Genomic DNA, 288358 nt, shown 5'->3' with positions numbered 1-288358 from the left:
ATAGTTCAACCCTTCTAACCCATGAATAAACGTGTCATTGCAAAGTCAAGTTTGCAAATTAGTGATTAAGCTTCTGAGGTCTCTTTATAGCATGTACTAGATCAGTGTAGCAAGCAAGTATACTGCAACAAAATATATTTTTCTGAAAACATTTAGTATAGATGCTACCACATTGATTTTACATTTCACATCATTTGATCTTAATAGTTTGCAAGCACACAAAGAATTTTGACAGATATAAAAAGGTCATTCTTTACTGGTACATATTTTTTAATTAAAATTGAAGAGAGAGAATTAGAAAGCGTCATGTTATTTATTGCTTTTTTAATTTTATGGCCCATATAAAGATGAACAGTAAAAGCCTTTCAATGATAATCCATCTTGTCTGGAATGAATATATATAATTCTTAAAAAATGCACAACTTCCAGTGTGGTCCCTCAGTCCCCTGGGGTCCCTCAATCCATATTCCTGATATGTTTGGGAGCCTGATTCTGCACTGAATTGCAACTTCATTTGCTTCAGAGTAGTTGCAGGGTTGTAAATTAGGGCATAAGGCCCTCAAGCTGTATTTAACTCAGCGCAGTCCCTACCAGCACAAATAGCCCACTAAAGATAATAGGACTCTTCACATGAGTAAAAAGATCTGCAGTGTTGTACCCACTGTCAGGAACGATCTACTTCAGCTGAGCCTGAGGACTAGCCAGCCCAGCCTCCAGGCACATTAATGAGCTCAGCTGGGTTGTAATATGCAGGCAGTTATAGCAGGTTCATCACCGTAATAAGGGAGTGCCTTATGAGGTCTATATGTAAGGATATTAATAAGATCTCTACTTTTTTTCTTACTCTATTTTATTTTAATTAATATTGTGGGGAAGCCAAGTTGAAAAAGTGAACATTGCATTTTGTTCTGAAGATTCATGGTCATTCTGATCTCTTGAGGAAGTGAGTTTCTCAGTTACGAGACAGCTTCTGGCAAAACTCTGTTCCACACACTCATGAGTCTCATTCTTGTGGTTGGTAGATAGCTCCATTGCTCAAGTTGTTGTGGGAGGTTGTGGTTATGCAAAGTGAGAGATGGATGGTTTCTCAAGTAGTATAATCGAATCCAGTGGATGGCTTTGAAGAGTAGGACTAAGAACTTTGAAGATTAGACTCAAAACCTTGAAGTTGACACCAGAGAGCCAGTTCAGTGAGCAGAACACTGCGGTGGATGTGCCCTCTTTGAACTATGTTGCTAATGAGTCAAACATCTGTATTCTGAATCAATTGAAGCTCTTTCAAGTTGGCATATACTTTCTTTCCTAGGTTTGAAGAGCTGCGCTATAGCTACAGGAAAATAGTCCACTTCCCAAACTGGCTTTTTATGAGAAAGTATTCAATCAGTAATGTGAAATGCTTATTTAATTCAATACACATACTTTTGGGGTTGGTGCTACCAGTATCTCCTCTCTTTTTAATTCAGTGGATGTAGAAAAAACATTTAATCAAGTAATCTGAAATTTGGAGAGTCTCACGGCCTTTAATTTTGGCTGAGATTTTGTTTCCTATGTTTCTCTTCTGCGCTGGGATCCAGACTATGTATAATTGTCAGTACCACAAACTCAGTCATTCCACTAAGCCGAAGGATGCGACAGGGCTGGGGGTTATTGTGGATCACAAATTGAATAAGTCAGCAATATGGTGCAGTTCTAAAAAAGGCAAATATCATTTTAGGGCGTATTAACAGGAGTGTTGTATGTAAGACGCAGGAGGTAATTTTTCCACTCTACTTGACACCCGAGAGGCCACAGCTGGAGTGCTTTGTCCATTTCTGGGTGCCCCATATGCAGAAAGATGTGGACAAATTGGAGAAAGTGCAGAGGAGAGGGAAAAAAATGATAAAAGATTTAGAAAAACTTGACCTATGAGGAAAGGTTACAAAAACTGGGTATGTTTAGTCTTGAGAAAAGAAGACTGAGGGGGGACCCGATAGACTTCAGATATGTTAAGAGATGTGTTGTAAAGAGGACGGTGGTCAATTCTTTTCCCTGTCCACTGAAGGTAAAACAAAAAGTATTCCGCTTAATCTGCAGCAAGGGAGATTTAGGTTAGCTGTTAGGAAAAACTTTCTAACTAATAAAGATAGTTAAGTACTAGAATACTCTTCCAAGGGAGGTTGTGGAATCCCCATCATTGGAGGTTTTTACAAACAGGTTGGACAAACAACTATCAGGGATGGTCTAGGTTTACTTGATCCTGCCTCAGAGCAGGCACTTGGACTAGATATTTAAAGTCTCTTCCAGCCCTACATTTCTACGATTAACTTCAAAGTTAAGGCTGGTCTACACTAGGAGCTTACATCAGTATAGCTATGTCTCTCAGGGATGTGAAAAATCCACACCGCTGAGAAACACAGCTATACCAACCTAACCCCTAGTGTAGACAGTACTAGGTCAGTAGAAGACTTCTTCCCTAGACCTAGCTACAACCTCCTGGGGAGGTGGATTACTTATGATGACAGGAAAATCTTTCCTGATGGTGTAGGTAATGTCTACATTGAAGCTTTCCAGCAGCACAGCTGCAGTGCTGCCCCTGTGACGCTGTAGCATTTCAAACGTAGAAAAGCCCTAAGTAATTCCATTCTCTCCAACAGTCAACTAACATTAACCCTATTCTACTATGTTATGGGTTTATTATATTATTTAAAAAAAAAGGTGAGGAAGGGAACAAATACAATGATGCACCTAAACTTTGTTATAATAATGGCCATGATTATTCTTACACTGTACACTACAGTGTTTATTTCCATTTCTACAGATTTGCATATTGTAGTAATTCTGTCTTCAAGACAATTGCTATAATAAAAAAATAGGATTTTTTTTTCATTGTTTTGAAGAAGCCCTCAACAAAACTGAATCCTATCAGGCATGAAAAAGAATGAACTATGGAGTCTACTGTGTCATAATGTATTTAAAACAGGACCATGACCAGATTCTCAGGCTACCTCTAACTCAGACCAGTGGATCATATGCAATTGCTATCCTGTCTCCTTTTGTGTTTTTGTGAAAAGGACTATAAGCATCTTGGCTGAATCTTTGTCTAATTTGTTTATAACGTACCAACTTTAGTGTTGATGCTCAAATTAATAAGGACACTGTTGCAATGCAGCACTCTTGGACTTTCCATTATAAACTGGAGTTCTCAGAGTAGGAGGGGATTTTATTTGTAAAGTTCAGTCATATTTAATAAAAATATAATAGCAAAATACTCGTATAAATGTCAGTAAGTTAGCACACTTATGCTCCAGCTCAAAAGCCTTTAAAGAAAAAATAAAGTATGCAGAGACAAATGTTCAGTCTAGTTGGGTTTGAATTTACAGCCAGAATTTTTATGGATGAAATACCATTTGAACAGAACAGTACGAAGAAGTTATTTTAAGGATTTTTCTATTTGAACTAAATAAAATATGTATGCAGGCAAGTTTCTGTGGAACAGAGGCAAGCATTCATAGAGAGCTGCTGCCTGTTTCTCTAAGCTTAGTAATACAGTAAGTAAAACTGCATGACTCACAGACCAAGAGCTCTATTCATCAACATATTTAGTTACGTGAGTGTATCTTCACATTTATGGTGGTTCACCAAGGCCAACTGCCTGTATAATCCGTACAGCAATCGTCAGCAAGGAGCCAAGAAAACCGTATCCTATTCACAAATACCTGGTTAGGGCTTTAACATTATCTTGTCAAATACAGCAGAAGGAATTCCCTTATTAACTCCATAGAAGGTAACTGCATACTAGAAATAATTTCCGTCGGTGCAAAAGAACTAGAAACAAATAGGATTTAAGGCATAGCATGAAAGAACAGACCGATCGCAGTCATGTTCATTCAGACACTGCTGTTCCTAAAGACTAATGCCTGTGTATTCAATGATAGCCATGCAAGCCACTGAAACTTTCTGGTGGTGGGTTAACATTCACCCTTCCCCACCCAAGTTCGTCATAGGCCTATAAGATTTAAATCTACTATCTCTTAAACCTAATTATGCTGGTGCAGGAAGTCACATAGCATTACCAGTTGCTATCTAACATACTGTAGGACATTGATGAAGTACAGATGGGTTTATGGAAAGATTCTGTAGTTCATCACAGTCCTGGTAGACTTCAAGAGAACCGTAAGAGAATAAAAACATAAATAAAAAGCAAGATTTTGTTTGCCTATATACAGTGCTTAGAAAAACAGAAATGAAAAAATGGACTCTAGCTGGTTGCTGGTGCCTGAGTGCAAGTTGATGCTTAATCCAGTGGAGAAATTGCTAATAGCTTTTCAACTTTGTGAAAATATTATCCCAATAGTGTTTAAAGCCTGTGTGAGCCTTCATTACTAGCCAAAAAGTGGCATCTGCATAAATTAGGCTTGGCCTTTTAAGGATTTATGCTCACCTGCCTCGGGCCACACTCTTTAATTATTATTTTATTTTTATTACAGTAGCACCTGGAGGCCACAACCATATTGGGGCTTCATTGCACTAGGCACTGTACAAACAGTAAGACACAAGGAGTTTACAGTCGTAGTGTAAGACGAGACATAACAGGTGGGTGGAGCAAATGAAAGTGTCGGGGACCGAAAGGAGAACAGGGCAACTTTTCCCTCAGATAACTGTGTGCAAAATTTAGAGGTTTGTTAATGGAGGGAAATAAGCCGTGGGCTGTCATTTCTCATTAAGGCCTCAATCCTGTGAAGTGCTTTGAGTCTTCAACTCTCATTGAAGTCACTGGGGGGTTAAGGGCAATAAGCACAGTGCAGGAGTGCTCAACGCTTGACTTAGTTGTCCTAAACTGCTAGTGTGAATATTCATGAATACTGCTGCCACAGATTGCCCAGTGAAAGCCAATTCTCAAGGCTGTCTGAGAGCAAGTCATATGAATAGCATGTTAGGTCATGTGATCCATGTGTAAAAGTCTGTACTGAATATCCTGGTATCTGAATACCATGTAAGACTGGACAATAGGGACCAAGTTCAAACTTGGAAGTGATTGTAGCTGCATTGCTTTCAATAGAAATGTAACACCTTACACAAGCTTTGAATTTGATCCCTAGTTTCTAGCTAGTATTAATGTTTCATCACTGTAGACCCATTTATTTCCTATTAGCAGAACTGAGGAAGGTGACATCTCATGCCAAAATAACCAAAAACATTGAACTCAGCCTGCTGACCAGGTTCCTATGATATATCAATGAATGAATTCCAGCTCATACTTAACTCAGTCACCTGTCAACTCAGCTTCACAGCATCACATGTAGTGATGTAGAGGTGGCCCACGGTTTTGCAGGAATCTCTGCCAAGTAAGATATTTGGAACCTTGTGAACACATCCATAATTAAATAATTTTTAAAATTATTATTCTTAAACATTCTCCTCTTTTCAACAAACTGTTTCTCTTCTTCCCATCTGCGTTGCCTTCAGTTCTCTTTTCACTCAATTGCCTCCTTTTCCTCCACCAGTTTTGTCCCTCTCCCTCAATTTTTTCCTACCCACCACTCCTACATCTCTCCTCCACATCCCTTCTTTTTCCTCTTCCCCTCCTCTACTCTTGTTTTATCCTTTCATTTTTCCACTCTTGTCATAACCATAAGGGTAGCCTAAAATTCCTCCTTACCTGTAAGGGGTTAAGAAGCTCAAATAACCTGGTTGGCACCTGACCAAAGGAGCCAATGGGGACAAAAGATACTTTCAAATCTGGGGATAGGGGAGAGGCTTTGTTTTGGGTTCTTTGTTTCTGTGTTTGTTCGCTCTTGGAACTAACAGGGACTGGACATCAATCCATGTCCTCCAAACCATTCTGAACCAGTCTCTCATATTACAGAAATTGTAAGTGCAGCCAGGCAAGGCGTATTAGTTCATCTTTGTTTTCTCAACTTTGCTGGAGGGAGGCTTATCCCTGTTTTGTTGTAACTTTGAAACTAAGGCTTGAAACTGAGGGAGTTCCTCTGTGTTTTGTGCATCTTTTGTTACCCTGTAAAGTTATCTTCCAACCTGATTTTACAGAGGGGATTTTTACCTTTTCTTTTTTTTTAAATAAAATTCTTCTTTTAAGAACTGATTGATTTTTTTTCAGTGTCCCAAAGATCCAGGGATTTGGGCTGTGTTCACTTTGTAACCAATTGGTTAGGATATTATTCTCAAGCCTCCCCAGGAAAGGGAGTGTAAGGGCTTGGGGGGATATTTTGGGGGAACAGGAACTCCAAGTGGTCCTTTCCCTGATTCTTTGTCTAAATCGCTTGGTGGTGGCAGCATACTGTTCAAGGACAAAGTGGAATTTGTGCCTTGGGAAAGTTTTTAACCTAAGCTGGTAAAAATAAGCTTAGGGGGTCTTGCATGCGGGTCCCCACATGTGTACCCCAGAGTTCACAGTGCGGAAGGAACCCTGACAGCTCTCATTTCCCTTTGCAGCATTTTCCTCTCTCTAGATCTCTTTGCCCAATATTTTCCTACCACCCATTCGAACCTTTGTGTAGTATGGGCGGCTGTCACTCACTCTGCAGAGCACCGGGAATAGAGAAGCTGGAAGATGGCTGTAAGGGTGGAAACAGAAAGCTATTTTCACTTTTGACACCTGACTAAACATGTGGCCATAGTTAAGAGTAAGTCCTGTAAAGGCCCATGTTTAAAAAAAATTAGCTGAATTCCTGGAGGGTCTGCTCCTGAGCTGCTGTAAATTGGCATAGCTCCATTTAAGTTAATGGATCCAGGTTAAAATCAGCTTGGGATCTGGCTCTTGGTCTGTTCTGTTGAGATTTTGCCAGCCTCCTTTCTTTTTTCCATGCCCAAAGCATGGTGCTATACTCACTGGCTGACCATAAACAGTTGCTTTACAGATGGGTGCTGACTGTGTTGTGTCTGTCCAAAACATGGTGCCCTGCTTTTACGCACATTCTGCTCTTTTACACTGGTGAAAATCCAGAACAACTCCAGAGAATACAGTAGACTGTTACTTTGGATTTATACTGGTGTAAGAGCAGAATCTGGCCCTTGGTGTGCCGATAGCACAAGCAAAGGGGCCCAATGTCCCTGCAGTTAGTGACAACTTCCATTAACTCCAGTGTGAATTGAAGTCCGCTCAGAGGGTCCAGCATCACCAGTTTTCAGCACTAACATTAGCTCTCAGTGCTAATGATCAGCATCCTGGTGTTGTGCGCATATCAACTTTTAAACTAGTGTACCTGCCTTTAACTAAATTCAGAGCCAAAAAAAAAAAAAAAACCATTTTAAAGAGACACTATCAAGATTTTTGACCCATTCAAATAATTAATTTAAAAAATAATTTTGAGTTACATGTTTGGCTGTAATTTTCTTTTGACAACCAATCCTTGCAACAGCAGGACAAAATCATAACTGTGACTTCTAGGGCACTCCAGAAATAAACCAAGCTGTGTGTGCATATTCTCTCTAGCACAAGCATGCACGCACAGCTTTGTTTACAATAGGGCATAAGTCATGTTGTTTTTTAAATTCTTTTGACAACTGATCCTTGCAAGGTATTTAAACCAGAAAAGAAAAACATCTCTTCCTGTGTCCTAGGGTAAACAAAGTTGTGCAGGCAGAAAAAACTATTGTTAAAGCAACTCATTTTGTAAGCAAAAACCTTGCAAGAACTCCCTTTAAAGTGGTTATTAAAAGGAGTGGTGAGAAAGCGACATATGCAATGAATTCATGATCCATGTATTTGTGACCTCCAGGCTTGATTATGGAAACGCATTTTGTCTAGCAATGAAGCCATGTACATTGAGAAAGCTCCATCAGGTACAATATGCAGCATCCTTTCTCTTTAGCAATATGGGTTGCAATGAACTAGCGCTGTCAAGCGATTAAAAAAATTAATCACACTGTTAATAATAGAATACCATTTATTTAAATATGTTTGGATATTTTCCACATTTTCAAATATATTGATTTCAATTACAACACAGAATACAAAGTGTACAGTGCTCACTTTATATTTATTTTGATTACAAATATTTGCACTGTAAAAAACAAAAGAAACAGTATTTTTAATTCACCTATTACAAGTACTGTAGTGCAATCTCTTTATCATGAAAATTGAACTTACAAATGTAGAATTATGTACAAAAAACCTGCATTCAAAAATAAAACAATGTAAAACTTTAGAGCCTACAAGTCCACTCAGTCCTACTTCTTGTTCAGCCAATCGCTCAGACAGACAAGTTTGTTTACATTTGCAGAAGATAATGCTGCCTGCTTCTTGTTCACAATGCCACCAGAATGTGAGAACAGGCGTTCGCAGGGCACTGTTGTAGCTGGTGTCGCAAAATATTTACATGCCAGATGTGCTAAAGATTCATATGTCCCTTGGTGCTTCAACCACCATTCCAGATGACATGCATCCATGCTCATGACGGGTTCTGCTCAATAACGATCCAAAGCAGTACGGACCAACACATGTTCATTTTCATCATTTGAGTCAGATGCCACCTGCAGATGGTTGATTTTTTTTTTTTTGGTGGTGGTGGTTCGGATGCTGTAGTTTCTGCATCAGAGTGTTGCTCTTTTAAGACTTCTGAAATCATGCTTCACACCTCATCCCTCTCAGATTTTGGAAGGCACTTCAGATTCTTAAACTTTGGGTCAAGTGCTGTAGCTATTTTTAGAAATTTCACATTGGTATCTTCTTTGCATTTTGTCAAATTTGCAGTGAAAGTGTTCTTAAAACGAACAACATGTGCTGGGTCATCATCCAAGACTGTTATAACATGAAATATATGGCAGAATGTGGGTAAAACAGAGCAGGGGACATACAATTCTCCCCCAAGGAGTTCAGTCACAAATGTAATTAATGCATTTTTTTTTAATGAGCATCATTAGCATGGAAGCATGTCCTCTTCTCACTTTCAGGTGACATTGTAATTAAGAGACAGGCAGCATTTTCTCCCGTAAATTTAAACAAACTTGTTTGTCTTAGCGATTGGCTGAACAAGAAGTAGGACTGAGGGACTTGTAGGCTCTAAAGTTTTACATTGTTTTGTTTTTGAGTGCAGTTATGTAATAAAAAAAAATGCATTTGTAAGTTGCACTTTCATGATAAAGAGATTGCACTACAGTACTTGTATGAGGGTCAACTGAAATATACTGTTTCTTTTGTTTATCATTTTTACAGTGCAAGTATTTGTAATAAAAATAATATAAAGTGAGTGTTGTACACTTGGTATTCTGTGTTGTAACTGAAATTGATATATTTGAAAATGTAGAAAAACATCCAAAAATATTTAATAAATTTCAATTGGTATTCTATTGTTTAACCGTTTGATTAATCATGATTAATTTTTTTGAGTTAATCCATGAGTTAACTGTGATTAATCAACAGCCCAACAATGAACACATCGCCAGAGTACTCTGTGCTTCTGTCTGTACTGCCTCCCATTTGCTACGGAGTTCAGATGAAGATTGTTATCCTGCTATTCAAAGCCCTATCTACCCCCTCTCCCTCCGTGATCACAGCCTTCCACAACAACTGTGGTCCACTAGAATCACATAAGTTTTGACTAATGAGTGACTTTTTTTTACTTTAGCGTTTTCCTCAGTACATTTTCCACACACCGAAACACAGCATGCAGGCTAACATACACTAACAAACAGCTATAAAGTAACCAAGGTATTTCTCTTGCTGTCTGGGAAGGAAGAAAGAGAGGTAATTGTTATTTCTATTATCAAATACTGGAGAGGTATTTAGATGCTATTGCTATAGGGGCTGTATAAATACTTAGCTAGAGAGAGAGAGAGAGAGTGTATTTGTCTCTAGGAAAAAGTGGTTTAGATATCAAAATGAAGCCAGTTGCCCTTCGTTTTTCAGCTTATTCAGGGCAAAAAATTCTCAAAACTGCTTTGACAGGAATCGATTCTGCTACCCTATCCTCCCAACATACACTTTAGCAGATGCTAAAAAAGTGCAAAAAGGACAAAGTATTGTTATTATTAATAATAATTTATTTTATTATTATCTGTATATCAAAAATTTACATAATCCTGCAGCCAGTGAAGTTAATGCACAGGAGGGTTTTGGGGGCGAAGAAGGTTGTGTTCATTGTGTTTAGCTACTGACTGCTGTTTGAAGAAGGATTTGAACCTGTAAACTCACCTCTCGCAGTCAGAAAGCTCCAAACATATCAGAAGAGCTGAGTAGCAGAGTTGAGATGCACAAAGTAACTCTTAGAGTACATCTACACTGCAGCTGGGAGCACAGGTAGACAGAAATGCACTAGCTCTACTTGAGCTAGCATGCTAAAATAGAAGTGTGGACGTTGCGGCATGGGTTGCAGCCCTCTCAACCCCCTGGGTCTGTACATGTTGGCTAGCCAATGTTGCAATGTCTACACTACTCTTTTTAGCACACTACCTGGAGCAGAGCCACCACAAGTCTGTTTACGCAGGCTGGGAGGCATGCTCCGAGCTGCAGAGTGGATGTACCCATAGAGGAGAATTTTGCTATTAAAGTTGCATGAGTTTACTGTAAGCAACATCTGTGTGTCAGTCTTATGTAAATTAGTGCTGTTTTATTGATTTTAGCATACTTAAATATTAGTGGTGCAGATTGTCAATTTAGTGTAAGCAGAAATGTTTCATTTTTCATAAACTACTAATGTGCTCTGCTAGCTACTGTATATTGAAGTGTGAGAGACATGTCTTTTTAAGGATCAAGGCCAAGAACACAATTATTATTTTTGTCTCTTACCATCCAGCTTTCACATGCAATTATGACTCATGCATATTTTATAACAAGTATTTGGAGCTATTGCAGTGCCCCATAATATGGTCCAAGAATAATTATGGCGGTACATAGGGTTGTAGAGTATTACAATACAAACTGTTCTTTTAAATTTTAATCACTTATTTAAATTTCCATTTTCTGTACAATGACCAGATTATAGAATTATAATTTAAATCTGTGTGTATGTTTTGTCTATTGCAAATTAGCAGAAATGCAAAATATTTTCACCCATCTCTCTCACTTGGTGAGCTGGCACTTCATCAGAATGTAAAAGTGATAATAATAATAAAAAATAAACACAAAAATATGCAAATAGACTAATGATCCATCTAGTGTCCAACAGTGCTAATTTGTGCCAAGGTGTTCCAGCATTTAGCCCCGGCACCTCTAGGTTTAGCAGTTCATAGCCCCTGCACCTCTGGGCTTGATGCGTCAGTTATGAAAGAAAAAAAATTGCTTGAGCTCCAGCACCTCATTGCTTGAGCCCCAGTTCATGTTTTATGACAAATTAAGCACTGGTGCCCAAACATGTTTGCGCAAACAATATTGTATGTTAATGAATAAAATTGTATACAAGTGTAGATGCAGCCACTCACTTGCACATACATTTGTGCATATGAAAACACTACTCTCCATTTTTTAAAATTTGACCATGAGTTTCAGCTACTTCACGAGAAATTTGCAGTAATATATTTCTGCTCATATGTGTTCTGTAGAAGTTTTCCTATGCAGCGTTTCAGGACTGTTATGCCCATAACTTTCCTATGAGAATGCTTGTTCTAATAACACTGAAATTAACTTCCCTGTCAGCGTAAGCAAAGAACTTCAGCAGCAAAATCCCCTTTATTCCCTTTTAACTCCAAACGCTGGAGAAATCTTCCCATGCATGGGCAATAGCTTAAAAATGTAAGAAGCAGAACATTTGGCTGTGTGTAAGATGGCGCAGCAATTTGCCATCTCTGGTTTTCAAGCAGACATCTCAAAGCATCTAGGTAATAAATATCAAATTGTTACTTTGTTTTTAAACCTCGAACTTTTTATTCCTTTCACACTAACTACTGAATCAATATTTGAGAGGGCTGTTGTCCTAGCAGAAATTTTTTGGCACAGATAAGATTCCATAGAACAGAGTTTCTACATCCCCATTATGCTGATATTCTCATGAAACATCTGGTTAATTTCACAATAAGATTATAAATTTGGATTTAAAAAAGCTGTATTTTGGCATATAGTTACACATTATGATTTATTCAGTTTCCCTAAGAAAACAAGCCTTTGGAATTTTGGCATATTTGTTGTTTGTAACACTATGTGAATGTAATAGCAGGATTGACAATTCTGTTTTATCATGACAACACACAATCAGAAATTCCTTGTGTGTCTCATATTTCCAATATGCTTCAGAAATAAGAGTTCTTATGTGAAATCCACATTATGGTAAATTAAAAAAAATTCTGTCAAAGGCTCATATTTGGGAGCGATCTAAATTAAAGCATAGTTTACAGTCTCTTGTGAATAACTAAATAACTTGGTTCAATGTCAGGTCACTGTGAAACACAGACTGTAACAGGAATACATAAAAGCTCTGAAGGGAGCAAAGAAACTTTATTCTGGAATGGTGAACAGCATTGCCAGAGTAACATAACCCTTGTGTGTTTTCACAAGGAAATGAGTCACTTGCTTCTGTTGGCCAAAACTTTGTTTTCTTTTAATTTCATATTTTAGCTGTCTAATATATTCTGATAGAACCCAAGTTTTCTCGTCTTTGGACTAAGATAACTTTTTAATTAAAGCTGAGCTGAAGGGTTGCATAGTAATTACACAATACCAAATAAAACTAATAGTAAATAAGACATCATCGTATATTGCATGAAAGAAAGTAGAACAAGTGAACCCTAATCCCTGTTTAGTACAATCCTATGAGGTTTTTTATAAAGTTACAAAGAAAAAATGAGGCTTTGTAATGAGAGTGTCTGTTTCTTCTCATTTGTAAAAAAAAAAAAAGTCATGGTTTTGTGTCCTCCTTCTTTAAAATGATTTGTAAGTTCTCTGACTTCAGTTTTTTGTGTTCCCTGGTGTGAGTTTAAGGATATAGGGCCCAATTCAATCCTGCTGCAGTCAATGGACAGATGCCATTAACTTCAAAGCATGTTGAATTGGGCCCTTGTGTATTAAAGTAATTAGTATTTTTCCTCTTTGGACCAGACTCTCAGACCCACTAAGCTCACTTTCTACTGCTTAGATAATGCAAAGGGAGCAAAGACAATTCAGGAGGGAATCCTGCCCCTCCAGTGTGGATGTGTCCCCAGCAGGAGTAGAGCCCTATTTCTCCCCCTGTTTCCTATTCCCTCCCACAGCTCTTGGCAATGTAGGTGAGGGGCTGGCAGGACATGTGGCCAGAGTGCAAAGGGCTTGAGCAGTTGGGGAACATAGCTAGCTGGTGCAGTTTAGGCTTCTCTAAACTGTGTCTAGGGCTGGGCAGAGAGTCCCTAACAGCACCCCCTCTCTGCTGCGCCTTCTGTAAAAAAAAATGGTGTGACACTAAGCACCCTGTATTCACACACTACACACTATTGTAATAAGCTTTGTACAAAATATACCTTGTAAGATATCATTTGAAAACTAATGACTCCCTGATCATTAATATTCTTGTGTGATGTGTGTACTTGGTGTGTATTAAGAGTTCTGGATATATGCTAGAATCATGACTAAAGTGTGTTCAAGCCAGGCATGCAGTGGGAGATGGTAAACAGGTCTGCCTTAGACAAAGGGACATGTATTTGATTCTCTCTGACCAGCCCAGTCTTCAGGCAAAGACAATGAAGGTCTATTTTTACATATTAGGTAAACAAAGCTATTAAGCTATCAAGTGGGGAAGAAAGAGCATGGAGTTTCCATCCCCACCAGACTACACGTCACCTCCCTCACAGTTTGAATAAACTTTACTTTGAGGGGTAACCCTCAGAAGAATCCATTTCAAAGGCTTACTGGCCTATAAAGACTGGGAGAGGGCCTCAAGGGACAAGCAATTGAATCGACTGTATCCATTATTACAAGAGTGTATGGAGTGATGTCTTTTTTGAAAGCTAAGGACACAGTGGTGATTAATATCCTTATAAAATGTATGTATTAATTCTATTTGAGGAAATATGGGTTATTGATGCATTTATGCTTCCAGTCTGTGACCAAAGGGAGAAACAGGCTTTCCCCCAGACAGGAGGGAAGGCAGCTATCTACCTGTTCCCAAAGAAATTAAGCACAGTGACCAAAAACAATGGAAGCTCCATTTACATAGAACTCAGTTACATAGAAGTTCACAGAACTTTGGAAGATATCAGCAAGGATGGAAGCCATCTTTGGCATCCATCACTAGACAGACACAAGAGAACAGAGCTTTTGCAAGCTAAGAATGATGGGTCCTTCAGCCAAGTGAGTGGCTGAAGTGTCTGGGAACTGAATATAGGTGGGATAAGCATCCTGCACAAAGCCTGTACCTTGCTTAAGTTTTAGACTTTTAGTTGTGTTTTAATTTTTATTAGCTAGTAACCCTTTCTAAATTTATTCCTTTTACTTGATACCACTTAACCTATGTCCTGTTGTTAATACATTTGTTTTATTTTTACTATAAACCAACTTAATACTGTGTTTAAATGAAAGTGTGTGTTTACCTCAGTTAAATTAACAAACTGTGATGTGCTTTTTGTGCTTTCAGAGGAACTAATGAACCTTATTATTTCTCTGAACTGCCCAGGAGAGGGCTGGACATTACAGAGCACATGGTTTTGGAGAAATCAGGACTGGGAGTGTGTTGGGGTCACCTTACTGGTCATAACCAAGGCTGATGAAAACCGGAGTGGGGTTGTGATGCTGTCTACAAGCTGCTGGAGACAGCTGCTGAACTAGGGCTGTCTAGCCCACAGACACTTCAGGGTGTGACCTGCATGCTTGTAGGCTAGTTGTGAGCATCGTAGGCTGGGAACTGCAGCAGCAAAGCATTGTAAGAGACCCAGGATTGGCAAATGGTGTCACAACCCCACATTGGTCTGAATTGCTCCCCAGAACATCACAGGTTTCAGCAGAGAATCTGGCCTGTTGTATTTAGCTGGGGACTAAGCTACTAGAATATATTTTAACTGTATGGTACGTCATCACCAGAAACAAAAGATTTGGGGGTTTTAGTGCCATTAGAGTAGGTGCATGTCTATCAGTTTATCAAGACATCACTGATATGGTTTGATTTATTTTTATAATTTTGTATTTGTATATATGTGTGTATTAGGATTGTCAAGAGATTAAAAACATTTATCGCGTTTAATCACACTGTTAAAGCAATGTAAAAAACAAAGGAAATTGTATTTTTCAATTCACTTAATACAAGTACTGTAGTGCAATCTCTTTATCATGAAAGTTGAACTTACAAATGTAGAATTATGTATAAAATTAACTGCATTCAAAAACAAAACAATGGAAAACTGTAGAGCCTACAAGTCCACTCAGTCCTACACCTTGTTCAGCGAATTGCCCAGAGAAACAAGTGTGTTCAAATTTGCAGGCGATAATGCTGCCCACTTCTTGTTTACAATGTCACCTGAAAGTCAGAACAGGTGTTCACATGGCACTGTTGTAACTGGCGTCGCAAGATATTTACGTGCCAGATGAGCTAATGATTCATATGTCCCTTCATGCTTCAGCCCCCATTCCAGAGGACATGTGTCCATGCTGATGACGGTTTCTGTTTGATAATGATCCAAAGCAGTACGGACCAATGCATGTTCATTTTCATCATCTGAGTCAGATGCCACCAGCAGATGGCTGATTTTCTTTTTTGATGGTTCAGGTTCTGTAGTTTCCGCAACAGAGTGTTGCTCTTTAAGACCTCTGAAACCATCCACACTTCCTCCCTCTCAGATTTTGCAAAGCACTTCAGATTCTTAAACCTTGGGTTGAGTGCTGTATCTTTAGGAATTTCACATTAGTAACTTATTTGCGTTTTGTCAAATCTGCAGTGCAAGTGTTCTTAAAACGAACAGCACGTGCTGGGTCATCATCCAAGACAGCTATAACATGAAATATATGGCAGAATGTGGGTAAAACAGAGCAGTGGACATACAGTTCTCCCCCCAGGGAGTTCAGTCACAAATGTAATAAACGCATTCTTTTTTAATCACGATCAATTTTTTTGAATTAATCGCGTGAGTTAATTGCAATTCATCAATAGCCCTAATTATATATACACCTAATTCTGTGTATGTGTGTGTGTGTATGTGTACACACACACAGAGTAAGATATCTGGCACAGTATGAGAGTCAAATCTTACAAGGTCTGTTCCCCTGAGTAAAGTTTCCTCACAAGAGCAAGGCTTTGTGATCAGGCTTTAATAATATAAAACATTATACAGTCATTTATATATTATTTACCAATAACAACACTTGCCTGTCTATTGTACCTTTCATCTAAGACTTATCTAAGACTCTCAAAATATTTTATTATAATTAAAGCTCTCAACACCCTTGTGGAGTGCAAGAGAACCCAGGAGTTCTGGCTCCACAAGGTATCTTGCACGAGCCATTAGAACATGGGTAAGCAATTAATGCTTTCTGAATATGATTGCACTCCATTTTCTGAGCATACTAATGTGATATTCATTTTGGTATGTAAGCATGATTTTAAAGTAAATTAATTACTTCAGAAATAAGACTGTAATTCATTTTTAAATGTACTGTGCAACTGAGTTATTAGGGATTGGGTTTAAGAGAGAGCCTGCAGAAAATACCATCTTGAAAAACACTTACTCTTTGGAGTATATTAAACACCTCCCTTTCTTTTTTACATTCTCAGTAAGTGATTTATCGATAGGGGGCAAAGTTATCATGGAAATTAAAGAAACACTCCTTGTTCACAAGCATTGTAGTTTGGTAGTTACTAATGCAATGGTATTCACAAATGTACAAGGCTGTTCAAGAATAACATTAACTAACAAGTCGTGTTTTATGTGATTGTTCATTTCATTATACTTCCCATTCCTTTACTCTAACTTACAATATCTCTCTCATCTCTTTAACTATTTATCTCCATTATGCACCATGGTATCTCAATGCCTTATAGAACCATATGGGTGCACCATGAAGTCTTAAAGGATTTGATCCTTTGGTTCTCCTCTTGGGGGAGAAGGAGGGAAGCATATAGCACATGCTATTGCTTGTTTGTGCATTCTTATAAATGTTGTTATTGTACGAGAGCTCTGGAAATGAGATGAGCCTTGCATATTTTACTCTGAAGAAGAAAACTGTGTCTCCTAATCTTACCAGTCTCAACTATGTAGTCAAATTAACTCCATTGTTTCTGAGGAGCATGGCCATTGTGGGAGTACGATTGCCATACAGAGAGAGAGAAAAGGTCTCTGAGATAGCCAAGCCCAAGCCATTAAGGATCCATTCCTGAAGATGCTGAGCATCCCAATCTCAGAGTCAGACCCTGTGGGCTTTGGAGATCAGAACTAGAACCTTGGATTCAATGGAGAGCTAGTGCAGTACATGGAACACTGAGTAGATTCATTCATATTGTTTTTTAGTAGATGGGCTGTCAGATTTTTTATGTTTTGCAAACACTAACTAATTATGTCAGACCCCATTCCCCATATTTGTAGTTAGTATCAAATGATGTTTGAAATTTGATGTTTCGCTGACAAGTCCAAAAAGAGATATTACATCCCTACTGCTACAAAGTCTCCAGTGAAACTTTCTGGCTTCAGAGTAGCAGTCGTGTTAGTCTGTATCCACAAAAAGAAAAGGAGGACTTGTGGCACCTTAGAGACTAACAAATTTATTTGAGCATAAGCTTTCGTGAGCTACAGCTCACTGAATGCATCCGATGAGGTGAGCTGTAGCTCACGAAAGCTTGTGCTCAAATAAATTTGTTAGTCTCTAGGGTGCCACAAGTCCTCCTTTTCTTTTTTCTGGCTTCAGTTTGATATTGTTCCACCCTCTATCTGCCATGCTAAATATATATTTCTGCAAGTGATGACTCATGACAAGAAAAATCTGCAGTTTTGGCTGTACCTGTGCAGGCTTTCCTTCCAACATATGCTAATCTGTGAGGAGGAAAAAGGTCCAGATCTGAGGAATTTCTTCAAGGATGTTTATTTTATAATCTATTATGCAGAATTTCTACTCTTTTATTTTAACACTAAGTGTCATTCTAAGACATAAAGATGGTCATTCAAATATAATATTTATTGCACTGTTTGCATTGTTGCACTTTCAGTTTGGCTTGCACTATTGTTTTATTTAAAGATTTGCCTTTTGTTGGTTAGTGAGGAGATTGTTTTGGTAAATGTATTTTCAAATAAAAAGATTTATGTATCAGTTCAATTAAAACATTATTTTTGGCTTTGTTACTGTTGTTTCATAATAAAAAACATTTAAAATCAATTTTGGTCCATTATGACTCATCACTGCATGTAACACATAAAATCCTTTAAATAAAGCTAAAATAATCCACATAGCTTTACAAAAATACATATAGAAAATGTCCCATTTCCACCACTCATAAACAATACTGAGCTGCTCATAGTCTACCCCAACCCTTTCTTCCACCCCTCCCTCCACAGATTAGCAGCTGGCTGTGTGACTACATATGTGGAAGCTTGAAACTCAAAATATGAACAATAGGCATCCCTGACATTATACCCCTGGTGACAGCAATCTCTATGGGACACCTTGCTGGCTGCTTGAACCTCCAAGCAAGTCTCTGCATCTCAGCCTCCCACCCATCATTAAGGTTTTCCTCCTTGGTCTCACAAATATTGTGCAGAACACAGCATGCAGCTATAATGGTCAGGACATTTTTTTCTGCTGCTTCCAAATGATTCTATAAGCAGCTCAATCTGTGTTTCAAATGGCACACTTGAGCACCATTCTGCAGCTTCTCGGGCAATAGTCAAAATGTTCCTTCCTTTTGTCCAAGCGGTCTGTGAATAGTTTCATTTGCTAGGGCATCTGAAGATAAGCCAGATATCCAGAATAACTAGACCATCCTCCACACCATTAATATCCACAGTGGTTTTGGGGGCAAACATTCCTTTCTCCATTAATCTAAACCCAGCTTAGTTCCAAAAGGTCCTCACATCGTAGACCCTTTCAGACAATCCACCATTCATGTCAGTAAATCTGCCATAGTGGTCAACTGTGGGGAAATATCCCTTTCTCTTTGTAAATTCTGTGCCCTGCTGGGAAGGAGAAAATGATAGACAAAGGAGTTCCATCAACTGCCCCTATACAGTTTGGGAACCATGCATTCAAAGCCATCGATAATCTCCTGAGCATTGCCCAGCTTTAGGTCCTGGTTAGACAGCACCTTAGCAATTGCATAGAAGACTTGCATGAGAATGAGAACAGTTGATCTTCCCATGACAAATTGGTTGGCAGAGACCGGTAGTATTCTGGGGTGGCCGGCTTCTGATGGCAATGACAACCTGCTGCTCTGTGGATACAGGACACCGCATGTTGGTATGCTGTTGCTGCAACTCCATGGTCAGTTCTGCACAGTTCTCAAAAGGTAGCCCTCCCAATCCTGAAATTGTCTCACCACAGCTGGTCATCCAAGATGTGCAGAACAGTCCTCTCCCACCATTCCACATGGGTTTGCCAGGCCCAGAAACAGTGCTGCACACCATGTAGCTGATCCAGGAACTGGTCCTCTTGTTCCAATAACTCAGCAGCCTTGTCCTGGTGCAACAGCTTCGGTGTTCTGCGGCTGCTGGACGAACCGCTGATGCTGCCGTTGAATATTCTCCTGCACCCACACCAGCTGCTCAGTGTTGCAATGGAAGTCCAATGCTGAATGTGTCTGGGTTTGACGGCTGTCATACAGCCCAAGCAGCCTCTGCATATTCGTGCTTATAATCATAGCAGCACGACGCATTTTGGGGTCCATGCTGGCAGACAGTGATTCACAAATGGTGCAAGCCCATCCACAAAGGAAATTTGGGATGGAAACAGGAAAAACATGGAGTTTGAGTTTGTTTATTGGGGGAGAGGGGTGGATTTAATTTGAATCTGCCTGACTTCTGCTTTGCATCCCACAACTCACAGCAAAAACAATCCCATTCTGCATGCTGCTCAGCCATAAAGCAAAGGACCATGGGATACCCCTCAGAATGCTACTTCCTCAGTTCTCAGCAAACCACTGCCATGTGTATACAAGATGCAAATTGAAAATGGAACAGGCATTCCATGTGCACGCTATTGATGTGAGTTGTGTACTGTGAGTTACCAGAGGCATATCAGAAAGCTTTGTACTAGCTTCCCAGGTAGACATAGCCTAAGTATAAGATGAGACAACAGGTGGATACAGATAGGTGGTGGAGTACAAAGAAACAATGAGGCCTTGTCTACTCTACAGGGGAAATTCGATCTAAGCTATGCAATTTGAGTTACCTGAATAGCGTAACTCAAATCGATGTAGCTTAGATCTACTTACCACAGGGTCCACACTACACAATGTCGACGGGAAATGCTCTCCCGTCGACTCCCCCTACTCTTCTCGATCCAGTGGAATACAGAAGTCGACGGGAGAGCGATTTACGGTTGATTTAGCGGGTCTTCACTAGACCCACTAAATCAACCGCCGATGCATCGATCGCCGCTCATCAATCCCCCAGTAAGTGTAGACAAGCCCTGAGTCAGTACTGGTCAGGATGATGGGCCATGGTATCAGCACACCAGTAATCTAACTGTTACTAAGTTCACAATAAAGGAGGCAGAGGCTTGTTTGATTTTAACTTTTTATTAAGGCAAAGTTACAATAACATATTACCATCCTACATTGTACATTATTTATTATTTGTTCAGAATCAGGTTAATATTCAAAGAACCTGGCTAAAGATTATAGAAACTTGGTCATGCTTTTTAGTGTATTCGGAGGAGAGCTCCCTCACCAGCAAGCCAAAGGAGAGTTTTTTCAAGGGGGGATTTGATGGAGGAGTTTTGCAGATGTTTATGAGGAACTCCTTCCAAGTGTGAGGGGCAGCATGAGAGAAAGAAGAGAGGTGCTTGTTTGAAAATTTATCAAGTGGGTAATGGCAACTGTTATCATTGGCCAATCAGAAGAGGGAACTGACATTTCAGACGTGAATGAAAGATGATAGGTAAATGGGGATAAGTCATGAAGGGCCTTGAAAGTGAAGATGTAGCTAATGTTTCATGTGATAGCAAAGGGGAAGGCTGTGGAGGGATTTGCAGAGATGGATGATGGTCAAAGTGATTGGCTAAGAGAATGATCTTTCCAACAGTTTTGTGAATGGATATGAGTGGGACAAGATTGCATTTATCAAGGTCAGAGAAAAGGATGTTGCAGTAATCAAGATGCAGGATTATGAGAGCCTGGAGTAAAGTTAAGCATACAGATGTTTGCAGGATTAGGCCTATATTTTTATCTCTGTTTTAAAGATAACATATCTCACGGCTGTCTGAATAATCAGAAGACTATTTAATAGATGCATGCTTTGCCTATGGAATGGATCATCAGGACATGATGGGTACATCCAGCAACAGAAGACTAGATGCTTTATTTACAGCAGACGATAGTTTTACGATTAATAACATTGTCATGTTAGAGAGTCTGACTGGATTGCAAGATTTTTATGATCACAAATTCAACAAGACAGAGATTAATCAGTTTACACAATCCGAGCAACAAAAGGTGTTTAAGATGAAAGCTAGGTGGCGGTTCATTATGAAAGTTATTTTCTTTTCAATGAAATTCACCTGTATTTGAATTTGCAAAACTGAACAATTTTTATTGTAATTTTGAGATTGACAAAATGTCACTGAAAAAATCTAAGTTAGCGGTGGGCAGCCTGCGGCCCACGGGTCACACGTGGCCTGTCAGGGTAGTCCACTGGTGGGCCGGGAGACAGTTTGTTTACATTGACCTTCCACAGGCACGGCCGCCCGCAGCTTCCAGTGGCTGTGGTTAGCCGTTCCCAGCCAATGGGAGCTGCAGGAAGCGGTGACCAGCACGTCCCTGTGGCCCACGCCACTTCCCACAGCTCTCATTGGCTGGGAATGGTGAACCGCAGCCACTGGGAGTTGCAAACGGCTGTGGCTGTGGACGGTCAATGTAAACAAACTGTCTCGTGGCCCTCCAGCAGATTACCCTGGTGGCCCGCGTGCAGCCTACAGGCCGCAGGTTGCCCATCACTGATGTAAGTGCTAACTACCACTTTCAAGGTCAGGCCCAGTGTCAGTAGAGTGTTAGTCAGTTTCACACAGGGGACAGAATTTAGGACCTCTCAGGTTCCAACAGTCTTAATCAGCTATTTCATGGGACTTCCCCTTCCGCGCCCCAAAAGTACGTTGGGGTTCTTTGGTTACCTGGAACTTGCTTGTAAAACTTCAAGCTCAGATTTGGTTTTGCAAGCTGATCCCTGAAAAGTGTTGGCACCTGTGAAATTTTACACAGAATACAATTCTACTGACAAACAAAGGTACCAGGTATCTGGGAAATATTCTATCTGTTTCTATCAGCCCTACTAGGTTACCAAACTTCACATTCTTTTAAAATGATTAGTTTAGGCCTTGTCTGCATAAGGGATTTGCACAGATTTCAATCAGCAGTGTATCTGCATCAATTGAAAACTCTAGTGCACACAAGGAAAGCCATGATTTGCATTCATTCAGTTTACCCTTGCCTGAAACCAGACTAACCTGCCCAGGTGCAAATCATGATGTCATTTGTCCACAGTAGGCATTTGCACCAATGCAGCACAGCTGGCTAGAATCAGGGCATGTCCCCAGTGTAGTCAAGGCCTTAGACTCTGGAGAATTCAAACAACACCCCCCCTCTCCCTCGAGAGTGTCAATCTCCAGAGTACATAGAGGTCTTCTGCTTTCAGATTTATGCTTTTCCAGCACATGGGTGACTAATGGCATATGTTGTTTCCAGAAGTGACAAGAAGCGGACCTGCTGTCAGGAGCAGTAAGGAAAAGCTTTATTCAAATTTTCATTTTATATTTGTAAATATTTGCTACCATAGACATCTACCCCCTCTTTTGGTCTTTTGAACAAAAATGTATTATAGGTTTCAGAGTAAGGAAATACATTTTCCAGTTTGCCTAAAATGGCAAAAAAAAAAACCCTGGTTCTGGGTATGTGAAATGGTAATTACAGAAATGTTATGCAGATCCACATTACGTTCCATGTAATCAGTCCTCTGTGACCAAAAAATGTTTCCTTTATGTCTATGTGTCACTCATATGTATAGCAAAGCAGTTATTGTAAATCATCCTACATGCTGGTATGTATCTGCAGAATATTTTTTTATGCTGATTCATCTTTTATGAGAATGAATGATAACTTTGAAGAAATCAAAGGTGTATTAAATTAGCTTGACTCTCCTTTCTGGTCTCAGTCATGGGGATTTATTTTAGTGTCTACAACTGTGTAGTTTGGCACAAATAGTATTTGTATGTACTGAGTCTGCAGTTTGATGGTGAAATGGCAATGCCTGAAAATAATCACATCATTTTTTTTAAAAAATGAGAACTAAATCTAAGTCTTTGCCACATGTAACTAAAAATCAGCTATCAACTAGTATGTTAATATTAAGCCAATGTAAAATATGTGGTTTAAATTTCCATTCAATGTAAGCTTATTGGCTAAATCTCTAAACTGATCTGAGTTCAGCTCTTAAAACAGGTCTGAATTTGGCCCATTTGGGGCATTATACTTCATTAACACTGTGCTTTTACTACCTCGCCACTTGACAAACATTAACTAACCAATCCTCTCAAAACCTTTGAGAGATAGGAGGTGTTAATATCTACAAATAGAGGGATCAGGCATGGAGGGTGAAAGGCCACAGAGACAATGGCAGAATTTGGATCACAATGGGATTAAATTATCTTCTGGCTTCCTTTCCTGTGCTCATAACTCTAGATCACACTCAGAGGCTGCAGGAGGACTCACAAAAGCTAGAGAAAAGGTAAGAAATCTTTACATCCATGTGTCAAGTTGTCTTCCATACGCAGGCTACATCTGTGTAGCAATAACATTCTAAGCAAAGCTACCAAAAGTATTATTTTAACTGTATATTGTAAATTCTTTCTTTTTTTCAACTGTTTTTACAAAAAAACAAGGCCTTGTATAATGTCTAAAAATGGACCTAAATGGCCAAATTTGGATCCAGAGCCAAACCTCCCATAGTGAGGGGTATTCAGATCCGGGTTTTGGCTCAGCCTGGCATCTACCAAATATGTTGCGTAGCAACTCTGTGCGTATCTCTGAACTTGTGTATAGTTCCACTTGGCTTCCACTTCATGATTGAATATGGAAATGTGTTTTCCTTTAGCATCTTTAAAGATGGAAACAAAAGAGTGCAGGGCATGACAGACAGGCATAAGCCTTGAGCTGGTCTCAGGATTGCAGTGCGTAGAGGAAGGCTATGTATTCTCCCCAACCCACCTGTGCTGGGTGTGGCTCAGGATCTGACCCCAAGATTCCAAACTGAGTATCTTAAGGTAGAAGAAAGGAAGGAAACAGAATACAAGGAAAAATCACATTCAGATAAAGGGGCACTATTCTTATCAGCCCATTCCAGGCCTATTCGCCTCCTCTCTGGGGAAAACTTCCTGGTGTGGGCTAATCTCTTCTCTTCACATGAAATTTGTCCCTTGTTGTTTTGTTGGTGGGAAACAGGTTCTTGTTCTATCCCACATCTCTAGTGGAACAGACAGCAGGGCTGCTCCCAAGCCTCACAGATCTAATAGAATCATGCTGCCAGGATTCCTGTAACTTGCAATTGTGCCTGGGATCCCCCTTAAAGGGGAATCTGCAGCATCAGAGTCATGGGGGAGGTGAGAACGGGAGATGCTTAGAGTTGTATTTTTTTCCATCCTGATCTCTGCTTGTCTCTTGGAGCAACCACTGCATGTCCCCTTCCCTGTGAGGATCCTCGGAACCAGAGCACACTCCAAGTAGAAAGTAGAGAGTGCCATGAAGGCAGACCCAGATTAAAGACCTTTAGGGAGTGTGCACAATTGGCTTCCCACCCCCCATATTGATGGAGGAGCAGTTGGGCCAAACATAAGCAATGTTGGAACCCTGTGCACAGGATGGAGGTAGCTGAGTACAGTTTCTGTGGAGGAGGGGTGGGATCTGTGCATCCTTTCTACATGTAGATCAGGTCCTCAGATTTTAGACTCCCCATGTAGCATTAAGAGTTGGATTTACAAGGGGGGTGTTCTGGGCTGGGTTTCTCTCAATTTCTCCTGTTCCACTTCATGTAATTACTTAAATACTCTTTCAGTCAGAATGACTCCATAGCTGGTGGCTAGGGCACTGACTCGGGAGATGGAAGACCCAGGTTCCATTCCCCTTCTCCAATTAATATTTAAGGATTTCGGAAGCCTGTGTGCATGCCCAGGTGCCAAAATGTAGGCACCTCAGGGATTTTAACAATGGAAACTCCGATATCTGGGGACTTTAGGCGCCAGTATGGTTAGGCGGCAGCTGAACAATGGTTTTGTGAATGCCAATGGTGCCTAACGTTCAACTAAGACATCTACACCCTCCTTTTAAATCCCACCCTAAATTGTCCTCCCAAGCTGAGCATTCTCTAAAGAATGGTGCATTGTAAAGATCTGCAGATACGCTCTAAATTATATCCTCAGCCCCTTTTTTCTACTGCAAAACTAACAATTAACCCAAAACATATTGCTCCCTAGGCAAAATTATGGAAATGTTTACTTTTTGGTTTATAAATGCAAAGTCCCAGTAAGATCCAAGATCATGAGCTGCGAGTGCTTGCAATATACAATGCTTCCTAGAAAAAGTGCTGGTGATGTTTTCCCTGTTCTCAGAACAATCCTGCCTAATCTAGTTGTTGGTGTTTCTGGTTTTTCTCTAGATCTTAAATTATCTGGCAGTAAAGTTTAAAGTCAGGGAGCTTCTTTGGCCTTTAGCAGCTATCAGTAACCGGCAGTTAGAGCTTGAACTTTCCCATGGCTGGTAGTAGACAGACCCTCTGCCCTATGGTGTGGGAATCTGCATCTTCTAGCACATTGGTGCTGTGCTCCTACACTTTCTCCCAGTATAGTTCCTCTTTTTCTCCTAATATAGTCATTCAGTTTTTCCATCTGAGCTCCTGAGAGACATTGTACCATCCCTTTATTTTTTTTATAAAGGTTTTGCTGTGTCTAAGGTGGGTGAGGTAATATCTTTTATTGGACCAACTTCTGTTGTGAGAGAGAAAAGCTTTCAAGGTTACACAGAGCTCTTCTTCAGGTCTGAGAAATGTACTTAGGGCTTGTCTACATTGGCACTTTGCAGCACTGGAACTTGCTCTCTCAGGAGTGTGAAAAAACACCCCCCTAAGCGCAGCAAGTTTCAGCGCTGTAAAGCGCCAGTGTAGACAATGCACCAGCACTCAGAGCTACGCCCCTCGTGGAGGTGGGTTTTCTAGAGCGCGGGGAGAGCTCTCTCCCAGCGCTCTGCCGCGACCGCACAAGCCACGTTAAAGTGCTGCCATGTAGACCAGCCCTCAGTGTCCCAGCTAAATACACGGTGGAACAGACTGTTTAGCATAAGTAGTTAACACATATTTCAAAGGACCATTCAAGGTAAAGTGGCCCATTAGTACCCGGTCAGTCATGGGGGGAGAAAGAAAGGAGAAGCACTGTTAGTGGGTTATAGATTGTTGTAATAAGCAGAAATCCAATGTGTCTATACAGTCCATGCGTTTTAGTGTCTAGCAAAGGTATGGACTTAAGCTCCCAGGCTTAAATGGGGTTCTGTGAAAAGTGTTCACTTACGGCATGGCTACACTTGCAGATGTAGTTGAACCAGCCTTCGGAGAGCGCAGTAGGGAAAGTGCTGCAGTCTGTCCACACTGACAGCGGCATTGGGAGCGATGCATTATGGGCAGCTATCCCAGCATGCAAGTGACTGCAACGTGCTTTTCAAATGGGGGTGGAGTGTGACAGGGAGTGTGTTGTGTGTATGTGGGGGAGAGAGAGAGTGGGTTTTGGGGGTGGGGGCTGAAAGCATGTCAGCATGCTGTCTTGTAAGTTCAGACAGCAGCAGACCCCCTCCGCCCCTCTCTCTCTCACACACACACAGCATTCCACACTAATGGCTTGCTTTGTCTCAGAGCAGATAAGCAGCCTGCTGTCAGAAACGGAGCTTTCAAAGGGCATATCCGCATTCCTGTAGCGATTCAAAAACAATGAGATGAGTGGCCACTTAAGGGGATTATGGGACGTTTCCAGAGGCTGATCAGAGCACAGTAATGCAACACCTCATTCACACTGATGCCCGGGTGTTTCAGCCAAGATGCGCCAAGCGTTAATCTTCTCGCCGAGATGAAGTACCAGGAGTGCTTTAGCCGTGGAGTCAGAGCACTCTACTTGCCTTGCCAGTGGGGATGGGTAGTGAGCTAGGGCGCTGGGGCTGCTTTAATGAGCTCTAACTCGCAAGTGTAGCCAAGCCCTTACAGGTGATAGGGAGTCTGAGTCTTTTATCATTTTCCTGTGTGAGTTCATTCGAGAGCTTAGTGATTTGTCTGGTTTCACCCACATAGTTGTTGCTGGGGCATTTAGAGCACTAGGTGAGTACACCACATATTGTGTAGAACCCCTGGACCTTGAAAGCTGTGTTGTGGGAGGTATAGATCATTGCAGTAGTGGAGATATGGCTGCAGGTTTTGCATCTGTTTGTTATGGCAGGGTCTGGTGCCACTTTGAGTTGCCATGTCCTGGCCCATTTCCTACTCAGATATGGTTTGCCTAAACAGTGTCTATCATTCTTTTCCACGTTTCATCTTTTACTCACTGCTTCATTGTGGTTTTCCAAGTGAGCCAGATGCTTGCAGTATAAGTCATAGGCGCTGACTCTGTAGGTGCTTGAGGGCCGAAGCACCAATGGAAAAAAATTAGTGGGTACTTAGCACCCACCGGCAGCCAGCTCCACCCCCATGAGTGTCTCCTGCCCGCCAGCAGCCCTGCCGATCAACTCTTCCCCCTCCCTCTCTCCCTCCCTCCCAGTGCCTCCTGTCCACCGCAATCATGCATGCAGGATGGAGGGGGAGGAGCGGGAACAGAGTGCTTGGGGAGGGGCTGGAACTGGGCAGGAAGAGGTGGGAGCTTGGAGGAAGGGGTGGGGCCTGGGGCAGAGCAGAGGCAGGAAGGAGCAGGGGTGGGGATTTGGGGGAACGTGGGGAAAGGAGGGTGTGGGGGCAGGGCCTGGGGCGGACCGAGGGTTGAGTATCCCCGGGGGCAGGAAAAAAGCCGGTGCTTGTGTTACAAGCCACTTTTCAGTCTTTCACCGGGCCCGTGTGCTGTGGGACCATCATCACTCTGTTCATCTGTCTCTTTCTCCTCTATGGTCTCTGCTTCTCATTCATTTCTCACTGGGTGTATTTTTTTTTTTAATATCAACTGATAATCATAAGGAATATCAGAGTTACATGGTGGTTTGTGGCTTGGCTTTTTCTTTCAGATGTTTATATGCTTTCCTTCCTCCACCTCAAGTTTCAGAGAATCACAAAAACAATCATACAGCTGATGGTAATCAAGCAACTGAACTGCCACACCATCACATGAATAGTTGTTCCAGTATGTCAAACCATACTCTGAGAACTTCATTAACTAGGAAATTTGTAAAGAGTTTGTTTTGGGCTTGCATCTAAAGGAAGTTTCTTCTTAATCTTGCATGTTTTCAGAGATACCCAAAGCGTATAATTTGGCTTCCAGTCTGATAGGTATCTTAAGGGTGATATGGGTGTGGTGGTATCTGAATGTTTCATTTTATTTTCTGAGGGGGAAGTCTTAATGATCATGAAAAACTATGATGATTGCCTAGATTCTTGATGACTTCAGCAAACTCAGGAAGAACGCTGTCCGCTATCGAATTTTAAAACAACAATGTGTATTACCAAGGCTGTTACAAACCATAAACTGCTTTTTTGCAGTGCTATCAGCAGCCACATCATTATAGTGAAGAAAACTATAGCTCAGTGGATCAAATTCTGATTTCGATTTACAACATAATTCCATTGACTTTGATGGAGCTAATCTGGATCCACCTCAGTATCAGAGAGTAGAATTTAGGATAGCATGCTTGTTCTGCATGGAACATATTTCCGTTCTTATTCGTAGATTACACTGGCTTTTAATGGCTTTTAGCTTTCAGAGTACTCTACCCTTCTTCCTCTTGTAATATAACATCTGACTGATGGCATTAGGAACTCTCCTTGAAAAATCAAATCACAAAAATCTGAGGAGCCATTTAATAACATTTCTCATCAGCTCTCAGATACCAGAACAATTATTTGTTTTCCAAATGAGCCAGATTTCTTTATTGGGCTGTCAGTGTTCCAAAAGCTGCATTTATACAAGAGATTGTCATAAAAAATGTATGTACTTATTTCAGGCTGTAGCAACAGCCCTGTTCTAGAAATGTGAATCCTCAGTAGTGAAGTGCAGAGGACACAGTGCAGGAAAACATCTACAAAACAGAGGATGTTTTGTTCATTTTCCACTGAATGCATCCGAAGAAGTGAGCTGTAGCTCATGAAAGCTTATGCTCAAATAAATTGGCTAGTCTCTAAGGTGCCACAAGTACTCCTTTTCTTTTTGCGAATACAGAGTAACACGGTTGCTACTCTGAAACCTGTCATTATACAAGAAGCTTTCCTCAACTACTGAGAAATGAGAGCAGCTTCCAGGGTTGTTCCTTTTGAAGCAGCTCTGCAAGAATAAATGTACATGTTAAACATTGTTGGGTTCATGCACTTGAAGAGCCCCTAGGACTGTATTCTAAAGCCTTTTCATGGCCTTTATATTAATAAATAAGGGATTTACTGCATTTAGACACATATCAGGATCACAGTGAATGTTTGAATTAACATTCACTCCAAGGAGAATAAATTCCTTAGCCCTCATTAATGTCCACCTCTTAGGTACACCTAAAGATTGAAATAAGAGGATTTTGAAACACTCCTGTTCTCTGTCCTCTTTTTAAAAAGAGGGGGAAAATACTCCTTCAAAACTGCCAAGCAGCAAGATAGATGTGGGAGTTTGCAGTATCTTTGAAAGCACAGTTCATACTGCATGGGTATACTCTATCAATTTTCTGTAATAAAAACTACATGGCAACAAATCAAAAAGCTATCCAGGCATTCAGACATATATCTGCCAATTAACAACTGTAAAATACTCCATCCTAATGATTATTATCAGGCACTGCGATGAGATATATCTTGAAAACCTGCGATCATGAAGTCATGTTTGCCTGGATCTTGTATCTTAGGAAAACATACAGGGTCATTCTCATTGACTTACGTTTATACTGTGTAGGTTTTATTACTATATATATTATTCTGTCCGGTGGATGTGTTTTCAATGTTGCAAGGCACGCAACTCGGGTCTGCTGCAGCTGGAAATGTACCAACCAGTCTGGATACACAAACACGCATGAGCTCTACTTAAGCTACTGCGTGAAAAATGTGTTAACACTGTGGCATGGGCTAGTCATCAGAGCATCGACCCAGCTTGTATTTGGATGGCTGTCCCATGCCGCCATCTGTGCTGCAACATCCACGCTGCTATTTTTAGTGCATTAGGTCAAGCACAGCTAGTTCATATCTTTCTACCTGGGCTGGGAGGCACACTCCCAGCTGCAGTGTAGACATAGGCAGGCATGCAAAAGCAGCATTATTTTCAGATGTATAATTGAAATGACTTGTGCAACTGAAAATAATTCCAAGTTTTTGCATGTGCACCTGCATATTTTGCACACATAGCTCAGATGCATTGTTTTGAATATGTTTGAATCTGTGTCTAAAACAAAGACAACAGCAAAGTAGAAGGGGCTTTGCACTACTCAGCAACCTGTGCTCCTCTGAATGAGCGGAAGTTAATCCAGAGTGTAGTTGGCATATGGTACGTAGGCAACTGGAACTGGGCTGTGTTGCTTGGGCTGGGGAGGATAAGCTGCTTCTTTCTCTTAGTTTGTGATTGGTTCTCTGGGCTCTATGATTGGGTGTTTCTGACTGTAGAAGGGGAGCGCTCACCTTTTTTAGTACTGTTACCCCTTTAAACCTGATTTCTAGCCAAAAACTCAGGGTCTAGTAGGTTGTTCCAGTTGGATGGAGAAACTGGTGATAGTCGGGTATTGCTTTGATGTAGTTTTTGTTTATTTACAAAGAATGTACAAAATCCTGTGTTTCTAAATACAGAAGGAATCAAATAGCAGGAAACAGTTTATTTTGCTCATGGGCACAAGCTTCTTTTCTGCCAGCACCCTGATCCAAAAACTTCTCCCCAGGTTTCTTCCAGGGTCAAACCTTGTGCTTTCAGCTGCTTCTTCAGACTCTGTGTGGCTTTCTTGCACTGTTTCTGGATCTCTGTTGGTTTCTATGTGTTCTCCCCCTACACCCCCCCTCCCCCCCAAATAATACTCAACAAAACTCTCTGCCCACTCAGTATAAACTGCTTGAGTGGGTTCACAAACTCTTTTTTGTCTTAGGTGGAGGGTTTGTGATTAACTTATCCTGACAATTGTGTTAATAGAAGGATAAATTCACACACATAGTCCCAATGAGGTTTTAACTCAGCCCATAACAAGGTTTCACACAGCTCATGAAGTTACCTTCTAACTACTCTTCTGGGTTAGTATCCTTTGGGAAAAGGATTTTAGCTAACCTGAATCTCTAACCACACTCAATCCCTCATTCACACAGACATAAGCAAGCATACAAAGGAAAACCCTGTCGGACTATTTCACCTACAGGTTACGAAGGAAAGAAGAGCGATAAGTTGTTGTAAATAACTGGGAGGAGCTGAAATGCAGTGATAGGGGGGCCATATAAGCACCTGTAGAGACGCTTTTTTGGACTGGTGGACTTGTTTTGACCCCGGAACATTGGCCAGTGCCTCTGTGCCTAAAAATCAGCTGAAACAAACCTGGGACTTGAAATGGAAATCAACATTCATCTTGAAAGGTTTTCCAATGCCTTAACCTGGTCCTACCTGATCTCAAAAGGCCAGGCTTCCTCTTTTAGAACATGATGATTTTATCATCTCTGTGATTCACATTTCCTCTTTGGAGGTGAAAATTGATTATCTTGCCCCATTGCAAAGGTTAGAGAATTAAATAGAAGGGTTAGAAAATATTTTATCCAAATCCTGCTGTTAAAATGATCATCTTCTACTGCTGCTCTTACCATGTCTCTCCATCTTTGAAATTGAGTCTGTCACAGAGTCCTTTCACTGGTTTGCTTTCTCTAGGGATGGATTAAGACTAAATGGGGTGCAGATCTAATCCGGTGATTCTCAACCTGTGTCCCATGGGCCACTCGCAGCCCAATCAGCACACAGCTGCAGCCCATGGGACATCCTTGGGGCCATGCAGATAGCGTGTATATAAATATAGATAGCGTGGCTGCAGCCCACATAACACATTGAGCTGCATATGGGGCACACAATGGAAAATAGGTTGAGAATCACTGATCTAATCCAACCGAAGGGCCCTCCACAACAAATCAAAGTACTGCAGGCACTCCCCGTGGGACAATGGAAAAACTCCTGCTTTCAAATAAGATATAGCTGTCTGAGTTCTTCAGCTCTGCTGTGGAGGGGAACTTAAACTGATCATGTGTTAAGGAGAGGAGAAATGCTTATACTACAGTGCGAACAATAAAATGAAAATAGCAGATACTCATTCTCTTTCAAACTTTAAATTTAAAAAAAAAATTTGTTAATAGGGAACTGGAAAATATAGAGAACGTTGCTTAAAAATAACAGTGACTACTGGGCAGTATCGAAAGGGCTATTGTAAGAGAAGTAAATGGGAAGGTTTAAATATTACCTGAGGCTTAAGAGTCTGAGTCTATATTTGGAATATTATGTAAAATGATAAAAGTATATGGCATTCCTTTTAAACAGTCACTTACACTGGAACAAATGCATCCCTCTTGTAACTCAGTTGAAGGCAGTGGAGACATACCAGTGATAAGTTTGTCTCTCTGAATTCACTGATGAATCAAAACATATTGTACCAGTTAGTAACTTCAAGGACTCACAAAACTCATGGCTGTACAGTAATCTTTTCTTTCAGATGTTGAAATGGATTGAGTCATGGATGCAGATAGGAGGAAGAAAATTTTTATTTCCAGGGATGTAGGATCTTTCTCTCCCTTTCCTCCCCCCGCCACTCCAGCTTACACAAAACCACTGAGAATCATACCAAGAGATTTGTTTCTTCTGGGGGAAGAACTGCAAAATATTGGGCCAGAGGTATCTGTTCTTCATCCTGCATATTGAGGTAATTTCTAAAAGAATAAAATATGCTTTTATTATTTTGATTCAGCAATTCATTTTACGGCTACATAAAGTAACCATAAAAATGATTCTCTGATATTGATCAGCTTTGCATTGAGGTTGAGACATTTATAAAGAAATCAGGGCCTTATAATTAACAACAAAATCAACTCTCTCTTGCTTTTTAATTTTTTCTTACAATTTCTGCATAATAAGGGCAAAGAAACCAAAGTGTGTAATGGGGCATAACTAGGATAATTATTGGTAGAAAATAATCTCTGGGTGAAATTCACATGCTGCTGCACAAAGAGTAATTGGGCTTTGGGTAGGGAAATCCATGTGAATGGGGGAAGAGAATCCATCCTCCAACCAATTTACAGGCAGGGGAGCAAAGCTACAGTGTATGGACTTGAATACTGGCCACAGCCCCTTCCAACTCCATTCAGGCATTTATGCCCCTTGCCATGTGAAAGTGTGTATTCAGTGGCACACTCCCAAACACACAGTATAGTGTACAATCGGTCAATTTAATAGGCTTCATTGAGATCAATTTTCAAACCTGGACAGCTCATTTAGGGATCCTCATTTTGTGTTTCCCTTACATCACTACATATTGTATAGTCGGTGCTGATGTGTCCATTTGCCCAAGTAAAGATCTCAGTGCCTACATCGCCATCTCTGAAGCAAACCTATAAGAAAGCGTTTCATAGTGGGTCACTTGTTACCCAAGCGATAAACTAGTTACAGCTATCCTTTTAACAGGAAGTCTCCTCCTCTCTTTTTCAATTGCTTTACCTTCTTGATTATTCAAAACTACAAGATTCCTGAAAAAATTATGGGCCTCTATCTGGAGGATAGTTGGATTACTGAGTTAAGATGACTCAGTCAACATGAGCAATCAAGATTTGTGAAAACAAACTATCTTCAGGCAGTATGATTAGGCTGTTTAATGTCTTCCATGTTGCTAGAGACTTCCTTTTGGCAGCACTCATGCTGCCTGCACCCAGAGAGAGGAGAAAGGGAGAATTCTCTTTACTAACCTCACTGCATGATTCATAATTAGACACCTTCCAGCCACCTTTCCATTCTATTAAGCTCCAGTATAACATATGAGTTTACAAATCCTATGTCTAATTTGACCTTTTAGGCCCCAAATGAGCAACATATGGCCATCACTCTTCAGCAGAGCACCTAAGTATGTGCTTGAAGGTAAGCATGTACTATAGTGCTTTGCTGAATTGGGGCCTACATGGATAAAAACATTTCTAAAGTGGTTGTTCATATAGATATTATGGGCCCAACTCAGCGCTGGCTTAAAGAGATACAAATTTCAATAGGAGTTACCGTTGCGTAAGTCAGTTGTTCTATTTCTGACTTGGCATTTATCTACCCGCATAACATTTTGGTTTGTATTGTTTTTTGCTCTTTACAAAGGGATCCCTATAACAATATGAAATTGCCAGGTGTGTGTGTGTGTGTGTACAGACATTGAGCACGTTGCATCCAGATTTTCATCAACCATGGGCAGAATGCCATGCAAATATAACGGCACAGTGAATGAGGATATGCACAGTGGTTGGCAAATTGCCAGCGTCTGAGGGTCAGGGTTTATAGTTCACATGCTTTGCCAAACTTTTTGGGTCTGCAAAAAGGAACTGAAGAGCATTTTATCACTTGCACATCAGATCCCAGGCTAAACATGGAAATGCAGATGATCATGAAAGAAATATGATGAAAAAGAAAAGGGTTTGATGCAGATTCAATTTGTGCATTGGGTGGAGGTTCTGGGCTGCTCCCATTGTATTTCAAACAATTTTCCCATCCATAGAATGTACAAAGACTCAGGCTAGGACCTTTCATCTGAAAAGATGGGTAGACACATCACATGGAAAAAACAAAAACAAGACTCCCTCCTATTCTTAGTAATTAGCATGTGTAGAGCTGGACCTCCTCTCACACAGCTGTGCACTCCAGTACTCTAATTAAAAAGGCCTTTGTCCTTCCCTCCCTGCCCCTTAGTGAGACATGGGGATAAGTTTCCTTCTGCAGGGAAGTCCTGACATTCATTTAAACTTAATTAAGACTGACTTTATTTATGAGTAATTATGGTAGGCTTGCTGACTTTTTTACAAAAAATTGTGCTAGGAGTCAGATTTTTGCAGGCATGGAGCTTTATTGCTGGCATAAGATGCACTGAAGCTCACCACTGTCTCCTATACTGCAGCAGAGCAAAGTGCATGGAGAGTTACTAGGAAATGCATTGTATGCTGCTTCCACGAATATGCAAAAAAACATTTTTGGGACACCTACTACAGCTGTAACATTAAGTTACTAAGAGTCTCTTTTTTTCCCCCCTCACCCCTTCATATTCCTCATCAGCTTTATCACCACCTCCATCTAATGTTTAACCCGAGCAGGTATGTTATGTAGTACTGCCAACTCCAGGCATTCAAAATTCATGACTTAGATTCTTTTAATCACATTCTGGTTTCTGAGCCAGTAGGGTTGACATTTTTAAGCTTTTCTCCACAACTGTGAGGATTGGAAACTTTTTTCTTTTCTTTTTTTTTTAAATTAAAGCTGACATTTCCACGTAATCACGTAAACACCTGATGCTGTGCTTTTAGGAATAAATAAAGAAATATAGAATATGATCATGTAATAAGACTATCATAATGCATATGCACAAGGGGAGCCAACTTAAGGTTCTAGAAGCAAACTTTATTCTAGCAATTCTTGACTTTTGAGGGCTTGACTCAGCAATCTTAATGTTTTTTTATATTACATATGAATATTACAAATATATAATATTAAAAAACTAAGTTCTTAGGCTTTTAAAAATCAAACTGAAAAAAACAGAAATTCCATTATGTGGCATCCTATTGAAGCCCACATCATTCATCAGCAGGGCTAGAACCTGTAGGTCGACCACACAGCCCTTACCACTTGAGCTAATGGAATAACTGATAGCAGTGGTAGGTTATCATCATCTGTATGGATCAGCACCAGAGAGGAACAAGACACTTTGCCATTGGGTTTCATAAATAAGTGCTGATGGCTGAGGAAATCTCTAGAACCCCTGGATCTTGAGTTCCATTCCAGGCTCTGGAGGGGAGTGAGCACAGACTCTCTTCTGTCTGTCTCCCACAAACTTGATCCCCGCTCCCTTGCCCCTCCAACCTCTCCCAGCCCTGTGTCTCCCCCATCACAGGCTCCTTGTCCCAGTCTCATTATCCTTGCCTACCAAGTCCTAGTCCCCATTCCTCAGGTTTCTTGTCCCAGTTCCAGTCTCCTTGCCCATACATTCTTGGTCTCCCCCTTGGGAGCTTGCTGCGTGAGTCCCAGTCCCCTTAGCCAGTTCCTCATCCAATCTCTCTCCCCATCCCTGCAACTAGGCTCCTAACCTCCATAAGACATCTCATCCAATCTTCATCTCTCTCTCCCACCATACTCTCCCTGGTTCATTATCCAAATCTTTTTGCCCAGCCAATCCCAGTCCTCACTACATCCTGGCTTCATGTTAGATCTGTCCTGCCTCATCCCATCCCCTGTTCCCTACCCCACTGGTTGCTACACCCAGTCTCCTTGTCCAGCCTGTCCCAATCTTCGCTCTCATCCCATGACCTCAGCCAATTTCAGTGTTATGCCCACCCAGCCAAGGCTCCCAGTTGCAGTTTCTTTCCACCATGACTCTCAGTCACAGTCTCCTTGCCCAACTATTCCCAGCCTGCCTTACCCCTAGCTGCCAGTCTTCTTGCCAAACCAATCCCAGTCTCTCCCCCTTCTAACTCCTAGTCACAATCCCCGCCCTCGCCTCCAGTTCCAGCCTCATCAGACTCCTTGTCCTAATCTACACCTTTCCCTCTCCCCAGTCCAGCTTTTGTCCACTCTGTATTCAAAAGCTTCCTCCTTCATACTGCCTGGGCACCAGCAACTGGGTCACTGAAGCCACAGGAGAAACATGCTCTCTGCTCTGTGCCCAGACTGGAGCAGCTGGAAGGACCAGTTACAGGGAAAGTCCTTCTTAGCCGCTGTTGTCATGTTAGAGCATGCTCAGTTGCTCTGTGGGACTGGCCCATGCCCAGTGTAGTAAAGAAAAGTTATTTACTTCTTCCCATAATCTAAGAACTAGGGGTGAAATTAATGGGCAGCAGGTTTAAAACAAATAAAAGGAAGTTCTTCTTTACACAGCACACAGTCAACCTGTGGAACTCCTTGCCTGAGGAGGTTGTGAAGGCTAGGACTAGAACAGGGTTTAAAAGAGAACCTCCATAAATTTATCCAGTTAAGTCCATTAATGGCTATTAGCCGGGATTGGTAAGGAATGGTGTCCCTAGCCTCTGTTTTGTCAGAGGGTGGAGATGGATGGCAGGAGAGAGATCACTTGATCATTATCTGTTAGGTTCACTCTTTCTGGGGCACCTGGCATTGGCCACTGTCAGTAGACAGGGTGGTGGCTGGAGGGACCTTTTGGTCTGACCCAGTATGGCCATTCTTATGTGGTGACACGTAGGAGCTGAGAGGCTTAAGCATGCTCAGTGAGGATGGAAACTTTAGAGATTCTATCTGTTCAAATCAAAGAAGACTCTACTGAGCATGGCCGAACTGTGATTTCCAAGGCTTTGCCAAATGTGAGCAGATTTGTATGGTGATTGCAAAAGGCACGTCCCTGATACACAGGCCACCTCATAGCCAAATTTCAAGTCCCTGCTCCAAAGCATGGGGCTCTAGAACACTTCAAAAAAAATCTCAGTTTTTTAACATGGGCAAAACAATATATTTTTCCCTAGTCTTGTTCTCAGTAGCGGCTGAACTGTTTTGACTTCTTCTTCTTCAATATCAGACTGAGGTAGATACCTAGCATGGAAAACTTCAACCCAAATGGTTAAAGTTTCACAAAGTTACAAGCAACTGAAAACAGGGACTTATAATAGAAAGTGTAGGGCAACCTTAATAATAAGCAGGGCTACCAGCCCCACCCATAATTTATGTATGTATTGCCTTTGGCAATGCTCCTGAAATATTCTTCCAACCAGTCAGTTTTATTTTTACAACAACAAAGTTATTCACATTTTTGTTTTAATTTTAAGTACAAATCCTGAAAGTTCCGTTTTCATCAGATGAACCAGAGAGAGTGATAGTATGTAATCTGATTTTTAAATCCCCTCATACATCTCCCTTTTGACTATATTATATTTTTATTTAGTAATTTTTACCAGTTGAAGTCTTGGACAAGGAAGGCAAAGAAGAAAATGCAGAAGGTTACTAGGAAAAGTTTTCTATGACTACTTAGGAAAGATTTGTGACCCCCGCTAAGGATATCAATCCATTTGTGAATTAAGTACCATTAGGTACTCCTTCCCCTACCCAATGATCTGACCATATATTTCCCTCTGTAATATATCTTCTCTTCATTGGCCCGATAAGTGAGCATTACTGGACTGAGCCTAAATATGAGTCCTCTGTATGTGACACATGCAAGCACTACAGGATGCCTAAACATTTCATTTTTTGATAGTGCTCTTTTAATGAGCTGCAGGTGCCACAAACTTCATGTTCCCTATAGCTCTTTATTGCTTACTAGATAATTTATAGGGTGCCAACTGTTTTACTGCATCAAGTGATGATTATATTCATGCCCTCAAAACAAGAAGAAAATACTCTGTTAACAGCATATTTCTTCCAAAATGTGGTAATGAGATGTGTTACACCTCCTAGAAAGAACTTGCAGGGTGACTCTCTATTTAGATTGCTGCAGTTTGCATATCTATTTTTGGCCCAGCTCTCCACAGTAAGAACTGATAGTGGCTCTGTAATCACAAAAGTAAATGCATATTTCCCATAACATTTAGCTGCTTGGTAAAAACAAAAGAGTATGATAAAGTGATGTAGTTAAAACAGGAAAAGTCAAAAACATATTTATTAATAAGATGCTGCTATTAATTTTTTAACAATTTTCAGATTAAAACTGAGCAATGAGCTACAACAAATCAGAATGGCTTAGCCAGGCTATTCTGCTATTTTTCCACTGTTCCAAATGTCCCTTATATGTGAACACTCCATGACAGGCACATGTCAAATGGTCATAGCATCTCTGAATAGCATCGGATGCTTCCAATCTCTAATAAGCTTCTTTAATACACTATTCATATAATGCCACTCATCAGTACAAATTACCTCTGCAAGGTCAGTGAATGTTAATGTTTCCTGCAACAGAACCTTAAGGAAATAATATAACCTCTCTCCCTCTCTCCTCCTAAAATAATTTCATGCTAAGTACTATTCTTACAGAAAAATAAATTAAGAAATACTAGAGTGTGTAGTTTATACTGACCATGTTTTTGTAATGCCCAACCCCACCCTAGATTTCTCCTTGAGTGTAGTAATAATTAATTTAAGTATTAAAACAAACCTGTCAGAATTCTGTCATCACTGTAAACAACCAGGATGTTTTGCCTGTGTTGTTCACACAAGATTAATCTTTAGATTTAGAATCTTCCCATGGGCTGCACTATTTCTATGCAAGCAGAGCAGAAGTCAGGGTATGTGCAGAAGTTAAGCTGTATGAGATAAAGCTGCAATAAATTCTGCTTGCGCATCATTAAAATGTTTCATTTTAATTACAAATTAATTTTATGCAGGTGTTTTTTGTTTTTGTTTTTTTTAACCAAATCTTCTAGTTCCCTGTTACCCATTTTAGCACTCTTTGTCACAGTTGGGGGGGGGGGGGGGGGAAATAAAGTTAAGAATGTAGGTGAATATCACAGCTGAAGGCTGACTTTTCCATATTCAGGCCCCACTTCAGGAAAGCATTTAAGCATATGCTTAAATCCAGCTCTTATTCAGGACACCATGTGGGACTTAGGCACATGCTTAAAGTTAAAGATGCCCCCTGAATAGGGGTCACAAAGCAGACTGGTTTTAATAAATTTAAACGTTAGGTGTCAGCAAATAAATTCTTCTGTTTAGCAAGAAACTATTTTATCTTCTGGAGATTCTGCTGCTCTTTCTTTCACAACTAACTTCAACCACCTGTCATGTTTGTAGTAGACTATTAATTTCAAGGCATACAATTAGTATAACTAAGAATAATCTCTAAACCATATCACCTTCTTATTAGTCTTTTATCATGCGTCCCAGCCTATTGACTCATTTGTGCTCAGGAATTGCATTTACGTTTTACTCTCAGGCGAATCCACAAAATATTACCATGATAAGATAACAAACTGACACTGCTCATTATGCTTTGTAATAACCATAATTAGAGGGATAATCATATGCTTATATTTTACTCATACTTCACTGGCTTTAAACTCTGGTCATAGATAGCCTTGTTTTATGCTTGTATCTGTGTTATTATGGAGCTTGAATAACAGATTAAAAGACATACAATAAAACCTGAGGAGTTTTTTATTCAAAAGAAAGTTTAAGTATGGGTAGAAATGGGGTAAATTTCTGCCTGAAGCTTTGGCTAAGCACTATCTCTGAAAAGATGCCCCCAGGTTTTTTTATTTTTATTATTTTAAATTATTTCTATTAAGATGCTAGGCACCAATTAATTAAAATCAGTTTCACGTGGTAACATATATTAGTTGAAGAATGTGATTGCCTTGTGAGAACAGTAACGTATATCCTTTGGTGTGCTGTTCCTCACCCGATACATAATTTATACATACAAATGCTCTGCAGATATTTCCGCATAACTATAATTAATTGCTGCAGATCCACAGATGAGGCTGTGTGCCTGGGCGCATACACTACACAGACAGCCTCATTTGTGTTTATTTCAGGCTAGAGACTACTCCTGTGAAAAGCATAATAAGTAAAGGGAAAACATTCCTTGTTCAGTATTTAAAGACCCACATTGTCTTGCAGAATCTGTGTGGGCAGAACCTTGCAGAAATGTGTGCAGTCCACCAGGAAACTGATTAAAGTGACATGAGGTGAGGAGAAACAATTCTCCCATACTAATAGACATGTCCTAGCCGGGTACAGAAATATTGGCAAAGTGCAACTCAGCTGGTATTTATTTCATGTCACTCATGCAATGGTTATGCCACTGTGTGCCATTGATTAGTATAACTATTGAAGAAATGTTGAACATCAGGAATGTCCTAATAAGATTTGTTAATAGCTTTCCAAGGTGGAGTCTCCATTGCTTTCGTAATTTGAGATAGATAAATCCCTAGCAAATATTATAAATAGGCTCAAATTGACCATCTTGAATATGTCAGAGTATGGAGCATTCAGATCTGGGATTTTGGTATTATAAACATAGGGGACATTTTGGCAAATTCTGATCCAAATTCCAATCAATATTGTAGGGTTCAGAGCCTGGGCTTTACTTCAGGATACTCAGTAAAGAAATAATCCCATATTAGCAGAGAGTGAACTAGATGATCGAATAGGCCTTTTTCTTTTCTAGCTTCAGTGATTCCTATATTGATGATACAAAGCAGATGATGGCACAAAGGAAAAAATAAATGATGTTTGAAACATCTCTGAAATGTTACATTAGCAAGTTGTTAACGATGTTCAGTAGTAATCAGATTTTACCATTGATGATAAATTCATTGATCGTATTCTGAATGCCTAATCAGACATTTTTGCATAAGAAAGAGTCCAGCAAGACCTTCCATTGTTGTTCAGTTTCTATATTTTTCCTACAAATTTTTATTTAACTCTTTTTTTGTAAAACTATTGTAATAGCTGCTCTACACTTTGTGATTTTTCCATATTAACTATTTCACATGTAAATTGAAGTCCATGACTTCACTAGGAGCTGGGTTGCTCAATGCCTGTGAACATCAAACTACTGATTTCTCTAACACTCTGGGTACGTCTGCACTGCATTTTAAATCCATGCTTGAGCCCAGGCTCAAGGCAAATCCCCTTGCTTCTACACTGCAATTGTGCTAACCCGGGACTCAGACCAAACGACCCTGCCGGGCTGGAGAATCTGAGCACAAGTCAAGCTCGGACCCATGGTCCAAGCCCTCTTGATTTGTAGTGTAGCCACAGCCCAGCTTGCTCAGGTCCTAGAAATCACCTGGAAATACCCAACAATTCCATAGGACAACTTCCTTTTGTCCTCTCTATCCCAACAATCTGCAATCTGTTCTTTTGAAAATGGAAGCCCCTCACCTTGGTAAATGGGAGCAGCTCAGGTCAGCGTTAACCATTCCGTTCTAATCACTGATCTGCAAGCACACCATCAGAGAGTATCTTGGCTTTGCAATGTTGAGTGAACTGATTAAGCTTTTTGGAAAGTGAACTACTTCCTGGTAATGTGCAGGGTGGGCAGTAAAGTTTTCCCACAGTGCAGCACATTTCTATGGTGACCGTAGCCAGGTTTTGTGGGGAGGGGCACTAGGGACTCTGGGATATGGTCAGTTTGATTCAGGTCTGTGCACTGCAGAGTGGACACCAGAGTCCTAGGTTTGAGCATGGATCAGAAAATTCTTAACCTTGGGTTAAAATATAAGGTAGATGCTCAAGCCCTGGGTTCCCTAACATGGACTTACATTGGAGTGTAGACATACCCTCTGTGAACAATTAGAGGTCCTACTCTGCCAATCATTTCTGAGTAGAGCTCCCAATGGAGAGCTCTGTGTAAAAATGGACGACAACATGGTTCTTTATCACTGATTGCTTTGTGTTGCATCTTGTTTGTTTCTGTAATATAAGGTAACAAGAACTAGTCTCAATGTTATGGCTTCACTGAACCTTATGCAGTGTTAAAATAGTTCCTTAAGCCTGGTATTCCATGCATCTTTTTATGCTTTCCCAGAATTCTGATGGCTTGATTTGATTGATTTTTGCTGATGACTATTTCAAGGTTTAGGTCTGTATCCATCTTGTGTAAATTCCAGATCCCTATCCTGCTTAGTATTGCACATTGAAAGCCCACTCAGAGTGTACTGATTTTTCTTGTTTTGTTTTTCACTTAATTCAGTATGGCCAAAATTTTTTGAAAAGGAGACTACAGTTAGGCTCCTAAATCCATACTTTACCTTCTCCCAAGCCAATCTGGTTTTAAGAGTGCTGAGCAGCCAGTAGGGATTTGGAAGAGAAGAGGGGAAGGTTTTCTGTGCTTAAGGGGCAATGTGGAAGAAAGTACTGAGATACGTGGAAGAAGTGGTCAAATGGTCATTGCAAAGAGGCATTCTGGATGGGGTGGAGCAAGACAATGAGAGACGAAGACAGATAAGTGAGGAGCAGCCCAGAGTTAAGAATCTTAACAAACGTTTGTGAATCTTGAAAATTTCACTAATGTTTGCACATGCTATCCAAAAAAGTCTTCCTGGATGTGCACTACTCACTCTTTGCTACTTGGCATTTGGTAGTCTCCTGTTCATAAAAGTTTCAGTGAAGTAAACCAGTTGAAGAAAGAAAAACATGTGACTTAAGTGATGGTTACATAGCATGAATGAGGAATTCATCAATATGAACAATTCACAAACAAACCATAGGCAGAAATTTATTCACATAAACTGTTCAGTACATTAATAGAAATCAGAATCAGATTCCAAGTGACAGAAAAGGCTAAATTTGCTACATATATTATTTTCAGTGAATAATATAACTATTTGTATTTGACATACTGAGGTTAAATTATTGGTGTGTTCTTGGTGCCTAGCTTCTCTGGATACTGTAATGGAGATAGGAGAGAAGAGGATCATGCTTCGTCTATCCACCACCACTGGTACCATTAAGGAATGGGAGTTGCAAGTGCTGACACTCCTACTTCATGTTGTGAATCTGTGCTGAGCTCATGTGGCCCGTTGGTTGGCATGTCCCATGTTAGGAGATGCATATTAAGAGCAACACATTGGAAGCTATTTGCAGTACATTTATTTATTTAAATGTACTTTATTTAACCTGCTAATATATTGATGATGATAATACAAATTCTTATGTGCCAGTAGATTGTGCTCCTTCTATTCACTACATGCACACAAATACAGAGCACTCTTGTAACATTGTCTTCCTGCTGCTAGCTGCCTCTTAGGATCTGAACTATCCCACTGCATCGTAACACATCTCATAAAGCATAACACAGTAGTATACTAAACTGAGGCATAAGAGACAACATAGGGAAGCCAAGACCAGTGCCTGCCCCCAAACAATTCTGTACATGCGGAGTATCCTGGTCGTGGGCTTCTCCATTAGTGAAGCTGTATGTTTTGTTGAGCTCTGGACCCCTGCCAGCTCTGGACCCCTGCCAGATTAATGGATCTGTTCTTAATCTACCATTGCTTGCAGGATTGTTGGGGGTTCTCCTAGTGTTGTGGCCTCCTGGAAAACATTCACTTTCTACTGTAGATCCGTCTGACCTTGCTCACTTTGACCACCAGCTTGATCAGCCCTGAACTGGAGAGACTCCCTGTGGAAGTGAGTAGTAGTTCTGTCTCCATCTCCATTCTAGTCCTTAGCCTTTCTGTTGACACTGCCAACCTTGGTGACATTGGGATGGAAGATTGTGCGATATGGACTACTGTCTTCTAGAAACTGGACTGAGATCACCAACAAAATGGATTTTGGGTGCATAGAAGGAACAATAATCAGGATAGGATAAGGAGGTACCTAGAAAATTATGATTAAGAATCACTAGCATAGATTCATAAGAGAGAATGTCTAATTTACACCGTAGATTTTTTTGACCCAATTAAAAGGCTGACATAGTAGATAAAAAGATGACTATAATTAAGCCAGTTCTTAAGAAGCCTTCTGAGACAATGCATAAAATACTAGTCTGTGTTTTGTCAGCATGGTACATGGAGCAGAGCAAGTATTATAGCTTTTCTGAGGACATGCAAGAATTGCCTGGAGGGTGTCAATTTGTCAGAAAAGAAGATAGTAAGCAATTTGTTTATGGCAAGAGCTGAGGTGTAGATAGATAAAATGTTCCTGCACTTAAAGTGAGCTCTAAAGGCATTATAGAAAAATAGCCAGGATTTGGTCCCTACAGGAAACTTTGTAGAGGATTTTTCTCTCTGAGGGAAACATGTTGGGGACGGGGGGGAAGAAGAAGAAAATCTGAAAAGTTTTATTCAAAATATTGTAAAATTCTGAGATGAATGTTTGAACTGTTCTGGACAAGCAGGCAGTTATTTTCTCTAGGATAGTTTTGGTGCTAATTCAGACTGATAGTCCATGGGAAAATTATTGCAAATCCTTGTGAGACAGAGTTTTCTGTCTTTCATCAACTAACTGTTAGAAATAATTTTGGGGGGCAAAACAAGAGACACCGGGCCATTTATCCAACTGGTAGAAATCAATGTAGCTTCAATGAAGCCAATGGGGCCACAGTTTCATGCCAGTTAAATATCTGGCCCATCAGATACTTTATCACAGTTTCCAGAGATGCTAACAATGAAGACCACACCAATTATTTAATAATTACACTATCCAGAGAAACCAGCAACCAAGACCCCACAGATTATTTCAATGCAGCATCCAAACTAATCAGCAACTAAGGCGACTTCAGCTATTAAACTACAGCAGGGGTCATCAAATATTTTTTGTCAAGGTCCAAATTTCTTGGTCAAGGTCCAGACTCCACAGAAAATAACAAAAACATAAAAATATTTCAGGGTCCCTTTAAAAGCATCTGGTGGTCTGGATTTGGCCCATGGTCCGCCTATTGACTACCCCTGTTCTAGCATGTTCTCCTGTGCCTCTCTGCAGAGCAACTAACAATAATAGGTTTGTGGTTTGGTTTTGTTTAAATTATTTCAAATGCCAGAGGAATCAAAGAAATTTGAGTACAGAACCAGACAGACTATGGCCCAGTTGACCTTTATTTGGGAATATTCTGTGCAGGGGGTCAGGAACTCCAAAAGCTAGAACTTATAGTTTCCACCTTGATCGCTCCCTAGGAAGATGGGATTTTTATCTTGTAGCAATGGCAGAAGAAGTTCATGCATGGAGATCTTCCAAGGTTTGCCAGAAGCCCTGTGACCTCTGTACTGCTTCCCAGCCTCATCCCACCCTGCTCTCTAAGGCAATACAGCTCCTTTAAGAGTCATGTTCATGTGGTTTCTCTAGCTGGTACTGCCCTGCTCAGAAGGGTTCCCGTTGTGGGGCACTGGGAGGAATAAAATAAATGACTGCATGCAGTGATGTATGCTGGGATGATGGTGTTGAGAATACTGTCCCCTCGTTCCATCCCTTCCTTACGCACACAGCCCAATCCCCAGGCGTACCCCGGAGGGGTTTCCCAGGATCAATGAGAGCATACTGCAGAGCCAGCACTCTTCCCTATCCCACATGCTTTCCTCACCTGGATCTGCTGCTGTCTGCTCCCTTCTGCTCACAATAGCAGAAGGAAATATTTTCCATTTACTTTAGGAAGAGGATGTAAAATAAAGTGTGTTTAGCTTTGTTTTCTCTCTCGTTCCTTCCTCTGGGCTTCCCCGTGTATCCTGTCTATTTTGTGTCTGTCTTGTTTAGATTGTCAGCTATTTGGGGTAGGGAATGTAAATTGTATGTGTCTTGTACAGCACAAAACATTGTCAGCACATAACAATAATAAGGGCTTAGCTCAGAGATCAATTAGCATCTCAGTCATATCATTCCCTGCTTAATGTGTACATTATAATGCAAGTCATTTTATTTGTGCACTAAGGTCATAAATGTGTTCAGTGTTCTCTGCTGGTTCCAGAATATTTGCTGGTAAGTGTTTCTCTGCTGGCTTCCTGCCTACTACGCATCACTATGTAAATCAGTGAGAGAGACTGGTATGCTGCTAACTAAGGATAGGTTTTTGGATCCTTGTTTGGGGAAAAACAAGAACCAGCATGAACCTAAAGCTTTTTTGAGGTTCAAAGACTTAAACTTTTTCTTTTCTATATTCATTTATTTCTAAATGTGACTCTCTGTGATTTCCTGATTTCTGCCTGGCCCTAGAGTGGGAAGCCCCAAAATACCATGAAAAGAGTTGTTTATGTAACATTTCTGGCCTTGCCAAAAGCAGGAAGTACTAAACATGTCATAAGAACGTCACAAGAGTCTCAGCTCAAAGCTATTCAACAGATATTTATGTTGCTGCTGCTATTATTATTTATTTTTATGGAGGCCTTTTACTTGGTTGAACACACTTCAGTCCCACCTGAGGGCACGCATTACAGCTTCATGTTATAAACCAGATATATTAGGGATGACACCGTTTATTATAGTCATTGTAAAGGCCCTATATTTCTGCAAGATCCTGCAATGGTATAGGGAAGATCTCCATATATATGATTGTGATCTTGGATTAGGTACTCCCCTCCATATATATTAGCAGTAGCTGGCAGAAACTGGATAGGGGTCGTAAAAGGGAAAGTAGTAGTTTCGTCATAATCTTCCCCCTCCCTTAAGTAAGCCACTCTACAACCATGGGGCATGTTGGGGCGAGGAGAGGTTAAACAACAGGAGCCCCCCCTATGCATAAAGAACAAACCTTCACAGCAGCAAAAAAAAAAAAAAAAGTAGTTTACTTTATGCTCTGATCTGCATTAACTCCCCACCCACAGCATTAATTCCCCATGGAGGAAGGAGCAATGTGCAACCGCAGTGGGGAAGCTAATGACAAAACAACATGGAAGCTGGTTGTGCTGCCACAGGGAAGAGGGATCCATTTTTTCCATTGTGTTTGGGGATGTACAGGGCTGGGGGCAGAACAACCCACACTTCTCTGATCTATGCCAGGTTTGTTGGGATCCTATTCCCCATCTGCATGGCCAGCAACCCCAGCCCCTGGATAGATCTAATAGATTTGGAACTCTTACATTTTATGGATGCTTGACAGGTAAGGTGTCCCCGCAGTGGGTTTGTGTGGGGTTTTTTGGGGTGGTGCCCCTTGGAATTAATGAAAAACAAGCCATAAAATGAGTTATCTTATGAAAAATAAATAGATTGCTCATGTGTGGTTAATAGATTTTTATATCCTACATACAAGAGACCATAGATCTCTAATAGCTTAAGGAATTAAACAGGTACCTAGAGAGGTTACCAAAAGAAGAAGAAAATGAAATTATCTTTGGTCCATTTGGGAGAAGGGGAAAACTGCAAAATACAGAAATTTGTAAAGCTGACCTAACTAATCACTTCTGAGAGAAAAGTAACCGAGCAACGAGCTATGGAAGAGGTCTCAGGGGAACCCCAACACTAGCATGGCCTCTGAAAATGACTATTTAAAATAAATGAATCATTACCATTAAAAGCTAAGCCAAAATCCTCTACTGATATCCGAGACAGTTTCTTAAAGTAGTTGCTGATGGTGAAATAAGCTGTTATTATGTGGAGATACCCTCTTTACAAAGTAACTCACCCACCTTACTGAATGTGAAAAATAGAAATAAGCATGAGCCATAAAATTTTGATCCAGACTTAGATCTGAAGCACACCAAACACTGGTGATGTTCATACTGGGGTTTGATTTGGGCCACTGTGGTAGGGATTATTTGTTAAATTGGGATCTGGATCAAGATTTGGATTTTAACTCAACTCTCCTTCCAAAATTTGGGGGTGTTTAGATCTTGGATTTGGATCACATGCTACCTTTGGATCAAAGTTCTCTGCTTCCAATAGAACTGGTGCATTGTGTATATACTCCTAATATGACTCAAGGTAATTTCATCATCTTTCTCTTTTAGTAGCCTCTCCAGGTACCAATCTTTAACTCCTTATACCAAGATGATAATGCACTGTATGTGAAGGGAAATCATACAAAGCACTTGGGAATCAAAGTAGCAAAAAACTAAAGACCCTTACAGCTTATCTGCTGATTTTTTTACAAGAGATTTAGCTTTAAACTTACTTGACTGACAACAGCAATATGTGAATGCTGTTGGAGACTTATGTCTCTATTTTAAATTCTCATATAAATATATTGTGAAAAACATGGGCAGAAAATATAGAAGCTGGTGCATTTAAAATTGTTTAATATTTTTTCCCTCTTCCAGTTGTCTCAGCTTAATTTAACTTTCCTTTGCAATATTCTGGATGGTTTATTATTCTATACCGATTTTAAAAGAAAAAATGTTCACAGCATGTCAGCAAATACATAATAAACAGTAAAATGATCTCACAAAAAGTATAATAATCAGTAAAACTGAAGCATACAAAAGAATATGAAGAAAAAATTACAAAAGGAACAATTGAAAAGAAGAGATGGGCAGTGCGAAAGGAGGGGAGAATGGGGAGGAAAGCTGGCCCTGTATTAGGGGAACAGGACCTTTGAAATATGAGGGGAAAGATGAGATGAAGAAAGGGGTCAAAGAGGATGGCTATGATGGGGCTGTTGTGTTGGGTCAGAACGGGAAAGGAAAGGGGAGGGGATAAAATATAAAAAATTATGAGAACCAAATATTATTTTGCACCCCTTGAAACTCTTTGTCTGCCTGTGGTCTAGGCAGATTGAGCACCTCCTCGGAGGAGGCAAATGCCCACAGTGAGAGATAAATACCTTCAAAGTGGCTCCACTGAGAACTCAGGGCATTCACAGTTTAAGGGGTTGATCCTATGAAATGTTGAACTCTTGGGTCAAGACCACTTACATACTAGCATGTTTTTCCTAGTATAATAACAATGACTTCATCTGGGGGAGAGGTATCTTTATTTCATTTCTTAAAACAAAATTATATGCTTGCTGAAATGGGTGCATGTGTCCAGGGATAATCAGATGCACATTTTTCAAACTATAGTGGCTAATTGTTGCAGACAAAATAAAAAATATACTATTTATGGCAAGCAGCACCAGGTTGCACTGTTATACATGGTTGCCCAAGATTTTTTCTTCGCATATGAGCAAATATTCAGTCTTGGGAAGACATGCTGTGGTGTTAGTTTTGGGCTGTGTGTGGTTCTTTGTAGAGGCAGCTTTGGGAGAGAGGGAACTGTAAGCATATCCGAGTTCACTCTCTGATTGGGTCTCTGATTAGAGTCACTTCTTGAAGCAGAGTTGCTCCTGGGTACGAGGCACTGGCGTTGGCCTGAGATTCCTAAAGAAAGAGGGTTCCTGGATGGTGTTTGACCACCTCTGCTCCAAGACTTAGACTGGTATGTGTGTAAATAAAACAAGCATATTCAGAAACCACCAGATTTCTCCTGCACTGGGAAGCTCATCCATAAGGCCCAGGACATTTACTACTTCTCTTCAGCAGTGTGACACTATGTCAGAACTTGAGACAGTGGTGTTGGAAGAAGGAACAACAATATAATAAAAACAAAACCGTCGGATGTGAGCTGCTACTCTAAGCTTCTTTCAGTCATTGGAGGGGTTTATCTACTATGCTTAAGTTTCTGCACCTCTGTGGCTTTTGCCACAGGGCTCCTGGCACACTAACAGTCATCTCTTAAGTGCCCTGCAAATCTGATTAGCTGGCTTTGACAGCCCTGCAAACTCCCAGAAGCACATAATTTTCCACTGCCTTGCACATATGTAGTTGTCTACTCCAAAAAAGAATGGTACCACTTTCCACAGATGTAAAAACAAGGGGTGAGATCCTGCTGCAATTGAAATCAATCATATTTTTTTTGCTATTGACTTCAATGGGGCCAGTATTTCATCCCATCTATGAGTCCATGAAGCTTTTGCAGTATTTTGCTACAGGCTTCTGTAGCCATTCCTTTGGTAAAGATATTCCAGAGTCTCTTTCTCTGGTTTTCCTCTTTCCTTTTAGTTTCTCTTCTTGCCTCCTAACCACTGTGGTGTTTTAAGAGCCAGCTAGTGGCTTCTACTCTTTTACATAATGGAACAAGGACTTATCCATGGAGATCTCACTTCTGCAGTAAGCATGCCACAGAGTGTGTAGGCCTCAGAAGCTCAGGGAACTGAGGGAACATAGAGGAAAGCAAAAGGGTTTAGTCAAATAAGAAAAATAAATATTCTTTAACTTTGACTAGTTGCTATAGGTTGGACTGGGACTCATCATCTCTGCTTGTTGTCTCCTGCATTCCTTGGTAAAGTATACACCTCATCACATGTGCCTGGCTATGTCTATGCTGCGCTGTTACTCCAAGTGATTGAGCACCCAGGTTAGCCAAACCAAGGCGTGAGCATCTCCATAGCAAATCGCTATCTATTACTGTATCTTTACCATTTCTGCACTCACCTGTGTGGGTGGGTGGGGGGTGGGCATGGAGGCATAGTCCATGGTTCTTTGTGCTGAGACACTCTAGAATTCTTTCCCAGTCAGTCATGTCAACTACAGAAGAACTTGTTTGTCCTTTGGGGAGAATTGTGGAAAGGGCATTTTGAGGATTATCAGCACTCAAGTGATTAAGCCTTTTATCCTCACTGTAAAGTGGATAAGTTCCAGCCCAAGTTGAAGTGGAGCCCAGGCTCCAATGCACATTCCCAGCTGGGTAAGCTAGCCTGGGTTTACAACACCTCCAAACCTGGGTCAGTGGCTTTTCGGTACGTATGGTAGGAGGAAGGGAGTTAAGGCTAAAACCAGATAAAAGCTTGGGTTAACTGTGCTCTGCAGCGTGGTCAAATCCCAAATGATACCATGGGGTTGTAGGTATGTAGGTCGTTAAAAAGACATGGGAATTAACAATTAGCATTTCATGCATAGCCTTCTTTTTTCTGGTTCCTTGATGCTTCTAGGTTATTTGTTTTAATCTAAAACCAAGCATATTGGCAACAGATGACCGTTAATGCAGTAGAACCAGAATAGCAACCATAATGATCAGAAATAAAATGTTACTTTAGTTATCAACAGAATAGTCTCTTGCATATTGTCTCATGGAATGTTTAATATTTTGGGAACAAAAACAACACATGACCAGTGGCGCTAGAGGAGGGAATAAACTATATATAATATGGGATAAATTTATTTTATCAATGGATATTCTTATAGCAAAACAAACGAACAAACCACCTCACTGCACCTCTAATGTTTTCATGGCCAATACACTGGTCTCTTTTATAGCCACATAAAATAATAATTTCATTTATCAAATATAACTCACACATACGTTTTATAATCTCTAAATTCAACTTTTGTTTTTAAGTTTTTAAAGTTTTCAAGTTTTTAAAGGTAAAGCATTTTTTAAAGAACTCCATGAAATTAACAAACCTTTGGGCACAGGCTTGACCTGAACCAATCAGTCACAAAGGTCACACTCCAGCATCTATTGTAGGCAAGGGAAGTTATTTCACTGAGTTAAGCAGAAGCTGGGTCAAGCCCAGAGACAGCTACTTTCCATGTGTATTTCCATTATTGACCAATATGTGTATTGACCAACACATACACAATTTCTAACGTGCAGTTGAGGTCATTTTTAAGACACCATAATGTGTTTTGACTTCACATCTTCGTGAAGCATAGATTGGTCTTGCGATATGAGTGAACCTTGAACAGTTTAAGTATCTTGTACATTCTTAGCACTCATCCCAGAGTTTTAAATGCATCCGTATATACATGCAACCACCCAGATATTAACTTTTGAAAATGATGTTATAACATGTTTGCTGTGCTCTACATTTCCTATGAAAAGATTAACATTCTCCTTGTCATCCTGCAGATGTTTTAATTTTTTGCTAGAGAGGTGTTGCTAGAGAGGTGTAGCTCAAATTTTAGCTGGTTGGATTAACATTTTAGTATGTCTCTTGAGAAAAAACTCATAGTGTTTTGTGCCATCCCTTGTGAAAAGAGAATCTCTGCCACATCCATTTTGGAAGTATAAAGGCCCAGGTTCATTTAACTAAACACCAAATTATACAAAATGGATAAAAACTTATAAAATGATCCAACAGATCCTGCCAGCCTGTGGTCTCTCTGGAGTAACATCCCACTGCAACTGGGAGAACCAAACATCCTATGTTCTCACAATCTATAATCCCTCAACTATCTGGCTAGGAAGATAAATAGAGATTGGAAGGGTGGGAAGCAAACTAGAGTGACCAATGGGACATGCTAAAAGCTGAGGGGTGTGTGTGTGTAGATAGATAGATAGATAATTTTAAGCATCTTGCTGGATCAGGAGCTAAGACAATTGTTGTGTCCCCAGGAATCAAAATTCTAATTGCAATCTTGTATTTGGGTAACTTTTCAGCAAAAAAAATTAAATAAAGTGGAAATTTGTTGTGCAATACAAGATTTGCAAGGAATTTTAAATGCTAAAAATCTTTCCACTGTGGATCTGAAGCAGGAAAGTATTCCAGCTACGTTTCTTAATGCTTCTGACAAGTAGAGGAAAGAGTGAAGGTGAGATCCCAAAGCTTTTCTTGGATTTATTCTGTCACAGAGCCATATGTTTATATCAGGATTAAAACCTTTTTGCTAATATTAGGTTGGTTCAACATTAGGGGGCTAGTCTTGGGGTCAGGACATCCAGGTTCAATTCCCTCCTCTGCCAAAGATATCCTGTGTGACCTCGGGCAAGTCACTTAGTCTCTTTGTGCCTCAGTTCCCCATCTGTAAATTAGATATATTTCCCTTACTCACAGGGATTCTGTAAAGATAAGTACAACAAAATATTGTGAGGCACTCAGATACTTAAATAATGGGTGCAGAGGATGGGCCAATAGGTACCATAAACAGCTCCTAGAAAATGTTCAGGTTAAAAACCAAAAAAGTCAGGTTTTGTTCTCACAATCCAATCAAGGTGCAGGCTGAGAGAGTGCGGTGTTGTATCAACACACCCTGACGCTGGAGGATGCCAACTTATTAAACTGGTATTTTACTGGTTACCAATTTCAAAGAAAGAAAAAGCCCTTTTTTCAGGCCATCAATGAAATGCATCAGAAAGAGATAACTGAGCCTTCAACTAAGTGCCTGGACCTCACCCTTACTTCTGCAAGAAGAAAAGGAGTACTTGTGGCACCGTAGAGACTAACGAATTTATTTGAGCATAAGCTTTCGTGAGCTACAGCTCACTTCATCAGATGCATGCAGTTTTTCCACTGAATGCATCCGATGAAGTGAGTTGTAGCTCACGAAAGCTTATGCTCAAATAAATTTGTTAGTCTCTAAGATGCCACAAGTACTCCTGTTCTTTTTGCGAATACAGACTAACACAGCTGCTACTCTGAAACCTGTCATTAGTTCTGCAAGATAACTGCTTAACATTACATGCTGGGCTGATTATAGAAAACTAAACAAAGTCACTCTACAGGTTACCGTACTCCTCTTTTTGCCACAGTAGAACATTCGTGGGATATTACAGCTGGATGAATTTGATTTTCCACCCTAGGAGCCTCCGCTGGTGTAAATCAGTGTAACTCACTGATGAGGACCTGGCCCTTGATCTCAAAAAGGGGATATTTGGAAGCATGGGCGGTGTTTATCACAGGCCAGGGGAGGCTGAGCCTCCCCAAATAGCCAGGCATGGCCCACCCCATGCTCTGCCCAGAGGCCCCCTCCTGCTTCCCGCTCTTCCCCTGTGGCCCAGGCTGGGGCTAGGGTGGCCGACCTGCAGCCCAGGACTCAGGGTGGCTGGGACCAGTGCTCAGACTGTCTGACGCTCCAGGGCTGGAGGCACTGAGGCTGTACCACCCAGCATTCTGGAGCTGAGGGTGCTCGGGTGGCCGGGCGGCCGGGGGCTGTAGTCGGGGGCTCTGGCAGGGGAAGGGAAGGGGTCTTGGGCGGAAGGGGTGGGGCCTACCTCCCCGAACGGGTGGCTCATGCACCATTCATGTGAACTAGATTCAAAGGAGAGGGGGAAGCCTCCCCTTCTACAGCAGATCGAGGAGTATGGCAATTTAAAGTAATGCCTTTTGAATTACTCAGTGTTCCTGCAACCTCAGTTTCTCAGTGTTGGAGAAGTTCTGTGTGGCAAGCCTCTCTCTTATTTGCATGTACCTGGATGATATGCTAGTACATTCTAAATCATTGCAACATGCATTTGCAAATAGTTTGTGATAGCTAGAGAATGGCAAATTGGAAAGGAACCCCCAGTGTTTCGATCAGTAAGAAAGCAATTTCCACTGCCAAAACTAAAATTGAGTCACTACAGATACCCATTGTTCTTATTGTAGAAAGTGGGGTTTTTTTTCAGTTTGTTAAAATTGTAAAACTACAGAATGAATTAAATTGCAGCTTGACCTTTAAGAGGTCATCAAAGGTGGATTACAGGGTTAAAAGAGGATCGCATGATTGCTCCACTGTTGGCTTACTCTTTTTAACATGCCTCCCATGCCAAACGCAGCTGAAAGTATCTACATATTGGGAACAGTTTTGGGCCAACAATAGGAAGGAAAGGAAAAAATTGTGACATTTTATAGATTTTATAAATGACATTTTATTGATGACACATGTGGCATCAAATTTAATCACAATCTGCCTTGTAATCTGCTTAAAATCAGTGATACAATATGGCCCTAAATTCTGCAGAAATAAGTTAAATATATTTACTCATTTGCACCTTTATTTATATGGGACAAAATTTGTGCACAGAACAGTCCATCTTTGAAATGACTCCTTGGATTCAAGAATATCAAGGGATGGTTGGTCAGATGGCTGTGAAAACAAGAATGTGATATCCAGTCACACACAGACCTGGGCAGGATAGAGAAAACCTGATGTTTTCTTCACTAGTCCCTGTTGAGTGGTAGGTGGATGGGAAAGAATTGCAAGTATTTTCCCAAACAGGTCACAGAATTGACAGGTTATGTGCCAATGAAGGAATCGTACTCATACAGGTGCCCAACACTTGCAGAAGTGCAAGTATTCTGCTCCTTGTTTCTTTTCTGGAACAATAGAGCCAATATTGCTAGTGACCCCAGAGCAGTTAAGAACTGCACAGATGGAAGAGCCTAATAAATAATGTATAACTAGAAACTAAATTCTCAGCTATGGCCACATTCCCTTAGAATACCACTAGTTTGTGCTGTCAGTGAGGGGAGTATATAATGTAAATACAAAATAAAGAATATCAAATGGATAAGTGGAGAGAAATCAACCAGTGATGGGTGCAAGTGTCAACTGGTTATGTGAGAAATATTTGAAAAAAGAGGTGTTAAGATCATGACATCATCTTAGAATCACTGGATATTTTAGGGCAATTTAGACCAGAACATAGAAAACTACAGAATATGATGGTTATGTGGCAAAAAAGGATTTTATTCTTCAGGTTTTTATTACCCTAGAAATATTACCGTTACTGGCCACTAGTGCAGCTGAACTGGTGCTGAAAACAGTTTATTTGCAATTATAGATGAGACCAAATTTTGTTTCAGCACCAATCCAACTGCACCCCTTGCTGATACCCATTGTCAATAATGGATATGTTGCATAATGTAGATGAAGCTTAGGAGAGGGAGAGCCCCATTGCAGAAGTGTCATGTAGGTACACCAGTGGAACACGTTGGTATGGTTAAGCTTGGCGGGCTGTATGACCTTGTGTACCTTCCAAAACTGAATTGTTCCTGAACACAGCTGTCAGTAGCAGGTGCAGCTGAACCAGTGGAGAAGGTGGTTCAGTGCTAAGTGTAGACAAGAACAAACCATATTCAGCTAGGTGTCAGCTAAGTATTGTTAAACCTTGATTGGTGTTAAGGTAAAGATAGTTTCATCTCTTCACTTAATTGAAATAAATATCTGAGTCTGGAACCCACTGAAGAGGTTAATAGTTGCTGCAGCTACTGTGTTGATTTAAATGACAAAAACAATGAAATGCTTTTCATCTTGGTGGCCCATCAACAGTACCATTTATTTAGCCTTTGTGCTTAAGAGGGTAGCCAATTGCCACCTAAACTGAAGGGTCTTTCATCTGTGTGGCAATGCAGTCAAGGCCATAGGCTAGGGCTAAGGGTGGCATTACAACTGGAAGGTTTTGCAGCTAGAGAGTAATTGAAACAGTGTGTGAAAGCAGAGCAAAAAACAGACTGGCTGAGGATTTGAAGCTGCAGTATGCTAGTCCTGTGAGTTCTAAACTGCAGTTTGATTTTTGTTATCCCACTTGTGAGTAGATTAGGATACAGTGAATATCCTGTATCACCTCAGCACTCTCCAAGTAAAAACAATACCCTACTTCTGCTGCTGTTACTATGTATATTATGGTCACACCTAGAGGCCACACTATGCTATGCACTGTACAAACACATAGTAAGATACAGTCCATGCCCTGAAGAGCCTACAAGCTAAATATACAAGCCAGACAAGGAGTGGAAGAAGGGGACTATTATCCTCATTCTACATATGGGAAAACAAGCACAGGGAGATGGAGTGACTTGCAAAATATCATAAAAAGTCTGGGACAGAGCTGAACCCAGATTTTTTAACTGTTAGGCTGAGATCTTAACCACAAATCCATTCTTGTTCATTTCTTCCTGAGCATCAGCTGACTGCACTGACCTGAAAATGATCCAAGTGTTGATACCAAAATTGTCATAGCTTCTGAATGAACAGTGTCATGCACACAATTAATGGAATGAGTTCAGCTGAATATATTTCAACTGCACACTCTGCATTGTATTTGATTCCCATCTACTTCTTGGTAAAGTTCAAGGGTGTTGGATTTAATCAATAAAGCCCTATATGATTTTGGACCTTGATAAGACAAAATGCTTCTGCCTAAACACCATTGCTATTGATGGGAGCACGAGATGTGTTTTTACTTACAGGCCTTGTTTACACTACAATTACTGTGTTAATAACAATAATAATAATAGCAACACCTAGACCTTATGTAGCTTTATTATCTGAGCTACATTGTGCAACCTGTGACGTTTATGTTTTAGTGTGATGCACTCACGCCCCATAATTATGGACACATGATAGGCTATTAAATGAAAAAGCATCTATACAGTGCCAAAGTTGAAAACTCTGTCATTTGCATTTTATTCTCTGCTTCTCTATAAAATAATAACAAACATTAGTCACTTTGAAAATGTATAAATGTTTTTGGATACCTCAGTTTTCAGGTGCCTGACTTTAGACATCTAAAAAGGGGCCTGATTTTCAGAAAGTGCTGAGCGCCCACCCTCTGAGAATCCACCCCACATTAATGTTTGTTAGGTTGGACACCCAAAAATTGGTGTCACTTTTGAAAAGTCACGTCTTGTGTAAACAATGTTTACATTTAGCAAGGAAAATAGGTATAGGAAATATATTTATGTGCACTACAGAGGAGCTATGTGTTAGAACCTTAACTCTGGGGAAATTCCTGACTTCTGAATACTGGATTCCTCTGACTTAACTTTTGCATTAAAGCAAAATGAGTGTCTTCTCCATTTAATCACAGAATATCAGTAATTAACTCATTCTATATGAAAGGGACACCACTGAGTCACCCTAAGCCTAGATAAAGATGTCTTACATGAGTGGAGCTTCCTCCACTGATCCATGCTTAACAAATATGTATTTAGGAGCAGTCTGCCTTAAAATGCATCTTTGAGACCAAACAGAGGAATTCTAATGGGCATGTATTTAATTGATGCTGATTTTAAAATTTAATTTCTTTAAATCTTCTGAACTCATTCTGAATTCTAGCTCAGAATCTGTGGAAGAGACAGCAGCAGATCTTCAATACACTGGAAATAAAAATATTAAGATGGATGCTTGGAATTACATGTTTGGAATGAATGAATTAGCAGAAGTGTGAAGGTGGTACCAATTACAGAAAAGCTGAGGGATTCCATGTTGAGATTGTTTCAGCGAATAAAAAGAAATGGGAAGAATACACCAGAAACAAGGTGTTAACGTTAGAAGTGGAGGGTAAGAGAAGGGCTGGAAAACCCAAAATTAGTTGCATGGATGTCATACTAAGGGATTTGATTAGCTATGGAGTTGCTGATGAACTGCTTCAAGACTGGAATGGAGAAGAATGCCTGGAAGAGCTGACTCCATATAGTTGGGACCAAGCCAAGAAGAAGTCGTCTTCTGAACTCATGTTAGTCAAACTGGGGCATGATCCGCAAATCCTCGCTCATCTTCTATAGGACTGAAGGACTGCTAAGAAGAGTGGAATTTTGAAGCATCAGGTCCTTTCCTTAATTTTTAAATTCTCAGTGATAAGTACAGTACCCGATAACTTTGAAATTTGTAATATCTGCTATTTTAAAAATAAATAAGAGCAAATATTCCAATTGGAAGTAAGTGTGTGTGTGTGGGGAGCAGGGTTGGTAGAAGATCTAGCTCACGTAGCTCAAAAAAGTTGGACTCAATTTTGCTCCAACTTTAAATAAAAGAAATCACCTTTGGGGCAGAGACCAAGCAGGGAACATTTCAGATTAGAAAGACTTGGGGGTGGGTAGTTTTAAGCAACTGAAAAGGGGGATTAGAATGGAATTAGGAGCCCATCTTTAGTTATAGCAGTTGATATTAATGATCACAGTAATAAAATACTCTCTTAGCCAGATTTGTTCTTTCATGCTTTCAGCAGCCATAGTAACAGTGTGTATTACAACTCATCTCATTGGCAGCTATCATGCATTCCCAGTAACTTGACACAACTAAGTTAAAGATTGCTGCAGTCATAACTGCTAGAACTATATAGACCAGAAGTTCTCAAACTTTTTCATTGTGTGGATCACAGTTAAGAGATTTTGTCTTCTGGACACTTCCCATTCATGAGTCTCCACATTATAGACTGCTAACATTCTTGTGGCAACTACAACAGTTGCTTAGGTAGAAAGGAATACCAGGGAAACAGTTGTGTATTTCTAATTGTCTTTAGTGCAATAAGAGTTTTATCCCTTTCTTTGAAAAAAAAAAGTTATTCACACTGTCTACTGTTGTTTTTCTTTTCCCTCTCTTCCCCCACATCCTAATCTGCCTCTCTCAATAGGAAACCAGGAGAATCAACACTCTGTGATCTTTGAGCTCTCTCTGCTGACTACTAGAGATCCTTGAACCACAGTTTTGGAAACCTCTGATGTATAATTACCAAGTTGGTGAGTCGCATCAAGTATTTTGGCCATGGCCATATACTTGTCATCTGTTTCTGAAACCCCACCCGCACCTACAGGTGACCACACATTCTTGTGTGACCCTTATTCATTACAGCCTCCTCACCTCATCCACTGCACAGTCCAGATTCCACAGCATAAACTCAGAGTCTTTGAACTGCATCTTTTCCAGAAGGAAGCTGCTTCTGTCCTGTGCTGACTTGGCTTTTTCAACTGTCTGACCTACTACTTGTGCTATCCTGGAGCATGGGATTATTATGGCATTGGCCCCTCTCAGCCACCTGATAGTTCCCTTTTGCCAGACTTCTCTCTGTCCATGACCTTTGTTTTTCCCCCAGGAAGGTCACCAGTTCAGGTACAAACTTCCTGAGTTCAGCCCCATTCCCTTTGGGGTTCCAGGCATGTGCTAGCCCACAACCCAAGGAACTCCTGTTTCACCCCCCTGGATGCAGAACCTCCTTACTATAGCCTCTACTTGTCTTTGAATCAGTGTGGTCCATAAAGTATAATAAGAATTTCCTCCCATGACCAAACTTGCAAATAGACCTGGCTTTTAGTGACAGATCAACTAATTTGCAGCATCATTATCCTGCAAACCTCAGAGCAGAAACCTAAATCTCTTCTCTAGGATTGGGTGAATATCTGCAGTCACCTATCCATACCTGGGCTAGTAACAAGATTTGATGGTTGCAGGATGCAGGGCTGCTCAAAAGCTGCCTTTACACTTTATGCAGGGATACTTGTGAATACTAAGCTTTTATACCACATCTTTCCCTTCCCCTCCCCCCACATTTTTAGCTAGGTTAACCCTAATAAGCACAGCAGCTTTCATGGAGCTTGCAAATATATTTAATTAATAATCTAGCGCTCCTGGGACACAAACCATAATTTTCACAGCCTGACAAGAAGTGACATCTGTTTAGACTCTGAGAATTCATTAAGTGCATGTAGGAAAATGCAGCGTTAGGGAGGAGGAGGATACATGCTCATCAGGAGCAAATCCAATCAGAAGAAAATGTTTTTTATTACATTGTAACCTGTTTTCCTTTGTATCATTATCTATGACTGAAAACTTTCTCTAAACTAAGTTTGGGAAAGTCTTTTTAAGAAAACAAAAACAAAAAACAAATAACCATGCTTATATTCTAAAGGAAAATATACAGAACTGTAGCCACCAACCGTTAGAATGGATGTCACACCGCCCCCGCCCCCGCATTTGATTACACTTGAGGATGAGGCCCACCAGTTAATCTACACTTTAGGCAAATCTGGTAAGTGATGTACTGGGGTCCTGAGAAATTTCTAGCTAGTACTATGTACCCCCTGCAAGGGAATGTTAAAGCTATGCTAGTTTTTTCTGAACGAGATCCACTTCTGCACTGAGGCTTGTGCACTGCATTCGTGCCAGCTATCACAAGGCTCAAAGGAGATGATAAAGCAGAATCCAGCCAGCAAGGTCATGCACAGCGTGCATGTTGCAGTCCCCCTTGGGCAGAGCGGGAATATGGAGTCCTTCCTACCCAGGAGCGTTAATGCCGAATGAGTTTTCCAGGGTCAGAACCGCTCTTGCCCTGATCCTAGATCACTTGTCGGCTGCAACGATGCTGCAGCCTGAGCCTGGGAGCGAGCATCCTTGCCCGGCTCCTGCGGCTCCCTACTGCCAGTGAGTCCTGAGTGGTTCAACTCCAGCCCACACCTCGAGCCCAGCTGGGCCTAAGCACCGCCCCTTGCCCCCCTCCCCCAGCTGCCTGGCACCGAGCGCTGCCGCGGCTGCAGTTCACACTTGCATTGATCGCTTCCCAGCGCGCGGGGCCGTCGGAACCGGGCTGGCGCTGCTGCCGGGCTGTGGCTGGGCAGGGACTTGAGGAAACTTGTGGGGGGAGGAGAGCGCGAGCCGGAGTGAGGGGGGGGGGGCGCGCTGCGGTCTCTCCCTGCTGCTGCTGGGAGGAGGAAGGTTTGGGCTCCGCTGAGGAGGAGGAGAAGCAGCCGCCGCCGCCAGAAAGGAAGAGGCAGGAGAGAGGCATTTGGAGCCCCCTAAAGTGCCCCCCGCCCCTGCACGGCAGGCGACATTTCCAGCTTCATGGGCAAAGTGTGGAAACAGCAGATGTACCCCCAGTACACCACCTACTACTACCCGCAGTATCTGCAGGCTAAGGTACGGTACCGCCGGCCGGGCGCGGGGCGGCCGGGCCGGGCCGGGCTGGGCTGCAGCGGTACTTGCTGAACGTCGCTCACTATCGCCCGAGGCCAGGAGGGGGCTGCGGCGGGGGAGGGGATCGGGTTACACACGCAGACTCAGACAGGAAAGAGCCGGCAGCCCCTTCCTGCCTCTGCCGCCGCTGCTCCTGTCCCTCCAGCCCGGGGGAGGGGGAGCGGGGGCTGGGCTCGCTGCAGGCGGCACAGCTGCCTTCTCCTCCTCTGCCCACCCACCCGGTGCTGTGCCTCCTCGCCCTCCTCCGTCCAGCTCTGCCTTTCCCTCCGCTGCTCCCCCCCCGCTTGCCTTCCCTGCTCGGCCATCCCTCCCCTCGGTGTTCCCCCCGCCCCATCCTCCCCCTCCCAGGGATCCGTGGCGTGTCTCCTCCTTCTGAGCCGTGTCCTCGATAACCCCCCCCGCCCCGGTTAAACAGAGATCAGGGCTGCGAAGGGCATTTCTGTGCCCCCGTGGGGCTTTATTGGGCATCTCCTAGGATTTAGTGTCGCCTCCGTCCGCTGTTACCCGTTCATTTTAAGCAAAAAAACCGAGCCGAAGTTTAACGCCAAGCGCCCAGGCTGCTGCTGCTGCTCTCTATTGTAGCTGCTTTGTAACTTTCAACTGGGAGGGAGGGTGTTTTCAGTTCAGCTGCTGGATCTCAGCTGGAGATGTTTATTTCGGTTTTGTTTTTAAATCGTGTGTTTAAATGTAAAATAACCGCTAGGCTGGTTTCACCCACAGATTGGTTCTTGTTGTCTGTTGGTTACACCTTCAAAAATCATTTTTCACAATTGCTGAACTGAATTTAAAGAAAGTGTCAAAATCAAACTTCTGCCTTTAATGTTGTGCCCAGTTAGCTGCTGATTGCAGATAAACGGTTGTTTAGTTGCTTTTTGTTAATTGGGTGGATTTGAAGTCTCTCTCCACCCTTTTTTGGAGTCTGTAAGGGCCGACAGTCCCACTGCTCTAGAAGCATCATGCTGCAAATTGGCAAATGCAGAGGTGGTTGCATCAGCTGTCTGGGACATTGAGCATAAGCCTCTTCAACCACCAATGTCACTCCTCACAAATCACAACAGGTCATGTCTGGATACAGTGTGTGAACTTTCTTGTGTAGGTTATAATCAGGCTTTTCTTGCTAACGAAAATATATCTGGATTTGTGGCACTTGCAGAACAATAATCTCTTAAATTGTGAACTTGATAAAATGTCTTGTTTGTTATACCCCCTGTTTTAAAGTAAAACATGAATTATAGTATTTGGCTGAAAAATAAAGTTTGACAATCATGAGAGAATTAAAAAGTCTACAATGATAAGGCATTGAAATGCATTTCATTGTAGACCAAAACTGATAGGAATATTATGGTGAAAGCCATTTAAATGATATTGAATTACTAATTTTCTCTTAAATGTGTAATCCACATTTTCAAAGATATTGAAGTGAAGACTACTTTGTGTAAATAGTATTGTAGTTTAAAGAAATACTGTGGAATAATCAATGAACTACTTTTTAGATGCCATGTATGTTTAATGTATCTTTTAAAAACAACGTAGCATAGAGTGTCTAAAGGGAAGCCTGCTGTATCATTCAACACTGAGCTGGATGAATAATAAATAAATACTCTCATGTGAAAAAAACACTTTTATACTGGAACATTCACCTTCGTGATTTGTATGTGCCATTAGTAAGTTTGAAACAAAGTACATAACATTTAATATAGGTAATGCAATGCCACTTCAATTATTTACAGGCCAAAAACAAAAAACAAACAAAGAGGGAAACTGAAGAAAGATACCCTAATTGCTAGTGCAAGCTATTGTCATTTATGATTCTAGAAATCCATGATCCTATGAAATAGTTTTAAGGCCCATCTTCTAAAAGTGTGCTTCCTGTATAAAGTTTTTAATATTGATTTGTGTTGCCATCAGTGACATCTTCAAAACATATCTTGCAGTATTTGCTATAAAATTACTCAGACTGAAATCACATTACTCCTCATCTCTTTTTTTCAGCTGAGTAGAACCCACATCCATTTGACCCACATACATGAAATCACAGATTTGGTGATTAAATCCAAATTTCCTGTGCTCGAGATGTCCTGAGTTAAAAAAAGAAAATTGTGGTTCCTTACAACAAATAAAAAGGCAGATAACTGTATGCCTCAGTATTAAAGTATGCATAATTCAGCTGATATAAGCCAGTTTCTCTTCATAAATCTTGTCTGAAAGTGTAGAAAAATTACTTTAATTCATAAAATTCAGTTGCACTATTGTTTAGATCAGAAACAGACTATGTCACCTAATATGTTTACATTCTCTAGTAATTGAAGTAAAATGTCTGTGGTCTTCATTTAACAACGGTTGCAACCGTGCTGAACAGCGTTTGCTAAAGATGTAGCATGAGGGTGAGATATTACTCTGGTTAAAGGAATATACTCTCCTAAACCAGAGCTTTTTTGCTTCACCTTTTGTCCTGATCTGAATAATAATGCAATAGACACTGATTAACAGATGAGCTGCAAATGTATAGTAGGAGATGGCTGGGACTGTTTTGAAGACTAATCTTTCCACAGAAAAGGTCAAAAAGTATTAATTAAAAATTGCAAAAAAAATTTAGTGGACCCGTAAGATCAAATTTTCATATTGTAAAGGACTTTGCCTCAAAAATACATTATGCAATTAAAATGATCCAGTGTATATTTTTACTAACATCTTCATGGCCCTATTAATGAAATATTCAAATTATTTCAGCAGTATACTCTGCTGAAATAGGGAGAAGGGAAATGGTTTGCTGTGATTCAATGACCCCTCCAGATCCAGATGCTGAACACAGTAAAATAGATTATTGAGGCCATGGACTCCAAAAAATGTGTAGAATAAACAATGAGAGAGAGTGTCCTGGCTTTAGCATGTAAAATAAATATTTATGGCTATTTTAAAAAAGTTTGAAATTGTTCAAAATAGAAATTGAACAACACTCAGCGTCCTCTTAGGAGCAGCAGTATACATACAAGCCAATGAGTTATATGATTTGACATGTCTACTTAGTCTTTTGTACGTGTAATAAATGTGTATTTATTTTGACAATTCTTGTATCACATTATGTGTGGTACCTCAGAGATGCAATTTTTGAAGCATCATTGTAGAGAGCATCAACTCTTTGAAGTTTGAGGTTTCTATATATCCCTGTGTGTGTTGCAATAAATGAGACTATTTGTTTTTCACATTTCAATTCATTTTTATAATAAACTTTATTATGTAACTCTTAGGTTTCTAAGAAAGAGATTCTCAACTTTCAAATAAAAAAAAAAATTCAGTGAGTGTCTATATTGTGGTAGTGCCCAGAGGCTTCAGTCAGAATCAAAGCCCTATTGTGATAGGTGCTATACAGAGACCATCCATAATGTTTTCTTATGTCAGTACATATCACAGCAATGGGACAAATCTTGCTTACCTTACTCAAGTGAGAATTTTCATGGATACTGATTTACAATAAATATATATATAGTACATAGTTTTCAAAAATACATTCATGCTTTGTTTTCCCTTTGTTGAATATGAAGTGGGATTCAGGAAAATCTCAAAGGATGGTCTACCAACTGAATATCATAAGCAGATAGCTTTCCTTACATTCTAATTCTATTGAGTGGTTTCCGTTTTATAGTGGTGATTTGTTTATATAAAATATATTGTCTGTGCATGATGATGATAATTTCTTTGTGCTGTTTGACAATATTTCTTTAAAGATTTTATTAATCTTTATTTTTAATTTAGACAATAATTTTGTGGTGGTCTGTTTAGTTGCCAAACACTTTACAGTAATTAATGAACACTATTTATATTATTATAGAATCATATTTCCTAAACGGTACAGTACTAAGATACAACCTTTCAGAAATGAAAGCTTGTATCTCCGAATGAAGTTTTGTTGTAATATTTTGTAGCATGCTTCAACTGTGTAATTTGATATCAGCAAAATTTAATGTAGCAACTATGAAAGGAACTAATATTTATAGAACTTGATGGTGCAGGTTTTATACCTATGAAGTATTACTCTAACTTTAGAGGTAGTAGCAAAGACTGTAAATTGATGCAGAAAGCAGATACATTTCATTAGGTAAAATAATTTTTTTTTACAGGCAGATAGCCAAACTTAAAAGGGGAAATTGAAATTTTACACAAGCCTACAATGGTGATGAAAGAGCGAATAGAGAATTTATTGAAATGAATGTTTACATTGCTGTTAAAGCAGATATGAAATTGTCTTATGAAGTGACAAAGGACAGTCCTCACTATAGCATTTTATGTGTCAAACTAAGCAACACACTGCTGTAGAAGTGTCTAATGCAGCATGGTATCTTGCTAGTACAAACATCTTTGCTACTTTATTCAGAGAGCTCTATACGCCACGTAAGTCTGTCATCCTTTTAAATGCACCATAAGACAGGGGTGAAAGTAAGATAACACTTACCAGTACAGGGGCCTGGTGGAGTTGGGGGTCAGCTTCCCCCAGCCAGCCCTTCCACGCTGCCGCCTTTAAATTGCCAGGCTCCTGGGCAGCTGCCCCTTTGTCCTCCCCCTCTCCCCCTTCTTCCCTTCATTGACCCTGGAGAGGGGGGCAAAAGGGGCAGCGATGTTAAAGTGCTGCAGGGGCAGCGCTTTAACGTCAGCTGTGTACGAGCCGGTACTGGCGACCACTTCTTACCGGTACACCGTACCGGCCCACTTTCATCTCTGCCATAAGAACTGCTAAAAAGTTTGTAATGGCTTGTGATCTTATTCCTTAACTATGCAATGGAGACACTTAAAGATAAATGAAGAGGTTTTTCAAAATTGTGGTGATATATGACCACAGTCAGGGTTTTAATCAAAACTGAATCCCATTATTCTCTAAAAAGTTTAAGTTCAGATAACTTTAACTTTTGTTTTGTGCCCATTAATGTATTCACCACATTTCACTACAATGAATTATTCCTAATTCTAGTTAATTAGTCAGGCTTATTCTACATGTATTATGATTATGTGTAATATCTCTACATACTAAATTTGTTCTGGCAAGTTAAATATTACAAGAATCTAAAGAATTAGCTGTCTGTAGCCAGAGTAGTTTGTAAGATTTGATAGTCCTCTGTCACACTGTGTGTATCAGCATTTTAAAACTTTACACAGGAATAATCAACACAGAGGAGTAGAAATACCATGAGTTTTAACTTGTGAAATTTTCATGCCATTCTTCCACAGAAGATAAAACTTCCCCCCACTGTTTCTCATGGGAGAAGCTTGTACATTCCTTTCTTTAACCTCTGGATTTCTCTTGAACGAAGAATCCACTGGAAGCCAGGGGCATCTCAGGCAGGCACATTACTTCTGCACTCTTCCTGGTCCTGTTGGCTGCATTGGCTTTTGGACAGCATGCTCTGGCAAGGGCTGTGCTTTTTTCAACTCCCACAAATATAGCTGCCCAAAGAATCCCTTCAAGGAGGTTCCAAATTATGGAAGAGGAAGAAGTCTAAGTTACTACAGACTCCATCTGTGTTTGGAGGGGGAAGAATCCAGCAGAGCCATGACAGCTAACCTACCTCCTCCAAATCTGGAGTCCTCCCAGAGACTTATGCAGGGGGCAAAAGAAACATTCTGCAGAGGTGGCGCTCTCTTTTTCCCAGCTTCCCAGGCCTATGTCTGCAGGTTCAGGCTTCCCTCCACATGAAAAATGACCCTGTTATTGAACCGCTCCCCCCTCATATATCAGTTTGTTAAAGAAAGTATAAGGATAGATTTGTATTTGGTTTTTCAAACCAAAACATTTAGAGAAGGCAACCTCTACTCTTGTCCCAGTTAAATCTCCTTTTAGCTTTATGGCTTGTTTTGGTAGCTGACTATTAACAAGGAGTTGGAATAAAGCTGTGAGACTAGTGTAGAAGTGTAATGATAAATTGAGCGACTTCTTTCCAGTATGTATGAAAATGAAGGTCTGAGTCACCCCAGTCATAAGCTAGATTTGATGCTGTTTATAGGACTAATTTAACAACTACAAACCAAATCCTGGTCCCTCTATGTGAATCAGCTTTGCAATAGACTTAAATGGGACCACGATTTGGTGCTACCAGTCTTATGGGAAGGATGCGCCATTAAGCAGCAATGAGAAGCAGATATACCCTTTTGCAAAGCTTTGAAAAATTTACCCAATGCCTGCTCACCAAGGCTCAGCCTATTCACCACGCTCAAAGACACTTGTGCCCCTAGCCTTAACCCCTCCGGGGCCAGCTTCTGGCTCCAGTCATGCCCATTCTGCACCATCTCACAGTTGTGTGGTCTCTGCTGGTTGATTCCAAAGACCTTAATCTCCTGCTGGCTGAATTCTGTGCCACTAATTAATGCCAGCCCCACCACATCTACATCAAGTAAATCAATTAAGGCTGCCCCTCCACTAAATCATTTAATCCTTGGCTGATCTCTACCATCAAACCTCCACAAAATAAATTAATTCTTAGCAGCCCCTTTTACATAATAAATCATTTTGTGTCCTCTCCCTCCACACAAGTCTGCAGATTCCTTTGCTGAGGTTGTAGGAGCCCCACATATATAGAGGCTGCTGGTAGGGTGAATGGGGCTCAACACACATAGAATCATAGAAATGTAGGATTGGGATAGACTGCAGTAGGTCATCTAGTCCAATCCTCCGCATTGGGGAAGGACTAAGTATTATCTAGACCAGTGGTGGGCAATCTGCGGCCCATGGGCCACATGCGGCCCGTCAGGGTAATCCTCTGGCGGGCCCTGAGACAGTTTGTTTACACTGACTGTCCACAGGCACGGCCGCCCGCAGCTCCCAGTGGCCATGGTTTGCCTTTCTCAGCCCATGGGAGCTATGGGAAGCGGGTTGCCCACCACTGATATAGCCCATCCCTGATAGGTGTTTGTGAAACCTATGCTTAAAAATCTCCAGTAATGGAGATTCTACAACCTCCCTAGGTAATTTGTTCCACTGCTTAACTACTCTGACAGTTAGGAAGTTTTTCCTAATGTCCAACCTAAATCTCTCTTGCTGCACAATACTTGCATAGTGGTTGGGCCCCTGCTGATTCTCCTGCTTCAGAGGTGGCACTGTCTGAGTATGGGTGTGGCAGCATCCTACTCCTAATGACAATGGTGGGTAACCCTGTCAGTCACCCTAACTGCAGCAGCAGGAGCTGAGACATCTTAACTTCTCTAGCAGTGATGGCAGCCAGACTTGTCTCTGCAGATTCAGGAAGACAGCACTGCATTGGTTATCATAACACCCACAAGGCCTAGAAACTCTTTTATTTATTTATGTATTTATTTATTTATTTTAAGGAAAGCTTAAATTCAGCGGAAGTTGATGGCTATCACTCGGGAAAGATCCCTACTACCCAAAGTGGAATTTCATGCCCTGCTCTTTGCCTTCTACAATAGGAAAGGTCAATAACAATTTTTCAAATGTAATTTATGTTTATATTTTTGGTGCTGGTCCAGCAAGTGGTTAGCACATCTCAGGATCAGGCCCTTAAATTGTTTCTCAAAACTACTGGGAACTTAAGCATACTTAAAAAAGAGAGAAAAGGAAATACAATTTTTTCAAAGGGTTTACATAATAAACAGGGTTTTCATAGTTTTCAAGCTTGCCATGGCACAGAGCATAAGAATTACTACAATATTGACTTGACTTTATAATAGTATTATGTTAAATCATATTTCCATAAGAACTGTAAAAAATGGATTAGTGGCAGTCTGACACTATTTGATTAGTTAGATATGGAGTCTAAAATCCATATCTGCTCCTCTCTCTTCTGATTTTTAGCGGAAACAACATTCTTTGCTGCTTTCACAGTCATCAAGATGTAAGACTCTCTACCTCCACAAATGTGGATGGGATAGAAAACTATGATTTGATGCACATTTTCCCAAATACCCTCTTAGCAGAAACAAAGTGTGTCTTTCCTTTTAATAACCAGGGTGTAGATGTATGGTAGAATTTTGGAATAATGTACTAATTGTTGTAGCAGGTTTGTAAATCATATTACAGAATAATATATGATCAACAGGAATCATCATTATATCAGCACAACATATGGTATGGTTATAATTTAGGGCTCTGTCTGTCTCCACCTACCTTTGAGAGTCTCCTGGATGAAATCAGTGGAGCAGTTGTAACAACAGAATTAACCATTTCCCCCCCAAAATAGGAAGATTGGAGAATAAATTCCCCTTGGAAAACTGGTAATTTTTCAAAACCTAATCTAGAATTTCTGTTTCATTTCACCAGTGTATAGGAAACAATCTCTTATTAGACCAATAATGTGTGGAGTGAAACTTTTTAGAAACTTTTTTTACATTTTAGAATGTTAGTTCTCTGCTCCACTCCAGCAAAATGTTCAGAAAATCCCTCAGCTGTAATCTTGACAACTTCCATTGATTCTTTTAAATTACCCAGTCATTTGTGAATAGTGTCTGGGCTTTTAGATATCCACAAATCCAGATTCTGTGGTGAAGCCACTGACTCTGCTTATGATAGGAGACCACCATCTTTGCTGCCCGTCTTCTGCAATTAAAAACTCCTTTTCCTGGGCCAGTGGGTTTTTATTTTTTCATAAGTCTGACATGATAGCAACTACATGTCACTAAGCTCAGTAAGAGGAACTATACCCCGTCTGATAAAATTGCTTTGAAAATGTTTTAAAGCACAAGAATTGAATTTTTTTTTATTTTTATTTTTGGAACAATATTTAAATACTGAGTCTGACTGTAGAATCCTTATGCACACTGGTGGGCACTTACCTTTGACTTCAGTGTGACTGTGTGTGTGAGCAGAGAATGCACAATTTGGCCCTGTGTGTTGCATGCTATCATGTATGATTTTAGCCAGGTAAGTACTGTGGAATTATATAGAATCATGTTATACAATCCATGGTTACACAATCTAATTTTACAGGATTAGGGTACATTCTACCTGGAGTTGGAGTAGAAGGGATTATTCTCTGAAAGTCATTGGGGGGATAAAGGATTTTATACCTGGTAAGGCACTGTCAGTGTAAGACACAGGGTATTCTTATCTGTTCAGTCATGGGAACATGAGAAAATTAGCTCCATGGTTCAGAGTTTAAGATTGATGTCTGTACAGTACCATTTTCTACTGAAAGATATGTGTCCTCAATTCAGTGTTTTTGGAATAATCTCACAAACATCTTTTGATGATGAATTTGAGTGTAAATAAAGTGCCCTGCATGTGGTAAAAAATGAAAGAACAAACAGACTAACATGACTCTTTGTTTAAGGGGTTGGCCTCTATTTCCCTTGTTATTGAGGAGTTGGAGCCAGCCTCTTTCTCCCCATCTAGTGAAGGATGCTTCCATATGAGAAATACATGAAATAGATGTGCCAGTCTAGTTAGGTTTCATGGTACCCTTTTCTCTACGGGAGGTTTGAAATGCGAATAGAGAAAATAGACAGTATGGAAGCATGGTTCCTGAACTTGGAGAACAGATACAACCATGAAGTAAGATGGCTTTCTTAATCTTGAAGACTAAAATCATAATAAACAACTGTTAGAGGCCCAGGAAACCTGGTGAGCAGCACAGGAATGGGCTGAGGTAATATGGGTCCCCTTGAGAGCATCAGTATAGAGGCCTTTGTACTTTTTGCAAGATTGTGAAAATGACACCAACTTTAAGTCCTGTTTTCTCTGATGGGGAAGTGGGGTTAGGGTTGCTTTTGGAAGTGGGGTTAGGGGCTGGTGTCTAGGGCCAGGACAGGAATAGTCATCAGTTGGAGGTGCCCCCTGATCTGAGAAGCTTCGTGGTAGACAATCCCAGCTCAATTAAGTTTGGATACAACAGGAATCCGCCTGACTGAGATGCAGTGACAGAGGCCTGCGTTCAGAAGAGTTTGAAATCAATATGGTATCAAGAAGACTGTGGCTTCTGTTTTAATAGAGGCTAAACAAATTCACAAGCAGGTAACAGACAGAAATATAATTTTAGGTTAATTGGATATAAACTGGTGAAATACTCTTTTCTATATTTCTTCTTATGGACTTGTCTGGCCATTATACCTGTATTAATGGTGACATGATTAGTTACCAAAGGTTACTGTTTAGTTTTAACATGGCCCTTTAATCTATTTTTAGTGAAATTATTATGCTATCTTGCATGCAAAGTAGTCTTTTGAAAATAATTTTTGGCCAGGCCTGAGCATATGACAAAAATAAAAATCTATTCAAATTCATCCACCACCCTACATTCTGCTACAGCATAGTCTATCTATCTGTAAGACTACATGCAAAAGGCTACATTTGTCTACATGCAAAGTTGCAGCAGTTTAACTAAAAGTGTGATTTATAATGGAGTTAATTAAACTGGTGCAACAAGCTGTGTGGACACTCTTAAATGGATATAAACTTGGCTAATATCACATTATCTTATGCTGATTAGGCACAGGGTTAAGCTAAATTGAAATAAGCCGCTCTTAAAGTGAAATAAGTGTCCATACAGGGTTTTGCATTGGTATAACGAAATTTGGCTTATAAACTGGTTTAAGTGAAATCAGTGCAACTTCAAGGCCTACTTCAGAAAGAAAGGGAGAAATACAGAATCAGTTACAAACATATCAAAAGCATTATACCGAGGGTAGGAACATACAGCCGTATTTTGCGCTCTTTCCTCATACACAAATCCTATTGATGTCAATGAGACTTGAGTGAACTGAATGCAAAAACCTGGTCCTCTGAAAAAGATTTGGAGGTTGTAGTGGATAATCTACTGAACATGAGTTCCCAGTGGGACACTGTGGCTAAAAGGGCTAATGTGAATCTTGGATGCCTAAACAGGGAAATCTTGAGTAGGAGTAGAGTGGTTATTTTACTTCTGTATTTGGCTCTGGTGTGACCGCTGCTAGAATATTGTGCGTAGTTCTGGTGTCCACAATTGAGGAAGGATGTTGATAAATTGGAGAGGGTTCAGAGAAGAGCCAAGACAAGAATGATTACAATTTCAGAAAAGATGTCTTAAAGTGATAGATTTAAAGAGCTCAATTTGTTTAGCTTAACAAAGAGAAAGGGGTGGTGATTACAGTCTGTAAGTACCTACATGGGAAACAAATATTTGATAATGGGTTCTTCAGTCTACCAGACAAAGGTATAACATGATCCAATTACTGGAAATTTAAGCTAGACAAATTTGGACTGGAAATAAGGTGTATATTTTAAAATGTGAGCATAATTAACCATTTGAACAATTTACCCAGTGTCATGGTGGATTCTCCATTACTGTCAATTTTTAAGTCAAGATTGGATGTTTTTCTAAAAGCTGTGCTCTAGGAATTATTTTGGGGGAGTTCTAGGGCCTGTGTTATAAGGGAGGTCAGACTAGATGATCACAATGGTGTGGAATCTGTGCCGAGCCAGAGTAAATGGCCTTTGCTGTTGGGATTTCCATGGGGGTTGAGAACAGAATTCCCCTGTACCTCAGGCTGTGCAGCACCAGCCCAATCTCTATAGCAACCCATGGGCTGTAATAGCATCCTTAGCTCCTTCTTTCCCTTAGTGTGGAATATTTTGTTGAGTTGCATGTGAGGTGTTTTGGATTCTCACAGTTATGGCCCCACTGGCCACTTTCCCTCTCTACTCCTGGCCTGTTGCACACTGCTGCCTCTCTGGTGAGAATCTCCTGTCCGACAGAACCATGGGGTTTACTTGGCTGGGATTAGAGCTTCCCACATCCATGAGAGTGAGGAGGCATGATCTGACCCTGAAAGAGGGCAGAATATAGCTCTTAGGTTGCCGGCATCTATTGAGTGAAGTTGTGCATATGTAACTGAGAGCAGTATTTAGCCCACCGCATGCTATTAAACATTTTAAGTTCTTTGTTTAGGTATCTGAGCATCAAATGGTACAAACCATTCCAGCCACAGTAGAGTTATTGTTTCAATATTTGTGACTGAAGGGTGTTGAGGGAAATGGAACAAGCTGCCTTAATACATGCTGTGAGATTTTAAAAAATAGATACAATATTTCAGCTCTAAAGCCATCAAACATGACCTACAAAGAAATAAATCAAATGAATGAGAATGGGACTTTTGGAGGCCTTGCAGCAAAATGTCACATCTAATTTTCCATTTTCAGCAAACTGTAATATTGATATTTTATTTCAATCAGGGTGGTAGTGGAGGAGGTTAGTACTTCAAATTATCAGCAGCTGCAGAGTTAAAACAAGGCTATTAGTGACTCATTTGGAAAAGCACTGGCTAAAACATTCTGTTTCTAAGAAAAAGCATTTAAGAAGGGGCATATGACATAAACTTTGAATTTCATGAATAATGTCTGTGACCTTCTGGTTTCCACTTGGTAGCAGTACTGATTAATGACAAAAAGGCTTTTGATAAATGCAGAAGATTAGAGGGAAAAAATTGATTGCATGGGAGCATTTGTTGGGGGACATCTCTGTTAACAGGATCAGAGACTCTAATGTGCCTCATACAAGGTAGGTCTAATATCAGTATCATTGTTTTGAAGACAGAGGATCTGAAGGTTTGTTGCCTTTCCTCCTTCTGTGTTTCATCACTGTGAACTCTTGGCATGGTGTGCAGAATAAAGACATAAAAGGGATTCCCTTTTCTAGTGTATACAGTCTACAAATATGCAGATGGAATTTTACTGATGATTTCAGACTCCATTCCTTATCCTCTTTGGGCCAATATCTGGGGCAAACTGTTTAAAATGTGAGTTTCTTCTGCTGGCACAACACTACTGTGTTACAGTAAATAAATTATGGTTGAGACAGCAATTTCATTATGAGTTTGTTTTCAGGCACTTATAAAACTAGAACAACCACCCCTTTAGGCAGACATTTCCCATTCTTGTTCTTGCACCAAAGGTGAATTTGTTAGAAAAGTTTGGTAAAGTTGTACAAAATTATATACATGCACAAGCAAAACAGCTGACGGGGCTAGAGCCATAACTTTGGATTTCCTAATTTTGACTTTAAATGATCAACAGTAACGTTACATTTACAGTTTTCACACTCACTACTACATGTGGTCATTAGTTCTTTTGAACAAACAATGTGAGTTCTTTGTGTGCCATCGCCCTGAATTATGGCCATCTCATTTAAATGAATGATCTGATTTGTGCTTGTGAATTTATTATTTATAAAAGATGCTGGATTGTGATCTGTGAAGTCCTTCGTGGGTAACATGGTCAGACACATGGTAACTTTTTCTACACTGCCTCATCCATGTGCTCAGTCTCTAATCTAGAGGGATACCTCTTGGTTGAAAAAATAGGTCATTTTCCAAGTTCATTAAAATCTTGGTCTTTCTACTGAGACTAGTATCCAATATCCCATTTATTTTGTAATTCCTTAGCTACAGAATCCACCCCCTTCTGTAGAATACTGTGCCAGAATCTAAGCTTTCGGTTTTTCAAAATAAATTGAATTTAGTATCAAAATACATTTCAGATGTATTTTATTAAAACTTCCATTTTTAATTTACATAAGGTTGCTGCAGAATTTCCAGACTGCACCAAATGACTGTTTATGCCAATCCAGGGATTTTAAATCAGAATGTAGGTGCAACTTGCTGTGGAGCACATGGGGCCTTGCTGATATCAAGGGTGCTAAATAGTGTCTCTTGTCCTGATTATTTCTGTCATGTACATAGCTGCCAGTGTGTGTGCAGCTCCATATGTGACATTTCTTGTGATATGGCAGAGGTAGGACATGAAGCTATCGAAAACTGGACAGCTGTGGCTGAAGTATGTGCTGGAGGGTGTCTGGGAGTGAGAAGCTGGGGTAGCTGCTGGGGATGATGGTGTTGACAACTTTTGTGATTTTAAAGTGAGGCTTGTGATCAGTATTTTTAAGAGTAGCATGGGCAAGAGAGAAGAGGAAAGGAATGGGGGAAGGCTCCAGAAAGGTGCATGACAAGATTAGCCCAGCCTCCATTACACATGTTCTCCTTTGGTGGCAGGTAAAACCATAGGCAGCTTCTTGAAAGCCACCTTCCATCCCTACTTGCTCTGGCTTCTTGCATCTAGCTACAGGAGTAGCTTGCATTTACAGGGCTGCAGGCTCAGGGATGAGCCTGCTAGCTCACATTTCTCTGCTCCCTTGGTATTCAGTTCATCGGGGCGGTTCATTAAGTGGTCCCATAAAGCTAAGAGTGGACCAGACCTCGGCCTTATGTTGCCTTTTGAGATGGGAAAGGGGTGAGGGGAGAAAGGAAATGAATAAAAGAGGAAAATAAATATAAAAGAGGAAAATTGCTAGGGAAAAAAAGACAAGGGGAAAGAATAGGGCAGAAAAGGGAAGGAGAGAGAAAATGTACAGAATAAAGGAGAGGATATCTGTCTGGAGAGACCTGTAGCTGCCAGGCCAGCTAAGGGGAGTTCCAGTTCCAATACAGAGAGGTTGGAAGCAGTGTTCTGTAGGAGCTTATGTTCTAGTCTCTCATAAAGTTCAGTCAGAGTGAAAGGCGTGATTTTTCCAAAAGAGTCGAGGTTTGCCTGGGCTGTTTGGTTTAGTTGGTGGGCAGGACTGCTGTGTGGGTTGTTCTGATAGTTTTGTCAGAGTGGATAAGGTGCTTTGGAGGGAGGATATGGGGGTTTATATTGGCGGTTTCTTCAGGGCTGAGCTGTTCCAGCTATGCTGTGAGTAATTATCTATGCCATGGAGTTGTGTGACTTGGGTAATTCCTTGCTTGGAATTGAAGGTTGCTATTTCTATTCATTTCCTGTAGTTTATTGCCAGGATTTTTCCATTTGTGTCTAGTGCCTGAGAATGGGGTGAATGTCAGGGACTTCCTGACGGAAGGAAGAGGAGAGGCTATAAAAAAAGTTTCTGAACAAATGAAGCTTCCAAAAACTCTTAAAGTCATCCTCTTCCTCCCTTTTAAATACATACCTAGGTGAATTTTTGAAAATACAAAACTATCACAATGTCCCTGGGCATGTGTACAAATCCAAATAAAAGAAAAAATTAATATAGCAAAAACGAAACAAAATATACACCCACCTACCAGTCAGACTGTTAACATACCTCCTCAGGCACAAATGAGTAAACAGGTGAGCAGTGAAACAAGCATCTATCACAGCATGTATATTTCTAGAACAGTATGTATATTAAATATTGTATTGCAATTCAAAATGTGCAGCATATCAGCCAAAATATCAGTGACCCTAAGCTTTATATTTTCATGTCCTCAAACTGTGTGCACATAGATATGTGCTTTCTTACATGAAAGTTTATATCATTTATAGTCACACACCTCTCCTATTTGTACCATGCCAAAATACTTGTCCGTCTGTCTGTAATCAATGTGAATTCAGCAGGCATGTGCCAGAGCATGTTATGCTGGTTATGTGTCAATAGCCAAGGAAATTCACAAGAAGTTTGCTTGAAGGGAAAAAAAGCCATCAATTGGATGGGTGGACCTGTTACTTGGAGTAGAAGCAATATCCCAGCTTCCTCCAGTGAGTGGATAGAAGAGCTGAATGCTTAGCTTAAAGGCTCTCGGGGCCTCTCCTTCTGCCCCTCAACCCCCACGAACATGATACAGTTCTGCAGTGACCTGGAATCCTACTTTTGATGCCTCTGACTCAAGGAATATTTCCAACACACCTCTGAACAGCACACTAATCCACAGAAACCTTCCTACCAACACTACAAAAAGAAGGATTCTGTGTGAACTCCTCCTGAAGGTCGGAACAACAGACTGGACTTCTACATAGAGTGCTTCCGCTGACGTTCACAGGCTGAAATTGTGGAAAAGCACCATCACTTGCCCCATAACCTCAGCCGTGCAGAACACAACGCCATCCACAGCCTCAGGAACAACTCTGACATCATAATAAAAATGGCTGACAAAGGAGGTGCTGTCGTCATCATGAATAGGTCGGAATATGAATGAGGGGCTGCTAGGCAGCTCTCTAATACCACATTCTACAGGTCATTACCCTCTGATTCCACTGAGGGTTACCAAAAGAAACTACACCATTTGCTCAAACTCTCTGAAAAAGCACAGGAACAAATCTGCACAGACACACCCCTAGAATCACGACCAGGGGTATTCTATCTGCTACCCAAGATCTATAAACCTGGAAATCCTGGATGCCCCATCATCTCAGGCATTGGCACCCTGACAGCAGGATTGTCTGGCTGTGTACACTCTCTCCTCAGGCCCTACGCTACCAGCACTCCTAGCTGTCTTCAAGACACCACTGACTTCCTGAGGAAACTACAATCCATTGGTGATCTTCCAGAAAACACTCTCCTGGCCACTATGGATGTAGAAGTCCTCTACACCATCATTCCACACAAAGATGGACTACAAGCCGTCAGGAACAGTATCCCCGATAATGTCACGGCAAACCTGGTGTCTGAACTTTGTGACTTTGTCCTCACCCACAACTATTTCACATTTGGGGACAATGTATACCTTCAAGTCAGCGGCACTGCTATGGGTTCCCGCATGGCCCCACAGTATGCCAACATTTTTATGGCTGACTTAGAACAATGCTTCCTCAGCTCTCGTCCCCTAATGCCCCTACTCTACTTGCGCTATATTGATGACATCTTCATCATCTGGACCCATGGAAAAGAAGCCCTTGAGGAATTCCACCATGAGTTCAACAATTTCCATCCCATCATCAACCTCAGCCTGGACCAGTCCACACAAGAGATCCACTTCCTGGACACTATGGTGCTAATAAGCGATGGTCACAGAAACACCACCCTATACTGGAAACCTACTGACCACTATACTTACCTACATGCCTCCAGTTTTCATCCAGACCATATCACATGATCCATTGTCTACAGCCAAGCTCTACAATACAACCGCATTTGCTCCAACCCCTCAGACAGAGACAAACACCTACAAGATCTCTATCAAGCATTCTTACAACTACAGTACCCACCTGCTGAAGTGAAGAAACAGATTGACAGAGCCAGAAGAGTACCCAGAAGTCACCTACTGCAGGACAGGCCCAACAAAGAAAGTAACAGAATGCCACTAGCCGTCACCTTCAGACCCCAACTTAAACCTCTCCAGTGCATCATCAAGGATCTAGAACCTATCCTGAAGGATGATCCCTCACTCTCACAGATCTTGGGAGACAGGCCAGTCCTCGCTTACAGACAGCCCCCCAACCTGAAGCAAATACTCTCCAGCAACCATACACCACACAACAAAAACACTAACCCAGGAACCTATCCTTGCAGCAAAGCCTCTCTACACAAAAGAATAAATGGACACAAATCAGACATCAAGAGTTATAACATTCAAATTATAATATTCAAAAACCAGTCGGAGAACATTTCAACCTCCCTGGTCACTCAATTTCAGACTTAAAAGTCACAATTCTCCAACAAAAAAACCTTCAAAAACAGACTCCAACGAGAAACTGCAGAATTGGAATTAATTTGGAAACTGGACACCATTAAATTAGGCTTGAATACAGACTGGGAGTGGATGGGTCATTACACAAAGTAAAAACTATTTTCCCCATGCTAATTTTCCCCCCCCTACTGTTACTCACATCTTTTTGTCAACTGTTTGAAATGGGCCATCCTGATTATCACTACAAAAGGTTTTTTTCCCCCTGCTGATAATAGCCCACCTTAATTGATTGATCTTGTTACAGTTGGTATGGCAACACCCATTTTTCATGTTCTCTGTGTGTGTATATATGTCTTTCTACTGTATTTTCCACTGCATGCATCTGATGAAGTGGGTTTTAGCCCACGAAAGCTTATGCCCAAATAAATTTGTTAGTCTCTAAGGTGCCACAAGTACTCCTCGTGGTTTGTTTGTTTGTTTTTTTTTTTGCTTAAAGGCTCGGTTATCCCTCCTATGGAGTGAATAGCAGGTCCAGCTGAAGATTTGGACTTCTGAGTGCACCACAGGATAGCATCTTAGCATCTCATGACTAATAATTAAAATTACTATTTTAATGCCTGATTTTTTGAATTGTTGAGTGCTCTCGGCTCCCATTGTAGCCCATTGTGGGGGAGGTTGTCACTAAGAGGTCACACACAACTCACTTTTTTCTGGTGGTGGTCTGCCACAGGGGACCATCATCTCCCAAAAAGTGGATGCTGCTGTTTGGGAAAGGGGATAGATGTGGGATGCAGTGATTCAGTGCCTCCCTTCAGTAGCCTCTGACAGCAAGTGTCTTATAGTCCTGGCACATAATGTAAAGTATCCTTCCCTCTTACCTGTCATAAAACCCTGAGGATAAGTGTTAGTGATAACATCACCTGTTCTCCTGCTAATTTCCCCAAGATCTAGTATCTATTTCTAGTACAGATTGAAGAGTTCTGATAGTTTTTGTTTTTTTGTTTTTAAATCTCCCACAGTGCTGTTGATGCTGCTGATTGAAAATATGACAGTGAATTTAAAAAAATCTTCCATCTTTCTCAATAGCAATAATCCTTTGAGGTTAGAATTTGGTATCTAGTTCCTTTACTCTGATATCACTGACCCCTAGGTAATAGCCGTACCACTGGTGTTTTGATGCCCCACTTCAATAGCAGAAAGCATTGATGAAAGGCCAGAGGTAGGAACTTTGTGCCTGCTACTTCTCCCATTCACTTTAGTGGGAGCAGCATTGGGCCCTAAAATGAATTATTGACATTGAAGCAAACTAAGTCACAGCACTGGAGAGTAACTAAGGACCGCAAGCTGCAGTATATTGCTGCTAATAACACATATGGCTTGTCTGGAATAGCTATTTCAGTAAATTGCCAAAAATAGACAAGCCCTTTAGTTAGTCAGATAGAGTGGGCCAAATTCATCCCTCCTGTAACCGCCATTGACTACATTATTCTGTAGTTAATATTTTTTTTTCAATTTGTTTTTTGTTAGCAGATTAGCTAAATCTGCTAATACAATGGAAAAGTAAATAAATAACTCTACAATCTGTAAATATTCATTCACTCAAGTCACTGGGAACTTTGCCTGAGTAAGGAACACATCACTGGACCCCAAATTTTTCTTGGGAATACAAGTGAGATTCTTCATGCCCTTGTATTCTGCTTTTTTTGTAAGTTATATTCAAAAGCTGTATAACTAATTTTTAAAATTGAAATTACAAATAAAAGTACAGTTTTATCATAAGAAACTCAGGCCTTATAGTGAGATAGCAAACCCAGGAATAGGTTCCTTCATGTTACATACAAGTATAAATTTGAAGTTGTTAAATATATAATATACCACATACACAATGATCTTTTATAAGCTGTAATTATTGGAGCAGGAGACACATTCTACCGTGTTACATCCATGCAAACCCACAAAGTATAATGAGGTTGCATGAGAGTTCCAGAGAGTAGAATTTGACCCCAATATGAAGAAAGGACTCCATTTTGCTATGTGTCAAATTCTGTTTCAGATATACATGTGCAACTCCGATTGACTTCAAATGGAATTGTTTTGCATCCAAAGGCAGAATTTGGCCTTCTTTTTGGAAGCGTAAATTCTCTCCAATTACTACTTCATAAGGATGGAATGTATCCCATGACTGATATGTAGCTAAGAATTCATAATCAAATTATGCATTAGAAATAGTTGAAACAGATAATTCTTTTTGCAAAGAAACAGATCATTATGTAACTAATGTTTTTCAGTTCTTTCAAGAAGGGCCAAAAGTTTAAATCAGTTAACTGTAAACACAGGTTAGCAGCGGGGGAGGGAATATATATTTGTGGCTTTTAAATGTATATGCGTTCATTTCCTGCTTATTCTACTTCTAATATTTGTTTGATGAGAAATTAGAATTTTTTTTCATGTAGCTGGTTTAGCCTTTTTGTTTTTTAGCTGGACTCTCCTGAGCATCCAAGTTTTTATTTTGTTGTTGATCAGGGAAGGTCTAAATTTGTGATGTTAAGTAACTCATTTCCAAATGTACAGATAACTGTTCCTGCAAGGAAGGAGAATTTGCCCCTAAATCCTCATTGGCATCCGCACAGAAGCGTCTGCTAAAGCCTTATCAAGTGATATTTTCATATAAAAATAATCTACAACAGAAAAAAGTATGGCATTAATTAACTTTGTTATTCATGTTCAGAGCCACTGAGATCAACAAGAATTGTATGAATTCATCTTCTCAATGGGTTAGGGAGTGTATCAGAGCAGCACTTGGTGCACATGGGGAAAGTGGAGCCATAGGTAGCTCTGTGCCCCCTTTACTTGCCTTCTGATCATGCAGGCTGCTACTGAATCAAGTCCTAGTATAAACTGGAGCTCTGGATTGCCAGAACACGTTGTTCTCCAGCCCCTCCTTCTCTTGCCTTGACTCCTTCCAACCCCAGCCTATTCCAGAACACTTCCTGTTCTATGGGGGAGGTAGAAGGGGAATTCTCAGATGCTGCCACTGGATCAGCACAAAGAATTTCTGAGGATCTGGGCCAGTAACTTTATTTGAAGAGAGAGACAAAATGTTGTAGGTTTTTTTCCTCAAATGGTAAACAGTATATTTGGAATTGGAATCAACAGCAAGGAAAATACTGTGGTTCTTCCTATATCTCCTCCTCCATATATTTCAAATTAATAATTTTGTAACTGCCAAAGACTAAGCATGTGAAGAACTTTTTCTGCAAAGTAAACTCCAAACTAAAATAAAGATATTTTTCTATAATTTCTTTTGTGTCTAAATACATTTATAAAATATTACTTACTTTAAGCTATGGCAAATTGACAAGTTAAGTCCCTGTCCTGCCATCTGTTCAGTGTGAACAGACCTTCTGTGACCATGCAGAACCTCCTTGGCTTCATTGGGTCATTGTAGGTATAAGGGTTGTTCACGCTGAGTGCTGCTAAAGTCAGGGGGATTCTGTCCAGGGATGCACCTTTGTGGAATAGCTTGCAGGACTGGGGCCTAAGTGATTAGCTTGGCTCTTATATCAATTTTCACAATATTCAGCTCTTCCATGCGTGATCCCCCAAACACTTAATCATGGGAACAGTGCTTGGAACTATTTCTGTGGGTAAAAACTAATCACGTGATTAAAGTTTTGTAGGTTTAGACCCGAAGTGCAATCTCTTTTTTACCTTCAACTCTATGGTGGCAGACTATGCCAGGAAAGTTTATCTGTATGTGAGACTGAACATTGTGTAGGTTGTTAGATACACATGTAAGAGGTTGAGGGCAAGCTGGAGAAATGGAGAAATTCATTATTTTATTTTGTTGTAACACAGTAAGACAGCTAGTTATGAAGAGCACATCTTGCAATATTTAGCACAGAAAAGGGCTTCTGCAGCTGAGAAGACTGGCATTTTATACCAGTTCCAAATAGTTATTTCTTTGGAGAAATTTCACTGCCCTGCTGGGATTTTCTTTCCTTTATGCACTAAATACAGAAGCAATTATATAATGGAAACTTGGAATGTGTAAGTGAGGTCCTTTGGACAATAAGTGAACTTTCTTCTTATATAGAATTAAAGTTCAGGAATGTACTGTTCTTTGTCTTACAGTTCTCTGTCTACACACCCAGTCTGCAGTTTCTAATAACAACTCACCACTCAGGGATTGCACATATTCTTGTATTTCTTGCCGCAGATGTATGTTTTTGTAGTCAGAAGATTCCTTTACATTGAGAAAAATAACTTCATAGTGATTATAGATTATGATTAATGGTGCCGATTTCATATGGTTTATGTGGGAGAATACCTGTTAGAACATGGCAGAGATATTTTCAGACTAACTATAAATTGTGAAAGCACCGAAGTATTTCTGATTGCACTCAAAATGTACACGCAGCATTTGCAGAATATGTGCATTCATTTTTCATTTATTAAAGCCATCATTTGTTAGCTTGTAATGAATATCTTCTCCAATGCAAAAGAGACAAGCAAGCCAAAGATAACAGAGCAGTGTCTCTGTTCAGAAAAATGGCACCACATGAACAGAATATTAGGCTGGGGCTATAAATGGCAGCTTGTCATGCTGAACAAGAAAACAGCCAACGCACTATGACGTCCCTAGCTGTGATCTAGCACAAGATAAACATAAAATCCTAAAGAAAAGATAACTGTCACTTAAAGTTAAGAATAAAAAGCACAAGCTTCATTATTGCGCTGATCCTGACACACCTTATGCAATGTTTACAATAAGTATTGGAGAGTTGCCTAGCACTGGAGTGTACACAATGAAGCAGCAGTTGAACTGAGCTTTCTTTTCTGCATGCTGCTAAAAGACCTTCATTGTACTCGTATGATAGTCATTCTTGGAACTTTTAACATAAACAGGAACAGAAAACATTAATTTGTAATTTTATCCCATAATATCTGAGTGCACGGGGAACGTAACTTTACATTTTGAAACTATGGAAACTAGAGATTAATTAGCTATATAATGATAAGGGCATTGCAAAACACAAACTCTCTTCCGACTTATGGGTATTTGCATTTGTTTGCAACCGTGGCTCAGTATTCAGCTAATCAGTTTATTGCAAAGTTAATTTTGATTCCTGTTGTGCACCTTCACATCTGCAATAAATTAAGATCAACACATTGGTCCCTCCCTTGATACAGTCACTCAGAAATAGCAAATAGACTATAGATGGAAAAAAGTAAAGGTATTTTTAAAGTGATGGACACATCATTGTGTTTTAAAATTGGATTAAATTGAATTGAAATTTCAATTTGGTATGCCAATAATACAATAAATACTTCAGAGCGGTTCATAATAACAACAGGAATATAGTGACATAGGTAATTCTGTTTTTTCTGTGAATTTTTTTAAAAGGATGATGAAACTTTGTGAAGGAGCATAAGTTTATAAAACTGTGAATCATAAAAGTTCTAAATGTGTTTCTAATTCTAAACTAATCTAATTTTTTTTAAAACTAAGTGTCTGTTAAGAAATATAAAGGCTACATTCTGCTACTTTTTAAATGAAAAATTCCTGTTGATATTAGTGGAAGTTCATGCATGGAATGATGGCAGTATATGGGTTTAAATTGGTAATATTTGAACTATCTAAATCTAGGGGAATTAATTAGATTGGGTGACATTTATGCTGGGCTGTAAAAAGATTAACACCAATCATACTATACGTTAAAGCATTCTTCTCCAAGTTTTCATTAGTATCTGCAACTGATGGAGCACATTTGAAAGCATGTGAGTAACAGAAGGAATCCATGTGCCCAAAATACTCTACGTACAGTTTGGGGTCAAATTCTGTTGTCCTTAACTGAGCAGAATAACCATTTGGCCTGTGGTATTTTCTAGGAGTAGAAAAGGTAATTTCAGATAATAATTCAGCTATGTTAGAATTTTTGTAGAAATAAAATATCAATTGAAATTGACATGTTTGAACTACCTTTTCTCTTTAGGTTCAGAGAGCCCTATAAGTAGAATGAAAAATTGTAAATGCAAATCAATATAGTTATGTCATAATATCTGTCTGACTATTTTCTACACTGTGTAGAGATCGTAGTAAGGGGAATAAGGATGCAGAGTTGAGTTAAGCTTTCTTTTCTTTTCTTTTCTTTTCCTTTCCTTTCCTTTCCTTTCCTTTCCTTTCCTTTCCTTTCCTTTCCTTTCCTTTCCTTTCCTTTCCTTTCCTTTCCTTTCCTTTCCTTTCCTTTCCTTTCCTTTCCTTTCCTTTCCTTTCCTTTCCTTTCCTTTCTTTTCTTTTCTTTTCTTTTCTTTTCTTTCCAGTTTTGAGACAATGCCATCTTGTAATTCAGAAATAAAATACTATTCATATGGAGAGCACAGGCTTGATAGTATTATTGCTTAACATAGAGAACCGAGGTATAGTGCAGTTGATGGACATGCTTTTCTGAAAATAGAAAAGTTAAACAGAAATTCATTAGCAGACTTGCAGCATATTTGCTAATGATGTTAGATGGAGCTCTTCCAAGCAGAACCATCAGGTGATCTTTATTATATGCATACACAATGACTTTAAGGCTGTTTAAAATATATTTTCTCCACCTGTATTCGCTGTTCTTTGAATTGGTTCTTTTTTCCCTGGATGGAGAGCAAGGTATCATCATTGTGCACCAACTGCTGCCATGTTGTATCCCCCTTAGTCTTTTTTAATAAGAGAATGCTCATTCCGTAACTAACAAATTCTTCCTTTCCAAAATAAGTAGGTCTTTCTATAGCGTGGGAGGTTCCAATAGAGCTCCTAGCATTTAGAGTAAGACTGACATGCATTCGTACGCTAACTGTGTAAATTAAGCACCAGTAACACTGTAAAATTTGAGTGGGATTCATGTGTGTTATGAGTGTAAAATAAAGTTAAGTTCATACTGGGTGGATGGGTACTGCTTTGCCTAATATGCCTACACAGCTGAGGCCATCCATGGTTTGAGATAGGGTTTGTTATTCAGCTGTGCAAAAACTGTCGCCTAGTAGGCTGATGAGGAGGCAAAAAAGAATGTATAAAGCTAAAGGATAGGTTGTGATAGTGCTGCTGGTCATTACAGTGGAGGGCTGGCATCATAATGGAGTAATAATAGCTGTGTCCACTGTGGATCATCAAGCTCTGCTAGCTCATTGAGATCATTCTTTTTTTATTCTGTATTGTATATCAGTAATGGCTGCTGGGAGGCCAATGTTCAACAAAATTATAATACTCTGCATCCTGGGGAAATCCTGTTTCTTCCTCCGTGGCTGCAGAGGGCCCTCTGGCAGCTGCACCAATGATTTCCCTTGGCAATTCCATGGTGACTCCGCACACAGCAAAGTGTGGGAAGAATGGGGCCAGAGGTATAGTTGTATGGGGGGTGGAAGCTTACTGCAGCCACTCCTGCAGCCTCTGGGCAAGGAGGATTTCTATCCCCACATCTGAGCACATCTCACTGATGCTGAATGCTTAGGCTGAGCACTGGTGTGAGGATTTGGCCTGTCACGTAAGCACCCTCAGTGGAGCTTCTTGCCCCACTAGCTAAGGAGGAACTGAAGCAGCAACTCAAGCCTGAATTGGTACCTTGTAAACTACCAAACAGCAGCCAGTACCCATCAACTTCACCACTGCACAGAGTCCCTGTTTCTATTGCACTGGTTCAGAGTAGTGCATTTTAAAAGCCTTCGCAAACCTGAGGGCTTGTCTACATGCAGAGTTGTAGTTGTGTAATTAAAAGTGTGATTTTTAAATTGACTTAGTTAAACTGGTGCAACAAGCTGTGTGGCCACTCGTAAATCAATATAAATATGACTTATAAAGATTTAGTTTAAGTAATTTAGGACAGGTTTAAGCTACACTGAAATAAGCCACTCTTGAACTGAATTAAGTGTCCACACGGGGCTTTGAACCAATTTAAGTAAATTGGATTAAAAACTGATTTAATTTACTCCAGAGTGTCCTGGGAAAGGAGAGATATCACAGCATCTCACATCTTAAACATTCAGAACTTCCTTTCTCTTAAATGCAGAAGGCACTCAGCACTGCGAAGGAGGATATCTGTATTTTCTGGTATTGGTCCCAGAATTAGGTTGATATAGGAGTCTTGGGCTACGTTCTGCTCTTTTGCACAAACGTAAATCCAAAGTAACACCACTGATTTTAACAGAATTTTGACTTATCTGGGAAATTCCTCACTTTGAAACATTTGGTTTGATAACTTTAATGGTCTAAAAATGACGTACTAAATTAACATATGATTACTTGCAAACCTAACTCAGTCCTGAGTTTTCTTGACTAGGTATATACTTTTACTTTTTGCTCATTTCTGTAAAAATACTTGATGGTATTCAGTGGTAGTTACACACTATCTACTCTTTGTACTGGTGCCATTCGTTCTACTGTAGATAACGGGCTATCAGTGTTTCCACAATAAATCGCTATTAGCAAGGATTAGAGCTAGACTGCAAAATTTCTTTCTGGGTTAAAACTGAAAACAAACCAAACAAACAGGGACTCCACTCAATAATAATTTTTAAAAATTGGAAAAAATGTTTTGTGATCTTTTTAATTGCAGGAGGACAAAAGAGACTTTTTATTTTTTCATGCTTTACTATCACATCGGTAATATAAAAACAATTTTTAAAGAAATGAGAAATGAAGTGACGTGCTACTCCAAAATTTTGGGGTAGTGCCTTTAGACAATAATAATAATTAATAATACAATTAAAAGTCAAAAATTCGCATTAACGCAAATCATTAGTAAAAATGACATGCACATGCAGAATAAACCACAAATAACGTAACCTACATCTGAATGTAGACTTTCTCTTTGTGGATCTGATTGATTCCTGTACAGAGGGCTAACACAAAACATATGTACCACTTGAATGCCATTAGGCCCTTAAAATAGGGCTTAAGTGGTGCACAGGCCTTGCTCTGGTCCTCTACACCAGAGGTGAATTTCACCCTGTTTGCAATCCATGCATTAGTTTCACCGATATTGTTTAAGAAGATGATCTCTGTAGATCTGAACTGCCACCATACTGAGCCAAATCCTGCTTGCCTCAGACCCACGAATAGTCTCATGACCTCAGTGGAACTAAGAGTCCAGCATTGCTCGGAAAGAAGTCATGGTATTGACTTCATTCACTCCTCCCATTCACTTCACGGGGGAAATACTATGTGAGCAGGATTTGGTTCTTTGTTTTGTCTGAAGAACTTTTCACCAGTAGTTTAAGTCATGCAGAGTGGTCCCATCAACATCAATGGAATTGCTCAGATGAGTAAGAGTTGTAGACATGGACCATAAAATGAACTTCCCTGTCTCCAGAAAGTTGCATTGGTATAGTCTTAAAATAAAAATTATGCTAAATTCTATGCAAGCAAATGCTTATAGTACAAGTTCCCAGAAAGTTGCTATCACATAGCCTCATTAAGTATTTCTCAAATTTAAATATCTTTACTGATTCAAAGAAATAAAGGCTTAGTTTGCCTTAAATACTAACTCCCTTTGAGGCTTGATAGATTTTTTTTTTTTTAAACAAGTTGAAGAGATAAAAAAGCAGCAAGAACCAGGCCAGCTTCTAGAACTAGAAATATAATAAACCCCATAATTTATTAAACTAATTGTGGTATTAAAATAAAGCATCTTCACATGCTCGTCTTCCTTCCATTTGTGCAGAAATTAGACAAAAATTGACAGAGTCCATGTGACACTACATGAATTTGCAGTCAGAAAAAAGAGAGCTATCAATACACTTTAGTTTTCAAAAAAACCCTTTGAGGATGTGATCCTAAAACACTTACTGCCAAGCATGTCATTCCACTGAAGGCAATAGGATTACTCACAGCTGAAGCACTATGTTTAGTAGTAAGCATTTGCCCTAGGATTGTTGCAGGGTTTCCAAACAACCATTTTGAGGCTCACAGGGTAAGCATATCTTCTAGAAAGTTAGCAGTTTTAACATACAGAAATCAAAAAAACAAATATGAACTTTTCTTATACACACTCACACTACTGAGGGTATGTCTTCACTAAAAAAAGTGTGTTCTTAACTTGGGTTAGCAAGCCTGGGTTAGCTAACTCAGGTTAAAATAGTAAATTGGCTTTTAACTCGATCTGTTAACCTAAGTTAGAAGCTGAGTTGCTGTGTCTTCCTTGGTATTTTAACCGGAGTTAGCTAACTCAAGCTAGGAACATGCTTTTTTTGGTGTGAATACCTACCTGGAGGCACCAAGAACTCTGAGTTATCAGTTTTTAAGCAAAACTCCCCATTGCTTTCAGTGGCATGTTCTGCATAAAAATTGATGACAAAAATATGACCTTCTGTGTTCTGTGCTGCTAGCTGAATGACGGTGGGAGGCCAGCTGTGGAATGCAGGAAAGTGGTTGAATTCCTGTAGTCATGCAGGGAATGTTGAATGTGTCTCCAGGTGGCGGTGAGCTATGCTAAACACTGTGGGCCTGATTCTGTGCAGCTTGTTATGTGCCTATATGGAGCCCACGTACTGATTTTTGTTTTCCTTCCAGCCTTCTCTTGGAGATACCCAGGTCAGGTTTGGGACTGTGTTCTGGATGGAAGGAGTTGAATGTTTACCGAATTAATGCAATTAATGACGATGATAGCAACGGAAGTGTTAACTGCAAACTTTGCCATTGGGGAGACAAATTAAATGTTGTATTTTAGTGAATAAAACCTGAAAATTGGACTTTGTGGTGGAAATACCACTATAGTGGCTCTGATAGAATGATAAGCAAATTTGCCACCTACTTTGTGTCATCTTTGGAATACTGTAGCTCTAAAGAAAGATTAGCTTATTTAACTTTTTTTTTTCTCCATTGTTTGTTTTATGATTTCTCCTATCGGACGATTTTCATATGACTTTTTTTTTAAAACCCCAGGCAGAAACACAGTTTGAGATCAATATTGACAGAAATATCCTTTGGTTAAAGATGTTTTTTGTTGTTTGTTGATATTTTCATTAGCTACAAAGAGACTTGTATCTGTTTTCAAAACTGAATCACATAGAAGCATATGGTAAATATGATGTAATGAACACCAACAAATTTATCATTAAACAGTCACATGTGACTGTCAAGCTACAGAGCACTTTCTACAGCAACCTTTAACTGGAAACGCCCTAATGAGAGCTGTTGACAACAGGACTAAAACTTTGATTTATTGAGTAAAAGTGTTGATCAGCTGGTTTCTAGTTTTTATTTAGCCTGGTCATAAACTATTCTGTTGTTTGAATCATAACTCATATTTTTTAAAAAATGCCAGTAGCATAGAAATGGCAATGGACTCTCTCTTCTACTTTCTAATCCCCACCACAAGTAGGAGCTAAACTTTTAGGATAGGGAGTGGAGAAGTGAAAAGAAGAAAAGTTTTTAAGACTTTGTCTACATGAGAAAATTATACGGTTTTAACTTAAGGTGTGATTTTTAACCAGTTTAGTTCAACTGGTACATACGGCTGTGTGAACAATCTTATTTCAGTACAAGAATGGCAGGAATAACTCCACTGCCACTTGTGACATGTTAGTCAGAGTGAGCAGCATACTGGTCAGCAGTTTGGGATCCATTCCTGCAGCCCAAAGAGGCAGGGCACACAGTACACAAACCGTTGAAAGATGGCACCAAATGAGGACAGAAGCACAGGGATTTCTGGGGTGCAAAGCAATGTATCATGGATCATTGGGACAGGACCCCGTGACCCCCTCCACCTTCCAACAAGACTTAGCGGCAGAAGAGAAAGAGGTGCTCTGTGGGATAGCTGCCCAGAGTGCACCGCTCCGAATACTGCAGCAAGTGCCGCAAGTTTGAACATGCTATTGCGCAGACAGCTGATAGTGTGAACACACAACAGCAGTTTCCCTTCAGTGCTCTCTGAGCGGCACTGTAACTTTGCCAGTGTAGACGTGCTCTAAGAGTGTTCAGCCGTTTGCACCAGTTTAATTAAATTGGGTTTAAAATACACCTTAAACTGGTGTATCTTTCTTAGGTAGAAACTCCCTGAAAGTTAGGCTTATTCTTGATACAACTGCTAAAGAGAGGAGTCCCAATTTCAGAAGTGACCACAGGATTATAAATCTATTGGTTGGTAAAAATTTGAAGTACAACAGCAAAATAAAGATGCACTTGAGTCCACTATGTCTTGTAACCAGTAAAAGCCAATGGCTGGGGAATCATTGCCTCTCTCTTTTAGCTTTCTGTAACAGGTTATGAAATCAAACAGTTCGTAGAAATAGAAGATTTGAAGGAGAAGATGAACATAAGTGGCATTCTGTGATGGATAAGCATTTGTGCTCTGCTGTCTAGGATCAAATGCCACCAAAAACAAATCAAACAAAAAAGAACAAACCCCCCACCAAACCCAACAGTTAAAAAATTGGTGTGTTTTAATTTAGTGCTGTGAATTTAATAGCATTTTAGCATCATCTAGTGTGGACGATGCATTATAACCCACCATTAAAAATATCAGGTGATGCATACAACAAAATCTCAGATCTATGCACTGATAAGAGATAATCATGATTGTTCTTATTAGTTTATCTAGAACTTTAAAAAAAAAAAACTTGTACAAACATGAACTATAACTAATCCTCACAACACCTTTGTGAATAGTATGCCCGTATAAGGGCCCTTCTCTTGAATTGGGGTCTGTAGGTATTAATGTATTACAAATAATAAGTAGTACAAATTACTCCATTTTTACAGTGGGGAACAGGAACACAGGGTCAGTGGTGGAGTCAGGATTAGAATTTGGGAGTTCCTGGCTCCCAGGCTTGTGCTCTAAGCATTAGATTCGATTGCTTCTCAAAAACTTTGTGTAGTATTCCCAAACGAGCAGCGCACATTCTTGGTAAAATATTAATTAAAATATACAAATGAGTAGCTCTGTATTTTCTTGATGACAAATGAACCGAGAACTCAACATTGAGAAATGAATAGCTTAGCTAGTATCCGTTGCAATATATGGAAATGGGGGAAAAGGGGGTGTGACTTGTCTTCAGTAAAGAGTAACAAATATAGTACCATCGTGGGTTTTGGTTTTGTTTGTTTTTTTTAAGGACCAACCATTCTGCTCTCATTGATTGAATTGTCTTGTCACCACTGGACATGATGCAAACTCATCAAGTGAAAATTGAATATAGTAGCATATATAGCATATATATGCTATAGCTGGAAAAAATAATCGTATCTATAAAGGCTGAGATACCACAGCTGAAGTATTTGTAAATAGCAATCTCGGTTGATAAGGCATGGCATACTATGTTTCATTTCTGTGGTTAGTTAAAAAAGAAACGTGACAGGGTGTGTGGATGTTGAGATGTTGGCACACTTTGGGTACATAGTGAGGCACCATGCCAAAGGCAGAGTTCCTCCCACACCCATGGAACTGTTTGCCAACCTCTTATAACATCACAGCGCCTTGGAGTAGAGTGTTCAGCTTATAAAGGAGAGCATTTAAAAAATAGTTTTAAGAAATACTAAGATGGGGAAACTATTTATTAGTTTGGAGTGTGATTATGCAATTTAAAACATAGTATTTTAACCCCTGTGTTTTAATGATTCATAAATAGCATAAAGGGACTCAATAGCTCCGTGGATTGGTAATGGTTTCAAAGATTTACCTGACACTTACTAGACAGAAAACTAAAGCTTCTGCCCCGACCTACATATAAAGAAGATAGGGATTTGGGGGGGTTAAACTACTAATGAGGATCAAAGCAGTGTCTAGGAAGGGGGAATTTCCTGAATTTTCGATCAACATGCTGTCCCTTGACCCTGCTTCAGGGCTCCATCTTTCTTATCTAGTGTCTAGCTAGTGGGTGTCCTCTAAATGTGAAGATCGACTCCACTCCTCCTTCCACGCTAGAAGGAAGAGGAGCTCTCTGTCTCCTCTACCTAGCTGATGCAAAGGGTAGGTTGAGCATAATGATGGAAGAGAAATCATTGCTAATCTACTCCTGCCTCTTTTGTCCTGCTCCTTCGGAGTGAACTACTCCAGCACACAGCAACAACATGAAAACAGCATGATTTCCATAAACTTCTGAATAGGTCTTGTTAATTTCAATCTGACCTGCCTGGCATAGTTATGAGAAGTAGCAGAGACATGGGAGCTAAATTGCAGTGTATTGGTGTCTGTGACATGAGATGCTGGTCTCATTTTGCAGTAATTCATGTTAGGAAGGCCAGTCATTGTCACCCTTTGTGGTTTGTGGTAGTCTCAGCAGAAAGATCAAAGAGCTCTAAAGGCAGTCCCCCCAGAACAAGTTTGAGGCACATTGACAGGTCTGTATGGGGAATGGCCATAGTGGCTAAATGGAGTACTGTTCTCTCCACAGCTGTCAAATCAGCTCTAAATTTACTTCAAAAATATGGGGGGGGGGAGGATTTGAAGGTTAAAACTCAAAATCTTAATCCAAAGTTCAAGCAAATGGTTGACTGAGAAGGTAAACCTTGTGAAAGCCAGCAAACTCTGGCTCCTGTGCAGTGTCAGAGGACATGAGTTCCACAGCTAGAAAACCCCTTTACTGAGAATGGCCTGCCTCCTCCACTCCTTGAATTCAAGGGAGGATGGTCAACAGGAACACCTTGTAGGTTAGTCTAGAACAGTTGGGTCATCAGCTAGATTGTAAGATGTGAGAGGGTATCAGTGAGGTGGAGAAAGAACAGCATATTATTCCATGCAGTTGGTATGGAAATAAACAGTTTTAGCTAACATTGGCAGTTGTTAATTTCTATCTGTTTTAGTTGGGGTGGCTAAAATTGGGATGGTAATTATGGCTAGCCATAATCAATGTATGTACTGTGTAAGTCAGGGAAAAAATTCAGTCTGGAGATTTAAAGATTCTAAGGATCCCAAGGCTTTTTATGCTTAGTATTGCAACTGAACAATTTTGTGCTTCGTTATTGGGCAATTTAAAAAAGCAATTAACAAATGGGGGAGGGGGGACTTAAAGATTTACCCCCTGCAGTTTATTCTTGGGTAGACGGCTAAAGACATTTGTTTAGGTATTTCACCATCTGTGAAGTGGAGCCACGAACACCTAACAACACGAGTGTTGGGGAAATTCATTATTTGTGCAATGCTTCAAAAGTGGAAAGTGCTGTATAAATCTTAAGTGTGTGTCTGGGCGTGGATTGGAAAATCGTTAGCCAATATGATCATTCCCTATTTTGGTCCATTTTTAATTTTTTTTTAAAAGGCGTGTTATTTTACATGTAGAATATAATGTTCATCAACACAAATAACTCCTGAAGTGCTAAATTACTATATGGGACTGCAAACAAATGTCTGCTTTTCTAGACAGCAAACATGGCTTAAGAACATGGCATTTGAAAATAAGAACACATTTAGGAAATCTTTAAGTGACCATTTCTATCCTCCCACGAGTGAACCCTATCCAGCACTCTTTCGGTAGCATAAGATCAATGTGATCAGGCCTTTCTTGAAGGGAGTGAGGATTAAAAATGGGGAATCATGGATCTGCGGAGGATGCTCCTTTCCCCTCATTGATGCACAATACACTTCTTAGTTACAGTGGATCAAATCCTACCCTCCATGGAGAAAAGCTATTGGGGATGCAAGGAAGCTAAGTTGAAACTTATGGACTTTCCTGTGTGTCATCCTAGTGAGGCATCGATTGCTTCCCAAAGAGCAGATTGAGAGAGAGCTTTCCAAACCTGTGAAAGTTTTATTATATGAGGCAAATCCCACAGCTTGTGGGGTATAAGCATTTAAACCAAGTCCTTCTATGACGTTTGTGCAGCACCTTTGAACCTCCATACATAATTTCCCCATGAATTCCCTTCCCATGTATGGCCCACCTCTGCTCTCCATGACCCCAATGGGATTTGAGAATGTGGAAGGGTCCTTCATGTAATTTAATAAGAGTCAGTATTATCTTACTCTGGGGAATTCTGCTGAGCTTAGAAGGGAATGGTGATGCTCAGTGGTTCTCTCTACCTCCAAACTTGGCCATATCTTTTCACACAACAGAGACAAAATTCCTGAAGATCATGCAGAAGGGCTTCATGCAGTGTGGATGGGAGAAGGAGGAGAGGAATACTGTTGCCTTATTTGAAAAAATGAACCAGTCCTTTGAACTACAATTGGAAGGAGAAAAACAAGTCTGAAATACAATGGTGGGCAACTCTCAACACCAGCAATATAGAGAACCATACGTACAACAGCACACATGCCTTCTTTTACACAGGAATTGTTTGAATGATTTTTAAACCCTCAGTAGTAGTAATAATAATAATTAATAATAATGATTCTTATTAAGTTTGTCGCCCATATACGAGAGCAGATCTGACCTATGCCTGATTCTGTTCGCTTGCATTTAAATGCTTTCAAGAGCTGCAATTATCATTTATTCCCTTCCTCTTATTTTTAATTAAGTGAGAACACTAAGTTGATATTAGTCAATAACAGTTTTGCCCCTTTCTGCCCCTTCGTGCAAGATGAAAAATTGGCACGTGCACTTATGTGTCTTTATCAGAGCCTTTGTTTTCGTAAATCTCCTGCCCTTTGTCTGTGTCTTGATTTCAGCTTTAGTCAGTATGTCTTAATAGAAACTAAATGGCCACTAGCTATGTGACCCAGAAATAAAGCAGATAGTTCTCCTCCTTTGTTCATTCAAAATATATCCGTTACTAACAACCCACTTAAGACTATTCTTCAATATAGAGAACTGAGTAATGTTCATATGCAGCCTCCCTTTGAAAATATACGGTAACGGAAATATTTACTGTGCAGAAGGTCTTCTTGTCACAGGGCAGGCCCTCCCTCTCCATAGGCAGGGGCAGCCTAACCCTGAAGAAAACAAACAGCAAAGCCAAAGTCTGCACTTGTATAGGGTGCAACCAATAGTCCAACAAACCAATAATGCACTCACTAGTCCATTGAATCTTAGTCCAAATGAAATGCCCTTCGCTCTGCAGGGTTTATCTAAAGTCTTTGTGAAACAAAAGTTCTCCCCTTCTAGATTTCAAGAGGGAATGTGCCCTTCTTAAACTGGGCAGCCTGATCCTGCATTGCCCTGCACCTTGTGCAGTCATTTATATCCATGCCAAGAGGGTACCATGATGATCTGGCAGGGTTTTGTAGGCATCACATCAGAACTGATGGAATTAGGCACCAGACTAGGACACTGTATTTTCAGGCTTTGAAAGGCCTTCTCTATAATAGGGATTAGCCCTGATTTCAGCAGTTGGTGATTAGAAACTGATGTAGTTGCTCCAGTGCAGACTTCTAGTGTAGACAAAGAAAGCTGGAATTTGTATTGGTGGAGCAAATTCTGCGTTCAAACAGGGTTAAGCTCTCAGTGCAAATTGCGGCTGTCATTGACTACAGCGGGGATTTGCACTGGTGCAGCTTTACTGACCACCAATCGCTGAAATCAGGACTAATTTCCAGTATATACAAGGCATTAACTAAAGGTGATCTGGTGCATACTAAACCCTGCTAGATCATCATGGCTAGGCAGGTGGCAAGGAATGATTTCACTCTTCACCTTCCTGTCCTCATTTATACTGAGTCCCTTATTCCTGTCACTGCCTCATAACCTACCTTTACTCCACTTAAATACATCAGTAACACAAAACTGTGTGAGTCATCACCGTGTTCATTTACTTGTATGTACTATCATCAACCCCAGCCATTCATCTGTTCTCGTGTCTTTTAGACTGCAAGGTTTCTGGGTCAGGGACTGTCTTTTGATCTATATTTGCACACTCCAAGCACAATGAGGCTCCTCCCCCCAGAGTAAGGCCTTTTGGCATTACCGTTATATTAATAATAATGCAGTAGGAGTAAAATGGGATCAGTGAATATTATGATCATAGTCCCAAATATTGCCTTTTTTGCCTGTTCTGGAAGATCATAAAATATAAGCGTATCAAGACCCTTAGGTCAATGGAAGAATTAAAAAATCAGTCCATCTAGTGGTTTTCAGGTTCCTATTTGCTCAGGTGCTAACACAACCTGTTGAATAGGCCTTAATTAAATACTTCAGTAACTCACATTTTCTGTCATAATACCCAGATAATTTTAAAGCATATGTCATCTACTGCTTTCTCTATCTCTGCTTTATTGTCACGGGGCCCAGCTCTGGCCCTGATTCAGCCAGAACTCAAGCACTTCCTAACTTAAAGTATGTGAATAGTTCCACTGAAGTGTTTTACTGAATTAGCATCTTTAAATGCTGTACAACAATCCACTATCTAAAAGGAGTTTAGAATAAACATCTAGATGTCTGAACAACTGACATGATACCCTGCACATTGCACTATGTAACATGCATCACACTCTTGTATTGTGCAAGCTTATGCAGTGTATAATCAATTTAATCTTATAGCCTTTTTACTTTAAGTCAATATTTTAAGAGTATTATTGGTGCGTATTAAAATTAAAGCAAATCTTTGATAAGTAGAGTTTGGGTTTAAACATACAGAATATAATTAAAAGTTGTCTGTAGAGTGATGCATGATAACTGTTTTTGAACTGTTGGGAAAAGTTATGTAGTGTGAACAGAAAAATAACAGTAAAATCAGCTATGAAGAATAACGATAGCTTCCCATCCCATAACAACAACCTGTAGCTCTTATATAGTGCTTTTTGTTAGTAGATCCCAAAGCATCTTACAAAGGAGGGTCAACATTCTTCTCTCTATTTTAGATGGGGAAACTGAGGCATGGAGCACGGAGGTGACTTGCCCCAGGTCACCCAGCAAGCTAGTGGCAGAGCCAAGAATAGAACCCTGGTTTCGCATATTCCAATGTAGTACTCTGTGCACTAGGGCACACCTACTACTGAATGCACGATTTGCTAAGGGCCAGCAGAAGGCTACGGATCTTGTAAGTCCCACTTGTGCTGGTCCTCTGAACATGGGTGAATTTTACCCTAAATGTTTAGGTGAAATAAATTAATTCAAAGTTGGTATAAAGCCTGTAGATCGTTAGAAACTGAGAACTAGCAAACTCCAAGCATCCGTTCATAAATGTAGGGTAAAAGGATTTTCCAAATACATCAATCATCCTTACTAAAAGCCTTTGTATTCACATATAGTTTTGCCAGTCATGCAGAATATTAACACTCCCATGTAGGAGAGTGGTCAGTGGGTTTGCACCCATGTACAGTACAAGAGAGCAGAATTTGGCCTTCTATAGGTCAAGCACTGATGCAAACTCAGGGAATTAACTGACACAAAATAATTTTTTTTTGATCTTATATGGCATGAACAAACTTTGATAAATCTGTAGCTTTATTCAAAACTTTAATAAAATACAATTTGTAAAGAATAGATTGACCTTTAGATAGGCAAAAATATAGTTTTAATACACTTTGGTTATTTGTATGACTTACACATTTTAAGTATTCATAAATTCCCATGATGGATCAGTTGTCATATGATTTTAGTTGATTTGTACTGGGTTAATATGTTCTAGAGAAAATAATTCTCCATGATTTATTCAGGTTTCATTCCTGTGCATGAGGGTTGAGAGAAGAAGCGGCATAACTTCCATACAATCCGTACCCAGTCCTGCAAAGATTTAGGCATATGCTTAGCTTTAAGCAAATGGATAGCTCCACTGACTGCAGTAGGACTTCTCCTGGGCTTAAATGTAAGCATGTGCGTAAGTAGCTTGCAGGATCAGGGCCAGAGCGCTTAACACCTTCAGCATCAGGCTCTATGTGAACAGGACCAAATTCTGTTATGAGCAATTCTTTAACTGCTGAAATGCAAATCTCAAGTTTTTGTACAAACTTGCTCACTCTCCTCTCACATGGAGGAAATAATTATAATAGGTATATTACTGGAGGAGGCATTTTTAATGGGAAAAGCAGACAATTCTGGCTTTGCTCTTAGTTCACTTGATAAAGGCGAAATTCACCTCTCCTACACAAAGCCTGTGAGGCACTGAGTGGGTGCTTGGGCAGGTGGGATAGGAATTTATTCTCCCTACCTCCAGGCAGGTCACAGGTGCATCCATGACTGCTACGGCAATCCATGGGCTGAAATAATGGCTCTTCCAATCTGCACTCAATATATAGGGTTTTAGGGACACTGGATTCATTTAGTTGGTAGAGAGGCTCCATCTGTTCTTGTAGAGACAAATCCTGATCCCATTTAACTCAATGGCTAAACGCCTATTGAATTCAGTGAGGCTAGGATTTCATCCCTATTCCACATACCCCAGTGCAGCCCCACTGTGGGACTTAAGCAATTATTGGGTGTTTATAATATGTAGGGCGTGTGTGTATGTATGTGTGTGTGTGTGTGAGTGCGTATGTCTCTGTGTGTGTGTTTTACATATACACACATGCATACATACATAAAAACTATTTTGATGCAGGGACCTCGCCTTCTATTATATCTCTAAAGTTGTTACATGCCTAGCACACTGTTAATAACACTAAATATAACCCTCGTCCTACAAAGACTTAAGCCAGGTCTATATCTCAAACTTACTTACATTGAAAAATCCACTCCCGTAAGTGACGCTGTTCAATCGACCTGACAGCATGATGTAGACAGCACTTCTTGTGGTGGTGGATTAACTATGCCGATGGAAGAAGCTCTCCCATCGGCATAGTAGCATCTTTGCTAAAGTGCTACAGCTGTGCCGCTGTAGCATTTCAAGTGTGGACAAGCGCTTAGTCACCTGTTTAACGTTACACCTTGTGAAGAGTTCCATTGAAGTCAATAGGACTCTTTAGAAGGTGTAAAGTTAAGCATGTTCATAGGTCTTTGCAGGATTGGGGTTTATGCATGTATGTTGAAGGGGATATGTACTGTACATAAACACAAAAGGAAAAAGGCTTTGACCAATTAAAAATTTCATTTCCTTAGTCAAGTTAAGTATAATTTTATTCCTACTAGCCGAAGAATTTCTGAGCTCCCTCTAGTGGCTAACTGAACACCTGAAAAGTCTTGTGTGTGCTTTTTTTCCTTTTTCTTTTTCTTTTTTTCAGACTATGTAGATGATAAATAAGATGGCTGACACAAACTACAAAAGACTCTAGATTCAAAAAATCCTGTTCAAAGTCAGCTGTTGATATTTTCTTTGTTTTCAATAAAAAAAAAGTTAAGGAAAAAATTTACACAGCAAGTACAATGTACTCATTCTAATTGAACTTGTCTGAAGCAGAGGCTATGATGTAGAATGAATTTAATAGAACCTCGTAAAATAAAATTTCCTTAATGTGTATTGTAAAATGGCATCAGGTTAAAAATCATGATCCTCATTGTGCCCTGCAAGGGCTACTCCTGCAGAGGGAACAGGAAATGCAGTGAGTTTCAACTCTTGGGAATTTACTATAAATTCTTCTGGAAGGAAGGTTGGATTTGTCCCTTTACCTGCAGAAACCCCCCAAACAGCAGATCCCCAAGACACAGGGCTGTCTGCATGGACACTCTGTGCCCAGCACTAACTCCTGGCACTTTTCCACTCCTATTGTCCTGTGTCATAGAATATCAGGGTTGGAAGGGACGTCTGGAGGTCATCTAGTCCAACCCCCTACTCAAAGCAAGGCCAATCCCCAATTTTTGCCCCAGATCCCTAAATGACCCCCTCAAGGATTGAGCTCACAACCCTGGGTTTAGCAGGCCAATGCTCAAACCACTGAGCTATCCCTCCCCCCCCCACATTGTGTCCGCACAATTGTGCTGCTGAAGAGTCTCCCACCAGCCCCTGACCATAACACAGCCCCTCCTAGGGAATGCTTTCACATTGCAATAAGGAACATGGGTAAGTTAATGCCAACAGTGTCAGTATTGACTTATCCTCTAAAGCCCCCTGGGATGGGTTGGAAAAGTGCCACAGAGTGCATCTGGGTCCCTGACCCCATTTTCTGCTCTATCCCTGTAGGGGATGGGATAGCCCTATATATATATCAATAAGAAACAAAACAAATGTACTAACCTATGTTACAATAAACACTGTAGATGATTAACAATGAAAGAACTTTAGAAATCTCATTTACTCTTGACCATTTGTTATAGAGCAGACTAGCCTCTTTTCCATCTCAATCAGTTAAAACTTTTATTTATAATCAATTTTCTAGTGATGTCCACTTCACAACCTGGTTCTCCTATACTAACACAGTGTTTGAACTGCAAACACTGAAGGGGAATTTGTGTTTATGTCACGAGAAAGATTCCATTTGTTTTAATTTTTTTAAAGGCTTAATTTTTTAAAAACCTACATTTTGGACTAATCTGACCTGTCAGTGTCCCTTTAAAGACTATAATACATAAAGAATGTAGTGTGTTGTTGTCTGAGATATATGTGCTATTGAAAAAAAAGCAAATTGTAAATTATCCCAAAGAAAAATAACTACATAGACTTTTGAAAGATGGATACAGAAGTTATATAGCTTTAAACGTAATGATTTATATATTATGCTTCTTATTTTGGAGGTATTAGAGGGTGGAAGAATTTCACTGAAAAGATTAAAACAGCCAGTGAAAAATTAGTCGTCGTTTCTTTCCCATACCTCCAGCATAGTTCAACATTTATAACTGAGTATGTCTCTCTTGTGGTCTCGATTACATCCTGTGTTTTTAGCTGGCAGCATTTCCTCTGCAGAGGCCTCACTCTATATGCCACGGTGCATTTCTGTGTATATTAAACCAGACCAGAACCAAAATGAAATAGTGAGTGGAACAAAAGAGCTACCAATGAGATTTTAATATTGGTGTCTGAAACAAATCAAAGGGTGGTATATCATAGTCTTTCCTGCACTAGCAAATAATATAAATAACAAGACTGTTAGCATTCTGTTGTTTAAAAAATCAAATAGTTGTTTAAATAAGCACAACTGTTGCATAGAAAACTTTTTCTTATAGTTAGAATCTTTTCATATTTAAATAATATTTTTTTCAATAATGCTTTCTAAAAATACAGCCTGGCTTCCATGAAGTTTGCCACTTGATCAGAATCATACTTGTGGGACCAGTGAAAAGTGAATCCACACCTCTAGAACCCTTTTTTTCAGTTTGCATAAAAACATTTTTTGGAACAGTGGACTGTGCTAACAGCTGTATTCAATCTCGAGTAAAGTCATTTCCTGAAAAAAGTTAAATTCAGCTTAATATGCATGCTTGCTTGGAATTTAATACCATGGAGTCCGGGCGCTTTGTGATTATGAAACTGAACACACGCACCCTGCTGAGGTAATTTCTTGTAAGTGGTTCACTATGCAAATCTTTAATCAATGTCAGTGTTTTTAAAACTAACATTCATATGTTTTAAATATACTTTTTATTTCTCATCAGTTCAGAGCTAAGTGTTGTTTGCTGGATTTTCATTAGTTAATTAGACATTTTCTGATACGGTTATTGGGGGCTCCTGGAGGCATTGAAGAATTACAGTATCCTCTACCCCCTCTTGTATTCTCTACAAGTATGAGTCAAGTTGATAAAAATCATGAGAGTGACTTAAAAATAATGAGATTGTAAAAATAAAACATTTTGGGTTCTTTTGTTTGTGTATGTGTGTGTGATTAATTTTTTTTATTTTCATAAAGAAACAGACAATAAAAAGTACCAAAAGGTAAATGACTTACAGCTTGTGTATGTTTCCAAATACTGCACACTTCAGGGAATCTCCAATTGCATTATGCACTTATGCAATTTTACATCTTGTTAAAGCTGCAAGACCAGACAGTACAAAACTATATAGACATAACTTGGGTGAAGGTAACTGTAATAAAATAGACAAAGCGAAGACACATGAATAGGGAGAGGAGGGGTGGGAAAAAGAGAACTGAGTAGGTGGAGTGGAGGTCTGGCATTATTTGAGCCATCTGAACATTTTTATCCAAAAGTACCTAAAAACGGAGTCCACATTTCTTCAAATTCATAATAATTGCTCTCTCTGGCAATAAGTTATTATTTGTTTAGCTGCTAACTCAGGTCCAAATACCACAGCTCTGTTTTGGGCATAAGCCTTTCCTTCCACTTTTGTAAAATCATGCTCTTGGTGATCATTGTAGTGCGCAAGAACCAAAGTCTTTGTGGCAAAGATTAACCTAGTTTAGCAGGTAAATAACCTAGGATATAATTTTTGACTGAGGTTTGACTTCTGAAGTTGAGCACTATTTTAACTCGTGTTCACCTCTTTCCAAAGCTGCCTGGCTGTTGGACAGTCTCATAGCATATGCATCAGAGTTTCTTTTCCTTTGTTACAGCGCCAACAAACATCAAAGGACAAGGCCTTTATCTTGCACAACTTCTGTGGCGCTCAGTACATTTTAAATAAAATCTTTTGTTGTAGCAAGCGTAGTTTGAGACCCTCAGAAGCCTTTCTAACATTACATAATATGCTCTGCCATTGGGGTTCTGTTAAGGGCTGTGACACATTCACAAAGAACTCTGGACTATTGGAGTTCCTTTTCATTAACGAAGTATTCCTAGATGACATGGCCCTGAGGAGTTTATGAAGCATTTCTAAGGTTACCAGTAGTTCTGGAGTGTCTGGCAGACCTAGTGCACCCAGACAAAATTGATAAGTTAGCAAGTGTCTTAGTTGTAAATGCTGCCACGCTGTGGAGGGTGCCAGGTCATAATCTTGCTTTAGTATTAGAAAACTGACAGAGTCCTCATCACAGACAAATTGGGGAACTGAATCCATAGAATGTCCCTGTTCAACCAGTTCTTCCAAATTATGGGTTTGTTCTTAATTTGCATAGCTGGGATGCCCCAAATAGGTGTTTTTGGATGACAGCAAGGATGAACTTGGTACCTCTCAGCTAAGATTGCCCAGACCCTTTACTCAACCACCACTGTAAGCACCTTATTTTCTCCGTTTGACAAAAAGAGGAACTGAGGAGACCTGCAGGGGGAATTGGGTATATTAATATACATTCAGTTTCCAGTCACATGGGTATAAGAGTATTAGCACCATTTTGAGTTCTTTTTATTTGCCTTCCTGTATTTGAGCCTTTAGCGTTCCTGATTGTAAGCTGTTTTCCATAACCCTGAGGGCTAGAAACTTAACTTTTGTTTTATTTAGTTTAAATGAATGGTGAGATTCTGATGTAATCACCTGATTCCAGAAATTGGGGCTTGAAGAAAAATACCAAATATTGTGGGGCTGATGATAAAATCACAAGCATTGGCACCATTGGTATAACTATATTTAAATTTCGAGTAACAGAATACTTAATTTAATGTCATGCCACGCCACCAACTTTAAACCCATTCTCTGCATTGCTTTGAGCGAGGAGTTCTGCTTAAAGAACAGTGGCATGATATGGCGTGTAAAGTTTAGTATCTCAAACAAACAGGAAAAGACAGAGAGGAATGTATTTGAAATATTGTAAGAGCACCAGAGAATGCTCTGAATGCACTGATTTGAAGCAGAAGAATTTACATTCCCAACCCTTGAAAATAATTGAGTGCTGAACCCTGGGCTGCATTTAGCTATCAAGATGTATGCAGAATTTCTTTCTTGTGTTATCTTGTGAATTCAGAACAATTTTCCTTCAAAAAATGTAAAATATGCCTTGTAACAGTTTAATATTAAACTCATACACCAGCATCCCTCCCCCCATTTAATAGGGACAGTCCCTAATTTTAGTGATATTTGCCATTTTTCTGATTTGTCCCTCTAAAAGCCTCTTTGGGCAAAATTCTCTCTGCTGCTGTAAATTGGTGTAGTTCTTATAATCTTATTTTATATCCTGTCATATTCTTATTTTCTCCTCAGATATCCCTATTCACAGATTTCTAGTGTTGGCAAATATGGAAAATGCAGATGTAAATTATTCAGCCATAATATGTCTATTCTTTAGGCATTACAGCAGAAATACTTTTCCATATGGAGTATTGAGCATTAGAAGTTTTAGTGAAAATAAAAATAATTATTTTCACCCACCCAACTCAATTATACTTAGAAACACCCACAGAGTGTACCTCAGGCTTTCAACAGCTTTATGGGCAAAACAGATATTTTAGTTGGCCTTCTTGTGAAATATAGATTATATACTCATCTGATGGGAGATAAATCCTTCTGGGAACAGAATGTGTTCCTATTTCAACATGACTTCCCTCTATTTTGTCCAAATTGATATAGCTAATATTAAAATTATATCCAGCCCCAACCATCTTCTATTTTTTTTTAACTTGACCTCCAACAAAGTACTGAGCATTTTTTCCATTGCTTGCCCAAATCATTAAGTTGCCCCTGAGGACCTTTGTTTACTGTGTCTTCTCATTCTTTTTTCCTTGACATGCTCCCCTCCCTCCAGCAGTGAGATACTAATTAAAGAGAGGACACTGTGACCCTGGGTTGTTTAGAAGTCACAGAGAGGGGTGGCGGCACAATGACAAAACCATGCCTGCAGGAAGCAATCATGCCTGAGTCCTAGCACAATACTTACTTCCATTACCTTCAAAACCCTTTCAGTTTGGCGATCCAGCCAAGAAGGGACTTTACCCCCACCCTTATTAAAGTATCTTAATTATGCACAAAAATGAAATATCTTGTCTGCATTAGTCCATTTGTGTAACAAGCTTGTTATCCAGTATTTTATAACAATAAGTGTAATTCGTTTACTCTTTTAGAGCTTTTCAAATGAAAACACTTTTAATACCCAGATGTTGTTGAATTTCATTTATATTGCCCTTTAATTTCAGAAAAGAAGCCAGTGGTCACAGTGCACATCACATGGCAGAATCAGGGCTTATACATAGTACAAATGAGTTACATCAAGTAGGTGCAAATTTGATGTTTCATGCTGTTCCCAACATTATCATCTCTCAGTATTACGTCAAGGGGACGTTTTGGTTTTTTTTGTATTTTTAAACAAATAGCCTTCACAATCGATAAGGTCTTTAAGCATAAAAAGGAGAAAGCTACTGTCTAAAATTTATCCCCGTGAGTCACCAATCAATCCTGACCACAAACTGACTCCGTAGGTTTGGGTAGTCAGGAGTTTCGTTAAGTCCTCTGCGGAATTCCTGCATTAGGTGCTCAAATGCACTTGCTCTCTTCTGATTTTACTTAACGTTTTCACAGTGCCTAAGAGCGCTGTCTTCTGGAGGTCACTGATTGTGATGTCTTGTATTCCTAAAGTGTCCTTGAGCTGCTTATTCATATCCTTAGGGATTGCTGCAAGTACTCGACTAATCGCTGGGATTGTCTTTTTACTAGTTTTTCATAACCATTCCACTCCGTGGCAGAGTTCTTTGTACTTTGCTGTCTTCTCTTCTTGTTTCTTTTTTATATTTCTGTCTGCTGCTATGGCAATATCAATTAACAATATTATTATTATTATGCCATTTATGTACATGGCTCTTTAAAATTGTGTGTGAAGAAAGAAGTGCAAATTCTGCTCCCAATTTTACCCATGTACATTTGAACTAAGGGAATCACTTTGGATGTACACCAAGTGTAGATGAAACCTCAGTTTGTCCCTAAAACCCTACTTTGATAAGTTTACAATCTAAGGACTAGGTCCTACAAATTGATCTGTCTGGGCACAAGCCTGACCTTGTGCAGAGGCCAATTGGGAGAGCCCCGACACCAGGGGTGCAAGCACATAGATCCATTTGCAGGATCTATCCTTCATACCCAATATTGTGCAGCACGCAGAGACCAATTGATTTTAACGGATTTCCACATAAGTTTGCATGCACGTATCAGATTGTAGGATCAAGGACTTGACACCGCTCCCATTGAAATCAGTGGAAAAAATCCCATTAACTGGCAGAAAGATTGAACATCAAATTTAGACACATAAAACTACATATGTATTAAAAACTAACATGAGAGTTTTTTTCCATTTTATCTTTTTTTTTTTTTATTTTAATTCAATGCAGTTTAAAAAAAACACAAATGAGCTGGGAGAAGTAATTGAAAGAAATACTATCTTTGGAGCAAAATGAAGAAAAAAATCATGTCTCACCTTAGAGCTTGTATAAATCATCCTCTTCCTGGATATAAATCTGAAAATCTCAGTTTTCACTTTGTTTTAAAAATTCTTAAGGGTATATTGGTAGCTGAAAAAATAATCAGTAAGGTATAGTACACCCATTTCTCTGAATATTTGTCTCTGATAGCACATGGGTTTTTGTTTGTTTGTTTTTTGCAGCAAGATTTTCAAGCTTAGTAATCAAGTATTGTATAGTTAGCTAATAATTAAAGTGTAACCCAAACCGGGGTAGGCATGGAGATTACTTTAGGATCTGTTAGATTGATCCGTTCTAGGTACCTACCATCCCTGTAAGCCTTTTAGTAAGAAATGTACCTTTCCCTTTAAGTGCTAAAGAATGTAAAATGCGTTATAGTAAACTTGTCAAATGTAATATTTGTGTGGCTATTTTTCAAACCTTTTGACTATTCCAATCAGAAATGGCATCTTTCTGGCCAAATGTGATAATTCTTTGTAGGAACGGTAGGCAGCAGAAAGCAGAGTTCTGATATCATTCAGGCTATGAACTGGCCTCCTCACTCTTTTTTATGATGACGTGTAGTAACTCCTCCCTAAACTAAGGCCTATGCTGTTATTCATGATCCCTTAGAGCTAGTCTACACCGGAAGCACTACAGCGGCGCAGCTGCACTGCTGTAGTGTGTCTGGTGGAGATGGTCTATGCCGACGGGAGAGCTCTCCTGTTGGCATAATAAAGCCACTGCCACGAGAGGTGGTGTCATAAATATAAAGGGAAGGGTAACCACCTTTCTGTATACAGAACTATAAAATCCCTCCTGGCTCGAGGCAAAACCCTTTCACCTGTAAAGGGTTAAGAAGCTAAGATAACCTCGCTGGCACCTGACCAAAATGACCAATGAGGAGACAAGATACTTTCAAAGCTGGAGGGCGGGGGGAAACAAAGAGTCTGTCTGTGTGATGCTTTTATCGGGAACAGATCAGGAATGCTCTTCATAACTCCTTAAGTTAGTAAGTAATCTAGCCAGAAATGCGTTAGATTTCCTTTTGTTTAATGGCTGGTAAAATAGCTGTGCTGAATGGAATGTATATTCCTGTTTTTGCGTCTTTTTGTAACTTAAGGTTTTGCCTAGAGGGATTCTCTGTGTTTTGAATCTGATTACCCTGTAAGGTATTTACCATCCTGATTTTACAGAGGTGATTCTTTTACTTTAATTAAAATTCTTCTTTTAAGAACCTGATTGCTTTTTCATTGTTCTTAAGATCCAAGCGTTTGGGTCTGTGTTCACCTATGCAAATTGGTGAGGATTTTTATCAAGCCTTCCCCAGGAAAGGGAGCGTGGGGCTTGGGGGGATATTTTGGGGGGGAAGACGTCTCCAAGTGGGCTCTTTCCCTGTTCTTTGTTTAACACGCTTGGTGGTGGCAGCATCGGGTTCAAGGACAAGGCAAAGTTTGTACCTTGAGGAAGTTTTTAACCTAAGCTGGTAAGAATAAGCTTAGGGGGGTCTTTAATGCAGGTCCCCACATCTGTACCCTAGAGTTCAGAGTGGGGAAGGAATATTGACAGGTGGTACCTATGTCGGCAGGAGAGTGTCTTCTGCTGACATAGCACTGTCCACACCAGTGCTTCTGTCAGTAAAATTTATGTCGCTCGGGGTGGTTTATTCACACCCCTGACTGACAAAAGTTTGACTGACAAAAGTGCTAATGTAGACATAGACTATGTCATCTTAGTGTGTGTAAAGCATTTAGTTGTGTGTTCCTCTCCAACCCACTCTAAAGAAGCTGAAGAGCCAATCATCTTGGAGAAGGCTGGCTTTCTGTGCAACAAATCTTGCAAGTATGACTTGCCTATACAACCAAAGACCTGTAAAGAGGCTATTGTCTATGCAGCAGATAGGTTTTGACTCTTGCTATCTTCTGATTAAATCAGACCAAACGGTAACAGCAACTGTTATTTACATCACTGATGATTATTATATTGTCCACGTGCCTGTCTGTTACTGTTCAGATTCCTTTATGGTTTTGTAATGATTGTATTTCAAATTAAAGTTCAATGGTTTTAATTAAGGAAATGACTGAATAGGAAGTAAGTGTAACCATGAGTTTAGCCTTTAAAGGAAGATTTTTATAGAGAGAAATTTTGAACTTAAGTTTTCTCATTATACACATGTGCTGAACACACGCACACTCCTTTTATATGTATAAGACACTGATATTCAGGCATTAGATTCAGATTGGTAAATCACAGCATTTTTACACTCATGTTAACAGTTACACAACTTCATTAATCAGATTTCAAACATACAGTAGTACATGGTACTCTGTTTATTACTGCAATAATTGTTTTTAAACAAAGATGGCTTCATTTGCAAATCCAACTGAGGGTATGTATTCCACAGGACAGCTACAGTGGCTCAGCCGAGGTGCTGAAGCTGTGCCACTGTAGTGCTGTGGAGTAGATGCTTCCTGTATTGACGGAAGGGATTTTTCCATAGATGCTGGTAATCCACCTCTCCAAGGAGCAGTAGTGAATTGACGGAAGAATTATTCCATTGCCGTAGCTGTGTTTACAGTGTGGGGGTGTTAGGTTGACCTAACTAAGTCATGCAGGGTGCACAATTTTTCAGAGCCCTGAATGATGTAGGTTGATCTCATTTTTAGGTGTAGATCAGGTCTCAGATTTGAGGACAAAAGCCATGGGCATTTGCTAATGTATTTTTGAGATTTTCAAAAGGAGGCTGGATAGCCATCTGTCTTGGATGGTTTAGACACAACAAATCGTGCATCTTGGCAAGGGGTTAGACTAGATGACTGTTGCGATCCCTTCTTTAGTACTATGATTCTATGATTTATAGATGTGACATTCCAGTACTTAAAACTGTAAGTAGGTGTTTACTTTCTGTTTTGACTGTGGTCAGAGCTGAGAGTTCAGTGAAAAGAGGGTATACATTCACCACATGATTCTACCAGCTCTTCCAAATTACATTTTGATTAGTTAGATCAGCTACCAAATAAGCTTAATAGTACATTAAATCCTGTACTTCACTTGAAACCTGGAGTTTCTCGGCATGAAGACATTATTTTTTTGCTTATTCGGTGCTTTTATTTTATGGTTCACAACTCTTGAAAGAAAATTTTAAAAGTAACAATTTAGTAGTCCACCACAAAATAACATCTGGAGCAATGTATCATAAAATAATTCCCATCATTAAGTGAGCTGCTAATTTCCTGTAATCAACACTGAGAATCAGGTAGTAGCTGGTAGTTAATGAGTTGTTGATTATTTAACAGTTTTATATTTTAACAAACCAATTGTTGTGAAATTGATTCAGTGCTTGAATTTTGACAGATTGATGTAATGGAAAATCACTAATTAACCAATTTTCATCAATTAAACCAACAGAATAATTGTACTGTGGAAGATAGAATACAGTATATTGATAGTAAGGTGATATAATTGTCTTAAATTGAAATGTTTGAGTAATACATGTTTCCATTAACCTTTTGGTAAATTGACAAATGGTGCAATTTGTTTTATTAAAGTCTTCAAAAGTAGTCTAAATTATTGACGTATATATTCTGAGGAATAGAGGCATCGTTCCTGGGAAATGAACACACTCTTCACTGTCTGCTACATTGGTATAATGTCAAAATATTTCATCTGAAAATTGTTTCAAAAATGAGTTTTTTCTTTTGAGTGAATCTGCTCAAAAGGATTTCTGACAGGGCCTTAGCTTTCAGACAGAACTTTACCTTTTTTTGTTTAAAAAAGACATATTTTTCCATAGAGATCTAGCTGTGTTTGCATTTTAAGTAGTTATCCCTATCTCAGGTAATAGCTTCTCCAGTTTCCTGTTTTCTTTACATGAATTAAGAGCATTTGACCAAATTCATCTGTGGTCTAATATGTGTTTGAAGATAATTAGTAATCATGAATTACACCAGAAATTAATTTTGCCTCCTTTTTTTTTATTCACTCTGGTCCAAATCCTGCAAAACCATGCACATAGAAATTGCGCTCACATGAGAAATCTTAGGGTGTATCTTCACTTGGAAAAAAGGTGGGTTCTTACTTGGAGTTAGCTAGCACAAGGTAACATGAGGTAACACAAGTCAATTTGTAGTGTTCACATATACTAGCAGGTTGAATTAAAGACTATGGGGGAACCTAGGGTTTACCTTGACCTAATAACACATGTGAAAACTACAGATTGACTTGTCACTAGGATTTTACCTCGTATTAGCTAACTTGAGTTAAGAATACACCTTTTTTCCTCGTGTAGACAAAGGCTGTAGTATCTTCAAGACCACTCATATGAACATATGCTTTAATTGTGTGCATGCTTAATTGCTTTGTGTGGTATATTGAGGACTGTGTTGGAATTGCAAGTGATCACTTCGAGTGTGTGTGCGCATGAGGTGGTGGTAAGGGGTTTTCCTGGTCCTGCTTGCAGAGTAAGGGACTCTGTAGTGAAGTGTCTGGGAGCAGCAGTCAGTCTGTAAACAGCTAGCTTATAGTAAAATAGGGTGAATTGTGTCTCACTGTTTTTACGGAGCAGCTTGTTTTGTCTCTCTCTGTTTTATGGCTCTTGTGTGTTAGCAATTTGATTTCTAAGAAATAAAGTCATGTTACTTTGCAGCCTTCCAGCAAGAGTAGTTAGGTTTTTATCTAATTTCTCTGTGTGTATGCAGCGACCATAATGTCTTGCAGGATTAGGACCTCTTAGGAACCGGTCTTTCTGTGGAATGGAATAACAGCCTTGGTGAAAGTACAGTGGGTAGGATGAATAATATACAAAGATCCCAGCCTTTTTTAGGTTTTTAACTTCCTTTTCATATTGTCTGGTTTATTGGGGCCAACAGTCCTGTTAAGATTCATCACAAAGTTCTGAAACTGTGGGCTCTATTCATAAACCAATCTGAAATTTCTTGGATGTGAAATGTATTTTTCACTTTGTAGAAAAATGTGATTTATATAACCTCTCAGCTGACATGATCTGACATGATTTTTATGAATTCCTTTGCAAGTCAAAAATGCCTCCAGTGCAAGTTATAGTAATGAGACTGCCTGCTTTAAAATAGCTGATTATAATGCAAATATAAGAAGCACGTATGTTTGCTTTTCAAAGTTGGTAACCTCTCATAGTTTATAAAGTACGTCTCAGTATTACAGCACACAAGTTACCTGTGGGTGTACAAAACTCACCTGTTTTTCACAGCTTACTTCACCAGACATAATTGGATGTTGTTTTGGACTAGACTGTGACACACTAGATTACATTAGTGACCTGAAAGACATAACATAGTCCAAAGCAGTGTGTGATTATGTAAACAGATTTTACAAACTCCCAAGCCATATCTTTTCAGTGATATTTACAATGTGGAGGGGTAAAATACTTATCTTTAATAGGATGGAAGGTGGTATTTATTGACTTTCACCTCTTGTTGGCACATCACCAGAAAAGGTATCACGTAAACATAATCAACCAAGTTTTAACCCTGGTATTACTCCATGGGCTTTATTGGAGTTGTGTCCAGTTACACCAGAGATGAACTTGATAAAGAAACATAGAAACTGATGTGTGCAAATGCAGATGTCTGGGTAGTTGCACAATTAAACACCATGGAGAAAATAGTCCAATTCTACCTGTCAGATACATTCCCTAGTTCTTCCCAGTAACAAACCCTAGAGTGACCCTGTTGCCAGCTGCTGAAATCCTTATTGTTCTAGAGCAGCGGTTCTGAAACGTCATTGTACCACCACTCCTTTCTGACAACAAAAATTACTACACAACCTCGGGGTGGGGGGAATGAATCCTGAGCCCACCCGAGCCCCACTGTCCTGGGGGGGGGGCAAAGCCCAAGAATTTCAGCCCGGGGCAGGGGGCCTGTAACCTGAGTCCGCTACCTAGCACTGAAGCCGAAGCTCACGCCCCGCCACTCGGGGTGAAGCCCTCAGGCTTTGGCTTCAGCCCCAGGCGGTAGGGCTCAGGCTTTTGCCCCAGGTGGCAGGGCTTGGGCTTCAGCTTTGGGCCTTCAGCCCCGGGCCCCAGCAAATCTAACACCAGTCCTGGTGGCCCCATTAAAATGGGGTCATGACCCACTTTGGTGTCCTGATCCACAGTTTGAGAACTGCTATTCTAGAGTTCCATAAACTCTGAACAGTGTTTGCACTGAACTCCATGGACCGACATTTGGTAGTAAGCACTATGCTCAGAAATAACTGTAAGTCAGTGGATTGCTGGCAGTGGGACAGTGTGAAGGTCCTGTCACTGGCCCTGATGCAAGTCTCCTTTTGAGATCTTGGAATTGGGAGACCCCTTACTGTGTGGAGTCCCAGAGAGGAGCTGTAACTGGCTAAGATAAAGAAGAGTTACTAAAGCAGTGGAGTATGTCAAAGAACGTTCAGGTAATGGGCAAAAGTTCAGGCTTGTTCTTCCTTTTCCCAGACTAGCTCACCCAAACCTATCGTAGTACAAATTCACAATGGGGATGAGGTCAGATCATTGTAGCAACCTTAACTAGAAACTTCCTGACTTTTCTGGGGCCCAATTATATGTGCATTTGTAAAACTTAACTGTCTGCCATATCCTAGGATGAAAAATAAGAGCCCTGTATGAAATCCTGGCTCCTCTGGAGACAAGGGCAAGATTCCCATTGGCTGCTGCAGCGCCAGGATTTCACCCCATGTTCTACTTTAAATTTTTGCCCATTCTACTGATTTCAGTAGGGATTTCATGCACAGACCATTAAGTGATTTCAGTGGCAATTGATCAATAGAACTTTCAGAATCTGTTTAATAAAATAAATATAAAGCTTTATTGTGAATGTAAGTCAATTACTTCACCAAACTTTTTTCTGAAATACTTTCCCACAGTGATTTGCACTGTTGCCAGCTTGAGACACTTAATACAGAACAGCTAGTAAACAGCTTCGTGAAAACTAAGGCTCCTTAAATTGGTCCCTGAAATAAAGTGCTCCTCGTCATCTGTGATGAATTTAATGATTATTGAAGATAAATATTCACCTCGGAATTTAGAGTGACAGGAATTGAAATGATGGCTCTAATGAGGAGCACTGTAAATAATTTTGCACATAAATGGAAATTTGTTTTCTTATGTCTACTGCACAACATCACCTCAGAATAATAAGTGGAAAAATGCAATCTTTGAAAGTAGTAATTGGTGTTGGAACTATTGGTTGGACTGATATTTAGTTCTTGTCATGGGAGTTGAGGGAGTGAATGGGTATGGGGTGATGGTAAAGAAATTCACTGCTAGTTATAGCTCTGAATGGTGGTAGCCAAAAATTGGTTTTAGTTGATACCTGTTCAGCGGATTATGAAATAAGTTTGATGGCCTTCCTCCTTTTCACACAGCAGCTGACGCTCATGGATGCCTTCTTGGCAGCTTGGAGGCCAAACAAATACAACAGTACTTGGTTCCAGGGAACATTTTCTGAAATCACGGTTTTAGAAATTAGCAAGAGTCCGTGTTGGGACAAAGGCATAGTTGGGAAAGTGTCTTGATTTTTGTTTTTGATCTAAGATATCGATGTGAATACTATCATTGGTGGAGGGGGAAATTCTTCTCTCCAGTCTGCCATGTGGATCTTTTGCAAGTTCAGAACAGGGGATAGTTATCCAGAGTGGGCGTGACAGAGGAAACTTTTGCCCTTTATTTTCTTCAAGGTTTCTGCAAGCATGCAGCTTGGGGCTGGTGGCCTAGTGTTGCCATTAATGGCAATAATGTCCCATGTTCCTGTTTGTCACATGCTTGCTATTCTTTTGTATGCTATGCCATATTTTAAGTTACTCCTTTTTCTGCTTCTATTTCCTTTTTTTATAATGACGTATTTTGGCAATCAATAATGATAGGATGTACGTGGCTATGCCAATCTTCTTCATTGTTTTATTAGAGAACTTGTTTCAGTTAAGAATAGTATTTAACTTTCATTCAAGGGTTTACAAACATCTTCACAACATCTCTGTCAATTAGTTAAGCACTCTCCCAATTTTATAGATATGAAAACTGAGCCACAGAGAGATTTAGGGCCACATTTTCAGAAGTTCTGAGCACTGAAATACCCCACTGATGTCAGTCCACAGTCCCAGATACGAAAACAGTGACACAGAAGGGAATAAAATGCATACGTTTTACTAACTCTCAGTTCCGTACTCTAACCACTAAATAACATTCCCTTTCTTTAGTATTGCTGACTATTTATTTTATCTTCAAACACATTCTGATTGTAAGTTTCTCTACATTTCTTTCTGTCTCTTCCTTATTTCTGAAGTTTCTAAGAAATAAATAAAACCCAGCCAGTTTGTAGTAGGAGAAAAATATTGGTTCACATGGTCCATCCTCTGCTGGAGCACCAGCATATGTAACCAAGCTTTGCTTTATGGAACACCTTTATTTTGACGCTTTACAAAGTATGCTTGGGAATTTCCAGATTTTCTCTCTCTTTTATGACCATCCTTAGTTTCAACATACTCTCCCCCCCAATGTACAAAACAGTGAAGCAAATAATTATATCAGAGCAGCTGGGTATTTTAAGTCTTACTTAACGTGTATGCAACTCTTGATGAAGTAATGAACTTGCACTGTTTTCACTGCTTTACTGATTAATATTACCTATATACTTTATCTCACTCCATCTTTATTACTTTGTTTTACAGTAAATCTGGCAACTGTTTATAGAATCTGGATTCTTTTATACGTTCCAACAAGTGTCTGGCATCATTATCATACCAATGGCAGAGTTCAGCTCTTTTGAGTCACTTTGGTTATTTTCAGAAACCATGATTGGTTTTTGTCCTGTGTTGTCATTACCTAATTTGTCAAATATAAGCAATTTCCTTAGATTACTGTTATATTATAATGCATTACAGTAATATCTTTCAGTCTTAAACTTCCCAGAATGTACAGCATATGATAAGCAAAGGGGCATTTGTTTTGACAGTGGAAATGCTCTTATGAAGTAATGTCTTGACCATAGCTTTCAAGAAATAAATAATACATACCATACCAGCACTTTGTAATATTGTGGAATTAACAATAGATTGGATCATTCACTATATTCACATTATTTGCACTAATAATCAGTGAAGAAAATCAGAAAAATTACTGATTTATGATGTGATTTGCTTTTATAATATGTCCTTCATACAACATTTCACAAAACATAGAAGTCAGTCATATATTAAAATAGAAAGGTAGATTTTTAAGGGTAAATTTCAAAAGAAGAACCAACTCAGTGGCCAGAGCATTTCACATATACTAAATTTGGCAGCATTAATAAAAGAGTGAATATTACTCAGAGAGAGTTGCAGGGAAAAGACAGAATAGAGCTTTGGAACAGATGGGAAAAAGGGGAGTGGGAATCAGAGATTTAGGCTAGAGGAAGAACTTGTTATGAAAAAGGAGATGAAATGGTAGGGTGGGATTTGAACTGGATTTCTGGATAGGTGAAGGTGACAACAAATGGGTGTCATATTAGTCGTAATACAGCATTTTTTAAAATTGAATTCCAAAATTTAAATCTGGATATCTTGCTGCAGCTGTTTGAGTCAGCCCTGGTGAAAATGGTTTCCCTGAAGAATCTGATCTGTCTTTACCTTTTGCTCTTGAATGTAGGAAGGAGGTTGCATTCTTACTTTTGACTATTTGACTTCTGTATATATTCCTGTGACTATTTTTGTAATGTTAGGAATATGTTCTTAAACAACTGTTTCTCATTCTCTTAGTTTTCTCTGTTTTTGTATCTTTCTTCTGCCTCTTAGTAACTTTTAAGTTTTTTTGCAGAAATCATTGTTTTTTCAGTACGTCCTTCCTTTTCCCAAGAAAAATGTCATATTGTTGTTTATGAATAGAAGATGCTTTGCATGTTCATGACTTTAATTTCTTCCATGTTCTGCTGACCTCTCCCTCACTTTCTCATTTAGCAAAATATGATTATTTTTTGCTTTTGGTAATCCAGACACTTAACTTATGATACATAAAGCTTAAACAAAATCAATTAATTCTGAGATTATTTAACAGTCTCTAAAGCAGCTTTCCTTGTAATTTAGTTTGCTATATTCCATGGGCCATATCTTAAGAGCAGGAGCAAGGAAAGCATTTAACAGTTTAGTGCTAAAGTTAAAGTCTGATTTTGTGTGATGCTGTGAGCTCTCTTGACAGCATTTCCCCTCCCAGGAAATGCTCAGCACCCCTAACATGCAGTTTGTTTTCATATCCCATCTAACATATTTTAAAGTGTTTCTTATGCATTGTTCTGCTTCTCAGCATCCTGCATGACCTGTTTTGTGTCACACACTGGAAGATCTTTACCCAGTGCTGTAAATTGACTCTGAGCATTCCTTTGTGTCAGTATGACACACCCACTTTTAGATTTAGATGTCACTGTTCATGATATGTAGAATAAAGTCAATTAAATTACAAGGAGAAACCTCTTTGGAACAGCGCTGACTGAAGAAGTGATTACAGATTTTATCCTTTTGCTCAGTGGGTTGGGCTTTGTAAGTTGACACATACTGTGACAAAGGACCATGATGGTAGTGTAAAACAGGGTAAAATACTATTTTTAGGGTCACCGCTGCCCATGCCGCTAATATCTGTGACTTTCCCCAGTCACATGACTTGATGTAGCAAATATAAGATTAGTGTCCCGTTGGTACGCGTACTTTGTTGGGGCCCTTGACACCAAAATTCTTCTCTGCAGTGGTTTAGCAGTGTGGCTGACTGGGTTCAGTAGAGTCCAAAGAACTCACAAGTGGGAGAAGGTGGTAAATCCCTCCACAGGTTTTAATATGCAGCATGTTATAAAATCCCCAAACCCTTATTCCCTGGCTTGAGGACACAGTTCAGGGAGTAGGGGGTCCCCAAAACGAATTCCCTGACTGACTGACTAACAGGTGGTGCACTCACAAACTCCATGAATGATCCTCAGGTCCAGAGATGACTCTGGACTCCTCAGTCATTGCAGAGGGGCTGATCTCTGCTGGCAGCGATCCTCTTCAGGCAGGAATCAGGCTCCTTCGGTCCCAGGATTTCCCCTCACCACAAAGGGGTGCAGGGCTCAAAGTGCAGATTACACAACTGTACTAAAGTCCAAACTGTAGTCTCCTAGCCCAGCATCCAGGCACACTCACAGCAGGCAGCAGCCCTGAACTAGCAGACAGGACAGAGCTGACCATGTGGTGACTGGTCTCACCTAGGGAGCTGGAGGGCTAACTCAGCCTGGCTGGGGAAGTTTCCCAGCAAAACTCTACAAACTGGGAATCATCAGCGGAGAAGGAAGAGCCCAGCTGAGGGAACTTGCTTTCAGGTCCCTAGGGGCCAGTTCTCAGCGGGAACCCAGCATGCCGGCCTGGGGGGGAGGGATAGCTCAGTGGTTTGAGCATTGGCCTGCTAAACCCCGGGTTTTGCGTTCAATCCTTGAGGGGGCCATTTAGGGATCTGGGCCAAAAATTGGGGATTGGTCCTACTTTGAGCAGGGGGTTGGACTAGATGACCTCCTGAGGTCCCTTCTGACCCTGATATTCTATGATCTATTGGTTGCTGGGCAGACTATGAGTTGCCTTGGCTCCCCCTCCCTACCAGGGACAATGTGCCCCTCACTGAGCTACTCCGCAGACAGAGCCCCAGGAATCTAGGTAATCTCCTTATGGGTTACACTCTCCCTGGGCAAAAGTTCTTGCCGTCCTCGGCAAGGGTCATTTAACCACAACACAAACATGCAAGGTCCTTTTCATCAGGTAATAATAGACATGGCTTAGTGGACAATAAATGTTATTTGCCAACAAGTAAGTATTGCCATGTCCACATACTATATATGGTATATTAATTTAAAACAACATTAAATTGTTATTCTGTTTACATTAATAACATTCTTACTATATTGAAATGAATGACTTAAACTTGGAGTCTCCCTTGTTAAGTATCAGGCACAAACAATAATAGGCCACCTGCATCCATCTATTTACTAAGTGCAAAGGGACAGAGGCGGAGGTCCCTGGAACATCATACGTGAGTTTCTGTACAGATTTTCGCTCTCGTTCTGAACGTCAAAGTATGGGAGCTTCTTTATTCTGAGGGCTCTCAGCAGTAATAGCTGCAGGACAATCAATGATTTCTCTTTCTGCAGGTTGCATGGTTTTTCCCACATCCTCTGCAAGTGGACCCATACTAGCTGGTAAACCACTTGCCTCTTCAGGTGGTGCCAGCAGGCAGGGGTTATCATGCTGTATTGTTGACTGATGGGGTACAAATGGTGCAGCTTCAGGGTTAAGTATTTGAGCTAGAGGAGGCCCAGATTCTCTCTCTCTAACAGTTTCTACCTCACGTAACAGCTCATGAAGCATAGGAGATGTGGAAGAAAACTCAGTCTTCACTCTTAGGTTATTTGCAACAACTCAGAGACAATTTATTCATGCAATTGCAGGGAAGACAGCAATTAGACAGAGTGTCTGTCCTTAGGCAAATCTTCAAAGTACAAACAATATAAAGCAATATTTATACCCTTTCATTACATATAGCTGTGTCCTGTTTATACATTTTTCTTCCCATTATCTTAGTCAACATTGCATTCCATTCTTATCTTAAAGCAAGGTCCCTTGTAGTTTTCCCATCCACCTCGCACAAACCCTGCTTCTGCAAATCTCGCGTTATTAGGGTTAAGGTTGGCCTGTTTCTTGCTCTGTCTCTTAACCAAACTAAAATAACTGCACCCAAATCCTCTTTTCCCTTTCACGTTTCTACAGAGGCGTTAGATAATAGGGGAAGAATTTCTCCTCACAGCTACTCTGTGAATGAGGATCATTTTCTCCAGGGGAGGTTAAAGACTCGCTGTTTGCCTTGCCAGCAGATTCAAGTTGTGCAGTAAGGCTTCTTTCTGCAGGAAATTGCTTCCTTAGTCTTGAACGAGTAATGGGTGGCCGGGAGGAACCACATTCACTATTGTTCTCTTCACCTATTAACTGCCCTGCTGGCAAGAGGTGGTTTCGGTGAATAGTCTTAAACATTTTTTCCATTTTCCATCCTAAGGCTGTATACAGGCAAGTCTGGTAGCTTATCAACCATTCTGTAGGAGTTTGTATTCCACTGGTCAGCTAATTTGTGCTTTCCAGTGAGACCTAGATTTTGGATTAAGACTCTGTCTCCTATCTGCAGATCCTGTTCACGGACCCGACTGTCACATCTCTGCTTGTTGGCAAGGTTGCTTTTTCTGGCTGCTTGAGAGGCCAGTTTGTAAGCTTTCTGCAAGTCACGTCTAAGACTCTGAATGTACTGGAGATACCTTTTTTTTGCTAGCTTCATCAGAGGATATCCCGAAACATAAGTCAATTGGTAGCCTTGCTTCTCTACCAAACATGAAATAATAACGCGAAAAGCCAGTGGACTCATTTTTAGTGCAGTTATAAGCATGCACAAGGTAACTGACATGGCTCACTCCATCTGGTCTTTTGGGATGGATGCAGAGTTCCCAACATGTTTTGCAAAGTCTGGTTGAATCTCTCCGGTTGTGGATCTCCCTGAGGATGGTAAGGAGTGGTTCTGGACTTCCTTATTCCCAGGGTTTTTGTCAGTTCGTAAATTACCGGTAGTCTGCTTTCAAAATCTCTTCCCTGGTCGGAATGGATTCAGGCAGGGAAACCATAATGTATAAAGAATTTATCCCATAAAATTTTGGCCACTGTACTGACTTTTTGGTCTTTTGTGGGATATGCTTGGGAATACCTTGTAAAATGGTCAGTAACTACCAATATACTGGAGTGTTTTTTTCTATCAGGCTCCAAAACAAAAGTCAATGCACATGAACTGCATGGGTGCATCTGTAGTGATGTTCACCATAGATGCTGCCTTTTGTGGCAGGGTCTTCCGCTTAACACACCAAGAGCACCGTTTGCAGTGGTTTTCCACAGATGCTGTCATTTTGGGCCAATAAAACCAGTCTTTGACCAATTCCAAAGTCTTGTCTACCCCCCAAATAACCATGGTCATCGTGCAAAGACTTCAACACCATCTCCTGGTATTCCCGGGGTAAGACCAGTTGTTTTTGCACATGGCCCCTTATAGTCTGGATGGTCCGGAATAATCACTAAACGATCCCACTCTTTTAAGAAAAGAATTGTGCCGGGGGCAAAGTTAGCCTTGGAGATGGGTTTTTCACCCTTTTCCACAGCTTCCAGCACAGGCCAAATGTCTGAATCTTTCCACTGAGCTCTTCTCAATTCAGTCGGAGTTATCTGGGGCAATTCAAAAGTCTTTAGCCCAACAAGGTTTGCATAAATTGTGGGTATAGCCTTGTCAGATAACCCCAGGGTGTCGGCATATCTTTCCTCATTTATATAATGGGACTGCAGTTTTCCTATTATGGTCTTGCAGGTGGCACAAATAGCAGCAGAAAGTATTTCCATCCACTCAGACTCTTCCTCGAGTGGGTTATGAGGGTGAAGGGACAATGCATCTGCATTGGTTTGACCCGATCAGTACTGCAGCTTAAAGTCATAAGCAACCAAACCATAAGCATCCATCGCTGACCAGTAGCATCTAGTTTAGCTGTGGTCTGCACATAAGTAAGTGGGTTATTATCTGTTTTTCTACAAAGGTCACTCCATATAGATGATCATGAAGTTTGTCCACAACAGCCCATTTGAGAGCTAAAAACTGAAGTTTGTGCATGGGTTAGTGTCTTTCAGATGCAGTCAGCCCTTGACTGACAAAGGCCACGGGTTTCCACTGATTCTCATAATTTTGATAGAGAACTGCTCCTAATCCATCAAGACTGGCATCTACATGCAGTTCATAGGGCTTGGTAGGGTCTGCAAAGGTTAACACAGGTGCAGTGGTGACATTCTCAATAAGGGCATGGAAAGTGTTGTTGCATTCCTCAGTCCAACGGTCCCCAAAGGGTTCATTCACCTTGAAATACCTCTCAGGAGGACTCACAAGCTTATGTTGGGGTGTTCTCTTCCATGTTGGGGGGTATCCCCTTGTAAAATTGGTGAGTGGTCTCACAATGGAGGAGCAATTTTTTACAAATCGGTGGTAATAACCACAGAAGCCTAGGAAAAACTGTAAAGCTTTCAGGTCTTTGGGTATAGGCCAGGTGGTTAATGCCTCAATCTTCTCTGAGTCAGTCGCCACACCTTCTGCTGACACAATATGGCTACATATTTTACTCGGGTCTGACAAAATTGACATTTGTGAAGTGACAGTTTCAACCCACTAGCTTCCAGGTGGTCTAACACTTTCATTAGTCGAGCTTCATGCTCTTCCAGAGTTTTCCCCAAAACAATGAAGTCATCCAAATACACCAGCACTTCTAAGAAATTCATATCCGGCACTGTCTTCTCCATCAAACACTGGAATGTAGCAGGAGCTCCCAAGATACCTTGGGGCATCCTCTCAAACTGGTAGAATCCCAAAGGGCAAATGAAAGCTGTTTTCTCTTGTCTTCAGAGCTGATCGGGATCTGGTAGTAGCCGCTTCATAAATCTCAGACAGAGAACCATCTGCTTCCTGCTAGGCAAGCTAAGGCATCATCTACCCTGGGTACAGTGTATTGATCTGGGATGGTCCTTTTATTCAGTTTGCGATAGTCCACACACATACACACAGTCCCATTTTTCTTCCACACCACCACAATGGGGGATGCATAGGGGCTACGGGATTCAGAAATTATTCCTGCTTCCAGTAGTTCTTGGATATGCTTTCTCACGTCCTCAGTGTCTGCAGGTGCCAGTCTTCGGGACCTCTTCCTAAAAGGCCTGTCATCTGCCAAACGAATGGTGTGTTCCACGTTAATGGCATACTCCACATCCCATTCCTCAGTGGAAAACACATCAGGTCTCTCACTTAGCTGTTTTTTCAACCAGTCATTCCAACTGGGAGACATAGGAGAATCACCAGAATTACAAAGATCAGGATCCAATGCCTTACAGGGCTTTCTGCCTGCAGTTGCAGGGCTCACAACACTCTCTACCCTATACAATCATGCCAACACTGTTCCTTTCCTGATGGCTATGGGATGGTTGTTTTCATTTCTTACTCTTACCATAATGCCAACTTCCTCCATCTGTAGTAAGGACAGTAAACCTCTCTGAACCATCAGACCACTAGGGAAGTTATCTCCAGCAGAGGACACCATCATCACTGTATGAGGAAGGCTGCGACTGTGCTTCTCAAGTTTTCTTCTCAAGTCAATCTCACCATGTGGGGGTATGGACAAAACAGCTTTGGATACTCTTACAACTTTCCCTAGTGACTCATCAACAGAGCTATCGTGGTCATAATACGTTGTGGATGAGCCCAGGGTCGGCTCTTGCAATGGAGGGCGAAACCATGCCTGCGGTCTTTTGGCCCAAACGACCACAAAGAGTGGCCAAAGACTGGAACATGTTGCTGTTGATTTCAATCAATATGGGAATGCCATCAGAATTTTGCGTCTCAGGACAAATCAAAGCCAGAGTATCACAATCCTGGAAACATCCAACCATTTCTGCAGAAAAACTTAGTCACTAGTACATATCCATCGTACAGGTAACTAGCATTGCTAAGGTCCCATATTGCCAATCCCTCTAGAGCAGGGATCAGCAACCTTTCAGAAGTGGTGTGCCGAGTCTTCATTTATTCACTCTAATTTAAGGTTTTGCGTGCCAGTAATACATTTTAACATTTTTAGAAGGTCTCTTTCTATATTATATAACCAAACTATTGTTTTATGTAAAGTAAATAAGGTTTTAAAATGTTTAAGAAGCCTCATTTAAAATTAAATTAAAATGCAGAGCCCCCCCCACGAACCGGTGGCCGGGACCCGGGCAGTGTGAGTGCCACTGAAAATCAGCTTGCGTGCTGCAGGTTGCCTACCCCTGCTCTAGAGGCTAGATCTTCACTTGAAGCAGGAATTGCTGATGGAATTCTCTAGTAATGATGGTGACCTGAGATCCACTGTCCAGCAAGGCCCTACAAGGAATCCCTTCTACCATTTTACATTAACTACTGCTGTTGGGCCTATCAATCCCTCTGGGAATGGGCTCCAGGAAGGCTGTTCATAACACAACGTAGTGGAGCTCTGACTGTAATGGCTCCCAGTATGTTCCATTACTGGGATCCTTGGGAGTTTCCCTGTAACTCCCTTTTTCGTTGTGCTACCTTCTCTTCGTTCCTCGGGTTGTCACGCTGGGTGGCAATGTACCTTTCCTCACATATCGGTAGCAGAATCTCTTGTTCCTTGGGAGGGTCGCCAAGGTTTTATTTACAGGTTCTCTGTTGTGGTCCCCTCTCCCTGGGCAAAAGGAAGGGTACTTTCTTTCTGTCAAAGTTGGTGGAAGAATTTCGCTAGGTGACCTCTGAGTCATCTTACTTGTCATAAATTCAGTGAGCTGTGCTGTCAAAGTTTTAAGCTGTTGATGGAGGTCCTCAGTGGTGGACAGACAAGGGTCATCCTTCAGTTTGTTAGGAGCAACGGTTCTACTTACTGAGATCTTATTCCTCTCTCTAATAGTTCTCTTTTCCTCCTCCTCCCGGACTTCTCACAGCAATTGATGGAATTCTGGAGGACTGTCCAATCGGTCTACAAGTTGCAGCTTCATAATTAGAAAGTCATCATAAATGGCACCTCGTATGATCTGTTCTAGTTGTACTCTGTGTTCCTTGCTCCTCTCGGTGCCTTTATGGCGGATGCACAGTTGAAGGGATGGTTCCAATCTGTGAAGATAGAAAGATAGTTTTTCACCTGGCTGTTGGTAACAGGACCGAAATTGAAAGTAGCGGTCTTTCCCTGTCTCTAGGCTCCCAAAGGCATCCTCCATCGCTGAGAGATAGTCATCAACAGTGGCAACAGGCTTGCTGGCTTTTAATGCACATTCCCTACAGGTCCTCGCAGGCTTTCTGCCACACGTTTCCTCTTTTCAGCCTCACTACATTGCCATTCCTGCATCATCTGATTAGGTGATGCCTCCAAGTGTCATAGTCATCTTCCCCTACAGGCACTGGTTTAATGCCTGAAAAGAACTTCAGCTTTCTGTAAGGGCCCGATTCATATGCTGTCTTTATGGACTCTCCTATTGCTTGTCTCATAGCAAAAATTATTTGGTCCGTAGACCTGGGAGGAGGCACAGGACTACTTCCCAAAAGAGTCCTTAATTCAGTCATGGTCTTCCCTTCCTGCCTAAGAAAGTCCCCCAATTTGGACTGAAAATTGATGGTTTCAGATGGTGGGGAAGATGCGGAGGGAAAACGTGATTGTGCTTGTATGGTTACCTTCCGTCCTTCCTTCTCTCCATCTGGTAGAATTACATGGAGGATCACTACGGTAGACAATATAATCTTGCCCTCTACAAGAAGGGATAAAGTAGCTTCCCCTTTTGCTTGCATATGACTCCGAACCACACAGGTTCCCCATTCTCTAACATTAGCAATCTCATCTTCAATTTGTCTAACTTCCCATTCAGTGGGTACATTAGTGAGCAGGAAGTGGCATTCAGGGTCAGCTTCCTCCAGCTCACACCAAGTTACAAGCCTCTTCTGGCAATCCATACTGGGAATTTACTTAATTTCCCAGGAAGACAGCAGGGGTGTATATAAGGTCTGAGTTTAAAAGACGGGATCCCAGTGGTGCCTCCGATGTAGTGCCCCCTCTCCACCCGGTTACTTTCTTTAATGCCAGTCTGCTTACAGGTTTTGATGGACAGGTCTGGGTTTTTCTGGATCCCGCCACCCACTCAGCAGGGTGTATCTTCTTTATTTTTTCCGATGAATTATTTGGTGGTGCCTCCACCCCCCTCGCTCCTTCCTGGCAGGGTCTCCAGGGCAGCTTGGGTGGAAAATTCTAACCACAGAGTAATCCCCACTTACTTGCCAGATAGTTGGAGACTTCCAAGAAATAACACAAACACATACAATATATTCAACACAATAATTATATTAAACAGGAGATAAATATAACATAACAGGGAAAAACACTATTTTTAGGTTCACCGGTGCCCACACTGCCAATACCTGTGACTTTCCCTAGTCACATGACTTGACGTAGCAAATGTAAGATTAGTGTGCCGTTGGTACACGTACTTTGTTGGGGCCCTTGATGACCTATGACACCAAAATTCTTCTCTGCAGTGGTTTAGCACTGTGGCTGACTGGGTTCAGTAGAGCCCAAGGGACTCACAAGTGGGAGAAGGTGGTAAGTTCCTCCACACTTGAAACAGACAGGTTATAAAATCCCCAAACCCTTACTCCCTGGCTTGAGGACACAGTTCAGGGAGTAGGAGGTCCCCAAAATGAATTCTCTGACTTACTGAGTAAAAGATGGTGCACTCACAAACTCCAGGAATGATCCTCAGATCCAGAGATGACTCTGGACTCCTCAGTCACTGCAGAGGGGCTGATCTCTGCCAGCAGAGATCCTCTTCAGGCAGTAATCAGGCTGCTCTGGTCCCAGGATTTCCCCTCACCACAAAGGGGTGCAGGGCTCAAGGTGCAGATTACACAACTGTACTAAAATCCAAACTGTAGTCTCCTAGCCCAGCATCCAGGCACACTCACAGCAGGCAGCAGCCCTGAACTAGCAGACAGGACAGAGCTGACCATGTGGTGACTGGTCTCACCTAGGGAACTGGAGGGCTAACTCAGCCTGGCTGGGGAAGTTTCCCAGCAAAACTCTACAAACTGGGAATCATCAGCGGAGAAGGAAGAGCCCAGCTGAGGGATCTTGCTTTCAGGTCCCTAGGGGCCAGTTCTCAGCGGGAACCCTGCATGCAGGCCTGGGACTCACCAGCTTCCCACACAACCAGTTCTGCCCTTGCCCTGGCTGGCTCCAGAATGACGAAAAAATGTCTTCTCCTCTTTCCTGAATTCCCTGGGTGAGGCATCTCACTCCCTATTGGTTGCCAGGCAGACTCTGAGTATGCCTTGGCTCCCTCTCCCTACCAGGGACAGTGTTCCTCTCCCATTCTGCCAGCAGACAGAGCCCCAGGAATCTAGGTAATCTCCTTGGGGGTTACAGTAGAAAGACCCAACTGTAAGGGGAGAGTACAAAGTGCTCATAACCTTCCCTGCACCAGGGGTGTGTTTAGGCAGCCCCCCAAATGGGTGGCACTGGCTCACGAGGGGACATGGCCAGGGCAGCCAGCAGAATGCATGAATTCAGCACATCCAGACTAGGCTCTAGAAGCCCCTAGCGGAAACTAAAGTTACCCTACTAAAACAGAACCTTCTAGGGAGGGAGGTGGTAGAAACAGTAACTGTCCCACCACAGCAGTGAATGACCCTTGATGGAGGGTTTCCACAGAGTTTATTTAGCTTTGTGTAAAGTAAGAAACCATGGATTTGATTTGAATCATGAAGCTGTGATTTATGTATGTGGAACTGTTTACAGAATAAGGGTTTGGTTTCACCAGTCTGCTGTTTGCTGAGATCGATGGTAATTACTTGGAAGCTTCCAAATTTTCCAGATATTCTCTAGCTCCTTTGAAGGCTTCCTGTTGCTGTCTAAATCTTCAGATACCCTTTAGTGGTATGCTCAACTCAGATCTGGCCTTAATTTATCTACAAATACGCATCTTTTAACTGTCTCTGAACAATAAACATGCAATGCATGAAGATTTTAACCACAAAATATAACTAGCTCTGCTCTGCAAGCCACCTTCTTTTTTGACTGAGCAACTCCTGCTAGTTAAAGAAACTGTCAAAATAGTAATCCAGGTACCTTTAGAATCTCCATGCTTACCAGTTCCCTTCAAGAACAAACTGAAGTGCATATTTATAACTTTAACCAGGAAGGTACCTGCATACTAGTACATAGGTTCACATCTGTTATAACACAATTAATATGCATTTCCTTGACAAATGTGATTTAAATTTCCACTTCTGTATACATTTCAAAGAGTCTGTTTCAATATTTTTACTCTTAGCGGGGTAAGACTGAGGGTCTTATTTGCAAACATGTAATGATCCTTTTATCCTAGAAAAGATGTAGGGAAAGTGCTTAGTAAAATCCTAAACCTATATAACACCTTCCCTCCCAGAAGGTACTGTCGAGCCTTATTAGTCTTCTCTCTCTCTCATGCACACTCACTCCCACACACAGAAATCACTTCACCCACCATCACATCACTAAAATGCCACTACCGGCTCTGGGGTAGAACATAGCTATTGTTTAACAGCACACAAGGCAAGACTGTTTCATAATTTAGGGCAAGAATTGAGGAAGATTACCTTATCCATTTGGATATGCAGGGAGGATTTTGGTAGGCTGAATGCTACTTTGGCCAGGACATCAAGGCTAACACACTTTCTCCTCTGAAAATGCCATTGCAAATCTCCTTTAAACAAAAGCATAAATAAAACAAATATCTCTTGAGGGTGATGTTTTCTATCAAATTTTCACTGAATGGTTTAATGTTACATGTTTTATACCACAAACGTTAGAAAAACAGAGTACGTATTGTCCATGAAAAAACGTGCCACATGGTGAATCCACGAAAGGGAAATCCACATCCTCTCTAAAGAATAGCAACCTGGGGATGAAAGTGCAGAGTTCCTGCTTTGAGAGTTCCCTTTTGAAATGTTCTTAAATCTTTTAATTCCTGTAATGGTGTCTAACTACCACAGTGATTGGTGCCTTAAATATACCTGTGATGGAATAGGGAATGTCTACATCCCACCAGTTTTTAATTGTATTGGGAAACAAAGGAAAACTGAAGTTCCTCAGAATCCTTTGTCATTTGGGGGGGGAAGACATCAATTCCGGTGTCTCCTACCCCCAAACTCATTTTGTAAGAGTAGAGGATTCGTGAAGATCTTTCTCACTTTTGTTGACTATTAGAAGACTGTGCTGCCAGCACTGTGCAGTTCTTCTATTGCCTTGGAAATACTAATTCAAAGCATGCAGAATTAAGATTGCATGTGCACATACCACACGTTGGGCATGGTTTTTGACTAGCTCTGAACAGTTATTCAAAGGTCAGGTTTAACATGGAACGTAACTGTGGATGAGTTCAGTTTTTAGGTGCTGTGTGGGGTTTTTTTGTGTTTTGGTGGTGTTTACTGGTACACAGATAACAATTCTGCCAAGCAGCACTGCTTTCTCACTGTTGGCTATACTAGAATAGGCTGTTGTCTAGGGCAGCAAAATGCAATGGCACGAAAATGTTTAGTGACTGCTTATTGCAAAAAGTAACTGAAGGTTGAGAGGGGTGGACATTTTCCAAGTTGCTACCAGCACCAAACACTCTAAAGCTGCCATAGCTGTTCTGGGATGCAGCTCAACATTTCACTGGTGAACCAAGTGGCAAATCTATGTTTCTTCCCAGCAATCTATGTTCCCAATCCATTTTTGGAGTGAGTGCTTACTATCAAAGAGAATAAAAAATACCAAAGGAAACCTTGGAACTAGGTGTCCTCAGTGGAAAGTCCTCTTACAGAGTCACCTGTATGAAATTACAGAGTTGAACAAAGTCTAATTTTATTTTATAGATGAGACTGCCAGTCATAACCAATGATGGGTACACAACAAAAAGGGTTCAGAGTTCTACGTAACACATCTAAAATTTGGAAGGCATTTGCAGCCCTTTCCCTCAACAATCCCTGAGGAATCTAATTTTCCGGTAACTGCAACACTTCCCAAGGCCCTAAATTTTGGCAGAAAAATGGGATTTCCCTCAAACTTCAAAAAAGCTTATTCGGAGGAATTGGTGAGATTTAGGATGGATGAATTCCCTAAAACTGTGCTAGCCATCTCGGACTATAAGGCTAGACTTTGGACTTTATGACTTTTGTTCCTTGTTCAGGTTTCAGAGTAACAGCCGTGTTAGTCTGTATTCGCAAAAAGAAAAGGAGTACTTGTGGCACCTTACAGACCAACCACTTTATTTGAGCATAAGCTTTCGTGAGCTACAGCTCACTGAGCTGTAGCTCACGAAAACTTATGCTCAAATAAATTGGTTAGTCTCTAAGGTGCCACAAGTACTCCTGTTCCTTGTTCAAGCCATGAGGGACAATTCAGTTGATTTCACACAGGCAAAATCAATTTGTGTAAGGCAGAGTCATGTATTTTGAATTAAATCCTATCGCTACTGAAATCATTGGCAAAATTCCTATTGACTACAGGGTTTGGTCCTTTTGAAAAGTAAATTTGCAATCTCTCTCTGACCTTGTGTATGTGTGAGAAGGGGATCAGATATTTGAAGAGATGTACACAAGTTGCAAAGTTCTAAACTAGATTTCTGACTATGGTGGCTTCTCACCCCAAAGTCCGGGGTGTTTAGATCCAGGGTTTTGAGCTGCTGGAAAATTCCAGAGCCAGATGCTGGTTTTCAAACCCCCGGCCACGTGAGAAGTCACCCCCTTCTGATCCACTGAACGAGTTTCGATCCATTCTGGATTTGCACCTGGTTTCCACCTTGGTCTAGAGGTCGAGCATGCTGAACCTCGGGGTGGCCGGTTCTGGCCCTATCTCCCTCTGCGCTTGTGCGGCTGAACTGTGCGTCCGGCCCAGGGCTGCCCAGCTCTATCGAAGGCGCAGCTCTACCCAGCCAGGGAAAGGAGGGCTGTGGGGGGAGGTGCTTTGCTGCTGGCCCTGCAGAGTAAAGGACTAGACTAGACACCTGCTGGCTGCATACTCGGGCCCTTCCCCAGGTGAAGCGGAGGCGACACCTCCCTCCCCCTGCTGCGCTCACCTGGCCGCGGAGCGCCTGGCCCAGGGGCGAAGTGCTGCCGCCGCTGGTGCGCAGGGAGCTGCTGGCTGCACCGTGGAATGTGCGGTATGCGGGGGCCAGAAGCAACCATTCGGCGGGGCAGGGGCGGCCGCCGCCTGCTCCTCCGGGGCCCCGCGCAGTGGGCGGCTGCTGAGCGCCCCTGCGCAGAGCAGAGCGGCCAGGGCAGGAGGCGGCAGCGTGCGGGGCAGGCCGGGCGCAGGAGCCGGGCGCAGAGCCCGCTGTGGGCCGTCTCCTGCGGCGCCGCGCTCTCTCTGGGCGGTGGTTGAGGCCGCTGGTAGGTGGGATCGGCTCTGCCGCTGCTGGGGAAGCGCCCGCCGCCGCCGCCAGATCAATGAGCTCCCTTCGGCCGCTGCTGCTCGTGCGGGAGGCGCTGCGCGGCTGATCCCCGGAGCGGAAGGGGGAGAGAGGCGTCGTCGTGCGTGGACCTCCGGCTCGGAGGCAGCCGCCGGGGAGGGAGGGAGGCACCGCAGCCGCCCCTGCGCGCAAGTTGGCACAAAAGTTGCTGCCCATCCCGAGGGGAAGCTGGGCTTAGGCGGGGCGATGATTTTCCCCAATAGCAGCAGTAACCCGGCGGGCGGCAGCAGGGCTTCCTATAGGAAACAGGTAAGAGAGCAGCGCTCCCCCCCCCACCCTACCCAGGGGAAGGGGAGGAGTGGGTACGTCGCGGGGGGGGGCCTGTAACTTCCACTCCCTTAGCGCTCCGCTGCGCGCGTCCCGCTGGCTTGCACAGAGAGTCCCCCTGCTCCGAGGCTGCGTGGTGACCTTGTTGAGTCCCCGAAGAAAAGGCGATCTGGTGCCGGTCAGGCGACTTCGGCCGGGTGGCCCTAGCGGCGGAGGGGGGTGTTGTGTGGCGCCCAGGGAGCCCTGGATGTGCTGAGCCCTGCGCCACGGTTCTTTTTTTGGTTTGTTTGTTTTGTTTTTTTTTAAAGGAATGAAGTTGCAACATGCATTGAAAATCGAAACTTCAGGCTGAATGTTTTCCTTTCTGATAAAATGACAAGAAGGGCGAACGTGCTTTCAAAACAAACAGAAAAGCCCCATACGCTCCAAAAACCCCTCTGCTGTCGCGGCTGAGCGTCACCCGCCGCCGCCCCCGGCCTCCCCCTAGCAGTGCGAGGGAAACCCTGTGACATTTTATGAGCAGACAGATAGTTTCGATAAGCTTGGACCATTCACATCTATGGAACTGTTTTGAAACGGACATTTTAGCATCTTAAGTTTTGAAAGCAGCTGGAATGGTTAGACCAACATCCCCTGCTGCGGTGGGAGAAACTAGGAAAACTGTTTCCTGTTTCTGATTTTTAGTGTTGGCATCGTCACACTATTATTTACTACAAAACAGACCCGTTTTCATTGAACCTTTGACCAGACAAACAAAAATCACATGCTTCAGGTTTGTCAGGAAAAGTGAGGACCCTCCTGTTTGTATAGAAAAGGTTACATGGATTAGAAGTCAGTGACAAGATGTCTGGTTGACCGAAAAAACAATCAACTCACCCCCCCCCCCATTTATTTTCTTGGGGGCTGGGGAGGGAGGAAACACAAATCCCCTTTTGTGTCTGCCCCCCTCAGCAATAGAAACAAATTATCATAATAATGGTGAAGGAGGTATTGTCACTCTGTGTGGAGTTGGGATGCATTAAAGATAGAAATATCAGATCACATCACATTGTAATGGAGAGTCACTTTACTACAGGGCTTCATGGAATTATTGATTTTAATGGATTTTTTAAAAAAATTCCAATTCATGTATGTTTCTCTGATAGGTAAGCATATGAATTATTAGGATTATGATAACCAGTGCAACAGTGTACGTTAGGTTTATCTTTACTTGGAGTTTAAGTGAGCTTTCATAACTTGCTGCTCTCTTCCCCCATTTTAAAGAAACATCCTTATTGTAAAAAGAAAAGGAGTACTTGTGGCACCTTAGAGACTAACCAATTTATTTGAGCATAAGCTTTCGTGAGCTACAGCTCACTTCATCGGATGCATACTGTGGAAAGTACAGAAAATCTTTTTATACACACACAGCATGAAAAAATGGGTGTTTACCACTACAAAAGGTTTTCCCTCCCCCCACCCCACTCTCCTGCTGCTAATAGCTTATCTAAAGTGATCACTCTCCTTATTGTACAAATCACTTATGATGCTATCTCAACAACGTTCTGCAGATGACACCCAACATTGTGTCATTATCATTGCATCTTGCATCTGAAGTGTGTATGTGATAAAATATGATTATTGGGTGATGATTTTCTTTTCAATAAATCCCCCGATACAACCACAGTGAAGCTCTTGTATCGTGCGTCTACATACTTTGTAAGGGAAGCCAATGTATTAGACGCTATTTTCTTAAATTACCTGACCTGATAGTTAATTAAGGCACCTTAGGGTCTGGTGTATTCATTTGTTTGTTAGCGTGCAACAGGGTGTTAGCAAGGAAATAGGGAGGAAAACTCTGAGGGTGAGGCCTTTTTACTGGAAGGGTTGTATGTTTTGTGTAGGGATCTGAGTTAGCCTGCTGGTCTGGAGCATGCTGATAAGATGCTCTTCTTTTCACAGTGCACTCCTTAGATTCAAAGAGCTAAAAGGCCTGACTGAATTAGAAAAACAAACAGACTTTTTTTTCTTTCAGTAGCAGAGAAAGAAATGAATGTGTGGGTATTATGTAGTCCTAAGACCCAGGGTACCAAAGCTTTCTTTTGTTAGTGTTTAGCCATTCTCTATTCAAACATTTTCTACATAGGGAGCTGGGGTTTGAGAACTTTTCCCGCTGAAGTGTGTGCAAACTCCTATTGACTTCACTGGGAATAAGAGTGACTTGGTGATTTCATTTTCACTTAGACTTCACCTGCATGGATGAATTAGTGTCACAGGATACGAGTCTAATCCTCCATTTGTTATAAAGTAGATTTACTGATGTACAATTAAATCTAATCCATTTTCAGAACATTTGTATTTGTATTTTATTCTAAGAGGCTAGTTTTCTTCTATGCTAAAAGGGAGTATTCAGTATATGAGACAGAGGAGTTAAAAGAATTTTAAAATTAAAAGTAAATACTCTGGGATAGCCTGTGCTGGCTTTTTAATTATAATGTGTTTTTAGTGGTAGCAGAATGGTGTAAGATTTTAATAGAATCCTGAATCTTTGATAAAATAATTTGTTTTTTCTATCATAATTTCTGGTTGGTGCGAGATTGTGGCTGAAAGTTGACTGCAATCTATCAGCAAAAGGAAAGAAGTACCCTGTCAGTTTTAGTGGGAAGGAATTGTAATATAATTTTGCCTCATTGTAATCCATGGCAAAAATCCCAATGGTTTCAGTGAGGCCAGGATTTCACTGATACAATCTATCTGTTGCCTAAAAGTAATGTTAATTTTACAAAGGAATCTGTGATTACAGTACTATGCTTGCTATCTGTGTCTCTCTGTGTAACTCAGGCTTCTAGGAGCCAGTCAGCTACTTCATTTTCAGGTCAGACAGAGGTGGGTGGTGCCTAATCTTTTTCTCTTCTATAGTGGTAGGGTGAGCAGCAAGCTCTGGTCTCTGAAGTCATCTGTGTTAAATAGGATTTGCCTGCATTGCGGACAGACAAGAGCACATTAAAAATGCTCCTACTGAGCTTATGTCAAAGTTTGAAGCTGCAAAAGTGAGTAGTAACTTGGCAGGTAATGCCCTGACAAAAACAGAATGCAGGTTCAAGTCTGGCTGAAGAATGTGGGCAATGCATTGCCTATCCCAGTTGGTTTTATACTTCAGTAGTTTGTCTGTCAAAACAGTTCTGATCATACATGCTATGTGAAAGTGGCTAAATATTTTTACTCTTCCTTTAAAGGAGGATATTCTGTCTACTGTGAAGAGGCTATAATAAGTGGTAATACCTCTTCACCCTCTACTGTAGACTCTTTTAGGTCTCTTTTCAATACAACCTACATATATAGGGAACCTGAATTTTCCCCTTTCAGTTACGCCTGTGTAAATCCAAAGTAGCAACAATGAAGACAACATATTTACGCCTGTGTAAGGCCAATGTGATGGAAAATTGGGTCTCCTCCCTTCCATCTGCTCTTTGTATCTGTAGAGCTGCTGTAGACATTTGATTTGGAATTTTAAATCACTGTGTTCAGCCCACTTTTCCTCATCTCTGATTTTTGGGGGCCAGAGCAAGTAGCTATTTAGGTTTAGGATGAAATAACCATTGAGTCTCACCAGTAGATGCTGGATCGGTATCTGAGCTTCTGTAAGAAAGCCACGTGATTTTTTTTTTTAATTTATTTTTAACAGCTTTGCCTGGTAACAGTGGTTCTTGTTACATTTTGATGAGTGTAATGTTTATCTCACCAGTATAAGTAGATTTACATAGTTTGCTGCTTTCAAGCAGATTAACTGGGTGTAACTGCAGGTGAGGAATCTAACTCTGATTCAGTGTTTTGCCTTGTTTAGAGACTGACGTACTATGCAGTTGATTAATCCTTTCATGCAGCTCTGTTCACAGCAATTTCTATGTCATCGGTGGGGTTTTCTTGGAGTTTGAAGATAAGACTGGCATTTAGAAAATATTTAAATGAAACAAACCATTGCTAGTCTCAAGTAAAAAATGTTTCACTTTCAGGATGATGGGTTTAAGGTATCAAGATGCTGTACCTGTAATCCTATATACCATTTGACAGCTCTGTAGGGGTTTTTTTTTTTTCTTCTCTTGCTTCAGTTTTCTTTTTTGTAAATATGCATGTCAAGTGATCTCATTAAATTTATGAGATCAAGGAGTATAACTGGCATGGTCAGAATTTAAAGCATGAAACTCTGTAGAAAAATCTAAGAAATAGTTCTTGCACAGTACTGTTCTATGAATGTGCATGTATGGGGGAGGGGGAGGGATTGGAGAAAGAGACCAAATACACTTTTAGTTTATAACTGAGTTTGTTGTATTATGATTAGTAGTTTATTTTTTCAAATTGGTAAGACTGGTATTATTTTATTCCTTGCATTGACCTGATCAGTTGCATATGAAGTATGTTTGACATTAATGACCTTACATGGACTTAACCAGACTCTCAGCTTTTCTATTGAATATCAGTGCAGAGAAAGCTCACATTTATTATTATTTTTTGTAATGCTCCTGTAAAGATGTTTGTATAGCACTGAGCAAATCTGATCTCTCAAGCATAAACAATCAGTGAGTTTCTATAGGTATAATACAAACTTGAATGAAAAAAAATAAAAGGAAGCGCCCTAACCAGTCAGATATGACATTCTAGATTAGAAAAAGTGATCGATTACGTTTTCTATATTTTGAAAAAATGAAATTGCTGTTTAAGATTTCTTACAGGTTGCTGGATTACCCTTTTGTCTGTTTGTTTGAATGCTTAATTGTTTTACAGTGTGTGTATGTGTGTGTAAATATATATACACACACACACACACATACTTGGGAGAAAACAAGTGTATGTTTTGTCTTGAATGTCTGCTGTTTCTTTTTTGAAACTTTCAACTCTGAAGAATGCTTGACTTAACACATTTCAGAAAGTGTAGTAAACTATAAACCGGGATTACTCAGTGGGTGAGGGGAACCTTTTCCTGAGGCTTGACAGGGTTTATCATATATCACCATAGTACTAAAGTCAAGTAAATAAAATACTGAGAAGGTGGTTTAAAATGTGTTCTCACAGGATTTGGTGAAAATGGTAGCTTTTACTAATACATCTCTTTTGTATTGGTGAGTGCATTTTTCACAGCTCTAAACATTCTATTATTGGTCTAGATTTGTTTTGAGAGGCAGGATAAAACAAAAGTTATAAAAGGTCATGGAGACTAGGAACTCTGTACTAGCATTCCTTCAGAGCTCGCTGTCTTCAACGTCTTATGAAAGTTTTTAGTGGTCTGTAAAGCAGATGCTTTTATTTTATAACGAGAGCTGCTTAGGGGAAAATGTTATGTCTTAAAATTTTATGCCAAATTAAATATTTTCCAAAAATGTATCATTTTCATTCTTCGTGAACTGTTAGAAAGGATTTCTAGAAAGCCAAAAGAACCACATTAAATTCTGCCTGTTCTAGCTTGTTGAAGTAGTTGTTACATACTTTGCATAAGTTTCACAGTTGCAGTACACTGTGGTAATTATAACAGAGCCCTGCAGAAGCCACTGTATTTACAGTTTCCTGATGCAACAGGAAAGGGAACGGATGAGTTACAAATAGAGAGGGGAGAAGAGTGCAGGGGAGAGCCATGTGTTAGCTAAGCAGAGAACTTAAACTAGCATTGTTTCTAATTCAAATGTTAGAGGACTTATCTACGCACAACTTGCACACGTTTCACTAAATTGTTTCTAGTAGATTTTAGTTTAAAGTAGTGTAAACTCCTGTGTGGTCACTCTTAAACTGATATAAAAATCGGTTTCTATTGATTTAGGTTTTGCCCCTAACTTAAGCTAAAATCAACATAAACTGGGTTTAAATCAGTTCGTGTGTTTATATACAGGAGTTTTCACTGGTTGAACTACATGGATTTAACACTACTTTACCCAGAGTTGCACTGGTTTAATTAAACTACAGGCCTGCTTAGTCTTGGCTTAAAGTTAATTGGTCTCAAAATATGCTCCAAATATAGGGAAAACTTTTGAAGGAATCAGAACTACAGTTTAAACTTATTTGGGTGTTTAAAAACCTTAAACATGTTAAAAAGTTGGGAACCTTTCATGGAAAGGAATGCAGAGTCATAATTCACTGTATAATATTTTTGTTGATTTTGAACTTATTAAAAATGCTAGTTAACAACAGAGTACAGTATAACACCAATAAAAGAAAAAGCAGTATTTCTTTATTTGTTTTATGTAGTGACCGGGGAGCTGCTTCAAATATTCCACAGTTTAATGATCTACTTACTATGGGATATGGATGTTTAATACAAGGTAAAAAGATTAGGGGGAAATAAAGTCCGGCATTACTTCGATGCTAAGTCTGAAATGTTAATTGCACAAATGTCAAAATTATGGTCTTACCAGCTCTCTTCCCTATTGCCCACAACACGGATAGAAAGCTCAATTTTACAAGGTGCTTTTGCTGCAATGAGAGCTGAGGGTGGTTGGCCCAGTTGCAGGAGGCTTTCAGATTCTTTATGAATTCATATAGAAGGTGTGCAATAGGGAACATTGTTAGTTCTTCTTCCAGTTAAGTTCCTATGGACTCTTCACTGCAGGTGCACAGGCACCTCTCAAGCCCTTAATTGGAGACTTTTCCGCTAGCAATGCCTGTTCGGCCTGCACATGTGCCCTGTGCCTCCTCATGCTGGATGCTGAGTCTGTATAGGGATGCACAGGTGAACCGCATTCAGTCTCCATCTCAGACTGAGATGGATCTCTAGCGTGCCCACCTTAAGGGTGCCTCCGCTATTTTATGTGCTTTTTATAGTTGTTTGTTTTGTTAGTGTCATTAGTTGTTTTTAGTAGTTATTAGGGCTGTCGATTAATTGCAGTTAATTCACACGATTAACTCAAAAAATTAATTGCAATTTAAAAAATAATTGCAATTAATTGCAGTATAAATCGCACTGTTAAACAATAGAATACCAATTTAAATTTATTAAATATTTTGGATGTTTTTCTGTATTTTCATATATATTGTATTCTGTGTTGTAATTGAAATCAAAGTGAAAAGGCGTACTAGTGGCACCTTAGAGACTAACCACTTTATTTGAGCATAAGCTTTCGTGAGCTGAATTGAGCTGTAGCTCACGAAAGCTTATGCTCAAATAAATTGGTTAGTCTCTAAGGTGCCACTAGTATGCCTTTTCTTTTTGCGAATACAGACTAACACGGCTGCTACTCTGAAACCTGAAATCAAAGTGTATGGTATTTTTTATTTAAAATATTTGCACTGTAAAAATGAAAAATACAAGTACTGTAGTGTAATCATTGTCGTGAAAGTGCAACTTACAAATGTAGATTTTTTTTATTACGTAACTGCACTCAGAACCAAAACAATGCAAAACTTCAGAGTCTGCAAGTCCACTCAGTTCTACTTCTTGTTCAGCCAATCTCTGTGACAAACAAGTTTGTTTACATTTACAGGAGATAATGCTGCCTGCTTCTTGTTTACGTCACCTGAAAATGAGAACAGGCATTGGCATGGCACTGTTGTAGCCAGTGTTGCAAGATATTTACATGCCATATGTGCTAAAGATTCATATGTCCCTTCATGCTTCAACTACCATTCCAAGGGACATGGTCCAGGCTGTTGATGGGTTCTGATCGATAACAATCCAAAGCAATGCAGACCGACGCATGTTAATTTTCATTATCTGAGTCAGATGCCACCAGCAGAAGATTAATTTTCTTTTTTTGGTGGTTTGGGTTCTGTAGTTTCTCTTTTAAGAATTCTGAAAGCATGCTTTACACCTCGTCTCAGTCAGATTTTGGACAGCACTTCAGATTCTTAAATCTTGGGTTGAGTGCTGTAGCTGTCTTCAGAAATCTCACATTGGTACCTTCTTTGCTTTTTCTCAACTTTGCAGTGAAAGCGTTCTTAAAATGAACAACATGTGCTGGGTCATCATCCAAGACTGCTATAACATGAAATATATGGCAGAATGTGAGTAAAACAGAGAAGGGGACATACAATTCTCCCCCAAGGAGTTCAGGCAGAAATTTAATTAACACATACTTTTTTTAACGAGCATTATCAGCGTGGAAGCATGTTCCCTGGAATGGTGGCCGAAGCATGAAGGGGCATACAAGTGGTTAGCATATCTGCCACATAAATACCTTGCAATGCCGGCTACAAAAGTACCATGCCAACGCCCGTTCTCACTTTCATGTGACATTGTAAACAAGAAGCGGGCAGCATTATTTCTTGCAAATGTAAACAGACTTGTTTGTCTGAGTGATTGGCTGAACAAGAAGTAGGACTGAGTGACTTGAGGCTCTAAAATTGTACATTGTTTTATTTTTGAATGCAGGGTTTTTTGTACATAATTCTACATTTATAAGTTCAACTTTCGTGATAAAGAGATTGCACAACATTGAAAAATACTATTTTCTGTTTTTGTACAGTGCAAATATTTGTAATAAAAAATAAATATAAAGTGAGCACTGTACGCTTTGTATTCTGTGTTGTAATTCAATATATTTGAAAATGTAGAAGACATCCAGAAATATTTAAATAAATGGTGTTCTATTATTAACAGTGCGATTAATCGCACGATTAATTTTTTTAATTGCTTGACAGCCCTAGTAGTTATATTTATTACATAAGTGTTAACAGTGAGAGGATTGTTTCTTTGTTTTTGTTTTTCCTCCTCCTCTCTCTTTCTTTCAGAAGCCTTGTCTTCCTGGTGGGGCATGCCTGGCTGACCAGGCTTCACATGCAGCCTATGCTGCCAAGAGGCTATCCCAGTAAGTGATGGCTACTCTAAGTGTGTTCATTATTTGGAGGAGTCCCATATCTCCCAGAAGTGCAATTTCTGCCTACCTCTCAGGTTGAAGGCAAGGAAGAACAAGGAGATTAAGCTGAGACTGTTAATGATGGAACACTCAACCAGTGTCTGAGTCAGGTTAGGAGGGTAAGTGCCCCTTTTTAGTACCATCAGGCTCAATCCCTCAGTCTGCACCTACCAATTTGATACGCTCGGTACAGAGCAAGCAATGGTGCCAGACTCCATCGGGGGGCTTACATCGGCACACCTGCCATAGACGGTATCATCAGCTTCAGCTACTGCATCTCGGTGTCCATGTTGGTACCAATTCCCTACTCAGTACCATAAGAATTTAGATACACAAGAGACCCATCCATATCAGATGAGCCTGAATCCCGGCTCCTTGTAGGTATGAAGTGTCTTTTGGTACCAAGACCTCAGTCTCCAGCCTGCTATTGTCCCCCGTTCGGCAGGACTCTCCATCCTTTTCTCTGGAGGCTCTTCCACTGGATGAGGAGGATGAAGGGGACTTCAAATCAGTCTTTTCTATTTCAGTCCAGGGTTCCCAACATGTCCTGTCAGGACCCATTTGTTGACCGTTACAGAAAAGATAATGACCATCATCAAGAATGGTGGAACCAACCCTGCAACCCTCCTCTCCTGTATGCCTCTCTTCCCTCCCCCCACACAGCCATGCGGGATCCTTCGGTTGCTTACCAACAGCAATTCTCCAGACCACTGGTACCATCTCAAAGGGAGACTAGGGTTGTTCAGTCCTCTCCTCCAGAACCAGCTGCCTCACAAAAAGCAGTTATACCTCCACCACCTTCCATGACCAACAATTTTCAGCAATTGCAAGACCTCATAAAGAGAATAGCTGTCATTCTTCAGATTCCACTAGAAAAGGTCAGGGATTCACAACACGAGATATTGGCTGTCCTACAGTCAATAACACACTTAAGGGTGGCGTACCCATCAGCGAGGCACTCCTGGATCGAGGTAAAACTGTGTGGCAAACACCTGCTACTATTCCATCAGCATGCAAAGGAGCGGATTAAAAAGTATTACGTTCCCCCTAAGGACTCTGATTTCTTGTTTTCCCACCTTCTACCTAATTCCCCTCTGGGGAAACTGCTTAGAAGTCCCCTGAAGTGGACCACCCACAGGGACACTACTCAGAGAAAGAGAGGAGTTATTCATCTTGTGCAGTAACTGCATTTCTTCAAGGTGTGTCCCCCTTTGGGTGTTCCACAACCCATCCTCCTTCCCCTCTGCTTTGGACTGCTCTCTGTGGAGACATTCAGCAGGAGAAGGAATTGAGGGCAGTTTGCTCACACATCCTTATATAGGTGCCTGGCACAAGGAGGCATAGGGACGCATGTATGAGTCGAACGGGCACTGCGAGAGGAAAAGTCTCTGATACAGGGCTCAAAGTTGCATGTGCACTGGAGGTGGCGCACCCATAGGGGGATACATCTTGAAGAACTGCAGTTATTGCACAAGCTGAGTAACCTCTTCTTGCTGTGGAGTCCATTCTTTCAAAGTTCCTGACCTTGTGTGATCTCAGTTCTAATGTTGCACTTTATTAACATCATTGTTGCTTTTGTAAAGATATACATTGTATATAGTGTATTTCAGTACTAATTTATGTTTTTTTTTTTTTTGAAATGCACTCATTTTATCTGAGTATTTGAGCCTGTAAAATGGCTGAATGGAACATCTTCAAACCACTCCACCCAACTACGCCCCTGCCCCACCCCCCAAAAAAACAATTGGGGGTGAGGGGATGACACCTCCCAACTAGAATAACCCTGAATTATTAGCTCTAGAAACCCCAAAAGTTTTAAATCACTGAAATTAATGGTTCAGCATCAAAGTGTAATCTCAGCCATAAATATATATGTATGCATTGTTGCAAGAATAAGTTAGTCATAAAGCTTCATGTGCACGGTTCAGAATCCAAGTGACTAATTCGGTGTTCAAATACTGCCTGCCATATGTACAGGAGTAGTCTCATTGACGTCCAGGGGAATACTTGTGTTAGTAAAGTAATTGGGATTTGCCCCCAAATTAGTATTATGGTTTTTTATAATAAATCCATTCCAGTAACAAATTGGACTGATGACACCAGTGCCCAAGTCTGTAGTTTGCTTATTCAGTTAAAGGAGAAAGTGTGTTTCAGCAGGAGTCCTATTTCTGGCTAGTAAGCAAAAGTTTTGTGTATGAAAGATACTTAATTCAGTCACAAATTATTGGTCTTAATGCAGGAGTTACAGGCTCTCAGATTTCACGTAGTATTATGCAGGAGGTCTAACTATGTGATCACAAGGGCCTTAAAACTTATGAACCTATATGTTTCATTAACTCCTTTTCCCCCTTGGTGTCTCCTTTCCAAATATTGAACGGGCCCAATACTACATAGTTTATGAAACCAATGAAATCAGAGCTACTCAGACTCACAGTTTATTCTCTTCTGGATCCAGCCCCTGGTCTTTCAATTTCAAGGTAATATGGCTGCTGTAATCATTTACTTATTTGGGATGCACTTGTAAATCATTATTAGAGTTTGTTATAAACATTAAGAATTCAGTAGTTACACAGGTTGACATGTTGCAAAGGTAGGATTATTGCTATAGGAAAATGAAGTTGAGCAATTGTTATCTGGTATACCAGGACCAAGTTCTTTAGAGTTTACGTACATGGGAAGTGACTATAATAGTGCAACTACAGCTGAGTGAATAATTCTCACTTAGCAGCTAACCACTCATGGAATATCTGCAAGCAGATCCCCTTTACTATATTTGGCAAATACATTCTTGAATTTTCCTCTACAGTCTAGGGCCCCATCAATGGTTTCCTGTCCTGTTTAGGGGCAGGATTTTTAAGCAGTGCTGATGTACCAACGAATAGAGCACCACTGGTAAAAATACAGCTGAGGCAGGCTCAGTGGCCACTTCGAGCAGTTTTTTTTTTTTTTTTTTTTGCATGTGTTTGACAGGAGACTGGTGCCAAGACAGGGACGGAGAAGTAGAGATGGAGTGAAGTGTCCTCCCACCCCACAACAGAACACTGTTTCAGGCAGGTGCTCGGCCCATGTGCACCAGCTGTGATGCCAGCAATAGTACTAGTATCCTGGCCAGCTGCCTGCACATGTGTTAGTAAAGTGGTTACTGTTGCGGCACTCTGTGATTATAGTGGATCTGTATAATAGTTGTATTATAGTATCAGTATTTAGTACTAATAGGACCAGATTCACATCTAGTGTAAAACAGTATAGCTCCATTAACTTAAGTAGAGCTACATCAGTTTACATCAGCTGAGGATCCTGACCCTCTAGTGCTTTACCTACATTAAATAATACTGAGAAAAGTTTTTAGATCTATCTTTATTCTTCTCCTTTTGAAGTAGACCATGTTCAGGAATGGCTATGAAGATGATTGATTGTACTATCATACATCCCATCCCTGCAGCCTTTCGCGGTGCTATTTTCCTTATTGACTTAAGCATGCAGTGAAGAGCAGTGTCCTGCTCTTGTTGAACGTTCATAATTCTGTTTCAAATCCAGATTTCTTAATGTGGAGGATACTTTAATCATTCCGGACTAAGTGTATGCCAACATTTTAGTTTTAAGACAAGGCAGTTTCAGTTATTTTGAGCTCCAAACATCTGAACAATGTTCTTAATAGCTTAAAACCATTTTTATACTCAGATAAGTAAAAAATGTCTGTTTCATCATCACACTTTCAAAAAAAAAAGTTATCTCTGGGCTCAGGCAAAAACTGAAGTTTCAGGCCCAAAGGCAAATCGTTGGGAATAAGTTAAGGCAGTGGTTCTCAACCTTTCTGGACGACTGTCCTTTCAGGAGTCTGACTTGTCTTGAGTACCCCTAGTTTCACCTCACTTAAAAACTACTTGCTTACAGAATCAGACATAAAAATACAAAAGTGTCACAAACAGCACACTATTACTGAAAAATTGCTTACTTTCTTATTTTAGCATATAATTATAAAATCTAGCCATTGGAATATAGGTATTGTACTTACATTTCAATGTGGTACTGAGCCTGTTTTGCACTTGTGAGCCTTGTCTGAAGCCCAAGCTCTGCTGCCTGGGGCTGAAGCATGTAACTTCACTTCGGCTATGGCCTGGGGCAGTTACCCTGCTTGCCACCTCCTAATGCCAGCCCTCCATTTGCAAACCCCCTAAACCTGTCCCATGACCACCCTTGAGGCTGCAAGCACCAGGTCGAGAAACACTGGTCTAGATGAATTGAGTACTCCCTGGAAGACCTCTGAGTATATGTACCACTGGTTGAGACCCACTGAGTTATGGGTTTAGAATGGATGTGCCACCTCTACCATCACTGTATAATTGCCATAACTTCTGATTTCAAGAATAACAGGAAGTGTAGCATAAAACACAATTGTAATATGACAGTGAGAACTGCAGAATGGAAGATGTCACTTATGAAGGAAATTATTCTCCACAATTCTGATGTATGTTGATTCTGATAAGGGACAAGCTCTTGCTAAAAATACCTCCACATATAATCATTTTTCATGTGGATTTGCAAATGTTTTTTAAATTCAAATTTAATCGTTTCCCTGTGTTGCAGGTTTATTTTTATGCTGTTTTTTTTTCAAACAAGGCAATGTTGCCACATGTGGTACTTTCATGGGTTCATGTATGTTGATATGTTCATGCCCTGTGAGCATTTTTGCCTTCCACTCATGATGGTCAGTCACAGGAAAAACATTTGGTACAATTCAACTGTGACTCTGTTTGGGAAATATGAATATCAGATGTATTTACTACCTTTAAATTAGCGTATACATGTCAGTTTAAAGTCTGTTTCCTATAAAGAGCTTGATTTTTAAGGTCACTAAGAATCTTTTGCACCATTATTTCCCTATAATGGGTCTGATTCTAAGATTGCCAAGAATCCTCTGTGCCACTCTAGCTTCCTGAAGGGGACATAAAGCTGGTTTAACAGGCCAGGTGGGGCTTCCCTCAGCATGCTTATGCTGGCTCTGTGCCACCCCACTTTGAAGCTGCTAGGGTAAGGTGCTCAGCTGGGGAAAGGGTGCTAAGTGATTTTCTGCTACTAGAATGGCCACTGACAGTAGGGTGCAAATTGCACTGGAGGCTTAATCAGACCTCTGCTGGACCTAGAATTGAGTGGCCTAAAGGTGATGTGAAGTCATCTTTGTTTCTCCCCTTGGGGCATGCACTAAGCACAGTTTGGCCAGACCTCAGAATGTGGCCAACTGTATTAACACTTTTTGACATTACAACAGCTCTCATACCCAACCTAGGAACTGTTAACTCCTGATGTTCGAAGCTTAAGGCTCCTGTCTAATCCGTCTTCCCTATGAGTCCACTTTCCATCCCCAACCTTGTCAGGACCTGATTTTTCTCAATGTCCTTTACCCAGGACATTGCAACAACTCCAGCTCCTTCTTCAGAAACTGCTTGGACCTAGACATAAGTGCGGGTATTGGCAGTGCATTCCTATTGCACTAGTTTAAACCTACTGGCGAACCCCACCAGCAGTTACTCCTACAGGAGGGGTGTCATCTTTGGGGCATTAATAGAATCCTCTGGACAACCACACTTTGACCACCAGTGCTTTTTAACTTGTTCTAGGTGTAGAGCTTGGAAAGTGTAAAACTAGACTGGGAGTGTTTTTTGCTTTGGTTCTGTTTGTAAAATATTGTTGGCTTTTATGTCCATTTTAAGTGAGTGTATTCCCATGTGTTTTGCATTGAGTAAAAGCTGGTATATTACATTTTATGTTGGTGACTTTAGAAAGTTTGTCTTTGTGCTTAATATGTTCTGCAGTCTAGACTGGTGACTTGAAGATGTGAAAATTACCAAAAGGTTTTAAAAGGTTGTGCACATGCAGATTAATTGCATTTCACAGTATACTTGCCACTTCTATAATGATTTCAATAATTTGTCTTGATGAATGGAAGAGCTGCTTCTAAACTGTGGACCCTGACCATCAATTTTATTCTTATTGATGTAGTGCAAGGGAGAGTAAGCCCCCGACTATGCTTTGCCATAACACTTCTCATTTTTTCAGCTGGTAGTCACTAATGACTTGATTTTTCAAAAGTGCCGAGCACTCACAAATTCTGTTGAAGTCAGTTGGGGCTGAAGATGCTTAACAGCTTTGAATATCGGACCATAAGGCTTTTTGCTGATATCAGGAGCATAACTGCTCTGGTGGGCCACTGCATGTAGTCGTGTACCAGTGTCCTTGAGCTAGCTAACATCAAACAAAAATAAAGCCACCTTCTGATCCAACAGCTCTTGGATATAACAGATATTTGGGTAGGTTATCATTCTACCAGGACATGAATCAGGCTGTGAATTCAAGACTGTCATGTAGATGTGGAAATAAAGAACGCTGGTCATCTGACCTGCACATAAGAATGGTGGTATCCGCCACAAATTTGGCATCTGTTTCTTGGAAGTAGCACATAAGAAGCATGTAGGACTTGCTGATACTTAAAGGGAAACTCTCAACATAAAGTATACACTTTAAACAAAATTTTTAGAGAGTGTTTAAAGTAGTTTCAGATGTTACACCTGCCCCTATATCCCCCTGCCGGTTTTTGTTTGTTTGTTTTGCAGTCACATTTTGCTATTTTAAAAAATGTTTTGTGTCTCTCTTGTCATTCTCACAGAGAGGAATTGACTGGCTACACAGGGAGTTTCCGTGATTAGGTACACAAAGTGCTGCCAGAAGCACAAAGCAAACAAAGTGGAAAAATGAAAAGAATACGTTTCCCTGTAACCTCTTTCAGTTCCAGAAGTCTTGGGAGTTACAAATAACTGTAGCAGATTAGACCTTTTCAGACAAAAATGTGTGGGATTTTTAATTCCTATTTTTTAAATTGACTATCCCTTTAATAGAAATCTTTGTAAGACCATTTCAATTTATGATTTTCTTTACCCTTTGTATAATAACCTGCTTTCAAAAAAATTGGTTATTGTGCAGTGTAACCTAAAGCACCCCTTTCCCCCATCCCGAATCCAGGAGTTTGAATGCAGAAGAGGTTATTGTAACATCATCCAAGAGAACACCATAACTTCAGTAGAGGATTGAACAGCTATGACAGATAAATCACAAAAAAGAAAAGGTGTTGTCCTCATGCACATATTCCTTATTAAAAAGGGAAAGCAACCCAGAGAAGCACACTCTTTCTGTTCCTCATTGCAATCTAGCCAGATTTCCCTAGACATTAGGGAACTGCACTTCTAAATCATGTTCTTTCCTTTGAAACTATGGAGGTAAGTTCTCTTGTCTCTCCCACCTCTAGGCTTAAACAGAATTCACTTTGGCTGTCCTTCTCTGAGGTATACTAAATAATGTATTGTGTTCAGTGAGAGTACTTTTGTAAGACCTTGTCTGCACTAGAGCAAATTCCTTGTATAGAACTGCTAGCTTGATTTGCACCTGTGCAACTTACACCTGCATAAGCTGCAGGTCACTGTTTACACTGATGCCATACATCTATACCAAGGGTTTGCATTGGTGCAGCTACCCCAGTACCAAAAGCCTCCCTATAGACCAGTGGTGGGCAGCCTGCGGCCCATCAGGGTAATCCACTGGTGGGCAGCGAGACAGTTTGTTTACACTGACTGTCCGCAGGCACAGCCGCCCGCAGCTCCCAGTGGCTGCGGTTCGCCTTCCCGGCCAATGGGAGCTGCGGGAAGCAGTGGCCAGCACGTTGCCCACCACTGTTGTAGACAATGAGTACATTTTTTTCAAGAGCACCAAAGTCCCATTTTCAAAAGTAATTTGGATGCTTAAGCTGCTAAGTCCCATTATTTTTCAATAAGACTTAGGCTCCAAGTGCCTGAGTCAATTTTGAAAAATGGGACTTACATTTCTAAGTCACTTGGGAACTTTAGAAAATTTTACCCATGGCCTTATTTACACTGCATACAGTCACAATGAAATTGAGAGATCAGTAGGTAAGTCAAAGCAGAACTTATTCCTCAGTCTTTTCTATAGAAGCTAACTCGCATATTGTTGCTGTCTTGCAAATTTTTATTCAATTTTAATACACTTTTGAAGCATAACTAGCCTTTTCCAAGCCGTAGGCATTATACATTACTGATATTTGCAAAAAGCACCAGGGCCAAATTTTCAGCTGGTATAAATCAGCACCAGTGAAGTAAATGGAGCTAGGCTGATTTGCACCAATTGGGAATCTGAGTAGGAAGCTTCAGGACTGTCTCTTCCCGCCCCCCCAATTCCCAAATGGAAACCAGCAAATGTTACATGGTGGTATAATAATATTCAGCGGCTTATATTCCATGTCTGTCTTCAATTTGTGTCTCTTCCTATGGAGGAAATTTACTTCCGTGGATGCTGTGTTCTCCTTCACATGGAGAACTGCAAACTCAATATCACTACGGTTCAGCCTGACCTACAGCAAAAATAACCCTTTTTTGATGAGAGCAAGCTGTATACCTTATCTTCCTTGCATTTTAAAATATTTACCAGGACAGTATTCATTTTTAAATTTAGTACAGCTGTACTCTTACTGCCATACCTGGGATGATTTAATTGGGGATCGGTTCTGCTTTGAGCAGGGGGTTGGACTAGATGACCTCCTGAAGTCCCTTCCAACCCTGATATTCTATGATTCTATGATACCTGGGGTTTATTCTCTATTGTCTATCACCCTGTGTAGTCATTTACACGTGAAAAACAGATGTAAAACTGATTTGACAGTATTGTATACCTATTTTGTGCTCACTTTGTACAGATGTAAATAACTAAACAAGATGCAAGACAATGGAGAATCATATCTATGAAGTGTATTTAAACTACACCACTAGTGTTCTTTTTAAATCTTAACAACCTTAAACAAATGTGGTTTGGTTTTCAAATTAAGGTCCTGGTAGTTGGTTTTTAAATTGTTAGAGAAGTGTCTTAATTCATCCTTAAAGAGCTGCTGATTGTTTATGGAAAACATTATTGAAACAGCTCCATATACTTCTGTATACTTATAGCAAATTGGAAAGGAGATGCATAGAAGGATCAGGAATATGCAGTACCAGCATATAGCTTTCAAGTATGCCTGGCTGGTCTCTTCTGGTGATATCACAGACCTACACCCGCTCCCAATGATGCACAGCTGGGGCCTGGTCTCTCAAATGTCTGCACCCGTTATATGAGATGGATGAATGGGGCAACATTGATTGGGGGAGTATATGGTATGGAAAGGGTGTTAGGTGTGAAGGGGCTGAAGGAGAAAATAGTGACAGGTTTGAAGTCCCATTTCTTTCCATTGAAGGCCCAAACTACCATTTCAACAGCAGTTTATTGCCCTTTCACCCACTTTTATCTCTTCTTCAAGTGTAAAGGCGAAGTTGGAAGCTATTTGCTATTACAAAATGGTTTTCATAGAAGAAAGTGAATTGAATTTACTCCTGGGACACAAACTACAGCTGCTTGGCCAGCTGAGCTTCTGGGGAAAGGGAATTAGGAGAAGGGGTCTGAATAAATAAATAGTCAAGGTCCTTACAAAGAGAGAAGAGTGTTGGTAAAATTAATATGTATAATCTCAAAACTGTAGAGAAATTCTATGTATAGCCTTTTCCCTACTACTTTCCCTTAGTGAGGAGCTACTTTTTGTGGTGGAAGCATAGGTATACATAAACATGAATCAAAACAGTTTTGTTTTGTTTTTTTAAATAAAGGAAAATGAACAAGCCAAACTTTGCTAGCAGTTATGCACTCTTGCATGTGCATTAGTAGGCTACTGGTGCACTTCTCTGGTAGATGAATTTGAGCCATGCACCAGTAGCCTCCTAATAAAATAATGCACATCCTGTTGTGACTTATTCCTATAATAAATGGTAGCAGCTCTATTTTTATCATGTTGCATAATACAGAGGCAAATGAGTGTTGAAATTAAAAAGCAAGCAATTCAAAACTAATTATACAACCTTTTGCTCAACATAATCTGCACAACTCACTGCCACGGCAAAAGTATAACAAGGAAATATTTGTACTTGCGTAGCTTCACAGTGAGAACCGAAGCACATGATTCTCTATTGTCTGCACCTAGTGTGGTCATTCACTCTAGTGCAAGGTTGTGTAAGATACAGTACTACCATTCTGATTTGGTAGCATTTTGCACCCAGTTAGCTCTTCTTGCATGGGTGTAAATGACAGCATGAGGTACAGAGCAACTGAGACTCAGACTCCAGGGTAGAGGGCCCCACATCAATCAGAGTAAGCAGTGCTGCTTCAAGCCTTATGTTGTGTTGGTGCACCACATCTACTCAAGAGGAGTGGGCCTACAGCGATATGAATATCCCCAGAATAGACAGGCTCTCAGGGTATGTCAACACTACGAAATTAGGTCGAATTTATAGAAGTCGGTTTTTTAGAAATCGTTTTTATATATTCGAGTGTGTGTGTCCCCACAGAAAATGCTCTAAGTGCATTAAGTGCATAAACTCGGCGGAGTGCTTCCACAGTACCGAGGCAAGCGTCAACTTCTGGAGTGTTGCACTGTGGGTAGCTATCCCACAGTTCCCGCAGTCTCTGCTGCCCATTGGAATTCTGGGTTGAGATCCCAATGCCTGATGGGGCGAAAACATTGTCGCGGGTGGTTCTGGGTACATATCATCAGGCCCCCTTCCTTCCCTCCCTCCCTCCGTGAAAGCAGCAGCAGACAATTGTTTCGCGCCTTTTTTCTTGAGTTACCTGTGCAGACACCATACCACGGCAAGCATGGAGCCCGCTCAGGTAACCGTCACCGTATGTCTCCTGGGTGCTGGCAGACGTGGTACTGCATTGCTACACAGCAGCATCAAGCCATTGCCTTGTGGCAGCAGACGGTACAGTAGGACTGGTAGCCATCATCGTCATGTCCGAGGTGCTCCTGGTCGCCTCTGTGAGGTCGATCAGGAGCGGCTGGGGAGACGTGGGCGCAGGGACTAAATTTGGAGTGACTTGACCAGGTCATTCTCTTTAGTCCTGCAGTCAGTCCTATTGAATCATCTTATGGTGAGCAGGCAGGTGATACGGATTGCTAGCAGTCCTATTGTACCATCTTCTGCCAGGCAGGCAAGAAATGAGGATGGCTAGCAGTCCTTTTGTACCATCTTCTGCCGAGCAGCCATGAGATGTGGATGGCTTGCAGTCCTTCTGCACCGTCTTCTGCCAGCCAAAGATGTAAAAGATAGATGGAGTGGATCAAAACAAGAAATAGACTAGATTTGTTTTGTATTCATTTGCTTCGCCCCTCACTCCCCCCGTCTAGGGGACTTATTCCTCTAGGTCACACTGCAGTCACTCACAGAGAAGGTGCAGTGAGGTAAATCTAGCCATGTATCAATCAGAGGCCAGACCAACCTGCTTGTTCCAATAAGAACAATTACTTAGGTGCACCATTTCTTATTGGAACCCTCCGTGAAGTCCTGCCTGAAATACTCCTTCATGTAAAGCCACCCCCTTTGTTGATTTTAATTCCCTGTAAGCCAACCCAGTAAGCCATGTCATCAGTCGCCCCTCCCTCCGTCAGAGCAACGGCAGACAATCGTTCCGCGCCTTTTTTCTGTGTGGACGCCATACCAAGGCAAGCATGGAGGCCGCTCAGCTCACTTTGGCAATTAGGAGTACATTAAACACCACACGCATTATCCAGCAGTAGATGCAGCACCAGAACCTGGCAGAGCGATACCGGGCGAGGAGGCGACGTCAGCGCGGTCACGTGAGTGATCAGGACATGGACACAGATTTCTCTGAAAGCATGGGCCCTGCCAATGCATGCATCATGGTGCTAATGGGGCAGGTTCATGCGGTGGAACGCCGATTCTGGGCTCGGGAAACAAGCACAGACTGGTGGGACCGCATAGTGTTGCAGGTCTGGGACGATTCCCAGTGGCTGCGAAAGTTTCGCATGCGTAAGGGCACTTTCATGGAACTTTGTGACTTGCTTTCCCCTGCCCTGAAGCACATGAATACCAAGATGAGAGCAGCCCTCACAGTTGAGAAGCGAGTGGCGATAGCTCTGTGGAAGCTTGTAACGCCAGACAGCTACCGGTCAGTTGGGAATCAATTTGGAGTGGGCAAATCTACTGTGGGGGCTGCTGTGATGCAAGTAGCCAACGCAATCAAAGATCTGCTGATATCAAGGGTAGTGACCCTGGGAAATGTGCGGGTCATAGTGGATGGCTTTGCTGCAGTGGGATTCCCTAACTGTGGTGGGGCCATAGACGGAACTCATATCCCTATCTTGGCACCAGAGCATCAAGCCGGCGAGTACATAAACTGCAAGGGGTTCTTTTCAATAGTGCTGCAAGCTCTGGTGGATCACAAGGGACGTTTCACCAACATCAACGTGGGATGGCTGGGCAAGGTACATGACGCTCGCATCTTCAGGAACTCTGGTCTGTTTCAAAAGCTGCAGTAAGGGACTTTATTCCCAGACCAGAAAATAACTGTTGGGGATGTTGAAATGCCTATAGTTATCCTTGGGGACCCAGCCTACCCCTTAATGCCATGGCTCATGAAGCTGTACACAGGCAGCCTGGACAGTAGTCAGGAGCTGTTCAACTACAGGCTGAGCAAGTGCAGAATAGTGGTAGAATGTGCATTTGGACATTTAAAGGCGCACTGATGCAGTTTACTGACTCGCTTAGACCTCAGCGAAACCAATATTCCCACTGTTATTACTGCTTGCTGTGCGCTTCACAATATCTGTGAGAGTAAGGGGGAGACGTTTATGGCGGGGTGGGAGGTTGAGGCAAATTTCCTGGCCGCTGGTTATGCACAGGAGGGCGCAGTGCGCATCAGAGAAGCTTTGGAAACCAGTTTAATGACTGGATAGGCTATGGTGTGAAAGTTCTGTTTGTTTCTCCTTGATGAAATCCCCCGCCCCTTGGTTCACTCTACTTCCCTGTGAGCTAACCACCCTCCCCTCCTCCCTTCGATCACCGCTTGCAAAGGCAATAAAGTCATTGTTGCTTCACATTCATGCATTCTTTATTAATTCATCACACAAATAGGGGGATGACTACCAAGGTAGCCCAGGAGAGGTGGTGGAGGAGGGAAGGAAAATGCCACACAGCACTTTAAAAGTTTACAACTTTAAAATTTATTGAATGCCAGCCTTCTGTTTTTTGGGCAGTCCTCTGTGGTGGAGTGGCTGGTTGGCCGGAGGCCCCCCCACCACGTTCTTGGGCGTCTGGGTGAGGAGGCTATGGAACTTGGGGAGGATGGTGGTTGGTTACACAGGGGCTGTAGCAGCAGTCTGTGCTCCAGCTGCCTTTGCTGCAGCTCAACCATACACTGGAACCTATTGGTTTGATCCTCCAGCAGCCTCAGCATTGAATCCTGCCTCCTCTCATCACACTGCCGCCACATTTGAGCTTCAGCCCTGTCTTCAGCCCGCCACTTACTCTTTTCAGCCTGCCACTTCTCTTCCCGGTCATTTTGTGCTTTCCTGCACTCTGACATTATTTGCCTCCATGCATTCGTCTGTGCTCTGTCAGTGTGGGAGGACAGCATGAGCTCAGAGAACATTTCATCACGAGTGGGTTTTTTTTTCTTTCTAATCTTCACTAGCCTCTGGGAAGAAGAAGATCCTGTGATCATTGAAACACATGCAGCTGGTGGAGAAAAAAAAAGGAACAGCGGTATTTAAAAAGACACATTTTATAAAACAATGGCTACACTCTTTCAGGGTAAACCTTGCTGTTAACATTACATACATAGCACATGTGCTTTCGTTACAAGGTCACATTTTGCCTCCCCCCATCGCGTGGCTACCCCCTCAACCCTCCCCCCTCCCCGTGGCTAACAACGGGGAACATTTCTGTTCAGTCACAGGCAAACAGCCCAGCAGGAACAGGCACCTCTGAGTGTCCCCTGAAGAAAAGCACCCTATTTCAACCAGGTGACCTTGAATGATATCTCACTCTCCTGAGGATAACACAGAGAGATAAAGAACGGATGTTGTTTGAACGCCAGAAAACATACACTGCAATGCTTTGTTGTACAATGATTCCCGAGTACATGCTACTGGCCTGGAGTGGTAAAGTGTCCTACCATGGAGGATGCAATAAGGCTGTCCTCCCCAGAAACCTTTTGCAAAGGCTTTGGGAGTACATCCAGGAGAGCCGCGAATGCCATGGCAAATTAATCCTTTCACATGCTTGCTTTTAAACCGTGTATAGTATTTTAAAAGGTACACTCACCGGAGGTCCCTTCTCCGCCTGCCGGGTCCAGGAGGCAGCCTTGGGTGGGTTCGGGGGGTACTGGCTCCAGGTCCAGGGTGAGAAACAGTTCCTGGCTGTCGGGAAAACCAGTTTCTCCGCTTGCTTACTGTGCGCTATCTACAACCTCCTCCTCATCATCTTCTTCATCCCCAAAACCTGCTTCCGTGTTGCCTTCATCTCCATTGAAGAAGTCAAACAACACGGCTGGGGTAGTGGTGGCTGAACCCCCTAAAATGGCATGCAGCTCATCATAGAAGCAGCATGTTTGGGGCTCTGACCCGGAGCGGCTGTTTGCCTCTCTGGTTTTCTGGTAGGCTTGCCTCAGCTCCTTAAGTTTCACTTGGCACTGCTTCGGGTCCCTGTTATGTCTTCTGTCCTTCATGCCCTGGGAGATTTTTACAAAGGTTTTGGCATTTCGATAACTGGAACGGAGTTCTGATAGCACGGATTCCTCTCCGCATACAGCGATCCAATCCCGTACCTCCTGTTCAGTCCATAATGGAGCTCTTTTGCGATTCTGGGACTCCATAATGGTCACCTCTGCTGATGAGCTCTGCATGGTCACCTGCAGCTTGCCACGCTGGCTAAACAGGAAATGAGATTCAAAAGTTCGCGGGCCTTTTCCTGTCTACCTGACCAGTGCATCTGAGTTGAGAGTGCTGTCCAGAGCGGTCACAATGGAGCACTCTGGGATAGCTCCCGGAGGCCAATACCGTCGAATTGTGTCCACAGTACCCCAAATTCGACCCGGCAAGGCCGATTTAAGCGCTAATCCACTTGTCAGGGGTGGAGTAAGGAAATTGATTTTAAGAGCCCTTTAAGTCAAAAAAAAGGGCTTCATCATGTGGATGGGTGCAAGTTTACATTGATTTAATGCTGCTAAATTTGACCTAAAGTCCTAGTGTAGACCAGGGCTGAGATTTCAAAATAGACTAAATGTTTCAACGAGGAATAGTATTTGCTATTATGCTAGACGGGATAAATTACAAAGATGATAGATACTTCAGTGTATATTCTAGCCTAGTGCTAAATAATATATATTCAGCTGGGGACAAAAAGAACATTCCCTTCCTAACTTCCAACCTCCATGATGCAAACTCACATAACTAGGCTCTTTGTGTGCATTTCATGCTTTCCTCTGAAACAGCCAACTGTTGGTTCCTCCTCTTCCACAGAGGAATCGGTGCAGCTCTGTTAGGTGAAGATCAAGATTTGGGAGCCCAGTCACAGCCCAGCTGCACATAGGCTCCCCCTGTGTTTCCATTCAGGGGGAAGGAGCAGGCCAGGAAAAGGCAGGAGTAGGGCTGGTATATCCTCTGCTATACAAAATATGGATAGTTGATGCACCCATTGAACACACTGAGGATGGAGGTTGTAGCATCTGCAGAGGTTGAAGCAGTGGCTTTAGAACAGCTCCATTGGGGTTCAGTGGCTTGGGGTGAGGAAATGTTTCCCCTGCATGTCCCCCCACCCCCTATGGATGAGACCTGACTACTCACTCTTGGTATGGGGAGATTCTGGTACCAGAACAGGGTGGTAGATTAGGTGACCCATTGGCCTCTTACAAATGGCAATTACTATGTTTGTGAGTAGAGTATTTTAAGTTATCAGCCAATATTTGACATTGCCTGTTAGCAGCTGTGCGGTAATTAGTCTCTAAGTCTTATTCAGTTTCTGAGGCTTGATCTACACTAAAACCTTATATTGGCATAGCTATGTTGGTCAAGGGTCTGAAAAAAACCCATTCTCCTGACAGACACAGCTATGCCAACAAAATCCCCAGTGTAGACACAGCTAAGCTGCTGGAAGAGTGCTTCTGTCAACGTAGCTAGGAAGGTGTATTCCTACACAGATAAGAAAAGCTCCTGCAGTTGGTATACACTGCATTTATGTGACGGGGACATGCCAACATAGCTATTTTTGTAAATGCTGGAAATAGCTAGAACCATGTGCTGTTTGGAAATATATCCAAAATTACACATAATGTAAAATAAGTGAATGGCGTAAGTACTGATTTTAGAGTGACCGTGACTTACCATGTGTAAGGTTGTATTTATGAAGCTTAAATACAAAACTGCATGTGCAAGCAACAGAAAGTGTATGGAATTAATACTTAATTCATAGACAGTAGCCAAATGAGTTATGTAGACTGAGACAGTCATAGCAATGTACCACCTCCTTTTAAACCATCATGTAATAATTATTTGTAGTGCCTAAAGGCTTTGCTCAGGAATGAGGAAGGGGCGGGGAGGCTATGTGTTAGGTACAGGACACGTAAATAACAAAAAGTTGGGCCTTCTCCAAAGAGATTACATACTAATTTTAAGATTGGGTTGGTGGTGTGCACATAGTAACAGTGAGACAGTTATGCTAAGTGTAATAAGCAGCAGGCACAGCAGACTTACAATCATGTACAAGGTGTTTTTAATAGGACTGGATTCCCATATACACAGATGTGCACTAGTTCTTCAGTGTTTAAAATATATATATATTGAATAAATAGAAAATGACATGCCAGCTCTCATGTCAGCCAGAAAACGCATCTGTGGTCTAACCCCTGTGACAAACAATTTAGCAACAGTTCCAGTGCTACCAACGCTATGGAGTTTGCCAAAAAAGCAGATGCTTCTTCCGACAGATATCTTACATGGCTTAATATTTGTGTCCTGTAATTACTGTCTAAAGGGAAGAGGGGAATGCCAGGATATTGCAAAATGAACAGGAACACAACATTTTAGTTTAAAAAAAAAAAAACAACAACCAATCCCAGTTGTTGAAAAAATACTTAATCTTGCATTTCATCTAACGATTAACATTTTTATAATTTTTAGTTTGTATTTTAACAGGATATAGAATTTGTAACAGAAATATAGCATTAATTGGTAAAATGTGGTTATTAGCAGCATCTAATCCCCATTACACATGATATTCAGTGCAAGCATCAAACAAGCTGAAATCAACATTTCCAGTGTTTATCAATTTTCCCGATGGAACAACTCTGTGGAGTTGGGGTAGGAAAGAGAGACTATTTACTAGAGCTGTTTGTGAAGTGTTTCTGATCTCTTGAAAACTTTAGATGAAAATGGAGAAAGGTTTTATTTTTTGTCAGAATTCTTTTTTACAAGTTTTCAACAGCTGAAAACTGAAGGTTTTTTTGTGGGCGGGCCGGGGGGAGGTTTATTAAAAGGACACTTGCTGCAGAAACTTTTGTTTTCACAAAACCATTTTTCTTCTAAAAATAGTTTTTTGGAGAAAATTTACTAGTCTACTATTTTACACTGGTACCATTATTCAAAACAAAAAGGCATTGGGCAGGTCTCTGAATAAATTTAAGTGAGTTTATGGTGTCCAAATCTCAGTACAGTGCGCCTATATTTAAAAGGTGCCCATAATCCTAAAAGCTGTTTATTGGGATATGGGTCTTTTTGGCCTTTTGAGATATACACAAATGTGTAACTGAGGCAAACAGCAGACTTCAAAGCAAAATGATGCCTAGTACCCTGAGAAGGTAAGAGCAGAGTGTGAATTCATGCTGTACCTGTACTCAAGTGTTAACTTAGGTTAACTCATAGAACCCCAATGCTGGAGCTTGCTGGTCAGTTGAATACCGGGGGTGCCTGTGTTTTTGCAGCCTCCAAAGGGATAGTTAATGCCCCCTATGAAAGCTGAGCTGCACTCTTTTTTCTTGAGATAACTTGTGATTGCTTGGTTGGCATCTGTGTTGGTAGGGAGAGCTGAAGTTTTGAAAACAGTATTTAATGGACATCTTAATGTCTGTCAGGAGAGCATCAGTTTCATACAGGGTATTTCACAACAATCAGATATTTGCTGACTTGCAGAGAAGTGAAACTATAAGAAAATTCTGAACATGCCAGCTCTGATGTAGCTGGATGTTATTTTTATGTATTGGAGTTTTGGATAATTTTCCATGAGGTAGAATAAATGCCTGAAACTGTATTTCATATAGGCTGGTTTTTGTCATCTACATCTGGGCTGATGCGTCAGAAGCACATACAAGGGAGTTGTGGAGGACAATCTCAGAGGATAAGCCAGAAGGGACCATTGTATCATTTAGTCTGACCTCCTGCATGTTTCAGGCCATGGGACTTTCCTGAAGTTCATGTTAGAAGTACAGCGTATCTTTCGGAAAAACACCCAATCTTTATTTTAAAATTTCCAGTGATGGAAAACATTGTAATATTGCATTCCCTGATTCTAATTTACACCAACAAATGGAATACATTCCCTAGCTGTTGTATAAAGTAAAGCTCATGCTTTATTATTTGCATTCAATATTGTGCTCCGAGCTTATAGCTCCTGTATAAACTTATTAACATTTAATTAAATAAAATTGCTCCAAAGACCTTTTGCTTGTTTTTTGTTGTAACCACAGCTTGATTCCTTGGCAACAAGTTCTCCATATCTTTGTATTCAATGAAGGGTTAACCACAAAAGCACACAGATATCATCTGTCCCAGCAGCTCACAGTTCCTAGCAGAAAGCTCTCATCTTCCTTCAGGCTCTTGAACTTCTTGACCTTCCCTGGTTTCCTCCTGACTAACTCCCCTAGGTTACCCGTGGTAATGCTGCATTCATGGATCTCATCAAGAAGCCCACTGAGGCCCTAGAGAGTAAAATGTGAATTAACTTTGGGCGTAAATTTAGTTTAGTTTTAAATTATTTAAATTGCCATGTCATGCCTCAGTTGCCTGGCTGGTGCAAGGTGCTGTTCTGATCTAGATAGCAGAAACTTCAGAGCCTCCTCCAGGGAGTTGAGAGGCAGAAAGGATGGGTAAGGTAAAGGCTGTCACCAGCCATGAGCAGGAGAGTTGTTGCGGAAAGTCTCTGATAGCTACTGCAAAGGAGCAGGGGAATTAGCTCAGCTCTTTTTTCCTCTGCCTGCTCTCTTCTGGCGATAGCTTGTATGTTTTAGTGTTGGTAGTCCTGGGTCTCAGAGACAAGTGGCAGGAATGTGCACCTCCACTGGTACTGATCAAAGGAGCCAGTCAATGAAGCTTTCAGAAACACTTCTTGGGGAGAACAGGCAGATCCAGGAGCAAGGTCCTCAAGGGAAGAAGGTCCTCTGCTTCCATTCAAATTTTAGACATGCTTTCAAATCAGCCCAACTGTAAATGGCTCCCTTTACCTTTTGCTGCTTGCACTGGTCCCCACACCCAGTTTGATAGTATTTAATAATAATGCAGAGATTTTGTGTGATGTTGATCCCTGCATGGAAGGGACTTGCCTGCTCCCAGAATGCACTTGTTTCTGTTTCCAGGCTCTGGAGCATCAATACCCTTGCCAGCTGAAGAGAGAGGTCTGAACAAAGGAAATAATGGAGCAGGCTTTGAATGTCCATGGGGATTTCCAGACATACACTGGTTTGCAGCTATCTCTTTGGCACTGAGAGTCGCCCAGATGTCAGGCCCATAGTCCCATGTGAAAGGGGAGAAAGGAGTAAGTCTGAGAGACCTAGGAAGATATGTAAGCCTCACAGATAAAGCAGGTACCACTCTCCCCTCCGCTGCAGGGTCTTTCTGCTCCCCACAAGAGTTTAGAAGGTTGATAGGTTGTGGGTACGGAAGGGGCCATGTAAGCCTGATGACTTTCTCGACTGTGAGAGGATCCAGAGGACCCAGCTTCCTGAAACTCTCTCTATTGAGTTGGGTACTGGAAGTGCTTAGAAAGCAGCTGGCTCTCTGACTCTGTGTAGGAGAGCTGACAGACTGCAGAGAGGGCCAGAGAGCCTGCCTCAGGACAGAAGATGCAGACTGCAACCGCAGATCCTTCTGTGTCATCCATTGGGTATTCTTTTTGCTCATTGGACGCTGGACTCCAAAGACTTCCAGAAATCACCACCTTTGCTCAATCTGTCATATTGCATCAGAGAGGGTGGTTGAAAGATGGAAAATAATTAAAGGGAAGCCTGTGGGACTCTTCCAGTGAAATCCTCACTACAGACATCAGTTTGTTGGGATAAGGAGCACCTTGGAAGGCAATGGCCCAGGTTCAGTGTTTGCTGATAAAAAGGAAGTGGGAGAGTCAACTGTCTTCATCAGAGAGAAGTCAGACTAATTTCTCTTTGGCATGTATTTTTAGCACAGAACATGTATCCTATTCCCAACCTCCTCCTGTTAGCTCATTGATTACTTTTCAGTAAAGGATAATAACTTAACACTTCACTGGATATTACACGTTCTATTTCCCTGGGTCCAAGGCGTCTTTGTGCATGTGAAGCTTTACCTAAACTGTGGACAAAGGATTTCATTCTGTAGTTTAATACCTATCCAGAACCTTTCAGGAGTAATGTTATCATTTATTTAGATTCACCCCACCCATCTGCGTACACGCGCACACACACACACAGTTCAGTAATTTTGCATCAATACCAATTTGTATATTATCTCAACCTACCTACCTTTCATCAGCCCGATATTTTAAGTGGATTAAGTGGTAGGTACTTCATATGTAATTCCTTGACTAGCTGAATGCCAATGGCAAGATTCTCTAGAACCACCCAAGTGGCATTTTAGACTAAAATAGGCACTTTGTGCGTGCTGTAAGTAACTTACAATCTGTACTTCAATTAAATAACATAAAAAAGACTTCTATTAAAAATGTGATCTTCTCCCCCCTCCACCCTGCATGGAGCATATCAGTTAAACAGTAAAATATAATTAAATACTCACACGATATTCAACTCCATAAACATGCTTTTATAGTCTGAATTAAATTAGAGAGCTGTAGATGGCTGAGACAGGAGTAGCTCTCTGTGTCAGCATGCGGGATATTCAGGTTCAAGTCCCCTTGTTTGAGTTTCCCTGGGCAGTTGGAGACTGGGAGCACTAAAGGGCAGTCTGCTGGACTTCTGGGTCAAAGGAATATCTTGAAGCACCAAACAGCAACCTTTCCCTTTGATTGTGAAAAAGCACACTTCTCCTTCGCTGGAATGGTGATGGCTGTGACCCAAGTCCTCAAATACAGATAAGTTTATCTATAAATTTCTAATGCACCCACCACTGTAGTATCTAGTATATGAAATTAAGGAAAGAATGGTTCAGTCCTAGATGACCATACACTCCCATCACTTTGTGCTGCTTTCTTATTCGGGATTACATAAGGTTATAAGGTTGTTAAAAAGAGGAGGGAGAAAAATTGTTCTTGTTGACCTCTGAGGATAGGACAAGAAGCAATGGACTTAAATTGCAGCAAGGGAGGTTTAGGTTGGACATTAGGAAAAACTTCCTAACTGACAGGGTGGTTAAACACTGCAATAAATTGCCTAGGGTGGTTGTGGAATCTCCATCATTGGAGGTTTTTAAGAGCAGGTTAGACAAACACCTGTCAGGGATGGTCTAGATAATACTTAGTCCTGTCTTGAGTGCAGGAGACTGGACTAGAAGATCTCTTGAGGTCCCTTCCTGTTGTACACATCTATGATTCTCTGATTATTCCTGTTGTTTGTCTTTTATATCCAAAGGAAAAGCTGACAGGCAATTCTGCTGTTACAGAGGGACTGCCTGTGCCAAAAAGGATGACATTTCACATCCCATAAGAGGAGCAAAGGCTTTGCTTTCCTCAGATGAGGGCCTTCCACTGGGAATGCTCAGCCTTTGAAAATTTCACTTTAGTGACCATTACCTTTAACTTCTCCATTGATCACTGCTCTCAGGATGAGGTTGTGAGGGATTAGCAATAGGGTCTCTGAGTGAGGCCAGCTGAGGGCTTTGAAGATTCTTACCAGTGGAACAGGGAGGCACAGTATAGCAATAGAGTGACCTATTTTACGTAGAAGGTGAGTCAGTCTGTGCTGAAGGGGATATAGAGGAAGCTCCTGGGGGAAAGTCTAATCGCTGATTAGTTCTGGGAATGAGTAGTAGGAAGGAAATGGTAAACCAGTGTGGACTGGGGATGACATTTATAATGAAAAGAAGTATTGTCACTACACAGCAAAGACGATCTGTTCAGCTTTATTCATCATTTACACTGATTTAGCGTTAATTTTAAGATTCTGTAGTTCATTTTAATAGGAAAAATGTTCAACTAATTAATGTGTTGCCTTGTAGATTCCAGTTTAAAAATCACATTGCAAAATGTTTAAGTTCATATCACTAGATCAACTGCTGCTCTTAAAGAGACTCCATTTTAATTTGGAGCAGAATTTGTTTTGTAAAATAAGCTTTTATAAAACCTAAAACCAATCGAAACATTTGCAATTATTGTTCATAAAAACTGCTATTAAGCAAATACATTTCCCAACGGTGTTTCAAAGCCAAGCTATGCAACAATAAGAATTTGAAAGTAAAACTAGCAGCAAACAAAAGTGAAACTAGCATAATTGATTTCTCATTGTACATGCTAAGAGTAGTTAGGAAGTAAGTAAAGAGTATAAATAGTAGCAAATGAATTTTACTTTTTTGGTTATTTCATTCTTAATATAACAGTGTTACAAATAAAATAGGTAAAGAAATTTGCTTACAGTATATGGTTTTAAGATGCCACTGTCCCTTTAATCCAGTGATTGTGTGTTTCTAAGTCACTCTTTTGAACATCTGTAATTGTAAAGCATTTTGAGGTTGGTAAAGTTATGAAAAGCTAGCAGGCACTGAAAGCTGTCTGTAGCTTTAGGAACACAACACTGCATAGGCTTACATTCACTTCCTATTTGAATGTAATCATTAGGACTAGAAGCAATTTCATATTTAAGAAAAAGCTTAAATTCCTCGTAAGTATGTGTCTTGGGACTTTCCCCCTGCACTCAGGAGGAAAAACTCACTCTCCACTTGCCACAGACTAGAAGTGAGCTTTTTATTTATTTATTTATTTATTTTCCCCAAACCCAGTTTATAGTGCTGGGGTGGCCAAACTTACTGAACCTCTGAGCCGCATATGACAATCTTTCGAATTTTGAGTGCTGGGACACACCTGATGGGACTTCAGCCCCATGGGAGGTACCTGCCAGGACTTGGGCTTCAGCCCTGCTTCTGCTCAAGCCCCAACAGGCATGCCCTGCGGGGCTGAAACCCTGAGATTCCCCCCCCCTCCGCTGGGCAGAAGCCCCTACTCCATCACCCTGCTACAAGGCAGAGGTCCCAAGCTCCCCCCACCCTGGTAGGTCGAGAATGGAGGGGGGGGTGTACGGGGCTCTGCAAGCTGCACTTTAACTGTAAAAGAGCCTGGTTTGGCCACCCCTGTTATAGTGTTTACGCTCTTCATAGTATAAGAAGATTTTATGATCCAAATTGTATACAAAGTGCACAAAAAAAAAGCATCGAAGCACTGAAAATAGTTTCTGTTTGCTATATGTGTATATTATAATTACCATCTGAGAGCCAGATTTTGGCCTTATACATATATGCATGGGTGTGACTGATTTCAGTGGAAGTTGTACGTGTGTGTCTAATATAATATGAGGAAAGCAGTTGTCTGTAAAACTTTAAACAGAACAATTGTATCTTTCGTCAGCTTACACATTAGTGTACCTTTCAAAAGAGACCCATTTAGGGAAGGGAATAGCATTATGCAAACCTAGCTTTTAGTGCAGTATGAAAAGGTTTTGAAGTTAACTGCTTTGTGCATAGCTTACAACCCTAAAAATAGTTGCTTTGCGTTAGTGGAAGCAGTATGCTCTAACTGCACCTATCGTGCTGCTACGGTTAAGAATCCCTCCGTGTTTTTGTTACAAATTTAAAGGGAGAGTTTAATTTCTATCCCATTTTGAATCATGCCTGGACAAAACTCTGGGTCAAGGCTTGAGATCAAAATGTAAATCTTTCGAAAGAGATTTGATATTTTATAAAAAGTTTTCTACAGTGACTGCTTATGAATTATAAAATTGCAAAAAAAAATGCTCTAGGGACAGATTTTTTTCATATTTAAAATAATCCTTTGAGATTTAAATTTGAAGTTTTTTAGCAGTTGAGCATGCATGAGAGCTCAAAGCATTACATAACATTTCAGTTGGGTATTGATGTTGCCCAAAAGTCATGTTTCTGCATTTCAAACCTAATTTTATGGTGTTAAACTGGATGTTGCAACTAAATGTTATTGTTACTGTATAATAAACCTTCTTAATATCCTGAATTGAAAGAGATTACAAAACACTCCCAAGAAAACACAAAAAAAATAGAAACACAATTATGATTAGCTACAAAGGTATACTTATATCTGATATAGTTCTCTGGCTCACGACAGCATGCCTTTCCTGCTGCACCCCACAATGATTCCTGAATAGTTTCACTCTTTTCGTGTCCTAAGTGTCCAAATCTATATTAGAATTCACTTTTTTTCACCTTGTCTTCCATCCTAATCCATTGTGACTCTTTACTCCTACCTTCCCCAGCTGTGGAGCTCTGAAGTTTTGCAGGAAAGGGGCTCTGCCCTGTGGACACACACTACTAGTGTAAACCTTGCAATTTATGGAATTTACCTACGTAACCTTAGCTCTGTCCCTATGTTCATGCATATACATTAAAATGCTCTTTAATTACATCATATAGGAATTTCCATACAAAAAACTTTCTTGTTATAGTGTGTCATGTTGTGCTGTGGTTAAGGCACAGGATTAGGATTCGGAAGTTCTGAGATCATTTCCCAGCTCAGCCACAAACTTTCTGTAGGATTGTAAAATGGTCACTTAGGGTCAGTTTATTAAAAATTATTTAAATGCCTAAAGATGCTGAGAGGTGCCTAGTGGGATTTCACCATGCCTTGGTTCGTAACTCCCGCTGAAACTTTAATAATTTGGATTTATATGAGCCCTTTACCTGAGATTCTCGAAGTATTTCAAAAACACTGAAATCACTCAGTGATTTAGTCACAGATGAATTAGTCACATAGGCACTCCTGAAAATTGCACTCGGTACCTACCTGCATCTTCAGGTGCTTAGATACTTTTAAAAATCTGGCCTGTAACCTTTGTTCTCTGTCTGTAAAATAGTGACATAATAAAAATACTTCCCTACTATACAGGGGAGTTGTGAGGATAAATCAATCTTTGTAAGGTACGCAGAGGCACCAGTGATAAAGGAGGACTTCTTCGAGTGCTTGCTCCTGTGTATTCCACAGTAGGTGTGTGTGCGCGCCACGTGCATCAGTGCTGTAAGTTTTTCCCTTAGCAGTACCCATAGGGGGAGCACTGCTGTGACCCCTGGAGTGGCGCCTCTATATCGCGCTATAAGGGGAGCCATGAGCTCCCTCCCCCACCCTCAGTTCCTTCTTGCTGCCAGTGAAAGTGTGTCAGAACTTCTTGCTCCAGCATTGCTGCAGCCTTTCCCGTTGATCTTAGTGGTATCTTTAGCTAGTTGTTAGTAACTCGTGGTGCACAGCGGAGCCCCCTCCACCAGTCGGCACCGTTCCCCTTCCAAGAAACAAAGGAAGAGCTCGACTTTGCAGCGGCGCTGAGAGAAGGAAGGGGGAGAGGCTGGTCCCGTGTTGGGTAGCCCTCGGTTCTCCCTGGGCTCGAAACCTCTGACTTGTGCTGAGCGGAGTAGTCCAGCAGCGCTGACACGCACCTCTCCCGCGGTCAGAATATCATCGACGCCGGAGACTCTACAGGCTGCACGAGACATTCTGAGCTTGCTGGTGCCCGGGGTGCCGCCGGTGGCAAACCGCCGCTGGGCGCGCAACAGGCGTCCCCAGCACAGCATAGCTCTCGCGCAGCAACCGGTCTACTCGCAGCTCACGTCCACCACCCTCGACGCCAACCAGGGTTCCGTCTGGGCAGGAGTCTCCGGGTCCCTCCACCCCATGCAGCTGCAGCTGCAGGCACCGAGATAGGTATTGAAGGCGCTCCTCTTCACGACGCAGCTCTCGTAGCCGGTCTCGGCGCGACTGACGTTGACGCTCCCACACGAGCTCCCGCTCTGTCAGGTGTCGCAGACAGGGCTCCTGCCGTGCAGCACCGTAGCTCCAGGCGCAGAAGCGAGTCTCGGAACAGTACTTCCAGCGGGTACCAGTCCTCAACGTCGAGGTCCCAGTCCCGTGGAAGACGGCATTGTAGGCACTGCCGCTCCCACCGCTCTTATGGTACCGTTCGGTCGGTGGTGGCCTCGGCCTCGGCATCCAGCTGCCCCTCGCTGGGCCATACCGCTCAGCCGGACCAGATAGTGCCACTGGGCCCGCAACCTGGACAGTGGCAAGGAGCCCCATGGCAGGGACAATGGTGTCAATGGGCACCATGGCCATCGATGCCCACCCAGGCGGGAACCTGCTCGGTGGCCGGGGCGTCCGAGGCCTCATTGGCCTCGTTATCTAGGCAGAGGGCAAGTCGACAGGTCATGAGTTGGCTCCGCGCCCGGACTCCGACCTGGGGGTTGATCCTCTAGCACCGGCTGAGGCCCACAGCCCCGTGTTGGCCTCCTCTCCTGCACCAGATGACACCATCACGGCACCGCCGCCCTCTGCTCCACAGGAATACTTCAGGGCACATCAAGACCTGCTAAAGTGGGTGGCGTTGAGCCTCCAGGTGCAGGCCGAGGAGATGGAGGGCCCGTCCAATTCCCTCTTTAATGTACTGTCCCCCTCGGTGCTGGGCTGTGTGGCTTTACCCCTTCACCAAGGAGTAGCCAACATCTCCAACGCCTTGTGGCTAACTCCTATCTCTCTGGCCCCGATTTCCAAGAAGGCTGAGAGGAAGTATTTCGTGCTGGCTAAGAACCACGAATACGTCTACTCTTACCCAGCACCTAACTCTCTGGTGATGGAATCTGTGAACCACCAGGAGCGGCAGGGCCAGCTTGCGCCCACCCCGAAGAATAAAGACGCCAAGAGACTAGACTCTTTTGGTAGAAAACTTTACTCCTCTTCGAGTTTCCAGCTCAGGGTGGCCAACCATCAGGCTTTATTGAGCCGATTATGATTTTAATTTATGGGAGTCCCTGCCAAAGTTCAAGCCACTCCGCCCAGAGTGGGATAGGAAGGACTTTAAGGCATTGGTGGAAGAGGGGGCTATGGCAGCCAAAGCTGCCCTGCAGGCAGCGACAGACGTGGTGGATACAGCGGCTTGCTTGATGGCCTCCGCAATCTCCATGCGCAGGGCGTCGTGGCTCCTCCTGTCCGGCTTTCGGCGGAGGCCCAGTCCCTCATGCAGGACCTGCCCGAAAGCCCTGTTCACCGAACAGACAGACGTCAGGCTGCACGGGATGAAAGACTCTTGCACCACCCTGCAGACCTTGGGCCTATACATCCCTCCAGATAAGGACAAGACCAAACTGCAGACATCGGCTCACCCTGCACAGAGCAGATATGAGCCTCCTTACAAGAGGCCGAGAGACCAAAAGCGCCGGCCTCAACGACAGTCCTGCTCTGCCCCACAGCCTGGGCCCTCTAAGGGCAAGAGGCAGGGAAAGAGTCGGTTTTGACTATTTGCAGGGGGACACCAGGGTAGTTGCCATGGGAACCCCCCCTACTAATAAAGTTTGTGTTCGGCAGCCGATTGTCTGCCTTCCGTGGGGAATGGTCACGAATAACCTTGGACCACTGGGTCCTCAGCACCATTTCCAAGGGCTACATGTTGCAGTTCAGTTCACCCCCACGCAACCACCCCCCATCCCTGGCGGGCTCAGAGGACCCAGAGCACGTTCACCTCCTAGGTCAGGAGGTGGAACGATTACTACGCCTGGGGGCGGTGGAGAGAGTGCCAGTAGAATTCCAGGGCAGGGGCTTCTACTCCCGATATTTCCTGATCCCAAAGGTGAAAAGGGGTCTCAGGCCCATCCTAGATCTGCGGAATCTCAATCGGTTTATGGTCCGCTCCAAGTTCCACATGGTGTTCCTGGCTTCTGTTATCCCCTCCCTGGACCCAGGGGACTGGTACGCGGCCCTGGACCTTCAGGACACGTATTTCCACATCCATGTTTTCGAAGGGCACAGGCACTTCCTCCATTTCCTGGTGGGGCCCAACCACTACCAGTTCACGGTTCTCCCTTTTGGCCTATCCACGGTGCCCAGGGTATTCACAAAGTGTATGGCGGTGGTGGCGGCCGACCTCAGACGAACAGGGGTCCAGATGTTCCCATATCTGGACGATTGGCTTCTCAAGGGCAACTCACAGCCTCAGGTGAGGGCTCGTATGGATCTGCTCCTGTCTACATGTGCCAATCTCGGCCTCTTGGTAAATGAGACCAAATCAGCGCTGGTCCTGGTGCAGCGTATAGAATTCATAGGGGCACTATTGGACTCCTTAAGGGCCACAGCTTTTCTCCCAATGGGCAGTTTTGAAACCCTCAACGGTCTTATCACCTCGGTCACGGCTTTTCCAGTGACAACAGCAAGGGCGTGCGTTCAGATCCTGGGACACATGGTGGCATGCACATATGTGGTCCGCCACGCCAGGCTCCAAATGAGGCCCCTCCAGCTATGGCTAGCTTCCCACTTCTCCCAGGTGTGGGACAGCCTGGACAAGGTCCTCTTGGTACCGACCCTGGTAATTGCCTCCCTTCAATGGTGGGCCTCCCTGGGCAATGTGGTCCAAGGGGTTCCTTTCCGGGAGATGGCCCAGTCAATAGACCTGGTGTCCGATGTGTCGGACTTGGGCTGGGGAGCCCACATAGGGAACATGAAAACCCAAAGGATGTGGTCAACCTCGGATGTGTTCCTCCATATAAATGTCAGGGAGCTCAGGGTGATACGGTTGGCGTGTGTGGCTGTCGTCACGCAGCTTCATGGCAAGGTGGTCAGAGTCCTTACGGACAACACCACCACGATGTTCTACATCAACAGGCAAGATGGGGTATAGTCCTCGGCCCTCTGCCGGGAAGCCCTGAGCCTATGGGAGTTCTGTATAGTCCACGACATCTCCCTGAGGGCTTTCCACCTACCGGGCGCCTGCAATACACAGGCTGATGCCTCAGCAGGGTTTTCTCCCCCCATTACGAGTGGTCGCTCCACTTGGAGATCACTCACTGGCTCTTTCGAGAGTGGGGAATTCCCTACGTGGACCTGTTCGTAACCCGCCAGAACTGGCGTTGCCCCCGGTTTTGTTCCGGGGGCGGGGTTGGGAAGGGACGTGATCTCAGATGCCTTCCTCCTGTCGTGGTCGGACCAGCTTTTCTATGCTTTTCCACCTTTACCCCTTACAGGCAAAGTTCTAGAAAAAGTGGAAACAGACAAGGCACTTATCATCCTTATCGCCTCATCCTTATCGCCCCAGCCTGGCCCATCAACACTGGTACGGGACCCTACTGGACCTGTTGGCAGCCCCTCCGAGGAGGTTGCCGCTTCACCCAAACCTCCTCTCCCAGAGTGGGGGCCGCCTCCTTCATCACAATCTGGTCACTCTCCAGCTGACCGCATGGCTGCTCAGTGGCTAGACGAGGAGAGAAGGTGTTCTGAGGAAGTCAGGCAGGTCCTCCTGGAAAGTAGGAAGCCGTCCACACGCTGGACATACCTGGCAAGGTGGTCCAGATTTTCCAGGTGGGCGGGAGAGTGGACAGTCTCCCCATCGTCCACACCGCTCCATCTTATCCTTGAGTACCTCCCGTCCCTTAGGACTCAAGGGCTGACTCCTGCCTCTGTCAGAGTACGCTTGACGGCCGTATCGGCCTTCCACCCACTGGTGCAAGGGCACTCAGTCTTCTCCCATACTATGACCTCCCGCTTCCCATATGCTAGATCCCCTGTACTGCAATGGGACCTAAACCTAGTGTTGTCCCACTTCACGGGGCCTCCCTTTGAACCCTTGGCCACATGTTCCTGGTCTCACCTATCCTGGAAGGTAGCCTTCCTTGTAGCAATCACGTCAGCCCGATGTGTCTCAGAGCTCAGGGCCTTGACCTCGGAACCTCCACATACGGTCTTCCACAAGGATACGGTCCAACTTCGCCCACACCCTTCATTCCTCCCGAAGGTGATCTCTGCCTTCCATATGGAACAGGACATCTTCCTTCCCGTGCTCTGTCCCAAGCCCCATTCCTCCAATGAGGAATGCCACCTCCACACGCTCAATTTGCACAAGGCACTGGCCTTCTACCTGGATCGGACTAAACCATTCCGTAAATCCTCGCAACTCTTTGTTGCCTCGGCCGAGCATATGAAGGGGCAGCCTATTTCCACCCAGCGTCTTTCTCGCTGGATCACCTCGTGCATACACATGTGCTATGATCTGGCAGGGGTTCCCCCGCCACTGATCGTCAGAGCTCACTCAGCGAGGGCTCAGGCCTCGTCGGCTGCCTGTGTAGCCCATGTCACTATCCAGGACATCTGTAGGGCTGCCACCTGGTCTTCAGTACAAACATTCACTGCACACTATGAGATCATCTCCCAAACTAGGGATGACGCTGGGTTCGGCAGATCAGTACTGTGTCCCGGGAACTCATGAACTCCTATCCACCTCCCACAGATATAGCTTGGAATCACCTACTGTGGAATACACATGAGCAAGCACTCGAAGAAGAAGAGAGTTACCTGTTCCGTAACTGGTGTTCTTCGAGATGTGTTGCTCGTGTCTATTCCATATCCCTCCCTCCTTCCCTTCTGTCGGAGTTGTCCGGCAAGAAGGAACCAAGGGTGGGGGGAGCTCACGGCTCCCCTTATAGCGCAATATAGAGGCGCCACTCCAGGGGTCACAGCAGTGCTTCCCCCCCTACGGGTACTGCTAAGGGAAAAACTTCTGGCACCGGTGCACATGGCGCGTGTGCACATCTACTGTGGAATGGACATGAGCAACACATCTTGAAGAACACCAGTTACGGAACAGATAACTGTCTTTTTTTGCTATGAAATTTAATATTTAGCTTCTATAGTTCTGTTGTCATTGGGAGTACAAATTTACTGCAGTTGTGAGCTCATTGTAAATAAGTGTGAAAGTTGGTAAGATGTCACAATACCTTATAATAAATGTTGATGGGAAAAGGTATGAAAAGGAGAAAGAAATACTGGATTAACCGAAACAAAAAGGGCCCACTGATATGATCAAGCACAGTGTTAAAATCATGCTTTGGAATAACGGAAAACGTGAAACCAGGAATTAATGGAGCAAAATTGATGTATCCGATATTAGGCCTAACTGGTGGCATCTTTAAAGAAAGAGACTTTGGGGGAAAATAAGAGATCATGTGGAGTCTACTGGCATGAGACTCACCATCCTGGCTGCCACCTCTCCTACCGCCCCCCCCGCCGGAGCCCAGGCCATCTTCATCATAATCCTGAGAGGTGTCCTGATCAGAACAGCCCAGAAAGAGGGATCCAGAAGACATGGCCACCTCTACCAGCTCCAGCTGAATCCCAGATGCAACGTGAGATGAAATGGGGTTGGACTTTAGCGGCAGCAACAGCTCCAGTTCATCTCAACTAACTTCTTCTTTCTTCCCCCAATTAGCTGGAGTTTTTAGAAAAAAAACTATTAAAGGGAACAAACATTTTGTTAAAATTTAAATCCTTACTTAATACAGTACTTCATATTTCAAATGGTTTAACTGTTTTTTCTTCTTCTCTGTATCTTTAATAAAAGATTAAAAGGATGTTTAATGGTGTGTTTGCCATGGTACTATGCAGGCTCTATATACCAAACCCTGAACCTAGTTTAAACAGATTAATGTTGAGCAGTGAATGTGTTATGTAATGTTAATACATTTGGCCCCATATTCAGTCTAAATTAATACATTTCTTAGTACCTGTAATATTTAATTCTTTTATAACATATGAAACTATGTTAAATTGGTTTTATATATGTTAATGAGAACCTGAAATCAAATTTTTTTATTTATTTTTTTTTTTTACATCTAATGTCCCAGTGGAGGGTGGTGATATAGTCCTGTGAGAAATATAAAACAGAGGGTATATGTAATTTGAATCAGTGTCATGCATTTAGAGTGCTTGAGATTATTATTCTGCATATCAGAGTACACCTAATGATCCCATGCCAAATATGGTGAAAACGGGCGTATTTAGAATACGAGTAGCTGCACAGAGTTAACATGTTCAGAGTGGCCAATGTGCTGTTAATGCTGCAGGTAGTCTGTATTTCATTCTGACAAGCTCTGTCTTTGTTTTGCAGCCGTCCATTGTACCATCCCACCCAATGGCTCCTCCTAGCCCCAGCACCACCAGCAGTAATAACAACAGCAGTAGCAGCAGCAACTCAGGTTGGGATCAATTAAGTAAAACAAACCTTTACATCCGAGGACTGCCTCCAAACACCACTGACCAGGACCTGGTAAAACTATGCCAACCGTAAGTACTACTCTTAAAATTCAGTCTTTTAAAACTTACAGGACGTTTGTGATGTGAGTGCTCATGTCATGAGGGGAGAAGAAATCTAGCCCCATGTTTAGTATTCTTGAGTCTGTGATGTGATGAGAACTGTCAACTTTTGAAATCAGTAGGCGCTGAGCATGTGTGGCACCTTCAGAAGCAGAGAACAGACTAAATATATAGTAAATAAGTGTATCCCAGGTTCCTGATTTTAAAAAAACATGGACACCCATTCTCCTGACTACTTGTTTATCTGCTGTAATCACAAAAGATTAAAAACATTTGAAAATTATCAAACAATTGTGTAGCTTGTTTTTAAAAGCATATGATTAAGATCTTCTCAGTTAGCAACTGATGTAGCTGCACCAAGACAAATAATAAAGCTGAACCAGTGTAAACTTGCACCTGGGCAGCTTTCACCAGTTTCAAACTAAGATTTACACTAGTGCTGTACGATTGCAGTAGGGATTTGCGTATAGTGCAGCTACATCAGGGCTAAAAAACGCGGTATAGACATAGCCTAGAGAAACTTTTTCAGACAACACTGTTTAGCAAAGTTCATATCAACGGGATGTTGTATAAATCCATGCATTTTGGGTATTTCTGAATATGGAGTGGGTGTATAATTATATTATTTACACTTTTTTTTTTTTTTTTTTAATCACATTTTTTCTCTGGAACATATAATTCTTGACTGCTATATTGACTTTCTAAAAAATGAAAAAATTTCAAGATTCACAACACACTTGCCAGACCATTATTGAAACAAAATATTATACCTGTAAAATTTACTGATAGCCTGTAAGTTTCAGTTTCTACTTTCTATCTGGTAAACAAGGAAAGCCCCTAATTTTTCATTCCTGCAAAAGTACACTTTAATAGTTTGGGTTTATATGGAACCTCTTTGAGATTCTCAAACACTGATTAAACCTCAAATAACTTTATGCAGGCTTTTGTCCCCCATTTAACAGATTTATAAACGAGGATATCTAAAAAGTCTTGTCCATGGTCACGCCACTAGTCAGCAACACAGCCAGGAAAAGACCCCTACATCCTGGCTCCCAGTTTATTTGAACCACTAGATGACACTCTGGAAAAATAGGTGCTGGACTGTTGATTTGTACTTTAGCAAAACTTTTTTGCCATTCTGTCCATAATTTCAGAAATTAATATAAATTAAATCTGGAGGGGTCATATTTAGGTTTGATAGAATTTGATTTATAATTTCAATGGATAATATCTGTTTGTTTTTAAGCATTTTTTTTCTATTTTTATCTATTTTAAATTTTCACAGTTGCTGGAAATTATGGGCGGAGGTGTCAGATAATAATTAATGACAGTAGGCATTCAGATTCAAAAGGTTGAAGCTTTATAAACATTAAAACACAAATTGTCAACATCACATGTTACAATATGCAAAGTAAATTTCCTTAAATCAGACGCTAAGTTCTCAAGCAGCATTTTTCTGATTTTGTTTATAAATTTCAGTTGTCAATTGAAAAAATAGTGCGCGTGTATGGTGGAATCAATGTTTATTGACATTTACAGATAAAAATAAATCTTTCCAGCCTAATCACGCATATTAATTGATCTTGTCAATTTGTCTGCCAAAGCAGAATTGTTCTCTGTATTATATCTTTTAATGTTCTCCTCTGTATTTCATTATCCCAATGATGGAGCTTCTACCATTTTCTCTGAGCTGTATTCCAAAGTCTAAATGACCTCACAGTTTCCAGATTTTCCAATGATGTTCAGAAGGTGCAATTAAATACATACAAGACATTTGTTCACTTTTTTTATTTTTAGAGTCCTTGCTCTCCTGTATGCAAATAGAGCCTCTATTTTAAGGATGGCTGGGTTCCCCCCTTCTTGCTCCCTCTTCTAAAAAACAGGATTCTTTGATCAATTTTGGTGTCCATATAACTGTCGATAATCTTACTGAAGTTTATTTTACTTTTTTTCCTTAAAAGTAGTGTGAGTAGTGCAGGTCAGTTGATGAAGCTTTGTTTTATACTTATTAGATTGACATACGTTATGCCAGTATTCTTGTCATTTTCACTTATGAAAATGCATCCAGAATTAGTTATTCCAGAGTCTGTACCAATCCATATCTGCCTTTATGGCTGCTCGCTCTCAGAAGTTCTTCACACCCCCTTGACTACATGCCTGTTTCAAGGACACCACCTGTTCTCTTCCCAAATAGTGGCTGCTCAATGCTGGTATATTTCCATGATCTCCTCCCTCTTCAAATAGCTCATCAGCTTCCTGTTACGGAAAGGTATGTTCAGCTGGATAGAGCTAAATACTTACAACTCCTATCAAAGTGCTTAGCACTTCTAAAAAATCAGGCCCAAAAATATTGAGTACCCAAAAATTGCAGCATCTAAAATAAAATATATGGCTGTTTTTGAAAACTTTGGTATCACTGGAAACATCAGGCTCACAGGTCCTCTCTTCTTACTGTTCTTTCTCTTTCTTTTCTACCACATCAATATCCCTCCTAACTTTGTTTACCTGCTCAGCAATAGTTCCTGCCAGCCACTACCAAATATTGCTACCAGTTGTCTGTTCCTTCCAGCAGTGTTTTGTTGTTGCATTTTTGTCCCATTTCTCATAATTTTGTTCTCATTTTCTCAAACAGGCAGTGTCAGTTATTCCTATGTTCTTTATATCCAGTTCATATCAAATTATATGTAAAGATAGCATAATTAAAAATCATGGGCTAACAATGCAAAAAGAGGTAGGGATGATGGGGGAGGGTAAGGGGCAAAAATTTAGTAACTGTATAATAGCTTTTTCTTTCTTCTTTCTGTCTTTTTTTAATAGGCATGACATAATATGGTCAGAAGAACTTCAGATTTTCAAAGGACGGGTTTGTTTGAAAGACCTTATAACAGTTCCAAACCTTCACAGCTGAATATTGTATCTGTAGATAGAAAACAATATTATGCCTAATTTAGAAAAATGAAATTTTTATTGCGAGAAAATTACAAACTTCTAGTTTGAGAAGTGTTATGTTTATTGCAAAAATAAAACTTTCTGCTTTCAGGATAATACTCACTGTTTCAGTAGTTTTGTGATTATAATGAAAGAGCTGGGCCAACTATCAGAAAAAAATTAGACTTATTACAGTGTATGTCCTGAAAGATTCCCATAAATCTTACTAAAAAAGGAGCAGATAATTAATTTTGTGAAAGGAGCCATTCATAAATTATGAAATACTAGAGCCTTGCACATGAAGATGACTTCTCTAAGGTTTAACTCGTTCTAGATACATGTATGGTAGAAGAGTTTTTCCTTTTTTTAAAACTTGTTTTTCAAAAATAATACAGAAGCACCCTCAGGATCCTCCAAGTTGAGACTGTTGGGTTGTTGCTTCTCTTCAGTAGCTGACTGGTAGCAGGAAGCACTCATAACTTTAAACATTTTGTCATCTTGAGCAGACTTCTCTTATCTCTCTCGGAGCTTCCCCAGTTTGAGTGTGTGTGTGTGTGTGTTTCTGGCAATCAGAGAAAAAAATTGTGATCTTTTTCTGGTTTTGTTCTTTGCCTCTTGAATTGGAAAAAGGTTCTGAATTATTTGCTCAATCTGTAGTTCATTATAAAATGATCTTTCGCTATGTCTACGCTACAGAGCCTATTCTGGAATCGCTATTCTGTACCTGGCTTTTGGCTCTTGCCTTTTTTGTTGGAAGACAAATGGTTCCTGAAAGTGAGCTTGAGGCCTCTCAGGATAGATGAAGCTTCTATGAGTTAGTTTCTATGAGGAATTTCTCTGGTAAGAGATTCCTGTGTTAAGACATTCTCCTCTTCTATCTTAAAATTCTCCATTTCTGCTGAGGAAGCAAGTGAGATTTCCAGAAGATTTTAAAATCGAAGACTTGGAACATTTGACCAAAAATCTGAGTAGTTTATTAAAAACTATAGGCTTCTCTGCCAACATAGCCCTTTAGCAACTGGAGTTAATGTCAGTTCTATCATATGGAAACAAGACTCTCCTAATGCAGAGGCTTACTATTAGAGGCTCACTTTTATGAATTATGGAAAGTTCCAGATGCCAAATTCTCACTTTCCGCAATTCTGTGTAAACTGTACAGGTTTCCAGGAAGTAGCTGGGGAACATGGTATTTAGTTTCCAAACTGGATTTTGAAATATCCAGCTGCTCCGCTGGGGCTTCCTTGCCACTTACTGATCTTATAACTGCTAAAAACTTCTTAGATAAACAACCTTTAATATGCACTTGGTAAATGAGAAATCAAGAGAAATTCTATTTTTGTCTTGTCTAACTCAGTTTATATCAATCCAACATAAATTACTCACACTTTATTTAAATATTTTTATTAAACAGATATTGCCAGGCTGCTTTCAGGAAAAAAGGTGTATTCATTCATTCATTCATTCATTCACTCATTTATTTATTATAGAACATAAAATTAGTAAAAATGTTATGTGTTTTATTTGATTAACTGAAAACAGGTTTTGATGTATATTCAGACCTTTCCTTGAAGTGTTTACAACCAAAACATCGCATCATTGTGCGATCTCATAAAAGCCACAAAGTGAAACTGATTGTCTGTTTTCTTTGTTCAGACTGAGTCAAATATAAAATAAACCGGGGTGAAATCCTTGACCCACTGAAGTCAGTGGCAAAGCTGCTATTGATGCTAAAGGAATCAGGATCCTACCTTAAATCCTTAAATGTTGTTTGTTCTTATAATTCAAGATGTTATTAGAAACACCTGTAATAATTTTTACTGGACAGTTTCCAGTTATAGGATGGAATTCATTCTCTTGCAAGAAGGCTCACACAAAGTCCCCTGAGCTGTCAAACTCCAGGGATAGTCTTGAGCAAGGTGTGTGAGTGGAGAGTCCACAGTATACCTGCATGTTGCAGAAGTGGTTTCTCCTCTGGTTCGCAATAAGCAGCTGTTAATAGGTGTGTGCTGAGTAGGTTAGGAAGTGGCCTAGTAGATTTACTCTTTGGCAGATTCAGGATCTAGAAACCTGTGTGGAAGGATTAAGTTGTAGTCTCATAGCCTTCCTTGATGCTACGAGCTGAATTCCATCCTCCAGTTCCTACTTAATTCCTTGTGCTATGCCGGTTTCTTCAGGCCTCGTGGAGAGAGGAGTTAATTTAGTCCATAAAATAAACAGTTGCATATAGTTTATTATGCTATATATAGATGTTTTAAGTGTCCAAATAAACTACAGTTAGAGCACAAGCTACTTGTCACTCATATTGATTTTTATTTCCCTTTCCAAAACAGCATTGTACTATAATATTGAAAAATCATATTAAATAGATTATTTTATAGCAAAATAACCGATCTTTAAATATAATTAATCAGAGTATTTGAGTCACTCTACAGATTCTTCTATTAAAAAGAGGCATATGTGGTTCTGGTGGTACAAAGACTTTGTTTTTCTTCTCATTGCTTCATTCAGTAAGTTCAGTTCTGGCATAGAGGAGCTGGCAGTGCTGAACTTGAATGGTAGTTTTTATTTTGATTCAATTCTTTTGGGAAGTTGCTATAGAAAGTTCTTATTTAACTACAGAAGGGTAGAGCTTGTTGTTCTGTTTGCAGTGAGGCCCTATAGTATATTTGTAAATTGTATTTATTTATGCACCACTTTAAATAATGCCTTTTTCTCCGGAAAAGTACTTCTCAAAAAATGATAGAGAGCTTTTTTTTTTTTTTTTTTTTTTTTTGGCCAATATGTTTCCTACTATAGAAATCTACTACTCCCCACCTCCTTTCCCCGGCCCTTTTAACAACACACAAGTAGTAGCAGCTTGTCCTTGTTCTGCCAGATTAAAACAGTATATTGTACTTTTTGTGAAGGTGGATCGCCTGGGCGTGCAGATATTTTCAGATGGTATTAGTGGCATTTCCATTGAAAATGAAAAACCTACATTTATGAATAGGCCATTTAAACACAAGCCTACTATTCCAATCCTGCGCTGTAAAAGCAAAAACATATCTGGTCTGCCAGAGGCAGAAATATGGAAAAAGCAAAATATTTATCATGTTTATTACGGTAGTGCCTAGGGGTCATCTGGGAACAGGGCCCCATTGTGCTAGGCACCTGTGCAAATCTGCAATAGACCGCCCCTGCCCCCAAGAGCTTACAATCTAAATAGACAATACAGATGGAGGGCAGGGGAAATGAATGTAACATACAAACAGCGTGATCAGTGTGATGGCTGGCAGATGTCATCATGTTTTCAGTATGTGGGGTGGTGGGGGTGATGTTATGTTAGGAGGATATTAGTTAAGCGAAAAGACGAGGGGGGGGAACAGGAGGGATTGGAGCAAACAGCCAATCAGCCCAGGCGAGAGAATGCTCACAGTGAAAACTGCAGAAAGCAGTGATGATATCATCAGTCTCTGTCTGTCCCTGCATGAACTGTTTTTGCAGCTGTTCTGCTGTCTTTAGTTTCTGGCTGGCTCCTTCCTACAGTTTCTTTCCCCAAGCCCATATAGCTGGGAGTGCCACATAGGTTCTCATGCCTTGGAGTGGATCTCCCCTGCACAGTTCTGGGATGTAGGGGTGGTCCCATCTGGGTCTCATGTTACTCCTTCTCTCTCAGTGTAGAAATAGCTGGTGGAAGTGGGCTGTGCTGATTTTGCACTCCAGAATACATTATATGGGGCTTGTTTTAACTGTAGCTTTTATTTAGGTTCTGTTACGCAAAAGCTCACTACTTACAGTTTACAGTTAATGTCTGAGGATCTGAAATTGCAAACTCTTACTCATACCAGCAGTCATTGACTTGAGTGAGACTACTGATGGTATTAAGGTCCACTCATGTGAGCGAGAGCTTGCAGGATTCAGCCCCTAATTGGTAACTTGCTCTGACATGTATTCTAGGTGCTTTCCAGCATCTCAGTGTGAACTGTGCCTTACCACTCGTGACCTTTATGCCCAATCCACATGGTTGCTCAGCCCTTCATCCTCTTTTTTTTTTTTTGCCTGCAGTTTACCTGCAACTTTCCTCTGCAGTGTTGCATCATCTTCAGCAGGAAGATCTGAAAGGTCTGACTGATAGTTTCTCCCAGGTCCTCTTCTAGTGCCATTATATCAGAGGTCCCCAAACTGTGGGGCACGCCCCCTTAGGAGGGGTGCAGAGGAATGTTCGGGGGGTGCGGCAGGCCCAGGACCCAGCCTCAGCCCCAGGCCTCAGCTCAGCCCCCAGTCACTTGATTGGGGGTGGGGAGAGGGCATAGACAAGTGTAAGGGGGGGGGCCTGACCCTGAAAAGTCTGGGGACCACTGTGCTACATCATTAATTCAGGATGGGGGTACAGAGAATAATGCAGCAGACCTTCTTCCTCCTCACTGGTGCTCCATAATCCCAGGAAGAGCATGTAAATTTAGCAGCAATAGTTAAATTTCTTGTATTCCAGTGCAGCCTAAATCACCAGACCAGACCAGTTTAGGTATGTTCAATTCCAAGCCTGCTTGATGACAGGTTTCAGAGTAGCCGCCGTGTTAGTCTGTATCCGTAAAAAGAAAAGGAGTACTTGTGGCACCTTGCTTGGTAGCACGGCCTCACTTATATCAAACTGTTCACAAACTAGTTTAATATATTTTTAAACAATTCTTGCTCTGGATAGCTTCACTTAGGACTTCCTCCTTATCATGTTATTGTTGTAGTGGATATTATGTAGATGTTTAATTGGATTACAACTAGGAAAGCAGCTGGTTTAAGGTAATAAAATTAGTGAATATAATTGCCACTGCAGACCATTGTTCTGTTCCAGGATGGTCAGAACATTGAAACACAATCTTGTAATGGTTGGCCTTGTTTTATATGTACATGGGAAATCATAAATCTTGTAGAGTTTTTATTTTAAGCATTTGTTTCAGCGAAAAGGTAGCTGCACAGCTTTAAAAATTCAGCCTTGTGGCAGAGAGGTAACTAAAACTGATTTCCTGGAAGGAGCCTGTTCATATTGAAATGATAAAATCAGATGTGGTAGACAGCTTTGTTTTCACAATCTAAGATTTTTGTTGATTAGTTTAATATTTTTTTGTTTTGGTCAAGAGCATCCAGAAATGTGCAAAATGAAATATTAATATCATTTTATAACTGAAACTAGTCATGTGACCAGCCATTTGATGTGCTGATGCCTCACTGTTCTTTGTGGCTATGTGATTATGACCTCTGATTTGGTTGTCATTTGTCTGCTCTGTTCATTTACCTTCAGTATTGATTAGGGTGACCCAGATGGTCCCGATTTTATAGGGACAGTCCTGATTTTTGGGTCTTTTTCTTCTATAGGCTTCTATTACCCCCAACCTCCTGTCCCGATTTTTCACACTTGCTGTCTGGTCACCCTAGTATTAATATGATGTGAATTAGAGTTTTAAAATTTACTGTAGCAGGGAGCTGCTGCCACTCCAGTCAGGGAAGATCAGCACAGACCCCCTTTTTTACACAGTGGAATTCATTAAGAGATAGACGTGGTTGGGATATAGTAAACAGCTTTACCAGTTTTGTTTTGTTTTTAACTCATTCAGAAAGGTGTTCTCTCTGATCACAATCTTTAAAGAAACTTGTACAGCTCATTCAGATTTTTAATGGTTATATAGTTCAAAGAAATGGGGGAATTAAAAGCTAAATTCACAAAAGTATTCTCTCTTAGTATCTTCCTGTCCAGGAGTTCTCCTCTATTCTTTTTTCTCCACTTAGTTAGTCACTCCTTTCCTTTAGGTCTAGAGACTATAATGATTGAGCTCCTTGAGTCTATCTATTTAGCTTAACAAAAAGAAGCTTAAGGGGTGACTTGATTAGTCTGAACATCTACATGGGAAACAAATATTTAATAAAGGGATTTTCAGTCTAGCCGAGAAAGGTGTTACACCATTCAGTGGCTGGAAGTTGAAGCTTAATGAATCCAGACTGGAAATAAGGTGTACGTTTTTAACATCAATTTACCAAGGGTGGTGGTGGATTCTCCATCACTGACAACTTTTAAGTCCAGATTGGATTTTTTTCTAAAAGATACTCTTTAGGAATTATTTTGGGGAAGTTCTGTGGCCTGTGTCATACAGGAGGTCAGGCTAGATGACCACAGCAGTCCCTTCTGGTCTTGGAATATATGAATCTTGGTGTGTCTGTATCTCATAGTTGCAGTGAAACTTTACATCAATTTTACATTATAATTAAACGGAATAGTGAAATATGTTGGGGGGGGGAAGGAGGTTTTAAAGTAATTCTTAAGAGATTTATATTTATTTATTATTTTTTGCAAACATCTCTGGACAAGAAATGAGCAACAATCCTGTTTATAGAAGAGTTTTATTCTACTTTTTATTTGGGGAAAAAATAGAATTCCACAGTACTTGACTATGATGCTCAAGTTATATGCTGTATGATACCAGCAGCTACTCTGTGTTCCTTCTTCAAGGACTGCTGTTGTTGGCCTTATTTAACACACTCTGCAACACATAACTCTCTTAATTGTGCCTTCTCCACTTGCCCTGACTCTTCACCCATCTGTTTTCTAAAACTAGTATTTAATTTAAAACGTATTCTGCCTGTTGGTGGTTGCCACTGATTCTCAACTGAGTTGAGTTGAAAAAAGAAGGGACCTCATTTCTATAGCAGCCCTTGTTGTCATTTTCAATAGAGAGGCCCAACACTGATGGGAGACAGATACTGAAATATCTTTAACCCTGACAGGTTGTCTTTTCAGGTCAGCATAGAGGCATTTGGGAATAATATATTTGGATGATATATCATGGGAATTGTGCTTGGCATAAGTTGTTAATGTTGTCTTAGGTGGCAATTTCCGTGACTTGTGGTGATTTGCTAGCACACTTGAGCAAATTTAACTGTAAGCAAACAAAGCTGCTTGTGTGGGTTGTAATGAGTGGCTGTACTGACATTGCACAGACGGAAGAATACACTGTCCCCTCTCCTAAGTGTTTACATGTTAACTGGACAGAAAGTAAAGTTGAAAGATGTTTATAGTGCATGATCAAATAAAGGCCCACTCTCAAAGTAATTTTGATGGGTGCATGGGTCTTTTTGTTCTAGATTCATATCTTCTAGTGGATTGAAAGGCTGTGTGTAATTTTTAGGGGGAGCTTGAAGGAAGACCTGGAAGGGAAGAGAGAGTTGTCATTTCACACCTGATCGTCTGAGGTGCTGTGCACTTCCTGAGAGGCTTTTGTGTTTAAAGCAAAAGCAAGTAAAATCTTAACTTAATAGTAGCGACCATTTTAAACTCCATCTTCACTGTGATGATTAAATTAATTCTAGATGTAAGAATAAGTCAAATCATAATTTTGACAGCCTGAGTCAGAATTTCCTTTGATGGGAACAGCACATTGGCAACCCTGGGTCCAGTTGTTCCCACCCTTCAGCAAGATCCATACATGGATGAGTCAGTCAGCATGCACAGCTTGTTCTTTGCTCACAGAAGTGGGAGTCAGCCACCTCCTCAGCACTCCACCCCATGCTACATCCCATGGAAAGTCGTCTGTGGGATCAGAGTTCTGATGCAGGGTGAGGCATGGGCTATGGGAGAGGAATTCACTCCTTATGTTTCAAAGGCAGCTGCTGGTGAAGGAAGCACTGACTACAGTGGTCTGCAGCCACTCAGCTGAGGGTCTCAAGTAGGAGAGAGGTGATATGGCATCATGTTGCCTGTAAATGCTGTGGGATCCACAGGCTTTCATTCTGTGGAGGGGCAATCCTCCTCCCCTGCAGAAGAGCTTAGGGAAAAATCTGCTAGGGGCAGCTCATGGTATATTCTTCCCCAGGGACCCTTCTTGGAGGCTTTTCCGTGGCAGGATGTGGTCTGGCCTCATGTGAGATATGGGAACATGATCCTTAATAAGTAGCATCAATGTAGGCTACTATAAATGTTAACAAGTATTAAAACAATTAGTTTAGCTGGCTCTGGACAGTGGATTCCAGAAACTGTCACTTCTCCATAAGCTATCCAGCATGATCCGGAGAGTCAGACATGTTCAGTTTCAGCTACAGACACTCTTCAAAAGTGCTTCACAGTTTGGACTCCGAGTTGGATTCTCCCCACATGAACTTTCAGAGTGCTGTGCTGACAACAATAGGGGCAGTTTTCTGTAAAGAAAAGGAGGTCACATATATGAGAACAAGATTTTAAAATCAAATACAGCTTAGGCTCCAATGCAGTTTCGCTTAACTCTTTGAAACAATAGTTGTCTTGTTAACCATATTGTAAAAGGCTCATTCTACTGAAGTCTGAACTATGTAATGTTAAAATTATCCAGCCCTGTGAAAGAGAAAAGTGAACAGTTTTTTCTCTTCTCATATTCTAAGACCAACTATTTGTATTGGTAACATTTTATTAGGGGGATTTTAATGCAGCATTGCTAGTGTTCAGCACTGTTGGTAGGTTTGATAAAATAACCCTATGCCCAAATCATAAGCAAAATGAAAAATAACCATTATAATGTTTCTTTGCATTTAAAAAGAACAGCAAATGTAAATAAACAAGCAAATTCAGACCCTGTCAGCTCTGACGGTCCTTTGTTACTGAGGAAGTGGAGAGAAAACTGTAAATTATCTTCAAAGAATGGTATAAAATGTTAACCCAGGGCTTGAAATCTTTCCCACAGTCCCTACCATTCTATCATGTAATGACATTCCAAACAGTGCTTCTTGCATTGGTGTAATTTAAACAACTCTTGAGGCAAATCAAACCTATAGAATTTTTTCCCCCTCTGGAATGTAGAGAACACCCTGCCATTTATAATATTAATGCTTGCAAACAGATATATAGTACAGAGAAAAAAATTAACTGGAATGCCAAATGTTACAGTACAGGAAATATGAAAGAGAATCATCTGTGGTGATGATAAAATGAAACAGCTGATTTTGGACACTGTTCTTGTAACCTTTACTCACACAAACAGTTTCTTTGAAGTAACTGGAGCAATTCATGTGAGTAAGGGCTACTTGTGCAATGGTTTGCAGGATCGTAACTTTAGTAACAGAAATAAATTGCAATGTGTGTTCTGCACTTCTGTCCTATTGTTTGCATGTCCTCTCTTTCATCTAGTTTAGAATCCAACTCCATTTTCCCAAGAGAAAAAGCTTCGAAGTACACTGATTTGCTGAGATCAGATCCTCTGCAAAATATTTGTCTTGTTCTTTCATTTGGTTTTAATTTAAGCTGGTACCAAAAGTTCCCTCTTAACTTCTCATATTAGAACGACATTGCCATATATTTTAGGCCAAAAATTGTGACCTTTTTATTCTGAAGAATGTTATTTTGTATCTTATATGTGTATATAGAGACATGCTACTTTAAAATACATTGTAGTTAACTACGTTTTATTTTTTAAAAGACATTATTTAGGATTTGGATATAAAAAATATTTCATATCATCGTGCTTTCTTTTTTCCTCCCTCTCCCCCTTAATTTTCTTTTTCCCATCCTTTGAACTGGCATCTTAGCTTGTTTCACTCCATGTTAACAAATGGGTGTTTGTAAAAAAATAATATGCCCACAAGAGAACAGCAGCCTTAATTTTTGCTTGTTATATTTGCAGTATGATCCCCAGGGCCTAATCCTGAAAAGCACTAATCACCTCCTGCAAGAGCCTACCATTCTCATTGGCTGTAATGGGAGCGAGAACATTCCCCAGTTTGCTATCAAACTAATGTTGGGTCTGTGTTGCCAAAGGCTTAGCATTTAAGCAGTGTAAAAGCACACTGCCAGATGCACTGCATGCTCGCTGTCTTCCACTAAGGCAAAAATCTTCTCCATAGCATTCAGCCTGAATAATTTGGCTGGGTGCTTGGAAACTGCCTGAGGTAAAGTGAGAGAGCACTCCTCCTCTCAAGGTCAGAGTGGTAGCAGAGTTTCTGCATGTCATTTCTGTACTATAAGCATGCTTTCCCCTCCAGCATAACAGGGGAGGAACCATGTAGTACCTGATCCTCCTGCCCCACATCACGTCTCTCGGTATGACACTGTATAGAGCTCCTTTTTGGATCAATGGCTTGGGAATCGGGAGTTTAACCCATGTGTGATGTTTTCAGTTACTTACTACCCTATACTTCTCACCCGTGCCTGCATAGTAGAACCATGCTAGTTCTGCTGCAAAATAGACTTCTGCACCTATAAAATAGATGCCAGGTTTCCTCTCTCTCTGAGGTTTATGCACCTTTGTATTCTTGCAGAAAGCATATCAGAATTAAAGTATTTTAAACGTATATTGATGTCAGGCTGCTGGGCCTGATTCTGCTGTTTCTTACATTGATATTAATCGTGAATAACTCGTTGAGTCATGCCACTTGACTGTACAGTGCTATGCCAATATAAAAATGACACGAAGAGACTCAAGATCAGTTTTCTGCTTCTTCCCAGATGAGTTGCATATTATTTTGTTCCATGGGGAATTTAAGGATTATTTCCATCAATTTATTTAATGGCTTATGCAGTCAAACTTCACTAATTCCCCTTAAAATCAGGGACAGCCACTGCACATTACAGAATTTTGAAGATGAGCAAGTATGTGAGCAAACAGGATGATACAATCAAGGATGTGGCATCACAAAATGCTCTCTGTCAGATTATTTTGAAAAGTGTAATTGTCACAGGGTGACTAGCCCTTTTAAGGGGAGACGGGCCCAGCCCCACCTCTGGCTTATCAGATGAGGCTATGGAGTTAGGAAGTCAGGTGATAGCCTGAAGAGCACCTAATCCTTATAAAGGCCAACAAGAGGTCAGTTGAACTGGAGAATGGCAGGAGACCCTGGGGTAGGAGAAAAAACCCAGCCCATAGGTCCCAGGAGGCTTAGGGAGTGAGAACTTAAGGGTGTAGAAAGACTCCCGTGGGAGTTGTTGGGTCAGGGCTCTGGCTGAGAGAGGCGAGGGGGGAAGGGCCTTAGGCAATTATAGCCCATGTTGGGCAAAGAAAATGCTTTATTTTGGTACTTTGCCTAAGTTCATCTTTTAACTAATAAATTGTGTCCTGAGGCAAGGCCCTGAAATACACTGGTGTGGTATGGATCCATGCTGGGCTGGAGAACTAGCCCACTGGTGTACAGTAATTTAGTGCAGAGCGTACGTTCTGGTTCACTTAAACAGCACAGCTCCACAGAAATCATTGTAGAGAATCCAGATACTTGTTTAAATCTCTGCTGCAACGGCAGGGGAGTACTTTGCATTTTGTCCTATTTACTTCAGATCATTTCTCCAGTTTGTTCAGATCATTTTGAATTTTAATCCTATACTCCAAAGCACTTGCAACCCTTCCCAGCTTGGTATTGTCCTCCAACTTTATAAGTGTACTCTCTATGCTATTATCTAAATCATTGATGAAGATGTTGAACAGAATCGGACCCAGAACTGATCCCTGCGGGACCCGACTCAGTATGCCCTTCCATCTTGACTGTGAACCACTGATAACTACTTTCTGAGAACGGTTTCCCAACCAGTTATGCACCCACCCTATGTAGCTCCATCTAGGTTTACAGACCTAAAAGTGGCAATTCTTCAACAAAAAAAACTTCAAAAACAGACTCCAACAAGAGACTGCTGAATTGGAATTAATTTGCAAACTGGGTACAATCAATTTAGGCTTGAATAAAGACTGGGAGTGGATGGGTCATTACACAAAGTAAAACTATTTCCCCATGTTTATTCCTCTCCACCTCATCCCCCCACCCCTGCTGTTCCTCAGACGTTCTTGTCAACTGCTGGAAATGGCCCACCATGATTATCGCTACAAAGGTTCTCCCCCCCCCCCCCCCCACTCTTCTGCTGGTAATAGCTCACCTCGTTACAGTGTGTATGGTAACACCCATTGTTTCATGTGTTCTGTGTATATAAATCTCCCCACTGTATTTTCCACTGAATGCATCCGATGAAGTAAGCTGTAGCTCATGAAAGCTTATGCTCAAATATATTTGTTAGTCTCTAAGGTGCCACAAGTCCTCCTTTTCTTTTTGCGGCTACAGACTAACACGATTGCTACTCTGAAACCTGTCATCTAGGTTGTATTTCCCTAGATTGTTTGTTTTATGAGAAGGTCATGCGAGCCAGTATCAAAAGCCTTACTAAAGTCAAGATATACCACCTCTGCCTCTTCCTCCCCCTCCCCCCCCCCCCCCCCCCCCCCGGCTTGTTGCCCTGTCAAAGAAAACTATCAGGTTGCTTAAACATGATTTGTTCTTGACAAATCCACGCTGACTGTTACTTAGCACTTTTAGGTTGTGATTGATTGCCTGATTAGTTGCTCCATTATCTTTCCAGCTACTGAAGTTAAGCTGACTGTGGTTTGTAATTCCCCAGGTTGTCTTTATTCCCTTTTTTATAGATTGGCACTATATTTGCCCTTTTCCAGTCCTCTGGAATCTCACCCACCTTCCATGACTTCTCAAAGTTAATCACCAATAACTCAGTTATCTCCTGAGTCAGCTCCTTGAGTATTCTAGGATGTATTTAATAGGCCTTAGTAACTTAAAAACATCTAACTTGTCTAAGTAATTTTTAACTTGTTCTTTCTCTATTTTAGCTTCTGATCCTACCTCATTTTCACTGGCATTCATTGTTAGATGTCTAATTGCTACTAAACTTTTTGAGTTATTGTGGTCTGAGTCATTTGATCTGCAGGGTTCATTCCCTGGCCTTCCCACACAGCATTTCCTCTCTTTGTAGTGATCCTTTGGGTGTGCAGGAAGAACTGCAGGCTGACCTAGACACAGCCTAAGCAGTAGTTTTCTGACACTGGATGCAGACATTACAGGGTTGTTGAAGAATTAGTTCCTCCTCACATGTCCACATAGTTTCTCTGGATTCTCTCCTTTTTTTTTTTTTTTTTTTTTTTTTTTAAAAAAAAAGATTGCTTTATCTGTTACGTTTCCCCACTTCTAAATAGCTTTCATCCAAGCACGTTCAAAGTTTTCCAGTTAGACTTACTTTAGTATCTGACTTAGAAGAGGGCATTGTCAGATAACCACTTCAGTAGCAAAGATTCATACACTGTAATTCATCGTCACGTTCACCTTTTGGTTTCTTTCAGATAGTCATTTAGCATCCTAAAGGGGGAAGGTTCACGCTGCTGATCCTTTCACAAGCAATGGAGTGGTCATCTGAGAATAAAATTAGGTTGAGAATGTAGTAGTTCCGAAAGACTTCAGTCATGATTGACTGACTAAGGTTACTTGACTAATGGGACTAGAGCTGCATAATGGTGATTTGGATTGAAACAGTATATAGCTAGGTTACAGAAAACAAATTTCCAGATAAGTAACTGCCATTTCTTCTTGCTGCAGAACTCTAGAAAGCAAGCTCTGCCTCCTGCTTGTTTTAATCAATATTCACAGATTTGTCTTTCTTCAGCAGTGTAAAACTAAGGAAGTGGTACTGAAAATGACCCTGATGCATCAACAACCAAGGTTGCATTTTAGATTTTGTGCTAGAACTAGTGATTGCTTTTGTGTATTTAAAATTGGGCAGTAGATGGATTGCATTTTTTTCTAAAAGCATAACATTCCTCTGCCCCAGTCTCTCAGTACTTAAGACTATTGCAGACATCTTTGCAACAGAGCCACCCAATTATGATCAATAATATGTGAGCTGATGTTTCCGCTCAATAACATAAAGGCACTTAAATGCCCTGCTGCAGTATTTTGACCCTTGGAGTGAACTACTTGAGAGCAAACCTTTTCCCTATTGAAACTGAGATATTTCCTATTCAGCACAGCTGTGATTTGAGACTAGGGAAGCAGTTCCAAGTCAGAATCAAATCTATGTGCCAGCTTATTAAGGTGACAAGAAATGGTGCCTGTGGAGGTTCAAGCAGTGATTTAGAATAACTTGTCCTTTTAATGCAGTTTCAATAAGATTGACATTAAGTTATTAGATGTTAAAGAAAATAATGCTAATGGATACAACAGAAATCCCATAATGTTAGTTTGAAGTTAATTCACAGATACATTAATCAGGAGTTAAGTACCATCATACTACAGCTAGTTTAATGTACAGCATTTATTGTTATGCGTGTTTTACTAATAGATTTATGGCATTAATCTAGTTATATACTACAGTTCACATAAAGTTGAAAGGGATCAAAGATTATTTGAACAAGTAAGGCTTCCCCCCGCCCGCCGAACAGAGCTGAAGTCACTTAGCTCCTCATGAGAGGTTGATTTAAGAACAAATGAGTACCTTTGCTTAAAAATGGTTTGAACACCATGCACCAGATCTGAGGGTATATCTTCACTACCCGCCGGATCAGCAGGCAGTGATCGATCTATTGGGGATCGATTTATCGCGTCTTGTCTAGACGCGATAAATCGATCCCCGAATCGACGCCTGTACTCCACCTCGGCAGGAGGAGTAAGCGGAGTCGACAAGGGAGCTGCTGCGGTCAACTTGCCGCAGTGAGGACAGCCAGGTAAGTCGAACTAAGATACTTGAACTAAGTTGCGTATCTTAGTTCAAACACCCCCTCTCTCCCCCCCACCCCCAGTGTAACCCAGGCCTAAGTCCCATTAAGTCTGCTTTGTGTCATCTTAGTCACACAAACTGACAGTAGGTCTTTCTTTGACTTGTGTGGCATGCTTTCTCTGTCTGTCTCTCTAGGTTTTTATAAGGACTGCCATCACTGTGGTGTCTGAGCATCTTTCATAAGAAGTAAACACAAAAATCTCTCTTCCAGCCCTGCTGGCAGGAACAAACTTTAAAGTTATTGTTTGGAGTTTTCAAAATACGTAAATGAAATAAAGTGTGACTGCTGATGTGGTTGAAAGCATCTTTGAATTGTATAGTGTTGACTGTACCCCTTTTCCTTACAGCCTCTGATGTAGAGAGCCCTGGGTGAGGAAAACAGGGTGTGGCTGGATTGCCAATGCATTCTAGTAATCTCTGCCTGCTATCAATGGCCCCAGAGGCTGTAAATTGGTCCTTTGGACTGACTCAATCATTCTTGTAAATCAACAATTTGGGGGTTTACTGCATCAAGGTGGGGATGAGGGTGGAGAATAATTTCAGAGGCCTTCCACTGACAACGTACCATAACCAGGCTCCAGATATACAAATCTAGGAATCGTCAACTCACGCTTTCCAACTGATCTTGACTGGTTAGAGCATGAAGGGAGAGGAGAGGGTTGCATACTGTGGTGCATGTTCTTTAACTGCATTCTGTGTCTGTTCACAGTTATTTCTGGTGAGCTTTTAGTCTGGGCTTTACGAAATGGACCTTTTCCCTTGAACTCCATTTCCCAACTAGCTTTCAGATCATTTTGTTGCCAGGATTTATGACTGCGTATACAAATGTTTCCCTGTCTTCAGATTAGGGCAGCATGCATTTGTAAATCCACATGTGCAAGCCTACATAGTTATCATATGCTTGGCTTGTACACATATATTAGCATTCCGCCTTGTTTAATTTCTCAGCTTCCACATTCCTTAAATAGATTTGGGATCATGTGTGGACGGGAAACCAAGAGCTGAAAGACGTTGTCAGACTGTAGTAAAAATGCTCCAGGGTTGAGGTGCTTAAACCTGAGGAAGACTTCTTCATTTTGCCTCCAAATGAGTTGCGTTTTTCTATTGTTTATGTGGAACTCCATTTTCTTTCTCCCTTTTTATACGCCTGGTATGAGCCACACGAACGATGTTGTTGTTGGTTTTTTGTATTTGTTAATAAATGGCTTTCATTTTTGGTGGGGGGTATTTGAAATGCAGCTTTTATTCAGCGTTTTAATCGTAATCCACAAATACTGCCTGTGAATTCTGTAGTCTTAAAGCATGAGAACAGGGTGAGACTGTTTGCTTTAAAAAAAAAAAAAAAAAAACACTTTTGCTCTTCCATTTCTTTCTACCATGCACTGACTCCTCCTCCCCCCCCCACCACCACCACCACCACACAGACGCACGCACATTCCCCCCAAAACTGGGATTCTTTTCAGATATTTTTTTACATTGAAGTGTATTTTGTACTTAGAACACTTACTCTGCATAGCTGTATGAAACAGCAAACCCCTTCCATGTACTGACATGTCTTTAAGCTAGTTAGGACACAGGCATATGTTGTGAATATTCTGTAGCAAAATATAGATTCTCATTTATGATTTTTATTGATAATGAAATAAGGAATTTTTGTACCTTTTTTGTAAAGGTAAGCATGTAAGGATTCCGTGTCATTTTTTTAAATCATTTTCTATATCTATGCTATTAAGAGTTTTCCAAAGCGTTTCCTTTGTTAAACTAGATATTGATTACTCTGGATTGGAAGATGCTGGTTGCTTCTGTAAAAAAGAGAATAGGGACTGGTTGATGTTAACTTGATTTTTCTAATGGTGATATAATCATTACTGCTGATATGTTTTAACAATATATATTCTTACATTTTGATTAAATAGCATTTGTAGATTTAGTTTGACCATCTGTAAGTGCTGCTGAGTAGCTGTAAAATATTTTCATAAAATTGCAGAAATGACCCTCACCAAGTGATTTTGTTTTGGAAGTTTATAATCTTTTGGTTGAAGAACTACCTTATGTTAGTTGCCAACTGCATTGTGCCACACTGAAAATATAATGGTAATATGTCAGTTTCTAAATAGATCTGTCTAATAATAATCCACATACAACTGCACATTTAATCTGCTTTAAAAATAGTGTTCCCAAATAGAACACAAAGCTGCCTAATCAACATAAAATGCATATTTGCAATATTTAATAGAAGTAGCTTTTGATGTTCGTACTGACCTGAATTATTTAGCTTTGGATAATGCTTTCATGCAATAAAATAACAAGCGTACTAGTCTTCGATATCGGCCAGCATTTGTGGTTAGAGTATTTATTGGACAGTAAATGTAAATTCATGCCCCTCAAAAATATTGAATAGATTCGTAGAATAAATAGAAAAGCTCCTATCATATATAAACAAAAATATATTCTGAACTTTTTCGTAAACTGTGCTAAGCTGTCAATTTCACATAATGTAAAAAGGAAAATGGCATTACCAACTATCTTATGGTTGATAATGTAAGTTTGGAAGGATTTGATTTTTATCTGTAAATGCTGATTTCACCATATACACACAAACTGACCTTTGATGATGATTGAAATGCATAGCAAAGTAGGGAAAATGCTGCTTGATAACTTACCAGAGCTTTTTTTTGTAAGGACATTTATTGTATATATTTTTTGACATGTGATGTTGATAATGTGTTTTCATGGTTAGAAAGCTTTAACTTCTTGAATCTCAAACTCTACTGTCATTAAATAATTGCCTGACACACACACAAACACCCTCATAATTTCCTGCAACTGTGAACATCTAAATAGGTAAAAATAGAAAAAAATGTTTAAAAATAAACATCTGTATTATAAAAAATATATCAAATTCTACCTAATCTAATAACATATTTACCTCTGTTCTATTAAGATAAAAATGTTTTGATTGACACATGCATTAGTATTTGAAAAAAATTAAGTATGGCACAGTTACTGAGATTACGTATGTACTTCTGAAGTGTGAGTCAAAGATCAAATCACTTTGTGTTTCTGCTAGGTGGTTTATCCTTCTTAACCCATAAACTGTAAGGAAACCAGGCTATGAAACTGATAGACACCCTGGCAGATGGTTCAGAGCTTAGGCTAAATCACCTTAGCTTGGCAGACAATAGGTTGGGTTCCTGGAGTGGAAGGGTCTGTGAAGAATATAGAAAATTATTCTTTTCTCAGTTTACAGTTCGCTGCTTAAACTCCAACTCTCCTTATGTTCCCTCGGCACACAGACGCATTTTTTTTTTTTGGTCGGAAGTGGGAACTGGCATAAATAACGTGTGACCTCAGGACCACCCTGTCAGTAGTTTCATGTTTATGAGAAACCAAAGAATGACCAAGATCTTTGCATGCTTACTGAGTTACGTACAGTAACTCCTCGCTTAACGTTGTAGGTATGTTCCTGAAAAACACAACTTTAAGCGAAACGAAGTTGAGCAAATCCAGTTTCCCCATAAGAATTAATGTAAATAGCGGGGGTTAGGTTCCAGGGGAAAAAAATTTTGCCAGACAAGAGGCATTATATACATTTTAAACAAGCAATTTAATACAGGTATAAGATTTAAACAATTTTAAAGAAACAATTTAATACAACAATCATCATTGCTGAGTATGAAGCTTGGTTGAGGAGGTGGAGTCAGAGAGTGGAAGAGGGTGGATTGTCCAGCTGCTTCTCTTGCTGAACTTGAAAAAACACGTCTAGAGATGGTTGTTTTGCTTTCCTTTTTTTATCTTGGTTAATTTCTTTATAGCAAGTTATTAGATGACCAACTCCCCTAATCACTTTGGAGCTGCGTTCCCTGTCAGAATCGTCATCACTCAGGATTTGCAAGCCAACTTTAACCTGCCTTTTCTCCTCCTCTCCCCCTCCCCCGCACCTCTTCCCCCTTTACTCCACACACCACGTCCTCACTCCTCCCCTGCCTCCTGCCCGTGGCAGTCAGCTGGTTTGCGGCATTCAGAAGGCGGGGGGGGGGGGCAGCAAGGACGAGGCGTACAGATCCCCCCCTCCTGCCGCCCATGGCAATCAGCTGGTTCACGGTGTTCAGGAGGCGGGGGGGGGGGCGAGGACTCTGCGCACAGCCTCCCCCTCCGTCCCCTGCCTCCTGCCTGTGGCTGGTTTGCGGTGTTCAGGAGGGGGGGGGGGGGGGGGACGAGGACTCTGCGCACAGCCTCCCCCTCCGTCCCCTGCCTCCTGCCTGTGGCTGGTTCACGGTGTTCGGGAGGCGGGGGGGGGAGCGAGGACTCTGCGCACAGCCTCCCCCTCCATCCCCTGCCTCCTGCCTGTGGCTGGTTTGCGGTGTTCGGGGGGGGGAGCCTGCGGGCCTATTCCTCGCTCCTCCCCCCTGCCTCCTGAACGCTACAGACCAGCTGATTGCCACGGGCAGGAGGAGCAAGGGGAAGGCACTGATCTGCAGGGTCTGCCAGTGGGTGGGAGGCTCTGGGGCAGGGGCGGGGCGTAGGGGAGCTGATAGGGGGCCTGCCAGCTGTGGACAAAGCAGGCAACCAAACAACATTGTAGGGGAGCATTGCACAACTTTAAACGGAGCATGTTCTGTAATGGAGTAGGGACGTAAGATCGGAACAACGTTAAGCGAGAGGATGTTAAGTGGGGAGTTACTGTACATATAAAGTGACCTCTTTGGGAGACGTAAAGTTAAAGGGGGAAAGTTGCTGGAGGATGATTTTTTTTTTTCACTTTTCCAGTTTTTTTGGTCTTAATTTATATCTGTTCATACTGGTCGTATGGCAAGTCAAGCAAGCATTATGTAACTTGATTATGAGGCAACTACTGCCTGAATAGGTGCACACCAAACTAAGTTTAGTCATTCCACTGCTGTGTTAATGTTGAGCATCCTGGCTGTGTGGCTTTCTGTTTACAGTTAGATTTGGGGTGTAATTTTCAGAAGTGCTCAGTTTTGACCTACCTCTGATCCCTTTAGAAATCAGTGGGTGATTACCATTGACTTCAGTGGGAGTAGAATTGGTCCTGTGGTAAAACTCCTTTTGGAGTGGGAGCAGAGTTAGACCCATGTTGAGCACCTTTGCAAATCCTACCCTAAATGACAGGTGACTGAATAATGGGGCCATAGTTCCATGACGTGTTTCTGGTGATGCCATAGCTGAAAAGACTAGGCTATAGTCACATGTGAAATCACCAGAAACCAAAGAAAAAATTACAGACCCATCATTCAAAATTTGCTTTATTAATTAAAAAAAAAATCCAATCCATAGATTTCATTATTAGATTAAAGCCTTATACAAACCCTGCTTTTCCTGCTCCCCTAGGACTGTCCCTGCTGCCACACCCTTCCTTGGCTGCTGTTTTGCTCCCACAGATGGCTTCAGTTGATTCCTTCCACCCCGAGGGTCGTCTTTAATTGCTGCCTGAGAGGGATACTGGCAGTTTCCCCTCTATTTCTGATGGCTGTTTTGGGGTGAGGGAATGACGAGCTGTTGGCTAAATCATTTCATTATTGCATGGATGAGTGTGGTGTCATGTCAATACATTGAAGCACTGGGTTTTTTCCATAGATAGTTTAATGTTAAAAACAAAGTTCTGATGCGATTTGTATTGCTGCGTTTGATTATTTAACTTGACAGTGGAAGCATTTCTGCAGTAGAACCATTGGAGCTACCTCTCTGAAGTTACAACAGAACACAAAGCCACAATCTGTCTTAGTGATGAGAGTAATCAATTTTAAATGTTGGTTTAAAATGTCTAGAGATGTGACAAGAGTAATTTTTCTAATGCACTAATCTAAATTTCCACTTGATTTACCAAAAACTAGCACACTAAATTCTGATTAAAGGTTATTCAAAGATCCATTTTTCTCTCGCAAAAATTGTTATTGGAAGCTAACAGATTGTATTGATTCCTACTCCTCCAGTCAGATTGTGAGGAATGGACAAAAGTTATCCACTTTTCCATAACGTGAGAGGAAGCAAACATTTCCTGATTCGAAATGCACTTCTTCCCCCCACACCTCCAGTCTCCCTCTGCTAAATCAGAATAGAACAGCTCTTGCGGGAGGGAGCAGGAGTCAATCATTCTTCATTAGAATTTCCAGAACTTGGACACTTCTTGTTTGTTAGAGGCAGACTTATTAGTGTAGAAAGAGCTAGAGCACTATATAACAAAATACCTAACAAAATACCTGGAGCAAAGTGGAGCATATTATATAACTAAATACCTATTCTTCAAGTACATAGTGACTTTTTTATCTATTGTATTCAATATTGACCAAAAATTGGAAAGCTGTTTCCCAGTTTTCTGTTGATAAGTATATAATTTTATCCTGCAGTATATCTGCTCTTCTACACATTACACCTCAAAAAAGTAACTTCAGTGAGTAGATCCAAAGAGATTACTAAAGCACAAGGGTTAATAGAGTAGCTGTTTCTGCTTTTCATAGACTCATAGAAATGTAGGGCTGGAAGGGACCTCAAGTGGTCATCCAATCCATCCTAGTTGCTCTGAGGCAGGACCTAGACCGTTTCTGAGGCAGAAATACCTAGACCGTTCCTGACAGGTATTTGTCTAACTTGTTCTTAAAAACCTCCAGTGACTGAGATTCCTTTTTGCTCCTCCTACAGCAATTCTTAAAATATGATATACACAACCAAACCTTCCAATTATTGGTTTTGAACCTGAAGAGCAGCTCACCTGTTTGTACCAAATTATTATTGTTAATTGCTATACATCAATCATAATATCTAGTTCTTACAATAACTGTCAATGAAAATATAAATATGTACAATCTAAATGTTGAATTAAAAGGGGGAGGTTGCAAAGAAGGAATATTCTTGGCATTCCAGGGAATATACACGCTCAAGGATTGGAATTCATAATAATAATAATAATTGTAGAAATTGCACTCTAACCAAACTTTGTATTTAAGATCCTTCTACAGCATGAAAAAGTAGACTTTCTACAAACAGACAAAATATCATCTCCATCATTTTGTAGGCCTAGTCAAAACATATATATGAATCAACAAAAATATTCTCATAAATTCCTTGATTACTTGGTATCACAAATAAACGTAATCCACCTGACTAGATGGTATTTATTCCCTATAAACACTTCAAGTGAGACTTTCAAAAGCACTGAAATGAGTTAGTTAAGAACAGTGAGACTTAAATTAAATGAATTCTGAATTTTTGAAAATCCCATCCTTCATTCTGAAGTGGTGGAGATTCAAAGGGACAAATACAAAGAGAAATGCTCTAGTTTAAACAAGAATTAATTGAGGTAAATCCTAAGGCCAGTATTATAAGGAGGTCAGACTAAATGATCACAGTAGTCCCTTCTTGCTTTACAATCTATGAATCAATCTCTTGTCAAAACCACTTGGACCTTTGGCAGAGCCACCATCAAAGTAGTGCTCCAAGTAGTTAATTTATCTTAAATGAACAGTGGTTACCATATTTGCTTACAGTGAAGTACATCATTCTGTGCCTGGAACAGAGCAAATCTGGCAATGTTGAGTAATATTTTAATTGTATTTCTGTAATTGATATGAATGTGTTAACTGAATTAAAAAAAGTAGCACATCTCTTGCCAAACCTGCAGCACATCTCAAAGTGGAAACTCAAACAGGTATTAAAGAAGATCTCAGGGACTCCTTCGTTCTCTATGGTGTCATCAAAAAAGTGAAGAATTTAATATGAACATTTCCAGTTCTTCATGCAGTGAGAGGATACATCTACAGAACATTGCTGCTAGATCTCTTTTATTGATTAACCTATCCAGGGGTGAAAGTAACTTAAAGGACTTACTGGTATGCCAGAGTCCTAAGCAGGGGGCATGGCCTCAACTGGAAGAGGTGGGGCCTTTAAATACCCGGGGCCTTTAAATCAAAATTTAAAGGCTCCAGCTGTAGTAGCGTCGGCCGGGAGCCCCGGGCCCTTTAAATCACCGTTAGAGCCCTGCCGCCGCTACCCCAGGGTTCCGGCAGCTGGGCTCAGAGGGCGATTCAAAGGGCCCAGGGCTCCAGCCTCTGTAGGGAGCCCCAGGCCCTTTAAATCACCAGCTTGGGGAAGCTAGTCCAGTCTGGCACGGTGTACCAGACCGGACCGGCTTATTTTCACCTCTGAACCTATCCCACTTATCCCTAATCATCTTTGCGTTCTGGTGAGCAAGTCTTTATTAGTTTCATGATGGCCAAGAAGCAACTGACTTGTCATTCTAAAGCAGTGGCTCTCAAACTTTTTTACTGGTGACCCCTTTCACTTAGCAAGTCTCTGAGTGCGACCTCCCTTATAAATTAAAAACACTCTTTTATATATTTAACACCATTATAAATACTGGAGGCAACGCGGGGTTTGGGGTGGCGGTTGACCACTCGCGACCCCCTGAGGGGCCCGACCCTCAGTTTAGGAACCGCTGTTCTAAAGAGATTTGTTTTTCAGGGCATTGCTTGCCTCTCAGTAACAAAAGGCAACATACAATAACAAGTTGTACCCAATGATATCTCCTCCCAATCCTTCCTTGACTGCTGGAAGGACAGAAGGAAGGAAAACATAGAGATGGTAAATGTCTGGCTGTATCCTGCAGTCATGGTCCCCAAACCCACTACTATGCCAAATGGAAATGACTCTTTATCAGAATTTTTATAAGATGATGCTTATGCATCGTTACATAGCGGGGATGGAGCAGGTTACAAAGATCGGCATCTGACACAAACCAAAGGTTTTACAGATAGAGAAATAAGTGACTGGAAATATATAATTTAATATAATAAAGACTAAGGAAGAAGAAGGTTTCCGAAAACAGCACAGTATTTGGAAAATTCTGCTTGTCTATACTTGGGAATGGGCAAAAATATAGGGTGAGTTTTTCTGTGTGTGCCCAGCTTCCCTAGGAAGCAACGGAGAGGAGCCTCTGTCTGGGAGCCAGATACCCTCCCTGATTTTTCTCCTCAGCCTCAGCTCAAGTCCTGCTCTAAACTGTACCAGCTGGCTATTGCATCCAAGGGGCCATATGCCACCTGAGATTCTGGGAGTTACTTGCTCTTCAGCTAAACTCCCTACATGCCCTTCTTCATCACCAATACGCTCCTGCCTTGGGAATTCCCTGCACTGGGGATGTGAGCAGGGAAGATGCAGGAACCAGCTCTGCTGACTCTTGCTTGCTGGAAACTCCCTCATGCTGCTGTTATCCCCAGTAGTGTGCTTATAGGCAGTCTCCATTCTCTTTGTACCTCCTGAGCAGTGCAAAGAGAGCAGAGCAGGGATGAGAATCTCCCTTAGTTTTCCCTTAGTTTTACTTGAATGTAGCTGGTCTGTCTGGCATTTCATCTCCGAGTGTGATAAGGTTTGTGATATAGAACTTGCTTACTATATTTCATGTGAAATATTTTAAGCCAAGTTGCTCCAAAATAGGGGGGGGGTGTGTGTGTGTAAGTATTTTGTCTCCTTGAAACTTCAAAGTACTGATTTGCCCCAAAACAAAAAAGTTGCATACACTGTTGTGCTATGCATGTTCACTTGGGGAGGTACTTAAATGTAGTCTTTCCTTCCCCTTTTTAAACAGAAAGGGATCTGGCAACATGCAGAGTGTGTATAATTTGCATAGAGACCACATAAGGTACACCGTAAGGCCTTGTCTACATGGCAAAGCTTTTTGTTTTGTTCTTTGGACTAATTTTTATTTTTTTTTCCAGATAAACTGTCTTGCGTCCACACACAAGTTACTTTTGGGAATTATCTGGCATTATCTTATTTTGCATAATTTAACTTCCAAAGTGACTCTAGACTGGAATGAGGGTGGGTTTTATTTGTTTTTTGAGTAGGGTACATGTGGACGTGTGCAACAACTGTAGCATTTCGGATTTAACTATTCTGCTTCTGGCAGTCCTCCCACTGTTCTCCCACACTACATGGTTTCTTGCCTGGATTGGCTTGTCTGTTTATTTCTGTGCCCTGTACTGTGTCAGGGTCATTTTTACTGTATGTCACCTCCCCAATTAAATGCTAGCGCTCAGCCAAGAGCTCCCCTTTGCGATTCCAAGTCCTGGCGAGTTCACACACGTGGAGCCACATACCATTTATAGCAGCCATGCCCTGGGCGTCTGCATGATCCTGTATGGAGATCCTGGACTTCCTTGCCCTCTAGACAGAGGCGCATATCCAGGTCCATCTGAACTGCTGTCACTGGATCTACTAATGTCTGTCAGAGCAAATAAAAGAGAAGGGGTATTCCCAGGATATGGAACAGTGCTGCCACAAAGTGAAGGTGCTCTGCCAGGGCTACAGTGACACAAGGGACAGCAACAGGACCTCCAGTAAGTCTCCAGCTACCTGCCCATTCTGTGAGGAACTGACCCGGATTTTGACAAGAGAAGCCACCATCAAACCCTGGGATAGGCTTCTGGGCAATCTGGGGAGGAGGGCCACAGAAGGCACCCAAGCAACCTTCAAAGGCACCGACCAGGAGGAGACTCCTGAACAGCCAAGATCTCTTCAGGATGCCAAATTCCGAGCCAGACACCCAGGTGCCAGAGATGCCCTCCAGAACCCAGGCTGAGAGGCAGCCTGAAATTACTGCGTAGGGGAGACTGCTAGTAAGTATTATGTGCTGAATTACAATACAACAGCAAAGGGGGATATAAAAATTTTGCTTCATGTAGTGGCTGGCAGCTGCCATTTTGAACAGAGCCTCTCACCACATGCTTGGCTACCCTGGTCTCCCTCTCTTACCCTCCCTTTTGACCCCTCCTCCCTCCCCACCCCACCCCCAAAAAACCCAGCCCTGCTCAAAGTGGCATCTTTAGCAGAGACTTTAAGCTCTAAAGCATTAGTTCTGTGAAGTATCCTATCCCAAAACCATTGGCCACAACATGCCACCCACCCCGTGCCATGTAATTCTTCCTTCCTTCTGGTTGACTGCCATGCTCCTGCTCAAGATGATGGCCCCTCAAGGGTTAAAAATGAAGCACCTTGCAGTGCTGGCATGTTTAGAGTAACAGCACATACAGAAACAGAAAAAGCAACAGAAAAAGTACTTGGGCTGACAACTTAATCACTGCCCTCGGCTTTTAGCTGGCTTTACATTCTGTGAAGTAAACTGCTAAAACTAGGCTACTGACCCATTTCAGAATTCATAGAAATTATACAGCATTCATGACTATTTTTAATGAGACTCTCAGAATTAACCCTGTATGTCCAAACCAATTACTGTAGAAGTCTATTTTGTAGTGCACTTTGTACTGATATGTAGGAGTACAAAAGAGAATTTAAAGCAAAGACGATGCTCTATTTTTACATGGATGTTGCAAGGCACTTGCAGCTTTCTCAGGGCAGCCAAGGGAGGTGGTGTATCCCTTCCACTTCTCCACAAGCTGGAAGCAAATGGTGGCATTGCATATCTTCCCAGTTTGCTTATTACCTCGATGAACAAGACTCTTCTCTGCCTCTTTGGGACATGCCTCAAGAAAACATCCTCCAGCGTAAGGACAGCCTGCAGAGATGCAAATGCGGTTACTAACCTACCCCTTCTTCACCCACCCACAGCTCACCACCAGCCTGCATTGGTACAGGAGCCCTATAAAAAGGGGAAATGAGGTAGGAAAACCACTTACCATCTCCCCAGTCTGGGAAGAAAAGATGACAGTAGGATTCCAAATGTGGGGGGACAAATAATTTTTTATCACTATTGGCATGGAGACCACTATTGGGCCAACAGCAGTAGTTTTTACTACTGTTTGTAGTGTTTGTCTGGTCCTGTAGCACCTGAAGTGCCCCAGCCCTTGTGGTCAGGAGGCTTATTAGTTATGAACACCTGAAAAACCTTACAAGTGAAGCGAAAGAAGACAAGGCAGGAGATGTTTGCTGACTTTCTCAGTGCATCTTGGCAGAGGGCCCAGAGGCTTCAAGGGAGTACCAAGATACAGAAAGGGACATGCAGGAAAGGCTGCTGGCAATGATTCAACAGCAAGCAGCAAGCAAGTCTTCTAGAGCATATTGTGATTCTGGTTGTGAACAATGTCCCCCCACCTAACTATGTCCTGTGCCTTGTGGGGAACACAGGATACTGGCAGCTAACTTTCAGCCCTCCAGATTACAGGGGGATCCCATTCTTAGTCACCAAATCCGATCCTTTCCCATACCACTCCACCCCCAGAAGAAGGAGAACGATTTGGAGAACCTCCTTCCCCACCAACACACCTGTGTGAGCTCATCAGTCAAGATATGGAAGCACTTCAATACTTTTATGCATGCTCCGCCACGGTTCCACTGGTTTGAAGTTTGTACTATTACATTGAATCAGTAAGTTTTTATTGTGGAAAAATTAGGCTGAGAAGTTTCATTGGAATTCCACCAATACATCAATTCCTAATAAAATGTTAAATGATAAAAGATGAAAACACCACATCACCTGTGTGTGAACACGTTTTACAAAGTGATCACTCTGTATCTAACCTCTCAGTGACTCAGCAAGACCACCCACGCTCGGCGTCCAGCTCCCCAGACATCGCCTTTCTTCATGGGGACCCACATCTCTCTCCCTATCCATTGACGAGCTGCCTATACTGCACTCTCTCCTGCATTCCATAATATGTTGGTTTATGCATATTTGTGATGTGTTTTAGCATTTTCCAACCTGCGCAATTCAGTTAGCATTTTCAGTTCTTGTACATTGAAAGCACAGTATCCTGTTAGGTATTAATGTAATACAGTATACTATTTTTCTGTGTAAAGAACTAGCTGTGTTCCATATTCCTCCTCCTCATGTACTGCCTGTGTTTGGAGTAAATGTAGTTTGAAAGCAAATAGAGGAAGTTGTGGTCTAGTGGGAGTCAAGAGACCCACGTTCTGTTCCTAATTCTGCCATTAACTCTCTCAGTGACCTCTGGTCCTGAGTTTGTGAAACTGCTGAATGCCAGCAGCAAAGTTGGGCTGAGTACTTAGTACTAGAGCTGAACTGGGAAACAGAATATCCATACTAGGAAAAATTTCAATTTGGGGGGAAATATTTACATCCCATATCTGGGCTGTCATCCGCCTGCCCTTCCACTACCACTAGAAATTCTTCACGGAACTGAAATGTCATAGTATTTTGTTTCAGAAGCACAGAACATCGCCACAACGGGACAATTTGATGTTTCCGAAACAAAATAAACCGCCTTGGATGCCTGGCTGCCCGCCTGACAGGCTGCAGTGGAAACAAAATGCCTGGGAAGCCTAGGCTGGCTGCCAAGGAGTGGGAAAGCCATGGAACTGTAAATGATTTTCAGATGGAAAATCAAAAAATTTTGGTGGAAAATTTTGATTCTCCGGAAAGTGAGTTTTCCAGTGGAAAATTCCTGACCAGTTCTACTCAGCACTTTGTAGGATTGAGGCTTTCATTTCTTTTTGGGCTTGTCAGTGCTAGGAAAAAGGGGGTGTTATTTTTAGTTTTAAAGTGTCAGCAAATATGTTTTAGAATCCTAGTGAAGTCAGGGCAGCTTCTAGTTTTGACACATAGTTACTGGTCCATGTATTATCTGAGGGAGTCCAGAGTTCATCAGCTAACACTTGTGAAAACCACTTCTTATCCTGTCTAGGATTTTAACATGTGTTAGCTATCACATGTTTTTGTTTGTTTAAAATCATACACATACTTTTCCCAAGTTTGGGTAAGCACTATGTGTTACACATAAGGTAACGTAGGAATAATAATGTATGCCCAGCTTTTTAAAGTGGTTTCAGACTTGTAGATGAAAATAAGATCTAAGCATTATTTAAATTAAACATTTTCAAAAGTAAGAATAAGCTCCATCTTTAACATAATACATTTGTCGTCTTTATATAGTTATGGAAAATTAGAGAGGAAACCTTACTATATAAATCTAATCAAAGATTAAAGTTTGAAGTTTCTTCTTCTTTATATGATTTTTTTCTGTTTCTATCAATATTTTTTTATATTTTGTTAAATTATAAATTAAAACTGAACAGAATTACATGATCTTGGACTCTGTTGTAACAGGATGTCACAAGTATAATATTTATTTCCTTTTTAAACAATTTTTAGATATGGGAAAATTGTATCCACAAAGGCTATTTTGGATAAGACAACAAACAAATGCAAAGGTATGTTTGTCTTTAAATTATATTTGCCTACTTTTTTTCAAATGATTTTGAAATATTCTTAAAATTGGGGTGTGTGTGTGTGTGTGTAAGAAATACATTCTTATTCTACACCAAAGTTTAGTCTTGCCCAATGTCTGTATAGTTGTCCCCAGTACAATTGGCAAATAGTCCATGCCCAAGCTGTGTGCCAAAACTTCAGATGACTCCAGTTAAGTTAACAAGCACAGCACTGGCTGGCATTTAGCCCCTGCTTTAAAAAGGAGAATGGAGTTAGAAAACAGCTTTTTTCCCCCCTTGCCTGGGGAGATTAGAGTGCCTTACAAAAGACCATTAGACTGTATTAAGTATCTGGAAACATTACACATTGTGCAAATTGGCTCTATTAATTAGAACAGAGTAGTTTTAAGCAGTACTTAATTATATGTTCCAATACCCTAATTGTGTTTTTGTTCTATGCCTGTTTGAATATATTGGTGGGAGAGAAAGGGTTTGTTTTCATGAACATAATTATAGCTGGAAAAAATAATAAAACTTCTATCAAATACACTGGAAACGTTAATTTAGTGCAATGTCCTTCAAAATTTCATATAATTATTATGAGAGCATACCCCAATAACACAAGTGGTGGATGTAGCAACAGACACTGATGTATCAGGTTTCAGACATTCTTTCTGACAATAATTAGGATAATTTCTAAGCAAAGGGAAGAATGGAGTCGGCTGACTTAGCAATGTTAACTACTGACCCCATGAATGAGTACAAAGCTGACAAGCAGGGGGCAGGAAAGGAAAGCTCATCATTAATAGAGTTCCAGCTTTTTGTGGGGAACTTGGAGGCAATGGTGCAGAATGGGTTCTAAATACAGGATCAATCAATCAAAGGGACACTGAATTCAAAATCTGTACTTATCTAAAAACTTCTTACCTCCAAGTTTTGCATATACACCTGCTCTTATTATAATTGGGGAAAAAATAGAGAAAACTATTTTTCTACACTTCCAGTGTATTAATGCATTTGACAGTACTTAGTTTGTCACACACCCACACCAATCCTGAAAGGACTTATGGAAATCAACTGATTAGTACTTTTTATGGCTCCAATCCTACAAAGACTTTTGCATGAAATTACTTACAATATTTAAGTGACCAGAGTTAAAGCTGATGGGTGTCCTTTTAATGGCAATATTCCTTCAGAGAAGTTATGTTTTGGCACATAGTTTTCTCTATACAGAGTCCATAAGGTACATTTAATTGTATTGTAAGCCTTATATGTTTAGTATTTGAAGCTAAATTTCCATTCTAACACCCAACTCTTTCCAAAAGTGATGTGGGATTTTTAATGATTACAAGCAGCCAGTGGATTAGTTTTATATCTCATCTAAAATGTGGCATTTCCAGCAGCACAGTGCCCTGTAATGACCTGCTTCGTGATTTGCTTCAGTACTAAGAGTGAATAGTGCCACTTTTTGAAACACCAGGGCCATTTTCTGCTGCAATAGGATTTTATTTATTGTTATCAAAGTAGACTTCAGTCAAAGATTGCTCTTGTTTTTACAGGGCTGTTTATTTTGAGTGGGATTTTCAAAACACCAAGGGGATTAAGTCACCTAACTCCTAGTGATTTTCAGTGAGACCTGAAGACAGTGGCTAGTTTCATTAGGTAATGGCACCTAACACCTAGATACCTTTGAAAATCCTAGCCTGTAAGGTTACTTCCTGATAAAAGGCTACATTTGTTTGCCATCCAATTTCACTGGAGTCTATTGGTAGATTCCCTCTTAATAACCTCCTTGTAACATATAAACAATTCTTGAACTTCCCAAAATTATCAGGGGCAATATTTAAAATTAAAAATTACTGTTATTTATTTAGTTTATTGTACTTAAAAAAAATCTGGTGTTGTCTATAGCATCTCTGTGTGTTGCTGCAGTATAAAGCATTTTAGAAACAGTTGATGAAATCTTGGCCCCAATGAGGTCAATGCAAAGCTCCCATTGACTTCACTGGCAGCCAAGATTTCGTGCATCATATAATTAAACTAACCATTGTCTCTCGTGTACACATGATGGAATAACTACAGATTACCAATTTATCAGAAACTTGAGTTTGATAGCACACCATGGTTTAGGTGATTGGTAATAGGGTACAGAGGCTTTCCCTTCTAGGTCACTTGTTAAAATCTGGGTGAGGATTTTAGTGACCAAAAGTTAACATGAGATTGCTATTCAGTTGCCTATACGATCTCAGGTTAGTTCATAGTGGACTAAAAACCAGATCACACAAAGCATTATAATAATTGTTGGAAGCTTTGGCATAAGCCACAAATGAATGGGCATGAAAACTGACTTGTCTTCTTATTGCAAGAAGTAGTTCTTCCAACTCATGGTTGAAGGACATTGATGGGACAGTGCTGGGCAGCTTACCCGCCTGCTACTCTGTTCTGTGACTAGATGAAGATCTTCAGCTTCCAAGGCTGTCAAATTGTCCCTTCCACCAGCACAAATTTTGCATTTAAAAAAAGCTTTTTAACTGTTTGATTATAAAATGGTTGTTTGCTTCTCAGTAAAAATTGTTTTAAATTTCAGGTTACGGTTTTGTAGATTTCGACAGCCCAGCAGCTGCTCAGAAGGCTGTTTCTGCTCTGAAGGCTAGCGGAGTCCAAGCACAGATGGCAAAGGTAAGTTTAAAAGCACTCTGCAAATTCTTGCAGTGTAACCTGAAGGTGAACAAACTTGTGCTTTTTCAGATCATTGGCAACACACATTCTAAAGCTGAAGGCCCCCTATTGAGGATGCGGTGTCTCCAATCCTCACCATACTTTAGAGTTTAAAAGTGGGGATAGTTAGCTGGAACGCAGCCTCTGAAAGATGTAAGGAAAGGTGTGCTCTACGCCCCCCTTGCTGAGCTGAATGGGATTTTTGCCACTGATTGCAGTAGGAGAAAGAGTAGGCCCTAAAATAACAACGATAAGACTTCACAGATTAAAGTCAACATCTCAAATTGTAGCTGGAAACAAATTAGTAGTTGATGTAGTTTGTAGAACACAGGTATTATGTGCTCTGTATGTGGAGCACCACTGAGTAAGCGATTTGCCATATTCTTTACTAGCTGAAACTTTCAAGTGGTCGTTATGGGGATCTTCAGATAGAGCACATTGGAGAAATCCACTCTGTATAACTGTAGCTAAATCCACAGCTAACATGAAAGATTACAGATTTCCTCACTGCATTTTCCACTTTATGCATCCGATGAAGTGAGCTGTAGCTCACGAAAGCTTATGCTCAAATAAATTGGTTAGTCTCTAAGGTGCCACAAGTCCTCCTTTTCTTTTTGCAAATTTCTGGTTGATACAGAAGGAGAAAAATAGCAGTTCTAGTTACCAAAGAATCCAGGAGTAGACACGGTTCCTAATGTAGCTACAGATGGTAAACCTCAGTAATGATAGGGAAGCACACTCTAAACTGGGGGGGATGAATTTTCAACAGCACATAATGGAATTGTTTCTGTAGAGTTTGTAGTATATTTTATGTTAAGTGAATTAAAACTTAAATCTGGGATTTTCAGAAGCCTGTAGGAGTTAGGTGCACATAGATCATTGAAAGTCCCAAAATATTTGTCAAGGTATTCTTGCATTAGGGTGTCTGCTCAAGGTAACTGGAAAAATTCCAGCCGAACAGTGTTTCGTCAGTTTTGCAGATTTATAAAACTCAAAACGTTCCTTGAAGACAGACTGGTTTCACCAAAATTCTGATAGGAGTTGGACTCAGGCACGTTTTGAAACCTCGGGCACGTTTTGAAACCTGGATTCCTGCTAGACCACCTGGCTCTTCAGTAGCCTGCCTGGTGGGCTTTTTGGGAACCCAGAGGCTTACATGGTTTGTGGCTCAGCAACATCCCACCAAGTGGACGCACAGGGGCTAGGGTCTGTGGCCCTCCCACCAGCTAGGGTGACCAGATGTCTTGGTTTTATAGGGACAGTCCCAATTTTGGGGGCTTTTTCTTATATAGGCACCTATTGCCCCCCACCTCCTCTCCCAATTTTTTATGCTTGCTATCTGGTCACCTTACCACCAGCTGAGAGCCATGGACCCCAGAGCTTCCAGAGTGTGCTGTCCCAGAGCAGTCTGACCATCAGACTGCCTCAGGGCCAGGGATCCATTCCCTTTTTTGGAGAATTTCAAAATTTTTGGTTCTCGTCCCAAAATATCAAAATCTTCCATGATGCTGAATTATCTTTCTCTGAACAGCTCTAACATCTGCCTTTCATGGTACCTGCCTGTGCATCAGATTTTCAGTTAACAATTACTCTTGGAAGTTTTTGGTTTTTTAATAGAAGGTGAGTTCTGTAAATCCAGAAAGGCATAAATTTAGGGAAGTATGAATAATAATAATGAATAATCATTTTGTTAAATGCCCTGTTTCCAGTTGAATGCCATAAAGACCAATGCAAATTTATAAATAAAGACAATATTAGTGCATATTTTGTGTATATAAATAGTTTTTAGTAGTTCTTAAAACTAATAATTCTGAGGTGGAATTCTAGCTAGAGAAAATATTCAAATTATTAAATAATATGAGTTTTTAAAAATGTTACAGTATACAAAAGATCTAGAAAGCCTTAGGAGCTATCCATGGGGTTCTGTGTACAGATTTTTTTTTTTTTTTCAGTTGAGATAACTGTTCTTCTCAGCAGAGAAGCTGTGGAAAAAATAAGCTAACAACACGAGGTGTCTGGACAAGTTCCAGGTCAACAAAATAGAAACCATATGTTTAATTCTTAATGCATATTTCACTACAGACAGGCACACATGAACGTACATACACAGAGGAAGATGTGAAATTTCTTTGTGTGAGCATGTGTGTGTTTTCATTGGTGGTCATGTAATGTTTTAAATATTTTTTTAAGATATGGGATGTTAAAAGAATGATGAATGTTTTGTCTAAATAAATAATATAATAATGCCTTCAGAGCAAGACCAACATTCTAGTTTGAGACAATCATTTTGAATTATGTATATAATGGGTCTACCCTAACTGGTAACAAACAGGAGCAGGTTTTGAATAGCAATGAAATATGTTAATATCGCTTTATGTGAGCACTAATGTTAAAACTGAGACCTGAATATGTAAACATTTTGTTGAATTTCTGAACCACTCAAGTACACATAGGCCAGATTTTTCAAACGTGAGTGCCTAAAATAAGTGGTCTGCATCCATACAAGTTTGTTTTGGACTGTAACTTGGTGTGCCAGCTTTTGATATGAGAGTAATTTTTGTTTCTTTTCAAAATGTGAACCAAGACCAAGATTTTCCAAGGTGACCAGTGACTCTAAGTGCCTCAATATTGATCATCTAATCTGTAACACCTTAAGGAGGCCTGCTTTTTCAGAAAGTGCTGGCACCAGCTCTATGAAAATCAGGCCTATTTAAGATGTCTCATCTTGGATGCCTAAAAATTGAGGCATTCAGAGTCACTAGTCATTTTAAAATAATTTTGGCCAAGATTTGCAAAATCAATCTTTTTATATACAGGGAACTATATAAAATAGTATGTATATTTTTACCCATTTTGCATGCTGTCTTATGCGCTAAATTTTGTTACAATTAAATGGTGTGATCCAATTTGCTCACAGTGTAGTTTACAGCCTTGTCATTTGAAAAGGTTGGGGTGTACCTTTTCCATAACAACCGGTTGCTGATGGTCTGCCTCAGAGACTGATGCAACTAGTTTCAAGTGAGCTTGGGGAACAATACTGGTCAACTGGTTGACTGACCTGTCATTGATATGATAAGACCGTATTTGCCCAATGATCAATAATGTGGCTCCTAAACAGCCTCATCTTGCTCATGGTCAGTATGGTATTGTAAGGCCCTGCAGCAGATAAAGCAAAATATAGCAGATATAGCAAAAGCAATAGCTGGTGGAAGTCTTGTTCTGAGTCTGACTGTGGCAGCGCTTTTGCAATCTCATGCTATAGCTGTGCAGGATGTGAATTAAAAATGATTTGCTTCCACTACAGCATCTGCAAGTCCCAGTTGGTAGAACTGCTTCAAGTTGTGAACAGTATAATTAAGCCAAGTTGTTTATTCCCAGTGATTATGTTAAATATTTGACTTGATGCACTATCAAGCTACTTTGTGGATAAGATCATTCCAAATCTGACTGAGCTTTGTGCTTTGGAAGTGGATCTGGTGGCAGGGGAACATAATCTTATCTACTTGTGTTTCAGCGATTGTTGTTCACTGAGGTGATTTGGGGGCCTGAGGCATAGGCTTCAAGCCACATCCTGCGAATTAGAGCCACATACCCCCTGGCTGCTGAAGACTAGTATGGATATGGGTCATTGTAGATAATTGGCAATATCTTCCTTAGGGATGTTTAAAATGCCAGCGTCTGTTTAAGAAGCAATTTCTTGCACAAGAAACTGTCTCTTGGTTTGGACATTTTCAATTTTACCCCTCTTTCTAAACTTAGGGAACATTATTAGGAAGTTTGTGGTGAGGCAGCTTCAGCAGTTTCTGGTTATGATGGCTCTCGGTGATGGCAATCAGGTGTCCATCTTGATTCTTCCAAAGCTGTCAGAAGCCTTTCATACTGTTTACCATGAGATGTTGTTGACTCACCTGTGGATTCAAGCAGCTTCATTCCTTTTTATTCTGGAAGATTCCCAAGGATGGTATTGAGCTATTGTTCATTTGTCCCAAGTGTTTTTTCATGTAGGATCCCATCGTGTTACCCCTCTTTTTCAGTGTGTATATGGGGCTGTTGTGATGTAAGATGTGAGGTGAATTAGGAGGTGGTGGCCTCCAGCTGGTTTCTGGGTGCAACTTGAGGTGTTGGCTTTGTGTAATGTTCTAAATGGTTTGGCCCTGAATAGCTGAGAGATGCCCTCATTGATCAGCTGTGGCACTCAAACTCACACCCTCCAATTTTTCTGTGAGGGGCATTCTCACCTTCCTCACTTGGTCTGACAGAAACAGAGTCTGACCTTCAGGGCATAATGCAAGGTCTGGATCTCAGCACAGGCTCTTGAGGCAGGAAGACAAGATGTGTACTAGGCATTAATACTAATAGTGCAGATGGTATCGTTAGTCTTGATGAATTAATTGACGATCCAAAAGGGAGGGTCCAATTTCTAATTATTTTATGTTCTTTTTGAAAAACAGGTAATTGCTTAATTGTACATGCACTTGGAGTATCTAGACAAGTACTTCAACATATAAAATAAAAATGAAAATCTCTCATTTACTATTTCAGATGTAGTGATTGTGCTCTCCTGTGGCTCCCTAAATCAGATTAATAGAATAGACTTTAATAGCTTTGAAGAACCTACTATTTTGTATTCTTTGAAAGCTCTGCATAGCATCTTCATAGTAAGGATTGTCCTTTTGTCAAAGATGCACTTAGGAATGTCTCCATGCTCATGAATTGACAATGAATTGTGTCTAAGACTTGTTCAGCAATGTTCCATTACTGTGGATTGACAAGGAATAAAGATCCCTTTCAAGCATGCCTCTTGTCTTGTTTGAAAGGTGTAATGTTCAGGGATCTATGGAGGTAAGCCAGGTTTTGGCATACATAGACTCTTCTCAGAGCATTAAAATGTTGTTGAAAAAGGCCTTTTGTAGAAGCAATGTTTAAAATGCCATCTTGAAATTAACAAATTGTACTTTAAAGGCCAGTGGGAAAAGGTTTAGAGGTTTTAAGGACTAGGATTAAACTACTTATTATTCCCTGAAATCATATGATTGAATCCCGGTAGAGTGGATTTAGCCCTCCATAATTCTGAAAGATACATAAACTGGGGTAAAACCGAAGGATTGCTTGCTTAAATCTTGTGATACTGTATATGATGTTAACTGCAATAAAATATAACTGTGCAAAAATGTGTGTTAGGGCATTCTTAGATGATAAATAATGGAGTTTACTGTGTGATAGCGTGGTATTTTGTATACTACTTGTTGAAGTGGATAGTAAACAATTAGGGCCAATCCTGCTCCTGTTGAATTGAATAAGAGAGAATGGGACCCTTAAAGAACAGAGATAACCTTCCATTTTTCAGGCTCAGTAACTAATGACCGTTTTTCTAATTCAGAGTTTTCTACTTATTTCATACGGCATTTTGGTTTCTCCCTTGTTGGGCTGACCTAAGTTGCTAGTATAACAATATGACATATTTTATTTGGTTCAGGTTTCCTAGGTAATATGGTGAAAGGTGTATGGTTTGTTTTTAATAACTATTCTGTATGTTGAGTCTTTATTGGATAATATTTGAAATTTTTCTTACTCATAAAGAGCTTTTAATATATTCAGTAAGCATTTCACAGGATGGATTGAGAGGGTTTATGTAACTTACACCAATAGCAGAGATGGGTGTTCCATGTGTTAATGTTTACATTTGATTTTTGTGGAGGAAGGCACCACTGCTAATCCATTTAGAGATTTGCCTAATCCCACTCAACTGCTGTTGGCTTTATATTGTCCCCATAGCAGCACCTTCCTAGGAACCAGGACTTGGAGTTTCATATTGTCATATTTTCCTCCCTTTTAAATCCTCCCTTACTTTCTGACTCTGTAACAACTGGGGAATGCCTCTGCCTTTCAGGACATAGCATCAGATCTCCAGCTAAAACAATTCCAGCCATCCCAACATCCTCCAGGGATGACCAGAAAACAGGGCCCCTATAGAACACTGTTTCCCACCCAGATTGTCGAGAAGGGATGCAAAGCACATTTTCCACCCCATCCCTTCCCTGATTCTCCCTCTATCCTTGAGAGCATCATCTGTCTGTTGTGCCAAGTTCTGCTGCCTCAGAAAGCAAAAAACCAAATATCTCCCACATGACAATGTAATGAGCTAATATTAGGCCACTGTCTCATCCCAGAATGGTCTGTGTGCAAACATCGGCCAGTAATGTTTATATTCTTTTACTAACAATTAAGAAGACAGAGCCATGAAGCGCTCACCACATGCTGGCAGCCCAGCCAGAAGTATTGCACAACCATTTTTTAAAGCACTAACTCACTTTTAGTTGACGTTTTATTTTTTAAGTGTATTTGGGAGATATGCATTGTCACCATTACATAAAATCTGACTTGCACATCATTGTCCCTGCTTGTATCTAAAAAAGACCTTGTGTGCCACCTGTAATCATCTCTGTAAGAGAAGTTAACGGTTAACCATTTTTTATCTCTGTTCAGTGTTGTAAGGCAGACACCCTCTTAGGTCACTGCCAAAGAACATGGTTTTGAGTGAACAGCTATGGCAAATGGCTAACTCTTATGACTTTTGAGAATGTACTGGGTTTTTGTACTGGTCTTCACTGTGCCAGCCTGCTGGAGAATTAAGTCAGTTTACATTCCTGCAGAGAAAGGGAAGTAAATAATTGTGGGTTACCATGGTAACTAGGGCACTAAATCTGACTAGTTAGGGTAGTAAAAATATGGTGAGCAATGTTTTATTTTGCAAGTGGACTCTGCTATATAAAGACTCCTGAATGTCTAAAGCAGGTTATATGCAAACAGGGGCAAGTTCGAGCAAACTTTTCTCTCAGCCATTTATGGACATTGAACACTTGTATAAAAATATTTTATCTACCCATTTTGCGGTCATTTCTATACACAGTACTATAAAAACCCATATTACAATGATGATGGATTAGTTTAGGAAAATTAAGCAGTTTTCCTTAACTTTCCCACTAGCAAACTCTAATTAGCTATATAGAAAACACAGGGAACTTGTAGGGAATATTACTTTACAAGAAAGTTGATTAAAATTGTTTATACAGTAGATTAACGGAGGACCAACCTTTGCCCACCTGAGGACTGAATGACCATCATTTCAGGAGTCCAGGGGCTAAATTCGAATTTGCACAAAGTGGAACAGTTGTCTGCAATTCAGAGCTGCAGTCCACAGAAATTACACATCTCAGCCTGTGGTGCTGCATCTTGTTCCCATGCTAAGACCTCTTGGTGGGCTGAAGGTCTGTGTTGTAGATGAGGATGACAATGGGCCATGTTACAGAATTCCTTAGGCTCCGCTGCATGTTCCCCTGCAGTAGATTTAACAAGAAAGCAAGGGTGCCAAGGAAGGCAAGAAGCATATGATTAAATAGATGGTCTAATTGCAAACTTGACTGCAGTGTTGTACTGTAGCTAAAAACTACCATTTAAACCAGTCTTGTTCTAGTCATTTATACTATAGCTGTGCTTTGTGAAAACAAATTAAGATATTTAGGTAGCTAATTAAAAATATACCCTGTTTGTTTAGAATGCTAGATAGCAAGTGAAAATTAAGCTAATGCTGTTTCAACTCTCTTACTTAGTCATTGGACAAACTGTCTTAAAGCTGGAGCTACAACTGATATTTAAATTAGATATGGGCCAGTTGTAAACTTGAAGAGTTTCTGTAAAAAGGCAGACAAGCATTTAATCCCTGCTGTATCAGCCAGAGGATCTTCCATGCTGCGAGCACTGCCATGTCACATGTTTCTGAATAGCTATCTGTTAGCTGTGACCCTATCCAGAGCAAGAGAAAACAGATGTCTTATCATTTTGCCAAGTTTCTTTCTTGTGTTTTAGGATCTGTTCCACACGCACAGGGAGGCTTTTGTTAATTTCTTTCAGATGAAGGCTGAGCATTTTACACCATGTAGGACCCCTCATCACCACTTTTCTACATAAATTAACATTAGTGGCTGTTTGTTCCTGTCCCTTTTACAACAAATGTTGAACCTAACTTTCAGCTTATTAAGGTAGGCATTTAACCCTTCAGTGCCTTGAGGAATATGGCATGCATTAATCTAAAGGAGCACTCTTTTTATGTTTGTCTCATCATGTCCAATCAGGACAAACTTGGAACTGTGTGGTGAGAAAAGAATAAGGGAAACTTTGCTGATTCCTATTGCTAAAAGTAAACCTTCCTATTTTTTTTTCAGTAGAGCCATCATTTATTATGACCCTCAAACCCCCAACATTAGGCCATTTCCTGAAGGGGGCTAAGCGCCCACTGAAGTCAGTGGGAGTGGAGGGTGCTTAGCATATGATTACATTGTGCCAGTTATCAGGTAAAACACGCTACATAAATTACTAGGGCTGTCAAGCAGTTAAAAAAATTAATCGTGCGATTAATCGCACTGTTAAACAATAATGGAATACCATTTATTTAAATATTTTTTCTACGTGTTTTCTACATTTTCAAATATATTGATTTCAATTACAACACAGAATACAAAGTGTACAGTGCTCACTTTATATTTATTTTTGATTACAAGTATTTGCACTGTAAAAAAACAGAAGTAGTATTTTTCAGTTCACCTAATACAAGTACTGTAATGCAATCTCTTCATCATGAAAGTTGAAATTACAAATGTAGAATTATGTACAAAAGAACCTGCATTCAAAAATAAAACAATGTAAAATTTTAGAGCCTGCAAGTCCACTCAGTCCTACTTCTTGGTCAGCCAATCGCTCAGACACACAAGTTTGTTTATATTTGCAGGAGATAATACTGCCCACTTCTTGTTTACAGTGTCACCTGACAGTGAGAACAGGTGTTCTCATGGCGCTGTTGTAGCCGGAATTGCAAGATATTTACATACCGGATGCGCTAAAGATTCGTATGTCCCTTCATGCTTCAACCACCACTCCAGGGGTCATGCATCCATGCTGATGACAGGTTCTGCTCGATAAGAATCCAGACCAGTGCGGATCGACGCATGTTAATTTTCATTATCTGAGTCAGATGCCACCAGCAGAAGGCTGATTTTCTTTTTTGGTGGTTCGGGTTCTGTAGTTTCCGCATTGGAGTGTTTAAGAGTTCTGAAAGCATACTCCACACCTCATCCCTCTCCAATTTTGGAAGGCATTTCAGATTCTTAAACCTTGGTTCGAGTGCTGTAGCTATCTTTAGAAATCTCACATTGGTATCTTTGCGTTTTGTGAAATCTGCAGTGAAAGTGTTCTTAAAATGAACAACATGTGCTGGGTCATCATCCAAGACTGCTATAAAATGAAATATATGGCAGAATGTAGGTAAAACAGAGCAGGGGACATACAGTTCTCCCCCAAAGAGTTCAGTCACAAATTTAATTAACCCATTTTTTTTTTAACGAGCATCATCATCATGGAAGCACGTCCTCTGGAATGATGGCCGAAGCATGAAGGGGCATACAAATGTTTAGCATATCTGGAACGTAAATACCTTGCAATGCTGGCTACAAAAGTGCCATGCAAATGCCTGTTCTCACTTTCTGGTGACAGTGTAAATAAGAAGAAGGCAGCATTATCTCCCGTAAATGTAAACAAACTTATTTGTCTTAACGATTGGCAGAACAAGAGGTAGGACTGAGTGGACTTGTAGGCTCTGAAGTTTTACATTGTTTTGTTTCTAAGTGCAGTTATGTAACAAAAAAAATAGACATTTGTAAGTTGCACTTTCACGACAAAGAGATTGCACTACAGTACTTGTATGAGGTGAATTAAAAAAAAAATTTCTTTTGTTTATCATTTTTACAGTGCAAATATTTGTAATCAAAAATAATATACACTTTGATTTCAATTACAACACAAAATACAATATATATGAAAATGTAGAAAAACAGCCAACATTTCAGTTGGTATTCTATTGTTTAACAGTGCAATTAAAACTGTGATTAAATTGAGATTAATTTTTTTTAATCATGATTACTTTTTTTGAGTTAATTGCATGAGTTAACTTGATTGATCGACAGCCCTATAAATTACTGAATCAAAATTTATGAAATCTGGCTGGCTCAGTGGCTTAGAATTTAGTGCTGTGTGTACTGTCAGATGAGAAACACGTGTGAATGTCATGATTGATTCCCTTGGTGCCTGATCCAAAGCCCAGTGAAGTCAGTGAGAGTCTTTCCATTGATTTCAGTGAACTTTCGGATCAGGCCTTAGAGCTATGCAAACCCTGCTTGGTTCATCAGGTGTTCATGAAAGATTTACATATGAATAAACTCAGTTTTTTCACAGTCAAATCTCATTGCTAATCCATAGGCAAGTTGTGAGTGTGTGGGTTTGTGCTTGCTTGCTTGCATGTGTTTGCCACAGTTTACTGATTTGCCAGACATGGAAGTGAGGGTAGACCTCAACTGTGATGAAATAACATAACTCTGAACTCAGAGAAACCAATTTTCCCTTGTAAAATTGGTCTATAATTTTGTTGTGAAACAAAGTACAATGACACAGTTCTCAGTAAGGAGGGGAATTACAGAAGTTAATAATGTACTAAGCCATTGCCTGCCAGAGTCAGAGGGGCAAGTTAACAAGTTTGTTTGGTTTTTTTCTCCTGTCTTCCTGAATTTTAGATTGTTTAACCAAGTTTGGTACCAAAATATTACATAAAAGCAAACATCTGGTTTGTATGGTACTGTTCTATGTAGGACAAAGAAGGATTGGGAGCCCTGGTTATGGTTGTAGTTTGAAAGTGAGTGTGGAAATCCAGTGTCCTAGGGAGAAGGATATAATTTGCTTTACGTAAACATTCAAAACTTATCCTGATGGATTTTTTTAAGGGTTTATTAGGTTTGTGAGGGTGACAGAAGCTGCATGATTACATCTGGGGTTCTGGTGCACATTTTGCAATATAATTTTTCCACTGTCAAGTTATTCTGAAATCCCAGATAGGATTCCTTTCATTGTTTTTTGTTTAGTTCATTTGCTTTTTGCATAAAACATCTTAGTCTAAGATGCAGGAAATTTTACGTAGTATTCCCAACTTTTCACAGGAAGATCCCCAACCCACCCTTTCTGTCCTATGTCTGCGCACGCTTTCTCTCTTGCACTCTCTTTTCTTAAATTTATGTATTTATTTATTTACCCTCCCTACCATCAGTCTTTCCAACTTAGCGACTTTGTCACTAGATTTAGTGACTTTTTGGTTTCCCTAGCGAGAAAATAAGTGTTAGAGTGACCAGTGACAAATCTAGCGACTTTCACTGCCAAATACAGAGACATTCAGAGAAAGAAGTCACCATTATGTAGTCACAAAATCATTCACAAGCAGCTCAATAGTGTTAAAAAAATCCATTCCATGCTCTCTGTACTACATTCTGTTGTGCACCAAGTCAATGTCATTATGTCTCAATTGAGCATGTCCTCGAAAGGAATCACATTCCAGGACTTCTTGGGCTGAAATCACTGTAATCTGCAAGAAGTTTTGTGGAGGCTAATTAAATACTTTGCTAAAGCCAGGCGCGCTGTGGAGAGAGCAGCACATTAGCCAGGGCTTGTTTTTACCCAAATGTGTTCTTTCTCGCTGCTCCATAGTAGGTAGCACCCCCTGTGATGCAGGGAAAGATGGCTAATGAAATGGGCTGGGAGGTGGAGGCAGGTTAGCCAGCAAGGAGAGCCACACGGATGGAAGGTGGGGTAGAATTAGACAGGACCATGTGCCCTAATGAGGCGGGGGGCACCATGCCTCCCAGAATGAAGCTCTAACTACAGGATCAAAGGTGGAGCTAGCTGATTTCAGTTCCCCTTTCCTCCTTCCCCTGGGTTGGCCTGGAGTTAGCTGCCCAGCTGTTTTCAGAAATGAAACCCTGGAAACGGGGGGAAGGGGTCCGGCTAGCAGACTTCTGTTTTTAAATCTATTTTCTTGGCTCCCTACAGCGTCGAGTTCAGGTCAGGCAAATGCCCTCTTCCCCGTCGTTCTGGGCTCTCCCTTTCACTAACCTGTTGTCTTAAATCCAGGCTGGCAAGAAAGGCAAGGTTCAGCTGAAATTAACCAACCCCAGCCAACCTGGGCTGCAGTGTGCAGAGCGCCTTTCCCAATGAGCAGAGGGTGCCTCCTGGTGATGACAGCGTACTGTTGTAGTTGCTTCTGGCGTGCAACAGAATGTAGTAAGAAGAGCATGGAATGGATCTTATTAAAACTGTTGAGCTGCTTGTGAATGATTTTATGACTCTACTCCTGTGTGTGTGTATACATATATATATATATATATATATATATATATATATATATATTATATTCTTCTCTGTTGAATTCTCTGGAAATTTTGTTCGGTGACATTTTTGACTCCTTTTGAGTGCTTAAACAACTACATCTAGCGACTTGTAAGGGTTTGTCTGGTGACTTCCTGCTATGTGGAGCTGGCAACGCTACTACCAATTTCATACTTTTATTTGCCTAGTTGTGGTGATAGAGAGAGCACTCAGAGTCCCGTCTTCTCGCTGTGCCATCCACTCTGACACTGTGGTCGGGATGTCCTGTTAAGAGTTTCAGGAACGGAGTTAACTGAGCTTTGAAGGCAGCCCTTCTGGCTCATGCGGGTGGCTATAGTTCTCTCTCTTTTACACACACACACACACACACACACACACAATTTTTATCGAAGTCATCTCCAATTGCCCATTTAGGCCTTCAGACTTCAGAGAACTCCAATCCAATGTGCTCATTTGGAATACAGATTATAACACCTGAAGAAGACAGAGCAAATTTTGGGGGGCTGGGATACCTAGTATTAACAGTACGCATTTGTATGTATGTGCAAAAAAAATAGAAGAAAAATAAACAAAGACTCGTTACATATTTGGTGTTTTCCGTAGATAAATGGGTTATTGTCTTGGAGCACAGAACTTTTCCTTAATGCAGCCCTCCCAACAGGCTAAATTTACCACTGAAATAAGGGAGTACAATTCCATTGCAATTAAAGATGCAATGCACTCAGTAAGGTCAGCAATGAATTTGTCCTTATGGAAATGTCTTATATAATTTAATAGAAAATGATAACCTTTTCATTGTTTTTTGTACCATCCTATAGAATTTAATAGGATGCGTATTTTACTGCTCTACAGGGTGATTCAGAAAAGTCTCAATTAAATCCCATAGGTTTTAAGACCCTAAGGATAGTCCAGTGTATTTCAGTCCAGTGTATTTCATCAAAGCTTCATGCTGTTTACTGTAAATGTCATGTTGCTGTAATGTTCTAATACCTATTATAAATAAGAAGACTTCGCTTTGTTTTACATGGCACACCCCCTCATTTGTAAAGTGAGATGATTTGATGCTGATAATATGTAGCTTGGCTTACAAACTTGGCCAAAATTCACGCCCATGTATCTTTAGAGAATTTTGCTTATTTTTAAAACAACCAATTTTTGGATGCAAAATAAACAATTTGAGTACAGAAATTTTTAAAGCAAAAGAGCTCTTACATTTCCTTCAAGAAATGTCACCTGTTTTAGAGGGAATAATTTCTAAAAATATCTTTGCGTTTTCAACTTGAAAGGATTTACATGTAGAGCTGATGATATTCATGCTAACCCTGAAAATGTATTAAATAATCGAGACTCTTCCTCTTACAAAATATTGATGTGCTTTTGTAGAACACTTGTGCTCTTCTAGAGTGAAATTCACTTTGAAGAGGAGGATGGGCAGAAGGGTTAAGGCTCTGTGTTGAAGCTGTGTGAGGAGAGCCATCTGGGGCATAGTGAATGTGGAAAGGGCTTAGTTCTCCCTACTTGGCAGGGATGATTGTGATCTACCAGCCTTAATGCACCTTACATACAGCACAAAGGAGCAGTAGTAGCAATTCCAACCCCTGGATTGGAGTAGCAGCTCCAGAAAGGGGTACCCTCCCATTCACTTACATAAAGCCTAATTATTCTGATTTTTATGTGAATTTCCTCCTTTATTCCTTGTTTCTGGATATAGCATGTTTTCTTTTGCATATAAATATGTAACTTGTAATATTTATTTTTCAATCTTCCCAAATGTTGGCAAGCTTTTGTCATGAGAAAGTCTTAAATTTTGATGTTATCCTGTTTGTTATACAGTAGTAATGTTAGTAAAGTAGGTGAAAACACTCTAAGGAGCTAATTTCAGACTTGTACGGTATACATTTTAAAGTGATAAGTTTTAGGACACTTGAGTGCAAACATATTTTACATCCAGTACTAAAATGTGAAAAATCCAAATGAAGTATTCTTGCAAAGAACAGCCTGAGTTTCAGAAAATTCAAATATGACTATGAATGAAACGTTGTGTTGCCCAAGGCAGAAACTTCAATTAAATCCTTTACTAATAGCGTTCATTAAAGAAGAAACTGTAAACCCACATCTCACCCAGCTCAATGTATAAAAATATAATTTTCTAATAGAATCTAAATAACAAGCTAATTCAAAAATCATTAAAGCTATCCTCATCTCAAATTTGTAGCAGAGAAATCTGAACTTTATGTCAAAAATATTGCTATCGTAATGTAGGCTTTTTCCCTCGTGATTTGAACAGTGCACGGTAATGAATATTAATGTGAGCTCTAGACTCTCAGTGGATTCATTTTCTTGTCTTCTTTTTCTGCTGACTCGTCTAATGCAAAGGAGAAATGAGATGATCTAAGATAACTGATTCACAGGCCCTCACTGTATACTATATGGGTTCAGTATTATTTTCAGTAAGTGCCTGAAGCCATCAGATTGCTGCATGACTTGCCTCGTACTAGGTAAATCATTTTTTCAATACAAAATAATAATAATAAACCCATCATATTTGTCACTCACTGACCATTGAAATGCAGTGAAGGAGACATCATTAAGACAACACAAATTTTGCCTTGAGCCCAGAAAATTATCAGTTGTGATGCGGCGATATGATTTGATTGAGAATTAAAATCATATAGACGAGAGTGAACAGACAAGGGAAGAGTCTCTGAGATTTCTCTTTGGAGGATTCTTTGAACTTGAGCGTTATTCAACCCCATTAGAGGAGATTTGAAAACAAAGTGCTCATTTTTTGGAAAATTAGAGTCAAGGTGAATAAATGAACAATGAAGATCTTTTTTTATATATGTGTGTGTGTCTATATATAAAGTAATATTCCTTGTTTCTGAACATAGCATGTTTTCTTGGAATACAAATATATAACTTGTAATATTTATTTTTCAATCTTTTTATATCTATACACACACACACACACGATCGCACACATGTGTATAATATATTTAGATGCACACACTTTAAAAATTTGAAAGGTTTTTGAAGCACCACAGGTCCTGACCAAATTTTTTTCCTTGGAAGCACCCCACTTCTTCCTCTTCCCCCACCCCCCTCCCACCCCAAGAGCTACTATCTGTGACCTTGATCCATGACAGATGTTTATCATGAGAGACAAGGAGGGTGAGGTAGTATTTTTTATTGGACCAACTTCTGTTGGTGTTAATGAGCTCCTGGAAGGCACTCAGATATTATGATGATACAGATGATATAAGAACCTATATCGGTCTTATCTACACAGGAAAATTTCTTACAAGTTACACTGGTATAGTTATACTGGTATAGTTGTACTTTGTTTGTACTCCTTCCCCAGTGAGATAAGCTAAACCAAAAAATGCCCTCTTAGCAAAACACACTTGCCCATGTAGACGAGGGAAAAGAATAGAATAGTTCCAGCACAGGGGTTCACTAAGATGGACCCTTGTATCCACTTAGAGTCTCATTGACTTAATTAGAAATTCACATGAGCATAAGGATCTGCCCTTGTACATCTTTTCACAGGTAAAGGATTAATGTTATCTTGGTACGTGGCCAGTATTAGTAGCATCAGAGGGCAGCAGGGGCACAACATAGCTTGAGACCCCCCAGAAAACACTTCTTACTAGCCTTTTCCAAACAGCGAATACTCTCAGCTGAGACTGGTAGAACCTCTCTGCTCCATCTCAAATGTTCCCCACCCAACTTTCACCTAGGGCTAGACTGGAGGGTGAAAGCCTCCTGCTCAAAAGAATATCATCTGGCTCATAAAATTCTACCTCAGTTGTTGTTTTCCCAGAATGGTTTGTGTACAGAGTATGTGTGTAAAAACAAATGGAACTGTATGTTGATTCATATGTTCATTTGGTCTGTCTTGTACACTACATAATTTTTGTGTAAATACAAATATTTAATATAGTGCAACAATTTAATCTTAAAGAGATCTGTAAAGCAAAGCTCATGATCCCAGTATTTTTGGCTTTCTTTGCAACCTCCTCTTGAGCCATGTTCCCTAGACCCTCAGTTAGAAGTGACTTTTCTGAATTCTGAAGCTGTGAAGAGGATGGATACTTGTATAGGGGAACAGGGTATGAATGTCATCAAAGTGTGCAGAAAGACACAGGGAGCATGGCTGATACGTACTGTGTGGAGGGAAGATCGGGGTTCAGATTTGTTCTGTTTACAGGCAAAGCTGGGAGCACCCTTTTTATAATAGAAGTGTTGGGCAACGTTAAAACTTTTTTTTCAATTGCTTATAACTTCGCCAAACTTCAACCATTTGGGGTGAAATTTTCAATTCCAATTTCTGCTTCCGGCTGAATATTTTTGGGAAATTTCTTCCAAATGGCTCTATCATTTCTGAGAACAAGGCTAGGGAAAAATACATTATGTTGCCTATTTTAAAAATTCTGTCAACCTTTTACTTGAAAAGCTTTAGCATCCCTATGCTTTGGAGCAGGGATTTGGCAGCAATTTTGTCAAGATCGTGCCATTTATTGTCCCCATGACTCTGTGCACAAATTTGGCCAAGTTATAAGTCATTGAAAAATCACACTTCAGTTCACATATGCTCAGAAAAAGGTTCTTAAATTCTAGTAGCTAAATTCCCTGAAGATTCAGTCTGCACTGAGCATGCACCCACTCAGGGCTACAGTGATCTATAATGCTAAGTACTCTGAAAAATGAGGTTTTAGGAATCTCAAATTGGGACCCCCAAATTATTGCATATTTTGACCTTAATCTCTGTGCCTTAATTTCTTATTTGAAAAATGGGGATAATAATACCCCTTCATCACAGGAATGTTTTGAAAAGAAATTCATTAATATTTGAATAAATTATATGAAGGGGATGAGCACAATAGACAGACTCATGAGGAAATTAATAATTCCAACATCAGAGTGGAGTTTGAATAGTGGGCAGTAAGTAAGGTGTAGGGCCACACATTGAACAAGGTGGATAAAACAAAATATTGAATAACTGTTTTTTAAGTGAGCACCATCCATTCTGCTCACTCAGGGAGGCAGGGAAAATAGTATATTATCATGTAAAGAAAGACTGTATCTTAATTTAAAGGCACAAGAAGGTTGAAATAAGGTTGCCCAGTCAGCCTTAATTCTGGCCTTTCCTAACTTTTTGGTGCCTGACTTTGCGACCTTATTAATGCTCTTTTAACACAGAGGAGGGGTTGTGTGTAATTCTATATAGGTTCTTATATCATCCTCATTATCGTAGTTTCTGAGCACCTTCCAGTAGTACATGTGACAAAGTTCCTCCTCTACCTTGATGCGTCTTGCGCTTATTGGCGGATTTGCTCACCTTGGAGCTTCACAGCAGCCCTCAGTTCGGCCGTTTTCATGAACCCACAGTCCAGGTCAATTCCTGTGTCTGACCAGGAGTTGGGAGGTTTGGGGGGAACCCGGGCCCGCCCTCCACTCCGTGTTCTAGCCCAGGGCCCTGTGGAATGCAGCTGTCTAGAGTGCCTCCTGGAACAGCTGTGCAACAGCTACAACTCCCTGGGCTACTTCCCCATGGCCTCCTCCCAATACCTTCTTTATCCTCACCATAGGACCTTCCTCCTGGTGTCTGATGATGCTTGTACTCCTCAGTCCTCCAAAAGTATGCGTTCTCACTCTCAGCTCCTAGCGCCTCTTGCTCCCAGCTCCTTACACGCGCACCACAAACTGAAGTGAGCTCCTTTTTAAACCAGGTGCCCTGATTATCCTGCCTTAATTGATTCTAGCAGCTTCTTGAGTGGCTGCAGGTGTTCTAATCAGCCTGTCTGTCTTAATTGTTTCCAGAAGGTTCCTGAGTTTTCTGGAACCTTCCCTATTACCTTACCCAGGGAAAAGGGACCTACTTAACCTGGGGCTAATATATCTGCCTTCTATTACTGTCCTGTAGCCATCTGGCCCGACCCTGTCACATACATTAAGTGAAGTAGCTAACATCTTGTCACGTGGCATTCATTTTCTCTCTCATCCTGGCCAAGTCTATGCTAGCACTGCTGCAGTGGTATAGGAATACTGGTATACTACACTGGCAAAGAGTTCCTAGTGTAGACTCAGCTACATTGACAAAGTTGTGCTTTCTACTGGTATAATAAAACCATCCCCACACACGCATAACAAGTAATACTTAAAAGCACAGTTTTGCAGATATAGCTGTGTCTACACTAGGGACTTCTGATGCGATCCCTGACCGATACAGCTGTGCTGCCTCTTCACACCCTGGACTGACATAGCTTTGCTGGCACCAGTCTGTAGTGTAGACCTAGACCAGACCTCATATCCAGGGGGAGAACTGTGTGTATTGTGCAGAGGGTTCTTTTGGTAGGGTTTTGGGTTTCTTTCCTGTTTTTGTTTTTTATTTTTTAAATGTACATGCTGCTGTGAGTTTATGTTGGGGAAGGAAGGGTGAAGAAACGTGCTTTGCACATGGAGCAGAAGATAGTGAGGTTTGTAATAGTCCTTAGTTCCTTTGGGAATTGTTCCTGACTCCTAGACCAGCCCCAGAAGATTCTGTTTCCTGCACAGATGAGCTTTTCCGTATGGTAAAAAGCTTCCCTAAGGGTTGTTACATTCATGCTCACGTATGTTTCGTTGCTGTATTTCAGATGGGAGATGACAAAGGCATGCTTTGCAGAGGCGTTATCCTGTAGTTAGACTGTGAGGAATCAAGGGCCAGGATTTAAGTGGGTTTATCGTCAAGAAAAAAAAATGAAGTAATCACAAGTTTATAGAGAAGGATTTGGTCAGTAATAAAGCTTAGAGCAATGGCTGAGGGCAGGGCGAGGATTTTTTCTCCCTCTTGTGTCCTTTCTCAGAGAGAAATGGGACAATTAAAATTCTGTATAAAATTAAGTATAATGGAGGGAAACCTGTTACGTGTTGTGCAGAGTCAACCTGAGTAACTGTGTGACCTTGTCACTCTGTCCTTCGTCTTCCCTTTCTCCCCACTCGTTATTTGTTCTGACTTGTTCTTTTATATTATATTATATTTAGACTGCAAGCTCTTTGGAGCAGAGACTGCGTTCCTCTTATTTGTGAAGCACATTTTGGGGTATTGTACGATAATAATTAGTAATATTAAAAAGCCTCTTTAGCAGCTTCCATCACAAGCTCTCTCACACGATACCAATCACACTCCATTCATCCCTCCCTATGTCTTCTATAAAAGCCTAGGAATATAGGTGTATCTTGCAATATGTCCTAAAGATCATCAAGCACAGGTTCTGGTGAATCCAGGGAGGAAGCAGTGTTTAATTAACTATATTTAATATTACAGGTAATGTAAAACTGGGCACATATTATTTGAATAAATTCATGGATTTGTATCACTCACTCAAATAATTTTGTTTGTATAAATCTAGAGCTGGTCAGGAATTTTTCGACAAAACTAGTACTTTTTGCTGGAATATATTCATTTTGAGAAACAGGTTTATCAGGTCCAGGATGGAATTTCTGATGAAAACCAGTGAGAGAGGGAAGGCCCAGAACAGCCAATAGCCTGGCGGTCAAGGTTCTCATTTGGGATGTGGGAGACCCAAGTACAAGTCTCTGATGTGAATCAGGTCTCCCAGATCCCAGGTGCATGTCTTGCACGTGATTCATAGATATTAAGGTCAGAAGGGACCATTATGATCATCTAGTCTGACCTCCTGCACAATGCAGGCCACAGAATCTCACCCACCCTCTCCTGCAATAAACCTCTCACCTATGTCTGAGCTATTGAAGTCCTCATATCATGGTTTAAAGACTTCAAGGTGCAGAGAATGCTCCAGCAAGTGACCCATGCCCCATGCTGTAGAGGAAGGTGAAAAACCCCCGGGGCCTCTTCCAATCTGCCCTGGAGGAAAATTCCTTCCCGACCCCAACTATGGCAATCAGCTGAACCCTGAGCATGTGGGTAAGACTCACCAGCCAGATACCCAGGAAAGAATTCTCTGTAGTAACTCAGATCCCATCCCATCTAACATTCCATCACAGGCCATTGGGCCTATTTACCATGAATAGTTAAAGACCAATTAATTGCCAAAATCATGTTATCCCATCATATCTTCTCCTCCATAAACTTATAGAGTATAATCTTGAAGCCAGATAAGTCTTTTGCCCTCACTGCTTCCCTTGGAAGGCTGTTCCAGAACTTCACTCCTCTGATGGTTAGAAACCTTCGTCTAATTTCAAGTCTAAACTTCCCGATGGCCAGTTTATATCCGTTTGTTCTTGTGTCCACATTGGTACTGAGCTTAAATAATTATCCTCCCTCTCTGGTATTTATCCCTCTGATATATTTATAGATAGCAATCATATCTCCTCTCAGCCTTCTTTTCGTTAGGCTAAACAAGCCAAGCTCCTTGAGTCTCCTTTCATAAGACAGGTTTTCCATTCCTCGGATCATCCTAGTAGCCCTTCTCTGTACCTGTTCCAGTTTGAATTCATCCTTCTTAAACTTGGGAGACCAGAACTGCACATAATATTCCAGATGAGGTCTCACCAGTGCCTTTTATAGTGGTACTTAACACCTCCTTATCTCTGGAAATACCTCGCCTGATGCATCCCAAGACCGCATTAGCTTTTTTCATGGCCATATCACACTGGCGGCTCATAGTCATCCTGTGGTCAACCAATACTCCAAGGTCCTTCTCCTCCTCCGTTACTTCTAATTGATGTGTCCCCAGCTTATAACTAGAATTCTTGTTATTAATCCCTAAATGCATGACCTTACACTTCTCACTATTAAATTTCATCCTATTTCTATTACTCCAGTTTACAAGGTCATCCAGATCCTCCTGTATGATATCCCAGTCCTTCTCTGTATTGGCAATACCTCCCAGCTCAATACCTCATCCGCAAACTTTATTAGCACACTCCCACTTTTTGTGCCGAGGTCAGTAATAAAAAGATTAAATAAGATTGGTCCTAAAACCGATCCCTGAGGAACTCCACTGGTAACCTCCCTCCAGCCTGACAGTTCACCTTTCAGTATGACCCGCTGTAGTCTCCCATTTAACCAATTCCTTATCCACCTTTCAGTTTTCATATTGATCCCCATCTTTTCCTTCAAAAATTTTTTCAAGACCTTGCTTACTACAGATGTCAAACAGGCCTGTAGTTACCCAGATCACTTTTTCCCCTCCTTTCTTAAAAATAGGAACTATGTTAGCAATTCTCCAGTCATACAGTAGAACCCCGAGTTTACAGATTCATTAAAAATTCTTGCTAATGGGCTTGCAATTTCATGTGCCAATTCCTTTAATATTCTTGGATGAACATTATCTGGGCCCCCCGATTTAGTCCCATTAAGCTGTTCGAGTTTCGCTTCTACCTCAGATATGGTAATCTCTATCTCCATATCCTCATTCCCATTTCTCATGCTACCATTATCCCTAAGATCCTCATTAGCCTCATTAAAGACTGAGGCAAAGTATTTGTTTAGATATTGGGCCATGCCTAGATTATCCTTAACCTCCACTCCATCCTCCGTGTTTAGCAGTCCCACTTCTTCTTTCTTTGTTTTCTTCTTATTTATAGGGCTATATAACTTTTTACTATTGGTTTTAATTCCCTTTGCAAGGTCCAACTCTACTTGATTTTTAGCCTTTCACTTTACCCCTACATGTTCTGACCCCAATAAGGTAGCTTGCCTTGCTGATCCCTCCCATCTTCCACTCCCTGTATGCTTTCTGCTTTGTCTTAACAGCGGGGTTGACTGTTCTGCTCATGCTCTATCTCACTGCATGTGTGCGTGTGTGTCTGTTCTCCCAATGTGGAATAAGAGAATTTTCTTGGGTTAGGAAAACCATTTCCTGCCCAGCTTTATCTGCATTGGACAACTGCCTATTTTTATTGTAGTGTTTTGCCAGTGTACTTTTAAAAAAAAATGCATTGTATCATTTGTCTTTGCCATCCCTTTTATCTCTTCACTCCAGTTTTTTCTTCCTTTCCTATTGTTTGTCTTATCTCTTTTCCTCCTCCATTTTCAGGGTACCATTCCATTAGTCTAATTTTTCCTTTTCTCCTAGCTTCAATCCTGATTTTCCTTGAGTTGCTCCACTCTAATATTAACCTTCTTTCCAAAAACCTTAAAACAAAGATATGATATATATGTTAAGACTGGTCATTTGTTCATTCTACTCTCCACTTTTTATCAGAATGGTTAAGGTTACCAAAAAGTCGCTCCAGACATGCTTTAAGCAGTTTTCTCTTGCTTGAATAATTATACTGAGACCGTTGTTTAAAATGGGTGATGCGGGGAAAGAAAGGCTTGTATAATGGGACCTGAGACTCTTAAACATAGAAAAATAGATGTAATGATAGACATAGTCTATGCTTAAGATTTCTTTCTACTCTATTGGTTTTGAAAATTAAATGGCAGTTTTTAATTCTGTTTCAGCAACAAGAACAAGATCCAACTAACTTATATATTTCCAATTTGCCGCTGTCAATGGACGAGCAAGAGCTTGAGAATATGCTCAAGCCATTCGGGCAAGTTATCTCTACAAGGATACTTCGTGATTCCAGTGGCACAAGTCGTGGTGTTGGCTTTGCAAGGTACTATAGTTTGCTTATCCACTTTTTTCATTCAGTACTATGTAAACCATGTGTCCATCAATAGTGTTAATCATAAAAATGTCTTTTTCTAGCTGTTGTCACTCAGGGTTCACCCAGAATAGGAGGAGGAAGAGGTGATTACAGAAAGCATACCATACTTTTAATTTGAATCCCTTTTTAATTAAGAGATGCAGCGGGACTTTGGTAATCTGTCCTTTGTTTAGCCAAACATGTCAGACTCTCAACTAAGATTTGGGGCCAATTTTGGCTTGCTCTGGGCACCAGTGCAGGGGTTCAAGCAGGAACAAGACTCCACTTTTCACTTCTGTGGGGTCTCCTGGCATAAGCTATTGTTCCCACCTCCCCCACACCTGAGTAAGTGGGCAGGAAGTATGTGGAGCCTTCTCATCACCACCTCTAATGTGATAGCCAACACTCGTGGAAGGATTTGGGCTGAAATCCTCTCATCACAGACCCTCCTTTCCACATTCCCCTAAGACCTTCCATTAGGAAAACTTATAACAGTGTCTCATGCTGATAAGCTGACCTCCTACTTCTGCTAAATAGGGTCTCTTCAAGTGCAAAGGGAAATTTTCCCTGTTAAGTACTGTATGAGCAGAACCCCACCCTGGCCTCTCTAATCCATTTTTTGAGGCTAGGCTTCCAGAAGGAGGAGATGTGGGAGGGCTCCTGCACTACTGAAATACCTTTCTTTGCATCAATTTTTCTGAGGAAAGAGACCCATCACTCTGTATTATCAGTGCTTGGCATATTCTGGCTCATAAGCCTGTTGCCATTTTGGAGAAAAATATATTTTTGATTCTCCACATAAATCTTACACCAAAAGCAGTTGACATCTAGATGGGAATGGTTCTCCCTTAGAGTCAATAAGATCAAACACTATTTCCATGGTCCACTCAGCTCTCAAATACCCCGCTGCTGGGGGTCTGTGTTTCCTTTAGTTACTGGCTATTTGACTACAGCAGATTTCCAGGCCAAGAGTTCTCCTGTGGCCCTTTGGCATTTATTTTCTCTATCTCTAAGTCCTGCATTAAGCCTAGATCGTCTCATGATCACTCTTTAAAACAGTCAAGATCTCGTCCGTGTGCAAGCTGAATGACCAAATTTGAGAACTGGATTGGAGATTTCTGTTAACAGTGTCTGCAGTAAGGAGCACTCCTTGAATTAAGGAAGTAGATTCTAAAAGATATATGATTAAGCATATAGATGTGCCACAAAAACACTGATGATAGGAAGAATTAGTCCTTTTGGAATTTGAAGACCAGGTGATTGAATGAACATTTCTGATATTTTGTCTATCTTGTGGTAGTTTTGTATTTGAACAGGTAGGTGAATATAAAATTGTTGGCGCTCTAATGGACCACACAGAGAGGAATCTGAACAGTATATGGCACCTGAATAATAGTCAGGAGTTTGTTGATTTGTTCAGTCAAATTCAAATGTTTTAGGATATGGTTTCACTGAGTTTGCTTGTGGGAAATTAACAAGACCATAGGGTCTCCCTGAAATGGTTCTCTTTGCAAGTTGTTAAACAAGAGGTATTTGGGGCAAGATTTTGCCCTTAACTCTTGTGGCATTAGATGCCAGAAGAGCATCAAAATTCTACCTGGAAAGTGCACAAGAGATATGCAAATCCAAATCACCGTTTGTGTTGTGGGTGTGTTGGGAAAAAGACCGTAGCTTCAAAATCTGTACTTTCTAAGTGGGTTCTCTACTATACTAAGACTGAAACGGCTCCATGTGTTCATTTAGAAATATGGCTGACTTTTACATTAACAGGAGAGGAAACCTATGTAAATGAGTTGTATAAGACCATATTTTAACATCTATCCACTGTGATACAGCATGGCCAGAGGGCAGCAGGAGAGTGTTAGAAGGGAGCCTTATTCCCTGTAGAGGGAAGAAAGTTTGCTATAGATTAATTAAAGCACCTGAAGCCAGTCACCTGATAAAACCCCCCTGCTTCAATCAGACAAGGGAAGGAGTTGAAGCAGAGTGGATTGGTGTTGGAGCAGAGAGCAGTTTGGAAGGAATCAGAGGAGAGTTTGGAGAAGTGCTGCGGTGGGCTAAGAAGACCAAGACCCTAGGTAAAGGGACACCTGGTTTGTGTAGAGGGAGGGCAGGAAGCCCCACAAGCTGAAGGGCAATAGAGGGAAGTAGCCCAGGGGAAGGAACCGCTAGTTCAAGCAGTTTACCGCTATCCCTAGGGCCCCTGGGCTGGGACCCGGAGTAGAGGGCGGTCCCGGGTCCCTCCCTCTCCACTCCCCTCCTCTAGGACACTAGTGGGGCAGTTAATACCCCAGTTCAGGGGCAAGAAACGGTGCCCTGAACCCTCCCCAAGAGGAGAAAGCGTGAAACCCATCAAAGTAGTGCTGGCAATTTGCCACACCACATATACTCAAATACTGCAAGTTAGATGTCTGAACATTAATGGGTGAGTGCCTTTTTGAGACTGAAGGTGTTTCAGGGACATACGAACGAATGTACAGTAAGTTTTCAATTCTTGTGTCCATGATGTTTTAGGAGGTTAGTAGAAAGTAACCTCAGAATAGATTTTATCAAATCCAGGTATGAATCTGAGACTAATACAGTGACTCAGATCCAGCAACCCAGAGCCCCCTCCAAGCTCTCTTGGTTCTCCAATTACATTTGTGAAAAAAACCCTTTTGTTCAGTCTGCCCATTTGCTGATCCTGGTTCTTGGCTGTGGAAGAATTTCCCAGGGTCTGAATGGGAAGACTAGCAGGAGTCCAAAAGCACCAATATTTAGCTCTCATTGACTACTGTAGATTGCTGATGAGTGGAAGGTGACTTAGTCATATGGCCTAACCTGTGGATCTGAGTTTCACAAATGTAATATGCAGATAACAGTCCCTTTAATGATTTTGTATATATTACCTAAACTTCATTTTATAAACAACTGTGAAACTTATGCTCCTATTAAAATTGCTATCTCTTTGCTTTTCATTTCTGGGTGAGCAGTTCCAATGCAGTCCAAGTTGGTAATGACTAAAAGTCAGGACTGTCTGAAGGCAGTTCAGTGTGCTGTGTGAATGGAGTTTCCTACTGTTAGATGCCTTGAGGTCTCCTGTTAAACGAGCCTTACCTTTTTGCTGTTCTGACCCACCCTATTCCCACTCCACCTGGTGCAGGTTGCACTTCCCTTGGGATTTTCTGAAGGAGCAATGGAGTAATTAGGTCAGGGCCACTGTGCTTCACCAAACAGCAGCAATGGGGAAACAAAGTGATGGCCACACCCCTTCTGGCTTAGTTCCGTAGCTAGGGCAACTCTGGCTAGCAGTTATGAGCTGTTCCAGCTATCATGCCCTCGCCAGGTAAGCGAGTGGATTCTCTAACTACTATTATAAGGTTTATTGGGCATCTCTGTTTTTGCATTTTCTAGGATTTTGCAGGAGTCAGTGTTCCTGCTCCTTCTGTATCATTGGGATGCTAAGCTGCTTCCTGTTCCGCTTTCTGAAGAACCTAACTGAATTTTGGGATAGGGCATTGGCCTTTATTTGACCTTCCTTATAAAGTTGGAAGATGGCAAAAGAGAGACCCTCTTGAGGAGGATTCAGGGGTGAGGGTTTTCCTGTTACATGCCTCCTCTACCTTTAAGAAGGTGGGAGGGAGGGAGAAATTAGGGAGGGTTTCTTGAAGCATCGTGTTTAGGATCCAAACACCAAGAATCCTGTAGTGATAGTCCCATTGTCAATCCTTGGAAATTGAGTATACGTGGCCTAACTTGTATAACCCATATTATCTGAGCTCTGCAGGACATGACCTAGTAAACAGAGAAATTAAATTCCCAGAGTGTCGAGTCTTATCACTTTGCACAAAAAGTTAATTCTCTTTAATTTTACCCTGTTGCTCACACACACAAAAGGAAGTCACAAAAGTGAAAGGAGAGCAAGAAAACCTAGTAAATCTGTTTTGTTTTTTTGAAATGCAGAAACCGGGCAAAAGTTTAATTTCTATTTTATCCTTTATTTACATAGGATGGAATCAACAGAAAAATGTGAAGCAGTGATTGCTCATTTTAATGGAAAATTCATTAAGACACCACCGGGAGTTTCTGGTATGTTGCTTATATTGCTATTCTGACAACATATATCAATAGATGACCGACCTTACAGTTTAAGCATATCCTGGGGATTGTTATACCTGGTTTGTCATTCTTTAAAATGTAACACTGCTTCCCTGGATAGCTAGAATATTTGCTGGCGTGGAACACACTAATGCCACTTTTGTAGAAAATAACACCATGATTGTTTTCATTTTCACAGTAGAGCTTCACTGGGAAGTTGTGCTGTTGTGTTCCACTCTACAAAGTAGAAAAGCAGTTCAGATGTCTTGAGCCAAATTCTGCACTGACTTACATTCTGTGTAACCCCAACTGAAGTTAATTGTATACTCGTTAGAGCAGAGGTTGATTAGTGGCCCTTGGATCAATTAGCTGCAGTTTATTTTAAAAAATAAATTTAAAAAAAAGGTAACCTAAACTTACTATTTTGCCATCTACCCATGCTTTTGTTTGAAGTCATTCACTTGCTGGCAAACTGGATCCAATGAGCAACATCTTTGTGGCCTGCCTACAGAAAATCCTTTTGAAGTGCATTGAATTTTTCCACTTAGGCATCTGAAACAGATTTTCAAGTTCTTGAGCCAGGGAAAAAAGAGACCCACAGAAAATGCTAGAAAAATATAAAAGAATTTGGAGTCAAAATGCACAGGAGCTCAGTGGCGAGAGACTATGCTCACAACACCTTCACTGATATCTTGCCTGTTAAAAATATAATTACAGGAAAACATATATTCCATTAATTTAAATTTGAAGTCACTCTATATAACATGGAAAGAAAATTTTATCACACAGAGCAGTAGAGTAAATTAGGAAGCAAAACAGGACACTACATGAGGAAAGCATACATGGCTAAGATTCCAGGCTTCCTTTGGTAACTATTTTACAGGGACACTCTAAGAAAGAATTTTACAAGTTACAGTGGTGTTGACACATTTACTGGTGTTCTCATCCCATTGATGACACATCCTTCATGCCAAGACCTTGGCACAGAGAACACAGGAAAAGGAAAAAAGCAAACAAAGAGCAGAAAAATAATTTAGCTTGTTTAATAAAACTGCATACATGCCTCATCCTTGAAAGATTACTCCTGCATGAGTCAGTCTGTGCTTTGGTAGGCATGGAAGGCTGCTTCCCCTTACCCAGCTTGATCTATTGCAGGGTGACATTTTGACCTGAGTGCCTTTTGCAGACTCTCTGCACTGGGATGCGTTTCATGGCCTACCAAATAATTATTGCATGAAAACTGTGGACTTTAGAGTTAGGGGCTATAACTTCCATTTTCCTATTGACTATCTTTGCAAATATCCCATGTAGATCATTTATTTTGTGAGGTGGAAAATCCAGGAGTCAGCAGGTAGATAATGGTACTATTTTCATTGAATGTTAACTGCTCTCTTGTTCCCTTTCATTTTGCTTTGTTTTATAATACTGAAATTGCTCAGACACCATTAAAAGTCTCATGAATAGGAGCAGGCAAACTTCTAATCAATATTTTAGTATTTCTAACCAAAAGGAAAGGACTGTGTAGAATCTGTGCAAAACTGGCAACTGCAAAATTGTGGGAGTTCCTGCTAGTGCTTTTTAGCTTGCTCATTTGCAGCTCTGTGTCTTACCCACACCTGGATGGGCAGCTGTCAGCTTATCATAGCTGATCACACCCTTACCTACACTGGGCCCTTTTGAAGCTAGAGCTACACCTTTGTCCTGTCAGGTTTTACCAGGTAGAAGCAGCAAGTTGTTGGGCAGGATTACATTATAGGAGTGATTTGTATAACAAGTGGGGTGAGGGCACACACTGTGTAAATGTGACTATCTGGGGACAGTAAGATACACTCTTTGTTAATACTGCAAATACTTAGCATTACACTGCTCGTTATTCAAATAAGTAGGTGAGGAAGGGTGTCACTGAGAAAAGCTACATCATTAAAGGCTCAGTGGTGCTACCATGTAGGCACAGCCCTGAGTTGTGGGTGGTGAGAAGCTTCCCTGTCCCTTGGGGAGAATTTCTGTGGAGGTAGAATTGCTCCTGATGCTCCCTGACACAGGCAGAGTTCTTCCACTGATACACAGTAATGCCTCACTTAATATTGTAGTTATGTTCCTGAAAAATGCTACTTTAAGCAAAACAATGCTAAGCAAATCCAATTTCCCCATAAGAATTAATGTAAATAGCAGGGGTTCGGTTCTAGGGAAATTTTTTTCAACAGGCAAAAGACTGTATATATATGTATACACACACAGTATAAGTTTTAAACAAACAATTTAATACTGTACACAGCAATGATGATTGTGAAGCTTGCTGAGGTAGTGAAGTCAGAGGGTGGAAGAGGGTGGGATATTTCCTAAGGAATGCCTTACTGCTAAATGATAAACTAGTACTTGGCTGAGCCCTCAAGAGTTAACACGACATTGTTAGTGTAGCCTCACGCTCTACAAGGCAGCACAAATAGAGGGAGGAGACAGCATGGCAGAGAGAGACAGAGACACACAGCGTGTGTGTGAGAGAGAGAGAGAGAGATGTGCATTGCCCCTTTAAGTATGCTAACCACACTGGAAGTACACTGCCTTTTTAAGTAGATCAGCAAGTTGAGACAGCAGCTGTCTCCTTCCTGAGCTTTGTAGTGTCCCATCCCATTCTCACCCCCCCTCCCCCCGCTCTGTGGAGATGAGGTACAAGAGCAGGAGGAGGGGGCCACCCTGACATTAGCACCCCTCTTCCCCCCCTCCCCCTCCCCGCACAGCAAGCAGGAGGCTCCCAGGAGCAGCTCCAAGGCAGAGGGCAGGAGCAGCACATGGCAGTGTGGGGGAGGGACACTGAACTGCCGGCAATTGATAGCCTGCTGAGCGATTGCCTCACAGGGAACTTAGGGGGCCTGCTGGTCCACCCTGGTTCCAAACCCCCACCAGCTAGCTCCAGCGGGCTACTCTTTCTGCAACCAGTGGACAAACCAGGAGGCTGCCAAACAACGTTATAAGGGAGCATTGCGCAACTTTAAACGAGCATGTTCTCTAATTGATCAGCGACTTAATAACGAAACAACGTTAACTGGGATGATGTTAAGTGAGGAGTTACTGTAGTCCTGCAGGCGGTACAGCTGATTACCCACCCTGCACTGCAATCTGACACAGAAGGGGACTAGGATATGGGGCAGCACCCTGGTCCTTAGCAGGCCATGCAAAGGCAGTGGAGAAGGCTCACACCCATGTAAGAGCCAGGCACAGTCTGCTCCTAAATGGATAGTAAGAGGGTAAAGTTGTACAAAGTAGATGGTTATCCTTTGGGGGAGTGAGGAGGGAGCAAGTTTAGAGACATACAAAATGAAACTGCAGAAGTGGAACTGCATGTTTAAAATGAAACACTGTGTACTAGAAACTTGGCTAAAATCAGCAAACAGAGCTGGATATTTAGACACTGATACCAGGATGGAGAGAGTAGGAGAGGGGGATTGTAATGAAATAAGTATAGGAGGAAGAACATCTCTTTTAGTTAAAATAACAAAGATTGGATTTAAATGAAAGAAGGGTTTAAACACAGTTATAGGAAACAGAGCTGGACCTCCTGGGCAGCATGAGAAGACAGATCAGGAAACCTTAATGCAAAGTGCCTTGTGAAGGCAAAAAATAATGAATCCGGCTCAAGTATGTATCCTGGCACTGGAACTTCCAAGAGAGGTGCAGGATAGAACTATTTCTTTATGCAGACTATTAAACAATCAACAGTTACAGGTGCCCAACTCTGAGAGTTATCCAAGATTAATATTAAAATGGTTCTTTACCCAAACACCTATATCCTATATTAAGTGCAAACTCACTCCCTCACCCCAATATTGATGTGGTGTCAAGATTGCAAAAGGTTTTTTTGGTTTGCGGGTTTTTAAGTCATGCAAAAAGATGAGGCTCAGAGATCAATGTTAAATCAACCATGTTATAAATCCACAGTAGTACCTACTATATGTTGAAGCATTTCTAATATGCCGAACGCTAAACTCAGAACTCTGTGTGTCTTCTCCACAACAACTCATGAAAGCAAATCCCAGACATTTTTTGTGTGAAATCTGTTTTATAGCTCATTCCAGAGCTAAAAGCCAATTCAGAGGTTGTATAAAATTGATCTGATTTATGGTCTGAAGTTCTGAGCTGGAAGACAAAAAAAAAAAAAAAAAAAAAAAGCGGGTGTTCTAGTTGCCCTAATTTGGAGCCAAACTCTTCCACCTTTACTCATGCTACGTAATGCTTTCCTCCATGAGTAATCCCATCAAATTAGTGAGACTACTCATAGAGTAAGGTACTGCTCAATGTAAGAATCGGGCCCTTGGTAAATTGGTAGAGAACAGAAGTAGCAAAAGGATTTTCAGAAGACCCTAAATCCAGATTGTGGTCCTTATCTCTTCTCCTTCTCAAAAGATTTAGGAGTCAGAGCTGGAAAATTCTTTTAACTGCTAGGAGAGATAAGCACTGGGTGTTTTTAATTTTGAAAATTAATTTTAATTTTCCTGTGTATCCACTAGGTTAAGCCTGTGGCTTTCATTGTGTATACAATCCAGCTGGTGATTTCTTGGGGCCAGATGCTAGTACTTCACACCAAGTGGCTCCTTTCTCCATGAGTAGTTCCACTGAAGTCATTGGGACTATCCATGGTGTAAGGTACTATTCACTGCAAGTATGGGAATCAGAATCTGACCCTTAATTTTTATTATTAGGTCACAGTCTTATAGAACAGTTTGTTTTCCTAAAGTTGTTTGGTACTATCTGTAGCAGTGATCTTTATAGACTATCAATATATAGTAGAACCTCACAGTTACGAATTCCTTGGGAATGGAGGTTAAGGCAACATCTCGGGACAAGGACCCCAAAAAGCTGGAACTCTTTGGGCATAAGACATTTCATAACTCTGAAATGTTCGTAACTCTGAACAAAACGTTATGGTTGTTCTTTCAAAAGTTTACAGCTGAACATTAATTTAATACAACTTTGAAACTTTACTAGCAGAAGAAAAATGCTGCTTTTAACCATCTTAATTTAAATGAAACGAGCACAGAAACAGTTTCCTTATCTTGTGAAATCTTTTTTTAAACTTACCCTTTATTTTTTTAGTAGTTTAACACAATACTGTACTGAATTTGCCTTTTTTTTCTTTGGGGGGGGGGGGGGGGGGGGGGCGCCTCTGGTGCTGCCTGATTGCATACTTCTGGTTCCAAATGAGATTGTGTGGTTGACCGTTCAGTTCATAACTCTGAGGTTCTACTGTAGGTAGAGAGTTAGATACAGGCAAGTGCCTGTGCAGGCTCTTACAACCTTGATCTAAATTCTAAGACAAAAAAGTGCAGCATTCTGGAAATGTCTTTGTCTGCCACAAATACATTTTAAATTGAGGGGTTTTTTTTCTTGACTTAATAATGAAAATGAAAGTCAATCAATATAATATTATAGTATCCTGTGTAATATTTAATTTTAAACAGCCCCTAAGTCTTTAGTTTTCAAAGTACTGCTGATATTTAAAATATATATATATATAGAAAACAGGTAATTGAAATTGTGAGAGGGAGCCTGGAAATTTTGGCAGTTCGGTGTGGGGGACAGATAAGGCTTGGCACCTAGGAAGGTGTGGAATGCAATTTGGAATTGATGCATGTGCACATTACCTGAATGTTCCTGCTAAAATGATAAGCTGAAATAGTTAAATGCTAAAATGTAAATTGTAGTCATTAGGTTTCAAAAGTTAATACTCCAGGGAGAATAATAGGGCAGTTAACATCTCTGAGCTATTGGTTAGACACCACAACATCAGTTTGCACTTGGTTAAGTTTCAAAGGCTTTCTTCGCAACCATTTTATTATTTTAAATGAAAGCTTAGATTCTGAAGCATAATTGCAAATACATGGCAAGAGGTGAATTGCATGGCTGTGAAATAGAGTTGTTCTTCTAGGGATTTTGTCCACGTGTATTCCACGTCTGGTGAGCGTGTGCCCCATGAATGAGGGATAAGAATCTTTTTGAATAGTAGTATCCATTGGGACCACACCTGCACTTTGCATGCCCCCTGGAACCCAAAGCCAAGGGTGTAAATGTCAGGGTAGCTCCATTTGCCCTTTTATTCCTTCTTACCCCCTAGGCTTTGAGACAGAACCCTCTAATGTCCCCATCTCTGCATACTGTCCAGTTGTTTTCTCTTAAGTTAGTATATAGTTAGTGCAATTAGTTTTACAGACTTTAAGCTCTTTGACAAAGAAAGAAGTCTTCAAGTCCGGGAGGTGCCCTGGCACTGGACCCTCCTGGACATGGAGGCATTGAAGTCTCCAGCATTCAAATCCTGTCCCTTCTGCAAGGTAATTATTTCTATTAATCATGACACTTTAAGAACATCATCTGCCACAGGGAAGTACATATACCTCACATGTGCTCTATATGCTGCTTCTTTACCAAAAGGACCCACAAAGTGAAAGAATTTCACCTGAATCTTTTCCTCTTCGAGGTTCCTGACTGCTTCATCGGTTCCTGAAGGGGAGAAGATGGCCACACCAGATCAGACTGACTCTTAGTACTTTGGTAAACCAGGGATTTACCCCGAGATCCAGAGGTCATTTAGCATTGAGAAAGCCCCACCCTCAACTATCGAATTGACCGGAGTTTCTGTACCCTCTCCTCTGAGGAAAGAGGAAGAATGGAATATGATGTTTATGACGAATAGATCTAGCTTAGGAGTCCGTTCAGAGCCCGGAGGAGGTCCAACCGTTAACTCAACACCACTCAGATGCATTTGAATCCAAGTCTCTGGCACCAAAAATCTCAGAACCAAAACTGCAGCACCAAAGCAATGGGCACAATCATCAGAGCTTCCCTTGCCAGTACAAGGATCTAAGGTCCCACTCTCAGTACTGACATCAGAGCACCCCAGACTGTGCTCTGCAGTAGTGAACACACTTCCAGAGTGGAAAGAACATTCTCAGAGCTCACCTTGTTGGTGCCCATGAGGTTCACCATAGTAGGAGACTTAACAGTGTCCAACCAGCCAGTCACTATTGTTGGTCTCCACTAGGACATTATTGGCCCCAGTACTGACTACAGCCACCACCTCCATCCCAGCACAGGATATTGTGGGACCTTAAAACCCCCAAAAGAATGGCCCCACCTACGAGAGCATTATATTCCTGTTCCTCCTCTAGTTCTGAAGGTCTTGAGAAAATGTCACTCATGTAATTGCCGACTCATTGCCCTGTGAACCGAGCTATTCAGACAGGGAATCCAGAGGATGCTCTTACATTGCAAAGACATCGAGACTCTTGGGAGCAACATCCTTCCATGGCACCCATCTCAAAGACACTACCAAGTCTCCATTAAGGGATTTGAATATTTTTATAACCATCCAACACCTGCCCTTGGAAGTGGCTGACTCCAAAAGAAATCTAAACAGCAGAGACCACCTAAGGCAGCATCTTGGGACAAGGACCCCAAAAAGCTGGAACTCGTTGGGCATAAGACATACTCCTCAGCCAGTTTACAAATACCCATATCAAATTACCAAGCACTCATGGCTAAATATACTTTCCTGAACTGGGATCAATTGTCGCTCCTGCAGGAACACAGAAAGGCGCTCAAGTCGCTGGTGTTAGAGGGATAACTGGTTGCACAGATTTCATTACAGGCCACTAATGCCATCAACACGGTAGCTCATGGTATGGCGACTGCAATCAGAATGCATAGGGCCTCCTCTTAACAAATCTTCTGGAATACTGAAGGAGGTTCAAATGACCATCAAGACCAACCCTTTGAAGGCTGCGATCTCTTTTTCCTGACAGAGCCCTGGACAGAAAGGACTCATGGGCCATATGCTCTCTGCGGGTGTACATCCTAGTCCCCAGGAGAAAACAATATAGGCCTCAGAACTATCGAACAGAGACAACCTTCTTCATACTACTGCAGCTAGCAAAGATTGTCCAAGCCTCTGAGGAAGACACACTCTGCCCCTTCCTCCTTCACCACACATTCTACATCGACCTTCCATCAGCAGTTCTGATAGTGCAGTCAAGAGTCACTTAGACCCATGGGATTTACCTTCCTCTCCTACTCCCTTGCCTCTCTCACGTTCCATCCCTGTTTAGGAATTGTTTTGGGGAGTCCTGAAACTAGATAACCTCAGACCAGTGGGTCCTGGAAACAGCAGACAAGGGATACTCCATCCATTTCCCTTTCTCCATGATTCTTCAGGAACCTGTCTCACAAAATATTGCTAAGAAAGCAAGTGGACTCCCTTCTACAGCTCCAAATTGCCCGAGTCATCCTGGAGTTCCAGGGCAGGGACTTTTACTCTCATTTTTTCCTGATTCCAAAAAAGAAAAGTGTTTGGTGCCTTGTTCTGGCCCTTCAACTCTAATTCGTCAGTCATTTCAAGTTCAGGATGGTAACATTAGCTTCTATAATTCCTCGCTTAGATCTGCAACATTGATTTATGTCTGTTGACTTGCAAGACATCTTTTTGCACATTACAGTTCACATGGCTCACAGAAAATACCTCAGGTTCCTGGTGGGAAAGTCTCAACACAAGGGTGCTTCCCTTCAGACTCTCTGTGGCTTTGAGAGAATTCACCAAGTGGTTGGTGGTTGTGACAACTCATCTAAGGAAAGAAGGAATTCAGATCTACTTAGCTACCTGGAGTTCTGTTAACAGCTTCACTCAGCACTCCTCTTTGGTAGACTGTTCCAGTTCAGAGCATCCACCTTCAGGAAATGAACTCACAGCTTCTGAGTCACCAGGAATGGAATCCATATGGACAATCACTAAAAGGACAAAGATCGGTTACCCAGCCTATAGTAACTGTAGTTCTTCAAGATGTGCTTTCCACATACCTTCCATGAACTGCCTTCCTTCAGACAGAGTCCTATATTAGGTGAACTCTGCTTTAGTGAAAGAACTGATGGACAGTTGCAGCTGACCCACTCTTTGTGCCCTCAGCTACAGGGTGCAGATGCGGTCCCAATGGACAATGCTATTCAAAAAAATTCTGATCTTGTGAGCATGGAGCGTGTGTGTACCAGAAGTGGAATACATGTGGACAACACCTTTGAAAGAACCACAGTTACTGTAGGCCTTGGAGTTATTGGGTAAAAACTTGGCGCCTCTGAAGTCAGTGGGACCAGCATTTCACCTATTAAGTCTAGAATAAAATGTTAAATTTGAGAGAGAGTTTTATTTTTTTCTTAATTCTCTCATCTTGTGCCTGCTGTTTAATTTTAAGGAACAGTAATTAAAGAGAGAGAGAAGTTAATTGTGACAACTCAAAATGTGCTACTGTAGCAATATTAGAAGGATCAGGGAAATGACCTTTGGCCCCTGAGCTTTATATTCAACCAAACGAGGATTAATTTGGTGACAGTGGAGTCCATTCAGTTTCTTTCGAAAAAATATAAAGTTACTGATATTTGTTATGATTTTGGGCCTGCACTAGACACATGATTTAGTTGTGGGGGGGAATCCAGTTTTTGGCAAAAGTGTCTAGCTGTATGGTCTTGCTGCATCACTGTAGTGATGTTTTAATGTCAGAATTCATTGGTACCATATGCTTTGTTGCTTGGCAATATGCTGTGAAAAAAATACTAAAATAGGCAGCATTTAAGCAAACTGTTTAAGGAACTAGTATTTTAAAACCACCTTGTTGAGTTTTCTGTATTTTAAATGCAAAAGTGAATGCAGCTGTAATGTTGAGAAAATTAGCATTCAGAAGTAAAGGAATTCAAAAGTTTAGTGTGCTTCAGTAACACTAACTTCGCCACTGTATATTTTATGGTAAATATTTGACAGCTCAACTCAGAATATATGAAGATATACATTTAACAAGCAACACAGACTGCTGTTGTACATACATGTCCTATATATGCAACAGAAGAATTTACATCCTTATAGGAAACGTACCATTTGAATTGCCTGAGTAACGTTAGTTTTCTTCTCTTTTTAAAGGGGGGAGGAGGAAGAAATTTGTGGTAAGACGAAAAAGACTTCATGGGATGTGCAGGGGCTCTGTACTTCCGGCCATGAAGCACTAATCACTCAACCAGTTTAACTGAGGAAAAGTTCATACAACAGATAAAGAACATCTTAATCTAATAGCACAAAGGACATCACTATAGTAGTTTGTTACAACTAATCATATAGAACGGGATTTTAAAAAGTGCCTCAGTGACTTAGGAGCACAAATTCAATTGGAAGTCAATGAGACTTGTGTTTCTAACCCACTTAGGTGTTTTCCATATTGTCAGCCTACATTGTCCCTAGCTTAATTTATCACTATGCAATATTAAGTAATTCCCCTTAAGATTTATTTTTAAGTGTTTTCATGGAAGGTGCCAGATTTCTAGACCCAGACACTGAATATTTCTATTTGTCTACTGAATATATACGATGTAGGCAGTAGCAGTGCAAGCTTCCTCACTGATATGCCTCATATTCAACCTTGACCACAAGGGACCACCTGTGAGGGTGTTTCTGCCTCTAAGTCCATGCATCTTTCATGGAAAGACTGCCAAGAAGTACGCAGGTATGATGTGGGTATTTTCCCAGTAGAACCAGAAATAGTATCAATAATTCATTTCACGTAGGCCAGCCCCAGGTAATGACTTGACCACCCAGCCTGAGGCAGACTTAAACTGATGGCTTAGAGGTGAAAGTCTTTGCCTTGTTATTAATCCTCTGAGCTATCCAGTCTCCCCTGTTAGAAGGTTCAGAAACCAGTCATACAAAAGATGGAAGAAGCAATCAGCTTTAGCACTTTTAGACAGCATGAATAGCGTGTGGGCACTAATGATATCTATATGGAAATTTTTGGGTTTATTTTGTTACAGGTGTGCTACCATTTTGATTCTTGTCTCCTAATCCTAATTCACATTTGGAAACCTACAAGTTTTTAGATCCAACCTTTTCTCACTGGGGTGTTGCCTATTAGAGAAAGAATAAAGGAGTGTTATTAGACAGCTCATGTAGCAGGAATTATTGGCAGTGAATTGTGAAGAGCCAAGTCACAGTGATGCTTCCGCCCTGTCGGTGAGGTTGGATGGGAAAAGACTGTGTATCAGTGAAAGGTGCTCAGAAGGATAATAAATTAGGGTAATAATAAATAGGGAAAGAGTAAGATGCAAACTTTTCCACCTATATTTTCTCTTTATGACTGCTTACATTTTGAGATAAGGAACAGAAGTGGTGATCATGGTTAGTCTACTGTGTAAAGACTAGAAAAGGGAAAACATCATAAAGATGTAGGTGATCCCTTTTTCTGAGGCTGCCCAAAGAGTGACGTAAAAGGAAAATAGTCAAGAATTTCAGGTTTCATTTCTGGGCTCTGTCTCCTCTATGCTGCAGAGGTGAAAAGGGGAAAGCAGCTGGGAATCTCCCAGTGCAAGGTGGCATAAGATTGGGTTAATAGCCTACACTGCTTCCACATCAAACCTTCATTTTTGTGGCATGACAAGGTGTGCAGAAGCAATGTTAAGAAAGGAAGGTTTTGTGCCAGAGTGCCTGAGCTCTGGCTATTTTGGCCTGGCCTAGCCAAGCAAAATGCAGGCATCTGTGGGAAGCTGCTGAAATGTCTAAAGGCTGCTATAACTGACTATGGGAACTAAACCCAGAATGCAGGAATCCCAAAAGTGACTTAAAGCCCCCTACCCAAACCCACCTCCTTCCTGGACTGCACCTCCTGAAAGGCACAGCTCAGAACTAGATCCACAGTCTTCATTAGTTCACAGAACAATGGAACATGCATGGGATACGTGGTAGAATATATCCTGGTCATGTGTCTTGCTAACAGTCTTATTATGTGATCATTTTAAATTGAGATATAATAATCTGACTAGAAGAGCTAAGAAGAAACTATAGCCCATAGCTGTACCTGATGTTACTGTCTTGTTATATCTCTATGTTAAAGGGACAAATCAATTAAAATTTTTCATTTTATATTTCATTTAACCCGTTGTTAGAAGTAACACATGATGACTACAACTGAAAGAGATCAGAGAAAATGTTATTTATTTTTCCATTTAGTTTGCTTTAGGCATTTGACAGTATTTGTATGTGATCAGTTTATCTGTTTACACTCCATAGATAGTTAAGGACCTATCCCACAACTAATTCCATACTGCACACCACAGTGCCCATGTAGACCCCCATTGACTTTTAGAAACTGACTAGATTTTACGTTGAGAATGCCCCTTTATAACACGTTAAACTATTAAAAAAAATTTTTTTAAACAGAAAAGTATTTTAAACAATTTTGGGTTTATATGGTTAGAAGAAAATGGATTGGTCCCCATATCCCTCAAGATTTTTATTCTTTAGTTGTATGTGACTTGATTGTCAACTATTGATGGTACAGTGTATTGTGGAATACATATTCTCATGTTCAGTCCTGCCCACTAGTTGATGCTCTATCAATGGTCTGTGTTAATGCTATAATTTTAACATTACATATTTTTTTAAAAAGTTAATAAAATGTAGTGTGTTTTACTGATAAATGTATACAATATTTGGAATGCCTAATAAATTTAATACAAAACTGCCTAATTCAAAGTATTCCTTATTCCTTTAGCTCCTGCAGAACCTTTGTTGTGCAAATTTGCCGATGGAGGACAGAAAAAGAGACAGAATCAGAACAAGTATATACAGAACGGGAGAGCGTGGCATAGAGAAGGCGAGGTGAGACTTGTAAGTCCTCCCTTCAAGCTTTAGTATGGGTGTGTGATAATGAATACTTACAAAAATGATAAGCATATAGACTTCTTGGCTTGGCCTTTTGGCACATTGAGTGTGTGTCAGCAACTCCCTCATCCCAGTTTGTAACTTTTTATAAAATATTTAAATGCATCTTTAGTTTTCTTTAAAAAACCTGTTGATCATCAGTGCAAAGGAGGATCAGAATATTATACAGGAGGAACTGGGTGGCCTTGAGTAGAGTAATAGAAATGGATGAAATTTAATAGTACAAGGTCATGCATTTAGGGACTACTAAGAATTTCTAATAAATTTGGGGCTCATCATTTGGAAACAACAGAGGAGGAAAAAGACGGGATGTTTTGGCAATCACAGGAAGATTATGAGCAACCAGTGTAATGTGACCATGAAAACGGCAAATGCAATTCTAGGATATATCAGGAAAGGTATTCCCAGTAAAGATCGGGAAGTATTAATGCCATTGAACTGGTAAGATCTCATCTGGAATACTTTGTACAGTCCTGGTAATCGATGTGTCCTTGCAAGAGGAGACTAAAAGAGCTTAGCTTGTTTAGCCTAGTAAAGGGAAGGCTGAGAGGGGATATGACTGCTCTCTATAAATACGTTGAGGGAGTAAATACCAGGGAGGGAAAAGAGCTATTTAAGCTAAAGGACAGTGTTGGCACAAGAACAGATGGATATAAGCTGGACATGAATAAATTTTAGGCTGGAAATTAGAAGAAGATTTCTAACCCGCAGAGGAGGAAGGTTCTGGAACAGCCTCCCAATCGGAGTAGTGGGGGCAAACAATCTAACTGGTTATAGGATGGTGTTTGATACATTTATGAATGGGATTTATATGACAGGGTTGACTGTGATAGTAGGGGACGGAGCTTGGTGACCCAGGAGTCCCATTCCAGTCCTGTATCTCTATGTAAATGCAAAAGATGAAATCCTGATCCTTTTGAACTCAATTGAAGTTTTCAGGGGAGCAGGATTTTACCCACAATATATACTTCCAGTGTAAAACTGCCAAAAAAAACATAACTTCAGTAATATATAACTAAACATTTTGTTTATACAGCATTGAAATGGGTTAAGTCATGTGAATGTTGTAAATCAGTTAGGATTGAAATACAGTGTTGTACCTATTTTACAACATATGAGAGAAATACACAAGTGCTGGGCAACATGATGTTTTTTTCCAATCACACTGATGATATAGTCTTTCTTAAATTTTAATATCCAAGATAATTCTTTCATATGCTTTTACTGTCTTTAGTAAGACTAAACATTTGAGGCTATGAAAATGTTCACATCTGTCTTCTGAGGAACAGTTCTCCACATTCATTTTTATAGTTAATGCACCACACACACAAACACACACATACACACCACACCAACTTTGCAGTTACTGCATTTCTCTCTTCATACTGAAACTCTGTATTCTGAGCCAAGGTTATAGTTCAGTGACTCCTTTTACTATGTCATTACTTTTGCCTGCTGTTAACCTTTCCCTCAGCATAGGAAAATAAAATATCACTGATCAGTTTTTTTACTAAAGAATAATATATTTAAAGAAGGATTTATGTAAACAATTTCCAAAATATAATTTTGTCAACTCTTCCATTTTATATTTATATATATATATATATGTGTGTGTGTACATATTTATTTTTTTCCTTAAAGGCTGGAATGACGCTTACTTATGATCCAACTACAGCTGCTTTACAAAATGGGTACGTCAAGTGGTGACACTAAACAAAAGAATTTTCTGCATTATGAAAGATGCATAGAGTTATTACATTTGTAGGGTTTAATTTTTTTTTTGTATCTTGTAGATTTTATCCTTCACCATACAGTATTGCAACAAACAGGATGATCACTCAAACATCTATTACGCCATATATTGCTTCTCCAGTTTCTACGTACCAGGTTTGTACTTAGAGCTCAGTCGCAGAATTGATTCATAGGGACTGATGCTTATTCACTGGTTGCTACATCTTTTTTATGGGTCTCTACAAAAATGCTAAACTTAAATGAAAAAGCTATTCAATTCCATACAGGATTAGCACAAATGCCACATGGATTACTAACAGGTGCTTGTTTTGAAGTGCTGCTTGTTTTATGTAGCACAGCAATGTAATTAGTTGTAAGGAATCTTGCAAAATAAAGGCTGTTGCTTGTGGTTACAGCTAGGGTATTTGTTGGCCACTTGTAGATTTCATATATAGATCTATTTTGTCCTCCATGGCAGTTTGTTGAATCCTTTTTATATCTGTAGTGTCTTTGTAAGAGAATACCTTTATTTAAACCCTCTTTGGTTTGGTTGGCCGGCTTTTGCTTGAAGATTTGCCCATCCTCCTGCGGCTTCCTTTAGGCATAAGGAGTCCTAAGAAGAGATTAGACACTCACTACATCCTAGGGGAGAAAGCTTGAAGAAGAGTTCAGATGACTGGGAGAAAATCATGGACAGCCGTGAGGTCAAGTACAAATATTTCCACATATGAGGAAAGCATTCTGTGGCCTAAAAGGGCCTTTTAAAGCAGGAGTTACTTTGGTATCATAAGGATTGTAAAGCAAAGAGTACTCAGTGCACACTTTGGAATCTCAGAGCCCAGTACAAAGCACACTGAAGTCAATTGGAGTCTGTCCTTTGACTTCAGTGAGCATTGAAACAAAAGCAACTGGCATGAGTAATTCTGCCTCCCACTGCAATAAGCTTACAAAAAATGTAATATGCTGATAAAGCAGTTATCACATTTGGAATAAAGCTTTCAAGAATGTTCGTTTTTAAATATCACTCTGATCTTCTGTATTTCCATTTATTGAGAGTCCGGATTTACTGCTGCAGTTCAGTAGCATCAGGCAAAGGCTGACTTGCCACACCACAGCTTAAAGAGACATTTAGCTATTGCTGTTTGCAGTGCTGTTGTAGCTGTGTTGGGCCCAGGATAATAGAGACACACATTGGGTAAGGTATTATCTTTTATTGCACCAGCTTCTGTTGGTGAAAGAGACAAGCTTTCGAGCTTACACAGAGCTTCACTTCTTCCTCAGGTCTGAAGAAGAGCTTTGCATAAGCTCGAAAGCTTCTCTCTTTCACCAGAAGTTGGTGCAATAAAAGATATGACCTCACCCACCATGTCCCTCTAATTTAGCTATTGTAGGCATTTACTTCATATAGGAGAGACATCCAAAAGCAAAGTAGATTTGATTGAAGATTAAACCAAGGGAGTAAAAAATCCTAACATGAAATGCTGAAGATTTTGGTTTGTTAAATTTAGCAATTACCTCCCATTTCCTAGCATAAAACTGAGTTTAAGGGCCAAACTGTACCATTTGTGCAGAACAGGTGAAATACAGCCCCATACAGAGAGTCAGCACAAGATCTGCATGTCCCTCTGGTCCCATTTAAGGCCTATATTATGCTCTTGTAGAAACTTCCATATGGTTCAGCAGCCCCAGGTGAGGGAAGTGAAGGAGAATGGGCCTATTTGTGCTTCCACTACCTATTGAAAATTGGTCATCCTGGGGAGGACATTATGGTACTGCCTTGATAGTCAGTAAATTCTGAGAATTATTATAAGCTTCCACCCTTCCTCCCTCCTACCCTGCAAAATTCCAATGATTTTAGTTTTTTATTCCTTGTTAAAAACACAAAGCGAATCCTTGTTAGGCTCTCACTGTCCTTCATGGAATCTCTCAGATTCTTTCCTTTGTTGCATGTGAAAACTGGAATTTGGCATGGAAACACTGAGAAGTTACTTGTGAATAAAATGCAGGCTTTCTAGGCTATTTCCCATTCAAATATGCAGTATATGGTATTGCATATTTCCAAATATCTGTTACTGGCAGTGTTTTTTCAATGTGTGGCACAAGGCTCAGATTCTAGAGAATGGAACAGTTTAAACACTGTTTACACTGTACTATCTGAAATTATTGCATCCTTTTAATTAGAAATGAAAATGAAAGAATAATTCTGTGTAGAAGGAAGTGATGTTTTTTTCTGGCCAAAAGAGTTTCATAATACAGATATTAATCACATCTTAATTACAGATCCACGCTTGCTGAACATACAGCATCCTATCACTTACACAAACAGAATGCATCATGAAATTGAGACTGTTTTTCCTTGAGGTGCAGCAAAACCTGTTCTTAGAGTTAGTTTTACTGAAGGACATCAGATTTCATAATGTTTGGTTAGTGTTTGTTCGTACTCTTTCTGCACCTCTGATACACCCAGATGAAAGTTGTGAGTCAGCTGAAGAGATCAGTCAAAGCACCAGTCAAATTGCACCAACAGTTTTGAAATTGAAGACTCTGGGTTCCTGAATTCCCTGGTCCTCGCTCTGCCTTCTACAAAGTGAGCTGCAGAAGCAGGCTTCTGCTCTTTAATGTTTGAAAAGGAAGAGAGTCATTCAATGTGACTCAAGAGAAAAATAATCGAGAAAGAAGGGCAGGAAATATTGATCTTGCAGAAAGTCACCTCAATTCACAAGGTCTAACTGCCTCTGCTCTTCACAGGACTCCATGTGAGGTGGTTTAGGCACCTCGTGGCCCTTAAGTCTCCAGCAGCACTAATTAACCTATTTTAGGTGCACAGAAAAGATCGGAAACCTTCCTCATCCTCTGCATACTTTCTTGGTAGGAGATGGAGACGTGACAGCTCCATGTTTCTAGCCTGCCTTGACTTCTCTCACAAAAAAGTCTTTTGTAGAAGCAGGAGTACTAGATGGTTCTTTAAACCAGCCTCTTTCAACTAAGAGAAGCAGATTAGCATATCACTGAAGTTATAAGAATCTTTTAAAGTTATCCTGCCTCAAGTCAGAAAGTCTCAGACAAAGTTAATCTCACTTTCTCTGAAAAATCAAAGAGCTGCTTGCCATTAAAGAGAGCGTGCTTGTCAGGACCACACTCCCTGTTCCTGGTCTTTAAGAATACTGTACTCTGTTGGCCTTTCAAGAGAAACCCAAATTTGCCAATCCTTATTCTTGTCCCTGTAACAGGTTGAAGCAGAATTACTGGTATTTTAACCATTGCAAACTGAGTAGAAACTATCAGACTAGCCAGTCCTTTCAGTCCAATGCCACCTGAGCATAAACTCAGAGCAAACAATCCTGTGCTTTCCGAGAGTTTCTGATTACTTTTCCCATTGTGATTTCCAAGGACAAATAGGCATTTCACACCTCAACATGAGTGGAAGCTAAACATCTCTTTCCACTGGGACCTTTACAGAGTGTTCCATAGAGTTTCTAAGGCCTGCACTACAAATTAGATTAAAGTGAATAAAACATACTGCTTTGAGAGTTCCACATAGTATGTTATGTCCATATCTTGCCTTTCCATTAGACTGTAGTTTTACTCCTTCCAACAGAGCTGAGGTTTGTAAATAGAAGTTTTAATAGGAATCAGTGTTTCCTAGTCTAAATCAGACAGAGGCTGGTTTAGGTAAGCAGATGAACACGTGAAGGCTTTTTATGTTATGATTGATAAAATAATCATGATATTTAAAATGGGTGCATTAAAGAAAAATAGTGTGATGATGAAAATTAAAACTTATTTTTGTTCTAGGTTCAGAGTCCTTCTTGGATGCAACCTCAACCATATATTATGCAGCACCCTGTAAGTTCTTATGCTTCCTTCTCCCACTGTCGCTCTTTTTGTGTTTGTGTAGATATAAAATTCTTTGCAGCTTTCTGAAGATCTCAAATTGTAGGAAATAGATCCGTTCTTCCTCAAGTAATTGTCCCTATTGGTGCTCCACTTCAGGATGTGCACGCGCCCGTACACTCTTGAACAGATATTTTGCCAGCAGTTCCTGTGAGACCACACCTGCACCCTACACATTCCTCATGTTCTGGTGTGATGGTATATAGGGAAGACCAGGCCCATTACCATTTCAGTTCCTTCTCAGCCACCTGCAGCTCAAGATGGAGTGTTGCAGTGCCCACTTAGCTAGATGCACAGCTTGCTAACTTTTTTCTTGTTTTTTCTTAGTTTTTCATTTGTTTAGTACAATTTGTACTTTGCGGGATTCCCCCTCCCTTTTTTGCCTGTTTTGTGTCTATATTTAAACTTGGCTCTCTTCTGCAGACTTTCCCAATGGGTTATGCCAAGATACTGGGCTTCAAACCTGTCTGACTTGCCACATATCTTTGCCCTGTAGCGACAGGCACCCTGGCTGCCTCTGCTGCCTTGGGGACACTCCAGATCCCCTCCAGGTGTGAGATCCGCACTGGATTCAAAAAGAGATCTAAAAAAATAAACGAAGGGAGGATAAACTAAAACTTCTTATGGAACATTCTTTGAGACTTTTGGGGTCTGAGTCCATTCCCCACCCACTGTACATCAGCTTCAGCTGCTCAGAGCTCCCTGGTGACTGTTTCTGCTCCAGTAAGCAAAGAGCGTGGGGGCCCTTTAGATTCTTCTGAAACACCAAAAAAGAAAGAGAACAGAACAAGAAACCAAGAGGAGGGGAAAGTAACCCCCTTGAACTGGGATTAATGAGTCCTCGCATCCCAGTATGGGTACTGTTGAGGCTTCTAATCCCTCTGGTACTGACCTTGCTGAATACTGATAAGCATACAGCAAGTAACTTCAAGGTACTGGACTCCGTGCCTCTGAAGGATAAGGACTCCTCAAACATCAAGGTGTCCAACTCCTTGGTACTGTCTTTCTCAGTTCATGGTAGAGAACCCATGGACCATTCCTCGATATTGTCTCTGGTACCTCCCAGCGTGCAGCCTCCCAAGGAACACTATCCAAACTTCCCAGTACCTGGAAGAAACTGAATTCTCTCGTTTGAGAGGTACCGGCCGGAATTTCCCTCTAGCACCAGTTTACCTTCCAGAGTCTGTCTACCCTTCCATGACAACTTGACCTCTGGTATCAGTGTGGTCTCTGGGTATCCACAGGGGGACTTGACCTCTGGCGTTGATGTGGTCTCCGGCTACCCACAGGAAGGCTACTTAGAAAGACTTCCCACTGATACCAGCTCATGATCCAGAGCTGATGGTTCCATCTGTGAATTCTCAACAGCCAGTACTGATGCAGTTACTGGTCCCTCACCAGCCACCTGTACAAGCACCACTTGCCCCCAAGACGTCCTCTGACTTTGAGTTGTTGGTTTAAGGTTCCTCACCCTTTTCATTACCTTCTCTTTTTCCCTTGGAGTGCATCCCAAGGAAGAGTGTCCCAGCAGTATATACAGCTGGCAGAAACAACCTTTGGGTCCTACCTCTTTTCTTTACATCCCACCACAGTGGGCCCCCTATGGTGAGCACTTTTACACAGTACCCTCATAAGAGGACTCCTCAAGAACAGCAACTACTGACACCAGGTCTTAGTTCACAGGAGGAGCTTCCAGAGAAGCAGGAGCCAGGTTCAGAAGAGGAGACACCTCCTTCCCACAAATCCTCCTCCTCACCAAAGGAGACTGTTATGCCCTCCACTTCCAATCCTACTCAGGAGCAGATGATTTCAAGGCCTTCCAGGAACTTGTGAAAAGGACTACAGAGACCTTACAAATCCTGCTAGAGGAGATGCAAAACCTCAGCATTCCTTGCTGGACATTCTCCAGGCCTCACTGCAGGGCAAAATTGCCATACCCATCAACAACACTCTACTGTCACAAGCTGATGAGTGCCAATGGTTCTGTTCAACTCATTGGGAGGTGCTCTCAGTATCCCTCGGCCTAGTATTCCTCTGTGCTTATCCCCTGATGCCGTTACTCTTCAGTCTCCTGAACAAGCTGAAACGGGACAGATCAGTGGCTATCCGCTTCGCACAATCATAGACAAGGCAAATATGGTTCCCAGACTGTTTGACTGTTCCTGCAACCATCTCTGTCTTCCTCTGTCAGTGAATCGCCACACCCAGGAATCAGGATTCATGATTCACCCCAGCCTCTTGTTGCGTCATTTCAAGGCATGGGTATTAGATGGCTCTCTGGAACATAAAACAGGACAGCTCTCCGGAGGTCTAGACAGTACTACTCAGTAATAGGAAAGCCAAATATAGAAATGTTTTCTGATCTGGTACCACCTCTTGAATCTCACCTTTCCAACACTCTAAATTTACCTGGTAAATTTGAAAACTACAGGATTATAGCTGAACTCAGATAAGATTCTGCTAGCTGCCATTAAAGACTTTCTCTCACACACACCATTGAAGAGTTTTCAGTCTTTGCTCACCCAGCCAGTACAAAGTTCATGAAAAGCCTGTTTAACCTTTTTCCTACTGTCAAGAAACCAACTCATCCAGGGGACCTCAATTTAGTTCTTAATATGCTAAGAAAACCCCATTTGAACCTATTGGGAGCTGTTGCCTCCTTCATCTATCTCTTAAGATCTCATTTCTTACAGCCGTCTCCTCAGCCAGGACAGTAGAAGAGCTAGGAGCCCTTACGGCTGACCCACCAGACATGGTATTTTATTGTGACAAAGGAACATCATTTCCCTCACCCCCATTTCTTACCTAAGGTATCTTCAGAGTCCACATTAATCAGTACATACATCTATCGACGGTGTAGCCCAAGCCTTACTCCTCAAGAGAAGGAGCTAGTCTCCATACACGGGACATAAGAAGAGCTCTTACTTTTAACTTTGACAGGACTAAGCCCTTCAGGGCTTCTCCTAGACCTTTAATCTCCACCACGGAAAGAACGAAAGGGCACCTGATCTCCACCCAAAGACTCTCTAAATGAGTTTCGGGATGCATATTAACCTATTGCTAAGTTTCAGGGGTGCATCCCACTCCTGAAGTGATAGCTCATTCCCTCAAAGTGCAGTCTACTTCTGTAGCCTTACTGAAGAAGGGACATGTCACAGACATTTCCAGAGCTGTCATCAGTGCATGCCTTTTCCCAGCATGCTGTTCTTGTGCATGCTTCCAGAGCTGATGCATTACCTGCCCTACTTCCCCTATGCTCGAGTTATTCTTGAGCTTTGAGGTTCAGAAGGAACTGGAGCAGTGGCAGGTCCACTCTCACCTATACATCCTTACACTGGAGCACACGGTTGCATGGGAGGCAGGTGTGGACCCATGGGTACTGCTGACAAAATCTCCAATCAAGAGTGCACAGTTGTGCACACATCCTGAAGTGGAGCACCATAGGGACAAAACACCTCAAAGAATTACAATTTCTGTACAAGGTAAATAACTCTCCTTTCCATAATCTTTCTTGGATTTTGGTGATTCTACCGTGGGACACTGTATGCTAAGAAGGAAGGAAGAGGAGGTGATCAGTTGGAATTGGGTCTCAGTCATGACTCCTGCTACTTCAAATTTTAACTAGCCCAGCCTTCCTTTGCCAGGGCTCCACTTTACTGGTCCTCAATAACAATGGCTCAGGTTCACTAAGGGACTTAAGTGCCTAAAGCCAATATTTAGGCACTACTGCAATCCACAAAATCCCTGCTCAGCTGCCACTGAACACTGTAGGTACCTAAATTCATTCATCACCTAAATATTTGCTGTAGAATTCCCTTAGGTGCCTAAGTTTCTGTCTCTGGGCATGTGCACTGCTTCCTCAGGCAGGTGCCCCAATGCATTGGATGCCTAAGTCCCAACATGATCTTCAGTCCAGCTGGAGATAGGCATGTCCCCGCCTATTTTGCCTCTGGGAGTTAATCCAGTAGACACACTCAGAGCCTGTCTAGCTCCATTCAAAACAGCCAGGAGGAGGAGGTAGCGGCAGTGGCTTTCCTTATAATCTTCAGCCTAGTGGTTAGGAAACTCACCTGGGACGTGGGAGGCTCCAGTTCAATTCCTCTGCACTCCCAAATGATGAGATGAAAGAACTTGAACGTCTCAGGTGAGGGCCCTAACCACTGGGCTATAGTGTCATTCTCACATTTTTTTGTCACTTTGAAAGGGAAAAATAGGAAGGAAAAGGGACACGGTCCATGTGTTCAGGAAGGCAGGTTGATGAGGACAGCTCCATTTATCCCCAGTGCAATTTCCTGAGGGATAAGTACATCCTTTTTTTAGGATGCTGAGATTGAACGCTTTGTGACATAGCCCATGTGGTGGTAATATGCATGTGATAAATTGCAGAACCAATTTTAAAAATGCTCTAGAGCAGATTTAAAATAATTCAGGCCACCTGTTTTACAGAAGAAAAATATATGGTATGATATACACAGATTTATGGACACTCATTTAGTTGCCCATGGCTTCCCCACTCATGAGTAATGCAGGTCACCCCCACTCATGTCTATGATATTTTTATATCACACAGTCATGTATTCTTTATATATAATTTGCCCATCTCATTTCCCCCCTCATCAGTACCATTCCATATCAAAATGACTGAGTTCATTGGTACTGACATTATATACACTGACTCGTGCTTTAATATATGCAGTGCAATGGCTGACAAACAAGCACATTTTCAAAGCTAGCAAGGAAATTGCCTGGACTTTAATTAACCTCCTTATGCAGGCTGGAAAACGTAAATTTTTTTGGCAAAGTGTTTTCTGTATGTGCAAGCAAAAAAGATGGTGTCGAACACTTACATCCTTTCAACATGACCAACTGATACATATTTTTCCCAAGTATGTCATTAATGGACACAACGGATTTTATTTACACCCTTTATCAACATAGAGTTTTGAAATTATAAACAAGGATGAAAGCCTGTAAGTTATGCTGTGAGAAATGCAAATTAATAGGTTATCATGCTATTAGGGATATTCCATTTACAGGTGTTCAATTCTAGCTATTATCTCGGTGAAATGAAAGATCTAGATTCCTGACTTCTCAGTTTTGGTCTTCGGCCTGTGTGGAAGCTTGTGCTCTCTCTTTCTCATTCATTTGCTTTGCAGAGACACTTGCAGTCTGCAGAACAGGAAATTCTTGCAGTGTTTGTGCAGCCTGTGACTCATTTCATCGACACTGGTCACATGGTTGTTTTTCTAACTACACTCAGTACTTTATAAAAAAAAATATAAGACCTGCTGTAAAAAGAATAAATTATTCATTCAAAAACACTGATTTTCAGTATGCTGTAATTATTTCTATTAATTTTCAACCTAAACCTCTTTTCAGTCACATGCCTGCATATATAACACATACAATATATTTAGAAACGTAATTTTACAGGAACATCTTAGGGTGGAAATAAACCCCATCTGTATCCATCCATCTAAATTAACCCTCATGCATTCTTAAGAGTTTTCCGAACACCTGTACACCAACTGAATATTTGGCAACTTCAGGTGCTTAAAAACTATGTCCACTGTACATATAAAGATGGAGAGACGTGACACGAATGTGGTAATCCCATCATGTTAGATAGACTTTCTACAAAAGAAATGGTATTTACAACATAGTCCTCTGGTACTCGTGCCCTAGTGAAACTGTTACTTCCCTGATCAAAAGTTACAATGCCTAACTCAAGGGTATGAAACTTGCACAGGCAGTCATGGAAGTGCATCATTTGTTGCTGTTGAGGAAAGTATTCTCTCTATCAGACAGTGGCACATGAAATATTTGCAGGTCTATCCATTGTACATCAAATCTTGCACTTTTGGTAGGTAGTTAAGTAATTACTCAGTTTACAAATTCAGATTGGTGCATGTATAAATTGGGTAGTTAGCTATAAAATGGAGTAAAATCCTTAGGATCTCCGAGACCAGCTAGTATCCAGACTCATTGTTGTGGGTTAGGGCAAACCCTACTGGTTTGGAATTAAAGGCCGTATTTATGTGCCTGAGCCAAAAGAGAAGTGTAATTAAAATCTGGACAGTCTCATTCTTAAACTTGTTTTTTTCTCTCCTATAGGGTGCTGTATTGACTCCCTCCATGGACCACACCATGTCACTACAGCCTGCATCAATGATAAACCCTCTGACACAACAGATGAGTCACCTTTCATTAGGCAGTACTGGAACGGTATGTGGCATTTAATATAAAGCTCAGTATATACAAAGGGAAAATGTTGTGTATTGATTACAATGTCTGTGTAGTGTACATAAAAACCACTAAGAATTTTTCCTCCTCAATTAAAATGTAAATGGCTGTCTCCACAGATTCTTTAGGGCAAAAGAGTAAGCAGACAAGCTAGTGTAGTAGTGTGAAATGCACTCCAAATGCATGGAACAAAGCAAATGAAAGTAGCCCAGTTTAAGTAGTTTTAATTCTAGAACTGGACTTGAAGCAGAAATAATGGTGCTGAGTTCACTCTGCAGGGTTCAGTGTTGTAAATAAATTATTTGATTCTCATACATTTGTCTGATATGAAGACATTTCATCTGCTAAAAACTTCTTACATCTGTATATTAAATTCTATGCAGTGTTATATCTAGCATACCAAATGGTAGTTTGACACAGAGAAGTACCTATACCGATCCATTTAATACAGATGTTTGAAGAGACCCATCTGATGGTAACTTTTGCTCGTTATTGACTTAAGCTAAATTTGAACCACTGACCTAAAGGAACACCATGAGCTTCCTAGTTTAAACTGCATTCCTCATGGAAACAAATACATTGGATTAATAAAAAATACATGGCACACTTTATTTAGATAAAGTCTGGCCTCTATCAGTGTAGTTTCTTGCCACTTCTCAAACATAAATGCATTTATCCTCTAGAACACCTCTGTCAAGCAGAGAAATATTATCCTCAATGTTCACAGATGTGAAACTGAGGCACAGAGATAAGAGTCTTGCTCAAAGTCACACAGTGTATGTCACACAGTGGCAAAACAAGAAATTGACCCAGATCTTCAAGCCAGTTCCTTAACCATAAGAGCATCCTTCCTCCTTGGGTACATACTGGTAAGAAAAAGACTCAGACTGGAATTTTGTTGGAAAGAAAATACTTAACCTCTTTGTTTCTGAAGCCAAAGTTGAGTTTGGGTACTAACACTGCTCAGTGTAATACACCTCACTTCTCTGCACTGGTTATTGATTTTAGATAAAGCTTGCTTTGAATCTTCTTCCCTACCAGAGCACTCAAATATATATTTAAAAAATCTTTATGGGGTTTGCATCAGATTTTATTTTAGCTGAATGTATTGTCTCTGTCTTTTTAGTACATGCCAGCCACAACAGCTATGCAAGGAGCCTACATACCCCAGTATACACATGTTCAGACAGCAGCTGTTCCTGTTGAGGTTGGTAAATTTTATAAGCAGCAGACTATTACAGCCAAAATTGTTATATTTATTGTTTTGCCAGGAAAAAAAAATACAGATGAAAACGTTACATTATGCAGGACCTTTGAGTACAAATGGAGTTTAATAAAACTACCATCATGTCATTATTTTCATCAAATAAATATATTGCACCAATGTGAACTTCTAATAGTTAGTTCTTCCATCCAAGCAGCGACCCAGCCCAGCCCTGCTTAGCTTTGAGATATGACTGCATGTTGCAGTTCCAGGGGGAGCTATACCATTGACCACTCTCAGTCTCTCCTTGGGCACTCTTTCCCAGTTATAGGCCTGTAACTCTCAGGGTGTAATCACACTATTTACACCACTCCTGTCCATCAACTATGTCCTCAACATGGCCAGCTGGATTTTGGCCCCTGCTTAGACTTCTGACCCGTGACCACTATAAAAATGTAGTGACAGAGAATAGCGTGTTCAAATCAAAGTATTATTTATTCATCCACAGGAAGGAAAAGGGTTAAGGAACAAAAAGCCTATATGTGTATTATCTTACTTAAACTTGCAAGGAAATGCTAAGGTTTATGTAGGCCCCACTTATCCCCAGAACCCCCAGCATTGGGGCTGGGAAAGGCAGATTTCACCCCTGCAGCCTCTCATTCCCTAGTTTTTATTTTATCTCTCTCTGCCCACATCCTGAAGTTTACAGGCCATATTTTATCCATTTCAGAGTCTGTTTGTCCTGAGACACTTGACCCTGGTCAGTATGATTTATACACCTCCCCAGATGTGTCAGAGGCAAACTACGAGTGGTGGATTCACTGTATTTTCCTCTTAAGTACCAGACATTGAATTATGCTGTGGTATTGTAGTTGTGTAGGTCCCATGATATTACCTCATCCATCTCATCTCCTCTCATCTAGTATCTTTTATCGGACCAACTTCTGTTGGTGAGAGAGACACGCTTTTGTTGACCTAAAAAAGAGCTCTGTATAAGCTTGAAAACTTGTCTTTCTCACCAACAGAAGTTGGTCTGATAAAAGATACTAGCCCGCTCACCTTGTGTCTCTAGCAGTTGAATTAGTCATCGCCTGGTTACGGGTCTGTGTGTTGAGAGCTCCAGCGGAACTAACCCTTAGTGTTCCGTAGAGCCAGCCACACTACAATACCCAAGCAGATACACACAAAATATATGGTTTCAGAGTAGCAGCCGTGTTAGTCTGTATCCGCAAAAAGAAAAAGAATACTTGTGGCACCTTAGAGACTAACAAATTTATTTGAGCATAAGCTTTCGTGAGCTACAGTTCACTTCATCGGATGCATCCGATGAAGTGAGCTGTGGCTCCCGAAAGCTTATGCTCAAATAAATTTGTTAGTCTCTAAGGCGCCACAAGTACTCCTTTTCTTTTTACAGAATTTATGGGAATGCAGAAGTCTATGTTCTTCACACTGACTCACAGCACAAAGATGGTGACTTGTAGTGGTCTACAGAAAACGTTAGAATTTATCCTCTCATTTTTTAATATGTTTGTGTGGTTCCATTCTGTTAATCTCATCACATTGTCTAGTTATTGCTATAGCAATTTAGGAAATAGAACATGTACTTGATCATTTTATATTTCGTTAGATCTTCTGTTATAAATAAAAGTGCAGGCCAAGTTGGATGCATCACTTTTGGGGTACCTAACTTGAGAAACCTTAGAGAGGGGCCTGGTTTTTTAGAAGGATGAAGGAGAAGATGCTTAATGCTTTCTGAAAGCCAGGCCCAGTCAAGTCTCTTGGGTTGTACAACAGAATACAGAGGCATCCAAAATCTCTAGTCATTTTGGGAAATCTAGGCGCTAGCTAGTATTGCTGGACATCATGTCTCAACCCCTTTTTCTTCTTTTACAGGAAGCTAGCGGCCAACAGCAGGTTACAGTAGAGACATCCAGTGACCATTCTCCATATACGTATCAGCAAAACAAATAACTGAGGTAGGGGCTTGTCCTGCTACTCTGAAAAAGACATGAATTCAAAACTAAATGTACAATATACTGTAGCTTACAAAAGCGATATAATCTAAATAAAACCCCTAATAATTTAGGGCCAGAGCCCAGCATCAATTTGAATTTTGCCAGAGTGAGAAATTAGAAAAAATAGAGTAAAGGCTTCAAGATTAGCCCCTTAATGAATTATCTGTAATAATGTATTAGTAGTTTCTCTGGCACACAATTGCTTCACTTGTTCACATTGAGACATCAGTGCTTCCATGCATGGCATCAGACTTGTGCAGAGAACAGTTTGAATCCCAGCACTAACTTGGAAGTGGCTTTCCTACAGAGAAGCAATGCCACCCGCAGTGGGATGATGCAGTGGAATCTCCTCAAGGAAATCCTTGTTGAGTTTCACTTGTAAAGACTCCCCTTTCATGTCTTTAAGACTGTCGGAAGGAGACAGACTGGTCAACAAAGTGTTAGTCCTGGCTTAAATTTGTCTCAGAGTTAGTTAATTTCTTCCTTTTCATAGAAAATGTTCCATTTGCTTTCCTTAATAAGTCACTCATTTGTTTGGACTGTAACCCCTTCCATGCAGCACTGCTTTTTATAGCTTGCCACCCTTAAAGTTTTGTTTGCATTGACCATTTCCCTAGCATTCCATTTTCTTCATTCAATCCTTCCAAGACATAAGCTTCTGGAGTTTAGTTCTTCTCTATACTTCAGTTCCATAAATGTTTATAAAGTTTTGCAAGATTTCACACTGAAAGAACTTTATTCATGCACTAGAAAGTGAATCTCTCACTACATTGCTTATGTACCCCGAAAGGTTCATAAAAGTTCATTTCTGTAGCTCTCATGACACAGGTTTATTAGAAACACAGAAGGCACCAGCAGTTTTATGATTGTCCAGCTTCTGTACATAATCCTGTTTGCCTAGTGCACATTCACTAATACATACATATCTCAATTATCTTTGGTTTTGCAGGTCAAGTATGTTCTGTGGTAATGGTAACACTGTTCTCATCCCAAGTATTCGGATAAGAATTTCTTCTATACTCAGGAAGTCTAAAAATTGTCATATAAACAAATTCATTAGCTGAGCACATTTTATCTGATGCCATGTTCCATATAATAGTGAACGTGTCTGCGTGTTTGTTACTTTACATTGGCCAAACACTGGCCCCTACAGGAATCACAAGTAAACAGGCCTTGCTCATCCCCATTCTTCCTTTTGAGGTTGAGGGGCCTAAATCCTAAACTTCGCGATTACCCAGGCACATCCTGTGGACTGTCACTGCACCATGGCCCCTGCATGCCCAATTCAGGGCATCTTGCTTGTGGGTCAGTATAGTTCAGATGCATGGCCTTGTCCTAAGCCTTCTCTGTGGGCATGTGAAGATTGCTGCTGCCAAGCAGTGATCCAGGGCACACAGGGAAGCAAAGTTCTGCTCTTCATATCCTGTCCCTAGCACAAGATCAGTATTATCTCCACTTATTTGGGGCTTTGCATGTTCACAGAGCAGAAGGGACAACATTTGGCCCCTTGAAGAGATGGTAAAACTGCTACCCAGTTTCTCTGAGGCATATTATAACCACCACCACTGGAAACATTGAGCACTCCCCTTAAAAGTCAATATTGCATGAATGTAATGTCTTAAGAAGCATTGTTCTTAGTGTTTACATGCACTATGAGTCAGTATGGTCCCTATAAATAATGAATAGCAGAGTGGCAAACAGTGTTAATATTACTAAACTGAATCTGCAAAATAATGTTCCTCCCCATGAATGCACCAACAGTAGATGCCATTAAAAACACACACACACACACACACACACACACAAACCCTCAGTTTGAGTGCAGGGTCACAGTCCCTAAGCTCTCAGCAAGCAGAACTCCCAGTGGGGAATCAGTGGGATTTTGTATGAGAAAAAAACTATAGGATAAGGCTGTAATTAGGCAAAGGGACTATTTGCGCAGGTGCTGAGAACCCTCAACTCCCAGGGCACTTGGCACCTTCCTGATCAGTTGTCAAGTATGTACATGGGCTCACTTGGTCCTCTCAAAACTACGTCTGAGGTAAGAAACAATTTCACAGATGTCTACAATAGAAGACAATGCAAAAGTAATTCTGCCCTAGCTCTGACTTCTTTATGTTACAGATGTCCAGTGTTGACCTTGCCTGGAGAAGGGTGCAAAGGCTGAAACAATCATGGATTTTACTGATCAATTGTGCTTTAGGAATTATTGACAGTTTTGCACAGGTTCTTGAAAACATTATTTATAATGAAATCAACTAAAACTATTTTTGCTATAAGTTCTATAAGGTGCATAAAAAATCCTTAAATTCATCTAGTAGCTGTTCCTGTGAACAGGTTTATTTTAGTAAGAAAATTTTTATCAAGTATTATGATGCAATTTTTTTTTTTTTTTTTTTCAAATTTCTGGGTATGCACAGATGACCACGAAGACTTATTCACGTGCATGGCAGAATTTGTATTTTGGTTTGTTTTTGGTTTGTTTTTTGTTTTTGTTTTGTTTTTTTCTTTTGTTTTGTTTTTTATTGTATGAAATGGGTTTTCTGAAGTTTAAAATAGTAAAACATCTAAAATGATGATCTGTGCTTGCAGTGTGTGAGTGTTGCTACAGTGCAGTGTTGCAGTTAGTGTCTGTTCTCTTAGCTTTCTGTTTTTCTTTTAACGTAGTGTGAAGTGTCTTATCCTTTTCTATAAATTCCAATTTGCCTTAAATCTTTCATGCTGTAGCTGTTTCAGTAAGTAGTCCAAACTAATGGTGTAGAATGCTTTGACCAAATGAGCTGGTCTATTATGCCTTGTAAAACAGCAGCATAGGGCTTTTAAAAGGTAGTCAATAAAAATTGCTGAAAATTTGGCTTTTTTTAATGTGTAGTAGGTGTTTTTAATGATTTTTCACATAATGTGTAAGGTAGTGAAATGCAAGAGGGGAAAAATGTTTTGTGTGAAACACATTTTCTGACTGGGGGAATTTTAATAGGATAAATTGTTTGTAAGGCCATATGCCAATAGTTTCCTCTGATAGTTTGAATGATTTAGGAACTCTGCTGTAAGATGCAATGTAAAATCTTTTTTTGCCTTTTTTCAGAAACTAACTTGATGTTCTAGTTTTAGTGTAGGTAGAGTGGGGAGTCTGGGGTGGGAATATCACAGAACGTTTTTGTCCTTCCTTTATACTAATGATAGTGCTTTAGAATGATGATTGTGCTGAGACCTAGCAAACAGAAAATTTGCTATTACAGCAAAATGGCAAAAGCTAAGGACTTGTTTGCAAACATAAGCTGAGATGTAAGTAGACGCATAATTGATTGGGTACTAGCTCTCTATAGGAGGTAAATAAAAATAAAAAGACTTGGCACTTTTAAAGGTAACTTTACCAAAGAACAAAGAGCCAGTAACCAATAATTCTGATTTGTCTCAGCATTACGTCTTCTGTACTCTTTATTTTTGCCGGACCAGTTTGCGGTTAGGAGAATGTGCCTTTTTTTGTACATTTGCCTTTAGGTTTTATAATTTTAATTGAAGTATGGACACAAAAAGCATGAAGGAAGACTTGGATCCAAGCAGTGCCACGCTTTACATCATCACTACAAGTGTTAAGTGTAAAGAAAACCAGTTTTGAAACTATGAAATTCCTGATTAATAAATACACAGTTATTTGTATTTTTACGTATTAGATAATTCACTGCTATTAAAGCTCTTTTATTACAATGGCATATGTTTTAAATCAAATGATAAATTAAGTTGTCTTCCAAAACTGTGTACTTGTCTGGTCAGCTGTATATGATCAGTTATCTACCTCAAAGTTTATTTCTTTTTGTATTGGGACAGGTTGCTGGCCCTCCCTGTTTCCACAGACCAAATCATCCTAGCTCAGGAGCTAGGGCTAAGCAGTTACTTCATTCAAGTATTTTTAGTTGTTAAATTGTGTGAGTATTGGAGTATAGATGTCGGTGACATTTCATAGTTTCAAAAATAAATTGCTGCTCTGAGAAGTGTAGATTCTAGTGAGTTACATAGTCATAAGAGATGTTTGTTTTTTCTTTTTAAAAAAAAAAAGTTGTGGTATTATTGGTTCTATGCTCCCTGGAATATTACTGCTTTGTAAAAGTCCAGACTTCCTGCAGCACCTTCCCTGTATCTGGTATATTGCCATTCTTGGATCTCTCACTACTTGATATTTTTTGCATTCGTTAAAATTGCAATATAATAGCTGTATTAGAGGGAGGGAAGAGCTGCTGCTAGAAATGTCTGAACTAAGTGCCATACTCATTGTCCGGGTAAGATTTGGGAAATTTAACCTCTGTACATAAAGAAATAATCAGTTACTTAAACATCACGTAGTAGACAGCCATTAAATTATAAAAAAAAAAATTAATTTATGAAGAAAGACCTTTTGTACAGATTGAAAAAAAAAGATTTTCATAGAGATATCTATATGATCAAGAGAGTTAATTTTTTATTTTTGTTTTTCTAGTGCCACAAACTTGCCAGTGGTAACTTATTTGTCCGGTTCAAGATAACTCTGTAGTTTTGTTTCCTAGGACTTGTTAAACGCCAAAAGACATTTTTGAACTGTACATTTGATTAGATTGTTAGCTTTTTCTGTTTTATTTCTTTTGAAAACTTTTGAATAAAAAAGATTGAAAAAATGAAAATGCCTTCTTTCTCTTCAATTCTAACTATATCTGGAGACTGGATGGACCCCAAACAGCTTATGGTGAAACTTTAGTGTTTCTTCATGTTGAACTGCTCAAATTTGGATTCCACTTCTCAAAGGCTCCCCTTCCCTCCCAAATGGTTCATTAAAATTGAATTTTAGCTTTCTCAAACTACAAGTCATTTATTGTTCTTTAAGAGCAAACAGGAAATAATTTATTAATAGTTTTATCAAATATCTGATTTGAATGCAAAAGCTATGCCCTTCTTTGCCTCAATCCAGGCCTACACACGTAATGGTAAATTCAGGCCTAGCTGTCTCCACAAGAAGTCTGCAAGCAACATGGGATTTAACAATTACAGTCACTAGCATCACACTGCTGCATAAAAGTACTTTTCCAGTGCCAGCTGCCGTGAATTAAATTGGCTGAGGATGTACAATCCCAGTGAATTTCACTCAGAGCATTAGCATCACTTCAGTGCAATTGTATGATGTTAATTGGTCACCTTCAGCCTCAGTCTGAAAGAGAGTTGAAAAAGAAAACATACAGAAGGACACAAACACATGGATGTTCTAAAGAGATTTCCCCCCAATTGTGATATCTGTAGCAAGAGGTGCTGTTCCATATGTTGTGTGTGTTGTCCTGCCCCAGAAGTAATGCTTCTAAACCAAATAACTTATGGCAAAATATCAAAAACTGTTTCCCCTGACCAAAGCATTAAATAGTCAAATATCTAAAATAGAGCTATTTCTGGGATGTTGTAGGTATGGTGTGAAGCAGACTCGCTACGCTCTAGACATTTTTGTTACTTTTCCTCTCCTTAGAAACAGCCCTATTTTATATATATATAATATAGGGCTGTTTCCAAGGAAAGGGAAAATAAAAAAAATTTTAAAAAAATCGCTTCTATATAAAGAGGAGAGAGTCCCTTTAGGAAGAGCCTAGCCTTCTATGTAACTCCACATAGAAAACTTCCTGTGTCAGGAACTTTTTGAGAAGCAATTCTTAATGCTAAGTAGTGTACCTCACCCCATATAGATGTAGTGACATCCAGGATGCTGACAGCATGATTTTCCTCCTTTGGAGCTGATCAAAGGAGCTTTGAGCTCCAGTTTGTCTCTGGGGGGCGGGGGAGGGGAGATGATTTTGTTATTTTAGGCTTACGTAATAAAATAACATCCGTGAGTACTAATTCCTCTTGCATAAATGAAAAGACTGGACTATACTGCATACTAATTACGGATAAATAAAATTTAGAGAGACCCGTAAGTGAATGTATACTGTGTTTACTGCTTTGTCGAGCTGTTCATCTAAACTGAGGCTCAACAATTCACCCATCTAAAATTAAATGGCCATGAAGATTTACACAAATCTGTTGAGGGACCATATTCCTCTTTTCTATCGTCCTTAAATTAATTGGAATGAATAAGTAGTAGTCATGTATTCAAATATGAATATTCTATTTTATTACAATTTTATATGGCATCTTATTAGCTTTTCTAATTATCACTATAATGCACTTCAGCTCTTTATTGTATAATCAAATTTATTTGAAAAGAATCAAAACTCTGAGATCAGTAGTTTGTGCCTGGCTGGTGAATATGCCACACAATATATCACCCAGTCTTCAATAATACAGATCTCTGTATCACCGGTGTGGGGAAGGCCAGAGGGCCATACCCCCACACACACTTAACAAAAGAAACATATGCACTTTCTGTGGGATATTTAAGTATTAATTCCTCTGCCACTTTGGCCATGCCCACCACCACAATAGACACTTCTACAAAGGTTCCGGCGCATAAAGGGCCATTGTCCCCCACCCCTTAAAACCTGACTGGGTGGGAATGCACTGTGACCTGGCCCAGTTGGCTGGCACCCAGGTCCCACTCCACATTGAGCCACATGCCGGCAACTGAGCCCTCACCAGTCAGTTAGCAAAACTACAGCGGAAAGGTGCCGGGGATCCTCCACGTCTGGGAAGCAGGAAAGACCTGTCACCAGAGGGCTTCGGTAAGAGTAAGGTAAGGAGAGTGGGGTGGGAGGAAGGACCTGGTAGGAGGGGCAGGAGTTCTGGTAGGGTGGGACTGGTGCGAGGGGCTCAGGCTCCAGGAGGGTTGGGCCGTTGTGGGAGCATGGTTCCCCCACTCTTCCAGTCCTTCTGCTGCTCGTGTTCTGTATGCAGTATACTTTAAATAACACCTAAAACTCAGCATATATAACACAATTATTATATATATTATTATATATCACAAAATTACTGAAGAAGGGCTCTGTGTAGTTCAAAACTGGTCTTTCTTTCACCGACTGGTAAGAGGTCTCTTGTTCAAAAATTGACTTAACTGACCATTGAACACAGTTTTGCTTTGTTATTTTGTAGCTTATTTGCCAAGATGCTGTTAATAGAAACATGTTCTCTATTGTTAGCTAATTTAGTATTAGTTATGAAAGTTTGTAAAACCACAGTTTTATGCAACTATAATCACATGTGAGACTTGCTCCCTGGATAACACTTTGGTCATATCTCGTGGTTGTAAATTAATAGGAAAGGAATCCTATTACTGAGAATGTTGGACCAAGACCATTTAGCTCTCTTTCTAGTTCCCAAAACTAATTAGACTGTGTTGCCTAGTGTCGCTAGACAAGGTCTTTCTCCATTCTGACCTGGGCTTCCCATGCTGGATTAAAAAGATTTATAAATTTGATGTGAAAAGCAAAGTATCACAGTGTAACTGGAATACAAATCCAAATAAAATGCTTAAGAAGGAATTGATGTTCAGCAGGCGTCTGACGTTGACTTTTTAGGGCCTGGCCAAGAGTAGAGCCATTTTGGTTATATGTCTTCTCTTGAATGAGTCTGGATCTCAAGTTGGTATTACAGTTGGTCTTATCTCCTGAACATCTTTGCAAAGTCATTTCAAGAAAGGTAAAGTTTTCAAAAATGTCTTAATTCTATTGACTTTCTCTGAGCTCCTATGTGACTTAGATGTTTCTGAAAATTTTAACCACAGTTCACAAGAGTTACTTTTGCCTAAAGAGTCATTTGCCTAAAAATATAAATGCTAATGAGATAGGAAAAAACCCTTACTCCTTGATAAAAGTAATGGAAACATAAGTAAATATGAGAATCATGAATAAATAAATGGTTAAACTAAATATCACTTTGAAAAGATCTGGCCACTACTTTGTGATTTATCTGCAGGACACCCACAGTATGTTGTATACTCCTGGGGATGTAACTGCTACACTTTGAGAAGGGGATTCATTTTATTAATTCTTCCTTTTTTAGTTTTCCTGTGTTTGTATGATGTCTCTTATGGTTAATTTACTGCTTAGTCTTCAATCACAGAAGCAAGTGGCGTTTTTCATGTATATGTGGTTTGTTCTCCCTGTGTGTGTTTTTGTTGCTTGGTTGAGTGTCTGTTTTTTGGAAGGGTATTTTGTTTGTTGATTTGCTAATACTAATTTAGAAATAAGTGGGGTTTTACAACAAACACTGTGAATATATTTCTTCAGTGTTTTTGTATACTTACTTTGTATAAAGTTAAGACAAACAAATGTGGGTACAAATAAATTGAATCTTGTTCAGATAAAAATGCTATTCTTGTAATTAACTTTACAGGAACCAAATAATAAGTGAGACAATTCCAACGCTGTCCATTACTTCTACCTAATCAGTAGGCTGCCTCTCCAAATACATCTGAGGTTTGATGTATATATATCTAATGTACTGGCCAGGACATATTAGCATCCTCGGTGAAGACACAATCTGCCATTCCCATTGCTCCAGACTACGTCAGAAAATTCCTTTGAACTAGTTGCAAATGAGGATTTCACAATCGGATGCATCGCTTGGAGACAAATGAGTGGGACAGTCCTAACTATATTCTAGCATCCTCGTCATTGTGGTGCCTGTGGAGGGTGCCTCTGTCAGCTTTTCTGAGCACCAGCCCTGATCCTGCCTCCTTTCCCCTCCCAGCTCAGCGCTCTCGCACAAAAAGGAGAGTTGATTTGTGCGGAGGTAGCTCCCCCATAAGACATTAGCAGTAATTCTGTACTTACTAGTAAACCAAAGCCATGACATCACCTTCTCCAAAAACCTTGACAGTAGCTAACTGAAGAATATCCAGCAACATCTGAAAAATGGATCCCAACCACAAGCAATGGCATTGTATGTAACTGTATGCCCCACATGCACTCACTACACTTGTCCATTCTGCTCTTGCCAGCCACTCAGGAATTATTTGCAAACCTTCATGTGCATTGGGATACATCATCCAATCCTCTGCTGTCCAACAATGTCGTAATGTGAACAAGATAGCATGTTATTTTGATGGTCTTTAAGCCATACATGCAATTACCTCCAAAATGCACTAACGGAGCTTGCAAAACTGGCATACTCCTTTCAAGAGAGAAAGATCATCTGTGTCAGTTTCCTAGCCAATGGATCCTCACATTGATTTAACACCAGACAAAGCTGAACATTTTGGCTTTCTCATTTGACCATTTAATTCTGCCCAAAATATGGCTAGAATATACAAAAACAATTCTGTCTGGTAACTTCTTCTGCAGCTGTTAAGAAAAAACAAACTATGTCAGAATAGCAAAGATTTAGGGGCATGGGTGTCTGAAGGGCTCTGGGAGTATAATTAGGGGTCTTTACCTTTCAGCTCACAAGTTCACATCTAACCCACCTCAGGAGTAGCTGAAGACATTGCCAGCTACTAGCTGTGTAGTGGCTTATATAAAGAGTCCATGTCCCAGCAAATAAGTGGCCACATCACAAAAATCACCATTACATTTGGATCTTTGTTCCCCAGTCTCAGCAGAGAAGAGAATTGGTGACTAGAGTAGGAGACTGAAGGTGATGTTTTCAGAACAAGACTTGAGGCATAGTTCAAGCTATCAATCCTGCCCCATTCAGCAGCATTAATTTACTTAATATATTAGAACCACAGTTAACAAATCATTCTGAATTCTGCTACAGTTCATTAACCTGCCTCTAGCCAATTAACAATTCATTCCTCCTACTAATTTACTGTGATACTGTCACAGACTTAAGGAATTAATGTATATGTTCCCTAACTACTTCCGTAATTACGGCCCACCCCAATAAGCACAGTGGGCCACATTCAGATCCCTTAGCTCACTCTAAACAGCACCTTACTCCAAGTAGCCTCATTGTTTTGTGGAGTGTTAGCAGGGGGGAAATGGAATCTGACACTACAGACTAACTCGTGCTCCCATTTACTCTGCACTTCTGCTGGTGCAACTTTACTGAGCTCACAGGAATCACGCCAGATTTACTTGACCAACTTGTTCATCAACTGGTTATACTGAAATTGTGATACGTTTTTGGGTTGCATATATCCCTAAGCTACATCTAGAAAGGGCTTGAAATTAATGGAGTTAAACAGTGGTTTAGAGAAAGGGAGATAGAAATAGAGGGTGCCCAAATAGGATCATTTAGCAAGTAGATCAAGTTGTCCCACATTGCATATTCTAACTATTTGTGGTCAGCAGTGGGAAATGACTTTTTCCCTTGTGTTATTTAAAGCTTTCCTTAGGAACTGCTTGTAGAAAAAATAGAGTTGGCTAATTTTATCTAGACTTCTATGTATTTATTAATATTCCATGCATGTCAATGCAGTAAGGCTATTAAACAACAAAGTGAGTTAATTTCAAACATGTCTTAGAAAAGCCAGCCTGTCCTGGAAGAGTATAAACTAAAAGAAAAGATTATCAACTGTCATCAGCGGGGCGCTGTCCTAAGTTCCACACCTACCTTCAACATCCCAGCCTCATATGGAATATTTCAACATGCAAGAATGACTCCAGCTGTCAGCAGGAGTAGCTTTCACATGTGAGTGGGTGGGAGACAGCTTGTTAATGAGATGGAAGCAGGGTGGAATAATAGATGTAGAGCGCCACAATGCAACTTGTATCATCACTTTTCAGAGAAGAACCACATGGCATCTTGAACCACATGTGAGACTTGTGGTTCAAATCTTCTCAGATTCCAAGACTAAAAGGGACCATTGTGATCATCTAGTCTGACCCCCTGTATAACACAGGCCACAGAACATCCCCCAAAAATTACTCCTAGAGCATATCTATTAGGGGGGAAAAATCTTGATTTAAAAATTGTCAGTGATGGAGAATCCACCAAGACCCTTGGTAAATTTTTCCAATGGTTAATTATTCTCATTGTTAAAATGTTATACCTTCTTTTCAGTCTGAATTTGTCTTGCTTCAACTTCCAGTCCTTGGATCATGTTACACCTTTCTCTGCTAAACTAAAGAGCCCATTATTAAATATTTGTTCCCCATGTAGGTACTTGTATACTGTAATCAAGGCATCCCTTAACCTTCTCTTCATTAAACTAAATAGGTTGAGTTCCTTGAGCCTATCCTTATAAGGCATGTAGTAGTTGTTTTTTTGTTTCTTTTTAAATCTTGGGCTGCCCGTGTTTCTAAAGCCTCTATGTCCAAAAATGTGGTTTTAAGCTTCCCCTTCCTTTTACAATGCACCTCCGTAATATTTGCGCTACTCTTTTCCAAGGATAGCCTTATAAAAAGGAAATGATAAGATCACAACTCTGACTTGAAAGAGATCACACCATGTCTTTCACTGGAAGAAATGTAACACTGAGGCTTCACCTCACAGTACTGAAATGCTGGGGAAAATTCATCATTCAGTTACAAAAATGATTTGAACAGTTCCAGCAATTCTTTTCCTGAAAATATTTTGCAGATGAAAAAGTCACCAGTTGTCTCTGAGAAGAGTTGGCTACAAAAAGAACACGCCACTGTAAGTTACGAGTCTCATCTATTCCAGATGGTGATCATCTGACCAGCCCTACTGTGTTCAGAAATGGCTCTTATAGAAACTGTAGTGAATTTACTAAGCTTGTTTGATGCCCTGCAGGACTAAACACAACCATTTCCAACGATCCTCTGTACCCACACATCCCAGAGAGAGGGGATGTAAGAATGGTGTGGAATCTTGTTCACAGCAGTTTTGAGAAAAAAAAAAGTGAGGTGGGGGTAAGTCCCTTGAAAAAAAGAGAGTGCAGGGCTTTATTTTATTGAACCACTAGAGGGCATCTTCATTTTATTAATAATCAGTAGTTGAATCCCATTCTCTATATGTGCCTAGGGTATATATTTATAGGATTGTCATTAAAAGAATAACTTTATCCAGCTCCTGCAAAACACAACATAACCTCTCTCACTCCCAAGATTATGATTTTTCCATCACAAAGAGAAACAAGTTTGCTTCGAAAGAGAAGAAACCTTTATCATTTTGATCTGAGAAGTGAAATACACGAAGCCAGCTTATATACATCCCAACTGGACACTTATGATGGGTGCCCATCATGGGAATGGGGACAGGAATCTGAATAGAGTAACCAGTAAAAAAGCAAAGATGCTCACAGGTGGGGATGGGTAGGCGGTGGGGAACTAAACCAGTTTCTCATTTCAGGGTGTTCTGGGCGCAGAAGAGACAATTTGACAGCACTGGTTTCTTATATCAATCTCAAGTTGAAGGGACCCCCAACAGTTACAAAGGATTTAACTCACACCAGGTCTAGATGGTTTTTTCAGCTCCGTGAGCGAGCTGTGAAAGTCAGCCATTTCAGCTCACAGGGTCTTTATATCTTCTCTCTGGTTTTCACTCTTGGGGGCAGACAGCTCTTGGTTTTGCTTTGAGTTTATAGTTTCAAGTACCCAAAAAACTCAGGGGGTAGCTCAGTCAAAAGCCCCATGTTTCATGTTGTCAGGGAACAAGCACATGGGTCTGTCAGACGCTCTGAATGTTTCAGTGCACACAGGAGTGAAGAGGATGTCCTGAAAATTTAAAATCAGGCAAATTTTGCATGGTTTCTGGTTGTGTGTCAAACACCTCTCACCGCTCTTCTCTGCAAACCTACCTCAACAAACCATCCCCTAGTGGCTATCAAAATAAGATCTGGCATTCCTCTCCAGATTCCTAATGGGGAAAAAACGTTTTGTCTCGTCCTATTGCATATGATTAAGGCAAGGCAGTTTGAACCAATGAACAACAAGCAGCCCAGGCTATTAAGTGTTCAGATCCTGAAGTCCTTCTGCAGGCCAAACTCCCATGGGGCCAATGGAAAGATTTCAGAATTTAACCCGTAGACATTGAGGAGAGATGCGTGTGGCTGTGTACGCGGTGGAATGCCCAACAGTAAAATGCACCGTATGGGGAAAGCACAAGATAAGAACAGCACCCACACCGTCCTGTTCTTGGACCTGGAATACCAAACCCACCCCGGACATTTCTGCCCCGCTTTCCTTCTTGCTTGCAAGCAATTCAGTGGCTCGCTCCTGGGCCTGTTCCCAATGCTGGGTACTGACCGAGAACAACCTGAGCAAGCCAATCAGTGTGTGCCCCCTCTTGAATAGCAAATATAAAATATTGTAAAGCCTGAAATTTAAAGCTATGATTTAAACCTCAGGGGGTTTAGTGCAAAGTAAATTTACATTAATCCAGTCATATAAGTCAGTGCCCAGTTAGAATTTCGGGAATATGGACTGCTTTTTGTTATGTTGATATCTGTTAGTTGCACAAAATCAGATATTGCTTTAGTAAACGATACTTACAATAACATTAACCGTCTGGTGTAGAAAAAGGAAAAGAATGAGATTCTCACTTATTTTTAATTCATCCTTATGTTGCCACAAACGTTTTTTGTTAGCGATAAAGTGTCATTGAAGTGTACAGGGCTGTGCAGACAAGTGTACACGGAAAGTAGTGCAAGGCTCAGAAGGAACCACCTTCACCGGATTTCAACAGTCTCCCAATGTCAAATAACCTCCAGGCACATATTGTAAGTTAAGACTGAGATGTAGAAGCCTCACCTCTCTATTGATGAGCAAGGTTAAGTGATTAATCCTGGATTTGGTACCTGAAGACAGATATGTAGGGCTTGATCCTGCCATGGAATTGAAGTTCTCTCTACCTAAGGAGTGCGGGATCTGCCCTTTAGGGCCCAATCTCCTCTGTTTCATAGAATTCAATAGGGGAGAACCAGTGCAGTTGCAGGGTTTAGTCCTTTGTTACTTTAAGGAGTTGATTTGGAGTGTCAATAAGAGAAAGAAGAACCCTACCAGTGTTTCAAAACACCCATTTTGTGATCGTACGGTTTAAGAATACCTGTTAAAAGGGCTGACTGTGTAGTTTTCAGTCAGTCAAGCACAATCTGTTTTTACCATTTGATGTTTGAGCCAAAACATAATAGTTTTCATTCCTTTACTATTGCAATGCATAGAGCTACTCGAGCTATGCTTGGCTCATGGGACCCAGCAGGTTTTGGGGTTTAGCATGCACTCGCTGCATGCCTGACTTACCCATGTGTGGGCGGAAAGTACACGTGCAATTGCCGACTTAGCAGCAGCAGCATTTGTTCTTTGTACAGATCCCGATCCAAATGTTTGGGGAGGATCTGCATTTTTTATTTATTCTCGTCACTGTTTGTTGCAGAGATAATGGCTAGCAGCACAGTTCAGAGCTGGGTATTGTGTTCAGCCTATCTCTAGTTATTTGTGGTCTTTTCTGCATGTTCTCTAATATTTGCAGTAGAGTTAATTTGACTCCTAGGTAGGCATGATAAAGGGTTTTTGTACTATGCAGCATAGTGGATCTCAATCATGCCACCTGATTTATGAAGCAGGGCCTCTCCCCTCAAAGTCTCTCATTAAAGTGGTAGATTTTCAGTTGTAAAAATGATATATTGGTTATTTTAAACTTCTGTTTTGGTGAGAGTCATGTTTTTCACACAATATTTAATAACATCCCTTTATTGTTCCTGGATAATGCAGCACATACATTCTGCTTACACCATCACATCTGCAATATCTTGGCAAACCACTGGACTCTCAACACCAGTTTATTTTTGTAGCATTAAGGGAATGTTCAATTATTTTCCTTCTTCTGTTACTTCACAATAATGAGGGAGAAATAAGTCAGACATATTAGAGGCTCAGCATAATACACAGGGATAGATCCACAGCTGTTGCTGAGGAGCAGGTGGGTACAAAGGTAACTTTAAGCCACATTTGTTGTCCCCAAGTTCTGGAGCTGCTTTGAACTAGGCCAGTCGTCCAGAGCAATTTTCAGGCTTTTCAGACTTGCTCTAACTTCCACCAGCTTCCAGCAGCCCCAACAGGCTGATACACCAAACAGACTGCTGGGGCAAAGGGATGGTTGACCTCTCTCCCATGGCCATGCCCCCTGTGTTGGCCATATGAAATGAAAAGGGGGAGGTCCTTCAGGGGGAGCTGGGCAAACTGGTTTTAGGACTTGGTAAGCCAGTTTCAGGGCGATTCCACACTAGCAGAGTTGTACAAAACTGACCCATTGGAGGGCAGGATATGGTCCATAAACTCTACTGTGTAAACTCCCATTTAGTCAATTCTTAAGCGTTGTAAAGTTCATGCTATGGCCAAATTCTAATCCCATTGAAGTCAATGGCAGAATTCCCATTAACTTCAAAGGGAACATGCTGCATGTTGTTTGATAAACAACATGATATACTTATGGAGCCGACAAAGTGTTGTTATAGACATACAGTTTATATTCATCATGAGTAAGGGTCCTGCATGCTAGCTGAATTTTTAAACTGTTACTATTTAAAATACACATATAGCAGCATGGTGAGGTTGTGATTATGGAGTAGCAGCCTGAAACATTTATAATTTTGTTTCTTTCTATTTAAATATCGTAGCTACATTTTGTAGAAACATCCCAAGCATATCAGACTACCTATCTACTTAGCTGATAAGTCATTAAGGCCAATATTTTTTAAAGTGTCCGCTAAGTTTTTGGTGCTTCAGTTTTGGGTGTCCAACTTGACTCATCTAGGACCTGATTTTCAGATGGGCCGAGCACCCACAACTCTAGTTGACATCAGTGTGAGTTGTTGGTTCCCGGCATCTACGAATATGAAGCCCCTGGTGTCTCAAGCGAGGCATGTACAATTAATGGACAATTCTGAAATTTTTGTCCTAAATAATTATAATTTGGCTAAAAGCCTGTAGAAATAGTTTGAAAAAAGGGGGGCCAGTGCCATGTGACCAGACTACTCTTCACTGATCACCAAGAAGAGATAGCCCTTGGTCAAGATGGGAACGACTGTGTTATATGATTAATTCCTATTTGCATTGTCTCTCCTAGCTGAGAAAGAGTCTCTTAGGAAGTAGGGCCCTTTAGTCACTATGATCAGTGAAAGAAGTTTATCAGAAAATTGATGTATAGTCATCCAACAGGAATATCATTGTAAACAAATTTGTATACCATCAAAGCAGCCCCTTTTGACTTGTTCACAAAACGGGCGTCTGGATCTCCATATCTAATTGTTAAATTGTACCCACGCTGTATTTTATTGCCACAAAATATGTATATCCCTGGCATGCCTCTGTTGTGGCCACCCCAGCATTCTTTGTTTATGCTAAGTTTGAATGTATTCTAGCACATAGTTTTTATCCTCCTGCTTACTTTTAGTACATCTCCAGTATAAGTTGGCATAGCTTTGCCATTTGTCAGCCAGCAGTCTGGTAACACATTTGCTCGTCAATCTAATTTTAACCTTTTCTCACTCAAGCACTTGGTATTTCATGTAAATCAACCAGCCATTCTGTCTTTTACTAGGGCTGTATCTTCATTGTCTTCTAAAACCATGTGCTTTACCCAAAATAATCATTTTAACTTGTGGAAGGAAAATTAAAGCTAATATGTTACTTCTGGACTATTAATACTAGAACACTGGGAATCTGTTTATTACCACAACAAAGATAAATGATATGTCTAGAAAAGATTTTTGATAATGGGTATGGTAATGCCTTTCAGCACTTTCCAAAATTAAAGGCCTGCCCTGGAAGGTAAGTGGTATATGCATGGCTAAAAATCTCACTATAATGCATGGCTAAAAAACTTGCTACACAAATTCTAGATCTGTATTCTTGTTATTTTAATTTGCAACTGGGCTATAGGAAATACACGTCTATGATAAATTCATAAATGTATTTAAAAGGTTATTATAGTTCGTACAACAGGGTTTTTTAAAAGATACTAATGCTGATTGCTAAAGAGGACGTGTTTCATTCTGAAATATACTGAAAAGTAGATATATTAGTGAATGTCTGTTTTAGTTTCTCTTGATATTGAGGAACAGCTTGTGCAGTTAAAATTTAAGGATTTGCTAGCATTTCCTTTCACTTTTGGCAATGAATATTCACTCTTCTTTCATTTACCAGTTTTAGATGTTTTGTAAGAGTCGCTGTGACCTAAGCACTGTCTTTATTTCTTTTGTATTAAACATGGAATGGTGAAGGTGATTAGTCCTTCAATGTAGGTTAAAACACATTTTGGTGTTTTTCAAACATTTTACTGCATTAAGAGGTCTAAAATATATAAATGTGGTTATAAACATGTATTAGAATAATCAGAGAAGTCTGCCAAGAATCCAGTCCCACACAATACATTGTTTGTAATCCTTTACAACTTCCATGCACTCTACAACTGTTAACTTATTAATAATCATGAAAATAAGAGCTTTGCTTTGATTGATCCAGATCAAATAATCCTATTAATGAAAAATATGTTAAAATGATATATTAACACAGTGACTGACCACTTCACATTGGTTTACAACAAAAAAGATAAAGCTACGCTTATTTACTGTTATGTTCTATTTTTAATAATCATTCATGGCTTCATAGCTGTTAATGCACACACGGACTGAAAGAGTAAACCCTCTCCTCAGGAGACAGCTCAAGGAATCCCATTGGGAAAGTCCCATGAAGGCCACAGGGCAGAAATGAAACTGCCCCATTTCCACTAGCACAGTGAACCCTCTGCTCTACCCCTATTCAGCAGTGGAAGGAGCAAATGGCTGATCATCCCATCATTCTTTCAGCCCATCGCCACTCCCCAAACCCCTCTTTCTCAACATAATTGTTGAAGGCCTCACTAATCTGTCCTCTGCAACAACCAAAGGGTGAACCCCAAATCCTGACCTCCCACACCCCACATGGGTGATTACAAGTTTTTTGGGGCAGGGGTTATCTTATTATGTATTTGTACAATGCAGCTGTGATTCTGACTGAGGACTCTAGTCACTACTGTAAGACAAGTAATAATAATTAAATTGGTTCCACCACATTTAAGACTTTCTGCATCCACAGACTGGGTGTGTGGCAGAACTTGCCCATGACATAAAAATAGACAGCAGTGTGGTTCTTTTGGACAGACCACTAGAGCAGGACTCAGGAGAGCTGGGCTCTAATCCTGGCTCAGCCAGCTGCCCACGTTGGGCAAGTCATTTCCCCCCTTGTGCCTGAAATGATACTAACCTTCTTTGTAAAGCACTTTGAGAACTATTGATGAAAAGGTCTATAAGAGCTAGGTATTATTAATAGCAGCTGAAAGTCCTTGGGTCAGTTTGACTTTGGGTCCTAAATACAGATGGAGAGACCTAACTTTAAACACCCACAAATGTTATCTTGAGTAAATGCAAATTGCAAGGCTTTTGCTCCAGAAGAAGTTCAAGGTATCTTCTTGAGGGTTTTACATTTTGTTAGTTGTAGGGAGTGGATTGCACTATAGGAAATTGTTCACCAGCTCATCCCTCAGGTTTTAGGGAAGTTCTTAAATGCAAGTCTGTTAGGCTTTTGGGCCACAATATGGTGCTGATTCAACTCTCAGCTACACCTGTGCAGGTTCATTATGGTCAAATGGGGTGTACAGTCATCACTGAGGGCAGAATTTGGTCCTGTTGGGTATTGCACAGTAACACTAGGTAACAAACACCTTGTGACTTGTTAGATACTGTGTTTTACTAATGCTGTTCTCATAGCTGGGAGTGAAGTCTCTTTCACGACACCTTGCTTCAGCATTAACTGCTTGTTCTGAACACAGGATTTTTGGTATTTTACTCAGAGAAAGCACTGAATGGCTTTATGGACTAAAGTGCATGTGTTTGTATTAAATTAACACTTTTTTTCCTCTGCGGGTTCCATACTTCTTTACTCTCTTACTCCTGAGACATGAGGGGCCAAATGGAGTGGAAGTTATTGGAGTTACACAGGAATGAACTTGGCTGCAGAACTTGTGATTCAAAAGGAAATAGATTTTTTGATTCACTGTTGTAAATGAAATGCTAATGTACAGAACTGAGCCCACACAAGGTATTTAGATCAGTACAAACTCCAATGTACTTCGGAGGGAGGTATGCCAATGTTACATATCCGAGGACAGAATTTCATCTTAGACCTTTAGAACCCAATCCTACTCCAATGAAGTCAGTGGCAAAACTCCTGTCGACTCCAGTGAAAATAAGATCAGGTCCTCAGTGTCCACTGCCCCAATTAGTCTTTATATTCTTCCAAATATTTCTAAATGCAGCTTCAGCTGCTGCTAGGGATTCTGTTCCCCACACTAATTGCTCCCTGGAGCTAATAACTGCATGAACTCTTAATGTCCGTTCCTTTCTTTATCTTAGTCCAGCCATTCCTGCTACACTGCAGCCTCCCATATCAATGTTTGACGCTGTCTTGCTTCACTGGGTGGCTGGGGGTTGTCACGTATTCAATACTACTTTCAAAGAGGAGGGAGTGTTAGCTATTAAAGTTACAAGTAAAGGTTCATAATTTCTCATTTGTAAGAATCAGTAGAAAGTAGGTGCAAAAAGTCTAAGAGCACAACACCTTACTATAACCCTGAGCTGCCTGAGTTAGGTCCCAATTGAAATTAATAGGAGTTGAGGGTTGTGACAGAGTGCTGGGAAACAGCAACTGATGCCGCACTCTGGTCACTGCCACTACAAGTAGTTGCTCTGGATTAGCCCTGATTAAGAAGAGCTGTGCCTAATTGGTGGATTGGGTTGGACTGAGAAGAGCCCAAATGGCTAATTAGCCCATTACTCGAGAGGTAGAAAAAGCACAAAAGGAAGTACTCAGTGGAAGAGAGAGATCTGCAGGTTTACCAGAGGTCTCTCAGGGGAAGGTACCTTCTGTGTCCCTCCTCATTGGCTGAGTGAGCTAAGGGTTTTATGATATTGTAAATACAGAGCTGCATGAGTTTATACAAGTGGTAGGGAGAACGCTGTGAAGTAAACTATGAGATGTTTGACCAGAAGAAGGTCTCTGAGAGGTTTGTTGCTTTAAAAGAGACAGAAGCAGGACCCTGCCCTGTCACAAGAGTGTTCTGCTCTCTTCTCAGGATGGATTCAGTGTCTTGGAAGGATGGACCATTAATACACATCCTACCATCAAATCATCTGTTTAAAAAAAAAAAGATGTTTATTACACCTGGTTGTGAAGTTGACTAGAAACACTCCAATGAAGAAAGGACAGGGAGAGTTGCACTTGAGAGATTACTAATTAATTTAAATTAGTAACAAATTAGTTGGGCTCCAGCTACCCATCATTTGAAGTTCAATCAAGTGTCGGTGGAATTTTCATAAGGCAGATTGGGAAAAGTTCTGCAATGCTCTGGAACTGGTAGTGTGGTTACCATTCTATCACATTGTACCCCAGTCAATGAAGCCTACACTGATTCCAAGGAGTCATTTACAAAGCTGCATGTTCAGCTATACCACAAGGCTGCCGTCGGTCAATTTAAACTCTCTGCCAGAGTGCCAATTATCAAGCCTTGCTCAGGAAATTTGAATTATCTAGCGACCCAGACATTGCAGACCACCTGATGAGTCTCTGGACACCACTTGGTGGAAGGAATTTATGGGGAAGCTTGACTTCACTTATTCCAACAGAATCTGATCAGTTGGCTGGGTGTTGTTCAAAGATCACAAGGCCACAATCGCTCAGTGAGGTTGCAAGCCATCTGCTGCAGATAGCAAAGGTTCTGCTGGAGAAATGATTAAACACAAAGTACATGATGAATGGTGTCAACTTCAACATTAGACTGTGGGCAGGAGTCAACCAAAGTAAATTACGGTTGATGAGCTAGATAAGGTCCTTAACTCCATCAAACCAGGTACAGCAGCAGGGTATGATAACATCTTACCAGAATTCCTTAAGCACCTTGGACCAAAGGCATCACTAATTTCTATACATGGGTCATTAACGAGAAGAATCTGCCATGTACTTGGCATCAAGCAAAGATTATTGCCATTCTCATGCCAGGCAAGGACCGTCACCTCAGGTCTTGCTGTCAGTGTGTCTTAAGGTGTTTGAGTGCTTGATCTTCCAACTAATTGCTCCAGAGTTGGACAATGTTTTGCAGGTTGAGCAGGCAGGGTTCAGGAAAGAACGTAGCACCTGTGATCAAATCTTGGCCTTGACCACCTTTATCAAAAATAGATTTTGTTGAAAACCAAAGACAGGAGCCATCTTCCTGAACTGCTGCTTATGACATGCTTTGCAGAGAGGCTTTCCATGTAAACTCTCTCAAGTTGCCCCATTTTGGGTGAAGTAGTAGAGCTCTTCCTCCAAAATAGGCAGTTCAGAATACACATGGGCAACCATTGCAGTTCCTGGAAGTGTCAGATTAACAGTCTTCTTCAAGATTCAGTTTTTTCACCAATACTGTACAATGTGTACATCAACAACTCGCCAGCAACACTTTTCTGCAAGTTTATCTATGCCGACGACATCTGCTGCAACTATCAAGCTCAGTCCTTCTCAGAAATTGACACAGTCCTGAATGATGATATGAAGCTCATGGCAGACTGCTGCAGATCATGTTGCTTGTAGACGAGCTTTTCCAAGATGGTTTCTAACCTATTTCATCTGCATAATGCAAGTGCAAGCCACAAGTTAAATATTTCCTTGAACGGCCAATGCCCACAGCACAACCCAAGCCCAGTTTACTTCAGTGTGACATCAGTTTACTCAGGTTCTTCCTGAAGTTTCATAAAAATTAGGTTATTCTATTTATCTTCTCTTCAAACAAAGGGCGAGTCCTGCAGTCTTTTTTCAGATTAAACTCCCATTGAAGTCAACTGGAGTTCAGAGTGAGTAGGAATTGCAGGATTTATCTCCAAGAGAAGACAGCATTACACAGGCTCAAAAGTGTGTTTAGCTATCAGAAACTTACCTTTGTTAATAGCCACTTTTTTTTTTAAGCCAGATCATAGTTATAAACCATACTGAATACTATGCAAACTGCCTTATTTTGCTAATTGATCCCAAGCAGGCTGGAATCAAGTACTGAAAACACAAGTAAGGATATGCTTCTGAAGTGAAAAAAACACCATGCACAAAAAAGGATTAGTTATTTAGAGATTGGGACATAATGCTGAAGTGCATTGGTGAGTTTGCTCTCCCATAACCCCCACAATTTAAGGCACTGAGTTCAGTGCATTAACGTTTGATCACTTGAATCATCAGCTGTAACCAAAGAGCTGAAATAAGTCTGTTATCTTCTCTGTTAACTTTCCCACTTTTCTTTTTATAGCCAGTTTACAACATCATCACTCTTGAAGTGCGCCCCACCCCCTCATCACAGCTATGATTCTTGTAGCTGGGAAGAACTTGATATGAGTTCTCAGCCAGAGTTGTTGCTGTGGGTCATAATAAGCCCCACCTTCTCCTCAATTAAGTACCTCTATAGCACTTGCAGGCTCGCTGGCCAAGAGTGAGAAATTGAGTCAAACCATGTTTCTGTGAGATGACTATTTTCACAATGAAACACCACAATATATTTCTGTACAAGGCAGAACCAGTAACTACCTCTGCACAGCCCCGGTCTGAGTTCTCACCCTGTCCCAGCACTTTGCTGTGTTTTCTACCCAATTCCTAAAGGTCTCACTCCTTTTACTGTATGTTTCCTTGTTCCCAGTGCTACCTTATTATTGTGTCTCTCTCTTTCTGCTCTGTCTTTCTTTTGAGGGGTTTCCTGCCCTGAATTGTTTGAGGTTTTCCCATTACTGTCTTAAGGGGACTGTGTTAAGAGCTGATGGAAAGTATCAAACTATACACCATTGGTGTGTCCAGATGAATTTTCATGTGTAATTATGTCAAATCTTGTACTGATTGGGTCTACAGACTCACATACATATAGACAAAGACAGAAAAAGGATGAATAATTATAGAATTTTGCCTGAAGCATGGAAATGTTATAGAGCCTGCAAATGTTTACTATCATTACTAGGTTTTACTGTCATGAGTAATCCATTGATTTGTAATAGGACTACTCAAGGTAGTAGCATTAGAGTGAGTAATCTCTAGGTGTTTTCAGGACTGAATCCTGTGATGGAGATGTTTAATGCCTCAAGAAGAACCATATTCCTTTATGACCCCAGACCATCCGCAGCAGAAATTAATTAATCCTGCTAATAGATGGGTCTAAATTCTAAGGCTCTGGGAAGAATCAATCATACGGAGAATGAGCAGAATACTCTTCAACTAGTACGCTATCAGTTATGGCTTCATGGTAAAAGAACATTCCAGGGCACTGAATGCAGCAGGCTTTTTTCCCATTAATTGGGTAGATTCGAGAAATCTGAAGTTTAATTATTTGCAGCCTGATTTACAGAAAATACAAAAGCCGTTGCTGGTTTATTGCCTGTCTCGCCAACATGTAGTTATCCATCCATTAACAAAATAGCTTATTGGTAAACTCTATCTAGTAAACAGAGAAAGGGCTAAAGTGTTTAGAATTACCGTCTCAAATACCAGTAATCTCAGAATTAATACGGTAGAGTTGTGCAACCCACATAATAAACTCGGTGCTTTAAAAGCTTGGAACTTGCTCAATATTTATTAATGTCCAATTAAAGAGTCTGTTCCCTTAGAACATAGGCAAGATGTAATCAACAAGGTCACTACCAACTATAGCTCAGTCTTTATTGGTCAAACTAAAAATGTACATTCCAACAGAGCTTGAAAAAAAGAGCTGGACAAACATGGAGATTTTAATAGGAATAAATTTGAGGGCTAGAAATTTTGTTTTCAAACTTCTCAGAGGGCATCACTTATATTAAAGGCTTGTCTACACAGTGCCACAGTGCACCCTACAGGGGTTTAAACCACAGAGCACTTTATCTGCCCTGTGTAGATACTGCCAGCACAAACTAAAAGGTACCTAGTTCCCACCTTGATATAGTACCATCCGGTGTCACACAGGAGTGCTGGAACAATTTGTATAGTGGGGGTGCTGAGAGCTATTGAACCAAACTGTAAACTCTATATCATGGAAAGCACTTCAAGCAAGGGGATGCAGCGCCACCCATAGTTCCAGCACCCATGGTTTCACACGGACTACATTAATGCACACTAGATAGAGCCCACCCCTGCAGAGCGCACTGCAGTGCTGGGTAGAAAAGCCAGGAGACTCCAACACTGTGATATCTAAGCATGGACTGCAATTGAAGGCCCCATTGATCACACCAAGTACCAAATAAGAGAAATAAAACTACTGAAAAGGAAGCATCCGGAAGTGTCCTTTTACCCAAGATCCCTTTCAGAGTACTTTACTTGTTTAATTTTCTGGAGCCTGGAAAAACATTCACGGACCCCTCCTCCAAGAAAGAGAGTGGAGCAGTCAGTTGGCCTGACTACACAGGAATTCAGCTCATCTCCTGTTTCGTTTTCCAATGTGATATTCATTGGGAGTGAACTAAGCAATTCGGTTAGGTACAAAGTTTAATTTGACCTCACAGGATTCTATACTAAAAAGTTATTTTGGAATTTTATTTTTTTAGCATTAACATTGAAATAGAAGACAGAAAGGACCAAGATACATGAATGCCCTCCTCTCAACTGCAAGAAAATCAATCATATGGGACAAGCCTATGTGACCCTAACATATGATGCCTGCTCAGTGCAGAGGAAGGTAAAAATATGCAATGCAAACATGTGGTAGTGGAAAATTTCTTCCTGATCTCAACACTGGTGTTAAGTTTACTCCTACAGTGAGAGGGAATACCTATAGCTTAAGTATTGGGCTCTCTGAGGTGCTATGAATGTCTGTTGTTTTTAATGAAAGCTGAGATTGTCATGCAATCTCTTGATTCCATCAGCTGGGGCTCTAAGAAAAATACCAAATACCACAGGACTCTGGACAAACATCATGATAGTTGGCAACATTAAAAATTGGCCTAAATGCCTCTGCCATCATAGCTAAAAGCAGTCCATACCTTTAATCAGTTAAATAGCTCTTCTCTAAACTGAATATGCACATCCCTGCAAAAGAAAATTGGTTGTGATAATCCAGATGAATATAATTATGGTATAATTTTTCTTTGTGTTGATGCAGCATACGGTTGGCTTATTTTGGTCTTCCTTCTTGTAAGTGAACAGAGATTCACTTCTTCTTCTGAGTGATGGATTTATGGATATGGATTCTTATTTTGTATTCCTTATCTTTGTTCCTTACACAGGAACACAGAGATCCAAAATGGGTCTTTATATTTTCTGACTTTAAAAATCCACTATTCATTTCTCTGGTCACTCCCTTGCTGTGTTAAATGTCTCTTTTAAAAGACCCCAGAAACAAACCACCAGTCACTCAATATGATGATATTCAAATATGGTGTTATCTGCACATTTTTGGCACACCCTTTTAATTCCCTACCTTGGCCTTTTAACAAACCAGTTGAAAAGTTTCCAGTATTTCAGAGCTGGCACTAGTGCATTTTCCCAACATCCACAGGTAGGAAAGATGTAATTTGGATCTAGATCTAAAAAGTCTTGAATCCTTCAGGGTTCTGTATGGGCAAAGCAAGTAAAAGAAATGAGCTATAAAAAGTATTGGTTGTCAATATTCAGACGTGAAACAAATATTTGATGCTATTTTATTATGGTACACTATTATATTCCTTGTAAGTAATAGATACACACATGTGTGAGTGGGAATTCTATACAAACAAATTACATTAAAAGAATATTATGGTTGCAAAGCCAAGCACTCAGCAGTTAGAAAGTGCCAGAATTAAGATTGCCTGTGTAATCTTAATCATGCTTCCTTGGGCATATGGATTAATTTCATGATCTTATACTATTTTTTCCCCACAGGACTCTTGTCTGATTCAGTTGTGCACTTCAGATATCCATAACTGGTATATGGTCCCTAAGAGACCATCCTCAGCTCATGCAGGTCCCACAGCGAGTCCCACATTGACTGGGAGATGTGGTGCTCAGCATGTCTGAAAATCTGGCCCCTTATTAAGGTGCCTAACGATAGATATAGTTGCCTAACTTCAGGGACCAAAATTTTTTTGTTCCAATAGAAAAATAATCATCCATTCCCCAAAAGCCGTGATGGTACCTAGATTGAAATGAGAATGGCCTTATAATCATTTAAATGCATATGTCTGCATATTTAAATCATGATCTAATGTCTGCACCCTTGGTATACAAGCCCAGGTAAAACTATATTTGTCTCATATGGACACTGATTCATTTGTCTAATCCTCTTTTTGTAGAATAAACAAAAGCAATGCTTAGTATTGCTATTTGTCCCCATTGGTTATTCAGACTTTTTATGTCATGTTACATTTATTTCTGGATGACTGCTCCTTTTTGAATAAACATTGTGATGATAAGTATGAGTGATTCATCAGCACACTGAAGTCTTAAATCAAGGAATATGATAATCTAAGAAGCACTGCTATATGCTCAGCCAGATTCACGGTGTCTTTTACAATGTACGT

At 40.7% G+C, this 288358-nt stretch overlaps 1 protein-coding gene and 2 long non-coding RNA genes across 16 annotated transcripts; 2 read left to right on the top strand and 1 right to left on the bottom strand.

Annotated features, from left to right (window-relative positions):
* The first annotated feature begins 22595 nt into the window (after nt 1-22595).
* Nucleotides 22596-47844, top strand: LOC122462363. The gene is made up of 3 exons (XR_006284865.1): nt 22596-22742; nt 23703-23748; nt 47777-47844. It is a non-coding gene; the product is annotated as an uncharacterized LOC122462363 (long non-coding RNA).
* Nucleotides 47845-61674: 13830 nt separating this feature from the next.
* Nucleotides 61675-266717, top strand: RBMS1 (RNA binding motif single stranded interacting protein 1). Of its 14 annotated transcripts, none has more exons than XM_037912625.2 (14): nt 61675-62082; nt 172788-172963; nt 204526-204584; nt 207169-207260; nt 229975-230132; nt 234151-234230; nt 246806-246912; nt 248617-248666; nt 248769-248862; nt 252502-252552; nt 258715-258825; nt 259970-260050; nt 261941-262023; nt 264187-266717. In XM_037912625.2, exons 1-13 carry the CDS (start codon nt 62008-62010, stop codon nt 262016-262018), a joined length of 1212 nt encoding a protein of 403 aa, XP_037768553.1. In that variant the 5' UTR covers nt 61675-62007; the 3' UTR covers nt 262019-262023; nt 264187-266717. The 14 variants fall into 14 exon arrangements, 13 of the variants coding, with proteins under 13 accessions (XP_037768553.1, XP_043381782.1, XP_037768551.1 ...); XM_043525847.1 differs by having other exon boundaries at nt 263012-266717; XM_037912623.2 differs by having other exon boundaries at nt 61676-62082; nt 246806-246921.
* Nucleotides 119810-131217, bottom strand: LOC114018692. The gene is made up of 3 exons (XR_003563965.3): nt 131089-131217; nt 128627-128733; nt 119810-125119 (listed from the first exon to the last, which is right to left on the bottom strand). It is a non-coding gene; the product is annotated as an uncharacterized LOC114018692 (long non-coding RNA).
* Nucleotides 266718-288358: the final 21641 nt, after the last annotated feature.

This window comes from Chelonia mydas, chromosome 11 (genome assembly GCF_015237465.2).
Source record: "Chelonia mydas isolate rCheMyd1 chromosome 11, rCheMyd1.pri.v2, whole genome shotgun sequence".
Taxonomy (NCBI): domain Eukaryota; kingdom Metazoa; phylum Chordata; order Testudines; family Cheloniidae; genus Chelonia; species Chelonia mydas.
Note: the sequence above shows the minus strand (reverse complement) of the source record. Positions and strands in the feature narration are given on the sequence as shown.

What these genes read in the sequence shown, in the direction of transcription:
- RBMS1 (XM_037912623.2), top strand. Translation starts at nt 62,008, where the DNA reads ATGGGCAAAGTGTGGAAACAGCAGATGTACCCCCAGTACACCACCTAC. An exon ending in CATTAGGCAGTACTGGAACG is followed by an intron (nt 258,826 to 259,969) that starts GTATGTGGCATT and finishes CTGTCTTTTTAG; the next exon opens with TACATGCCAGCCACAACAGC. An exon ending in CAGCAGCTGTTCCTGTTGAG is followed by an intron (nt 260,051 to 261,940) that starts GTTGGTAAATTT and finishes CTTCTTTTACAG; the next exon opens with GAAGCTAGCGGCCAACAGCA.